The sequence below is a fragment of the Cnephaeus nilssonii genome, assembly GCF_951640355.1.
Source record: "Cnephaeus nilssonii genome assembly, chromosome: 14".
Lineage (NCBI taxonomy): Eukaryota > Metazoa > Chordata > Mammalia > Chiroptera > Vespertilionidae > Cnephaeus > Cnephaeus nilssonii.
In genome coordinates, this window is record NC_137085.1 from 28,122,919 (window position 1) to 28,396,748 (window position 273,830).

The window sequence follows — 273,830 nt, forward strand, 5'->3', positions numbered from 1 at the left end:
CTGGATTGCAGCGGGGGGGGGGGGGGGGGGTGACCGTCACAGGCCCTCAGTCTCAGGCTCCCATTTCAGCTGGGTTTTGATGGGTCTGACCAATGGGAGGCCCTGGCTGGAGAGTGGAGGGTGAGGAGATGGCTCACCGAAGGTCTGTTAGGGGCTCTCTTCCAGCATGGCCAGAGCAAAGGGCACTGCGCAAAAGAAGGGGAGAGTTATATGATCGTAGAGGGTAGCATCGAGGAGAAAGGTGGACTTGGAAGAAAGGCAGATGAAACTGGATTGGGAGAGCCCAGAGTCTGGAGCCAGATTGTACGCTTTGAATCCCAGCTGGGCATTAAAAAAAAAAATTCAATCTTTATTGTTGAAAGTATTACATATGTCCCCCTTTCCCCCCATTGACCCCTTCTAGCCCACCCCAGCCCCCTGATCCTAGCTGGGCAATTTACAATATGTATGACCTTGAGCATGTTACTTAACCTCTCTGCTTCAGTTTTCTCCTTTGTAAAATATGGATGATTCTAGTATGTACAGGATAGTGCATACCTTGTAGGGTTTTTGCAAAGATACAATGAATTAAAACGTGGGAAGTTGTTAGAACAGAGCCTGGCACATAGCAAATGCTATATATGTGTTTGCTGCTGCTGCTGCTGCTGCTGCTGCTGCTGCTGCTGGTGATGGTGTCATTCTGAGGGTTACCTGATTTTAGCCCTCGGGTTTGAGTACAGCTCTTAGAATGTGTCACAAACATCTCTGATGTTTCTAATGCAGCCTGTGCAACACAGATTCCTCTCCCCCAGAACTACCTGGCTTGCTCATACACCCATGAAACCTGGATATGGAGGGTGTATGTATAAAGCGATGCAGAGCAAAGGCATTACCATCAAGGCAACCATAAAGTAATCCATGACAAAATAGAGAGGAGACAGACCTCGGGATCCCGAAACCTGGCTTCTGACCCGAGCCCTACCTCTAATTCAGTAGGTGACCTTGGGCACATCCCTTCCGTTGTTGGGACTTCAGTTTGACTCTCTATAAAATGATGGGGGGAGGATTCTGACGATCTTAGGGGCTCTCTTCCAGCTCTATCATTCTGTGATTCTAAATCCCTTTATAACAAACTCGAGGAGAGGAGCTTTGCTCTTGCAAATGGAGTGTAAAGTTAATCCTGCCTGTGCTGAGGCTAACTACTGTGCGTGTGTGGTTTATCCTACTTCATTAAACCCTGACTCCCCACAGAGCAGGCGTAAGGCAGCCCGGGCAGGTAATACTAAAGTGTTGCTGAACTGGGTCTCCTAATGGAAAATGATTTCCCCTCACTCTTTCTGGAGTTTAGAAACACAAAGTCTATAACTCCCATTTTCTACCCTGATACTTTGCCTCCTGTGTAGATTCAGACCCAATCAGAGGTATAGCAAACTGGGTCCTGGTACCTTATTTATGTGCCCACTCCCTGGCCCCCCTCCCCCACCTCCATTTCTGCAGACTACATCATCATGTTACAAATGAAGAAACTGAAGTTCAACCACGTTAGCAGACTTGCTAGGGGAGGCACAGGGAGTTGTGTGTGGTGCAGAAAGTGAGGGCAGTGCTGCTCTTGAATGAATGCTCGCTAAGGGGTGGGAAAAAAAGGAAGGTCATTGGGAACTTCTGAGGCAATGTCCCCAAGTGAAAAATTTCCCCCAAGATCCTTTTCTAAAAATTCTTGCAGAATTCCAGGTCAGTTTTCCGAAGACTAGAAGAGAGGACCCAGTGGGTTGCTGGCTCAATCTCTAGTGTGAGGGTGTGTGTGCAGGAGGCAGCCCCCCAGTGATTCTCTCTCATCATTGATGTTTCTCTCTTTCCTTCTCTCTTCCTCTCTGAAATCAATAAAGATATCTTAAAAAAAAAAAAAAAAGAACAAAAGAACAGAGCTTGTCATGAAGGCTAGACCTCAGTTTCTTTCTCTATCAGCTAGACAGAATTATCTAAGTCTATGAATGTCCCACCAAAATCAGCTGGGGGACTTCAAATATCTATCTATCTGGCCAAGCTGTTCTACTAATTCCCAGTTCTACTAAACTTCAATCCCTGGGGCCTGGAGTCCCAGAATCTGTATTTTTACCACAACCTCAATTGTTCAGGAGAGAACTGAGCCAGCTGCATATCTAAGAGCTTTGGTATATTAATGGTTTCCCCCCCCCCCCCCCGAATATTGTTTTCGTGGTTACCACATTTTATTTTTTGAAGCAGCTTAAAAGATCCCTAGCCATGCTGCAAGGCATTCAGATTTGTGCAATGTTTACAATGACTTTGTTGTTCATTAAACAAATTTACCCAGACTAACCCAACAGGAAAGAAATCATCTTGTTTACAGTGAGCTCCTGACAAAAATATGTGTAGCAAAGACAGACAAACACACATAAACCTGGCTTGCCAGTGGGACATAATTTGCTGCCACATCCAATTTTTCTCATTAGAACTTGTTTTATTTGAACACAACTCAGTACCCCGTGTAAATGTGAGGTTGTTAATCTTATTACTATATGGAAAACAAATTAATTAGTATGCATGCTATTGGAGATGAGTTGTAAGGTTGGTGTTGGAAAGATTAGGAAAATACATTCATTACTCCAAATGATATCTGATATACATGTCTGACTTCCACTTTAAGATCAGTTCCATTATATGGACAAAAAATATAGCTAATAAAAATCCAGCTTTAAAAAAAAAAAATCCAGCTTTTGTGTTCAGCATCTAAATGTTGGGATTGACCGGATACAGACATGCTGGCCTTTTTTTTTTTTAAAAACAAAGGTCGTGGGATGAATAACTGCTTGTCACTATTTCTCAGCTGAGACTCGGCTGCTGCAGGCACCTCCTCAGGGTCCAGCTTCCTTCCCAAACCAAACCAGGTGAGAATGATCTTCTCTTTCTACATGCTCTTCCCTAAGCACTTCTTTCTATTGTCTGGTACTGGTCATAATGAACACATCTTCTTTTTCCAGGGCAATGTGTGCTTCTTGAGGGTAGAGAATATATTTCAATTGGAAATTCAAATATTGATCAGAATACAATGCAACAGAAAAATATATATATAAAGAATGAGAAAGCTCTTTATTTGCCAATGTGAAATAATCACCAAGATATATTGCCAAGTGTACACCTATGGATGCCTCTGGAAGTATACTGGTAACATTGATTCCCAGGTTACCAGGGAGGGGACCTGTGGTTGAAAGGCAGAGGTAAAAAGAGGCATTTTCTCAGGTTCCCTTTGTACCTTTTGAGTTTGTCATACATATGTACTACCAAGCTAAAAGTAAAATCTATTAAAAATCAAGTACTTGCTCAAAATAAAAAAAAAAAAAACACCAACCATGGCCAGTGTGACTCAGTTGGTTGAGCATCGTCCCATGCTCCAAAAGGTGAAGGGTTCAAGTCTCAGACAGGGCACATGCCCAGGATGCATACGGGAGGCAACCCATCAATGTTTCTCTCTTGCATCGACATTTCTCTCTTCTCCTCCCTTTCTCTCTCTCTAAAAATCAATAAAAACATTTTAAAATGATAATAAAATAAATTGTTTAAACACCAAAAAATAAAGCAATTTTTTTAAAAAGGTATTTGGAGTGTTAAAGACTTCAGGAAGTCCTTTAATAAGTAAATCTGTTTTATTTTAACTCAGTGTTATCAGACTTAATTCACCAGGGAACTCCAAAAGAAACATAAGATATCCGGTGTTTTCCAAAGGTTTTGACCCTGAAGTCCTTTACAAAAATGTTCACCTATTACTATCTCACAAAGCACAAATGACCAACCCACTAGTGTGCTCTAGGCAACACGTTAAACCAGCAGGTGAAAAAAAAGGTAGATATTGACTCTACTGCCAACTTCATGGATGAACCTGGTCAAGTCCTCTCTTCTCTGGACCTCAGTTTTGTCATCTCTAAAATAAGCCAGCTGTATGAGATTATTTCTGGAGCTCCTTCCGGCTCTAGAGCTCTGGCAAGAATATATTAAAGACCTCCCCCACAGTGAGCCCATGCTTTGGGTAACCATTGGAGGCAAGGAGGTCTACGGTGCCTGTTAAAAGAAGTTACAAATGTAACTGATGTGGATGTATTTTCAAAAAACTCAAGGATCAAAAACAAACGGCCAAGGTATTCCAGGAGGTTATAAGAAACCAATGCAATCATCTTTGGTTCACTACAGCCCTGATACTGCCAAGTCTCAGCACTCCCACTTATTCACTTGTGTGCCCTTGGGTAAAGCCCTGAGTTGAGGGTTTTCTCAGCTATAAAGTGGGTTTAACAATTACATTTGCTGCTTTCCTCAAATTCTTGGTAAAGGCATTTAATTCATCACAGCAACAGAGATAAGAGAGTAGAAAACCGATGACAGGTTTGTCAAACCATTTATTTAACAAGTAAAAATGTCCCTTATCAAATTATCTTTCATTTATCAGTAAAATGCCCTTGGTTGGGGCATGAAGGTAGTATGAAATTATCATACTCATCCATTATTAGAGGCACAATACATTTTTAAAAACCTTTTACAAAGTGACTTGTCATTATATATCAAGAACCATATAAGAATTCAGGCCCTCTGACTCAGCAAATCTAGATCTGGGGATTTTAGGAAATAACAAAAAAAAAAAAAGGAAAAAGTGAGAGGTATGAAAGTTGCACTTTGGGATTATCTGTAATAGTGTTAAGTTGACTCCTTCTAAATATACAATACTAGGGAGTGCTATATCCACTTAAAAGAGTATTAAGCAACCATTAAAATAATTATGAAGACATTTATTATTAAATGATAATTATAAAGGCCATGTGGAATTATAATGATAAACTGTTAAGTGAGAAAACTGAATACAAAGCTGTAACTATACTAATAAATTACCTATGTAAATTTTGCCAGCATGTAAAGACAAGAGGAACAATGAATTGTTCATTTGCTAGGATGGTAAGATTATGGATAATTTTTTTTCCTTTTAATATCCTGTATTGTTATAACTTTGTGAACTAAATAAAAATGTGGGGAAAATACAATGACAGTAACAGATAGGTACATTTTGTTGTATTCTTTGTAAATCCTTTCACTGAAGAAAGGGATTAAATGTGGCTTACCGTAGCAAATCATAAAATAAGACCCACATACTGGATTTCCTTCAGACCCTCCTACCTTTTTGAGAATAAATTAAAATATAAACACCAGAGTTGAGTTTTTAAAATCCAGGATTATCTCATTATTCTATTTAAAACTGTAAAGAAAGAAAATGCCCTCTTTTTTTCTTTTGGATTAAAAGTTTTCTCAGCCAAATTCCATATGTCTGTTCTTCCCCGTTAAGGGGGCATGGTCCCCATTCCTCATGCATTTCTCAGCCTTCGGGACCTTCACTAGATGTATAGACAGTGGTGGAGAAGATCCAGGTCAGATTGAAGAGAGCCCAACTGTCTTTGTGAGATGAGCATACTGATTTCTGCCCAGGCTGCCGTCCAGGTTTGTAGTCACGATCCCCTGAGATAAGTGTAGGAAAACATGAAAGTGCTTTGTAAATCCTCCAGAACTGTGTGCAGTGGATCTTTTTTCTTTGGGAGTCAGTGTGGCATAATGTCGGACACACGGGTAGAATCTGGGTGAGAGCATCTGGGAGAGAGGAGGAGTGGGTTTTAGCGAAATGGTTAGTGTTAGCAGTTAGAAATGTGAGCCCTGGCATGGTAGGTCATTTGGTTAAAGCATCTTCCCATAAGCCAAGGTTGCAAGTTCAATCCCCGGTCAGGATACAAAAGGCAACCAATGAATGCATAAATAAGTGGAACAACAACTTAATGTCTGTCTGTCTGTCTGTCTGTCTCTCTCTCTCTCTCTCTCTACAATAAAAAAAAGAAAAAGAAATTTGACTGTGAAGTCAGAACTGGCTTTCAAATTCCAGCTCTGCCATGGAGCCTCAGAGTTGAGACTTCACTCAGCTCATAGTGATGATGTATATAAAACACAGTGCCCAGTAAGTAGTGAGCACTCAAGAAATGTCAGTTAATCTCATTAGTCCTGCCTCTCTGGGATTATTTGTCCAATAATATTTAGTTTAGATATCTGTCTGAGCAGATATCTTCACTGTGACACCTTGTTTGTTTTTCCCTGAGGCAATGACCCCCAAAGGGCAGAACTAGGACCAGTGGATAGAAGTTACATGGAAGCTGATGTGTGCTCAATGAGGGAAAGAACTTCCTGGCAGCCATTCCATAATACCAGTTCCATAAGAGACTAGTGAACTCACTGTGCCTGGAGGCATTCAAGCTCAGGCTTAGTAACTATTTAAAGGGATGCTGTAAAAAGACCAACCTAGACACAGCTAATACATTTTAATGAGACTCACTATCCCAAGTTCCTGTGCTATCAATGAACTATTTATTGATTTATTATTACTTTAGCAATACTTTAATTGATAAACTACTTGTGCCATCTTCAAGGCTTTGGCCTATTCTAATTCCTCTCTGAAGAGAACGCCCATAGAAGTCTCCTGGGGTTAGAGGCTGATGGAGAATCAGAACACATGACCTATGACCACTTTCTGAACCTTCTTTCCCACAGTGACATTCTTTCTACAATGTGCATGTGGTATAGTAGAGTTCACCTCATTCATGCACTGTATTGACTGCAATTATGTCTTCTCATTTCCCTCTAGGACCTGAGGTTTTCTTCTCCTCTCAGCTCCGCCCAGCTGTGTTTTCTTCCCACCAATTCTAGATCCGACAATGTCTTTTCAGAAATTTAGCAGCAGTATCATGACAGCTGTTAACCTATGGCTCTCAGATGTGCTTGAGTTGAATTTTTTGTTCTTTGCTTTCTTATAGTGCTGGCAAAGGATACTTCAAAAAGAACCACACAATTTTTCAACACATGAATACTGTCGGCCTCCTATACAAACCTTCACTTATAGTTCCTGTCACATGCTGGGCCATCGACTCTTCTACCAAAGGAGAAATATATCGAGTCAACTAAAAAATATTTTCTTTAAACAGCATTCAGAAATCCAAACCCAAGGTAACAATACTTCATGAAGCGAGTGCCAGGCTATTAAATGATTTGGTCCTCACAACAGCCCTGAGAGGTAGGTTGAGTAGGTGGCAATTAATCTCCCCGTGATATAGGTTAGAAAACTGAGGGGCAGAGAGGTGAAGTCATACTGTTAGGATGTGATAAAGAAGAAAGCATGAGTTATGCACTGCAGAAGCCCAGTCCAGAGAGGATTTCCCCTTCACCACATGTTTTCATTCATCACTCAACTCAAATGAGCATCTTTTATGTACAAGTCCTATATTGTGCTGGGGCTGCAGAGATGGACCAGACACTCTCCCTGCTCTTGTGAGAGAAGAGAAAGACAAAAACTGCTACGATAGTGTGACAATGACTTAGCAGAAATGTGGGACCTAGTGGGAACCTGATGTGCTCACTCAGGGAGTGACCCTAGGCCTAAGGCAGACACAAAAGCCCAAAAGCAGGCGGCAGTGACCTCTGCTTAGAGAGGCTAGGCAAGAAGGAGGGTCTTGAAAAGCTCAGAAGGTAGTTCAGATGTTCCCATGGGTACCACCTGGGAGGGGTGGCTAAGCGGTTCAAACTGTGAGATTGCTCTAATGCAATTCTTACTATATCTCCTTGGGGACTTACTGACCATCCTCCTGCTCTGCCAATTCCTAAATAGGCCAAACATGTTCTGTCTTTAAGCCATTGCTCATACTGAACCCTTGGTCTATGGTACCTTTCTGCCCATCTTTTCCAACTCAGTCTTCCAGGCTTAGATCAAATACCACCTCCCTCAAGAAGTCTTCATAGATTCCCCCTAGCAGAAAAGGATTCCTCCTTCGTTTTCCTAATTGTATTTAATGAAAAGACTGAAACCATAGGCTTATTTCTCTGCCATGACTTTGAACAACTCAAGGGCAAGAAAGACTCATCTCCCTTGAGTACTAAACACTGAGCTCTTTGTTGAATGGAATTGAATTAAAAATGGGAGCAGGGGACAAGTGGTTCTTTGGTTCTTTGGAGGCACATTCCCAAGCCCTTGGTCTGCTCTTTTCATAGCATTTTGCTTATATGTAGATATCCAGTAGCTTCATCTACAGAATGGCAATATTAATCATGTTCTCCATGTCCTTATTTATCTAACAGAGTCCTGTCCACCCTTCAACACTCATCTAGGTCACTCCCCCCGAAAAAGGTCTTCTCTGACCTCCCTGTCCAGAGTCTGCCTTGACCATCCTGTTCGGTTCTCCCTCAGCCGCCTTTGCCTTATCCACCCATGCTGTCAGGGGCTAAGTAGAGGTCTGTCTCCTCTGGACAGGGTCTGAGGCTCAAAGGACAGTACATCCTGGCTCTTGACCCAGGGCTGTGCACCCCTTCCCAGGGTGGCTGTGAGGATCCAATGACTGCTGAGTGGAGACTCACTGAGGGCTTCTCTGCAAATGTTCTTGCCCTTCTCTCTGGCACTCATGACAGTGAAGGGCACTGGGCTGGCCCATGAAGCCAAGCGGGCAGGGTACCCCAGTACCTCAGGCATCACATTTCCCCAGTGGGCCTGGAGAAAGAGTGGAGGACTATCCACGGGGGGTATGTGGCCCTTCTGGACTGGAAGCACGCCTCTCCCCCTTCCCCTTGCCCCCTGGGAAACGGCTTCTGCCTGGGTGGCCACAAGAGCTTTAGGGCCAGAGCTTTCCTCTGGGTCTCCAAAGCCACCTGGGCTGCCCAAACCCAGGCACCTGGCCTGCACTGAGAGCTTCAGAGGAAATGGAGGAACGGAACCAAGTGCGAACTAACCAGGTTGTGGTCAAAAGAGCCAGGACAAAACCCAGCTCTGAGCTTAATTAAAAAGAGTGCTTAATCCCTCCCCCAACGAATGTAGATCACCCACAAAGGAGAACAGGACTGCCAGTGGCCAGGAAGACCCGAAGCCTTACAAACAAGCACTTTGGGCTGTGCAGGGCAGCTCTGCTATGATCTGATACAATGACTATTGTCAAGGAGGGCTGTTTTTCCATGTTTTTGTATCCTTTTCTTCGAATTTTCTTTTGCTACCTAATTTCATGCATCAGAGGTCAAAAGACAAAAGGTCAGGCCTGGTTTGGAGGCAGCAAACTCCCCTTCACCAGGAACGTGTGTCCAAAGGAGCGCTTTGAGGCACGGCATGCAGAATGCAGACACCGGCAGGTTTCCTCCCCGCCTCATTCTCTTTTGTCACTTCATGGAGTACACGAGTCTACGTGCAAATTGCATGAAAAGTGAGACACCAACTGCAATACCAAAGGAGGAAAAAATCGCCCTCTTTCAATTCACCAAACTGTTGCCAGCTCATACCTTATTTGTAAGAATTTGTGCCTAACAGGAAGCCCATCTGAGAGCTCTCAGCCCGCCTATGCACAGAACCATATAAAATACTGAAGCTGAATAGATATTCTTTAACTTGTTTTTTTTCTGGGAGAATTTATAAAGATGTCTCCGGAAAATTACCAACATTTGTCCTAAAAAGTGCCTTCATTGAGATTTACAGCAGCATTTTAGTATAAGCAATTTAGTATGACTCTTTTAGTATATTTTGTTTTAGACCTCCAATCTTTTCAATGCCCCATTTTGGATTCTTAAGTAATAGCAGACTGTTAGTTTCCTTGTGTGGTAGGTAGACACATAGATTTACAAGGAGACTCTAGCGCCATGCTTTCCCATTAGAAATATTTTAATCATTTAGGAGGGAAATTATTTTTCCTGTCTATGCTCATAAGCTCCTCATATCAACTGGGTATGCCAAATGGCTTTCATCTGACTAAAAATAAATTAGGGGACATCTTTGCTTTTTCTTCTTTTAGACAATTTTTTTAGTGTATTGGCATTTAATGTCTGAAGGTCTGGCCCCCACCTCCATACAAAGTAAAGCAGACGTTAAAGTTAAGCATGTTGGGAGGTGTCTCTGGTTATCACTAGACACTGGCGCTGGCTGCGGGGCTCACCTCAAAGGCCTTTTGGACCCCAGCCCAGCTCCTCTTTTCCATCTTACCCTGGGCTGAGTCCTGGAGGAAGCTAGCAGCAGAGAGCTCGTCCAGTTGCTAAAATTAGGTAATCAGCAGCAAATCCGAAAGCCTATTAGAGCACAGTTTTATTTCAGGGATGTTTTCAAAACCAGGCTTTCTATCCCACAGTTCCATCTCCTCCCTATAAAACTTCACCTCAAAAAAAAAAAAAAAAAAAAGCCATAAAAATCAGCCCAGCAGACTGAGGTATCTGCAGGCTCCAGGGGAAGTGCCCCAATCCTGCTGTGATCCTCTGCTACGGCTCTGACGTTATTACAGAAAAATGGAGAAGGAAGTAAGTGAGAACATTAAAGGGCCTACTTATAGGCTGGCTTCACTTCTGTTTAGCTTTCTGATCTCCGTCCAAAACTTAAAGAACTTAACCTGTGCACTTACTCAAAATCGCTCGAAAGTAGGTTCCTCCACGTCCCAATACTTCATGGAATCAAATTATATCACATTAAAATGTTATTAGTTGGAAACATATTAGATAAATGCAAGTCTAGGCTGGTGCATAAATATTTAAAGCTCACATTACACAGAAATATCAGAAGAAAAAGGGCGGGGAGAGCTAACAGTTCTTCGTATAAATATGGCTAGAAATAAAGCATCCTACATGTAAACTTTCTTGAGCAACATATGATTTTATTACTTACAAATTATGACATTGTTAAATTTCAAAGGAAATATAAGGAATAAACTCATTCACACTTGTTTTCAATGTTAAACAATCAGAGGGCCCATGAATCTTTTCAATGCTTCCTTTTAGATTCTTAGGTAATAGTGGATGGCTGGGATGTGTTGGCAAATTTTAAATATAACTGACTGCCTATTTTCCATATTCATATATTTTAATGTAACTCCAAGAGAGTGAATTTTATCTCAAAATTCTTCAAGAGTTGCCTTCAAATCATCTCTGTGCATATGTATATGGCATACCCTTGACGTCTGCCATAGGTACCGGTGTGCTGGAAACCAGTCGTGGAACTGAATTGAATTACTGGATTTGAGTTTAAATGAACCCATCTAAAAGACCCAGGTCTGCGCTTTCTGAGGCTTCTCTCAATAACTTGTAATTAAAGCAAGAAAGGCAGTAAAGTAAAACAACAATAGCAGTAACCCACCATGAACACCAGGTTCCCGAACACAGCCCCATCGAATTTTCCAGCGGTACCCCAATATTTCCGGGTGGCCTGCCGCTAGCACCTGGTGCTCCAGCGAGCCAGTGCTCGAAGCCCTATATGCGCAGAGGACCCTACTGGCAGCGGAGGTGGATGCTTTGATCCAAACCATTCCTCAGCCCTTTCCGCCGAGGGCGCCACTTGAAAACTGCGGCCCTGCGACTAGCCTGCGTTGCGCGCTTTTTTTTGCGCTCTGCGCCCGGGGAGACGTGAGTGAAGAGGCTCCCCCATCCACCTGGGCGCCAGCCCCTAAGCACACCCCAAGCTTGTACAGAGAGGGACCTACTCGCCGAGACTCGGTGTCCACCCTCAATCCTGACCCGTTCAGACCCAGCAAACGAAGCGGGGCGGGGCGGGGCTGGGCTTTAGGGGCGCCGCCTGCCCAAGGTGCGTGCCACGTGCGCACTCCCTGCGCGGACCCCGAATCCCGCTCGTCCAGCTGCGGCCTCAGCCGCTCGCAGAAGCAGGCTGCCAGCTTTAGGGCGGGGCCTCCTCCTCGCCCGCTGCCTGGACGCCGGCTCCCACCCACTGTCAGCCCAGAGCCCCAAGGCCAGGGTCGTTCAGCGCGGCTTCTCCCGGGGCTCGCACAGAGGGAGGCCCAGCGGCGGACCGCGGTGGCCCAACCTTGGCTAGATTCCCGGCGGGGTGTTTCGGGATGGGGTTGGGGCGGGGCGCCTGGCCGGAACTGGACCCGGGTCCCGGCTCCCGGCTCCCGGCTCCGTGAGCCCTGGCGTCCTCGGGTGTCTCCTGGCCGAGTAGAAGAGCCCGACCTAGGCTTCTCGCTTCGCGACTTCAGCCTCCCCCTCCCTAGACTGCAGCGTCCAAGGCTGGAGGGAAGCTCGCGTCCTGCCCAGGCCAACCCCTTCTGCGACTCTTTTCTTTTCCTGTCACTCTGTTCTGGGCCTCTGCTTTCTCCCGCTCAGAGAATGCCAGAGCGCGCGGGGGGCCGGAGGAGCTACGCACCGGCCCCTTCCCGGTGCCTCCAGTCTGCCTCCGTGTCGTCCCTCACTCTCCATATTTTCCTCCTCTATAGATTCCCCCCGCATTCCCTTGCCGGGTTTAGCCAGCATGTGTTTCTGCCTCTAAATTTGTCTCTTTCCTCCCCGGTGCAGCATTAAACAAATCCACGTGTGTGGAGGTTCAAGTTCCGGCAGTGTGGACAGAGAGCATGCCTTCTCTGCCCGTGGAACATTCCCGGGCACTACAGTTTGGCTTCCCCTTGACGTGGTGCCAGCGCTGGCTCCGCCATGCAGGCCGCGGCTACCAATGCGCCGGCTCCCTCTCTCTCCTTCGCTGGCTGAGTGCGTCGGCTCGGGGAGTGGATCTCTCTGTCTATGGTTGCAAACCGGGGCAAGGCTCTCCAAACCGAAAGCTGAGCGGAGTTGGGTTTCTAGCATTCCAGGGCTGCGGACAAGCGAAATGGGGGCTTTTCCTGGGGTCCCGTCGCCTATCTGCTCCCAGACTCCACGCGTCCCTAGCCCCTGCCCAGTATCTCTGGAGCCGCGGCGTCCATTCCGTGTGCTCCGAAGCGGTTTGCCACCTGCTCCGCGGCGGGGGAGCCGGCCCTCGGTCTAACGCTGCGGAAGTCGGGGAGGTCAGGAGCACACTGGCCAGAAGCGGGAGGAGATAAACCCACAGCAGACAGGGAGGGCAACAGGACGGCGGCTGGGCCTGGGTATCCCGAGAGGAGGGAGCGGGCTCTGTGAATTCTGACCTGGGCACTGGAGCCTCAGGACCCACGCAGGAGTACAAGGGCGGGCGGGCGCCCCCTCGGGAACGCACAATTGTTTTGCCTGGGTCTGGAACTCGCCGAGTAGGACGCGACGGCGGGAGGGGGGTCAGGTATTTCGGAACCAGGCAAACCCACCATTCGTGATGCTTGGCCTAATCCTTTGCCCTTCCTGGGTTCGGAACAGGAACGGGAGTAGTGCCCGGTGTCCCCTCCCTCATCCAAAAGCCCCACAAAGCCAAAACACACACCCAAAACTCACCAGAGCACCCCGCAAACACAAACACTAAAGCCAACACACGAAAACATAAACCCAAACCCCCATCCAAACGCACGGCTCATAAAAAAAAAAATCAAAATCGAAGAAAACAACACCCAAGCACAAAATCCACCTAACACAAAACACACAAACGACACCCACTGGTGTAAAATCAAAACATAGCAAAGCACCACGCAGAAGGAACAGACTTCAAACGACACACAAAAAGACAACCTATAAGAACAAAGTTTAACACGCACACGAAATCAAAACCCACCCAAAAGATCAAGACTCACAGAGCAAAGCCCGATAAAATGAAATCCACGAAAAAAAAAAAACAATACGCAAAACACCGACACAAAAGACTCATACATAATTAAAAAACAAAACAAAACAACAACTCCCAGAAAACAAAACCAAACAAACCCTCTAAACAGAAAAACAAAAAACAAAACAAAAGGAACCCCAGCCGATTCCCGCCCCAGCCCTGGGTGAAATGTCAATTCCGGAAGGGCTTTTGATCTCTAGGTGCGGACAGGCCTCTCCTCCCGGGCGCAGCCTCCCCGCGCGGGCTAAGCCGGAGGGCGGGAAGCCGAGGCTGGGGCCGGCTGCGGAGGGCAAGAGCGGAGCGCTCCGAGATGCCCCCCAATTAAATCGCCGGGCAGGGACCCCGACCCGCAGGCGGCAGAAAGGAGGCGGCGGAGGGTGACTGCGCAGACCAGTTGGTGGGGGGGCCGCCCGGGGAGTCCACAGCCACGCTTCCGATGGTGGCGAAAATCCGCTAAGCGATGTCCGGTTCCCGCCGCGCCCCCACCCCTTTTCTCGAGCTCTGGGCTCTTCCCCCCCTAGGTGGCGGCCCAGCCTCGTGACCACCCCCTCCAAAAAACAAACAACACCCTCGCGGAGGGCGAGTCACTTTCCGAAACTGCCATTGTCCGGCGGGCCAAGAGTCCTTCTCTGGAGCGCTCCCCCGCCCTGGAGGGCCGTGCCCCTTCGACCACCCCGCAGCAGCGGGACCCCACCGGCTTCCAGGGGCCTAGCCGAGCATCTGGACTCGGGATTGGGGAGGGTAAGGGGAGGGAAGTCTCGAGCCTGGGCCGAAGAGAGCGGGCTGGACATGCCACACCTCTACCCGGTCTCTCTTGGGCTGATTTCCCCCCTGGAATCAAGTCCAGGGGCGCCGGGACGACGCCACGTCTCGGGGCTTGAGGGCAGAGGGATTCCATTCATGGGCCGGGGTAAGGTGTCCGGGACTCCTGCCCACCTCCAGGACCTCCTGAGATGGTTCCGCTCAGCCCGGGTGCTCCAAAGCGGAGGGCCGGATTTTAGCTCCAGCATTGCACATCTTAACCTCTGTGCTACGGGCCGGAATGCGACGTGGTGTGGGGAGAACTGCGACCCAGGGGGCTGAGTGGGACCTGGAGGCTTCAGGCTTCTCGTACTTCTCTAGAGTTAGGGACCCAGCAATAGCAATAGCGGCTGCAAATTAGGGTGGGGGTGGGGAGCTGGGAGCTCTGGGGGGCGGGCGCCGCCCTAGGGGTGAATCTGAGGAAACTGGATGCCTGGCAACATCTCCTACTTTTGCACCCCCTTCAAAAGCACCTGCTTGGCAGATTGGTTAATTTCTTTAAAAACAAAAACCAGGCCGGCCCCCGCCTTCGCAGCCGGGTCTGCACCCAGAGGGGTCACCGGCCCCGCGCACGGTGAAGAGGGCCGCGATGCCAAGTCGCAGGGGTTTGTAGAAGGTGCTGCCTCGCTCGAGGCCGGGGCTCCGGGCTCGTCTTGGGTCGGCCCCTTCCCGTAAGTGCGCGGGCTAGCTCCCGGCTTTCTGAAACCTTCCTTCCCTCCTCCCCCACAACCCCTTATAAAAGTCCAGGGCGGTGTGGCTGCGACACTGTTGCTCTCCGGGCCTTCAGCACTGCTCCGGCCCGGCCCGGCCCGCCCCGTCTGGCCCGCGGAGCAGGCCCCTCTGCACAGCGCGGACACCTTGCCCGGCTCTGGGCCGGCAGCGCGGGGCCGCACGCTGGGGGCGCGGCGTGTCTGGGGACATCTTGTGATGTTGGCGAGAACAGGACATGATCTCACATGGCGAGAAGCTCTTTAGTTCCTTAATCATTTCACGGTGCCTTCGGACGCTTTTTTTTTCCACCTAAAACGTTTAGTTTCAGCTCAGTGATCAGCTACCCCAGCTCGGCGGGGGAGCGGAAGGCTTGAATTATTCCGACCTGTGAGCGGCCCCTGACACCAGAAAAAAAAAAAAAAAAAAAAGAAGCACAAAAAAAGTGGAAACTTTTTCCCCCCTGTCCATTCCATCAAGTTCTGAAAAATCAAAATGGATTTAGAGAAAAATTACCCAACTCCTCGGACCGGCAGGACAGGTAGGACCGCGATACCCGCTCCAGGCGCGCTAACTCCCGGGACCCAGCTGGGTGCTGGTCCTCCCGAGCTTCGGCCCTGGGGGAGGGGGCCTCATTTTTGCCAGGATTGACTGCCTGTTGGTCTGTGGCACGTTTGTGTGTCTTTTCGCCAGTCTATTCACGGACTTCTGCATCATTCCAAGTGTCAGAGAGTTTGCCTATTTTTCCTCTATTCCTGAATATTTATGTAGGTGTCTGTCTGGGGGTCTGAAAGTTTGTTTGGGTCTGTGTGTTTACATATGGATTCAGAGTGTGCAAGAGTGGCAATGCGTTTGTGTGTCCCTCTATACCGGATTTTCAAATGTCTGAGTGTGTGTACATGAATTTATGTGCCTGTGTGTCTTTATATTCATACATGTGTTAGTGTGTTTATGAGTTGGTGTTCCTAGATACTGTTCTTTTGTATCCAAAATGTGTGTTATATATATATAATTTGGATAAGTCTCTGAGCGTATATCTATTCTTTTTAAAGGTCTGTGTTCATCTGTCATATTCTAAGTGATTTTGGAAGTGAGAAAGATGTGTACATGTCAACAGCTGTTCGCTGTGTACATGCCACTATACACAAACGTGCCAGCCTCTAGGCACAGGGATGGGTCGAGGGCCTGTGGGGTTCTGTTGTGCTGAGCCTGTGAACAGGCTCAGGTCCTGTTCTATTAGGAGAACCAGGAGTGAAAGTGTGAATTCAGGAAAAGTCCTCAGTGCAGACCCTCAGTGTGTTGTGTGCACTGCTTCTCTCTGTGGGCACAGTTGAGCCTACCCTTTGTAGGAAAGGGTCTCCAGCGGCAGGCACAGCATGGGCAGGTGAGAGAGCAGGCAAGCCTATATGCTAGTTGAGACATTTCTAGGGACCCCCGCCTGCCTTCGCTTTCACCTAGACCAGCCTCTGACACCGGGGTGTGTGTGTGTGGTGTGCTCAGGTTTCATCTGAGGATGCCCCTCCAAAGGAGGGGAGCAGAAGCAGGGTGGACATGTGTGCCTCCTCTGGGCATCCAGTTCTGGTATGCAGACAGGCCTTTCTGACAGACCCAGGTGTGCCTCCCACAGGCCCAGGCAGTGAGGAGCAAGATGTGTTTATATCTGAGAGGAGGTGGCAGGCAGCAGGAAGCCTCTGTTTGCCCTGAGGTAAAAGCTGGGTATAGGAGCCTCTTCTACTCCTTAGGCCAAGCGTGCTAACCCACGCCCAAACACACTCCTGGCCCTGGCAAGAACTCCCTTTCCCCCATTCCTGTGGATCGATGAGCTCCCATCTGTTCCTCAGCCCTAAATATAGGTCAGAAAGCAGAAGGAGAGAGGTGAACTTATAGCCCAAACCCAGGACAATTCCCAGGGCTTAGAGGTGCTTCCAAAACTGTGAGTAACGAGAAGTGAGGGCAGAAATCGAAGAGGCAGCATTGAAGAGGATCCCCCAGGTTGAGAGTGCAGTAAGGGGAACCCCCTCTGTTCTATCCCCACTCTTCCCTCTTTCCCCCAGTGGGTCCCTGAGTAGGTGGGACTCCCAGAGGTGCCCGTGCTGGGACGAGGGTTTGTGTTTGTGCTGGGAATGGCTGAGTGTTCAGGGGCTGACCGCTGCTGCCTTCCCCGATGAGCTGTCTACAAAGAATGTAATTCATGGCGGTCGATGGGCTCTTTGATTAGTTCAATCGCCTGAATAATCGTTTAATCAATAAAGCATTTCATTCCTCATGGAGATGGGTCTGGGTGGGGCCGGGGAGGGGCAGTTAGGCTGGCCAGAGTTGAAAGTTCCGAAGAGCCACGCCCCCTCTCCATTGACGGGTTGGAGAAAGGGCGCCTTTCCCAGGTAGCTGGGGACACCTCAGGTGGCACCGCCCTTCTGCTTGTCTGCCCCAGCCTGGGCCCCACTAGGGAAGAGGAGAGCCAAGAAGCTGGACAGGCTGGGGGCATCCAGGTCTCGTTTTGGGGTTTTTACGTGGACTTCCTCCCGCTCCTAACTTTGAGGCCTTTTCTGGGCCTCTTTCCTTTCTTCAGAACTGGTTTCCATTCTGTCTCTTGATCTCAGTTCCTCCATCTATACAAGGGGGAAGGAACCTATGCCTTTCTAGCTTTAAGCCCAAGATCAGCTGAGGTCAACCCTGAGCAGGGAGCCACTTAAAGATTTCCTTGTCTAGTTTTTTTCCTTGTGGTACCAAAAAGGAAAAACAGGTCCCAGAGAGGGGCAGGGACTTGTGGAGGACTTTTCTGACCTCTGACCTCTCATTCCTGCTGGGAGAACACCACCCCCCCCCCCCCTCTTGCCGCTGTGGGCATCCTTGGAGAAAAACTATCATTGGGCAAGCCAGCTGCTGTGTGAGTGAAGGCTCCCCAAGGCCAGGGAGACCAGGAGAGGCAATGGCACCAAGCCCTCCAGCTCTAGAATGAGCCAGTGAATGACGACAATATTCTCTACCCCTGGATCTCCATCTTTCAGAACCTTGAGAGGCCTCATCTCAGGGGTTCTTCTCCCTATTAGATTCATGGGGAAACTGAGCCTGGGAGAAGGGCCCCACCGCCTAAAGCCTTTAGACAGAGAAAGGCAGTCAGTCCCAGAGGTGCCCGGGAGCGCCTGGCCTTTGGTGTGCACTGGAAACGAAAACAAATCCTGACCGAGACCATTGGCATGGTTCTCGAGAGAAATCTGGTGAAACTCTTCCCTTTTGTCACTCACTCCCAAGATTCTTACAGCTGGACCTGGGCCAGGCAGAGCAGACCCCTGATCCAGGAGCAGGAATCAGCTCTGACCCCTGGCGTTGGTTGTTGTCTCTCGTTGATGTTTTTGAAATGAGGGTTAGGGAGGACCCACCCAGTTAGGACAGCGATGGCTGTGTCACCTCTGCCTTCACTGAACGGAGCAACCGGTCTGGGCCCCGTGCGCCTCGCTCTGCCTGAAGCAGGAGCAGGGAAATGGGCTGGCCTTGGGCTGTGGGAGTTCATCTCAGGCCCCCAGAGCGACGGCAGCCGTCGCCGCGGGGCGCAGGAGGGGCCGCGCGCCGGACAGAGGGGAAGCGGGCGGCAGTGTGGGTTCGAGTGAAGCCAGGTTGTGTGGCTGAGGACCGAGGGGGACGTTTCTCTGAAGGTGTTTTGGCTTCGCAAACATTATTCTCAGTGGGCTTTCTTTCAGTAGCAAAACTTCCAACGGCAATTCCATTTACACAAATTGGGTTTCTTCCCGGAAGGTTTCGTTCCCGGTCTCCTGCCTCCAGCGCTTAGTTAGCACAGGGTCCGGCCCAAAGTCCTGCTGCGGGGAAGCGGGGATGGGGGGTGGGGGGGAATGAAACCACGCGACTGCTGCGCAGAGCGAGGCCCGACCGCCTTCAGGGTGCTTGCTCCTCTCTCTCCGGGACCCAGACTCGTGGGCTCACGGGCTTCCGGAGGCTGGACTGAGGCGCAGAAGCCGGGCTTGGCCCTGGGGTCGCTCTGAGCCGCCGTTTGGCGGTGTAAGGTTGGGCAAGGTGGCCCGGATACCAGGTCTGGTGATGCCTCTTGGCGTTAGAAGTTCCCGGAGGCCGGTCCACCCCGGAGGCGGTGAATTACCGCCGACCCAGAGGGAGGCTTCCTCTGGCCGCAGCGCACAGTGCGGTAGGAGCGGCTCTGGCCAAAGAGGTTAGGCAGCCCGGCACTGACCTGCTGTGTGAAAGGGCTATTTCTGATCCGGTAACATCTGGCGTTCCCGTCCCACCGCGGCAGCGCTCCGGGGACTCTGTCCAAGCCTCCCCAGGGATGGGAAGGAAAGCCGTTGGCGTGGGCACGTCCTAGCTGGGTGCTTTCATTTGGTACCGTATCCTCGTGCCCCCTCCCAAACGCCCGCCCATCCTGCCATCCTGAGAGTGGCTCTGGAGAGACCCTTATGAGAAAAGCTGCCCGGCCCACAGCCTTTCCTCTAGCCCGGACTTGCTGTGTGACCTTGGACAGGTCGCATCCCGCCTCAGCCTCAGGTTCCGCATCTGTAAAATGGGGACAGTTTAGCCTCGAGGCCCTATTAGCTCAAATACTTTACAATCTGGGTTTCCAGGCCTGAAATGAGCGGGGCTGGAGGTGGAGATGTCACAGCGCCCCTAAAGGCATCCTCACCCCACCCCTGTCCCCTGCCTCTCTTGTGGGAACGAAGAGCCGCCCCTTCGAAATCTAGTCACTTTTGATCCACCATGCTCCACCGGTGGAGCGAAAGCGGGATCCTTAACTCATCCTGGTATCTCTGCGCAGTTATGATCTTTCTGCTCCAAGGAAGGGTGTGTGTGTGTGTGTGTGTGTGTGTGAAGATCCAGACAGGCAGGGTTCCAGACAAAGAAGAGATAATGCCACCACCCCACCTCCCTGCACGTGAAATCTCCTGATCCCCAAGAGGCTCGCCTGAGACTGTTTCCTGCAGCTGTGCCTGGAGGGGGTGGGGACGGTCAGCGCAGGAAACTTAACTGCGGTTCAGGGGCAGCTGGGTCTGGGACAGGAACAGAAGGTGGGCTAGAGGACCGACCCAGTGTAGGGGTGTGAGAAAGGGGGCAGAGGTAGAGAGAGGGGAGACTGAATGACCTAGGAGTTTTCTCAGCGTCAACCTGTGCTCTGTCCTCCTTACCAGTCCAGGTCTGGCATGGGCACCCCAGAGCCCTTGTATATATGTTTAATATTAGAGGATCAGTGCTTTTGAATGCACAATGGTGGGACTTGGGACCACTCCCATGAGCTGCTGGCCCAGGAGAATCTTCAGTGTCTCTGCCAGGACCCTGGCATAGGTAAACACTCACAGAACTATTGCCTGCTGGGTATAGACAGCCTGCCCCATGCTTCCTTTTCAAAGAACAGTTCCTTTGATTGTGGCTCCAGGTTCTCTACACCCCCTTGAGAAACTGAGACTCCTTGGTCAAAGACCCTGCCTTTCTGGACCAGGAAGGTTTTTGTTATAAATTCCCCTAGAGAGGGAAGGTCAGGTCTTTTCAACAGCTGAAAGCTGCAGCAAGGTAGCATGCCTAGCGTGGCTTGGCAGGGACCTTGCAGATAGAATGAACCCACCCACCCGCCGGCTTCAGGCACCCTCATTAGCACTGGACGGGTCTGGGTTCATTCAGTTCCCAAGAGGCCCTGCGCCGGATGTGGAATTACCCCTGTGGACAGAAGGCTCCAGCTGCTCCGATAACTAGATCCCAAAGCATCCGGCAGCTCCTGGCCTGGAGCTGAAAAGAGGTTCTCAGGGCCCGGTGTTTGGGGAACCCGATCCAAAGCCTCAGATAGCCTCTTCCTACAGGAGCACCCTGATTATCAACTTTAAAGGAATGTGACAATTTTTTTCACCTCAATGTCTCTGCCTTTCGGTTATCTCAGATTTGGGAGCGCCTGGGGTAAAAAGAAGGAGAGGGGTGGACGAGGAGGTAGCGGCTTAATAGGCACTTGATACAATTATGAAATGTTTCCACCGGCAGGAGTTTCATTAAAGACTACGTAAGCCAGTTCTGCCCATTTTACAGATGAAGAAACTGAGAACGGGGCAGATGTGCGCACGCGAGTCTGTTGGTGCTTAGATTGAAAGCCGGTTCTCTATTGTACTCGCCTTTCTCCAACATCCGTTTTGTGTGTGTGTGTGTGTGTGTGTGTGTGTGTGTGTGTGTGTGTGTGTTTTCTGGAGACTATTTCCCCTGCCTTGGCTGCCCCCAGGCCTTCAGGGTATCTCAGGGTCCCAACGCTGCACCGTGGAGGGCAGGCTCCCTGAGGATGTGCCACGGGACTCTCCGGGCACTAGGTGGATCCCCTCCCCCTCCCTCCATCCCGGCTTCACTAGGCCTTCGCGCCGCGCGTTTGTCAATGAACGTGGCGCCGCTGCCTTGGCCCCGCCTCCCATTCTCTCCCATTGCCCAAGTATCCGCTAATTAGGCGGAGCCTCCCGGTTGCTCAGCCAATGGAGCGGTGCCTCGGGCCAGGGCCGGCTGCCACCGCTCTGATTGGCTTGGTGAAGCGTGATTGGCAGGTTAGCGCCCGCCCCGCCCCCGCCCGGAGGGAGGCTGAGCCCCGGGCGGCGCTGTCCACACGCAGCGGGTCCTGAAAGCGGCTCCGGGGCGGCGCAGTGGCGCACTGTGCGCGCCGAGCAGGCGAGGGCTAGCGCCGGCGGCAGCGGCGGCGGCGGCGGCGGCGGCGGCGGCAGCGCGGGCAAAGCCGACAGCGGCTCCACCTCAGCGCCAGTAGTCCCGGAGGCCGTGGCGGAGGGGACCTTCCGCTCTCTCCTCTGTCCCTCGCTCCACGCCTGGGGCAGGCGCGGCGGCCGTCCCGGAAGAGGCAACTGAAAGACAGTAGAACGAGACCTCCGAGAGAGGGCGGCGGGGCTTCCAGAGTAGGGCGTGAGGCGAGGAGGAGATTGTCGCTGTTGTCCCTTTTCCTGGTCCCAGCGATGGGGGGAAAGCGGGAGCCGCGGGAACTTTGAAGGCAGCGGGTCCCAGGGCATGAGGGCTGCAAGCTCGCCGGGACTCCGGAGTCTCGTCCCCAGCGTCAGTAGCGGAAACGTCTGCGAACCCCACTGGGCCCCAGCACCGCCAGAGAGGAAGTTCTTTGCAACTTCGTGGGAGACGTCGGAGAGGCGGGCAGAGAGAGGCTGAGGCGGCAAGTAGGAGCCCCCGAGACCCAGAGAAGCAGGGAGAGAAGACTCCAGTGAATACCGAGGGGCCGAGGGGAGACTCCAGAGGCAGCGAGGCCGCGGAACCAGCCTGGCAGCCCACGGGCTTCGCTGCTCCTGGAGTAAAACCAAGTGCCGTGCGTCCCGCAGGCCTCCTCAAAGCCGCTCCTACCGGAGGCCAGGGGCGCCAGCCGTCCCGGAGACGGGTCCCTACGCCATGCCCCCGAGGCTGCGGGCGCCTTGGCAGCAGCTACCCCGATTCGGGTCCGGAGCCGCCGCCTGAGCCAGCCCGGGAGGGAAGCCACCAGGAGTTGGGCGCCCCGCTTCCAGCCGGAGTGCACTAGCGCGGTTTCCCGCCTCTAGGAGCAGCTCTCGGCGATCTCCGATCTCCGCGGCCGGGCGGCCCAGCAGTGTTTTCCGAGCCCAGCTCCACGGTGCCTGGCCCGGCGGCGCGGCTCTTTAGCCGCTTTGGGCAGCCCCTTGGCGCCGGGAGGCGGCGGCGTGGGCCGGCCTGCAGTCTGGAGCGCCCCGATGGAAATACACTGTAAGCACGACCCGTTTGCATCCATGCATAGTAAGTAGGCGGCGAGCTCGCTTCTCTCACTCTCCGGCCCGGGGCGGGGTTGGGGGTGCCGGACTACGGGGCAGGTGCTAAGGCCGGCAGGACCCAGGACTTCTGTAGCCGCGCAGTCAAGTTTGCAAAGTGCAGGGCTTTCCAGGCCGGGGATGTGGAACAAAGTGCCTGGTCGCCTGGGCCCGGAGCACCTGGCACCGGGAGTCCCGCCTCCACCAACGCCTAACGTAGGCAGCGAGCAGCAGCCTTTTCTGCAGCCTTTCGGGGGCCCTGGCAGCGACGTCTCAGAGTGCTGGGAGAATCCTGGCCGGGACCTGGAGAGGCCTCCGGCTGGACTAGCTGGAGGGTACGAAGTTGTAGCGAAAGGTCAGTCTGACTCTCAGTCAGCGCCCCACACACCCAAACCCGGATAGCGCCTTTTTTTTTTTTTTTTCAAACAGGGCTTGGAGGGAAAGTGGGACCCCAACCAGTGCCTGTGTGCTTCTGGGTGTGAAGGAAGAGGTTGAGAGAGATAAGCGGGGACCTCCGTTCCAGAGCTCCAAAGGCGTTCTGGAGTTGAGTGGGATTTGAAAAATCAACCAAGTAGAGGTCCCTGAGCTGAGCTTCTGCTTAGAAGCCCGCCAGCCCATACACAGACCTTTAAAGGCACCATCCAGTCCTCCTCTGCAGGACGCTTGCCTTCTGATGACTTCTCCCCTAAAAAAATTTTTTAAAAAAATAAATGAAGAAGCAGCCAATTAGTCACCATCCAGGCGCCCCGCTTTCTAAAGACGCCGAGTGTGTAGGAGACGGGAAGGGTCATTTTGGGCGCGGGCGAGGCGAGGCCGGTGGCCGGTTGCTTGACCCGCCGGGGTCTGCCAGTTCGCCCTTTAGCAGAGCCTCCTGTGAGATGCGCTTCTCTCACGGCGAGTTAGCGCCGGATTAGATTCGGAGATTTCAAGGAAATACCAAGTGGAACGAATCGCGTTTCCCTTCTGCGCGCTGCGGAGCTGGGCCGGAACAAGGCGCCAGGCTTGGGCGGCATCCAGCCGGTGCCCAGCTTGGGTCCCCACGGGCCGCAGGTCATAGGGTTGCTCCCTGGCTGGGAGCCCTCCGCAAGCCAGCTTCTCCTCAGACAGCCCCCAATCCTGCTTACCAGCCGTGGGTCCCCTGTTTAACAAAGGCAAGCGGAGACCCGGCTGGAGAGAAGGCGAGCTTCCCTGGGCGAATCTGTCCTTTTTCACCCGGAGGGCCGAGTGGCCTGGTAGGCAGAGAAATGCTGATCTAGGCGATAGGGGCTGACTGCCCGCAGGTGTTTCTCTTTGTGTCCGTTTCCCCAGTCGGAGGTAATCCACCAAAGCCGTGCGGAGGTTTGCGCAGTGAAGCCGTTTGCTCCGGTCCCAGCCCCAACGATTCCTCATCCTCTGGGGCCTGTGCCAAAACAGTTTCCAGTCCGTGGTGACCCCAGCGCCCCCGGCAGCCCTCTCCTGCGCACACTTGAGCTGGGCTCGGGAGAGGCTCTGATCTCGGCTCTGATCTCACAGAGTGAGCCAGAAAACAAACGAGTTGGGGGTCAGTACTCTGGTAGGCAAGCTCTTAGCTCAGCCAAGGAGAGACTGGGGGACAAAATGGGGAGGGCTGACCCCTGCACTTCTCTCCTTGGGGAGAGGGGAAGGGAGATCAACAGACCCTCACTGCCTCCTTCTGCACACAGGGGTGCCCCAGAGATCTTGCACAAGCCCTTGGAGAGATAGCGTCAGACCCGGTGATCTTGAGGGTGGAGAAGGCAGCTACTTCCAGATGCTGTTAGCCAACCGCTAATGCTGTGTATCTGTCCCTCCTGGTCCTGGCCTTCATTTGCCCCCTGGAGAGTGCTCCCTCCTCCCATCTTCAACTCCCTGGCAGCACGGTGGGGGCTGGGCCCCAGCCAGCCTAGCTTCCAGGGCCTGCTTGATTCTGACGTCCAAAGCACTTTGCACAATGTACACGCTCCAGGGCCTCAATTTGTTGGTGACTGGAGGTGGGGAGTGGGGTATGCAGTAGATCCCTTAGAGGTCCCTGGGTTAGTAGGGGCTCAGACCAAGTCTCATCTCCTCATCTCCCTTCTTGGCCCTGGTCAGTTTCCCCGCTCCTACCCTCTCTCCCCCCCCCCCCCCCCCCATCAGAACAGGACAGCTTTGTGTGGGAGAGATTAGATGGTGTGTGCGGCAGGGGCAGGCACTGCCTGGAAATGGGTTTCCGAGTTCCCCTGCCCCCACCCCCTATTCCAGACTCATCACTTTCATCAGCACAACCCTCTCCAGATGTTTCCCTCCCCCAGGTATGCTTACCAGTTATAAAGCACTTTTATAACCAGTCTCCTACTTGAGATTTGTCTAAACCTTTAGTTACACCCATTTTATAGAGTATGACACTGAGGCCAGAGAGACAAAAGGACTGATAGGAAGTTCACATGGGCAAACCCGGAGCTGGTTCTTGGGTCTTCAAGGATCTACAGAAGAGGAGGGTGAGGGGCTTAGGCTCCAGAAAGAGGAGAGTGGAATGTCTGGGTGGGTACACACATGTGCAAGGTGCTGTGTCTGGTTTAACTATTTCTGTATCTATGGCTTGACCGTCAATGTGTGTCAGCATCTGTCAGTCATTTAAGAGTCCATTCATGAAATTTCATCCCTGCTCTTCCCTGTGTTCCTCTTGGCATGTTTGTGTGTCCCTTCATTCATTCCCTCAGGTACCACTAAGAGAAATTTCAATATCTCTCCAAGTCCTGGAGTTAAATCTGGGACTGAGACAGCAGAGACCCTCTCTCTCGAAGACCCCATGCCCAGTCTAGGGTGTGGACAGGGCCCTGGTGGGAAGCATGTTCTTATCCGGGCCTGAGGAGCATCTGTGGGGGCTGGCCCTTCCAGACCAGAGCCACAAAGGCCCCAGGGGCATCTGCAATTCAACCATTTTTCTCCCCCCAACCCCCTCCTTTGAACTCTTTTCTGTCAGTCCTGTGGGGGCAGGGCTGTTTCCCTTGTATCTGTGTCTGTTTCCTGGGCTTTTTCTTGAGTTGTTTCCATCTATCTTTGTGTCCGTCTCTCTGTAAATTCTACTTGGCCCTGAAAAGAGTAGCTGAGTCTGTGTCTGCCTCCAGCACCCTCTATGGGATGAACTCTCACCCAGCTGGAGTCCACAGGAAGTAGAGGCTGGACTTGTGTTCTGTCAGGAGATGCAGGGCTGAACCTAGGGTTCCCGAAAACAAAGGCCCCCCCCTTCACAGAAGCACCCTGCCCTCCATTCCCCTTCACTGGGGAATCTGTCCTCCTTTTTTTTCTTCAGGCCTCCTTGCTTCCCTCTGTGCGCCATACCTTTCTTTTCTTCACCTGTTTTGGCTAATCCATTCCATTTTCTCCTCTGCCTTCCTAACTTGAGGCTTCCTTTCCAATCTCTCGTTTCTTGCTGTCTGTCCCCACTCTTTGCACCCTTTCCCTTAATATCTCACTTTTCCTCTTTTCTTTCTCCATCATGCCTCCCCTCTCTCAGGCATCTAGTTTTATTTCTTTCTAATCTCAGGGTAAGTGGGAGACATACCCTGAGATTAGAAAGAATCACAGTTCTCAGATCACAGTTGTAAATCACCTCCCTACCACCCTTGAAATGCTCTATAGCAGGGGTGGGGAACCTTTTATTCTGCCAAGGGCCATTTGGATATTTATAACATCATTTGCAGGCCATACAAAATTATAAACATAAAAATTAGCTTGTTATTTGGACAAACATTTAATTAATTCACCCCTAAAGTCTTAGCAGGGCCAGACCAAATTATTTCTCTGGCTTTATATGGCCCGGGGGCCTGACATTCCCCACCCCTGCTTTATTGGATAGGACTATGACAGAGAGAGCTAAGTGAGTTTGGGGTCTTTTCCAGGGGGATCCCAGGTTACCCTGGGTCTGGTGTCAGCTGTGGACATGTGGATCAGACTCTGGAAAAGTATTGGTAGCTTAGTCTTTGTGGTCAGGAGCATAGGGCTTGCTGTCACTTAGAGTGTCCATGATACAAGTGGTCCCCGAAGCTCACAAATGTCTTACAGAGCTGCTCTTGAACTGCCCTGAAGGTTGGCATTGTGTTTTGGGCAGAAAGTTTAAATTACCAGTGGTATAGGGAACAGGCTATTGCAGATGGGCTACAATGCCTGGACTGACAGGTTATCTTAAAAGTGTGCTGAGGGCTTTTAGCTTCCTTTTTTGCCCTTTCAGATGAGCTTGTACCAATTTTGAATTTACTTTCTTCTTAAATCCAGCCTGTTCTTGAAAGATCCATACAACCTTTTTTTTATTAGATGCTCCCAACCCCAGAACAAAGCTTTCTTAAGACCCTTGACCAGGGGTGGCTACAGTCTTTCGATTTTAGATGAACTACGCAATCATATTCCTAACGGCAAATATCCTGTATGAGATGGTTTTCCTTTTCTTGTGTCTGGAGTGTTTTAGAACATCAAAACCAACTAAAGTTCATTTTGAAAATCAGAGCGAAATTCAGTTTAAAACTAGAATTAAGTACTGTTGTTATCTATAAAATTGTATTTTTCCTTGAAATCAGCCTGAGGTTGGAAATTTGGGGAAATATTGAATTCAGACTCTCCTGAGAAACTTCAGTGAATTGGTTTGGCATTAAAAAAAAATAGGTTATGTTATAGATTCCTTTCCCCTGTCCATTTCAGATGTTGTTCATGAATCTGAATAGTAGTTGAGTGCTGGGGAGGGGTTTGAGAGCTGAGATGAGGTGGCTATTTTATGTTTCAGAGTCGGGGTGTGTGTGTGTGTGTGTGTGTGTGTGTGTGTGTGTGTGTGACCTCCAAAATGCCCTGGCTTCCCTGGTATAGCCCAGTCCCAGGCAAGTCTCAGTTTAGTTTATTCCCCCTCCAGGCCTCTGAGCTGCCAGCAGCATTGGTAAATGCTTGGACTTAGCTTTTGGCTTCAGTGATGTCAGTGCCTGATTAATAACTACAAGGTCAATATTGTTGCTACCCCCAGTGTTTACTGGGTTGGCGCTTCAGTTACTTGTATCCTTGTTTCCTTCCCTCCAGATGGACCTGGATGTAAGGAAGCTTATGGGTGGGGAGATGCTTTCCCAGACTCTACTTAAAATTTGTCCCAGAGCCTTTGTAAAACCTGGGTCCAGAAGCCTTCTTTATTTCCCCTGAACCAACTGATAGCTGCTTGTCAATTGCAAAACACTCCAAAAATTTTAGGGAAACTCCTTTCTAGCAAATCGTAGTGCAATAGGGTGAAATAAATATGATCCTCCGATCCATTTCTTTTGTGTGCTCTGAGAGGATACAGTGGTCAAATCTGCACATCAGCCTCATCATTATTGTTTGTTTATTTCTCCCCTCAGTTTTATTGGGTATATAATTAAAGAAAGTATTTTTATCAAGGCAGTGGTTGGGTTTTGTCTCAACACCATGCAGATACTATTAAAAAAATTTAAAAAGTACGTAGCCCTTAATCAGATTGTTGATTTTAAAAAAAATTTCCCACCCCCGAGATTTAGGTTTATTGGGGTAGTCCCTTTCACTTTTGAAGATACAGTATTTGTTAAAAGGAAGAGTTTTATTTTTAAAAATGTCTTTAAATTTCGTGTATTTTAAAATGTATTTTCTCCCGAGGCTTTTTCTTAGACCTCAGTATCATGTATGTAGTAAGTTGTGTCCCTCGTATAGACTGAGGTCTTCACATATTCCATTGTTAAAAAAAGAATTGCACAGAAAATCCTAATAACTAAAGGAAGCATAGTATGGCGATGCTTGCCCTCATTAGCCCAATTGACTGGCCGAAGATTGACAAAGGCTAAGGTTAATTTTACAAAGCAATTTGAGGTATTAATGTAGTCTTTATGATCAGACTCCAGGCTCAAGATGTCCAGCCTGCAGCCATTTCTGATCTGAGGGGCTCTGGATGTTCCCAACAGGACTTCTCCTTCTATGTGACTGGTTCTAACCACCCTTTCCCCCGCTTTCTGTTTCTAATCTGTTTCAGGACATGGAGGAGTGAATCAGCTTGGGGGAGTTTTTGTGAATGGACGGCCACTCCCGGATGTAGTCCGCCAAAGGATAGTGGAACTTGCTCATCAAGGTGTCAGGCCCTGCGACATCTCCAGGCAGCTTCGGGTCAGCCATGGTTGTGTCAGCAAAATCCTTGGCAGGTAAAGGCAGGAGCTCCAGGTTTCCCTTGACCTCTAAAATAATGACCTAAAACATGACCCAGCCGCTGTCCGGTGTGCCAGCGCCACAGTGAGCATCCTTGTGGCACTTCACCCACACGCACAGCACTTAAGAGTTTGCAAAGACTTTCGAGGCCACTCAGTTCAAAGCAGTCCTGGAAAACCCCAGTGACATGGGGGTTGGGGACTCAGTCAGGAGGGATGGCATGTTTTCTGAAAGCCTGGTAAATTATTCCAGACAACCCAAGAGTAAGAGGTCCTTGGGAACTTCCCCTGCGCATTTTAAGTAAGCTTAGGACCTGGGCAGGGCTGGGTGGAAAATCCAAAAGTTAAAAATCACCAAAATGACCAGAGTTCAGTTTTTCATTGTAATGTTTTCAAAAACACATTCCATTTTTACAAAGTCATCTGTCATTTTCAGTTTTGGACTATCATCAACCTCATGTTGGGCTGCAGTATTTTTCTTCTATGTTGTGTTTCTTGCATAGCAACAGGCATCCTAAGTATATATTAAATTAGAGGAGGAGGGAAAAAAAAAAGCCCCAAACAGACACCAACTCTCAAGTCTGACATTTGAAAGTTGCCACTTGACCCAGGGATTTGCTGCAAGCAAAATACTAACAATGCTGATTCTCCCAGAGGGCGGTACAGCCTTTAGCCTTCGTGTTGATTTTCTGTGGCGAGCGAGACTCAGCACCATCCAGGGAAGCAGTTTTGAGATGAGGAAGGCAAAGTGACTGGCTCAGATCTAGCCAGCCAGTCAGTACCCAGGCTGGGAAGAGAGCATAAGGATTCCCAGATCATGGGCATTTCGCCATACCCCCAGACCAAAGCCACAGGTTTGTTGCCAGCCACGTGAAGTTGTTAGAGGTTTGCCCTGACAGCTAGGAGCAGTCTCTGGTTATAGCTGTTCCGTGCTCTCTCAGGATTTCTCTCCCCGGGTCAGAGAACAACCTTTGTCCTGTAGCTTGCATTATGGTTTGAGAACAGATGCCTGGATAGGAAAGAAATATTTTGAAGTATGTCAGTGACATTGTGACTTTTTGCTTGCCCTTTCCCTTCCATCTGCTGGAATTTAGAAAATTCTTTCAAATGAAAGGGGAAGGACAGTTGCTAACCTTGGGGGGGCCTTGCTGGAGACCAAGAGGAAGTTTTAGGCCAGAGGTCTGAAAGGAAGCCCCTTTAGGGACCTTGATCCCTGGGTTTATTCCTCATTCGCCTGCCCATCTCGGGTCACCTCAGCCGTGGAGGCTGTGGGCATCGCTGCTGTTTAGCAAATGAGCACCAGGCAGAGTTCAAGGAGGAAGGCAGGACCTCAACCACGGTGTTCTTATTAGAAGGTGGTTTTCCTGAATAGACGATGAGAGTGAGAGTAGAAGAAAATAGAGGAGAGGAGATAGAGAAAAGAGAAAGAGAAAAACAAAACACAACCCAAAAACAAAGCGAAAAGAGAATGATTAATTTAAAAAAGAGAAACAGAAAGAGAAGTGAAGACAAAAATAGGAGAAAGACAGGAAATATTTTAGATTATCTCAGCATCAGACTCCGAGTGCAGAATGGATCTTAGCTATCTTCTTGGGAAGCCTCTTCATTGTACAGAGGAGAGAGAGAGAGAGAGAGAGAAGAAAAAGAAGGCCCTTCCTTTGTTTTTTTGCTGAGACATCTTTGCTGAGCCGACATTTTGCTTGCGATTTGAAATCTTCTCAGGGCAAGATGCTGAGCCCTTCTCAGAGGGGGCCTCTTGATGCCGGGTCCTCATCTTCTGGTGCCCGGGAGCCCTCCAGATCTCCCCTGGAGACTGAAGGGGACAGGGACCTTCCCAGGCTCAGCTGGCAGCCTTTCGCGACCCCGAATAGATTTGTCACTAGGTAGAGTGGCACTCGGAAGTTACGCGCCGCTCCGGTGCCTGGCCGTTTAAGTTGTCAACAATAAATTGGAATTTCATAGCTCATTATTTTCATAACTAAGAACCACAGTGGACAAAATGTCACTCTAATTAGAACTGCCTTTTAAGAAACAAGTTCAGCCCGAAAACAGTGTGACTGGGAATTTCTGAACGAGGTTCTGTTCCATCCACTGCGTTATTTATTTATTTTTGGTCGCTAAAGAATTTGATGGGCGGCACACCGGGTGACAGATTGTAAAGAGCGTGGTGGTGTGTGGTGGCCGTGGTTTTCGGAGGCTGCCTGGCAAGACAGGCAGAGTCCCTGGGGCTGGCAGAGACCCCCGTCATCTCGGGAAGGTGGCGGTCTGCCAGGAGTGTGGGCATTCAGTCCGCAGAGCTCCAGCTCCAGACGGGCTTGAGAGGCACAGCCTGATGGCATGCGAGGCCCATTTAAATCCACCCCGAAAGCCTGGGCTGTTGTCTTCTTTCACTAGAGCCTGCCTGGGAGGTTCAGGTCACTTGGAATTGGGTGGTGTGTTACACAGGAATAAACACTCAGAAGGATTTTAATCCGCAGCACGTGCTCTTTATGTTTGGCGAAGTTTTTTTCTTAACCGTTCTGCATTTCTGTCTTCACAACGGCCCTGCGAGGCAAGCAGGGCAACCATCCTCCCCTTATTCTACAAATGGGATGACCGAGGCCCAGAGAGTCTGAGTGAGATGGCCAAGGTCACGCAGCAAGTTAGCGTCAGAGCCACTGACTGGCATCTACACCCCTCTGCTCCCAAACGAGTGTTCCTGGCTGTTGGTTGCTGTGTGCTGTTGGCGCTGCCCATCTGTTGCGTGTAGCCGAGTGACTGTTTTGCCGAGATGAAAGGGCAGTATTTAGTCTGCATCCTCACTTGACGCAGTTGCCAGCTGGGGTTTCCTGGAGTGTCAGGTTTGCCTCCGAAGTGTCTGGCTTACGTGTCAGTCTAAAGGAAGACAGAGACTTCTCATGTCAAGAGCATAGCCTCCTGTGGTTGGCACTGCGCAGGTGGGATGGGCGGAGAGCCTGGGCTCACCCACCCCAGCCATGCACACAGGACAAGTGCTGAGGGTGGGGAGAGCTTCATCCTGCCATCTTTTCAGAGTTGCTGCCTGAATACAGCAGCTCCATTTAACTAGCATATGTTGAGTACCCAGCACAGGGTTGTCCGTGTGTCTGTAATCCTTGCCCCACGAGGGTAACTATTGAGTGACTGAGTGAATGAAAGAAAAAAAAAAAAAGCGCGTTAAAATTCCTGGTAAACAGTGACGCTTTCTGCAATGGCAAGGGATTATTATTACTACCACTATTATTTAAATTTTTACAACCAAAGCCGCAGTGTGCCCTAATGGGAGGAACTCCAGATTCAAAGTCAGGTTTAAAAGGTGGGGCTGCCCCTAACTTCCAGAAGGAAATTGGATAAGTCACTTAGTCTTCTGATCATTGGTTTCCTTTCTGTAAGTCCCTACTGGCCTCTTAGGATTGGTGTGAGGATCAAGATCATTCAAGGAAGAGCTCTGCAAACCTTAGAGCACGGTGTCTAAATAATAAGTTATTGTGTTGATATTAACACATGAGTTTCTATTGTAAAATTGAAAGGATCATTGGAGGCTGCAGAAATTGCCTTGTGCCTTGATTTAGGTACCTCTCTAGACTTCCAGCAAAAAAAAGTATTTTCTTCACTATTTCTAAAAACATGTTTGTGACTAATAACAATTTTTCAGCAATTACAAAAAGAGGGAGGACAGGCTGAGTTTTGCCTTACGGTCCAAATCTGGACATGACTCACTCTTCTCAGAGAAAAATAGAATTTCCACTTCCACATCACTGCTCCCAGATTATCTGATCTGTTTCTAGAATATTCACTGACCTGGCCCTAACCAGACTTACCCAGGCTGAGAATTTCAACCTCTCTTTAAATGTAACCAGCCATTATTCTGGGTAACTCTTCCTACCCATCCCATGAGCGGATCACCTCTTTTCTTTACCAATTATAAACTGTTGTTAGATTTGAAAGTTACCAGTCATTTCTAAAATGTCTTTCTGTTTCAAAAGAAATTTCAACTGCAAGGTAATCTCCTTTGCAAGAGGAAGTAAAGAATTCCTCTAAATGCTGAGAGAGACATCCAGCGAAGCTCAGATTCAGAAAAGGAATCAAGTCATTTTTCCCTCTGAAATGATCTTTCATGGCACTCTTCTCCCTGGTCTCGGTTTTACTGTAAAACCCTGTCATCCTATTTGCATTAACGAGGACGAGCTGATAGCATGGAAATGCCCTTAGAAACAGCCATTTACCTCAAGGGAGGTCCTTGGAAGAGCTGCCGTGACTCGTGGCTGGTTTTTTGATTGCTTGGGTTTGGACTTACAGTTTCAGTGACTTCTGGAATCCAACACTTCCTTTAAGTTTACACCAGGGTTATTGTTTGATTGTTTCTTAGGGAAAAATAAGTTGCGTTTTAGGGGACAGTTTTACGGAAGGCAGTTGAATCTGCTAGGGGATGAGAGAGCTGGCAAATTAAAGGTACAAGCCAACTTTCTGGGGAAACTGTAGCTCAGGAGGCTGGGCCTCGATCCTGGTTTGGCCAGTGGGTCTTGTGTGACCATGAGCAAGCCGTTTAACCTCCCTGGATCTCTGTTTTAGACCTGTAGATGGGGACTCATTCATGTGTTCATTCACTCATTCAAAACATTTATGTGCTTTAGAACTGTTGTGGAGATCAAATGGGAAAACTGACTTGAAAGAGTTCTGTAAACTGTAAAATGGTAGATCAATGTAAAGGCATAAATGAATGCATAGTATCCTGACCAACAGAAATATAATGTGAGTCACATATGAAATTTAAAATTTTCTAATAACACATTAAAAAAGAAAAAAAACCCCAGGTACAGTGAATTTCAATTATATATATAAAATATTATTATTTCAAGATATAGCCAATATAAAAATTATTAATGAGATATCTTAAATTCTTTTGGTACTAAGTTTTGAAAATCTGGTGTGTGTTAAGCTTACAGTATGTACCAGTTCAAACGAGCCACATTTTAAATATTAAGAAGCCACATATGGCTAGTGGCTATTTGATTGGACAGCGGCAGATCTGTATGCTTCCTGGACAGAGTAGCCTATTATTTTGTTGTCAAAATCCATTTTGCTGGTTCCTCATGGCTAAGCTCCTTTCTCCTTGGTCCTAGGTATTATGAGACGGGGAGCATCAAGCCTGGGGTAATTGGAGGATCCAAACCAAAGGTTGCCACGCCCAAAGTGGTGGAAAAAATTGCCGAGTATAAACGCCAAAATCCCACCATGTTTGCCTGGGAGATCAGGGACCGGCTGCTGGCGGAACGAGTGTGTGATAATGACACGGTGCCCAGCGTCAGTTCCATCAACAGGTGAGAGGCTGCTGCCTGTGGGCCTAGGGATCTGGGTGGAGTGGGGGATCCTAGAGGCTCTGTGGGTGCCTTTTCAGAAGATCTGGTCTCCCCTTCACCAAGGCCCCGTAGGGGACATTGGACAGGAGGACTGCTTGTGGGGCCAGATGGGTCTCTCTATTGCCCTTCTCTTCTCCCCAAAGTGGGCAGGAGTTCTAGCCCCAGGGAGAGGAGGCCGTGCCAACACCGTGGCTGCCTGAGAGTCTTCTGACTCTAGGGTGATTTGCATCACTCTCTATACCCCATTCTGTGTGTGGAGCACTTAACAGTGAATTGTCCTGATTAGGCCTTCAAATGTCACTTCTTCACAAGCCCAGGCTCCAGGCTTTAGCACTGGCCCATTTCAGACCCTCCCAGGAAGAAAAGCCCTGCCTTCAGCTGGGGCAGAGGTTGAGCCATTGAGTGTGGGGAACAGAGCCCTGACTTGGGGTTGGGAGATTTAGCTCCTTGTCTCAGGTCTGCCACAAACACAAAGTGTGACCTTGACAGCGAGCCCCTCCTGTCACTGAGCCCAGGGCCTTGGTGGGTCTGTGAGCTCCAAGAGAAATGTTCGGGATGCTAAGATGCTGTGGACTTAGGGAGTGGCCCTCTCCCCGTCAGCCCCAAATCTTACCCATGGACACACAGAACCAGAGAAATCCTGTGAGTGCCAGGCTCGGGATCTTCCTAGGAGCCACCAGGGCTCCTTCTCCTCTCCCGTCTAATCCAGGATACATCCAACAGAGCTCTCAGAGCTTTAAAAAACAAATTTCTGAAAGCAGGTTTTCCACTGTGAATGGTGCAGCCTCAACTCCACTTAAACCCACCGAGTCAGGGATGAGGTAGCGAGATGAACAGAAATGACTGTTCTATAAATGCCACAAAGAAAAGAGAAACCAGCAGACTGACAACTTGAGCAGTTCCCATTTCTTCAAGGTCATACTGTACTCTTGTCAGTGCAGAGCCTGCCTGGGCTAAGGAACTCACACCCACCGGAAAGAGTGGTCACACTAGAACGTCTCTGAGATTCCCCTCAGGTCCCGACAGTCATTCCTTCCACAGTGACTCAGTGTGATGTGTGAATATGTGCTAATGTTTTGAGTCCTGTTATTTCATAAACCATTAGCCTGTTTTTCTTTTCTTAGTAAACCTTTACCTTGGGCAAGGGGCTGAGAAGAGAGAGGGGAATTGGTCTCTTAGTCTCTGTCCCAGAGGGGCTCCTCGTCCAGGCTGGGATTCTGGCGTGCACGTAGAAGTCCGGACAGCCCGAATTACGCACAAAATGACAACTATTGTGGTGGGCTCGGGAGGAATAACGCCTGTTCTTTTTCTGGATTATGAGGGGCTCCAGTGTGCTTTGTGAGTCCCCTACTTTTGGCTTATTGCAGGATTTCCACGACACAAACAGCATGATGTTTTTTCCAGGTCTCCCAGAGCCCTAACGTGGAGTGGGGCGCATGCTGCAGAGAGCAATGAAGGAGCAGTCAGCTTGCTCTGCAGAGGAGCCGCCACCAAACCCGTGGTCAGGCTTTGGGGCCCACAGGTTTCCCAGTGTAGGTTACACCTGGAATTGGCGGATCAAAACATAACTTAAGGTTGCTTGGGAGGGTCCCAAACTCTAACACCTAAGTGGGCCAGACAGATAATGTAACAAATGAAGCAGGGCAGGCACAAGACGATAGGGAAAGGTTGGGTCTGTGGCAAACTAGACAGGACAAGCCCTATAGAAGGGGCAATTGCTTCTCAGCAGACCGTGAGCCCAGTGTTTGCCAGGCTTTTTCCATTCTTAAAGAGAAGCTGGAAACTAGGACTTCGTGCGTATGTACTGGTATACTTGTATATACGAAATCTCTATTTTTAAACGGTGGTAACTAATTTCCATGAAAAAATGCCTTGCAGGACAATCATAACTTATTTAGGGCTCCAGCTTCTATCCTCTGGAACACAAGGAAGAAAACGGTTCTGTGATGAATTTGTTTGAATGTATTTTAGAAATAGGTAACTAGTGCTCCAAACCAGTGAGTGTGAACTTCATGAACTCTCCCCGCCCCACTTTTAGTAAAGAATGAAGGTTGCCTATTAAAGTAAAAAAGTGAGTTATTTGAAAGAAACGTACGAAATAGAGAACCGTGATCACAGATGTGGAGGAAGGTAATAGGGGGTACTTGAATGAGTGTCGAGGGGAATTGTGGATCAGCTGGTGCTTTGGGCCTACAGCTGTGCTGTGCCGGAGTTGGGGGTGGAGCTCTGACTGCTGGTTGCTGGGGCCATGGCTAGCCTCAGGGGCCTCCTGGGTGTCCTAATCCATACCAGTGACCCCGCTGGCTGTGCCTCTAAGGTGCTTTATGGTCTCCTACAGGTCCCCAAAGCGAACTCTATCCTGTGACAGGTATAGAAACCGGGGCCCAGAGGGGGAGTGCAGAGGAGCAATGATTTTGAGATGGAGAAGGGAGTAGGGTCTGGGTCCCCTGATGGTAAGAGGATGGTTGGGCTCTTTCCACCACTGCCCTGTAGGACTCGGCCAATGACAGAACTGAGGATCCCTGAGAAGAGAGGCAAGGAGTAGGACAGCCATTCCCTCTGCATTTCTGAGCCTGGCCGCCTGCAGGTGCTGCCGCCTGTCTGCAGGCTTCCTCTGTGGTCCATGGCCTTCTCCTGTGCTCCTCCATGGGGGCTCCTCTCTGGGAGCCCTCTCTGGCTCCTCACCACATTCTTCACTGGGAGCTCATGGGTGTCTTTAACAACTGACCCTGCAATGCAAACAAACTAAGGATGGGGCAGGGGCAGTCTCATGTTGCTGCATGCAGTTCTCTCCCCCTCACCTCCCCCCCCGAAAGCCTGAGCCATCCCGGCATAGTTTGCTATATGAAAGCAAAGCTCCCACTGCCCTCCAATGCATGCAGCTTCTAAAGAACCGTCTTGCAAATGTCATTGTGTAAAAGGCTGCACAGCGTCCTCTCCCAGCCCCGTGCTTCCCTTGGAGGCAACGTCTCACGATTCCCATACTTCTGTCAGGGAGGGAGTGGTGGCTGGATTTGTAGCTGTTCTGGTGGCCACAGGGTCATCTTCACTGTCCACCCCTAGAAGTGTGTGCTTTCCCTCTGTCTTCTGGGGGACCAGCCTGGGAAACCGTGACTGGCATGGGGTTAAACAGCACGGCACTAGTTCTGCGTGGCTTGTGGGAGATTTCCTGGGACACAAACCATCATGTCGATGTGGCTTCTTCAGGACGCATACATGCTGGGCTGCTGCACAGCCTGCACGATGGAGTCTTAGACTCCAGCCTGAGTGTCAGGTGGAGGTGACTGACCCAGAGCTGGCCCAGACGTTGGGAGAAATGGAGGCTTCCTTCTTCTCTCTCAGTCCCGGGGCTCTAGATCAGGGCCAAGTGGTGAGGAACCTGGGGTGGCATTCCCAGTTTAGAGGGGCAGCTCCATGAGCACCAACTGGTCGTTGCCTTGTGAGAAGGTGGGGTCAGAATTGCCAGGTGTTCTATTTTTTTTTTTCAAGAGAAGCTAGAAATCCATTTATTTATGTAAGAGCTCCTTACTTACAACTAATTCAAATACAAATAAATATACTGTGTAAGCCAAACACAAATTGTCCAGTGATGGATGTGGCCTGAGGATGACAGTTTGTAAAGTCTGCTCTTAATCCTAACTTGGGAAGCAAGCCTTTGAGACCGCTTACCCACTTCCTCTTTCTTTCTTTCTTTCTTTCTTTCTTTCTTTCTTTCTTTCTTTCTTTCTTTCTTTCTTTCTTTCTTTCTTTCTTTCTTTCTCTCTCTCTCTCTCTCTCTCTCTCTCTCTCTCTCTCTCTCTCTCTCTCTTCTTTCTTTCTTTCTTTCTTTCTTTCTTTCTTTCTATTTAATCCTCACCTGAGAATATGTTTTTTATTGATTTTTAGAGAGTGAGGAAGGGGGGAAGAGAGAGAGAGAGAAACATTGATAGGTTGCCTATGTATGCACCCTGACTGGGAATTAAACCCGCAACCTTTAAGTGTACAGGATGACGCTCCAACCAGCTGAGCCACCGGGCCAGGGGTACCCAATCTCTCTTTCTCCTCCACATCAGTCACAGGCTTGAGTGTCACCTGTGGGCCCTCTCCCAACTTGGTGCAATGGGCCCTTGATCAGTTCTGTAGACGTGGGTATTTCTTCAGCCATATCTCCCCATTTCATTTTTAAAGGCGTCATGACTTTCTCTTTCAATGTCATTGTGTATGCGGGTGGTGATGAGAAGACCTAGCCTTTCGAAAGAGTGGGGTGATGTTGAAATGGTATCCTTACAAATGCCTGTAATATCTAAAGTTCCTTGGGCTTTTAATCCTCAGATTCTAAGAGGATTTTGACTCCAGGTAGGTTTTATGCCTCATACAGCAAGTATTTTGCAGAGGAACCACTTCCTTTGAATGTAACTAAAAAAAAAAGTGTGCAGGCATGGGAGCTGACTGACTTGCTGTGTGATCCTGGGCAAGTCACTCAGGCACTCTGGAACTTAGTTTCCCCCTTGCTCATAGAAACTAGCTGATTGCCGAGCTCCCTTCTCTGTTGGACCATCTAGGATGTTCATATGGCACTCAGGATCAGGCTCATGCTCAGCAAGTAAAGGCTGTGCCTTCCAGTGTGAGCTGCCAATTAGCCCTCACTGTCTCTTATTTACAGAAGTCCTGAGTGTGGCTCTTATTATGATACGTCTTGAGGTTGCTTGTTATATTTTTTTAGAATTGCTATGATTCAATTAGTCTTGTTCTTCCCATTGTTATTTCTTCTCAGTGGAGATGGTGCTCTTTGTTCTTTCCTTGGCAGCTGCTACAAGCAGATGGGCAAAATTTCTATCCCTGGGGACAGCCTTGGAGGGTTCCCTACAATTTGGGTCTCACCCATAAAAGACAGCCCTATTGCAGCCTTAAAATTGAGTGTGGGGATGGCCACTTTCTCCTCCCAGCTCCCAAGGGGATCCCATGAGTTTTTAAGGTATTTGTGGGAAATATGAACCTTTTAAGGTTGGAGCTGGTCATTAATCTTTATGAAGATACCATTGATAATAACACTTACCATTTATTGAACACTTACTATGCAGGAACCTCTGCTCTAAGTATTTAATCATTAACTTAATCCTCATAATAACCTTATGAAATAGGAATGAATCTTGGTCCCATTTTATAGATGAAGAAACTGAGGTATAGAGAGGTTAAGTAATTTTCCCAAAGTCATGTAGCTGGCAAATGGCAAGACTGAGATTCAGACTTCAGTCTGGTTCTGGAACCTGCATATTTAATCACTATGATGCAGCTGCCTCTCAATGATTTATCGCAATTGATAATGTTTTACCAATGATTTATACATATTTTAAAAGAAAAATAAGAAAAACATAATTTTCCTTGCTTTGCCTCTGTACGAATTTAATGGCCAGACAATGCTTTGAAGAGTTAGGACTTCAATGGGAAATAGTTACAGTATATTTCACCATATATTTGTATATAGAAAACCTATATTTACGTCTGGTATATTTATATGTTTACATAGCTATACCTCTTTACACACACACACACACACACGCACGCACACACACACACACAGAAAAGGTGACAGACAAAAACAAAAAGATTAGATCAGATGCTGGCTTAATGCTGAGGGATCAAAAAGACCACCTGACTCCCAGGTCTTTGACAATATGCTCCATGTTTGCTTAGTGAAAATAAGTGATTTAAATGTGAGAGAAAACAAAACAAACACGCAGAATGTATTTGAGGCAATACTCATGCTGACTTGTCAAAAAGAAAGCAAAAGGCTATAGAGGCTCATGTGGCTTGGGCTCCAGAGGGCCTGTGGCTGGGCTGTGGTGTGAACAGAAACGTTCTGTCCAGGCTACTAGCCGAGGATGCTGCGTGCCCTTGGTTCCCAGCGCTGAGCTGTGAAATCACAGAGGGCAACAGCCCGATGAGGTTAAGTGGAGGCACCTGCCACTTCTGTCCTTTCTCTCCATTTGCACAAGCTGGAGACCCAGTGCAGCTTGAAACGAACTTCTAGAACTAATGGTCTACAACGTGAAAAAGGACTTCCTATAATGTTGAGTGAAAAGAGCAGGATACAAAACTGTATACATAATTTAATCCTGATTCTGTTAAGAAAAAAAAAAGGATATTTCCAAATAAGCATAGAAATACTAGTATAAAGGAAATATACTTGACCCTTAGCAATGCAGGAATTATGGGCGATGACCCCTGAGCAGTCTAAAATCCACATATAACTTTTGACTCCCTAAAAACTTAACTATAGTTGTCCCTCGGTATCCACTGGAGATTGGTCCCAGGACCTCTGTGGATACCAACACCCTGAGAGCTCAAGTCCCTTATATAAAACGGTGTAGAACAATGCACCTGGTTGGCACTCTACACCTGTGGATTCTCAACCTCAGATTAAAAATACTGTTTTGGGGGGAAGAGAAAAAAGGGGGGAATCTATAATACTGTCAACAATAAGAAAAATTAAAAAGGAAGTACTGTTTTTGATTCGCAGTTGGTTGAATCTGTGAATGTGAAACCTGGGGATACTGAGGGTCAACTATATTTATTGAAAAAAATTATGTGTAAGTGGACACATGCAGTTCAAACCCGTGTTGTTCAAGAGTCAACTGCACAAGAAGAGGGGGTGCACTCAGTGGAGGTGGTGCTCTTTGTTCTTTTCCAAAAGTGGTTTTAGATGTCTCCTTTAAAGCTGTTGGCCAAATAGTCTACAATGAGCACAAAGTCCTTTTATGACGAGGGAAAACTCTAATAAGTGTTCTTTTAAAAGAGAATAATTGGAGGTTGGGATAGAACTTTCCCAAAGAAGCTGGACATTTTATTATCGTCCACCATGTCCCCAATGCCAGAGAAGGAACTTCCTTGCAGACCTCAAAGGGACTTTTGGCTTGGCCCTGGTTGACATACGGGGTGTAGGGTCTCATGGAGAAGGTTCTGCAGAAGGACCTCAGAGCCTGCCAGGTGGCACTGCTGTTATCCCTTTTATACACTGGGCATTTCCATAAGAGAGACGGGGCGGGGGGCATTTCCATAAGAGAGATGGGGGGCAGGGGAGGGAGGGGAGAGAAGGATTCAGTTACTTCAAGTAAGCAAAGAGTGCCCTATTCTAACTGTCACTGCATTGAGGCCCTCAATGGAACAGATTTGCCCAGGGTCACTGGCAGGTTCCTATTAGAACTAAAGCAAGGTCCCTGGAAAGACAAGCCAGCCCAGCCCTGGTCCCAGCCCCATGAAGCTTTCCTGTGAAGTTTTTGTAGACGTTTCTTAGCAAAGCCAAGCTAAGCCTCTCTGGGCAGCACTTTAACCCTTTCTAGTTTCAGAGCAATTCATGCATCCCCTTGTGAGAGCTGGGGAGGTTACTCCTCCCGTGGCTATCCAAGGGAGAGTCAAGAGCTTGGGGGCTTTCAGGGGACAGAGAGGTCCCTTGGCCAGTCCCTTCATTCCATAGAAGCGGGGGGGGGGGGGGGGGAGGGGGCGTCCAGTGAAGGGAAGAAACTCCCTAATGTCACTCAGTGACTTCATGGAGCCCGAGCTGCTTCTGAGAAAGGGATGTCTTCCTAATACGAACACACCATCCTTTTCTATACAAGGGGCACTTGAGGCCCAGAGAAGGGTGCAAGTTACACAAAGACACCCAGGGAAGTAGGGGCTGAGTTGGGACTCGTCCATCATATTTCCAAGCCCCTAACTCCTGACCTGGGTTCCTAATCTCCCCTCCCCTCTGCCACAGCTTGACCTGTGCCCCAGCTTGATGTGGGTTTTCTGGTTGTCCGTCCATAGCTAGTTGAGATCTCTTTTCTCAGATGGTAAATAGCCATTCATTTTTTCCCACTGCCCACAGGATCATCCGGACAAAAGTACAGCAGCCACCCAACCAGCCGGTCCCAGCTTCCAGTCACAGCATTGGTAAGAACTTCAAAAAAAATTTTTTTTAAAAAAATCGAATGGGCTCCAAATATTCTAAAGAACTTTTAATCATTCTTATGGACAGATAATTCTGCATAAAACACTTCGGCACACGTACTAATGCGCTTTCTTTGTCATTCTCCAAGGGCTGAACCCGGTAAATGAATTTTATAAATACTGCTAAAAGGTTTTGAATTTTACTGATTATTATGATAAATAGCTTTCAGCATGAGACAGAAAATTGAAATCTAAGCCAAAAAAAAAAAATCTACTAATGGGGGTCTATAGAATGTCAGATAATTAAAGTAATAAATCAAGAAAGGGGTACTTATTCATAACATTTTCTGCATCATTAGTCAGTAAGTAGTTTTGAATGTGTTTTTTTCCTCTATCAACCAGCCCTTCTACAATTCTTTGTGCACTTGCAGTCTTGAGTGAAGATGTGGCAAAACTTCTCAAACTTTCTCTCTCTCCCTTGCTTCGATCTCACGTACTCTGAGCTGCCAGAGGCTGCCAGTGGAGTTTCTGACACTCAGGGGTGAAGTTGGAGAGGGACCATGACTTGTAAGAAGGGGAGTCATCTTTCCTACCAGTTGACCTTTGAACAACGTGAGGGTTAGAGGAGGCACCCCCGCTCCCCCTCCCTCTCACACAGTCAAACATCTGAGTGTAACTTTGGACTTCCCCCACACTTCACTGTCCCTCTGTATCTGCAGTGGATTGGTTCCAGGACCTTCCACGGATACCAATAGTCTATGATGCTCATGCCCCTTCTACAAAATGGCGCGGAACAACGCATATAGGAGGCCCTCTGCATCTGCAAACTCCCAACTGCGGATCAAAAATAGTATTTTTGATCTGAGGTTAGTTGGTAGAATCTGCGGACGCGAAACTAAGGGATGCAGAGGCCTGCCTGTGTATTTAATGAAAAAAAAATCCACGTTTCAGTGGACCTGCGCACTTCAAACCTGTGCTGTTCAAGAGTCAACTACACTCAAGAGCTCAGAAGTTTCCCTTGCCCTTCCCTTCTCTGCAACGACTGTGAGAAAAAACGACATGCGTCTATTTGAGGCATATTATTTCTCCACTTGGGATAAAGGAGACCCCCTGGTCAGCTGGGGGCAGGTTATTCTACTGTAAGAAAGTAGGCAACCATTCTGACCGTTCTGGTTGCCACAGTCCTCGTCGATTCCACGTAATCATGCCTCAGATTCTGTACCGTTTCCACACCTTTTCATTCCTTCAGTGGAAAACTTGAACTCCCCGTGGTGATGGGGGACAGGCAGAGACTCCCCTAGTAAACTGTGTAAGTCCCTTCGCCGTTCAGAGCCTCAGTTTCCCCATTTGTGAACGTAGGGGCACAACCCCGGTGCTCTCTGAGGTCTCTGATCCTCCATGGTTGCCTCTTTGGATAGCGGTAAGACAGAACTCTGCCCTGCTAGGAAATCATTCTTCGTTTTATAATCAATTCAGAAAGTGTTTGCCAAGCCCCTGCTGTGCAGACCTTGGCGTTGGAGACGCGTGTTTTAATTCGGAGGCAGGACAAGCTTCCCATTCGCAAGGGCTCCTCAGTCTAAGGGGGCAATGTAACGAAGGGAAGTTTGCCGAACACTGAGATGAAGCTCAAGAAGAAAGTTCAGGGCGCTGCTGAGCTGGGGCCTAGAGGGTTGAAGAAGGCTCCTGGGGAAATGTGTGTGGCTGAGATTTCACGTGGGCAGCTTTTTAATTACTTCCGGTCACTTAGCAATGACTATCACACACCGAGAGTAACTGGTAGTATTCTTTCCGTTGTGTTAGAGGAATACTTCTACTTGTAGGCAGCAGAATGCTTTGTTTTGGGTCTGAAATTTTTATGAAAACCTTTATCTTATATGTGTGCAGCCCCTTATAGTTTACAAGCTTAGTGAGGGGTGAGGAAAGGGAGGCTTAGATTAAATAACTAGCCCAAGGTCCCAATGCCAGTAAGTGTGGAGCAAGAGTTGGAACCTGGGCCTTTTGAGTTTAGTGTAAATCACAAAATATCAGAGCTGCTCTCGTCGGCTCTGTTGGCAACACGGTGAGCCTTGGTTATCTGTGGTTGTTGTTTAAAGTACCGATGACTTGTGATCTTCCTTCTTCCTCTGTTCTTTGCACCTTAATACAGAAAAGGTTGTGAGATTTGCATAAATCTATTTTGAGTAGCTTCTTCTGTTGAAAGAAAAGAGAAGTTAACGATTTCTACTTCTGTGTCTCCTAAGGAAGAGCTAAAATCAAACTCAGATGTGAGAAGAAAGGCGCCGTTCCCTCTAGGTCTGTAGGAGCCAGGGCTGGCCCTGCTCCAAGGAAAGCAACCAACAGCTTCTCACGCAATCACCACCGCTTCTAGTAATTTCCTAGGCACGGCCGGTCAAAGGCGGCTCTACCTGCCTCCAGCTAGTTATAGCCCAAGGAAATGTGTCTGAGATTGGTTTGTAGGTTTTAATGAACCAAGAAAGAATTCCCACGGGCCCAGGAGTGGAAATTCAGCTGTACAGCTTGAGGGGGAACCCTGACGACTGACTGGCCGGCCTCTCCCCTGGACCCTGAGGCCCCGAGTTCATGTGAACCTTGCACAAAAACCTCCCCTCCCCCATTCTTATCCTTAGGAACTCAGAGACCTGGTTTCAGTCACAAGTCACTGGCCTCTGCCTGCATTTCTGGGCAGGGGACGCGTAGACTTTCCGACAGTAGACCCATGGCTGAGCCCTGGTGCTACTGCTTACTGGCGGGCTTGGAGCCAATCACTTCACCTTTGTTTCGAAGCCTCGGTTTCTTCGTTTGCTAGATGGGGATAAATAATAGCAGGCGTCAAATGGCAAGCACTGCATTGTGTGAAGCCTCTTATTGGTTTTCATTACTAATTAGGGAAGCACAGGTTACTATAGGGGTTCTTCTAGTTTCTGGGCTCCAGCCACCACTCTGCCTCTGATTAGCTCTGTGACCTTGGGCAGGTCACTTACTTTGTCTGAGCCTTTTGTTCCTTGACCTTTTCAGTGGGATAATAACATGAGCTAGCTTATAAGATTGTTTGCAGCCGAAACCGGTTTGGCTCAGTGGATAGAGCGTCGGCCTGCGGACTCAAGGGTCCCAGGTTCGATTCCGGTCAAGGGCATGTACCTTGGTTGCGGGCACATCCCCAGGAGGGGGTGTGCAAGAGGCAGCTGATCGATGTTTCTCTCTCATCGATGTTTCTAACTCTCTATCCCTCTCCCTTCCTCTCTGTAAAAAAAATCAATAAAATATATTTAAAAAAAAAGATTGTTTGCAGAATTAAATGAGATAATGCCTCAATGCCTGGCATAAGAGTAAGTTTATCAGAAAATGTTAGTTATTGTTATTAGAGATATATATATCACTGTAACTATATGTTACATATATTACTATATCAGTATTATGTGATTCATATTAAAATCTATGTAAACTGGAAGGAAAAAAGACAGCGAGGAACTGTAAAAAGAAGGGACAGTCTGCTGTTTGGGATTTTGTTGGCTATGTGTGCGAGGGTGCAGGAATTTGGTCCACGTGGATGGGTGGGTATGTAGCCAGGGAGCGAACCTGCCTAATGAGTGAGTCTAGGTCCGTGGTCGGCAAACTGCGGCTCGCAAGCCACATGCGGCTCTTTGGCCCCTTGAGTGTGGCTCTTCCACAAAATACCACGGCCTGGGCGAGTCTATTTTGAAGAAGTGGCGTTAGAAGAAGTTTAAGTTTAAAAAATTTGGCTCTCAAAAGAAATTTCAATCGTGGTCCTGTTGATATTTGGCTCTGTTGACTAATGAGTTTGCCGACCACTGCTCTAGGCCTTTTTAGCACTGGCTGGTGGTAGGCCCCAGCTCCCCTCTTTCTCTTCTCCATCTCCCTGCTTCCTGTATCCTCGGACAGGCTGGGATTTGAGCGGGTGCCCTTCTTACACTGCCCCTTGTTCCTCTCTACCCTGTCAGTCCCCTTCCCTGCCCATCCTCCCCTGTCCTCCTCCCCAGCAGCAGAGAACCTGGGCTGACGGCCCGAGGGGCGCCCTCCTCACCCAGGTGTGGCCACTGCCCCGGCTCACACCCTCTTCCCTGTCCCTGCACTTCCACGCGCTTGCTCAGCAGTCACTCCGGCCCCCGTGCAGGTTGAGTGCCTCTGTTTCCGCCCTCTGCCTCGGCTCCCTCTCCTGCCGGGCCTGACCGCCCCTCTCCCTCTGCGCAGTGTCCACGGGCTCCGTGACGCAGGTGTCCTCGGTGAGCACGGACTCCGCTGGCTCTTCGTACTCCATCAGCGGCATCCTGGGCATCACGTCCCCCAGCGCTGACACCAACAAGCGCAAGAGAGATGAAGGTAAGAGATGCGGGCACAGCCCTGTCTGGGATGGGCCCGGCGGGATCTGCTCCAGGGCACTCAGTCCCGAGGTGGAAGCACAGATGCCCGCTGAGCACCCCCTTACCTGCAGAGCTCCCGAGTCCCCCCACCCAGGCCCAGGCCCTTCCCTGGCCATGGAGACACGGGGAGGGGCAGGCGGAGCTGCCTGGGGCAGTGGGTTTCTCGCTGGCCTCCCCCCATCTTTACCCCTTGAGTGGAGAAAGGCGTGTTTGGCAGAGCCCTGTGAGCTGAGCTTTGAGCCTCTAGGAAGACCTTGCATGTCCACATGTGAAGCAGGGTGTGGAGGGTCTGAGCGTAACACGGTGTCCCCTTGGTGAGGGAGCCCTGGAGGAGAGGGAGGGGCTGGGTGTCCTGCAGTGAGAGGGGCACACAGGGGTCAGGGGTGGGCCAGGGGTGGGCTGTGCACACCTCTCTCCAGGGGTGGTGATGGTGGGGGCTGAGGAAGTTAATGATCATCTCATCTCTGCCCGGGGCCTGGGGGGCCTGGGAGGAAGGCGTGCAGGGGCCTCCTGGGGATACAAAGAGGACTGTCTTCCCGCCGGTTTTCCTCAGCCCCTCAGTGCTGCCAGCTGGGCTTCTAGAGCTGCCCCGTCCTGGACACTGGCCCACCTTAACCCGGCTCCCCTTTGCCCTGGATGGGCTGCCAGCACCGCTGACATAATGGGTTTGAGAGGAAAAGCGACCCTCTGGGAGTCTGTAAAACCTTAGTCAGGAAAGGAAAAAAACAAAGAAAACAAACAAACAAAAAAAACGGGCCTTGGTCTAGGACCTGGGAGCAGCATGACAGAAATCTTGATTCAATTATTCTGTTCCTCGGCACAATTCCCGTTCGCAGCTCCCTGTAAGGGATGTATGTTCCGGCGAGCACACGCCTAAGTCCTTAAGATCTGTAACTAGAAAATTGAGTCGGCCCGGCAGTGGATTGGCCTGTGGTCTGCGCGTTCCAGGCACCACAGGAGCGGAGTCTGTGGCTGCTGTGGGGGGCTGCGGGGGGGGGGGGGGTGGTGGTGCCTGGGGATGAGTCACGGCTTTGGGGAGCTGCCTCCCCTCTTTCCTGCTCCTGTCGCTCAGAGCCCACGTCTTTAGCTCAGTGGGTGGCTGTGCCTGTTATTGCAGGAGGCAGTGGGCCTACCATCTCTGTTGGTTTATGGGGTTGGAGGTGTCATCTTCTCTCCTATTGTCACCTGGACTCGGAGCAGTGTGCCCACGCTGGGGCTGGGCTGTGTTTGATCGCGGCGGATGGGCCAGCCGGGTGCAGCTTCCTCAGAGGCGGAGGGAGCCAGGCAGAGATTTTTGGAGGAAGAAAAAAAAAAAATCTAGTTTGATGTTTACCGTCAGACAGACAGGTCCTGATTTTGGGGGGGATTGTCTTATTGTGTGTGTGGAGCGTTGTGCTGGATTCTAGTCTCTGATCAGAGGTCACTGTTCAGCCTTGAAAACTGCTTTAAAGGGTGAGGAATGGCCAGCATTTGGGTGTTGTTAGTGTAGACTGCTCTGTGATGGTCACATCATTCCTAAGGACTGGGACCATTTGGGGTGTTGGCCTTTAATGGGGATAGTGACTAATTAGGATGTCCAGAGGGGTGTAACTTGGATGGAGGGGGATCTGGAGAACTCCTCAAAGCTCTAGGGATGTTTTGGCGCAAAGAAGAGAGAAGAATGAGCTGGATTGTTTCCTCCCAAATTTGGAGGGCTGTCGTGGAAGGCAAGAGCAATGAGACTTCGCTGTGTGGCCTCAAAGGCTAGCGTGTGGCAGATGCAGAGATTTCGGCTCAGAATAAAAAAGGACTTTGTCAATATGAGAATGGTCTGGGGCAGGAAGGGGCTGCCTTGGGAGGTAGTGAGTTCCTTGTCACTAGAATTATGTAAGTAGGTGGCCACTCACTGGGCTGCTGTACAATAAACAGTATTAGGAATCGGGTGCAGGATTGAATGATCTTTGAGCTCCTCCCAGTCTTGAAATTTATGATTGAGCCCTGATGCCCAGGAAGACTTGGGAGGTGATTCAGTCAGTGCTCTGGGGACTGAGGGAGAGTGATATGATGGTCTTGGAAGCTTATAGGAAAGCCGACCGGCAAACAGGCCCCCTACCCCTGCCCTGCATCAGGCAAAGTGTTTATGGTTGATCAGAGAGGTGGGGCAGAAGTGCCCTTGCTCACATCAGCCAGCTGTCTGGAAGGAGTACTGCCTAGTGCTCCCCACTGCTCTTTCCCCAGTTCATTCTGCATCTCCTGGAACCTTGCATTGATTTCAGGGAGAGTTGAAGAAGCAGAGCTTGCCAGCCACATTTTATAGGGGAGGACACTGAGGCCCAGGGAGTTCCTTGAAGTTGGCATGCGCTCGGGGGTCAGGAGGAGCTGGAGAGCCACTGAGGCCTCAGCCCCAGGTATTGTCTGGCCACCTGCTGCCCCTCCACCCTCCAGAGAGGCCCTTTGGGGGTGGAGCAGCCTGGGGAGGGGGTGAGGAGGAGTTTCCAGCAGAAGGGCATGGTCAGAGTGTGGTGAGAAAGTAAGAACCAGCCACGGGGGAAGCACGGGGGAATTGCCAGGTGCACTGGAGGGCTGGCCCACTGGGACAGCAGACCATGGCACCCATTTTCTCAGGAGACCCCAGCGGCCTGGGGGAAGGGCCATGGGGCAAAAGAGGCATTAGGGAGCCAGAGGAAGACTACTGAGTGTCCTCACCCCCATTTCTCAGAGGAGGTGCCTGGGGCTCCGCAAGGTGGAGCCACTTGTTCAGCTCTGGTTTGCAGGCATCTCCAACGTGGACTTGGGTGTTTCCCTGTGGGCATTTTCTGGTGCCACTCTCTGCCCAGGCCGCAGGGCATGGGTGGATGGTAATAGAGTCCAGTCACAGAAGGCCTGCGCTCTAGAGCTCGCAGGCTGGTGCAAAAGACTGGCAAACCCATAGCCCCTTCAGTGTGTGAGGTAATGTGCGATGGGGAGAGGCGGGGAGATGACACCCGGAGAGCAAGGCGGGGAGGGGCCAATTTTGACCAAAAGGATCTGGAAACGCTCTTTAGAGGAAGTGGCACTTGACTGAGAAAATAATATTTTCCACTGCTTCTGTTGTTAAATTTAAATTAATCAAAATCCAATGAAACTGGAAATTTAGTTTCCCAGTTGCACTAGCCACATGTTAAATGCTCAATAGCCACCTGTAGCTGGTGGCTGCTGCGTTGGACAACATGGCTTGGCTACAAGCGTGTGACACATCGTAGATGCTCCTTGGTGCAGCGGACCAGCCACATGTCTGTAGAGGGTTAAAGGCAGCTACAGGGAGGCAGAGAATGGCTCAGTGCAAGGACAGCTTCCGTCTCTCAGTTGGGCTGAACTGAGAGCTTTGGTGGAGAGGGCTGTGGGGTGGGCCTCAGGAATCCAGCTGGGCGAGGGGGACAGAGCCTGAGGCGGGGCCTCCCTCCCCGGAAGGCCCAGAGCAGGAGGTGGTGGGGCTGGACTTGGCAGAGCAGCCATGGGTGAAAGGGCAGCCCCAGACCCTCTGTTTCTTCCTGGGCCTTTGATCTCTGGTGGGGCCTCCTTCTGCCTGTCTCCGGGGCCCCCATTCAGGTCCCCTCGACCTCCCCTCCCCTCATCTCCCCGGAGTTTGAAAGGCCTCGGACACACCGAGGTCAGCGGAGTGCGAATCCCTTTCACTGGCTCAGAAAGCCGCCCATCCAGCGGCAGTGCGGGCTCCGGGACCGGGAGCTTCTTGTTAGGCAGCGGAGGGTGCGTGGCAGGTGGCATGTCCCGCCTCCCGGGCCCTGGGCTGCCCTCTGCCTGAGGAGGCACGGGAAGGGCAGCCAACACCCAGCGTGGCCTGTCCTTTACAGGCGATGCCAAGTCCTGTGAGACCCTCATGGGGAGGTTTGGGGGCATTTAGCGGGGGCTCCTGTCATGGCCGTGCATCCCTCTTTGTGGGCGTGTCGTCTTCTCATGCCTTTTGTTTGGGGGTGCACCTCCTCCAGTGCTATCTGCCTCTGTTTATGTCCTGTGTGTTGAGACTTCCTCTGTGTCTGCTTCTGTCTCCTGATCTAGTGTTCTCTCTCTCTCTCTCTCTCTCCCTCTCTCTCTCTCTCTCTCTCTCTCTCTCTCTCTCACACACACACACACACACACACACACACACACACACACACTCACTCACTATCTCTTTCTCTTTGTATTTACTCTTGCTCTCTCTGACCACCTCCTTTCTTCCAGGCTGGGAGCCCACCTCAACCCTGCCCTGCAGACCTCCATGGAGCCGTCGTGGGGAGGGAAGGGGTTTCCGAAGCTCACAGACCAGTCAGGGTCCAGGGCCCTCCTGACCGTGGGCAGGCCCCGGCCTTCCTCTCTTAGGGCGCTCTTTGTCTGCTGGACACTCAGACCTCGTCTGCGGCTCTGGGCTCTGGGCAGAAGGCAGAAGGCTGGTGCAGAGACCCTTTTCGGTTTCCCAGAGGGAAGGGGGTGTGGGGAAGCTCCCACCACTGGAGGTGTGCGCAGGGGCAGGAGAACCGCGGCAGGCATTCTGGGTGGGACCCCGTGACTTCTGAGGGCGGTGCGTTCTGGGCAGCGCGTGCTTCCTAACTGCCCTCTGCCTGGAAGGGGCTCTGCCTACTTGTCTTTCCCTCCTGCCACCCGAGTCTGCGTCAGGAACTGTGAGCAGCCCACGTGGCAGCAGGATCCCACAGACCTCTGCTTTCTGGAGAGCCCAAAGCAAGGCGCTGGCGTACTGGGACAAGACACGGGCTCACAGGCCAGGGATGAACTGGTCTGAGGACTTCCTGTGATGAAGCCTTTGGCATGTTACTTCATCTCCCTGAGCCTCCCTTTTGTCCTTTGGAAAACAGAGGTGGCTCCAGTTTTATGGGTTCCTGTGAGGATAACATAACGCCACACCCGGGAAGGGTTTAGCCCCAGGGCCTGCTGGTAGGTGGTAAGCACTTAATAAATGCCCCCGGAAGGAGACTGGGGCTGGAGGCTGGGAGGCTAGTCCCAGGCTGAGGGCAAGCAGGCTCCAGCCAGAGTTCTATTTGGCAGCTGAAACTGGCTCATCTGCCCACCCCCGACTTCCTGTTTGCAACAGTCTCCTGCTGTGGGCATCAAGACTGAACAACAGTGCCCCCAGGTGTCAGCCGCAAAACCAAGGGCCACTCTGGCTTTCTTGGTTTCCCAGCCCCCTTGATGGAAGAATTAAAGGATAAAGCCCCAGTTTCCTATGAAGAAGGCCCTGGGTACACAGGGCAGGGGAGGCCTCCAGGACGGAGGGCAGAAGGCAGGGCACCTGGCCTGGGAGGGCTGAGCATCTGGGAGTTGAGGTCACCAGTTTGGACCCCTCGACTCCCCTGTCAGAGCCAGAAGGGTCTTGGAGAGCATCCAGGACATGTCACCCAGTCATTCATTATCCAGGTGGGAAAACAGGCTTGGTGAAGAGAAAGGGGTAGTAACCAGGTCACATAGTAAAAACCCAGAAAAACCAGAGGGAGACAATGGACTCTTCAGAACATCCTTGGTCTCCTGCTGCATTTGATGTGACAGATCTCACTTTTTTCTCTCCCCTCGTTTCTTCCATTCTCCTAAGTCCATCTTGTGTCCCTTGCTGAAAGCTACCAGGGACCCTTAGCCTGGCCCCACTCTGACCAGACCCTGGGGGGAGGGTGGCAGCTGACCCACTAATCCCCCAGGGTTAACTTCAACTCTTGACAAAGAGTCCTGACCTTCCCACCCCGGCCTCCCTCCCATTCCTCCTCCTCAGCCCGTGTACTTCCTGTCCCTGTGCAGTCTCTGAGCTTTCCTGTCTCTGGGCACCTCCCACTCACCCCTTGGTCCTCCATTAGGTGTCCCCTGGATGTGCCCCCAGGCTGGCCGTGCAGGTCCATGGACCTGTATGCAGGTGCAAGGACCAGGACCAAGCTGCTTGCCGGGAGGGCATCACTTAGAACCCGGGTGGCAATTGCAGCCTGGCAGTCATGCTTTCCTTGGCTTGCCCTGTATTTAGAGTGACTTGAGTTAGTCACCAGCATTTGAAAACCAGAAGATTTCATGTAGGGATGTCTGGCTTTTCTTGGGAAAAAGCCCTTCAGATCTAGCAACGCTTGGTGGGCTTCCTTACGTGGCCACAATCGGCTGGGGCCGCTGGGCTGTGCTCCCTGCTCACCCTGCTCACAGCGTTGGTGCTCTGTTTGCTCTACCAGACGCCGTTGAGTTTCTGAGTCTTAGCGTGGATGCAGAACCTGTTTCATCGAGTCCAGCCTGTGGCAGCTGAAGCTAATGGAGGCAGGGCCCTGACCTGATGAAGCCGTGTGTGTGTGTGTGTGTGTGTGTGTGTGTGTGTGTGTGTGTGTGTGCAGGGAAGAGGGCAGTCCAGCTCTCAGGCCAGAGGTGGGTGGAGTAGGAGAGGCAGTAGGGCAGGGAGAAGGAGGCACCCCTCTTGATAGCCCAGAAGAACAGTGAGCTTGAGGTCATTCAGTCCACACCCTCCAGACTAGTCCAGGCACAGTGGGCGCAGGCTTGCCCAGGGAGGGCAGGGGGAGTTAGTGACAGAGATGATAGGGACCGGCTTTCCATCTCCATGCCCGGCTGGCCACTCCTGCCAGCCTTGCAGTCACTGGTCCTGCAGCTGAGCCCCAGGCAGACAGGCTTCAGAGGCTTCCTTGGTAAAGCAGGGGACCCAAGGCCAGGTGGTCAATCCGAGGGGCTCCTTGGGCCTCTCCCTGGTGCCAAGGGCCTGTCCCTTGGGTGGTGGGTCAGGTTTCGGTTCCTCCCAGCCCCTGGGTCTCTGAGTTTCACTTTGATTCACTGAGCGGGAGCCTGCATGAGAGCCTAAGCCACTGAACACCCTCTCCACCCCAACCCCCACCTCTTTGCCCACCTGCTTTGCCGAGGGCCCCTCCTCCCCTCCCCCCACAAACTCCTTTTCCCATGGGACTGCGCTCTGGTGTCTGGAGAGCCCCGGGGGATGTGAAGGGCCGGGGGCACAATGTGAGGATCTCAGCTCAGAGAGTCAGTTCTGGGCCCAGAGGGGACAGAGTCTCCTCGCAGTGAGCCAGCCCTTGGAATGGAGGGGCTTTCTTCACACCCCGTATGCCCTGCTGCCTTGTGAGGCAGAGGGTCCTCCAGTCCTTTCTCTCTGGCTTTGGAATATGGTTTAGCCCTTGGCTGGCCGCAGAGTCTGTGGCTCAGGGAGTCTGCAGCGCTCCCAAGTTACTAGAGACTTGTGAGGCAGGGGAAGGAGCCTGGGAGGGGGCGCCAGGGGCTCTGGGTTCCACCCTGACTCTGTGGCTGACTTGCTGGTGACCGTAGGGAAACCCCTTCCTCTCTCTGGGCTTCAGTCTTCTCATCTATAATGCAGGATTAATAAACTCCTAAGGCTCTTTTTGGTACCAAGATTCTGAGCTTCTCCTCGTCCCATGTCAAGTCCTTGGGCTCTATTTTAGGTCAGTGGTTCTCAAACTTTTTGTATTGGGACCCATTAAAACTATTAAAAATGATTTTAAAAAAACATGCAAGAACCGTTTTAGTATATGTGGGTTAATTAAAATGGACAAAATTAAAACCTTTATTTATTAACTTATTAAAAATAACAGTAATGAACAAGAAACATAAGTAATATTTTTGAAATAAGAGAAAACTCTATTTTCCAAACCAAAAAAAGAGTGGTATTGCTTTATGATTTTGCAAATCTCTTTAGTGTCTGACTTAACAGAAGACAGCTGGATTCTCATGTCTCCTGCATCTGATGTGTTGTGACATCACGTACCCTGGAGCCTCTGGGAAACTCCACTGTGTACTTATGAGCGAGGGAGAGTGAAGAAATCCAATATCATCTTGGTGTTACAATGAAAAGAGTTTTGACCTCACAGACCCCTTAAAAGGCTCTTGGGGACCCCCATAGGGGTCCCTGGATTAGACCTTGAGAATCTCTGCTTCAGGCTGCTTGCAAACTCTGGTAGGAACAGAAGCTAAGTGGTTTTAGTTTTTTAAGAGGTATCATCATTTTGTCCTGTTCTTAGCTCCTGAAGGCAGTAAGAGCCATGACAGGTCTCTGAGCTGGGGTAGGGGTGGGGGTTGGGGGGGGGGAAGAGAGGGAGTAACAAAGCACTCTGGCTTGTCTTCTAGCAGATTGGGGTATGCAGTGTTTCTTCATTTCTCCCCCTCCCCCTTCTCCCCCTCCTTCTCCTCCTCTTCCTCCTCTTTCCCCTCCTCCTCTTCTTCTGTTAAACAATGGCATTTTTTTGTTTCTTTGTTTATTTTTATTGATTTTAAAGAGAGAGGAAGGGAGAGAGAAACATTGATTTGCTGTTCTGTTTATTTATGCATTCATTGCTTGATTCTTGCATGTGCCCTGACCAGGGATCGAACCCACAACCTTGGTGTATTGGGATGATGCTCTAACCAGCTGAGCTGCCCGGCTAGGGCTGCAGTGCTTCCTAACCCTCTCCCTCCTGAGCTTGCGCTTACACAAGAAAGGCACAGCTGCTGCGGTTCCTTTCAGTTCCAGTGGCTTATCTGTAGGGTCTGAGGTTTGATCTCCCTCCAGTGGACTTCCTTCGTGGGCCCATAGCAGCACCTAGTGCCCCCTCAGAGCCTGGGGAGTGGGCGTTTGGGACCCAACCATGTCTCCCCTTCTCAGCTTAGCTCTGCATTGGTCTGCAGACCCCTGAGACCCCACCCTGGGCTTCGTTTTGGTGGGGTGGGGGGCAGGGGAAATCAGCAAATGATACTGATTAGGAATGAAACAAAATAAAATGAAAGAAAGAAGTGGGTTTGGTATTTATCTCAACTCCTGGCATTTGAGGAAAAGCAGGTCTGAAAGGCAGTTGGGAAAGGAGAGATTTTTGTTCTGATTCCACAGGGGTTTCTGGGTTTTTCTGGAATGCCGGTGGTTGGTCACTCATGTATGTGTGTGTGTTTGTGTAATTTCACTTTGAAACGTCCAGTTTTCATTTTCATTGGTACAAGTTTACCATTTGCATTAGTCCTTCCTGGGTCTAATGGACTACAATGGAGGTGAGGGAGAGAAAGAGAATGTCTTAAGGAAATTTGAGAAGCATTGAGAGAGGGAGAATAAAAGGTGCTAGAGAAGGTATGTGTGAGAAGGGGTTTGCTTGTAGTGAAATGAACTGAGCTACGAGAGGAAACAGAGAGAAAGGCGTGGCTAGAGAAGCTAGACTAGGTTCGAGAGACTACAAAGGAGGATGAGAAGTGACAAAGAGGTCAGACAATTCCCAGCACCAGCCACCAGGTGGCACCATTGACCCAAGACAGCTTAGTTGCCATTCAGGGTTAGGGACAAGAGGGGTAAGAGGGCAGTGTACTGGCCATTTGTGGTATGCTTGTAACTCGGTAGGGGTGGGGGGAAGGCAGGGCCAAGAGAGGCTGACCACGTGCCAGAGTCACATCTCCGCCAGCATTTAGTCAAGGTAGAGGGAGGCGGGACCATCGACACTGGCGATCAATCCGGTCCTTCCTCACCTCCGAGGTGCAGATGTCCTGGGAGTCAAGCCCTTGGTTCTGTTCTAAGCCTTTACTTGCTGTGTGACCTTGGGTAAGTCACTCCTCTCTGTCTTGTTTTCCTCACGTTAAAGTGTGGAGATTTGAACAGATGACTTTAAGCGTCTTTGGGCTCTGACATTTGTGGTGTGCTGACAGAGCCCTGGGGTTGGAGTTCTTTTCAGGGTCTTGCTCTCTCAGCTGTGTGACCTTGGGCAGCTCACTTCCCATCTGTTGGGATTATAGTAACATCTCCCTTACAGACTTTTTGTATAAAACAGCAGGTTGGGAAATGCGTTGAAGTCTTTTCTGGTGCTGTGGGAGAGGGAGGGGTTGCTATTTATCATTTCCCCCTGGAATTTAAGTTAGCCAGAAGCAGGCATTCTGCCATCCTCACAGCTCAGAAAGTTTGTGTCTCTGCCTGTGGCCACAAAAAAAGGCTTTATGGCAGGTGCTTGCTTAAGAGCACTGCATCTCTGCCCTAAATATCTTTGGAATCTGTTCATTTTTCTCCATCCCCACTACCACTGCCTTGGCCAAGCACTCTCCCCTCTCATTTGGACTATTGCTATGGCCTCCTAGTGGGTCCCCACCTCCAATGCCCCTGACTTCTCCAACAGTTCGCCTTCCACAGAGCAGCCCCAGTGGCACTTGTGGAAAAAACAGTTCTAGACAGTGACTTGCTTGAAGGGTTGTCAGCATTCAGATCTGCCTGTTGTTCTCAGAAGCCAGCCACACTTTTCTCCAAGGCTGCAGGTCTACGGTCAGACCCCTGCCCATCCCACAAGCCACATCCCTCCCCACCCTCCACTTTTCGTGCTCACTCCAGTCACACCAGACCTCTTCCTGTGCCTTGAATATCACTTGTTCTTTCTTTGTTGCAGCCTAAGGGTTACTTGCCCGGGTTGTAGGGCCGGGCACCTAGGGTTCTGGTGCTAACTCCACCAATGTCTGCTCGTGTGACTTTGGGCAAGTTATTTGACTTCCTCAAGCCTCAGTTTCCCTATATGTAAAACCAGGGTACCAACTGTGCCTATGATTGGTTTGTTATGTGGACTGAATGAGGTAATGCATGTAAAGGGACCAGGATGACCCCTGATGCGCGCTCAATAAAGGGTGCCTTTTATTCTGATGCTGTTCCCACTGCCTGAAAAATTGCCCTCCCCACCCCACCATTTTTACCAGCTGACCTTCCCAAACTGCAGGATCCAGCTGAAACATCACTTCCTAGGTGGAGGCTTCCTTGACGCTCTACCGTTAGCTCCCCTGGCCCGGTCTGCAGCACACACAACCTACCTGTTGGCAAAGGTATCGCATTTGTTACTTGTCTCTCTTCCTCGTGAGACTGTGAGCCCCACAGGGGCCAGAACAGTGTCTGTAGCGGTCACCATTGTCCCCTGGTGCCCAGCACAGGGCCTGGTTCATGGTAGCAAATATGTACAGAATAGGACTCTGGAGGCCATCTGGTGGGTGCAGATGGCTGAGTCAAACCCAGAGCCTTGCACATCAGATATCCTCCTCTGCCTGGCAGTGTGGCCCAGGGGTTGAGCATTGACCTATGGACCAGGAGGTCACGGTTCAATTTCCGATCAGGGCACATGCCTGGGTGTGGGCTCGATCCCCAGTGTGGGGTGTGCAGAAGGCAGCCAATCAATGATTCTCTCTCATCATTGATGTTTCTATCTCTCTCTCCCTCTCTTTTCCTCTCTGGAAGCAATAAAAATATATTTTAAAAAATTCTCACTCCCCTCCCCCCGACCCTAGCTGGTTTGGCTCAATGGATAGAGCGTCGGCCTGCGGACTGAAGGGTCCCAGGTTCGATTCCGGTCAAGGGCATGTACCTTGGTTGCAGGCACATCCCCAGTAGGAGGTGTGCAGGAGGCAGCTGATCGATGTTTCTCTCTCATCGATATTTCTAGCTCTCTATCCCTCTCCCTTCCTCTCTGTAAAAAATCAATATATATATAAATTCTCCCCCTCCTGCCTGACCTCAGAGTCTATTCTCTGGCTGCATCTGGCCTCGTTGAAAGGATTTCATGACAACCATTCTAGAGGGAGAGGGAGCCCTCCCATGGTCTAAATTCACACACACACACACACACACACACACACACACACACACACACACAGACATGCATGCTGGGGCCTGTGGCCCTTGTTCTGCCTGCCTTGCCTGAGTGTGTGTTCCAGGTGTACATAGATCATGGCCCCAAACAGAAACGATAACTATCATGGCTATAACTAAATGAGTGTTTACTATATACATTTTTAATTATTACCCATTTAATACTCACCACCACTGTATTTGGTGAATACTCTTACTATTCCTTCGGTCTGAGGGCTGGCGCTGTAACCACTGAGCAAACCTGCCAAGGCCCTAAAATATTTTGATTAGGACTGGCACATGGCAAGTTGTAAAAATACCAGCTGCTATTATTGCTACCAGCACAGCAGAGATTTTACCCTGAGTCTGGATTCCTCACGGCAGCCTTGTTAAGAACTTTCTAATTTCTCTTTCTCTGTTTTTTAGTGATAATTTTATTTGTACTGCTATGCCTAGTGAGAAGATTATTCAGGCTACAGTCTGAATGTACCCACCAGAATTTAGACTAGCAGAAGTTTAGCTCCATGTTTCATAAGCTAATAATTTAGTTATAGACGAGGGCAGCTTGCAGAGGCAGGACGAGCTGGACATGGAGTGGCGAGGCCTGGGTTCCTGGTCCCAGTTCAGTCACCGTCTTGCTGTGTGATCAGTCAGGTTCTGCCCTCTGGGTCCTTGATGGGGATGCAATGAGCCCAGGCAACCCTTCCAGCTCCTGATCCTCCCTCCCCCTTCCTCCCTCCTCCCTGCTCCCTGCTGTTCCCCCTCCCTCCTCCTCCATCTTCTCTCTCTTCATTTCCTTTCTGTCTGAGACACAAATGCCATCCAGCACTTTTGAATGGTACTTTTGTTCTGCTAACATCTCTTTTCTGAAAAGAAGGATCAGGCAGGTTTGTATCTTTTAAATGCTAGTACATTTTATCAGTTAAGAACCTGCACACCTCTCTCCCATAGCCTTAAGGAGACAGACAGAAGCAGCCAAGGGGAAGGTTTATGGGAGACAGTGGAGGAAAAGCAACAAAATCTCTTTGGGGGCCTGATGTATGGATGGTCCCTCCAGAAATGCCTTCTTTTCCAGGAGTCCCCTTTCTCCCCTCTTCCCATGACCCTAAGCATTTTTCAGCCTGACTCCAGTTATGACTTGTGTCCCTCTTAGTTCTCCATAGAATGGGGAGGGGGCAAGAGCAGAGCCTATGACTGAGTCATACTTGTCTCAAGACCTTGGATGTAGGGCTTAGAGCACTGGACTTGGAGTCACAGGACCCTGGTTTTGAGTGATGGCTTTGCACCCCCACGCTGGTGTTCTTGGGCAGTACATTCTGGGCCTTGATTTCTTATTGGCAAAAGAAAGCAGAAAGCCTTCCTCAAAGTCTTGTACAAATTCAGTGAGGAGCAATGCCTGAGAAAGTGCTTTGGAAACGGTAAAGCTCCATGGAGGCGTCCTTGTAGTTCCTTTCACGTGCCTGCTCTGTGACCTTGGAATCTTAACTTCGCCAAGGGTCAGTTCTCCCATCTGCAAAATGGGGACATAACCCTTAGATCATACAATTACTATGAGACTTTCCTAATGAATGTAAAACAGTTCTCGGCAGTGGCAGGTGCCTGGGTCTAGGTTAGTGCCTTGTCCCTTTCCCTTTCTTATTTCTTCACACTCCCTCTCCCTGTGAGTACAGGGCACAATAATTAAGCCACAGGCTTCCGAAGTCTAGTTACCCAGCCTGAAATCCACTTCTTGCCTGGGGGATCTGAGGCAATTTCCCCAACCTGTGCTTCCGTTCATTCCCTTGCCTGTAAAAGAAGGAAAGCAATATCTGGTTGAGAGGGTTGTCCAGCAGGCCAGACCATGCCCATAAATGACTGGAGACAGCGCCAGGGCCAGGTGAATGTTAGTGATTGCGCCAGATCTTGTTCCCTCCACACACCCAGACACAGGACCCCACCCGCCATCCCCTTCAAGCCCCCAGGGCCCGTGAAGAAAGCCAGACCTGAGCAGGGAGGAGAGGGAGTTGCTCAAGGTCGCACCAGGACTCCTATGCCCCAAGGTCTGGGAGGAATTTCCAGGGATTTCACCCTACTGCCTTGCGGGCAAAGCCCCTCCAAGGGGCCAGACCCTCCTCTTCGGCTCTGCTCCCCCAGACGCCCCCTTGGCCCGGAAGGGAGGGCAAGCGCCTTCCAGAAGGGTACCAAGATTTTCCTGCGCGATGTGGAAGGAGAAATAAATGCGACCGCGTCAGAACAGGGCGCAAAAGGAAGGGAGCGCGCGGCGCCCTCGGGAAGGAGGCGGCCCCCCCGCCCGGCGTCCGCCAAGCATTTGCAATTTAATTGACATTTGGCGGCAGGAAGCCAATCAGTAAAAGTCAATTGACGTTCCGAGATAAAACTAATCGCAGGCCGGCGCTCCCCCCGCCGGCGCGGCTGGCTGGGCCGCGGGGCACAGCGTGGCGGCCGCGGCGCCGGCAGGTAATGGCCCGGGCGCGTGTCTCGGCCCGCGAGGGGGCAGCCAGCGGCCCGCTGATTGCCGCGCAGCCCACGGCGGCCCGGAGAAGCCCGTAATGAATGACTTTATTTGCCGGGGCCCTGCTGAGAACAATTGAGTTTGTTATGGTAACAACGGATGCCAGCTTTCCGGGCCCCGGGGAGCGCGCGGCGGCAGCCGGGAGCTGGGCAGCCGAGCAGATGATGCGCACCGAGGCGAGGGCGCTGGCGGCGGGGAGCCGGCCCACCAGGATCAGGAACCCAAGGGACGCTCTGCGCCCCCAGCCTTCGGGGGAGAGGCGGTGGCCAGGCCGTCGTGGACTGAGGTGCTGGCTGATACCGTTCTCCCCTTGGACCACAGTGCGGAATTGGGACGGGGGTTCATCCACTCCCTGCTTGCTTGTTGGACTGGCCAGTCCTCGTGGGTGTCCCTGCAGACTCTTCTTCCCTCTGCCCCCAGGCCTGGTAGGGGTTAGGGAGCATCTGGCCTTGCTGAGTGCTGCCCTGACATCAACTTCCTGTCTCTTGCACCCGTGGAAAGTAGAAAAAGGCACAAAAGCATCCCCCCTGCTTGGCGTGCCACGGCTGGACAAATTCAGGGCTGCATTTCAGCCCACCCCCGAATGTGCTGGCAATATCTCTGTGCCCTCTGACCTTCCATCTCTGTCCCCTGCCTGTGTCCCCATGCTTTTTGGCAAGGCACCTCCCATAGGAAGTCCTCCTTGCTCCCCCCCCCCCCCCCCCCCCCGACAATGCTGTCAGCCACATGGCTACCTCCTGCTTTCCTTCCTCGGACCTTGAGTTCCAAAGGCAGGGGCTGCTCTGACTCATCCCAGTGACTCCCTCTGCGCCCAGCACGGAGCCTGACAACGGGCACAGATGTGGAAGGAGTGGGTAAGGGAGTGGACTTTTTTTCTTCTTGGCAGTCTCGTGCTTTCCTTCTGGTTACAGACACCAGAGATCCTTTTCCCTTCTCAGTTCTGTTTTCAAGCTTGCTCTCATTCATTCATTCATTCATTCAACAAATATTGACTGAGAACCAACCATGTCAGGTACTCTGATATAACAGGGCCTGCCCTCAGGGAATCTACCCACCACTGAGAGATGACAATGCAACGCATGTGATAAGTGTGTGTCAGGCGCCTACTGTGTGTTCACTAATGGCCGTCAGGCGCCTACTGCGTGCTCACCAATGGCCGGCATTTCTTGAGTCGGCAAAGGCTTAGTAAGGGCTTGCTGAGGGCTTTTCCGTCTGTCATTGCATTGAAACACAATGAAAGCAAAGCACAACCAAGTGAGGTATGTCTAGACTCTGCTAGCGGCAGAGGTGGCATGGAGACCCCCATGGCCCCCTTTCCGGCTCTTCTGCCTCACCCCAGTCTTAGTCTCACCCCCCTTGCTCTATGAGCTCCAACGCTCATTCTGTATGTTCGCAGGGCAGCAGGAGCACCCATTTTCCAAGGGTTCTTCCCTGGTCTTTTGCTCTTGACCTTGATTCTGTCATCTGAGAAAAGGCAGGAAGGAGAAGCTTCTGTGGAATGTGGGTTCCTTCCTGGTTCAGTCCTCGCTGGATTGTTGTCTTTGGGAAATAGGTTTCTGTAAAGGGGCGGGGGAATCCGGGTGCTGTCCTGTAGGACAAGCTCTCACTATTCATGGCTTAAGGAAGCACATTTATTGGAGAGTCGTTTTTGGCACTCGTCTTCCTGCCTCTCAAAATGGGCCTGGGGAACTCTCTCTGCAGGGCAATACTCTTTTTCTGGAAGGCAGATTAGGAAGATAGTCTGGCCCATGGGATGGTCCTAACTGGCAAAACCGAAGGGGCTTTGGAAATCATACACGGTGATTGTAATTCTGTCGATGGAATGTCTCCTGTCTAAGACAAATCCTTCGCGGTGCTTCATTTGCTATCCTAAAGTGGAATTTAGAGAAAATATAACCTGCCCACAGACATAATTTAAAGAGTCAATACGATGCCCCAATTGTAACAAAAAGGGGAAAGAGAAGTAAAATTATAATAAAATGATGTATTTCATTATGTAAAGGCTCAGGCGTGACTACACCAGAAGATATAACAAAATAGTCTGTTGCTTGCACTTATGCGCACGATTGCCATGAATGCAGCAGCTACAAATGTGGACAGCTGTGTTTTTTGGCAATACAAATACCTCTGGTGGTGTTGCCATCAGCAGACTGATTTTCTGAAATTGTGAACATGTCTTGATAAAATTCCAACCAAAGCAAAGCATAATAATCTTCCCTCAGTTTATGTGAAACTGTATTCTTGGGAAAGACAGTGTAAATTAAAACACAGAGTTTGTGTGTACGAGTTAGGTTCATGGCTCAAACTCTCTATTTGTAAAGAGAGGTTTCACCAACCTGAATGTATGATGGGCATTCCAAGGATGTGTGGGATCCAGGGTGACCCCTCACTGTGCTCCCAGGATGGGGGTGGGTAGTACCCCTGACTCCACCCACAAAAGGCCATAGCCCTTTCCCAAAAACAATACCTTACAGGTTTCTAAAATCGGCTCTGATCTGACTACCCTTGTTGAGATCCATGAGAACAAATGAGTTTCTCTCTGGGGTCCCTGCCTTTGGGAAGTTCTGTAACTCTGTTAAAAGCAAAGTCTGCATACACTGTGTACCTATTGTCTGCAAGACCTGGTGCTGGACAGACAGAGGCGCGCGACCAGACTTGTATCTGGGGCTGTGAAAGCTATCTGACCCTAGTCCGTGAGTGCCAAGCTCCCAGGGACCTCAGTTAGTGAGTATAGCCCCATCCACAACTTATACCCTGTCTAGGAGACCCTCTGCCGCCTTCCTAACACCGCCAAGTCCAAGTCCTGGCTCAAATACCACCTCCTTCCTCCAGGAAGCTTTTCCTGACCCCGCCCGCCCTTTCACCTCCAACACCAGATAGGCTCTCTCTGTCTCTGGACCCCCATGGCCTGCTCTTTGGGGGCTCACTTAGGGTGCTTTTCATAGCTTGAACCATAACTCCATCTCCAGGCCTTGTCTGTCACCCTGACAGAGAGCAGGCACCCCTGAGGGCTGAGACGGGGTTCTCTTATGGAGCTAGGCTTGGCGTCAGAGCACCAGCAAAAGATGAATGAATGCTTGAACCGAGCTTAGCCAGGTGGCCCTCTCTGTACTCACCTTGTTCTTTTTAATTGAGCAAATGGTTTCCTCTTTCCCTGTCCTTACTCCCCGTCCTCACGGGCTGACACGAGACGCTTGCTGTGCAGACAGTGCTATCTCATGTGGGCTCCACCCGCTTGCTTGCTCTGACCCAGTGCCGCAGGTTTGGCAGGATTTATTGATGTCATTGCACAGATGAGCTGAGCTGAGTAAGACCACACAGCTGGCAAGTGGCAGAGCCAGAGCTGGCACTCTCTGTGTGCCACCATCTTTGTCATTTAAATACTTCCAAGGCGACGTCTCTCCCCTGGGGAGTCGTTCATTCACTTACTGGCTTCTGACTCCATGTTAGGCACTAAGACCTCAGTAGTGGGCAAAGCCTGGCGGCTCCCTAGGAAATTCTGTCCCGGAGCCCCCGACCAGGCACAGAAGGAGAGACTCAGATGCCACCAGGGAGGGAGTGGCCACTCTTTCCCAGCAGGAGGTCACCAAGGATTGGCTGTCTCCTTTGTGCCTTGTTTGTTGCCCTTTGAATGAAATGTCCACTTTTATCCGTTTGTCCCACGAGTATTTATTGTGTGCCTGCCATGAGCCAGGAGTTGTTCTAGGTGCTAGGGACACAGCAATGAACAAGAAAGACAAAAATATACCCTCGTGAGTGACATTCTAGTGAGGGAAGAGAGAATGAATAAATAAGGAAAAGAAACAGCTTGTTAAGTGCTCTGGAGGATAACAAAGCTAGGTAAGGAGATTGGGAACGAAGCAGGGGCAGAAGTATGTGTGTATACGCTGGTGTATGGAGGGTGGTCATAAGGATGAGATGACAATTGAGCAGAGAGACTTGAAGGAGGGAGGAGTGAGCCAAAAAGAAATCTGGGGAGGAATGTTCCAGAGAGAAGGAACAGCACATGCAAAGGACTGAGGCAAGTGTGACTGGAGCAGCATAGCAGGAGGAAAGAGGTCAGGAAGGGGGCGCTGCAGGGCAGGGTACCCCGATGCAGTAGGGCCTGGTCCCCTGGAGATGAGGCACCAGCTCAGAATGTCTAACAGGGAACGTTAGAGGGGTGTTCTGTCTCCTACTGCCAGGTAGTCACCGACTTCAGCAGACTTTCCCTCCGAATGATCTCCTGAACCTGATAGTCATTCCCGTCATCAGCTCTCTCCTGGGCTAGGCCTGCATCCAGCCCGGGTCCTCTGTCTCTTCTCCTTCCAGTGGGATCTCTACACTGTGGCCAGATTGGATCATATGAGCCTCTCCACCCCTCATCCTTTCCATGTCGGGAGTGAATTAAAAATGTATCAACATGACCACCCAAGGGCCCCACTGGGGGATCTGGGATGTGGAGACTGGGGTAACTGGAAGGTGGGCTGTCATTTTGTGCTACAATCTTTGTCATTTAAATACTGGGGTGAGGGAGGCAGCATGCTGTAGTGGGAGGCCCAGAAGCCTTACCCCCCACCCCCCCCACAAGCCCCTAACCTCAGCCGGGCTCTGGCTTCAGCAATGGCTCCCCCCAGAGGCGTCTGCTTTATTTATTGCTTCTCCCTGGCTCCCTGCGGGCAGAGGAAAGTCCATTAGTGTGTTTGCAGACAGCCAGCTCTGAGCAGATGCAAGGCTTATTTGCAAACTGTCATTGCCCTGGCTTCCTCCAGAGACCTGCATGCTGGGCTCAGCCTTGTGGCTGCAAGAGCCACCTCCCCCAGGCAGACAGCCAGGCAGAGCCCGGCCCCTGATTTCCCAAAGTGCAGCGTCTTGGCTTGCAGTTGGGAAAATTAAATTAAATGCCACGAAGGAACCATAACGGCGCATTGGGCCATGTTGACAGTGGAGACTGAGGTTCTTTCTGTTGATAGGAGCTCAGTGGCTTAGCAGACATTAGGGGAGGTGTTGAGAGAAAGCGTAAAACGTCCTGGGCCTGGGATACAGGTTCGAGTCCCGGTTGCACTGCTGAGTGTCTTGGTGACGTTGGACCATTGTTTACTGTCCTCTGGGCCTCAGTTTCTAAGCTGAACAAGAAGCTCAGTCGGTCTTAGAATTCGTCCTAAGCTCTGAAATTTTCTGAATTGAATTTTGAAAATGTTTTCTGCATTCAGTAGTCCGAGACAGAATGGTGTGTTCAGGATGGCTCTAAAATTCTAAAATTGCCCGGAGGTCAGGCTCAGCGGAGTAAGGGCACTCAGGAGCTGTGATGCTGGGGCTCTCAGTCTCACCTGGCCTGATTGTTTTGCTGTGTGACCTTGGGCAAGTCACTTCCCCGTCTCTGAGCCCATTTTCTCATTTGTTAAATGGAAATGATAATTGAGTGCCCGCGTCCTGGTCCTGAGGTTGCATGAGACTCAGATTAACTGATGGAGGTGAAAGGTCGGTGTGAATATGTACTTGAGGAGTGGCGGGAGCGGCGGTTCTTCTTATTGTCGTTGTTACCATTTTCACATGAGACTTACCCTGTCTAGGCACACACACTTGCCAGAATGATTCAAGAATCTGCCCCTCCGGAGTACAGAGCCCAAGCAAGTCAGTTGAGCTAGGTAAAATGGAATGCTGGTGCCTCTATTCAGAACGAAGAGCCCCCTTAATTTGTGCCGGCTCCATTCCACGCCATCACAAACCCACCATCGATGTGTGTGTGTGTGTGTGTGTGTGTGTGTGTGTGTGTGTGTGTTTGGTGGAGAAACACACCACAGATATACACAAAAGCCTCTCCAGTTCTTTTCAACTGGGACAGGGGATGACACACGTTGGCAGGCAGAGGCTGATCTCTGTGTATCCAAGAGGAGTCGAGCCAGTCCGAGTATATCTAACAGGTCAAGCTCTGAAATGAAGAAGCAATAAGCCAGTGAAATGGTACTATCACCGAAACATGATTGATCAATTGAATTCTATCAGAGACAGTGGACAGTGAGATTAACTCAGGCCTGATAGGTTCAATGAGTTAAAGCATGATGTTCATTTCAGCTTCATTTCACCAGTCTTTGCTTGTGAAATTGGTCAATCAATAGAGGTTGAAGATCATATATATATATATATATATTGGGGACCATCTTATAGGGAATATAATCTCGGTGGCTGGCTCCTGGCTGGGGCAGCCTGCCCAGGGTAATGGAGACAGAACAGGGACTCCATCAGCGCCATCGAAATGGCCTGATATCTGCTCCAAATGAAAAGTATTTTTGGATCTCTGATGATTTATCTTTTTTTCCTCCCACTCACTTTGATCTATGACAAAACCCATACCCATCTTGGAGAAATATAGTGATTCTCCTGAAAACATTTGTGCAATGATCAGATAGATACACTTCAAAATATGAACCTTTTTTTTTAAGTTATATTGTCCTTGGAAAAAAATAAAGAGTAATTTAAAAACTCAAGTGGGGGTAATGCAAAGGAATCAGAGTAAGTATTATTTTAAAACCCAGTCATTTATTTATTTCTGCGTAGTCGGGGTGGGAGACAGACTGCTGTGTGTGTGAAAGCCGAAAAAGGGATGCATACATGAGAAGTCCTTCCAGGTACAATTAAAACGAAGCCTTTAGCATTCTTTGATCTCATTTAAAAGCACAACTCGCAGAAACAAATCACCCTTTTGCTCCGAGTAATATTTCATTTGCTTCGGAATAGTTTCACTGTGGTGGTTAACATCCTTCCTAATTAGTGTGCCTCTCTCTCTGTAAGGTGGAGTAATTAGGTCCCACCATGTGAGGTAATGGACTTGGACAGTGTGGATGAGAGAGAACAGACTTGTCCTGTGGCAATGCACAAGGTATTACTTCCTGCCTGCCTGTTCTCTGAGGTCATCTTCACTCCTTTCAGCATAAAGAAATCCCATCTCTTCATACCAACACCACGAGGGCTTCAACATGCACGTGCACTGTTTGTACATCAGAGTATACCTTAGGCTCTGGGTAATGGAAAATGGTGCTGAACAGCCAGAGAGAGGAAAGAGCCTTGCACAGGTCGCTACCCTCCCACTACCCCTTATTCCTGCATTCTAATCCTACTGAATTTTAGCCCTTTCCCATGCACCACGCTTTCTTCTGCTGCTAGGCCTTTGCATATGCTGTTCCCTCTGGTTGAAATGCACTTCCTCTTCTCTGTCGCTTTCTTTGGCTAACTCCTTGCTACTCATCCTTCAAACTGGGGCTTCATCTTTTGCAGGGGCCTTTCCGGATCACCCTACCCCAGTCTGGATTTAGTGGAGTGGTTTAGTGTAGGGTTAGGAGCAGACTCTGGAGCCAGAGGGCTTGGGTTTGGATTCCAACTCCTTCATCTCTTTGCTATGTGGCCTTGGGCATGTCACTTAACCTCTCTGTGCCTCAGTTTCTTCATCTGCAAAATGGGAGGGGACAAGCATAGACTTGACTGGGTTGCTGTGAGGATTAAATAAATAAGGTGCTTAGAATAGTGCCTGGCACAGAGGAAGCACAGGTAAGGGTTGGCTACTCCCGTGTGGCTCCCAGGCGGTCTCTGCTTCTCAGACCCCCAGCACTGACTTTGCTATGCTGGAGTTATTCGCTTGTCTACCTCCTCCACTCGAGGGCAGGGGCTAGAAAGTAAGTCCCTCTGTAGCTCAGGTGCCAAGCGCAGGGCCAGACACGCAGCAGGAGTTTGGTGCTTGCTGCTCAGGAATGAATAGACCCAGGCTTGGAACAGGAATCGGGGGCCTGGTGTTTTCCTAGACCCACCTTGCCTCAGACCTGCCTTCTGGACCCAGTCAAATCCCTTTGCCATCCCTGAGTGTGTAGTCAGAGGTCCCTTGGGGCCTCTCTCTCCCTGACAGCCTGCGATTCACTGGGTAACACAACACAATCAGATTCACTCTGGTCGAACCTGAACGTATTTGGCAATTTTACAATTTCGCGTTTTCCTTCTCTAAGAAGAAAGATGGAGTGAAACTAATGGCGGAATAATGGCAGTTCCGATGGGATTTTCCTCCATGCCACTTTGATTTTTCTCAGTCTGCAGTTCCAGTTGAGGATGGGATTTGTAAAAATCACCCGGGACATCGACTTTGGTTCTGGGCTACCACGGGACATTTCTAGCCCTGCCACCCCGGTCCCCAGCACAGGGCCTGGCGTATAGTAGATGCTCTGGAAATTTTGCTGACTGACTCTTGTTGTCTGTGCCTGGAATCCTATCTCCTTTTCTCCGCATCTTGTCCCCTCCCCTTATCTCAGGTCTAGCTTGGATAGTCCCTCCTTCAGCCACTTCCCGCCCCCCAGTCCCCCTACCCCCGTTGTTAGTCATCTCTAGGTCACCCTAAGCATCCAAACACCACCTTGCCAAGATTAGAAGCTCCGTGAATTATTTTGAGTAGAAAGAATTAATGGCATTTTGTTGTTCTTGTTGGACTCTGAGCAATTTTTCCTTTTGATGTGTGTTGCCAGGAAACTTCGAGTTCAACTGTGTTTTGGCAGTTTATCATCCTCTTGTTTAAAATTTTATGAACTGCCTCAGATCTTTCTTAGAAGTAGGTAAAACATAAACCCTGTTATAATAGAGGTCACCCCCCCCCCCCACCCCTGCAAAGTTTTCTGCCGAGTTCTCTGATGATGCCAGAGACCAGCCTACTGCTGAATCATTCAGACCTGCAACCCCTCGAGGTCACTCATTCAGTCAGCACTGTTGATTAGCATCTCCTATGCTTGAGGTGAGTCAGACATGGGCTCTGTTCTCAGGGAGCTCATACTGTTAGCAGGGAAGGAAAGAAATAATAAGCAACTCTGTTTATTGAACACTTACTATGTGCCAGGTACTATGCTAAGCATTTTACATTACCTTCGTTCATTTCTTTCATCAACTGTAGGTATCATTATTGCTCCATTTCATAGGTGAAAAAGTTGAGGATTAGAGAGGTTAAGGAAGTTTCTCAAATATCATACATAGGCTTGTAAGAGGCAGAGCGAGGATTTGAACCTGGGCCTATCTGCGTTTGGGGTGCCCAGGCTTCCATAGTGTGCTGTACGTCCATCACAGCACAGCTTTACTCTGAAACATGCTAAGAGGTGTGCAAATGCTCTGCTATGTATTTGCTGTGACCTTGAACAAGTTACTTATTATCTCTTGTCAGTTTCCTCAGCTATTAAATGGGGATTCTGAGAGGACGGGGGAGTGAAGGGACAGTTGAGGAATGAAGAGGAGCCTACTGGGATGGTATTGTGGGGGACCCTGGCTGGAAGGGCAGATCATGGGGGCCCAGAAGGCTTGGGCTGTGTCCTGGGGAAGCCTTGGAAGGGTTTTCCTGGTGAAAATGATGACAACAGCGAACACTGTTTGGACGCGACCTTGGTGCCAGGTACCCTGCCAGGCATCTTGCAGGGATTATCTCATTTAATCCTTACAAAAGCCTCAGGGATTGTCCCGCATACCATGGTTCCCGATTTACAGTGGAGGAAACACAGGACTTTGGTGTTAGTACTTGACCTGGAAGTAAAGGGAAGTAGAGAGAGATCACTGGATCTTCAGACAGGAGACCTAGGTACAAGTCCCAGCTGAGCCTCAGTTACTCAACCTCTCTGAGCCTCAGTTTTCTCATCTGTAAAATGGGTTAAGAATTCCTATCTCACACAGTTGTTCTGAGGATCAGTGAGATTTAATGATGCAAAAATAACTTGGTTCAGTGCCTGGCCCTGAGCAGCGCTCCATGCAGAGTGAGGTCGGGGGCGCTAGGGGAATCCCGTGTCCCCATCATCTCTGGCCGTACCTCTTCATTCTGTGCTAGAGACAGAGGATGTTCTCACAATTGTACGCGGGGCGTTTTGCTAATATAGCCCCAGAATAAACACCCCATTTCCTTCCTTTTCTAACCCATAGTCATGCCTAGTCCCTCCTAAGGAGAAATTATAGAGCCACTATTGCCCTCAGCAAGCTTCTATTGCGTCTGAAACAATTTCTTTTTTTTTTTTTAATTAACCCTCACCCGAAGATATTTTTTCCCATTGATTTTTAGAGAGAGTAGAAGGGAGCGAGGAGGGGGAGAGAGAGAGAAACACCAACATGAGAGAGACACATAGATTGGTTGTCTCTTGCACACGCCCCAACTGGGGCTGGGGATCAAATCCGCAACTGAAGTATGTGCCCACACCAGGAATGGAACCCGTGACCCTTTGGTCTGTGGGCTGGTGCTCTAACCACTGAGCAACCAGCTAGGGCTGAAACAATTCCTTAAAGCTGCAAATTATCCTGGTCTGAGCTTGGATGGTCTCTGCTTTATAACCTGCTTTTAAGCCATTGCCACCACCTGAGATCAACCCCAAGCTCCCTGGCTCCCTTGACTCAAGCTGGGGATGTCCCAGGTCCACACCAGCTCAATCTTCCCAACCACACTGGCTCTAGACGGCAGTGGCAGATGGCCTGCCAAGACCTGGCTCTGTCTCCTCATTTGCAATGGGGGAGGCAGGGCGGGGGGGGGGGCAGGGAGGGTGCCAGAGTCCTGGGGGGAAGAAGCCGCGAACAGGCTTGATGTCAGCTACTCTGTATGGAACCTGAAGGCCGGATCTGGAGAGGACCTTGGACCCTGGGGTATGGGCACGGGGATGTTGTAGTGTCTAAAAGCAATAACGGTGGGACCTGGGAGTTATTTTCACAACTTCAAAACGATTAAGGGCAAATGTATCCTCGTGAAGAAAATAGATTTCTTCCTATCTCTGACACCCTCCCTGAAACCCCCCAGCAGCCCCACTCTCTTCACATGCCCATTCCTAAACCAAGTATTAAGCAAAGGTAGGTTTGGACAGTCGTTTAAGGGTAGAATGAACATTGGGAGGGAGGATCCCCTATAAAGACTGCACAAACTACCAAAATGGGAAAATAGGGAATGCCTATTTAGTAGACAAAATCTAGGCTGATTTTGGAGGAGAAAACAGAAATGGCTGACTCAGCTTCCTTCGTCTATTGATGGGGCTCCTGAGGCCCAGAGAGGGAGAGGAACTTGCTTGGGCTCACTCAGCAAGTAAGGGCAGAGCGAGGGCTAGAACCCAGGTCTACTGGCTCCCAACCCTTTTCCCACTGGGCCCTGCCACTGCCCTGCCATGCAGAGGAGTGACTGCGAGGATGAAGGAGGATCTGAGACGACTCCGGCTGGGCTGTGTGGAGAAATGGTTCTCCGAGACGGATGGGGGGCTGCCTGTGGCTGCAGCCTCCTTTCCTGGGGCTCCTAGGCCTCCGACAGGGGTTGCATCCCAGTGACCATGATGCCAGAAGGGATTATGGAGGTTCCTGTTTGTTTTTATGCTCCCCCACCCCCTCACCCCCCAGCGAGCATCTGCAGACATAAAATACATGATGATTTTTAAAGAAACAAACCAGAACCCTCCAAGAAAAATGCAAAACCCTGGAATCTGCTGTGCTCTGACGAAAATGCAATGGGTTTATGATCTTTTAAGACACACAGGAGACAGCTTTCTTTTGACAGATGGGAATCTGAGGCTATCTTGCTTCCTCCCCCTTTTCGTGACCAGACCCGATTGTGTAAAGCTTTTAGCTCCAAAGCCGGGTTGTGAATAACATTGGTTTAACCTGAAATTTAAAGCCAGCATTTCTTCGCTCCCCGAGACGGGTTTTCCTGCCCCTTGCTCCCCCGAAGCTAGCTTCCAGAATGTTAATTCTGACAGCCATGGTTGACTAAGCCCAGCACTGGGTCTATTACATATTATTTGATTTGGAGTAGAAAAAAAGAAGATTTAAAGATACCACACCCCTTATATACCTTTGTACTTTGGCCTATGTCTGTCCATATATTTAAGCACAGCGTTCACATGGGGAGTTCAGAGTTTTCTCCCCGGAATGAAATGGGTCCGGGCGTTTCTGTAGCCTGTCTCCAGGACCACATTCCCCAGTGAAGTCAGACAGCATCTTTGCGGCACAGATGAGAAACACTGCGCCAGCTTCCACTGCAGGCCTGGAGGCGCAGCCCTGCCTTCGTGCTGGGGATGATTTTTGTAGTTGTCTCTGAGCATGATCTGTTTGTGCACCCACTGTGTGCGGCACCCAGAGGCCCATCAGCTGTGTCCCTGGCCTGAGAACCATGAGTCTTTTTGTCAGAGTATTTATGTTGGTTGGCACATAAATACATTTACCTTTACTGGTCTGATTATTTTCCAATGAACAGTTGCCTCTTCTACCGGACATACCTCCATGGGGACCAGGGCTGGGCCAGGTTTTGCCCATCACTATATGCCTAGCGTGGGCACAGTGCCTGCTCACTAAGATTGGTTGAAGGAATAAGGGATGAATGAATGAGGTCAGACAGAGGGATCCTGACATTTGCAGACCAGACCTGTGGAGTGAAGGTGGTTGTCATACATAATTTGTTCATTTTTTCCCCCAGAAATATTCCCTGTGGAGAAGACAGAGATGAATTAACTGTGGTTCCCCTGCCTCCCCGCCCATCCCCCCCCAACCTGCCCACGGTAGCTGATAATGCAGAGTGAAAGTGAAGGGTCCAGGGAGAAAGTGGTTAGAGGGAAAAGCAGCTGGGACATGAAGGAAGGCGTCCTGGAGGAGGCGACCTGTGTGTTGCAGGCTGTGTCTGTCCTGGTAACGCTGTGCACGGTCAGTGAGGACTGGTTTACCTCTCTTGCGGGCATGGTGGGTCACCTGTGGCTGACAGGCTGACTCCACGCACCACCTTCAAATGCCCACAGATGGAAAAGTCGTGTTGCCAGCCCCTAGCCTTTCTGAAGAGGAGACTTGGGAGCAGGAATTAGAAAGCATGGCTTGATCCAAAGTAACTAGCGATTCAGGCCCAGGGACTGAGAAATGTGAAGGCGATTGTCTCCCTAGCCCCCTCCCCTGGCTCCAACTGTTCTCCCAGCAAGGCCTCGGATCTTCTGGGAGAGGAGGCCTCCATGGCTGCCTGGCCAGAGCCTCCTGGGATCTCTTCCCCTTTCCTCTTATCTCCTCTCATCTCCAGGCCTTTATACTGTGGTCTCCCTGCCTGGCACTCTCTCCTCACCCCTGCCCTCTTTGCCCTATTGACCCCTCATCCTCCTCTCTCAGTTCAAGCATGACGCCCCGTCGGAAGACTTCCCTGCCTGCTCCCCCATTGGAAACGGTCCTATGTAAATATTTCCAGAGACCTTTTCTACTTAGCAGTAGTCACCGTTGTAGTCCTAGATCTGTTTGAGTGAGGACTTGACCGAAGTGGGCTGCCCTTTGTAGATTGGAAAGAGGGCCTTTCTTGGTCATCACCGTACCCTCTGCTTCTGTTTTTCATATTGCCTGGTACAGAGTAAACACTTTGTCAATATTTATTAAATGGATGAATAAATGCTTGTATGTTTAGGACCTAGTGTCTGAAGTATTCTTAAGGAAATGACAGACCTTAGGCATCTGTGCAGAGTGACCGGGTAGGTGTCATCCACCTTCTCAGTAGAGAAAGCCAAGGGGAGGTGCTGGCGGGGCGAGCGCAGCCAGAGCCATCACGGTCAGGGTGAGTGCCCGAGAGCTGGCCCTTCCCAGCCGCAGTCCTCCACCTGGAGGGTCTGGGTCGCCAAGACAGCCTAGACCAGTGGTTCTCAACCTTCCTAATGCCGCGACCCTTTAATACAGTTCCTCATGTTGTGGTGACCCCCAACCATAAAATTATTTTCGTTGCTACTTCATAACTGTAATTTTGCTACTGTTAATGAATCGTAATGTAAATATCTGTGTTTTCCGATGGTCTTAGGCTCTACAGCAGCGGTTCTCAACCTGTGGGTCGCGAGTGTGTGCGGCATCCTCGGGTAATGGGCCTCCAGGACCCCCAGGGCATGCCCTTGAGCTGGCCTGTGCTGAGTCTTTACTCTGTGTTGGGCTCTACTCGGTGACCAGACAGTGGCCTTGTTCACAGGAGCCCTCAGCTGAGCCACCCTTTCTGAGCCTCCTCAGTGGAGGCAAAGCTCCACCTTTCCTAGACTCTGAGCTTTGCAAGACCCAGCCTGTGGACGCCATAGGAGAGGAGTCGAGCCTGCAGACATCTGTGGGAGGATGGCCTGGTGGGCAGAGAGAGGCCTCCTGGAGGGGCAGAGTTGGGGCACGTCTGATGGGGGAGCCCCAGTGGGAGAGAAGAGGTGGGCACTGCCCAACTGGGGCAGGTGAGGCCTTGGTGGGAGTTGCCAGGAGCTGGATGAAAGGAAGGAGCCTTCATTAGGAGTTTTAGCCCTGGCTGGCAGGATGGGGAATGGAGAGAGGGGAGTGTAAGGGAAGTTGGTAGACAGAGAGAAGTCTTGAGAGTAGATGTGGTCTCTCTGACATGGAGAAATTTGGTGGGAACACTGTTGGACTAAGGCCAAGGTCAAGCTTTAGTAGGAGTGGCTGGGGCCAGGATGACTGGCCAGAGCAATAGCTGAGGAGGAGCACGTGGAGTCTTCTTCCATTGTGTATGAGTATGAGTGTGTGTGTGTGTGTGTGTGTGTGTGTATGAGTGTGTGTGTGTGTACATGTGCACACTCGCACTGCACCTTTGACAGTAGGGTCATTTGGTGGATGCCAACAAATGGGAGAACATGCTGGGCAGACACAGACTGGGCCACGAGCGCCCATATCCCACTAGTCTTGGTGCTCATGGGGATGGGCCATTATAGAAGAAGGGGTGTCATGATATGGATGAGGATGATGTCCTGTGGGCAGGGCAGGGACCCAGCCTATGGTATCCTCTTTGGTCAAAGTTAACCTGGGGTCCATTTTCTCAGGGTATTCATGAGCCACCTGTGAAGGCTCTTCTTATAGAAGATGCTGGGGTGCTCTGAGCTGCCAGTCTGTCCAGGGACTCTGAAAGGCCAACACTCATGTGAACCCCAAAGCTGGTGTCTTTGTTCAAATGTCAGACCCTACGTTGCACTTGCCCCCAGATAGGACAGCTGGGGAAATGCCAACTTTGGGCAGCATCTCAGTGACACAGTACCCCTTGGTTTGGCTTCATTCCTCACGTGGGTGGGTTTTGACGTGATGAATGAAGTCTAGGTCAGCAGTGTGCTGGCAGGGAGCGGGGAGGGAGTGGTAGGGCGAGCGAGGCCTTGTGTAAGAAGGGCACCTGTCAGGGAGAGCTCTGACGCATGCTGCCTCCCCCGGTGGCAGAGGCAGAGGCTGTGCCTCTGGGCCTAGCTCCCAGCAGCGTCTCTAGTCAGCCCAGCATGAGCAACGCGGTCCTAGAGGCCCGGGGAATGATGGCCCCGAGGCCATTTCCTCCTGGAAACGGTGGCTTCCTTGTTTTCTCTCATTTTGAACAGTTCAAGCCCCAGGCTCACAAAAGATATTTCATCCCATTTCCTTTTTTTTTTTTTTTGATAATTCTTAATATTTTCATTGACATGTAGGCATCATCACCAGAGACTATTACAGTGTGAAGAGCTAACAACAATAAAGAACACGCAGAGAATTTAATCCTGTACTTTATTCTTAATTTGCATTTTTGAATAGACAATGCATTTAAAATTCTGCAACAAACCAAACCAAACATGCTATGAAAAATTCTTCCTCCCCTTTGTTCACCCCCACTTAGTTTCTCCCTCCGAGTGGGTAACCACTCTGAATGTTTTTCCTGTTTCCTTCCAGAGTTCCTTTGTGTGTGTGTGGTTGTGCATTTTATATGCATTTTAATATGTATATGCATTATGTAGAATATATTGTATATGTATATTATATTAGTATATATTATATAATTACATACTTATATCTTAATAGATATATGACATATATCAATATATGTATATTATATATAAGTTTATAATGCATTATATAAAACTTTATATAAAATGCATATAAAATCCTGATTTTCTCCAATTTTACTCAGTAGGTTGTAATTCTACATGCTGTGCTTTTCTGCACTTATTTATTTTTCATATAATAATGTATCTTGAAGTTCTTTCCTTATCAATTCACAAAGGACATTCTCTTTCCTCTTTGCAGCCACACAGTATTCAATGGTGTGGCCACACCATGACTTACTTAACCAGCCCCTACAACATAAACCTTTGGGTTGTTTCCAGTCTTTTGTTAGTAGAACCTGAACCTATGTCACTTCCCATATGTGTAAGTTCAACTATAAAATAAATTCCCAGAGGTGCCGTTGCTCTGTCAAAGGGAATGTGCACTTGTGGTCTTGAGAGATTTTTGTCAAATTGTCTATCCTAGGTGTGTGACCAATAAGCTTCCATCAGAATGAATGAGAGTATCTGTTTCCCTAACAGCCTTCCTAACAGTGTTTTATTGACTGGTCACATGATGTAGCGGCAAATGACCCGGGAAGGGGGGGTGAACTCTGGGACAAAACTGTACCTCCCGGGGGAATGTCAGTGCCAGAGAGACAGTGGCACCTGCTGATTAAGCCTCTGGTCAGCCTGAGATCCAGTCCCCAGGCAAATCACTCGATCTCTCTAGACCTCAATTTTCTCATCTGAAAAATGGGAAAATAATATTGTCTTCCTGGGGTCATAGTGAGGATTAGATGAGATGGTGCATGTGAAAAGGGCGTTGCACAGTGCCTGGCACGCGGCTATGGAAGGCTGGCGGTGCACTAACCAGCAGGCTGACTTTGGCCAGGACCCCTTTGTCTGCTTCTGAGCTCATGGGTCTCTCAGGGCCTCTTCCCGCTCTCAGGGTCTGCCATGTCTTTCTTCAGCAACGTGTGTAAGCCGCACTCATCCTTCCTCTCTCGTGCCCACCAAAGGTATTCAGGAGTCTCCGGTGCCAAACGGTCACTCACTGCCGGGCAGAGATTTCCTCCGGAAGCAGATGCGGGGAGACCTGTTCACGCAGCAGCAGCTGGAGGTGCTGGACCGCGTGTTTGAGAGGCAGCACTACTCGGACATCTTCACCACCACGGAGCCCATCAAGCCTGAGCAGGTATGCTCCGCGACTCACCGCCCGCCACACCTCTACCCAAACGCAGGCCTGGGTGTCCTCCCCAGGCGCCTGGCTGCGCGTAGGTGGGAACGCCAAGTTCTACTCCGAGGCGGCTTCTCCTTGTTCTCGGCCAGACTCGGCTGGTCCCCGCATCCCACGAGGTCAGGAGGACGTGTTCGAGGCTCTGGCAACTTCTTGCCCTGGTGCCTCTGTCTTTCCTGCCGGCCAGGAGGGGACGTGGCTTGTCTGGCTGCTCTGCCATTGCCGAAAGGCGGCCTTTCCCAGGGTGTAATGATCTTTAGGGCCACTTGAGGTGGTCTCGGGTCATTACCCTGTCAGGGTGAAGGTGGAAACCTGTAAGCACCCTACGGCCATATTGTGGTGGTCCTGGTGGGTACCCACTGTCAGCCCTCTCGTCAGGTTGCCCTGTCATGCTTTTAGAGGCTGGATCCAAGAGTCTGGAAGTGAAGAAGTGTCTCACTGGACAAACACCCAGCTGAGTCATTTGCAAGAGAGGGAAGGAAGCAGGAGGAGGCCCCTTGCTGAGCAGCCCCCCTGCTCTGCCCTGGAGGGAAGCAGTCTCCGCTTATGGTCACAGAGACGGGACCAGAAAGGGTCTGCCCAGTGAGAGGCTCTTGGGCCTGGATAAGGTCCAGATTCAATTCAGGAGACTAGTTCCTGATGCCCAGGCTATTATGCTAGGCCCTGGGCTGGTTTCCTTGCTGGCACACGCCGTTCAGACATGATCCCTGCCGCCCGAGAGCTCCCACATGGTGGGCGAGTCGGAGAGACCTCTGAGCAATGGCGTTCTCAGAACTTTTCCATCTGGTACTGGTGGTGAGGACTGGCCGTGCTGAGCTTCTGAAATTTTCTGAAAGAGCCATTCAAAATCACATAGGCTGTGTGCACAAGCTCCGTGGAGAGGAGAGGTGCCCGAGGAGACCTTGGTGATGAGGAGTGTGCAAGGCCTCAGGGCCACCATCCTATGACAGTCTGGCCATCTCCGAGTATTTCCTCTGAGGGCTCAGGGCTCTCACAGACCATCTATAAACTTTGTTTTCAGATGGGGAAGCCAAAGCCCAGAGAGGCAAAGAGACTTGCCTAAGACCACACAGCAAGTCATATATTCACTTCACAAACATTGATGAGTGTCTACTATGTGCATGGCACAGCACCAAATACTAGAGGTACATTCATGAACAAGACAGGCTTGGACCTGCCCTCAGGGAGTCTACAGATGTGTGGAAGAATCACAATAAGAATAACCCAAAGAGTTGTGGATTATAGATGTGCTAGGTGCCGAGGAGGAGATGTCTGAGGTTTTTCAAAAGCATAAAGCAGAGACTGAGCCGGCTTGAAGGGGAAATGCATTTATGCTGAGCCCTGAAGGGGTTGGGCTGAATCAGGAGAAGGGACCTGGGTGTGGGAGATTGTGTCTGGCAGAAGGAAGAGCAAGTGCCAAGGCCCTGGGGTAAGAGAGAGAGGGGAAGGGGTAATGAACAGAAAGAAACCCAGAGGCTGTGCTTTAGGGGCCGGGCTGCCCAGAGGGGTGGGAGGTGGTGTTGGAGAGATGGGTCTAGTCAAGTAGGCTGTGGTCTTTCTCCTACTGGTGGAGTCAAGTCTCTCCCTTTCCCTCTGGGAAGGACCGTTGTGTGGGCTGGACGGACCTGAGCCCCACACTCTAGCTGCTGGGTTGTAGGGAGAAGAGTCTGTTTCCATCACAAACAGCCTCTCCCACTGCTCAGAGCCCTTCTGAAATATGGCCAAAGCCACATCTCATCTGACACAGGAGGAGAAAGAAGAGGAATTCAGTCAGGAAAATTTCTTGAGATGAAGCCTACCTTTCCCTCCAGAATCTGGGAGGAAATGTATCTTCCAAACCATTGATAAGAGCACATAGTTTTAGCGCCTGCAAGCTTTCACCCTCCACCTTAAGAGGTCCAGGGCGGGCACAGGGTTTGTGTGAGGTCATCCAGTCAGTGAGTGGTGAGGAGCCAGGGCCCAGGCACAAAGCCTCCAGTCTGCCTGCACCAGCCTGCTAGTGGCCCTTATTTTCTCAGGGAAGACATTCAGTCTCAGCGACTGCTTCCCTCTGTGTTTCCCATGATCCTCACGGACACGCAGAATCGGAATCGTAGTTCATTTGGTTTAGAATGCCCAGAAAGACTGGGCAGAGACTACAGGGCTTCATAATTGGGAGGAGTCCACCCATGTATCCATTCATTCACTCCCTTGCTCAGACACTCATGTGCTCATTTAGCCAACATAGCTCTTGCATGCTGGGCTGTGAGCCTGGCACAGTGTCAGGCACCCAAGGGAGGGAGGATGAATCAGGCGCCAGCTCCCAGGGGCAATAGGATGGATTCAGGCTCTGCAAGGCAAGGGAGAAGGTTCTGTGGCCCTGATGAATGGAGATGGTGCCTCAGTGAGGAGCACCAAGGGGGATGTTACGGAGGAGGTGTTGGGGGACAGGTGGCTAGGCCCGTGCAGAGATGGGGCCTGTTGGAAAGGAGGCCTGGATTACAAACATGGTGAGGGCTGTTTCTAGCAGTCTGGCTGTGCGGTGTCCTTCAGAATGAGCGGACACGGCTGCAGGCCTGTCTCGGACTGTGCGGGCTGAGGCGGGGCCTGCAGGTGAACCTTGTGGTGGGATAATGACTGACTCAGGGCTTTCTGGTTAATCTGCTTCACCTCCCGGTAATGTGCGGTAATGAGGAGAGATGGAAGGTGAGGCGGCAGGGCTGCCGGGCACACACACAGGCACTGGACTATGAATGACATACCCTCGCTCCCGATTCCCAATCACTTTGGACAAATGATGGTCCGAGCAAGGGGATGCAGACTGGGGAGGCAGGCACGTCAAGGGTACAGGTTCCTCGAGCCCCCTCATGCCTGCTTTTGCCTTGTGAGCCCCTGAGCAGGCAGGGAAGGGGGCCTGGGGCTCTGGCCGCTGAAGCTGGCCCCTTCAATTGTGAGCGGAACCGTGACTCCAAGGGCGAGTGGCCTAGGTGCAGGCCTTGCTGTCAGCTTCACCCATGGAGCAGCCTGGTGGGGAAGAAAGAGCATTTGCTGGCCTTGGAGTTGGAGTTTGACTGGAGTCCTGGCTCTGCCCTAGTGGGCAAGTCGTTTCTCCTCTGGAATTCAGTGTCCATATCTGCAGCAGCACTAATTTTGATTTTGATAACAATAACAGTGGCAGCGGCGGCAATAACAACAACAACAGCGATCTTCCTCACCTATGCATGATACTGTGCAGTTTTCAAAGACCTTTCACATCCCTTCTCTCGCTGGACTCTCAATGGAAGTGCCTGCTAAGCAGGCTGGGCAAGATTGGTGAGCCCCATTTTACAGATTGGAACATTCTTTTCAGCGCGTTCATCTCAGGTTCAGGCCCAGGAGGCTTCTGGGACTTGTCGAGGCCACAGAGCTAGAATTTGACCTCAGGATCTTCAGTTTTCATCTTCTATAAGACATCTTGCCTTCTGTCTTCACGTTCCCCAAAGATTTTAGAAGCCAGTTTTCTGATTGGCTGGTTTTCAGCATTGGCCTTTTGCAGTCAGAGTTCACCCGTTATTCCAGAACCTTCTGAGACTTGCCATAGGCTTGGGTGGTCAAATCCTCCCAGTCACCCACCCAAATGCCCATGGGAAGGACCTTCTTCAGGGCCAGGTTGGGGTCCTGCCAGTCACTTCCACGAGCTCAGAGCCCACCCTCACCTTTTGGGGCACACTTTTCCCGCCAAGATCTAGCCTAGGTGGGTGGGCCCAGGCTTCTCACTTTTACAGGGGAACTTAGTAAACCCTTGGCCCTGGCTGGAAGGGGTTAATGCGCACACACTCCTGGGGCAATGAAACGCTTCCTTTTCAAAATGGTTATTGAAAAAGCAATTGTGTTCTCCCTACATGTGGAGTGAGTAAAAAATCACCTTGGAGGAGAAGAGGGGGAAAAAAGTATCAACTGCTGGTGGCGTCATGCCTGTGCCTGCGTATTTCTGTTTCGCACGGCGAAATCTGTTTCAGTAAAACTCGAGTTGACGCTGCCGTGGGCGCTGTGCTCCTGGAGGGAGCTGGTCCCTCCTCCGGCCTCGCAGGAAGGCTGCCACCGAGCACAGCCTGCCGTATTTACTCTCGGCAGACTATTAACCAACACCAGGCTATTAATCTGGCTTTTGAGCCTTCACTAAAGCCCATAAAAGCTCACAGTTGTCAAATGGAGTTCATTTTAATTTCCTTTCAATCACAGTAAATTATTCAGGTGATAAATCAGCTGGAGCAGCCTCCTGGCTGTAATAGAAACCCTAATTCCTGGCTAATTATCCAGCCCATTGCTGCCAACAGATCAATACGGGCACAAAATGGAACGGGCCCAGGGCCCTCCCTCCCATTGGGCCAGAGACAGAAAGACAGCTGGGGAAGCGGGACGTGCTGCTGACCTCCCGGGAAGTTCAAAGGTCACGGGGGGTTAAACTGGGAGATGGCCTGTCCCTTGTCTAGCAGAGAAAGCCACCAGAATTGCCTCCTGCTCGCACATGCTGCTTTGCCCTCTGAACAGCGGGATTTCCCTGGGCTGGCAGGCTTGGGCGAGCATTGCCGCCTCCTGTGGGCTTCCTACTCCCGGGAAGGGGCTGGGTTGTGTTTTTGAACATGATGAGTTTGGTCCTTGGGGATGGCCTTGAGCCCCTACCCACCTGAGTCAGAAAAAGGGCTGGGACTGTGGGGGAAAAGACGAGGTGCCAGACATGGTTTCTTTCTTTAGGGAGCTCATGTTCCTGTGTAGTGGGTCTGTGCCCACCAGGAGATGGGGGTGGGATGTGAGGAGAAGGGCATGCAGGCTGAGAACGGGAAGGCTCCCTGGAGGAGGTGTCATTAGTGCTGTGCCTTGAGAGGGGGCAGAATCCAGATCTGTGGCGCTTGTAGAGTTGGCTGGGGAGGGCGTTCTAGGCAAAAGGAACAGTGTGGGCCAGGTCTTGAAGAATGGCAGGTGTGGCAGGGAACCGCCAGCCGGCCTAGGAGGTTGGTGTGCAGGGTGAGTGAAAGGAAGTCAGGGACAGGGGCTGGAGAAGCAGGAGGCGACTTAAATCCCAGAGGGCTGGAATATACGGGTGAGGAGGTTTGGAGGTGCTCTGGGAACGGTGTGCCCCAAGAGCCATAAGTCTCTAGTCTGGACTACTCTGCTCACCTGGGAGCAACCTTCACTGGGGCCTCCTGCTGCTGCTGTGGGATCTCTGTTCCCCACATAAGAGACCCCCAGTGTTTCCTCCAACTTGAAACCCAACCTCAGCCCTTTATCCCCGCCACGACCCTTCACGTCCCTCTGCCTGCCCACAAGATGCTCTAGCTGCGGCCGGACCTGACCCCTCACTGCCCCATATGGGCTGGGCTTCTCCTTTGTTTGAGGGGCCACAGACTGTGAGCTGGCACGCATATGGCGCATGCACACACTCACACAGCCGCAAGAATGCAGCCTTTCTGATAGCCCGGCTTACATTATAAACATCACAGATACTCTGGGGTAGCCATTCCTAGATTTTTCAGTTTGATGCTCCAGAAAGATATGCTACTAGTTAGGGGATTTGTGACCTCCTGCCACCCAAGGTACCTGTGGGAAAACGCTCCCCACCCCCCCGCCGCCCCAGTTGGAGAAGCTTCTATCTATAGGCATATACTTTACCATCAACTCAATTCCATCAACTCAACTCTGATGAAGAGAATTTAATGGTTTGCATTTGACTTCTCTGATGAGGGCTTGGTGTGCAGGAACTTGGGTATTGAAGGGAAGAAGAGTCCAATGTTTTAGAGGTTGAAGAAGCAGGTGGCTCGCCCACCCAGTTGCAGATGGAGAAAATGGAACTGAATGGGGTCATGGCTGGGCCTTTCCTGGGAAACAGGCACGGTCTGACTTAGTTGCCAGCTGGAAGCCTGATAACCTGGAGGAGGACTTCTTATCCCAATGCACAGCGGTGCAGCCCAGAGGTAAACATGGCCCAGTGAATGTCCTGGGCTCTGACCAGTCAGATGAGTGACCTCTCCCACAGAAGGAGGTGATAGTAGCAGGGAGAAGGTAGGAGTTCTTTTTCCAGTTCTTCCCAGCATGAGGAGGGGAGGTAGAAGCCCCCTCTTTCTGAGCTGAGATGCTTAACATTTAACTTAGATGGCATCTTGCCTTCGGAAGGAGATAATGGCAATGCTGGAATTCTTGCTTCCTAGATCTCTAGAGGTACTGGCTGTCTCTAGACCAGCCATACTCTCCCCTATCCTTCTACTTTCATCATCTCAAAGAGACCCCAGGCTGAAAATTACCTAGACTCTGTGGGGCCTCGCCTTCTTTACTTTCTCTGCTGACCAGAGTCTTATCTGGGGGTGCCTACTTCTTAAAGAGCTTTAAAAGTTTTTCTAAACAGCTGAATATTCTGAGTATTTTTGTCTTCCCGAAAAAATCACTGTGCCAGATTTGGAAGACTGGGGAATATTTAAGGGAACACTGAGCGAGTTCCTTCACAGTGTAAAAGCACGGGATGGACTCCTAGGCTTTCGTGATGGCTCTTGGGATTGCCATTTTTCTCTGGGTCACGGTTTCTGCTTTTGGGGTAGGGGATGAGACTGGGTCATCCTTGAGATCCATTCCAGATCACATTCTGTAAGAGATAAAACAAATCGGAACTCCATCTCTTGTTTTTATTTTGACTTGTTTACAATTTTTCCTCCTGTCTGTCCTACTCTTTTAGATGACAGGCAATTTCTGTGTATGTGAGATTTAAAGATTACAAGTGAGTTGTCAAAGAGCTGCCGGTGCTTTGCTTGGATGTTCTTTCATTCATTTATTCATTCATTCATCCAGGAAATTTTTCCAGATATGTTATATCAGTGACATTGCCCACCTGTGCTGTGCCACGTGGCATAAAGTAAGAGCAACGGATACAGCCAAAAATACTGTGTGAAATTTGACTTTTGAATAGAGATATTTCCCCCTGAACAAGGTTAACCAGTTTTTGTAATAAACAAAAGACAGTAGAACAGGTAATTTCAGTTTTACAGTTTGTTTGTTTTGGGAGTACACTAGAAGTTTGGCTTCAGAAATATGGCTATTCACAAAGCTCTTTAAAAACTCCAAACCATGCCCTGGCTGGTTTGGCTCAGTGGATAGAGCGTCGGCCTGCAGACTGAAGGGTCCTGGGTTCGATTCCGGCCAAGGGCACATGCCCGGGTTGTGGGCTCGATCCCCAGTAGGGGGCGTGCAGGAAGCAGCCGATCAATGATTCTCTCTCATCATTGATGTTTCTATCTCTCTCTCCCTCTCCCTTCCTCTCTGAAATCAATAAAGGAATATATTTAAAAAAATGAACAAAACAAAACTCCAAGCTTTTATTATTTTGTAAATTACCAAAAAAAAAAGAAAAAGGAACATAGATTTCTGGTTTTGATAACAAGGTCTGAACAGTTGAATACTCCCCTTGAATCTCAAACAATAGAAATACTGGATCAAATGTAACAATAAATTATTTTGATATATCAGAGGTTTAAATAAAAAGAGGAAAATCCTCAGAAGGTAGGAATTAAGAAGGAGCTCAGAGCCAGGATTTTAAGTGTGTGAACTGTTGTCCCAGTGGCCCAGGGCTGGGGCTGGGGTTTGATGCTGGTGTTGAGACAAAGGATATGGCCTTAAACATATGTGATATGGGAGTTGGAACATGAACTTCTGCAAAAAACTTGAAACCTGGAAGGACTAACCTCTGCATGGAATAAGTGCTAGGCATTTCACCTACAGGCTGGGGAAGCCTTATTTTGCATGGGACTCAGAGTGGAACAAAAGTTTCCCATGGCAAGCTGAAATCGCAAGCTGTACCATATACAGACATGGTATCTCACTTTATATCATTCACAAGAAACGCAAGAAAATAAATTAATATGAAACTAGGCTCATTTTTCTTGAGATGCCTAGTAGAAGCACATGAAAAACTCTCATCTGGATCCTTCTATAATCCAGTATGTACAGATGATAACTACTGAAGGTGAGCTCACAATTAAAAACTTGCAAACCACACAAGGAAATGAGGGCAAGTTAGGAGACAACAGGAAAATCAGTTCTTCAAGAACCTAAAATAGCAATCTGAAAGAGACTATGCAGTGACTAAAGATATGAAAAAAGGACTAGCAACATTACAAAAGAATAAAACATCATGAAAAAAGGATTATCAGATTAGAATAAAACAAATTTCTAGAAATAAACATTTTAGTCATCAGAATTTTAAAAATTCAACTTATTTCTTTAAATACCAGATAAAACACAGTTGAATAGGAAACCAGTGATTTGAACCCCACCGGTATGGCTCAGTGGTTGAGCATCGACCTATGAACCAGGAGGTCAGGTTTGATTCCTGGTCGGGGCACATGCCTGGGTTGTGGGCTCAATCCCTCGTGGGTGGTCTGCAGAAGGCAGCTGATCTATGATTCTCTCTAATCATTGATGTTTCTATCTCTTTCCCTCTCCATTCTTCTCTGAAATCAGTAAAAATATATTTTAGAAAAAGAAAAGAAAACCAGTGATTTGATAGAGCTGAAGAAATTGCCAGGAATGCAGCACAGAAATCTAGAGTTAGGAAATATGAAAGAGAGGGTAAGAGATAAAACAAAATTTCATGAGAAGGTCCAACATACATATAATTGTTGCTCTGGAAAAATAAAATAGAAAAATTTGTAGAACACAATTGTTGCAAGACATGTATCATTATGTTGAACAGACATTCTAAATCCCAAGCAAGTTAAATAAAAATAAATTCAAGTCTAGGCAAAACTGTAGTGAAAGTGAACATCAGATACAAAGAGAAAACTATCAAAACAATAAGAGAGAAAGTATAACTTTTAGATTGACAGGAACTTTTAAACATCAACAGAAGCCAGAAGACACTAGAAAATATCTTCACATGTTAAGAGATAACAATTAACCTATACTCAGGTAAATGATCATTTAATAGTGAAGTTAAATAAAGACATTTTGAGACAAAAATGCAGAGAGTTTACTACTCACAGACTTGTGCTGAACAACTAAATAATGAACTCCAATAAGAAGGCTGAGAGACTTCCAGTTTCAACTCTGACATATAAAGAAGTTGGAAGTTGTCAATCACATATTTACAATAGGAAATAAAGCTGAGCAAACTGAAAATCAACTTTTCTTGACCCTTCAGGGAAGTGATTGCAGGACAAACAGCTGCTGCAAAATCTGGAGAGACAGGAGAATACAGAGAGTAATAGCTGAGATCTGTCAGATGAATATAAAACCTCATACTAAAGGCCTATTTACCTTTGTTCCTATAATCCAATATATCATGTCCAGCTTTCAACAAAAAGTTAGGCAAGAAAAAGCACAGTCTAAAGAGACAAAGTAAGCATCAGAACCATACTCAGCTATGGCACAAATTTTAGAATTATTAAGCAGGGAATTTAAAATAACTGTGATTGATATATGGCATGAAAGAATAGATGGCTAATGTAAGCAGAAATACGGAAACCTTAAGAAAATCAGAAGGAGATGCTAGAAATAAAAAGCACAGTAACAAAGTGACTTTGATGGATACACCAGTAGATTATAGTCAAGTAAAGAATCAGTGAACTTGAAGGTATGTTCAATAGAAAGTTCCCAAATTAAAATGTAAATAGAAAAAAAGAATGAAAAAACAAAATCAAAACCACTAGAACAGAATATTCAAGAATTGTGAGATAATTTTAAAAGGAGTAACATAGGCATAATTGAAACACCAGAAGGAGAAAACAGAATGGAGAAAAATATTTGAAAGAGCTGAGAACTTTTCAAAATTAATGACAGATACCAAGCCACAAACTCAGGGAACTCAGAGAATGTTACAGATGCAGGAGTTCAGGAAGTATCAAGATATTTGATATCTACATCTATGCTATTCAAACATCAGAAAACCAAAGACAGAGAAAATCTTGAAAAAAGCCAGAGGGGGAAAACCACCTTACTTTTAGAAGAACAAGGAGAAGAATCACAGTGGATTTCATGTCAGAAACCACGCAGACAAGAAGAGAGTGAAGTTGCCTGACTGGCGTGGCTCAGTTGTTGAGCGTCAACCAATGAACCAGGAAGTCACAATTCGATTCCCGGTCAGGGCACATGCCCAGGTTGTGGGCTTGATTCCCTAGTACGGGGCGTGCAGGTGGCAGCTGATTAATATTTCTATCTCCCTTCCTCTCTGAAATCAATAAAAATATATTAAAAGAAACAAAAAATAAGAGAGTGAAGTGAAATACTTAAAGCATTGAAAAAAAAAAACCCCACCAACCTAGAATTCTACATCTTGAGAAATAATCCTCTAAATGTGAAGGAGAAATAAAGACTTCCTCAGCCAAACAAAAATGGAGTGAATTCATGACCAGCAAACTTGTCTTGCAAGAAATGTTTAAAAATGTAGCTCTTTAGGGAAAAGAAAAATAGTATGTCAGAAACAGATCTACAAAAAGAAAGGAGGGGAAACAGAGAAGGAATAAATGAAGGTAAAATAAATTCTTTGATTTTTCTTACTCTTAACTGATCTAAAAGGTAACTTTAAAATTATAATAGTAACAGTGTATGGGGTGATTACAACATGTGGGTAAGTGAAATGAATGACAGCAATGCCACAAGGGGACGGAAGAGGCAGGAGACTTGGTTGTGGCAAGATAGTTTTATTCACTTGTAGCAAAGCTCTGCTGCTGCCAAGGGAGGCTTAGCCATTGCTTATATATACTATGTGGTCAATTACTCATTGATTTCAGTTAGCTACACTTATCTGGGTTGGGTTTCTGTCAAGCTCATCCTGTTTGCAGCTGGTCTGCAAAATACTGTGCTACATTTTCACATTTAGCAAGAATAGCATTTAGTAAGAATGGCCAAGACCTTGAGACTCTTGTCCTATCTAACACTTTTAGAAAACACAGACAATTCTAGGGTTGGGGTCATGGAATTGGTGATGCTATTGTTTCAGGCAACCAAGAAGGCAGGTAACTTCATCCCCCCTGCTGTAACTTATGGGGGTTCCTGGCAAGAGCCAGCCCATCAGCAGGATGAAGGTGTGGAAGGAGGAGGATGAGAGGTTGTGCTCAGAAGGATCATAGGGGCTGGAGGTCCTGGAGGCAGACCCATTCTAAATGACAGGGTAAGTTCCTACGTGTGGCCATTCATGGAGAACTTTATTTTCAAACATTTTCTTTGCAAGACAGGTTTGCTGGGAAAAGGAGATGAAGACCAATAGAGTCAAGGAGGTGTGCTCCGTGAGGTCCAGGGCAGGGGAAGATGACAGCGGGAAGTCCCCAGGAAGGGGGCGTCCGTCGGGAGGGAGAGTGGTAATTACTAACAGTATGGAGTTCTTAGGAGGAGACATCGTGGCAGAATGGTGTGGTTGACAGTGCCTGGAACTGGTGCTGGGGACAGCGAGTATACAGACCCTCCTGTCTATCCCAGAAAGCCACAGGGAGGAGAGGACGGCGTGCTTACCATTAGAGCGGTCGTCCGGGACCAATGTCTAAAGGACTCCTGGAGGCAGTGCAGCATCATGGTTAGGAGCACAGGCTTCCAAAGCAGCCGCTTGTGACTTTGATACCTGTTATGCTGCTTTTTAAAAGTTGGTTTCATAGAGGAAGGGACAGGGAGAGAGAGAGAGAAACATCAATGATGAGAGAGAACCATCGATTGGCTGCCTCTTGCATGGCCCCTACTGGGGATCAAGCTGCAACCCGGGTATGTGCCCTTGACTGGAATGAAACTTGGGACCCTTCAGTCTGCAGGCCGACGCTCTATCCACTGAGCCAAACTGCCTAGAGCCCTGTTATGCTACTTTTGAGCCTCTTGGGAGCATATGATAAGTGATTACAGGCTTACCTCAGAGTCTGTGAGCTCCTACCTGCTTTCCTAGGGTTGAGCATGCCAGTCTCCATCACTTCCCAAACAAGCATTAGCTTTCCATCCTCTGTGTGTAAGGTTATTATTTTAAACCTACTTGGCTTTCCCACTGCTTTCACCTCAGTTTTCTCCAGTCTAAAATGGGTTAATGACAGTTGCGTCATTTTGGAGGTACAGATTCAATGCGGTGAACATAAAAAGGGCTTAGACAACTGATAAATGTTACTTCTTTTGTTATTAGTATTATCACCAAGGAGCATTTTGCCACGGCAGAGCTCCCACAGAGTGGAGAGAGGAGGTCGTGGTGGAAAGGGCCAGGGCTGGTTGGGCAGGACGGGGATCTGAGAGGAGGCAGAGAAGCGGGCGTTGACGGCGGGAGGGAAGAGAGACGGGCCAGAGGTGCTGTCTGACCTGCAGTGGTGGAACGTTTGAGCTGCGGAGTTGCTGGGAACTTTCTCTGATTTTGCTGTTTGCCTGCCTACAGAGTACACGGGCAGATGAGCTCAGGCCGGAGGGGGACATCCCATTAAAAAATCAAAACAACAAGTTGAACCACTTTTGGAACTTGTGCCTGAGGAGCTAAGAAATCTCCGCAATAAATTATTAATTCTGGGTTGTATTACTAGAATTTCCCCCTACAAACAAGCAAGTTAATATTTCCATGTTGGTGCAGCACAGGAGAGGTATTCTCTGGTCTCCTAGATTTGTCTCGAAGGAAGAAGCGGGTATTCAAACCTAGACTCCCAGACCCCTGAGCCTGTGAATGCCCCTCCTGGGAGGAAGGCTGGGACAGCCAGAGCCGCTGACTGTGCTCTCGGGACACCTGCCACTCCCTCTCCGACTCAGCCTGTCTGGGGACTCAGGCAGGTCACTCCTGTTGGTCATATGTACGGTGGTTCAGAGCGAGGGCTGGCACCTGGTGCCTGCACCTATTGGCTTTGTGGTCTGATCAAGTTGCCCAGCCTCACTGAGCCTCAGTTTCCCCATCCTCAGTTGGAAGACGGGGATGCCTGAATGGTGCAGACAAGGCTCCTGCCCCCACAGAGCTTAGACTCTGGGGGCTGTACAGGAAGTGGACAAGGACGAGGATGAATAAGGAGGTGGCAGGTGGAGAAGAGGAAGAGCAAAAGCATGTACAATCTGGGAAGGGGGAGAAGTTTCAGGTGGCCAGAGTGTGAGGGTTGATGACTCTGGAAAGCCTGTTGAAACACACACACACACACACACACACACACACACACACACACTAAATACGATGCAATGTAACATAACAACATATAATGTAATAATAGAATATATAGACAGTGCATACAGTTAAGTATTTTATTTGTATTATTCATTTACTCCTCATTACAAACTCATCCAGGTTGGTGTTTATTTTTCTCATTAAAAGATGAGGAGCCCAGTCCTGGCTGGTGGCTCAGTGGTTAGAGCGTCGGCCCACGCACCAAAGGGTCACAGGGTTCCAGTCCCTGTCAAGGGCTTGTACTTGGGTTGCAAGTTCGATACCCAGCCCTAATGAGGGCACTTGTGAGAGGCAACCAATCGATGTGTCCTTCTCACATCAATGTCTCTCTTTCTCTCTCTCTTCCTCCCTCCACATTTTCTAAAAATCAATGGAAAAAATATCCTCAGGTGAGGATTAACAAAAGAGAGAGAAAGAGAGAGAGAGAGAGAGAGAGAGATGAGTCTGGCCAGTGTGGCTCGGTGGATTGAACATTGTCCTGTGCACCAAGAAGTCATAGGTTCAATTCCTGGTCAGGGCACCTGCCCAAGTTCAAGTTGCAGGCTCGATTCTTCTCACTCTCCCTTTCCCTTCCTCTCTCTCTAAAATCAGTAAAAACATATTTAAAAAAAGATGAGGAAACTGAGGGGATGATAGTTGATACCAAACAAGGTTTAAATATTTTTGTATTGATTTTAGAGAGAGAGGAAGGGAGAGAAGAAAAGAGAGAAACATTGATTTATTGCTCCACTTATTTATGCATTCACTAGAGGCCCGGTGCACGAAATTTGTGCACTGGGGGGGGGGCGGGTGTCCCTCAGCCCAGCCTGTGCCCTCTCACAGTCCAGGAGCCCTTGGGGGATGTCTGAATGCTGGCTTAGGCCTGCTCCCCCTGGGGAGCCATCAATTGGATATCCTTAGCACTGCCGTGGAAGCAGGAGAGGCTCCCACCACCGCTGCTACGCTCACCAGCCGTGAGCCCGGCTTCTGGCTGAGCAGCACGCCCTCTGTGGGATTGGGCCAAAACTGGCTCTCTGACATTCCCTGTGGGGTCCCAGATTGCGAGAGGGCAGAGGCCAGGCCGAGGGACCCCACTAGTGCACAATTGGGGCCGGAGAGAGATGTGGGAGGTTGGCTGCGGGAGGGCTCCAGGGCATGTCCAGCCTGTCTCACTCAGTCCAAATCGGCCAGATCCCAGCAGCAAGCTAACCTACCGGTCAGAGCATCTGCCCCCTGGTGGTCAGTGCACATCATAGCAAGTGGTTGAGCGGCCTTAGCATATCATGCTTTGATTAGTTGAATGGCCGACACGTTGACCAGACACTTAGCATATTAGGCTTTTATTATATAGGACTAGAGGCCCGGTGATGAAAATTCGTGCACTCAGGGGGGTCCCTCAGCCTGACTTGTGCCCTCTCACTGTCCGGGAACCCTCAGGGGATGTCCTAAACTGCAGTCAGGCCTCTTTCTGCAGGAGGCGACTGGGAGGGCCGATCAGGGGGCAGAGCCAGCCAGCAAGCAGACAGCCCTGCCTCCTCCCACCCCCATCCTGCACCCCGATCCTCGTCTCCTCCCTCTGCCCGCTGGCACGTGCCTTGGCTGGCCTGGTGCCGCCTGCTCGCCGGCCCCGCCCCCCGCTGACCAGTTGTTCCACCATTCGGTTGATTTGTATATTACACTTTCATTATGTAGGATTATGTGATTCTTGCATGTGCCCTGATGGGGGATCAAACCTGCAACTTTGGGGTATCGGGACGACTCTAACCCACTGAGCTACTTAGCCGGGTTGAAAATTATTTACATTACATTTGGCTGGAAAGACACATGCAGTAGGTTTGTTAAACAGTGTGGTCGTCATCATCTTTTAAACCTCAGTGCTCATCACTTTTGGTTGTTGGAGTGTGAGGATTGCGCCTGGAGCTATGGGAAGGGGAGCATGGCTTCCCTATGAGACACTCGTAGGAACAGGTATAGTAATTTATACAGATTGTTCTTACAAATTCATTATGAACAGAGAACTGGGTGTCAAATTATAGCATATGGAATAAGACTGGAACGTCCTTTGCTGTCTGTGCCCTGGGGGCTACGCTATAGATTCTCCTGCTGCTAACCTTTCTCTGGGCTTCTGATCCTCTTTAGAATAGATTTTTGGGATTTGGAAAAAGTAGCCACCTCCCTCCGGTTTTGGCTCCTCTATCTCATTCAAGATCTAGCCAGCTGATCCAATTTGCCAGAAAGGATGGCCCTGGGCCAAGTATTCTAAAACTTTAAAAATCTAAAAGAAGTTCCTGTTTTTAGGACCTGTGCTTTGGGAAGTTAGGAGCTAAGAATCAGAAAGTGGGCCGTAGGGCTTTCAAATTCTGTTGGGGACCTGCCTGTTGGTAAATAAGTCGCCTCAAGTGTCTCTTGGGGATGCCCGAGAGCTCACCATTGAATCCTAATGCCCTACAACGGACTTTACCCGCAAAGGGCCCAGGCCAGCCTGTGACCTATCACCAGCACCTGGCTTCGTCTTCCATTACCCAGCAGGCAGGAACCTGCCTCTGCGCTGGGGTGGGTGGGGGGAGGGCAGAACAGCTCAGACGTGTTCACATGCAACCTGGAAAGATGAACCCTCATTACCTTGGAGAAGCTCAGCTATAGCAAAAAATCTTATGGGAGGACCTGTCCTTGCCATTGGATCCCCTCAGATGGCAGATTTGGGGTCATGATCTCTAGCTGTTTCACCCTGGTGAATGCGGGCCCAGGCTGGTTCTGGGGAAGTTTATTTTCCAAGCTCTGTGAACTGAGGTCGTTGAATTGCATAACCACCATACAGGCTCCTTAGAGTTATTTTTACTGAGTTGCACTTTGGGGCTGATGCCTGAACCTGCATGAGGGCCACCCTAAGACACCTGTGGCAGTCATTCCTGGGTCTGGAGGACAGTCATGGTTTCTCAGCTTGCTCGTTAGGGAGGGCCTAGGAGAACCTTGCCTGGCCCGAGAGTCGGTGGGAGAACCCATGAGTAATGGACCGTCTGCCTCTCACGGATTCTGAAGTAACGCATCAGGTTTCTCTTCTCCAGCTTGTAGTGAGTTCATAAGCTTCATAAGCCCCTAGCCCTGACCTTGGCTTTGAGGGTGTGGAGAACATGGATTTGAGAGTGTGGGCTCTGGAGCCAGACGGCCTGGGCTAGGTCCCAATTCTACTGCCTACCAGCTGCGTGGGCTTGGGCTGGTTACTGGGCTCTGCTAAGCCTCAGTTCCTTCATCGACAAAACGGAGGTAATGAGTGTTTGCCTTACACGGTTGCTTGAGGTTTAAGTGAGGGTCTCTGTGCAGTACGAAGTCACGAAGCGTTTGAAACAGAGAAATGGAGCCTGTCCCGTTTCTCCGTTCAAATGCCAAGTGTCACTTTTTCTGAGACCTGAGCTCTGCCTGGAGCTGTGGGTCTGGTGTAGGAGGGTCTCAGTCCTTCCGCTGAGCTGAGGCGTGGGGCAGGGTCCTAGACAGGTGGTTAAATGAATTCATGCATCCAGCCGCTGAGCTCATTGCCTGGGCTACTCATGCCAGACATGGTGGGTGATACAGAACTACACAGGGCACCTCTCAGAACTACACGGGGTCCTGAGGGGCCCATGGGCGCAGCTATAGCCCTGTTCAAGTTCAGGCAGCATATGCTCATTGCCACTTACCTGAGCAACACTCATATTTTTTATTCAAAAATTTTTAATAAGTAGTACATGCGAATGGTAAAAACCTTAGACAATACCAAATGTATACAGTGAAAAGTAAGTCTCCTCCTTACTCCTTTCTCTCAGCCACCCAGTTCCCCTCCCAGGAGGCAACCGCCATGACCAGTTTCTTCGGTATTCTTTAGAGAGTCACATGCATACTTTGGTGAGGGTAAGGTATCTGTGTGCGAAGATGTATTTCTATATATATCTCCCCTCTTTGGGACACAAATGGTAGCATACTATATGCGTTGTTCTATTTTTTCTCTTCTCCATTAATAGATATTTCTTGGTGATTGTTCCATATACCGGTAATTCTTTTTAACAGCTGCATAGCATTCCATTGTATGGGGTATCAGAATAGGGAGGGGCTCAAGTCGCCTACTAGTTGCTTCCAATCTTTTTATTTTTCAAAAAAGGCTGCAGTGAGCGTCCTTGTCCATGTTTATTTGTGCACACGCGGAGTTATACCTGCAGGATAAATTCTCAGGGATGGAATGGCTGGATCAGGGTATATGCGTTAGGAATTTTGAAAGGTAGACCCCTGCTCTCCAATGAAGTTCATTCCAGGAAGTGGCAAGACCTGGTTCCCCAGTCTGCCCACATAATGTGTTATTAATCTCTTGACTCGTTGCTGATCTGATAGATGAAAAAGAATACCTGGTGGCTTTAATTTGCTTTTCTCTTATATGAGTGAGGTCTGGCTTTTTTTTTTTTTAACATACATTTTTTTAATTTGGGAATAATTTTAAATTTGCAGAAAAGTTGTAAAGATAGTACAGAGTTCCCCCATACCTCTCACTCAGTTTCCCCTATTGCTAACTAACGTCTTATGGAACCACTGTCCGTTTGTCAAAACTAAGGAACTGTCATTGATACAGTCCTAATAACTAAACTGCAGACTGTGTTTGGCTTTTGAGCAAAGTTTTCACATTTTGGGGAAAGTGAGGTCACGGGTAAGCTGAAGGTGGCGTTGTAGGTGCCACAGCCTCCCGCGAGGTGGTGCGGGCCTGTGATTGACCTCATTGCCAGCACAGCACAGTCTTGATGGAGCGGTGATGGCTGTTTCTCTTCGTTCCTCCGGGAGAGAAACGCTGTTGTTGCTGGATCACGTACCGGCCCTTTATTGCTGATCCATCAGCATTTTCCTAGCCTTTGGTTTTCCAGTAGAAGGAAGAGCATGTGCCCGGGCACAGAGGTAGGAAGCTTCATCAACTTTAGACATCTTGGTGACACAAGTAGTGCTTCTCTCCTAGTAAAATTAACTCATTACAGATAGGTCTTCGACTAACAATTCCAATGCCGTCTCTTCTCCCTCCGAGGGGCAGCACTGTGGCTGCCAGGCCATTTCCTGGGAAGCACACGCTTTTCAGGGTGCAGCCAGAGTTAGGGAGTACTGGGCATTTTCACTGTCACTCTGCTCAGCGGCACCAGCGCGTCTGTGCCAGTCCTTGCCTCAATCCCCCTGGTCCGTGCTTCTGTCTGGCTCACCGTAACCTTCTTTCAGGCTTTTCTCATGCACTCACCGCCTGGGCCCCCCCGGGTTCTTCTCCTCTCTCTCATTTCTTTCAGGATATTTCTGGAGCTCGTAGGCTATTTCTGCTGGGTGCCAGGCACTGCTCTAGGTATAGCCGGGGACGGAGCAGACAGACATGGACGATGGCTGTCCCTTGGGAGCCTCCATTCTCCTGGAACAAAGATGGTTTCTGACCTGAGGCCTGGGTGCTTCTCCAGGTCCGATTCTGCCTCTCCCTGCGCTGGCTCTGACCGTCCTGCCCTCTTGTTTGCTCGGCCAATACTGATGTCTGTATGGCTTCCCCCTCAAGGCGGGCCCTCCTCCTGCGGTGGCCCGGGGATGTCGCTGTGGGCTCAGGGCAGGCCCCGGGCGGCCCCTGGGGAACCTCCGCCTGCGTGATTTACCACGCCTCACCGTGCCACATGTCTTTAAAATTACAGTGCCCATTTCCCGCGGAAATAATTTCCACAAAGAGTGGCTCCTATTACCGCAAGAGGCGTGCAGACGTCATGATTTATTATTATTTATGGTCCCAAGGCCTTGTTTATGCAAGACGGGTTAGGTGCGTGCGATAGAAATGCCATTATGCAAATGACATTGAATGTCCTTACTGCGCCTAAATAATTTTTGTGTTGGACGATTAAACCTCATCTGTTATTGATATGGGCTGCAGTTGGGCTATTACAGAGTCCCAACAGTACTTACTCCCAGTAATGGGAAAATTGAGAGAGAGAGACCCGCACAATTGCCTCAAGTGGGCCGTGAGGGTCTGGAAGGAGTAGCACATCTCGGAGGCCCGCGCGGAGGGCGCCTGCCGACGCCCCTGGATAAATAAGGAAGGCAGCGCCGGGCAATAAATTAAGCCTCGGGTTTGAGTGGGTGCCTGGGAGGATTTGCGGCCTTCCAGCGTGTGATTTAGCTATTTGATTTAGTCCGGGGACTAGGCAGCCCCACCCTAAGTTCCAGGACGCCCCGGGAGGGGAGGGCCTAGGGGAGAGGGGGTGGCCGCTGGCGACACTGGGCATCCAGGCTGCTGTGCCAACACCCCGGCCACCCACCGGCCCCGGTGCGCAGCCACCAGCCCGCACTCTCACCCTCGCTCCCCGTCTCTCTCTCCTTTGCTCTCTCGTTTTTTTTTTGACACAGCTGTGAAGTCCCATTTTGATCAGTGTTGATAGCTTATGAATTCCAAAATTGACAAAATTTACAGAAAAATGAGGATAATCCATCTTCCTTAGCGGCCTGTCAGGAGCTGGCCATACTTCATAATCTCCAATTACAGATGCTATTTTCCGACATTTACATGCAGATATTAGGACCAAATGAAAATGAGAAACAAAGAGAGAATGGAAATGCAGCTATTTATATGTATAAAAGACAAACAGGTAAATTCGAAACATTTAGATTGGATTTGGGGTCCCTTTAGGAGGCTGGAAAGAGACAGCCTTGAGCATGCGGGTTTCAGAATAGAATGGTAAGACACATGGTCCCACCAGGCCTGGCAGTTTGGGTTAAAAAAGGGTCAACTCTGCTGTAACAGCTGGGGGGGCGGGGAGGGGTGCTTGATTTGGGTGGGGGCATCTCCCAGGGTTTAGGGGTCTCTGGGGTGCTAAACCACGCTAAACCCTTAAGTCCATGCATATTTCACAAATGAATCTGTTTAGAACCTTCAACATTCGTTTTTTTTTTTTTTTCCCAAATGGAATATATGTGTCAGGGAGGCAGAAAACGCCACTGGAGTCAGCTCTCTCTCCAACGCACATTTCAAAAAGTTGACACCTTCTGGGGACCAGTGCCTGAACTGACCCTGAGGAGGGGGTGTGGGAAGGTACCGTGGCTTGTTGGAAGGGCTCTGACCAGGTGCACAGGGAGTTGCACCAGTAAACGTTTAACATGGGATGTAAATAATATAATTAACGGGGAGAGGAGTTCTGATACATGGATCATCCTTCTCCAGGCTAACCTGGCTGGGCGAGGAGGGCCTGGGAGGAGGCTTTGTAATGAAAATGTTCTCCCCATAAAACTGAAGGCAGAACAGCCTTGCTGTCCTCGCAGCTGCATGTGGCTCTGGCTTCTGGAAAGCCGGGGATATTAATTAGCACTGCTTTGGATTAAACTCTCCCAACCATGTCGGATGGTACCGTTTTTTCTCTTTGTGAGCTTGACACGGGTGGCAAGGAGCAGTCTGCTTGGGTTTTTCCAGCTTACTATTAGTACTGAACTTTTATTGGGGGATCACATCGCTTCCTCTCCTGGAAATGAAAATGAGATATTTCGGGGTGTCCAGGACAGTTGGGCAGGAAGAGGCTGTATTGTTGGAGCAGGCGGAGGCAGTGGGAGTGGTTGGATGGGGAGATAGGAACTCCTCTGCCTTCGGTTTGAAAGCTTTTGTTTATTTGTGTGGAGTCTCTGTCCAGCAGGTTTATATCATTTGAGGTTTGATTTGTGGGAGGGAGGTGAAGGAAATAACACCAGGAGGCTCAATTTACCATGTGTGTATGGGGGAGAAAAGGGAATTGTTAAAACTCGGGTGTTTGTTTACATGTCCAATCTTAAGGCCCAATGGCTTGCTTGTTTAAGTAAATTATAGGTGTTAGCACAAAGAATGATTATTATGCTTTGTTTCCAGGTACAAAATGCAAGATTCATGGAATGGACACATAACTGCAAAAACGCAAACCAATTTCCAGTAATTAAAAGCAAGGGCTCTTAAGTGAAACTTGATAAAACGGTGGTTAAACAGAAACACAGTTGTTACTGTGTTAGGTTTCTCGCTATTATTTACATTAGCTAAAATGGGAGCTTACAAATAATAGCTAAAAACCCAAGCCTAGGATCTCCTTCCTTTTATTTCTGATCTTTTGAAAAGCCAGCATACTATTTTCAGTATAGAACACAGTGCCTGAACCAAGCAAACAGTCTGATGCCTGAATTTTCCTTAACGATCTCACATGTTTTCATTTATTTTTTCTATTATTTTCAGGAATGTTAAGATGAATTACTAATGTTGACAAAAATGTGGGCACAGCTGTCCTCTGAATTGATCATACAGGCCATCCTCTGAGTCTAAGCGGGGAGAATAAAGGATGAAGTTGACCTCTGTGACTAAACCATGTGTAAACATTTCCTACAGGAAGTTGTTCCTGAGCAGGGGTGGGTAGACAAGGAAGGGAAAGGGCACTCAGAGTGGGGGAATGGCCTTGTCCCGGGTCAGAGCAGGCGGGTGTCTGAAGAGATCACGAAGCACGAGAAGGTGCCCCTGGCCTAGCAGCTGCCATTCCTCACCCTGGGCCTGTGGGACATGATAGAATCACAGTGAAGAGCACAGCCTTTGGGATCAGGTGATCCCTGAGTCTAACCTCCCTCTCCACAGCTCACTCAGCTGCTCTGCCCTCAATGTCCTCATCGCACTGGGGCGGGGTTAATGACTGTGGCAGAGAGCTGCTGTCGAAGACCTTGGACTTGGAGTCGAACTGCTGGGGGTGATTCGGACACATTGCTTTGGCCCCTTGTGCCTCATTTTCATCCCCTGTAAAAGGGGGATCATAATACTTACTTCACAGGGCTGTTGTAAGGATTAAATAAATTAATGTGTTTTAGCACCTAGAACAGTAGCTGGTGTGGAGTAAGCATCCGGGAGGTGCAGGGGGTTCTGACTGCTGTTCTGTATGTGAGCGTTAGGGTGAGAGCTGGCAGTCTTCTGAATGGCAAACCCAGGAGTCTGAATTAGCCAGAGGACGCCCGGCCTTCTCAGCCTTCTTGCCTGTACTTCCCTTGCACAGTTTCTGTTTGGGCCCCAGCACACTTTGGTGACAAAGCAGGTACTCCCTCCCAAGACGGCCTGTTTGCCTTTGCAGAATATTGCCTGCTAGCAAGTTCTTTCTGACAGGGAGCTGAAAGGGCAGAGGCGTAGCCTTTGACCCGAGGGGTGGGAGAGGGGGGGTGGAGGGGAGGACACGTGTGCCACCACTCAGCAGCAGCAGGATGGAGGATGGAGGAGGTGGAAGTGGTGGTGAGGGGCAGCTAGGCCTACCTCTCTGCCCCCACCCCATTGATCTTACAGTACAGAGGGAAGTCTTTGCATGTATGGCCCAGGATAGCCTTTCTGTCCTCCTACAGCTGGGGAGTCTGTTCAGAAGGAAGTGAACTATGAGCATCCAGGTTAGGATGACGGGCCTCCCTTTGCATGCCCCATTCAGGCCCCTTGGTAGCCAAGAGGGTTGTGTTCCTTTGGGGTGAGGGGCCTCCCTGTCCTACTCCCTTCCTCGCCCTGTAGCAGGGACAGCCAGGCCACACCATGAGCCTCTTGGAAGAAGCCTGTGGCATTTCGCTGCCCGAGACGTTGCTTTGTTTTGGAACTCCCCTCCTCTTCTCCACATCAGGATCTGCAGCTGCTCATCACACAAGCAGGCGGAGCCTGAGCAGACCCCGAACTCCCACACAGGGAGCCCTCCTCCCTCCCCGACACGACTTCCCCCACTGCATCTTCTTACCCTTCAGGAGCCTTGGCGGTCTGGCTCTCCTCTTCCCGATGCAGAGTTTTGTGCTCCAAGCCTTGCCATTTCTTCTCTTATATTTGGGAAAACAAGTGCAAGAGCTGGAATGCTCTGAGCCCAGGGCCTTCTTCTCTTCTCAAGGCCCAGAGCGGCCCAGAGTCCTTGGTTCCTTTCCTCTCTCCTTCGCCCAGCTCCCATCCAATAGGTCCCACCCAGGCCTGCTGGTGGGACCTGGCTTCCAACCCGGTGGGGATGCTGCCCATGGGAGCCTCGTCATCTCAGAGGGAGAGCAGACACAGTGGCAAATGACCAGAATAAAGTGCATGGGACTGATGTCCTAAACAGTGTGGGGGAAATGCCATGGGAACTCACAGAAGGAAATGATTTATTTCAAAGAAAGCATCCAGGAAGAGATGGTATTTGAACTGGGCCTTCGAGGACAGGGATTTAGACTGGGGCGAGGCTGGGAAAACAGTGTGAGCAAAGGCTTTGCGTGGAGGGACGTGTGTGCATGCTGTGGTTAAAGTAGAGGGCAGTGTTTGCACGTAGGGCAGGTCCGAGTTGAAGTGGGAAAAATAGGTTGGGGTTTGGACTGGGGCCTGTATGGCTCGGGTTGACATTACCCAAAGGCACAGGGCATTCTGGTTTGCAAATAGCACGCTGGTTAGGGGTGGGAGAAAATGAATGCTTGAAAAAATCATGTGCCCAGCCGATGTGTCTCAGTGGTTGAGCGTCGACCAATGAACCAGAAGGTCACGGTTTGATTTCCGGTCAGGGCACATGCCCGCAGGATGGAGTGTGCAAGAGGCAGCCAATCAATGATTCTCTTTCATCATTGATGTTTCTCTCTCTCTCTCTTCCTTTCTGAAATAAATATATATTTACCAAAAAAAGTCATATGCAAAATCACTTTCCATTTCTAATGAACTTGTCGTGAGCGCTGCATTGACTGTGGGAACAGCATGAGTCAGCCAGGTGATGAGGCGCAAAAGCAGAAGCAAGCGTTTCATGCCCCAGCCAGGGAGTGCAGAATGAGGAGTGGAGGACCGGAGCCCTTGCCTTGGGTTCGGGTGGGGACAGCACTGACACCGTGGCCCAGGAGGACATTGGCTGGAACTGGATCCCAGAGAGCACACCCAGGACTAACACACAGAGTCCTCAAGAGGCAGATTCAGCACTTTCTCCTGGCCAGAGCTGTGTGGCCGTGGGGTGGCTGCCTCAGGAAGTAGGGAGCGCCCCGTCACTGGTGGGTTTCAAGAAGCATCATGTAAAGATCAGCCTCCATCACCCCTGAGCTCCTTTGGGCCCTGAGATTGGGGCTCACAAAGATTCTCTAAGTGGCCGGGAGCAGGGTAGGGAAGGGGGTGTGGGGCTCCTATTTAGTCATTGCTGGAAAAGTTTCTCCCAGACAGAAACCACAATACCTGATTTCAGTTTCCTCCCCGGGCTTCCCCTGCCATTGCCCACCACCTGGGAGCGTGTTTGGGGCTGTGCTGGAGGGGAGCCTGGCAGGCCGTAAACAGAGCAGGGAGAGATGAGTCCGTTAAACTTTGCAGGTCTCTTCCTGGAAGCCCCCGGATTCCACTGTAAACCATCTGACTCAGGCCCGGGCACAGCTCTGGAGAGCCAGATGAATAAAGGGGATGTCTTTCATGCTGATGGTGCTTTCTGATGAATAAAAGCACCCTGAGATCACTCATCCTCTCGGTGACCCTGGGAAGCACCTCGGGTGCTGTTGGCAGAGCCAGGCCATCGTACCTGTCCCAGTTCATTTGGTTCCATAGGCATGTATGTCAGATCTGTTCAGAGCTGAGCACTGGGCCAGGAGCTGCCGTCACAAAGGTGAGGGAGACACAGCCCCATCCTCGTGAAGTTCAAACTCCAGTTGGGGGATGAGGGCCCTAAACCATTAAGTGTACAATACACAGCCAGGTGCAGTGGTAGATAATATGTCCACTTAGGTGTTCTGGGAGCACAGAGAGAGGAAATCAGGGAAGGCTTCCCGGAAGTGGGAGGCCATTCAGAATCCTTGGCATTTTTTCTGCCCCGTTAATACTAACAGCAGCACTTTGTAGATTATGGAGTACCTTTGCAAGCATCATTCATAGTCTCCATTCAACAAACATTTTTTTTTCAAGTTAATCTTTATTAGGTTTAGTGGGGATGGAATGCTAAAACCTTCTTTTTTTTTTTTTTTTTTTTTTACTTTTTAAAAAAATTAAACTTTAAATAAATTAAACTTTTTATTTTGAGAGAATTGTAGATTCACACGCAGTTGTAAGAAATAATACAGAGGAGTCCCATATACCCTTATCCAGTTTCCCCCAATGATAACATCTTTCAAAATTATAGTACAGCATCACACTTGAACCCTGTCCTCCGGGCCCAGGGCTGGTGAGCTTCCTCAGCCACACTCCTCCCCCGATGGCTACAGGTGCTTGGGTTCAGGGGCCTGGGTAAAATGGGCAACATCCTCCCCAACCACAGAGTGTAGCCTAAGGCCAGCCTCAGCCACATCAGGCAGAAACCCGTTCCACACGGTGGGGACCCAGCTGGGTGGAGCACAGACCTGGTGAAGCCTCGGAACCAGAAGGACAATTCCGGTCCATCTCCCTTATTTGGCAGATGGAGTCCCTGAGGCCTAGAGAGGAGCGGGGTCTGCCCAGGTCTCCAGGCTCCCTGCCAATCAGTACAATCCATTGTCACCAAGACAGAACTATCCCTTAACGTACGCTTGGCAGGTGCAGTTTTGTGTGGCCAGGTTTAAAAGGTGTGGACTGCTTCTTCCTTCTTGCTTTAGATTTAGCGCTCTCTCCCTAGCTGGGGAGTAGAGTTCGGTCTGTGGCCAGAGAGCTTCATGGAGAGGATGTTCCCCTGAGCTTTACGCTCAGGGCTGGTGGGGAAGACTTCTCCAAATTCACTTCTGGGGCAACGGCCTGGCACTGAGCTTGGAGTTGGCACACCAAGGCTCCCGTCTCTGAGCTCTGCCTCTGTGTCTGCCACACCCCAGGATCCCCAAGGGTCTAATGGGCCTGCAAGGGCTTTGCAGACTGGAAAGCGCTCGGCAGATGAGAGTTATGCTTCTCGTGTTTGGAACCGGGAGTCCCTGAGATGGAGGGACAGTGGCCTTGAAAAGAGTAAATGCCCGGCTGTCTTCAGCCTCCTGGGTCCTCTCATTATTCCACAGGTGTTTGCTGGGCAGCTGGCGGATGCTGCTGGCAAGTGGTGCCATGAGTCAGATACATGCTGTTTGGATTTTGTTACTTTAATTATGGAGAATTTCAAAAGTAGACGGAATAGTCTAATCACCTTCTAAGCACCTTTACCCAGACTCAACAATTATTGACTCACGCTAGTATTGTTTCATTGATACTCCTATACTCCCCATACTCCGCTTTATTTTAACAGTTTCATTAAAGTCTAATTAAAAAATTTTTTTATTGATTTTTTTTTACAGGGAGAGGGATAGAGAGTTAGAAACATCGATCAGATGCCTCCTGCACACCCCCTATTGGGGATGTGCCCGCAACCAAGGTTCATGCCCTTGACCGCAATCGAACCTGGGACCCTTCAGTCCGCAGGCTGATGCTCTATCCACTGAGCCAAACCGGTTAGGGCTAAAGTCTAATTTTTATACCATAAACTTCATTCATTCGAAGCTCACAAGTCAGTGATTTTTAGTAACTTACAGAGTTGTGCCACCACCAACACCACAGTCTAGTTTTAGCACAGTTCCATCCCTCCCAGAGATCCCTCATGTGGGTTTATAGCTGGCCCTGCTCCCTCCCAGCTCCAGCCGACCCCTACTTGCTTTCTGTGTCTGTGGATTTGCCAGTTCTGGACATTCCGTTTCTATCTGACTTCTTCCACTTAACATGCTTCTGAGGTTCACCCAGGATGTAACGTGTACCTTGTTCCTTTTTATTGTTGACTAGTATTCCATGGCATGGATATACCAGTTAAAAAAATTATTGGAGAAAGAGGGAGAGAAATACCAGTTGCGTTCCGTACATGCCCCGACTGGGGATCAAACCTGCAACTTGAGTATGTGCCCTGCCCGGTGCATAGGACGATGCTCTAACCAACTGAGCCACACCAGCCAGGCTGATATACCACTTTTGTTAATCCCACTTTATTGTGAAGCCAACTCCAGACATCATATCACTTCATCTGCAAATATTTCAAAATGACTCTTTAAAAGACGAGGCCTTAAAAAGTATAACCAAACCCTATAAGGCCATCAGGTACCCAATCGAAGTTTGCATTTCAAAATATTTCATTATACCATAAAATATATTTTTATGGCTGTATTTTTTACAGTTTGTTTGTTGGAATCAGGGTCCATATTGTGATTGATTGATGAGTCTCCAAGTTTTCTCTAACCTATAGGACCTTCTCTATCTCTCTTTCCTTGCCTGGGTATTCATCTGTTTAAGAGGGGATCTCTACTTTGTCATATGGCCCATTACAGCGGCAGACAGCATCAACAATGGCAGGAGACTTAAGAGGTCAAGTGCAAGTCCTCAGACAGATGGGGAAGCAGAGGCCAGTGACGGGAGAGACCTGCCCACAGACCCTTGTCCAACCTGGTTGCCTCAGACATCCAGACCCCTCTGCCTCCTCAATCTCAGGTCCTCAGGCCAGGTCCTGGGGACATGCCTCTCCTGCTCCAGCTCTTATCCTCCTCTGGGTAGGTGTGTAGACAGGCAGGTGTCTGGTCCCTCCAGATGGGAGTGGTTGGCCTGGCTCTGGCCCAGCTCCTGAGGACTACCTGAGGCCCAGCAGTGAGCTTGGAGGAACTCAGCAGGTGATGGGGAAGCCTCCTGGCCCAAGGTGGCCACCTGCGGTAGCCAGCCCTGCAGCCTCGTCCCCCTGCGCTGCCCTCCTTCATACTGCCCTCCTTCTCACGTGTCTGTGTTTCTTTTCTCCTCCATGCTATGGCAGTGGTGCCCCGTGCTGATGAGACAATACTTGGTGCAGCCCCAGGCAGTCCTTTTCCAGGTAATTTCCTAGGGACCCAAATGACATCCAGCATACACTTTCCTGAGGCACGCGCCTCCTTGAGTCCCTTCTAGGATTTTGTAAACTTTAACATTGCTTAGTTTCCAAGGTGCTACCCTTCTTTTTCTCCTTCAGATCCTCACAGTCACCCTGGCAAGCAGGCAGCAAGGGGGTTAGACTTAAATCTCTTTTTTTTTTTTTAAACGAGGAAATTGAGGCTCAGAGAGCACACCTGGCTTGCATAAGGTCACACCGGTGACAAAGAGGTATAGCTGAGGCAAGAACCCCCTGGTATCGCTCCTAGTTTACTGTTCTTTCTACCATGGGGTCAAAGGACATAAAGGCTACAGATAAAATGAGCTAAGGAAGTCTATTCTCCCCTTGTACCTCAGTTTTTGTTGGTTGGGAAAGATGACCCTGAGTATCCTTCTAGCTCAGACATCTGGAACGCGGTGTCTGTGAGAAGGGTGTGCCTACCTGGTGGTCTTGACCTTGAGGTCTCACAGGAGTCTGTGGCCGTAGGCAGAGAAGTTTTATCCCAATTGGCTACACTGGAATAAACAGTATGTTGATTGCGGCCTCAGTTTATTTCTCTTCCTGGGTCATAGTCAAGGACAGCAACAGGGGGCCCTGATGGGAAGGGAGCAGAAGTCCAAAATGACATCCTAAGAAAGAACTCCAAAAGCTCAGAGAAGCAGGGATGTGGGGCATAGCTATTGCCTGTGACTGTCAATGGGGGCGGGGAGGGAGCTTTTTTCACAAGTGCATGGGTGCACCAACACACATGTGTGCCCATGTGCATTCCAGGGTTTTCTGCACCCCACTGTTCAGCCCTTGACTTCCTGTAACCAGGAAAAAAGGCACCAATAATGCCTTCTCTCTTCTCTTTCTTCTAATCTTTCTTTCTTTTCTGTTATTCTTTTTACCTCTCCCACCCTCCACTTTCACAAAGGACTTGAGGTGTCTTGCAAAATAAACAATTACAGGTATCTAAGTTGAGGCTGAAAAAAAGTTAAGAAATTTTGTAGTGGGAAGGGGAAGATCATTGCACCAGGTGCCAGCAATGATGTAATTGTGGTATTTGAGCACTGAATCTGACCGAGCTTCCCGGCAGCCAAGGCAAAGAGGGATTATGTAGTGGTTTCCAATGTTCCTGTTTTTCAATCAGAGACAAGTTAACCATTCATCAGGAGGAAAAAAGTTTTTCCTGGCAATGAACTGTAGGAGGGATTGATATGGAATTTGAATATTCTAATGAGCATATGGGATGGGGGCTAAAAAAAAGAAGCGTTTTGTATGGCTGTTTCCTTTCATTGCCTCTGACCAATGTTGAATGCCTGATATGCAGTGAAGGTACTTGGCCTGGGCTTTAATGCTATACAAGGGACGTTGTTTTCCGGTCACCTAACTTGAGGAGACGTAGAGGCAGAAGGTTTGTGTATCCCTTGGAGCTGCTGTGGAATCACTCCCTAGTTAATTTTTACTGTTGTGGCTAATGTCATGCTAAGGGGCCACACATTCATTCATTCAACAAGCACTTAGCGGGCTCTAGGGATGTTTCATGTTCCTCAAGGCACCCTAGAGGAAGATAGACAAACATTACCTATGGTGGGATAATGGAGATCCGGGCAAAACACAGTCAAGTCTGGAAGCACAGACAAGGGAGTTACGATTTCTTTGTGGGAGTGTGGGGCCCAGGAATGGCTTCGTGGAGGAAGTGGCATTTGAGCTGGGTCTTGTGGACAGTGTAGGAGTTCCGTGTCTGAGTGAGGTGGGCCCTCCAGGCAGGGGTAGGACTGTGCCGGGGGCGGCTGGGGAGCAGCCTGTGTAGCGAAGTCTCAGGGAGCCCAGGAGACTGGGGAGAATGCAGTTGCCTTTAAAAGTCACAGGCAGCTCAGCGGGACAGACACTGATGAGGACGTAGGGAGTAATCACAGGCCCAAACTAAATGACAGCGTCCCCTGACTCCTGCAGGAGCCGAGGAAGAGCTGTGGGGTCCCACCAAAGAAGCGAGGCTGGGCTCTGGGCAGCCCTGCGAGGCAATAGTAGTGGGAGCCACGGACAGAAGAGGGCAGCGAGGGCTGGCTTCCAAGTCCTGCTGAGCCCCGAGCCCCGGCTCTCAGGGAAGCCCACTTTCCCTTCCGGCAGACGATGGGATTGTCGGACCTTCCGCCTCCTGTGTAACACAGACGGAAGACTTTGTATCTTGAAAAGATGATGATCCAAACTCAACTGTTGAAGTGACCGGAAAAACTCTGATAGTGAGATTGTTGACGAAAACAAAATTATTAAATAGCGGAAAGGCCCTTCCATGTGGACATTAAAGAAATGAAAAGGCAGGATGTCCCTAATGGTCACTCTCTTGTAATCTTCTCAAACCCGGGATGGCTCTGCTTTTTGGGGGGAAATAGCAGCTTTCTTTTGCGGACCCAGATGTTCAGCCTGGAGTCAGGAAGGGGAAAAGTTGGCAGTGGGGTGGGGAGGGTGCAGGGTTGCTGACTGTTGGCTGCGATGCTGCCTGGCCCTCCAAAGACACCATCGAGGAAAAGACCCTTTTCAGAGGCATTTTGATCTCCCGTCTTTGCACACAGCAATGAACTGAAAGAACTGCTTTTGGTGAGCTTTACTTCCAAGATTCACCTGAGCAAACGAGGAGGCTCACGCGGACCAAGTCCTATCCTATGTATGCAGGGGGAAGTCTGCACAGCGACCTTTCCCCAACAGCTCCCTGCTGCGTGGAATGAAGACTATGCTGGTTGTGACCTATAGCAAGAACTATATTTTCACCTCCACCTAGTACATACATATCCACTTTGGTGTGAAACAAAGAGTCACAAGCAGAATCTATGGGTGAGACCCTTGGATATTTCCGGGTCCAGTCCATTCTGATTTCATGGGTTAAGCTGTTGGTATTAGCAAGTTGATTCCATATCTGTTAAAGGGTCAGGGCCTACTGTAGTGTGGAAATAATTAGGGCGATTGTCAGGACCTTAGAGTCAGGTGGACCTGCGTTTGAATCCTGTCTCTGACACCTGGAAGCTGTGTGACTTTAGGCAAGCCACTTTCCCTCTGTAACAGAAGTCTGCTTCTTCGTTTGTAAAGTGGGTATGACATAGAAACTACTGCATGGAGTGATTGCAAGGATTAAATGGGACGACACAGGTCAAGATCCTGTAAGTGGTTGATGAGAGCTTTTTACACGGTTGGGAAGATTATGCCCTGGCACCACTTGTTGGGGTCAACAGAGCTCCTGCCTCTTGGGGAATGGTAGTCAGGAAGGACTTCCTGGCAGAGGAGGCATTGGAGTAGGGCAGCGAGATGATCGGGAGCCACCACTGTCCTCACAGTGACTGAGAACACTGTGTGAGCATCCCAGGGCCACATGTTTCCTTTTTCATGAAGGACAGACTTGGTCCAAAGATTTTTGGCTGACCACGTTAGATGCTTTTGCCTTCCACATTCAGGTCTCTAATCCACCTGGAATTGATTTTTGTGTCTGGTATAAAGTAAAGATCCAATTTCTTTTCCCCTTCTTGTTTCTGAATGGATAGCAGCTACCCCGCACTGTTTACTAGACAGAGCATCCTTCCGCTGATGTGTGCCTCACCTCTCTCATATATCAGGGTTCCACATATGCACGGGTCAGTTTCTGGACTCGCCTCTGTTTCATTGGTCTATTTAGCTGTCCCTGTGCCAATCCCCCACGGTCTTAATTACCGCAGCTTTCTAGTGATTCCTGATGTCGGGGGGCGTGTCCCTATCTTGTCCTCCTCCCTGAGAAGCACCCGGGCTGGCTCAGGCCTCTGCTCCTCTCTGCGTGTCAGAGTCAGCCTGTGCGGGAGATGACTCACGGACCCTGGGAACACGGGACGAGCTGTCCTCAGCGAGACTTCCCCTCAGGTGCTGTGCCTGCAGCACCTCCGGCACTCACAGCTGCCATCCTCCCTGCCTGGCCTGGGAGCTGCCCAGGAAGCACTTTCTAACTTATTTGCAGAGAAAAGCGCCAGGAATGTGCCCGAGTCCGAGTCCCCGCTACCGAGAGGCTCCTCCGTTTCTCCCTGTGGCTCAGTCTCGTTACCCTATCAGGGTCCTTTCCGAAGACTGCTTGCTGCCCTGCCCCTATCTGCCAAGGACAGAATTCTGGACAAACAGGGATGTGTCTTCCACTGACAATGCCAGGGTCCTGGAGGGAACTCCCCACACCAGGGCTTGGCATGTATAGCTAGATTCTTTGGCTTAGGTGTTTGCAAATATTTGCTTTATCTGAGAACAGGCTGGGGGTTGGGTGGAAGAGACCTGCCACTCATGCTTATAATTCAGTCCGCTCTTGAATGGGAAGACCCAGGTGGCATCCTTGCCGCCGCCTCTGGAGACCATTCTGACGGCAGCTTGGATGCCAAGGAAATGACTCATGGCCAGCTTGCCTTTCATGACATGGCTTAAAGGCAGGAGCGTGACTCGTGGGCCAGATGCACATGGTTGGCCCGGACTTGGAAAGTCAGATGCATGCACCTCGCAGGTTTCAGCATACAGGTGTTGACAAGGCTCCCAGAATTCCCAAACACTCGCCAACTGTCAGCTGGTGTGATGTATTGAACTGGGGATGAGAGGTTATGGTGAACCATCCCCTGCCCTGGGACTCTGCCCTGTTGTCCTTGGGCAGAGCCCTCCTCCCCTTGGGCCTCGGTTTCCTCGTGTGAAAGGAGGGCTTGGATGGGATGATGCCCCAAATTTGTTAACCTTTTTTCTGCGACTCTACATCTCAGAGCACAGAATCAGAAACTGCCCCTTCCAGCCTCTTGGCAACTTATTTCTGCCTTGTTTTTGGTGCTGATGTCTCCCTCTCCACATCGATGATGGTTGTCTCTGGCGGCGGGGGCTGGGCGAGGGAAGCCTGCAGGCCACAGAGGAGCTGGGTTTGAATTCTTATGAAGCTGCACTGAGTCCTGCCCACCTCTTCACCTGGGCAGGATTGCTGATTCTGGATACGGTCTTGTTCTGTTGAGCCGAATTCGCCCTCTCAACACCTGGGCGTTCGTGAGTCCCCTGGAGGCCTTGGCGCTGGCATGGCAGCCCAGCTAGGTGGCTGAGCCCAGGATGTGGCAGTGGCATTTGGCTGGGGTGCTTGGAGTCTCGATGCTGAGTCGTCTCTGTTTTGTTATCTCTTTCAGACCCCTGAGTATTCGGCCATGGCCTCACTGGCTGGAGGGCTGGACGACATGAAGGCCAACCTGACCAGCCCCACCCCTGCCGATATCGGGAGCAGCGTGCCTGGGCCGCAGACCTACCCCATCGTGACAGGTGAGGGCATCTGGGGTGTGTGTTGGCGGGGGAGGGGGGGGTAAATGGTGGGGAGAAAGAGAGAGAGAAAGGGAGAGATTGAGAATGCCTGTGTGGTGGGAAGAATGGCTGCTTGGTGCTTCTGGACTTGACTGGTCATTTTTGTTTTAATGAGGTGATGAGGTCCTGGAAAGGGTCAGGCAGGAGACTGCTGGGGCCAGGGCCGTGGCTGTGATGAGACCCGGCTGTAGACGGCTCGGATGAAGCCGGAGGAGAGAAAATGCCTCATGGACGGGGCTGGGAGGAGTGGCAGGGAAGCCTCGTGTCACGGGGCCTGGTGATTTCAGGATCCCCTGTGTGTGGGGGGCCGAGTATTCAAAGGCCTGGGATGTATCCCCCTCGTGCGACGGGCAGCCCTGGTCGGCTCCAGCCTCGGGGATGAGTGGGCCTCCTGGCAGATCGTGGCTGGCATTTCAGAGTTCCAGGCAGAGGTCGAGTCAAGAAGGGCCGGAGGTTTAGGCTGAAGGTGCCTGGTGTATGCAAAGCAGCTGCCTTCCTGGCAGGCCCTGGGCCAGCCTCTGTAGCTGTCAGTGTGAAGATGAAGAGCTTGGGCCCTGGAGGCCCACTGCTGGGTGTGAACTTGTCATTGACTGGCTGTGTAATGTTGTGTAAATTATATAAGAATTATGGGCTGTGTGTGTGTGTTTTAAATCTCTAAAATGGTGACAGTAGCTACCCCATAGGGTTGTAAGGATTAATGCATTAATACATATAAGGTGCTTAGACTTTATCTAGCATACAGCAAGCACCCAATACATGTCGCTATTATTATTTCTCATGGGGGCTGGTCCGAGGGACCCAGACAGACGCCTCTGCAGCACGGGGTCGGACTCAGCTGCCAGTTCTGGGAGGTTGTCCAGCCCGGCAGGCAGGAGGCAGTCTCAGAGGCTGTACAGACAGACAGGACGGGGGCTGACGGTGGCACTTGGGCCAGAGCCTTTGGGTCCAGCTGAGGTAGCAGGGTGCCCCTGTAGGCTGGTAGGCAGGACTCGGTGACTAGTGACAGCGACAGCCAAGAAAAAAAGTAAATGATTCAGTTAATGGCGTTGGGACAAGTGGGCCTGTTGGATCCATACCACCCTTTCTATATCAAAATAAATTCCAAGTTGATCAAATTTTAAATGTAAAATAACAAAACCATAATAAAACTAAAGGATAAAAAAGGGAAATATTTTTGTAATCTTAGAGTGGGCAAGGCCTTTTAAAATCTGTTCCAAATATGAGACAAAGAAAAAGAATATAAATGACTGTTTAAATAAATGTCTTTTGTATGTTTGGAAAAAGACAAAGAACAAAATTGTAGGGAAAAAAGTAGAACACAGACGAAAAAACACCAATTTCCTTAATATCTAGAGAGATTTTAGATATGAATAAGAGAAAAATCAGTGGAAAAAACAGATAAAGAATATAAATACAAAGTTCATTGAAAAAATGTGGATGCCCAATAGCATATCAAAAGACTAGAGGGCCCAGTGCATGAAATCGCGTGAGACCCAGAGTCCCACCACTGCCGTGGGACCCATCAATGCACCTCCTGGTGACCGGTTGTTTGGTCGTTCCAGCCACTGGCTTTTTATAATATAGACTAGAGGCCCGGTGCACGAAATTTGTGCATGGTGGTGGTGGGGGGGGGGTTGGCCAGCCCTCAGCCCAGCCTGCACACTCTCCAATCTGGGACCCCTCGAGGGATGTCCAACTGCCCATTTAGGCCTGAACTGCTTGCTTGCCTGCCTGCCTGATTGCCCTTAACTGCTTCTGCCTGCCAGCCTGATCACCCCTAACCACTTCCTGTCAGCCTGATCAATGCCTAACTGCTCCCCTGCCAGCCTGGTTGCCCCCAACTGCCCTTCCCTGCAGGCCTGGTCCCCCACAACTGCCAGCCCCTGCAGGCCTGGTCCCCCACAACTGCCCTCCCCTGCAGGCCTGGTTGCCCCCAACAGCCCTCCCCTGCTGGCCTGGTGACCTTAACTGCCCTCCCCTGCTAGTCCAGTCACCCCTAACTTCCCTCCCTTGCCAGCCTGGTCATCTCTAACTGCCCTCCCCTGCAGGCCTGGTCACCCCCAGCTGCCCTCCCCTGCAGGCCTGGTCACCTCTAACTGCCCTCCCCTGCAGTCCTGGTCACCCCAACTGCCCTCCCCTGCAGGTCTGGTTGCCCCCAACTGCCCTCCCCTGCAGGCCCGGTCACCCCCAACTGCCCTCCCCTGCAGGCCTGGTCACCCCTACTGTCCTCCCCTGCAGGCCTGGTCACCCCTAACTGCCCTCCCTTTCAGGCCTGGTCCCTCTCAACTGCTCTCCCCTGCTGGCCTGATCGCCCACAACTGCCCTCCCATGCTGGCCATCTTGTGGTGGCCATCTTGTGTCCATATGGGGGCAGCCATCTTTGACCACATGGGGGTGGCCATCTTGTGTGTTGGAGTGATGTTCAATTTGCATATCACCTCTTTATTAGATAGGATATGCACCTGACTCATAATTTTAAAACTGCAGCCCTGGCCAGTGTGATCAGTGGTTAGAGCACTGGCCCAGGCACTGAATGGTCCATGGGTTTCATTTCTGGTCAGGGTCACATACCTGAGTTGCAGGTTTGATCCCTGACCCCAGGGCTTGTGCAGGAGGCAACCAATCCATGTGTCTCTCTTACATCCATGTTTGTCTCTCTCTCACTCTCTCCTCCCCTCCCTCCCTCCCTTCCTCCCTCCCTCCCTCCCTCCCTCCCTCCCTCTCGTCTTTCTTCCCTCCCTCCCTTCCACACTTTTGAAAAATCAATGGAAAAAATATCCCCGAGTAAGGATTAACAAAAAATAACAATAAAATTGCAAATTAAGACAATCATGAGACATTTTTTAAAATTTATAAGCTTATCCAAATTTGAAATGTTTTTTGAGGTCTAGTGTTAGAGTATGAGGAATAGATATTTTCAGACACTGTCATGGAGGGAAATTTGGCAATATCTATCAAAATTTGAAATTCCTACCCTCTTACCTAGAACTTTTATATGTACATTTAGGACTTTATCTCGCAGATTTATTTGCACAGATGCACAGTGATACCTACATCTGTTTATTCATTACACATTTATTTATAATGGCGAACAACACAATGTCTATCAATAGGAGCTGATTAAATAAATGATGACTCTTTCACAGAACAAAATACTATGAAATCATTAAAAAGAACTATGTGGGATATGGGATAGAGGGGGTCAATGGGAAAAAAGGGGGGACATCTCTAATACCTTCAACAATATAGATATATTAAAAATGTCTGGGTCCCTCCTATCTCTCTCTGTCTCTCTCTGTCTCTCTCTCTCTCTCTCTCTCTCTTTTAGAAATACGTTTTTATTGATGTCAGAGAGGAAGGGAGAGGGAGAGAGAGATAGAAACATCAATGATGAGAGAGAATCATCGATCGGCTGCCTCCTGCACGCTCCCCACTGGGGACCAAGCCCACAACCTGGGCACGTGCCCTGACCGGGACTCGAACCATGACCTCCTGGTTCATAGGTTGACACCCAGCCACTGAGCCACGCCGGCCAGGCCCTCCTGTTCCTCTTGCTCCATGCCCAGAATCACCACGAATGCAACAGCCTTGAATGCAGACTTAGGCAGGAGTGTGGACGTAGGGACTCATACTGACTCAGCTGTGAACCTGACTTTGCCCATAGGTGAGCAGCCCTTGGCAAAGCTCCAGGTAAAACAGGGTACACGCTTTGGCCGGCTTACACAGTAGATGCCCTCCTAGAAAATTCAGTATACAGTAAGACCATGGAAATTGCAAGTTCACATTTATATGTAAATGAATTTCAGTTCTGGATTTAAATAATTACAAATAGATTTTCCACCTACATGAATGTTTGGCAAGACATGACAATAGTGTGGAATGAAGAAAAACTATTGTGTGGGAGTCTTCCACTGTGAACCAACAATGCCCCTCAATCATGTAAACGCCCTCACAAATGTTCAGAACACCTTGTAGGGGGCAGTTGCTGACCGCACTGCAAAATATTAGAATGTCTTGAAGGAATGCCCCCGCGAGCTATGAGGGTAGAGTGGACCTCCATGTCACCATAGGGCCTTAATTGAATTCCACCTGTGTTAGTGGATGTGCCGACCCAGTTCTGAACTCTTCAGGGGAGAGCTTGAGTCTTCCTGCCCCAGGCCTTACCTTCTCCCAGCCCAGGAATCTAGCTGGGCCGTGCCAGCCCAGGGTCCGGGGGAGGCGGTTGGACAGGTGCTACTCCATCCCAGCCCTCACACTCTGAGCTGACTAGGGAGGATCTCATTAGAGAACGAGTCTATTTCTCTCCATCCTTTATATGCCACATTAAATATTAAGTTAAACCCTTGCTCAACCAGCCAGGGCCACGGTTCAGAAACTGCTCACCATTTGCAAAGCGGTGACATGGCCAGCCGGTTCCTGCACTGTCAGCAGTTTGGGCCCATACCTGCCGGTGTGCCCTGCCTCCCAGGGAGGGCGTGAAGGGCCTGGCAATCTTGCCCCCAGCTGTGCCCACCTGACCCTTCGCCTGAGCGAACAAAGGAAAGGGCAGCCCATGTCCTTGCAGGCCCCTCCCCTGAGGACCTTCTCCGCATCAGCAGGTTGGAATGGCGGGAAGAGACTGGTCAACAAGTTTGGGAAACACTGGCCTGGTGGATGCCCCAGGCCCTGGGGTCTGAGACTCCCCCTGGGCACTGTCCCCTCTAAGCAACAGAGACCATACACGGGCAGCAGGTGAACACCCACAAAGACAGACAGAAGGACTGCCAGGTCTCTAAGACCAACAGCTCTGATTTGCTGTCTCTCTGAGGTTCGATGTTTGGAGCCTCATGACCGCAAACTTGGATGTTCAAAAAAGTCCGTCCTCTCCAGCTTTTTTGTCTAAGCAATAGCTGAGGGCTGGAGGAAAGGGCTCTAAACCAGGAGTCAGAGGAATGGGTTTAAGGCTGTTCCCCGCCACCTGAACTGACCTACCCTTCGGCAAATAGATTGTCCTCTCTGAGCCTCAGTTTTCCTAACCGTGAAATGGGCATGGCAATTTCTACCCCTCCGGACTCTTTTGGTCGTTTCGAGGCTGTGCTGAGGTAGTAGGGGAGAGGGTTTAGAGCCGCCAAGGGGCACCTGAGTGTGTGGGCAGTTATGGGAGAAGGAAATCTGCAGGGGGTCCAGGACCTCAATGTTGGCACCTGCGATCACAGACAGGCAGGATGGGAGGGTCATGTGATCCACTGCTCACTTCACAAGTGGAGAAACCCAGGCCCAGAGAGGGCAGGTGACCTCAAGGGTGCATCAGGGAGTGAGAGCTGAAACTGGGGCTAACCCTGCCTGGGCCCTGGCCCTCACAGCCTGCTGCTGTTATGTGGTCGGATGGACCGAGACATTCCCGGTGAAATATCCAGAAGGCATTTCTTCTAGCATGTCATTGAGAACGTCAGCAGGAAATCCAGGCTGTCTGGTTGGAAACCAGCCTCACCATATTCTAGCTGGCTCACCTTGGGCAACACTGGCCTCCAGGCCCAAGTCCCCCATTTGCAAAATGGGGCCCACAGTCCAACTTCCTCCCAGACTGCCTCTGAAGATGACACGCGTGGTCCATGCTGGGTGTGAGCACAGAGCCAGGCACTTGGTAAACCCTTAATAAACGGCAGTCAGTGCTGTGCTCTGCGCTCTTAGACCAGAGTCTGGCCAGGTGCCAGGTGCCCCGAACGGCTGTGTGTTCACCTCTCCCTGGGGACAGTTCCTCTGACCTGTTTTTATGACCCTTTTTGAGGCTCAGTCAGACCCAACGAAATAACTCTTCCCTCAGAGTGAAATCATGATGAATAATAAAACAAAAAGATAAGAAGTGCCTTTATGTATCCAGGCAGCCAAAAGGTGCAGGGAAAATGACAGTAATGCTACAATCAGCATAATACCCCGGACCCATGCTCCGTCAGGCAGCTTTCCTAGGAGCCCCGTGGAGGGGGCTGGGTGTCAGCGCTGTGGTGTGCACTGGGAAGGAAGCAGAGTATCAATAGTTACTGCTCAGTGGACCGTCACTCGGTGCCCGGCTGGGAGTAGATGGTGGCTGTGGTGGACAGTCTCTGCCCGCACTGGCTTCCCTGCTGGGGAGAGCCAGACAGCTCACAGCAAACACAGAAACAATGGGCAGTGTAATTTTATGGTGGCGCGTGCTCTGAAGAAAACAAATTGGGGAGAAAGTAGAGAGAGACTGGGGTTGAGGGGTGGTGGCGAGTGGGATGGGGCATTGAAGCAGAACCTCTCTAGAAAGGTGGCATTTGCCAGGCTGGCATGGCTCAGTGGTTGAGCGTCAACCTATGTGCCAGGAGGTCACAGTTCAATTCTCGGTCAGGGCACATGCCCGGGTTGTGGGCTCAATCCCCAGTGGGGGGCATGCTGAGGCAGCTGATCAATGATTCTCTCTCATCATTGATGTTTCTATCCTTCTCCCTTCCTCCCTGAAATCAATTTAAAAAATGTTTTTAAATAAAGAAAGGTGGCATTTGATCTACGACCCCCACCATGGGAAGCCTCTAAAGATTTTTTTTGGGGGGAGAAGCATTTCTGAAAGAAGATACAGCCTCAGAAAATGCCTTTTAAAGGTATGAATGAGTGAGCAAATTCGATGACGAGAGAGTAGGACCATTTCTCAGTTCTCTCTCCACTGCCAGTTGGGTCCAGCCCACGCTCAGGCCCGGGGGACTCTCAAAATTAGTGGAAACTAACTTCAGAGATCAGGTAGCCCCACCCTTCCCCCAGCCCTGGGATCTGCTCAGGTCAGGGCTTGGTCACCTCTGGGAATGGGGATTTCACTCCCTCAGAGGCAGAGAAGCTTTAACAGGGTTTACCTGCAGCTGTTCTCCATTGACTCAGTTTCCTTTCCCACTGGCAACCCAGAAGCCGAGGTGTCTGCAAAGTCCAGGCCAGCAAGCTGTGAACGCAGACCTAGGTGCTGCCCAACGCTTTCCTCCACTGGCTTCGGTGTCCCCAAGATCCAGCCCAAAGGTGGTTTGTCTGCTTCGTGTTTTTTAAACTTAAAATAAAATAACCCTAGCATTTTAAAGATGAGAGAAGAACCCAAACATCCACCAGTAGGGGACTGGTTAAATAAAGAATAGCTCATCCATATGCTGGATTACTGTGCAGTGTAGGGGAGGGTGGGGAAGTTCTCTATGTCCTGATAGGGAAGGATCTTTGGAATACGGTATTCATGAAAAAGCCAGAATAGTGTGTACAGATGCTACTTTTTGTGGAAAGAAGAGAGGGACAGTGGAATGCGCATCTGTGTTTGCGTGCACATGCATCAAGAAATTCTGGCCCTGGCTGGTTTGGCTCAGTGGATAGAGCGTCAGCCTACAGACTGAAGGGGCCCAGGTTCGATTCCGGTCAAGGGCACATGCCCGAGTTTCGGGCTTGATTCCCAGTAGGGGGCATGCAGGAAGCAGCCGATCAATGATTCTCTCTCGTGACTGATGTTTCTATCTCTCTCCCTCTTCCTTCCTCTCTGAAATCAATAAAAATATATATTTAAGGAAAAAAAACAACACAGAAACTCTGGAAGGATACTCAGGAACTTCATAACCATGTGAACTGAGTGTGGGAAGAGGACTTTTTATTGAATATCATTTTCATTTTTAACTCTTTGAATCTGCCAATATATCACTATCAAAAATAAATTTAAAAGTGCCTTAAAACCAGGAGATTTAACATAAAGATTAAAATGTCCAACTTCCCTTGAGAAACGGGAAGATGTGTCCACCTTGTGCCCATGCCCATGTGGCCTCGCTCAGATGGAGCTGAGCAGTGGTCACCCTCTCTAGCTGAGCCATACTCTCCTTTTGCTCCAGATTCTGCCTGGCCAGCTTGTCTTTCTTACCTGGCCTGCTGGCCCTGTGAGCTTTTGAGTTCTTGACCCTGCTCCAGCCCCATCCTTCCTGGGTCCTCTTAAATCTACTCCTGCCCAACAGAAAACCCCCTTGGGAGGCCAGGAAGGGCTGCCTACAGGCTGTGCAACTGGCCTTGCCTGCCTCTGACTCCAGGTCTTTGCTCAGGCTGTTCCACCTGCTTGGAACAGCTTTCCCCAAATATCAGCTCAGGGTGTATGCTATGCAGCGGGGAGGGCCTGGGGCGCTGAGTGCCAAGGTCTCCAGAAGAACGCAGCATTTTATTCCAGTGCCGTGATGTCACAGCCTCTCCAAACTAAACGTTGTTGGCCTGCTTCAGGGGACCTCAACCCAGAGAGGAAACGTAATCTCTGAGATTGGAACTTTCCCAAATAGAGAAGGCTATTTTCGGGCCAGAAAGATTCAAGGGGAATCTGATTGGGGCTTCAAGCATTTGGTTTTGGATCATTAAATAGACTCACAGTTATAGGTTCGATAGAAACCTAGAATTTGGGAATCTTAGTGTTTGGAAAGATACTCAGAGGGTCAGAGAAGCTGGAGATGTGATCGTTGGAAAGCCAAATGAAATTCAAGCATCTCGGTCACTAAAATGTACATCAAAGGGAAGTATGACTTGCTTTCAGGTTAGCACAGCATTCCCAAGAACTATTTGCTGAATACATGAATTAGTATTTGCGTAAAGTGCAGTGTCAATTAAAAGAAATAATTTCAGCAGAAAGTTCTTGAGCAGGTTGTTTCTGACCTTGTATTTTGTAGGCTGAAAATAAACAAAGCTGGATGGCCGTCCTGGTAACGCTCTCATAGATTTTTACACTGGTGGGCAGCTCGGAAGCCGACCTTTCCAAATAGCCTGCGGGCAGGTTTCTGGGTCTCCAGCTTCCCAGCCCACCCTGCTGCGACCCATCTTCCTAAAATAGCGATTTCATTATTTGGAAATGGCTTGCTCTCCTAGTCAGAGATCTCCACTGCCTTGCCATTATCAAGAATAGAAAATGCACCAAATTGTAGTGCCTGGCAGTTAGCAGAGCTGCCGCCATTCATCATTCATTCATTCATTCACTCATCTCTCCATCAAAACCCAACTCCTCCTTCATGTCAAACCATAGCCTCGGCTGGATCTTGAGGACTGTAGGTTCCTGTCCTCAACATACTCATAGTCTGAATGGGGAGGCAAAAGTGGGTAAATGTGCAAAACAAAACAAAAAAACAAATAAGAAAAAGAAAGATTAAAATCCTGCGAGAAGCCAAGAGCTTTTGCAGGCATGGAGGCGGGAGCGATTGCTTCTCTTAGACTGTAGGGTTTGGGGAACATTTTGTGGAGGATGCCATGTCTGAGCTGCTCTGGGGGAGACACACTCTCATGGCTTCTCTGCTCTGAAGCTTGCTTCAGTCTCTCTCAACCTGCCTTTTAGCATTCCTTTTTAATCGAAAAGTAATACAGGCTCATCTATAATAATAAAAGCATAATATGCTAATTAGACCAGATGTCCTTCTGGACGACCTTCCGGATGAAGCTGGGACTGCGAGGGAAGCCCGGTGGGTGCCTGCCAGCGGCTGGAGGGAAGCCTGGGTCCCGGGTGCCAGAGGGAAGCCGGTGCCGGTAGCCGGGGGAAGGAAGGCCTACTCTTGCACGAATTTCGTGCGTCAGGCCTCTAGTTGTAAAATAAATTCAAATGGTTGGGAAATATGTACAGCAACCCATGACTGTACCTCCTCACCCCACTCCTAACCCATTCTGCTGAGGTCGTTAGAGTTGACAGTTTGATATTATGTCCTTCCAGAACCTTTTCTATGATAAAAATGTAGGTTTTTACTCTTCATACGGTCGTTCCATTTTTAAATGTGTATTGCATGTTTTATGGGCACCCAGCATGTCAGTAGGTACAGAACTCCCATACTCTCCAATCCGCTGGATGAGCCATACCGGACTATTCTCAAGCAAGATGGGCCAGAGAATCCGTAACCTCAGCGCTAAGAGGTGAAGCAGTATCTGGCATCCGGGGCTGCAGACAGGGAAGGACTGGGTCCAGGAAGGGTGGAGGGCATGAACCTTGTCATCCAGGGCTGTTATTGGCTTAAAGACAGCTGACCTGGGGCCTGGCTGCTCCTGCCCTGCGCTCAGGGCTGTGGGGGAAGGAGGGGAGCATCAGGGAAGCCACAGGGAGGCAAGCTTTAGACGAGCACAAAGAAGAACTTTCCAACAGTTTGAGCTCCTGGAGCCTGGAATAGACTCCCTCAGGAGATCATAACAAGGATAGCTAATGTTTATTGAGCATTTGTTATGTGCTCTGGTTCATTTAATCCTTTACTCTGTGAAACATAGGTACTATTTTTGTTCCAACGAACACTTAAAAAGACTGCCTGAGTTCGCGCATCGAGGAGTAGCAGAGCTGGTTTTCTCCTGACCCCTGTCACGTATTGCTTTGGTTGGTAGTGAGCTTCGTGTCATCAGAGGTATCCAAGCAGAGCTCTCTCACGTGCACCTGCAGCACAGCGAGGCTGATGGTGACTGGGGTCTGTGGAAGCTGACCCAGGCCTGTCTTTTTAGCACCTCCCAACCCAGCCATGCCCGGGCCTGACTCCAAGCCTTTGTTTCTGCTGGTTCCTCTGCTGAGAAGGCTTCTGTCTTCAACGTGGGTGGCATCTGGTTGAAGGGCATTGGGTTGACTCACTCTCCAACAGCTGGCACCCTGCCCAGCCTCGCTGGACCTCAGCACTCAGTAGGCCTTCTTCAGGAAGGGCAGACAACCATCGTAGCCTTGTTCTTTCTTTCTTGGGCAACTTAATACTTTGTACCTTCTGGCAGGCTCCTACCTGGTTGAGGCCACCTGGCAACTCCTTGGCAACCCTAGAGCTCTCAGCCCCTTTGACACAACCCTCCCAGGCCTTTCAGATGAGGGAGGACCAGCACTTCCAGCAACTTCCCACCGAGACCAAAGCTCTCTTTAGTTGTTTTGTTGTCAGGAAAGAAAGCAAAAGAAAAAGAATGGTCGCTGCCTTTGTACATAGACTTCCTTACACTTTCTCTGGTCAAGCACAGGTGGAAGCGTCGTGCCATTTAAGTCCTGGTTCTCTGCAGGAACAAGTCAGCTGACGTCCCCAGCTCTTCCCACCACACCCAATCAGCTGCCTGCTTTCTCATCCGTTATCGCCCTGCTCGCTTGAGAGGGGGAAAAGATGCCAAGCAACAGTCCAGGCGGTGAAGGGGGGGAGCCTTGGCAGGCACTTGGGCAGGCCGGGGAGGACACTCACATGGGAGCGGGCTGGGGCGGGTGGACTCGCCTCATCAAAGGGGGCCTTGGGGTGTGTCTCCTCCTCTCTTGGATCCCTGGCTTCCATTATAGTCAAGGTGGGTGGAGAGCATCCAGAGGGCCCAGGGGCGGGGCAAGGGTGGCAGAAGGTGTACTTACCCGCTCTGGGCAGTGACTCTTTCCCAGATGGCCTGGCAGTCTTGCAATACTTTTCACAACCCGTAGTCTGTCTGATGGCACAAATAGCCATCTATGCCAATATAGGGGTATATTCCAAGAAGACACCTGTGGTTTTCTTATTATCTTTAAATCTCTTTTGTACTAAGGAGGCTGGTGAAGTGAAAGACTCCTACAGAACCCAATCTGGGCCACAGGGCCCAGGGTAGGGCTCTCTGTCCGCCCACACTCCCTCCCCTGGTCCCACAGCCCTTTTCCGCTCCTACCCCAGGTTCACAGGGCCTGTGCTGGTCTGGGCTGCCTGGAGCACACCCCGAAACTGCCCAGTTTCCCTGTGGGCTGAGCACACCGCTGGCAACTGGCCCTGCCCGTGGCACCCCCGCCCCCCGGAGGCATCCCTGCTTTGACCTTTGTAATTATTCCTGTTCAATCTTCCTTCGTGTTTTTCTCCTCTCCCCTTTGCGAGGTGCTCGACTCCTGCACTCTCTCCAGTGTATTAAGGATGTGAGTGAAATTGATGACTGGGATGTCTCAGGTCTTTATGATGATGAATGACTTTCACTGACAAAGCTTTTATTGTCTGTGATTTGGGAAGAAGGGGGAACTGATATATCAAGGCTGCCTGTCACACCATTTAATACAGTTATAAATCCTGACGTCACTAACTGGTGGCCAGGAGCTGGAGAATTCCTCCAGCCCCCGCGTGGCCGAGCCTTTTATGGATTTTCCCCCACTCGCCTTTCTTGGCTTGACTGTCACAGTTGTGTTTTGGGAGGGGGGATGGAACAGCTGGATGGTGGCTTTAAAAATCGCAGGGGCAGCCTGGGCCAGGGAGGAACGTGGGAGCCCTCCCCCCCCCCCACACTCTAAGGAAAGGACCAGATGGCGGGCCTCTGAGTCTAAGGTGGGCAAGGAAAGTGTTCAGTGAAACCAGTCCTGAAAGGACGCTAACACCGTCGTGCACGTGCCCCGCCCTTTACAGTTTACCGGGTGGTTTTATATCTGTCATTTTCCAGATCTTCCTTCCCTTCCTGTGGGGGAGAGTGGCCAGGAGAGACGTGGTCCCCCTTGTACAGATGAGGAAACTTGGTGAAGTGGGCTGGCCAAGGTCATGCCACACAGGGGCACATGCAGAGGATCACTTCTCCGGCAGCCACGGCCTCACCATGAGGAGTTCTGGGCGTGAAGTCAGACAGCCCTGGGCTCCCATCCTGGACTCCTCACTGTCCGGCTGTGGATCTCGGGAGGGTCACTGCAACTTTCTGAACCTCGATTTTCTCATCCAGGAATGGGAATAACACTCTCCTCAGAGGGTTGTTATGAGGATTAAATGCGATAATGCACGTAAATTCTTAGCAGGGTTCCTGCTCCATCAAGAGTGCTTGATAAATGTTCTTAAGCTGGGAGAAGCAGGTGGTAGATGTCACAGGAGCAAGAGGAGGGCCACCGTGCCTTCCCGAGGTTGAGTGGGGGAGGTGGCCAAGGAAAGCTTCCTGCGGCTGGTGACACTGCTGAGTGGAACGAGTAGGAACGGCTGAGAAAGGACATACCAGGCAGAGGGAACGACAGGATAAAGGCAAACAGCACAGGCTGAGCGAGGAAATACAAACAACTCCAGGAGCAGGGAGATGTGCAGCCGGAGGTGAGGGAGGGGGTCAGACTGAGGAGGCTCCCAGGGACCTAGGATCACAATCTCCAGTTGCTGGGAGCCTTGGGGAGTGGTAAGTGGGGAGTGGCTTCTTCAACATCATCTCTCTGGGGTGTTGACAGAGGGCGGATGTAATGAGGATGAGACTCAGCAAGAAGACCCAGTGTATTGAAGGTGGCTGTAAAAGTCCAGGAGAGAAAGAATGAGGACCTGGACCCAGGCAGCGGAGATGAGGATAGAGGAATAGAATTGACCAAATACAGGATGAGGTGAGATGCGGAAGTCAGGGATGGCTCCCTTGGTTGGAGTTTGGGCCCTGGGTAGAAAATGGAGCCACCAGCTGTGATAGAGACAACAGGAAGAGGAGCTGGCTTGGAGACTTGGACTTTATGGTGCCCCAGGGATGCCCAAGTGGAAATGTCCAGAGGGCAGTGGGGGAGGGGGTCAGGCTGAGGATATGGATTTGGAAGTCATGGGCATGGAGGAGATGGGTCACTCAGTGAAGATGTAGAGACAGCAGAGTTGAGAGGAGCCATAGATCTAGGAAGGGACTCTGGGGGACAAAGGTGGCTGGAGAGAGGAAGCCATGGAGAAATCCGGGAAGAGCTGATTGACGAAGGACAAAGCACACCACCGTCCTGGAGCCTGGAGCTGTCACAGCTCTTGGTTGAGAACAACAGAATTCTCTCTGGCTGCTGAAGGAGAAAAGAAATTTTCTCAAGTGTATTAGGACCCTCAAGAGGACCACAGAGCCGGGCTTGGAGACCTCACAGCCAGGAACCACACCTGAACCACAGCTAAGCCACACCCAAACCCCTGACCCACACAGCAGGACTGTTCCCGTGGAGACGCCACATAGGCCCATGGACACGGAGCCCCCAGCTTGTGCTGCTATCCCTGGGCACCAGAGGTCACCACTAGGACCTCTGTCTTGGCAGCTGGGCCCACAGGTGTCCGCTTCTTGTGTCACCACCTTCTGAGCTAACGGCTCACATATGTGTGTGTGCTTGGTGGAGCCAGCAGGTGCCTGCGCCCTAGCTGCAAAAGAGTCTGGGAGCTCAAGCTCCTGACCTCTGCCTTGAGGAGCCTGAACGCTTACGGTGGAAATTTCCCAAAACAAACAAAAAAGGTGTCCAATGGTGTAGGGTGACCAAAAATGCTTGAAGAATTAAGGAGTGAGTGAAGAGATCCAAGACAACAAGGGCTGAAGAATCGGTTGGTTTGGGCAGTTACAAGGGCCTTGTTCTTCGAGTCACTTACCAACTAGAGTCAACTCCTTCCCATAGGATTTGAAGCGTCATTAAATTCAAACCCAAGGACAGCTGCACAGGCCACCACTGCGAGGAAGGGGGAAACGACTGTGCTGGACTCCAGGGAAGCCTTAGTGAGGGGAGGAGTCTGGACCAGAAGCCTCCGTGGTTGGGCTATGTTTTCAGGATTTGGGTGATTTTTAGTGCGTGACTGGCCTGGGGGAAGAAGCAAGCGAGGATCCTGTGGCAAAGTCCCACCTTGGGAGGTTGTGGGGGTGTCTGGGAGCCTTTCCCCTTTGCTAGAACTTGGGTGGCTGCTGAGCTTTGGCTGGTGGCTTTTCTCCAGCGGGGAGGATAGGAAGTGCTGCCTATTGGGCTCCTGTTCTTTTTTTGTTCTTTTTTTATTGATTAAGTTATTACATATGTGTCCTTATCCTCCACCCATTAGCCTCCCATCCCTCCCACTCATGCCCTCACCCCCCTGTTGTCGTGTCCATTGGGTTAGGCTTATATGCATGCATACAAGTCCAGTCTAAAAAAAGCAATCCCATTTACCATTGCACCAAAAAAACTAAGATACCTAGGAATAAACTTAACTAAGGAGGTAAAATACCTATACGCAGAAAACCACAGGACACTGGAAAAAGAGATAGAGGAAGACATAAACAGATGATGGGCTCCTGTTCTTAAGGGCACAGAATGCCCAACAGCGGGCACAGGACTGGCCCAGAAGAGTGGATTGGGAAAGGTTTTCTGAGCAAATGAATGGACGAACCAGGAAGCATTTGTTTGGCCCCAGCTGTATGCCAAGCATTGTGCCGGCACCACAGGGAAACAGATCAATGGGACGTGGTCCCGGCCATGGAAGGGTCCAGTCTAGTGTCTCTACCAACAGCCAACAAACGCTGTGCCGTGGAGCTGGGCACAGGGGCTCTGAGAGCACCGAGGAGGGAAGGCAGAGCTGCGGGTGGGCAGGGCAGGGTGGGGCCTCTTGGGAATGTTTTCCCCAGGAGGTGACATCGATGGAGTTTGCTGGGTGCTGTCGGGGGCACGGCAGCAACATTTGTTCACGCCTGGGGCAAGGTTAAGGCAGCAGAGTGGGGTGGGGGCCTGGAGCCTATACTCCAGTAGGAATGGGGGTCAGCGAGAGGTTCGGACTAGATCCGGAGGCTGTGGGGAGCCATTTAGGGAGGGAGCTGAGGAGTGCAGGTCCTTCTGTAGAGGGACTGCCTATTGGAGGAGGCTGGGCCCAGCCAGGGAGACAGGTGAGGGTGGGTGGCGATGGCAGTCTGAGCTGTGGCCAGAGTTGGCTGTGGATGTAAAGGGGCTGTAACTTGATGATACCCCCAACCTCCACTCCAGGGGCGTTGGTGGGAGAAGCTGGGCCTGTGGGTGCCAGGATGTCCAGGCCAGGCCTTCTTGCCCAGGGGCACCCTGGAGCCTGCTGGGCGCCCTCATTATGCCACTCATGGGCGAGGAGAGACGCAAGCAGCAATTGAGACGCCTCCTGCTGGTGTGCGGAGTGCAAACCACATGAGATCCCATCTTGCGCATAATGTGCATCCGAGGACAAAATTAGATTGAGAAGTAAATGAAGCCGAAAATTTCCAAAGCATTTTCCGTCAAGAAGCTGTTTGATTGCGTGCTTTAATTCTCTGAGCCGTCCTGCCCAGTGGGTTCATTTTGGTGGGGATGGCTTGAGCAGAAGGTGATGGGAGGGGACCTGGGGCCGGGCCCGAGGGGAGACAAGAGGTCTTTACTGCGTCACGGCCATGAGTCCAGGCTCCATGTGGCTCCGTCTCCTGGGTGGCCTGGTTCAGACCTCAAGACGCCCTGTGAAGAGGGTGTTATTGTTCCCCTTTTGTAGACAAGGAAACGGAGGGCACAAATCACGCGGTAACCTGTCAAGGTCACATAAATAGTAGGCGGTTGGCTGGGGTGGCAAGCACTGGCCTGTCGGACTTTAAAACTCAAGCTGATGCACATTTGAATGTTTCCATCCTTTAACCAGAAGGCTCTGCCTTCTTCCTTCTTCTCCTCCTTCTCTCCCCCTCTCCTTCCTCCCTTTCCAAAGCCCAGGAACCCTGGGAGGCAATGCAAGGAGTATGTTCCCATTTTGTAGATTTGGGAAATGATGCTCAGTGAGGTACCGTCATGTGTTGGTAGCATGGTAGCTGGAAGCCAGTGGCAAATTCCGTGGAATCTGATTCTTGTGTGTGGTCCCCCTACCTTCCTGGACCAACAGGGACAATAAATACAAAGATGTGACCAACTCAATCAGCCTCTCTCTCTCTCTCTCTCTCTCTCTCTCTCTCTCTCTCTCTCACACACACACACACACACACACACACACACACACACACACACGGCAAGTTTGGAACCGGCTCTGGGCAGGAACCCAGTGCCCTCCCCTCCCTGGCTCCAGGTCACTCTGGGCACCGGCTCCCTGACAAGGGCTGAGCCCTCTCCCGCTCCAGAGCCCCTGCGGACCTCAGCCAGGCCTGCGGAGCCCGAGGGTGCGGAGCCTGCACCCTTAGGTCGGCTCACAGGGGACACTGCTCTTTCTGCTTCATCAGGAACATCCGAGCCCTGGGCTACTGGAAGAAAAAAACACCAAGAGTCAGTTTCTTGAACTTGAGGGGTGCTCGGTGGAGGCAGGAAAGGGATAGAAAAGCGAGGAAAGGACATTTGGATTGAGAGCCATGGTGGTTCTAGGGCCCAGGCCTGGCTGGGCACGCTCTCTGGGCAAGGCCTGGCCCTCGCAGGGGCTTCTTCACTCACCGGCAGTCTGGACAATCAGAGATTTTCCAACAATTGCTAAATTGTTACACTTGCTTTGTCAAGAAAACTTTTATTCAGATAAGACCTTCCTGGGCAGCCCTTCATTTATGTAAACCAGTCAGAATCGAGGTTCATTGGTTTGGGGGGTGCCAGTCCCCCAGGAGGTCCAGGGGAACACAGCTGGAACCCCTGCCCCGGCTGACCTTGAGTGTCCTTTGGGCTCGGGTGCTCCCCGATTCGAAAGTGGTTTTCAGGCCACTGTGAAGCCCGCTCACAGAACATGTATTTCCTCTGCTCAGCCTGGCTCTCAGTTCCCACCTCTGAAACCCCAGTTCTGACACCTTACGCCCCAGCGTTCCACCTGCCTCACCCCAACCTCGGCCACTGGCGGAGGAAGCTTAGACCAAGGCCCAAGCACACCACCTGCTGCGGTTCGTCGGCTGGTGTGAGGGACCCACTGTACTGGCCATCCTGCCCCGACTGCCCAGCCCCGCTCCCCACCCCTCTGAGGAGCGCTGCCTACTGAGACCCAGTGCCAGGGCCGCCTCCCCCAGGATCCTGCAGCCTGACGGCTGGTGTGGAACCGTAGGTCTGCTCTTTGCTAATTGTGTGGTCTTGGCCAGGACATGTCTTCTCTCTGAGCCTCAGTTTCCCCAGCTATGGTCGCTGAAAGGGTGAATACCCGGCAAGTGGAACCCAGGCCTGACTGACTCCTGCTCAGTAGAACCCCCACCCTGAGTGTTCTCTTCTGCGATCGCATTTGGGGCTCCCGATGGCCCGTGAGGGAGGCAGGGCAGGGGTGATCCCATAGCTGGCAGAGATGCTCCTATACACGTCTCGGCCTCTCTGGGAGGGGAGAGAAAGGGAGGGACAGGCCGGCGATTGGGCAGCCCACAGAGCCAGCCAGCAGGGCGATTTAACGCGTGTTCTCTGCTGCACATGAATGTGCCGGGCACCCTGGGAGGTGCCTCTGTGGGGTAGCTTGGTTTTCCCTGGCAAAGCGCACCTGCCCAGCCTGCCTTCCATGTGGGCCCCTGGGCAGTTACCAGCCGGGACCTCGCTGCGTGGTTTGGGGAAATGATCAGAGGAGTGGCTGGGCTTTCTTGGTTCCAAGTCGGGCTCTCCGTGACATCCACCGCCGTGTTGCCCTCTGGGCCAAAAGTGGACCAGCTGAGCCTCTGGTTTGGGGTTTGTGAAGAGGTCAGAAGCCTGGCCGAGGCTTTTCTGGCTTAGACTTTACTTGTTGACGATTTCTTAAATAAACGGGCCGTCAGCTAGACAGATGTGGTAGGCAGAGAACTGGGTAATATGCCTTCTTCACGTCTCTAGCATCATTTGATTCCCCCTGTGGGAGACCTGGGATTAAGACTCTGGTACACAGATGAGAATGTTCAGGGCGGGGAGGGGACCTGCCTGAAGGCACAATAAAAAGGCACAGAGCTTTCTGACCCCGAGTCCAGGGCTGGCTGGGTCTCATGGGCCTTCACACTCGGTCTTCCAGCCCTGACCTTACCCTCCAGCTTGAAAGGTTCAGTAGACCCCGCCTACCACGCTTGACTTCATTCCCAACCCATCCTAGATGTATAACCTGGTGGTCAGGACCTTAGGCGGCCTGGGTATCCAGTCCTCCTCCACCCCGCCCCATTTTCTGCCTGTGCAACCTTGGGCGAGTTATCTCACCTCTCTCAGCCTCGGTTGCCTCCTCTGAATATTGGAAGTAATACCACGGCTAACCTTGGGGAGCCCTTTGGGCCAGGCACCTCTCTAAGTGCTTTATATATACCCTAACTTTTTAATCCTTTTGAACAGTCTCAAGAAGGTGATATTATCATCAGCCCCACTTTATAGATGAGGAAACTGTGGCATAATTGTGTCCAAAGTTACAAAACAACTAGTAAGTAGCAGAGTTGGGATTTGAACCCAGGCAGTCTTCTCCCAGAGCCTTTGCTCTGAACCCCTAGGCTCATTCAGCCTTCCAATAACCACCACCACTGCCTCCTACTGCAGCATCAACAACAATAACTTTTGCCCATATATTGCTCTGATGATTTCATGAGATAATGTGCATAAGGCACATAGAAGAGTGTCTGGCAAAGAGAAATTGCTCAACAGGGCCAGCTACCATCATTATCCATCGCACGCAGATTCGGTGATACTGTGGGCACACACAGCGGTGGGTGGCATTATTGACTGTCCTCTCTGTGCCCAGCCCGGTGCCAGGAGCTTTACATGCATTCGTTCATTTAACCCGTGCAACAGTTCTACAAGGCAGATAGGATTCTCTTTATTCAGAGATGAGAAGACAGACACAGAGAGGCTAAGCCACTCGCTCAAGATCACACTTCCAGCAAGTGTGGAACCAGGGGCCGGATGGAGACCGCCAGCCTGGGGCGCTTGTCTCTGTCTTGCCATACTGCCCCCCCTTTTACAAAGAGGCAACGTCCCCCAACCTGGAAGGCCGCTTCAGGGGAACGCAATGCTTTCTGTGTGTTCATGTCCTCCTTCCGTTTCCACTTGGGAGTCACCCATCACCCAGTTTATGTCGACTCCAACTCCCGGGAAGGAGGACTTTGCGAACCGTCAGGTTTGGGAAGTGTGTTCTGCATTAGCGACCTGGAGGTGGGCAAATGGGATGCAATACTGTTGGCCCGGAGTTGGGGAGGGGATTGCGGGACTGTTTAATCTCCACGTTTCACTCTGGCCATGGGACTCCAGGATTCTGAAACATCGTGGGGCAAAGAGACGTTTTCGGTACCCTCCAGCCAGCGGGGAGCGTACTGTAGCGACAAGTGGAGGCATGGAGGTCTCCATCAGCAGTCTAATCTCCGGGCGACCTTTGCCGTTGCCACGCACTGTACGAGGATTCTCCAGGGACACATCCTGGACCAGATGGACAACTGAGCTCTTCTCCACCTGCTACTTACGATTATATGGGTCCCAGCCACCTTTCAAAACACTGGTTTGTCCTATCAGTTTCTCAAATAACGGACACACATCATTATGCTGGAGTGACATAAGTCCGCCTCCTCCTATGACAGCACCCAGCGTCATCTCTGTGGCATGACTGAGCCTGGCCCGGTACAGAGGTCTGCAAGCAGGCGGCTTGCCCTTCCACCCCAGACGGCTGAGGTTGGGATACCTTAAGTCTGATTATATTGTTTCCCTGTCTCCATCCTTGCTGTTCACCTGTCATCTGTCACTTCTCCTCATGTCAAGTTGCCTGGCTCTAGAAAGCTCTCTCCTTCTTATTTTATTGTTTTCAAGCTGCTGGGGCTGGAAAACCAAGCCACTGAGCTCCCTGGAACCGTGTGCCAATGATGAGTGGGTCCCCAGAGCTGGTGCCCGGAGGGGCTCTAGGGCAGGCTTTGTGCCCACCCTTTGCCAATCACAGCCAGATTGTCGGGACTGAGATGGCCCGATGGCGCGTTTTGGTTCGGCGGGATATCACTGTATTTACTGCCCTTGTCAGGGCTGGATGCTGACGTGGCGGAGGCCTGGGGGACCACGGGCTGTGAATCTGTGACTTGACCAAGGTGCTCCTGGCATCATGACGCTGCCCTTGAAAGCAAGCGGTCCCCGCTGTGACAGCTCTGGCCCGAGAGCTGCAGAGGTGGGAGCAGGGGGCAGGGAGGAGCCGTGCTCTCCGAGCACCTTGGATTCATTATTATCTCCCCTCGGAGCCTGTGAGCGAGCCCCTCGGGGGCACAGACACTGTCTGGTTCTTAAGATAAAGTTAATTTTACATCAAAAAGTTAATTTCAAATAAAAAGTAATACATGCATGTAGTTAAATATTCAAACCATACAGAAAAAATAGGCAATGGGAAGGAACTCTCCTTCCCCCAACCTCAGTCCTGCCATTCCTAGTCCCTCACCCCAAAGGGAACAATGTCTTGTGTGTCCTGTCAGTCACATTTTTAGACATCTATCAGCACATAGATTTTATCCATCTTTTAGTAGCACAAGTGGAATCCTACTCTACTTAGTGTTCTTCTGTCCTTTGTTTTATTCACTCAGCAATGGATCTTGGTGCTCTTTCCACAATCCACACATTCAGATCGACCTCACTGTTTTTCAAACTGTGTGTTATTCCATCATCGGGAAATGTCATAATTTATTTAACCCTGCCATTATGGTAGAATCTTGGATTGTCTCCTCCCACCCCTCCCTCCCTCCCTCCCTCCCTCCCTCCCTCCCTTTCTCCCTCCTTCCTTTGCTCTCATAAAATGTAAAACTGGGGCGTAGTTTTCTGTGTATTTCCATAGGTAAAGTCCTAGAATTAGAATTGCTGGTCAAAGGGGAGGTGTGTTCTGTATTTTGCAGTTCACCCACTAAAGCAGAACAGTGCAGGGAGGTGGGTGGTAAAGGCACGACTCTGGCATCAGGTGGCCTCAGTTTGCATCCAGCTCCACCTCTTTCTAGCTGGGCATCTTATCTGCAAATTGGGGATTATAAAGATTTATCTCTCCCAGGGTGGCTATGATACTTAAATGAGATGATACACACAAAACACTTAGAATGGTGCCTGGCACATGGCAAGAGCTGAACAAATGCTAATTGTTGCTGTTGTGGACATTACTGTTACTATAATCATCATCTCCCCGGTCCTCCGGAGCACTCAGGAAGGTGCTTAGAACTTAGTGGTAGGTACCAGACAATGCATGCGTGTGTGAGCGAAGACGTGAGCTGGCCCCCAGTGGCCCCCAGCGTTCCCCTGCTGAAATACTGGCTCCCCTCGCCTCCGGAGCAGCGCCTGTCCTGGCAGGAGGCCCGGGGCCAGGAGAGGCAGCGCTCTGCAGCCTTGCTCGTTAGAACCCTGCCTTTGTCGGTTTAGTAGGTCAAACCAACATTGCTAGTTCGAGGACGATCGGGTCAGAACTGTGCATGGGAATATTGACTGGGCCCCAGTGTGTGCTCTAAAATGCCAGGCAGGTGAAATTCAAACACCCTCGGAACTGAAATACAGGGTCGGAGCCTGGAAGTTTCCAGTGACTCCAGGGAAGTGGCCGAGGTTGGTCTAAATGAAGGACTCGGGAGAGTAGAGACTGCAAAGTAAACAGTGCCCTGATGAATGAGTCGTCAGAGTTGCCTTCTCGGCTCTCCGATTCCAGGTTAGATCTTTAGCCTGGACAATTAAAGGGAGGCCAGTCAGAGTTAGTTACAGGTGGGGATAAAGTAATTTTGAGAAAAGAAATTTAGGGTTATTGTTTCTAAGTAAATAACACCACCTCCACAAATGGCTCATATACCTGTCATTAGCAGCCAGCCAGGTCCGCTGTAATGACACCATACGGCTCATCGGCAGTGAGCATGTCCATTGTGCACAGGCGAGTTGGGGTGTAACATCACTGCCAGCCTTTCCCTCTACGTGTGATACCCACCATGCACCTCCCGGCTCAGCCCACTCTTTTTAAAAATATATATATATTTTATTGATTTTTTACAGAGAGGAAGGGAGAGGGATAGAGAATTAGAAACATCGATTAGAGGGAAACATCGATCAGCTGCCTCCCGCAACACCCCCTACTGAGGATGTGCCCACAACCAAGGTACATGCCCTTGACCAGAATCGAACCTGGGACCCTTCAGTCCGCAGGCCGACGCTCTATCCACTGAGCCAAACCGGTTAGGGCTCAGCCCACTCTTCACTCATGGCAGGTCTGGACAAAGGGAGATGTCAGAGCAGCCCCTGTTCCAATTGTCACACATTTCAAACGCCAGCTGGGAGGAAGGAGCCCAGTGGTGTACACACTACGTGTACACATTCGCCGGGGTTTTTGTGGCAGGACCGACCCCTCCCTGTGTCCCGTGTGCTGGGCTGTTTCTTTCCCTCTCCCCTCAGGTGACCGGACCCTGTCATCTGCTTTGGTGTTGGTTGAAAATCTCAGCGCATGTCACTCAAGCACGGGTTGACTTTTTTTCTATAACAAGCGTCAAAGTATAGTTTTTAAAAGTTAAGAACATAACCCATGTGTTATGTAGAGGGAACACCTGTGAAGATTTCATTCAGCTCACTAGAGGCCCAGTGCATGAAATTTGTGCATTCAGCGGGGGGCAGGGGGCGAGCAGGCCTAAGCCGGCAGTCGGACATCCTTAGCGCTGCCGCAGAGGTGGGAGAGGCTCCCGCCACCACCACTGTGCTTGCCAGCCATAAGCCCGGCTTCTGAGTGGCGCTCCCCCTGTGGGAGTGCACTGACCACCAGGGGGCAGCTCCTGCGTTGAGCGTCTGCCCCCTGGTGGTCAGTGCACATCATAGCAACCAGTCATATTGCTGTTCGGTCGATTTGCATATTAGCCTTTTATTATATAGGATAAGTTAATGAGGGAACCTATAAAAAGATAAAAGTGGTTCCAAGAGCATTTCAGAATCCAGGGGTTTATATTGTCCAGCGGGAATGGCATTTGAAAAAAAAAGTTCAATAAAATTGCTAGATTAGATACAAACTTGGGTAATATCCTATGGGTTAACTTTTGGGTTATCTTTTCTGCCTGATAGACATCTTCTAACTTCCCCGTGTCTGGGCTCTAATCAAATAGTAAAGAATTGTCAAACACAGGTACATTCTCTTAGAGGCATGAGTCTTGGGTGTGCCTGTTACATTGAAGGCTGTGCTTCCCACCTTTAGGACCTGTTTTTGAAAGTTTTAATAATATTTCTTTACACCCAAAAAAGGTTTCTCATGGTTCCGTGACTCTGAGGAAAGGCTTTCTGGGAAAATGTTCTAGAAGTGCCTGCCGGTTTGGGTGAAATGGTTGCACTGAGACAGAATCGGAGCTTTGGCTTTGGAGCCCCCACTGAGTTCCTGCGTGGCTCCACTTTGTCCTGCAGGGTGGGCTGAGTGGTTCCGTGGCTGGGCGCTGGGAGAGGAGCCCTGACAGGCAGTCCAGTCCAGAGCGTGGAGTCTGGAGCCTGGGAGGAGGTTGGAAGGAAACAGGGGAAAGGGAAGAGCCAGCTGACCTGGGAAGATCAGGACCACAGAGAGGGCACCGGGGAATGGCGAGTCGGGAGGGGCTTGGGGACTGACTGGACATGAGGGAGGAGGGTGTCTTGAGGCTGGCATGGCTGGGAGGCTGGTGCTGTCGCCCACAAAAACAAGGGAGATGGCAAGACTTGAGGGCTTTGGGGGATGGATAAAGGTTGAAAATTGACAGTCTGAGGGCTAAACATGGCCCTTGTTCAAGTTTTCTTTGGCCTTCCTGTATATTTCAAAAACTGGATTAGCGCCAGCATCCACACAGACAGGAGATTCCCAAAAGAAATGAAACCTGACTTCTAGCTTCTTTTGCAAACTAGCCAGAGCTGAGGAGGGGCAAGGTGGGCAGGCACTACCCAGCTCTACAGCAGCCAGCACCAGCCTCCAGTGCCATCAACGCGGCAGCCAAGTGATGCCTCTGACTTAGGGAATGTTGGAGCAGAAAACCCCCGAGAGACCATCTGTTCTCTCTGCTTGAGCATTCCGGTGGGAAAACCAAGGCCCAGAGAGAGGTGGAACTTACCTGAGGTCACCCAGCAAGTTACCGATGCCCCTTCCTGGAATGTGCAGGCTTCCTGGGCATTAAAAGTCCCCAGTGGATTTGATCGCCATTTTGTGCGAGCGTTTGCCTCTGCCAACCAGCTCCGCCTGGGCCTCGTCTGTGGAGGTGGCCCTCTTCTGGGCAGAACCTCCGGCCCAGGGCTGTCGAGGCGGGCAGACCCTCTCTGGGCATCGAGCCACCGCCAGCATCCTGCCCCCACCTCCCATGTTGTTCACGATAACTCACGGCTTCTCAGTGGCTTTCTCTCTTCTTCCCCTCGCTCACACGCAGTCAGGTAGGCAGAGGGGGGAGTTCGGCTGGTGCCCTGTGGTATTCAAAGTGAAGGGCTTTCACACTGTCAGGGTAATGAATTCTGTAAGGGTTTGAAGAGGGGCTGGGAGGATCTCCATGTCATGTGTCTGGGAGTGACAACCCCCAGTGGTTAATTACTGCCACACGATGAGAACCGAGCTGGTAGCAAAATGAGATAAGTTCATTATGAGCTAAATGTGAAGTTAATTGGATTCACATTTCCCCCCATTAGTGCACATAGAGAGAGCCTACCTAGAAACGGGCTGTATGAAAAAGAAAAAGTTGCATCTAAGCAGAATCAGATAAATCAGGCCTGTTTATTTTGTGGAGTTCGTGACAAAGGGCTTTCTGAGATGTTGGTGAGACAGGAACCAAAGTTGCTTTCAGATGGTAGAACCAATGTCTGATTAATTTCACCTCAGCAGCGTACAGCCATACCACCCTGAACGCGCCCGGTCTCCTCCAATTTCATCTTGGCAGGTATTTCTGAGCACCTACTGTGTGCCAGCCAGTGCCGGGGCCTTGTGTTGACTGATGGTTGAGCATCCCCAGCCTTGGTGACGTGCCTGAGACATGTTAGAGAAGGGACTGAGAAGGTGAACGTGCCCATACTCTCCAAGGTCACAGAATCCCCAGCTCACTGCCGAGAGCGTCCTCACAGGCCATCAGAACAAATTTGAGGCTTCACTCCACGCTGGGTTTTCCCACCGGGGTGTCCAGCCTCGACTCAGATTTGGATAGGTGTCCTTAGGAAGTCCCAGGCAGCATGATGAAAACAAGAGCGGGTGACATTTATGACGTCCTGTATCAATCAGCTATTGCCACAGCACCGATGCTTAGCCAACCACCCCAAAGCTCAGGGCTTAACACCACCATGGTCTCTTCCTGCTCCTGCTCCTGCTCCTGCTCCTGCTCCTGGGGGTTGGCTGATCTGGGCTGGGCTTGACGGCAGTTGTAGGTTGGGTCCATCTCTGCTCCCCATGTCGCCCTTCCTCCTTGTAGTGGCTGGCCAGGGCCTGCTGTCACGGCGAGGGCAGAGGTACCGAGGGGCACACCCAGCACCCCAAGCATGTGACAAGCTTCTGCTCGCCGAATGCCTGCTCACGTCCCGCTGGCCAAAGCCAGCACATGGCCGAGCCCAAAGGGAAGGGGCAGAGAAGCAAGCTGCCTCCAGGAGGAGGAACTGCAAAGGGTTTCTTTTTAGGTTTTCATAAAACTAAATTAATTTGGTTTTACTTACTCTTTTAAATGATTATTTTTAATTTATCTGGTTCTTAAAAGTTTAATATTACATTTTCCCTACATTTTTTGGAGTCAAATTACCACTTACTTTTCAAGATGATGTTATAAGGATGGGGTTAAGGGTTGCAGCCAATAAGCCAGTCTCCCACAAGGCTCAGGGCTGGCACTGTGCCACGTGTTTACATGCTTCTCGCTGACCCCCAGAATGCCCCACGGAAGAGGCATGTTTTGTTCTTGCTGCCAAGGTGGCACAGCACGGGGTGCAGCGTGCCGGTTTGCCAGCCAGACTGACTGGGTTTGAAACCTGCCTTTCTTCCTTACCATCTGTGTGACTGTGAGCAGGTTACTTAAACTTTTTGTGCCTTAGTTTCCCCACAGCAGAATAGGGATAATAGTAGCTTTCTAATAGGGCTATTGAAGGAATAAGTGGATAATAGTTTTCTTTCTGTGTTAGCTGTTGTTTGCGCTAGATTAATGTTGGCTATTATTAGCCTCATTTTACAGACGAGGAAACCGAGGCTCAGAACGAGGGAGGAACTCTCTCAGGACCACGCGGCCCTGAGCGGTAGAGCCAGGAGTGGAGCCTGGCAGAGGGGACGCTCCTCATTGCTGTGCTCTGCTGCCTTCCTGTGCTTTCTGAGCTGCGGTCAGCGCCCTGTGACTTCCCCTCCCGGTCTCATGAAGTTGACTGGGAATTTTACAAGCCGTGAGGATTAAGTGGAACAATGTCTATGAACTGCCTACCCCTGTGCCTGGCACAGAGGTGGGAGGGGCTCGGGTACCCGGAGACGACACAGATGCCAGTTGCTCCCTTCTTTGCCCACCGCACCACAGGTGATAACTCAGACTCTGCTTTGGTGGCCAGTCCAAGGAAGGGACGTGCAGCCTCAGGCGGCAGCCTCTGGGCCTCGGCACATACGCTGGGTGGAACTGGAGCCGTGGACAGTACAGGGGAGCCCCCCGTGACAGGGGACTCGGAGGCAGAGTTATTTGTCAGATTCATGCGGCCAATTGTCAGGTCCTCACTGTGCACAGGGAGGAGGGACGGGGGATGGAATGAGTTCCCAGCCGGATGGCCAAGTCCTGAACCGCTGACACCAGGCCCACCGAGGCTGGAAGCACGGAACACAGCCTGCCCCTGTCCAAGGAGACATCGGAGCCCTCCAGGCAGCAGCTCACAGTACAGAGTTGATTGTGGAGGCTCCAGAGCTGTGGGCGCAGTCGAACTTTAAGGTAGAAAAATCTACTCACAGTCAAATTATCCTTCGTGTGTATGCACGCACAGACCAGTATGGGCTCCTGGCTATCACTGAGCTCAGAGCTCTTGTTGAAAATTGGGAAAGGCTGGTGACCAGAGCAAAAGGCTTGCCCAGTGTCCCACAGCAGTTCAGTAGCAAAACTGGGGCTCGGATCAGTAAAAAGGCCTTGGATGGCGAAGTTATGAGCACTTGCTGTGTGCCCGGGGCTGTGCAGGCCTGCCCCCGCGGAGACTAAATACTGATGAGTTCATTCCCAATGGACACCCACCTTCTGATCTGGCTTCTGACAGCCCATCTTCGACCACACCCTCTTTCCTGCTTTAATCTGCCCACCCTTTCCAGCTAACCTCTAGTTCTCAGCCCTCCTTATTGAATTTTCTCCCACCCACCCCCTCCCACACCCCCACCCAAGAAGCTCAGGCTGGAGCTCCCCAACCTGGGGTCAAATCTCCGCTCTCTTTCCTACCAGCTGTGTGACCTTAGGCAAGTGACTTCACGTCTTCCTTCCGCAGTTGCCTTTTTTAGAAAGTGGGCACGATCACTGCTCAGCCCTGAGAGTGGTTAGGATGATAAAGCGAGTTAGTGTGTAGAAAGGAGTAAGCACTAGTGCCTGGCACTAGTCAGTGCTGTCCTATCATTACTGACATCATCACCTCCACCTGTTAGTGACGGTGCCCCTTTGCCCTGGGAGGATTGGGGTGGAGAGCAGGGGGACCTTCAGAAGAGGCAAATACTTAAAGGGCCTTGAAAAACTTCAGAGGAGCTGGCTCTTGAGGGTGGCATTTGAAGACTGGATGAAGGCTGAGTTGGTGGGGATGAAAGAAGAGCAGGTAGAAAGGGAGCGGCAGGAGCAAGGGCGTGGGGGCAGGAAGGAGGTACGGGGCAGGTGGGGAATGGCTGGGGCAGTCAGAGTGGCTGAGGCTGGAAAGGTCACAGGTGGGGGACACAGGTGGAGGGGGGCTTTGGAAGCCAAACTGAAAAATCTGTACTTCATTGAGTCGGCAGCAGGGAGCTAGTGAATCTGGAACGGTGCTGGTTCTCGGCACCCGTGACCTGGCTGTCTCAGCAAATTTTTTTTTTTAAATAAATATATTTTTTATTGATTTTAGAGAGGAAGGGAGAAGGAGAGAGAGACAGAAACATCAATGATGAGAGAGAATCATTGATTGGCTGCCTCCTGCACGCCCCCTACTGGGGATCGAGCCCATAACCCAGGCATGTGCCCTTGGCTGGAATCAAACCTGGGACCCTTCAGTCCACAGGCTGAAGCTCTATCCATTGAGCCAAACCAACCAGGGCTCAGCAAACTTTTTTATTGGTTCTCATAAATGAGCTGATTTGCTTGTGATTTTTCCAGATGGAAGGTATAGCCAACTAATGATAATTTTGATGTTCCCCACCCCACAATGTTTATGTCTCTATCTTGCCTTCTTGTACTGGCTAACACTTTCAGAACAATTTTCAGTAATGACAGGTTTCCTTGACATGTTCTTGACTTTAATAAGAAGGCTTCAAGTATTTCACCAATTTGGTATGATGTTGACTCTAGATTTAAGATCAATATCAGATCAAAGCAGCATACTCCAATTCTTATTTACTAGGAGGTATTGTGAGGAATTAGTATTGAGTTTCAGCCAATGCCTTTTCCATAGCTTTGATAGAATCATATGTTTCTCCTCCTTTGATACATTCAAATGCTTTCCCAACCAATGCTTTAATATCGATCATCCTTGTATACCCCAAATAAGCCTTTTTTGGTCATGGTATACTATTCTTTTTCTAATATTACTTGATCAGTGAGATTGATTTTTTTTGCATGTATATTGATAAATTAACAGAACTATGTGTCCCTTGAAGATATGTAATACTTTAAACAATAAAATAAGACTTAAAAAGAAGATCTTGCTCAAAACAAAAAACTTGTTCAAGAAGCTAAATGAATGAGGCATCTTATTTTTAAAGATAATTTTCAAAAACTTTTAATGTTTCTTCTAAGGTTATTAGGCTATTCATGTTTTCTACCTCTTCTTGAGTTAATTTTGATCATTCATGTTTTTCTAGAAAATTCTACTTCAATTGAGATTTCCACATTTATTAGTGCCGAGCAGCCATACATTTTTAAGTGGTTTTTAGCATCATCTCTTCCATATCTCTGGTTGTATCTCCTCCGTATTCCTAGGTTCATCTATCTTATTGGTCTTTTCAAATAACAATTCTTGGTTGTATTTATTGTTCTGTCTGCTTTTCTGTTTCCTAATTTGTTATTTCCTGCTTTTTCCTGATCAATTCCTTCCTCCTCCTTTCCTTAGGTTCACTGTATTGCTTTTTTAGCCGGCTTCTTGAGTTGAGTGAGGCTTTGGTGAGGCACTGATTTTTCAATCCCTTGCTTTTGGAATCAAGGTTATAAGCATGTGTAACAGTGGCAGAAATTATTGGGGTTCAGTCCCCGTTGAAGAAAGAACCCCATCCCAGGAGCTGGAGAGCTGGATTCTAGTACCAGCCTTGCCTCAAATCAGCTGTCTTTAGGCACGACCTTCCTCTCTCAGGACCCTCTCATCCATCTCAGGCAGCCAGGCGAGCTCCCCTGCACCAGGCCGCCTCTTATCAGGACAACACCCTCCGTCCCCCAGGAGGCAGATATGGCTTCCTCTGATGTGCTCCTGGCTCTCATCCCAACACACATAGCCACAAAAGCTGCGCAGTTGAATTTCATTCTCATGATGGAGCCAATGAGCAGTGGGGACCGTGTGGCTGGAAGGCAAGGCTCAGCCTGGGTGTCCCCGCTGAGACACGTGGGGCCTCTGGACACGGGGTCAGAGGCACGGCCAGGTGTACGTGCAAGGCAGTGGCGTGGAGTGGCTAACCATGTGGACTTTGGCCTTTCCATGTCTAGCATCCTGTAAAATGGGGGTAGCATCAGTACCTTACCTCAAAGAGTTGCTGAGGGTTAATTGAGTTAATAATTTAAAATACTAAGAACAGACCTGGTGTCTTGTCATTTCTATGTTAGCATTTTTGGTTTGTCATTGTCATTAATACATGGAGGCAGATTGTGTGGGCGGTGAATGGGGAGTCACCCTGCTCTCCAGAACCCCGCAGCCTGCAGAGGTGGGCACGCTCTTGCCAGTGCCTGCCTCCCGGCCCCGGTGCCCAGCACAGTATCTGGTATCAGGAGGCGCTTCCTGTGCCTTCATTGAATGAGTGACTGGCTCAGGCCAAAGGCAGAAGAATTCCGTGAGGACCAGAGCTGTGGGGGTTTGAGGTGGAGGGAGGCGTCTGAGCTGGTCTCTGAAGGCGGTGACGTTGGGCCGGTGCAGCAGGAGCAGAGGGCACAACAGAGCAAAGGGGTGGCGGTGCCGAAGCCCAAGTTCTACTGGGGGCAGAGGGCAAGGCGAGCCGCTGGAGCTCCGGTTTCCCAGGGACACAGCAGAGCCATCCTGTTCCTGCTGCGTGGAGCCAGGGTGGCTGGAGGTGTGCGTGTGCGTGTGTGTGTGTGTGTGTGTGTGTGTGTGTGTGTGTGTCCATGCGAGTGACGTGAGGAGCTGGGGGCATGTTGGTGTTCAGCGCCCAGACGTGACAAATGTGCAGATGTCCGGGGAGCTGTGGACACGAGCAGCTGGCTGCGGAGACGCTCACCCTGTGATTTGTTGCTTTGATTCCTCAGGCCGAGACTTGGCGAGCACGACCCTCCCCGGGTACCCTCCGCACGTCCCCCCCGCCGGACAGGGCAGCTACTCAGCCCCGACGCTGACAGGGATGGTGCCTGGTGAGTTTGCATCGTTGGCGTCTCCACAGCAGGCAGCGGATGGGGTTTCGGGGGGGCATCTCCCGGAGCAGCCCCGGTGACCTCTGTGCTTCTGAGAAGTGGACCTGAATAAATCAGGCGGAGGTCCGCACTCTCGGCCAGCCAATGGCGGCACCCGGGAGGACATCAGAGAGAGGGGGGCGATTGGCTGTCACTCAAACAGCCCTCATTGGCCACCCGGGAAGTCTGAACACAGAGGGGTGCAGGACCTGGTCGCAGGTCGCCCAGCCTGGGGAGTGAGGGCCCTCCCCCACCCTCTCCTCCCACCTCCCTTCCCCATCCGATCCATGTGACTTGAACACAGGAGAACCCCGAGGCGCTCCCCCGGCCTCACGCTTTGGGACTGAGGACCGTGTGCTCAGGACAGACAGGAGGCTGCCTGGTGGGTTTGTCACTTGATTCTAAACTGAACACCCGGTGGCCCTTGAAACCTGCTCCCCCCGGGCCGGCAACGTGTCAGTTTCTTTCAAGACAGCGGAAGGGAGCCCACCACGTGCCCCTCCATGCACAGCACAGCACACGGTGCTGTCCGCGGGCTAAGGGCATGAGCGCAGCAGGGTACCCCAAGTATCCGTTTTTTAAAAGATGTGTAAAGAAATGATTGGGGGGAAGTCAGGTTGAAATGTTGTTACACTTCCTTTCAGGGTTCGTGTGGTCCCGTGTTTTGAGTCATTTACAGGGGCCACACGGCTTACTCCGTCCTGGGGGTCCAGGGGCGCTCCTCTCCCCGCACACACTGCTGGCTCTCTCGGGGCGTGTGGAAAGCCAGCTGGTATTTCTCCCCTTTCCCACCCCATGGACTTCTCTTTGGAGCCTCACAACAGCTCTGAGAAGTAGGAGGGTGAATCGTTCACCTGCTTTCTTGCTGAGGAAATTGAGCCCAGAAAGGGGTTGGGACGGGCCCAAGTCAACCAGCAAGTAGGAGTCCTGAGCAGTGTGAACCCCCCTTAGACCCAGGCAAGAGGAACCTACTCTGGCCTTATAAGCCCCTCCCCCTGATGGACCATGGAGAGTCTGCAGGGCCGAGGGGATCTGTCCACCTGGTACCCAAGCCCCTCCTTCGAGCCCACCCTCGGGGCCCTGTCCAGATAGCACCAAGACGCTTCCAGCATCTTCCCTGACTTACATCACAGGCATGTGCACCCCACGACTGAGGACTGGCTCTCCGCGGGGGTGTGGACGGAGCTCGGGTGTGAGTGGGTTTGGGGAAGGGAAGCAGGGCAGGTCGTAGCTCAGGTGGCTCTCCCATGCAGCCAGGTCCTGGCACAGATGCCCAGGGGTCCCGGAATTCTAAATTCACTCCTGCTTTCCAGGTTATTACAAAGATGTGTTTAACAAGGTAGGAGGATGGAGCATGTTTCATTTAACGGTTTGTTAGCTTGATGTATGGCTTTTAAATATGAGACATATGGGAAGTGGCCTCCGTGTGTACTCCCGCCCTGGGCCGTGCCAATGCGGGGAGGCCTGCCAAGGTCACACCTGCGAAGCCTTTGCCTTTTCTGCTACAAGGACGGGCCCGTGCAGAGCACGGGGAACGCGCAGGCGTAAGGGAAACAGGTGGCGGGACACACCCCACCCCGACCTGTCCCAACCGTGAACAGGTTAGGGCAGCCTCGGGAGATGGGTCCCAAGCCATCTCCGTTAGTGGCCCCTCGAATGTATGCAGCATTTGAATGAATGCAAAGTGCTTTCCTGGGAGCCCTCTGATGGTGCCACCCCGCGAGGTGGGCCGGTCTGGGGTGTAGCCCCCCGTTTTCCAACAGGAGAAGCTGAGGCTCAGAGCAGTGAGGGGGTTTCCCAAGGCTGCACAGCTCGTGCCGGGGTCTTGGCCGGTCAGTTCACACTCCTCCCTCTGTCTGTGCTGCCGTGCGTGCTCTGGCTCATCAAGGCAAGCTTCTCAGTGACGCCAGAGGGTAGGCGGCAGCATTTTGGCAGCTGAGGCCACCAGCTGCCCTGCTGCCTCCCCACTGCCAACGCCGAAGAGGCCATGTTCAGAGAGCAGCCGAACTTTCCCGAGCTGATCCAAACAGAGCCTGCCCTCCGGCCCCCATCATCACTCCAGCCCTAATTACACGTGGCCATGGGCCTGGCCGGGCCCCCGGGGGAGCTGATGGCAGCTCCTTGCCCGTTGGTGGTGGCAGCAGCTAGGCAGGGGCTGCCGCAGGGTTGGCCCGGGGCGTGGTCCCTGAGATTGTTTCCAAAGTGGAGGCGGGGTGAGTACACAGTGTCCTCTTGTGCATGTCTCTCCCCTCCCCTCCCTTTCTCTGTTCTCCCTTCCTCGTTTTCTCTTCTCACATACCCCAGCACTGTCAGGGCTGGGAATCCCTACGAGGTGGGCACGGTGCTTGGTTCCTGTTCCTCAGTGTCCACATCACTGTCACGGCTTTGGGACTGTCTCCAACATGGTTTCCAAATGTGCCCCTTGGACGGCTTCAGGGACATCGCGGGCTCGTATGCACGGTCTTTGCAGGAACTGCCCCAGGGTTGGCTCGCAGCAAAGATGGCCCGCCTTTCAGCAGTGCGGGTCCTTGGCCTGCCATTCAGGCATCTCCATGGTCTGGCCTCAGCTTGCCTTTCTGGCCTCCTTCCCCAGCCTGTCCCCAGCCCTGACGGCTCCTGGTTCCCAGCACAACTCACTCTTCCCGGTCAGTGTCCCTCTTGATTCTGTGCCCTCAGCTTAGACCACTTCCTACTATGGCCTGTGAGGATCCAGTGTCACTCGTCAGGGCTGAACATGCATCTCACCTGCCCCATGAAGCCTTCTGGCGTGGCCTCCTCTGGGGATAGAGCCTTACACTTGGCTTTGTTGTGCCACATGGCACACTGTGTTGGTGGCCCAGCTAGCTATGCCACTGGGAGGTGACCTCATTGAGGACCAGGCCCTCTGCCTTACTTGTCTTCTGCACCCTTCGTGGACCTTAGCACATAGTAGGTCCTTTTGTGGGTGTTTGCTAAGGGAGGGAGGCCCCCCAGGGCTGTAACAGACAAGATGCTATTTGACAGGAGGCCCGAGGAGTATGGTGGGTCCCTCCAGCCCTGGCACTCTACTTGCCATGGATTGGGACACATCATTTCTAGGGGCCTTTCAATTACATTGCTCAGTTAACTGACGGCTTTTATTTTCTTTGACAGTAGGAGGTGAGGGTGAGGGTGAGGGTGGAGCAGGAGCTTGGGCTAGTGAGGAGGTCTGGAACAGCAGCAAGAGGCGAGCAGAGACAGGCCCGCTGCTCCCTGGCGGGAGGAAGGAGAGACAGGTGTGATTCCCTCTGCTTCCAGGGTGCATCCCCGCCCCGCTGCTCCCATGTGACTGGCCCAGCCTGCCCTGCCCCCCTCATCCCTGTGGGTTTCACCTCCTCAGAGGGGTCTTCCCTTTGACCCAAAATGTATTCGTTTCCTATCGCTGCTGAAGTGAGTTGCCACAAACAAGTGGCTTAAAACAAGGTAAATCTACCACCTTTCAGGTCTGGAGGTCAGGGTCTCACCGGGCGAAGGCCCACGTGCAGGCAGGGCTGTGTTCCTTCTGCAGAGGAGAGTCACTCCTTCTCCAGTGTGTAGATACTGCCCAGATCGCTTGCTTCGAGGTCCCATCTTCATCGTCATCTTCAAAGCTGTCACTGGGCTGAGTCTTTGTCCTCGGCCCACTGTTGCCGCTGGTTCTCTCTCCGGCCTCCCTCTTCCACGCATAAGGCTCCTTGGGGCTTTATCGGACCCACCTGGGTAATCCAGGATACTCTCCTTATCTCCAGGTCAGCTCATCAGTAACCTTAATTCCCCTTTGCCACATACCCTACCATGCTCACAGGTCCCAGGGTTAGGACCTAGGCATCTGTGTTGGGGGGCTGTTATTCTGCCTACCACACCGTCTAAGCCAGGACCCCCACCACTCCTCTCTTACAGTGTCCCGTTCTTTCCACTCGTGATCCTAAGCACAAGGGAAGGAATTTCAATCAGTGCTTGACTCCTTCCTCGTGTGCCTTCCCCTCCGGTCTGTGCAGTCCACAGGGTTGCACAGTCCCAGGCTATGTCTGCTTGTTCGCCGCCGTGCCCCAGTTCCTGGCTGAGTGCCTGGCCCAGTTGAAATAAGAAGGGGGGTTTTGGGCGGGGCTCCAGCAAGAGCTCAGCCCAATGCTGGCGCAGCAGCGAGGATGCTGGGCAGCGGCCTGGTGACACAGGGAGGCTGGGTGGTTAGGAGCATGGGCTCTGCCTGGTTCTGAATCCCCGCCTGCTTCTCACCAGCTGTGTGACGTGGGGCACGTTATATGACTTCTCTGTGCCCTAGTTTCCTCCTCATCGATGAAATGGGGACGATGGTAATAAGAGTGAGCATGCAATGATGTAAAATCTGTAAGAAGCCTTAGAACTTTGCCTGGCACATATTAAGTGCCATGTAGGTGTTCATTACAATGATGCTGCTGATTGTGTATATAGGGGACTGAGCTGGGTGTAGCGGTGAGAAGGCAAGCCTAGCTGGCATGCCTAAAGCTGGCCTGGCCGAGTTGGCGTTAAACTGTGGGCTGCCCAGCAGAGCTCACACCCCATGGATCAGTGGGAGCGGCAACTAGAGAACCCAGTCACAAACAAGAGTGTTTCCAGGCAGGAGTGGGGCAGACGCTGAATGTTGCAGGTCTGAGAAAACAGAGGGGCACCTGGGGTTGGTCCGCCGTGGCTGGAGTGGGTTCGCACGGGTGGGGGCATGGCCGCCAGCCCAGGCTGGGTGAATGGGGTTGGCCGGAAGGGGACCTGATTGAGGAGGAGGCTGGTGGCCAGCACGATTAGGTTTTGGACTTGTCACCTTTTGGAGGCCAAGCAGACATCCGGGTGAGGTCCCTCTGCAGACAAGTGGCAAAGCAGGTCAGGAGTGCAGGGGAGGGTCTGGCCCAGAGAGAGGGAGAGCTGTGGAGTTGCCCCAGGAGAAGTGGGGGGTACCGTGGAAGGCGTGTGGCTTCACCACTGCTTAGCTGTGTGACTTTGCACAAGCTCCAAGACCTCTCTGAGCTTGCCTTGCCTGCAGTAACTGAGGCCCCCGCCCTGTGAGGCAGGGCAGGCCCTGAGGTCTGGAGAGGAGATGTGGGTTTCTTTTGTCCACCTTAAGCCCCTCCCCACTTTGAGCAGCAGGTCTTGGGGGCTAGGGCCTCAGCACCAGGCTGGGAAGCGAAAGCCTGGACTGTGGCGGAGCTCAGCCAGAACCCCAATGTATGATCTGGCTTGTCATTTCCACTCGGAGCCTCCTTGGGCGGGTGGACCAGGGGTAGTGCAGAGGTCGCCTACCTGTTGATCATTTCTGACTCTTTGCTGCCCTCTAGTGGCCTCCAGTCACTCTGCCACATCAGGAACATGGACTTGACCCCAGGAATGCCAGGCGTGGCTAGGATGAAACGGCAGGTGGCTGTTCATTTGTTCCTTCATTCATCCTTCAAACATTTCCTCAGAGACACTGGATGCTAGTTCTGAGCTAGGAGTGGTGTTACAGACACAGCTCCTGCCCTCAGGGAGCTCACAGTCTAATTGGGGAAACATATAAAAAATCAACCTTACATGGGCATCAGGGTGTGACCAAAGCCTTGGGGTGGTGACAGGGATGAGCAGGAAGGCAGGCTGGGCCTCCTCCAGCACCGAAGCCTGAACCTCTGGAAACCTCTGGGGCCTGAGGCGGTACAAACTGCAGCCTTGACAGGTGGCAGGCTCTGCCTGCGGATCTGGATGGGGTCAGAGGTGAGGCTGCTGTGCCTCCCAGGATGGAGCACCTGGAATGGTCTGATCTGGACCGTCTATGTGACCGGCTCCGGGAACCCTGCATTGCAGTGACTCTGGGACTGGAGGGACTCTGATGAGACGTCTGCTGCATTGGGAAGAAAACAGTTGCAAAAGCAACGACGTCGAGCTGGAAAGCATGCTGGAAGCGTGAAGGTTCCACTGGAGGGTTGCCGGGGGACATGGCCTTGGAACCTCCTGCTCTCTCTTAAAACAGGAGGCGGGAGCTCGGGAGATGGGATTAGGGGCTCCGTAGGGGGCCTTCTGGTCCTGGCATTCGAGGGCTTCTCAGTCTGTGACGTCCCTGCCTGCTGGTGTCACCTCCTGGCAGACTGGCGGGCTCCCTGCCACCTCTGTTCTAAGTGGGCGGCAAATGGTTTCAGGTTCCCTTCAAGTCTGGGCTGTGACGAGGGCAGTGACGCGGGGGCAGGTTGGCCTGGTGCAGGGAGAAGGGTGCAGGTGCGGAGTGTGGGTGTCCTGAGGAGAACGGGTGACCTTGCTGGGCATCGGGCCCTAAGTCCTGACGGCCAAGCCAGCTTCCAGGAGATAAACCCTCAGGACTGGCCACGGGCGGCAGCCCAGGTGTGCACCACCTTACAGAGCAGCTGCCGGGGCGCTGTCCCCAGCACCAGCCACACAGAAAACGGCGGAGCAGCCTGACCCCGAGCCCCCGGGGTTTGGGGGCTCTCTTCTGCATTGCTTCCGAGTACTTCTTGCCAGAGGGCCTTCCAAGACTGCTGGGTGGCCTCTCTCCCTGGTTATGGGGTTGAGTCCTGGTTAGAGCCCTGGGAGGAGACAGCGCCCTGCAGGGTCCAGGGCTCAGACCACCTGCCCAGGTCCTGCAAACAGCAGGCGCTCAGTGCATGTAGGTGGCGTTTATTTGAATGTGAGCATGCCCCTCCCTCCCTGCCCAGTGCCGAGCCGAGGCCCAGAGTCCAGCTGTGCAGTAAACAGGCTTCAGCCGACTTCCACGCCCCCGCTCGCTCCTCCAATATTTGCTCGGGCTCCTCTGGAAGACACCGAGACAATGGCCCTTGTTACCCTCTGTTTGAGTTATTTATTTTTTTCACTTTTCCCTCCTTCCCCTCTCGGGGGACTCGCCTCTCGCCCTCATCCCTCATGTTCTCCCTTTCACTTGACTGTCATTCTCATTGTCCTCCCGGGGCCGGGAACGCAGGGTGACAGGCAAGGGGAGCCCAACCGGGCCGGGAGGCTGGAAATATAGTCATTAATGGGACCCGCGAAGCCCAGATGTCCTCCCTGAATGCGGGTAATTTGTTTTTAATGAAAAACCACGCGGTGACCCTGAACAAATGAATTTTCTTTATAAGGAGTCTATGTGCAACGGCACAAATAAAGGGCCCGGATCGGGGAGACGCAGATCCAGGGTGGAAGAAAGAGAGAAAGGAAGAGGGAAGGAGTGGAGTCGAGAGGAGCAAGAGGGATAAAGGAGGGAGGAAAGGACATGTTAAAATGACAACTATGCTATCGTGTCCTTTTGTCTAAGGAGCGCGCTCGGGTCACGGGTGCCGTGGGCACGGTCCTGCCCGGGCAGGATGCTCGACAGGGATGGCCACTCTGAGGTCCTGTTCACAACGATGCGAAGAATAGGAACCACCCTCTGGACAGATCTCTGCTGGGTGCAGGCCTCTGCGGCGTGTGACCTCAGAGGGTCCCCACTGCAGTGTTCGGGGGGGCATGGCTTAATTAGTCCCACTTCTCAGAGATGGAAACTGAGGCTTAGGGAGAGTGATTTGGTGAAGGTCACCCAGCCAGCGAGTGGTCGAATGCAGATGGCAAGGGGAGGGCTTTGCCAAATTGGAGCTTGGCTCTCAGAAACACCGTGCTAACATCTAGAGATTGCTTTCTCAGTGTGACGCAAGAGAAGCGGCCGCACAGGCAGCGCGGAGGCCCGGGAGGCACCGGGTCTGGACAGAGGAGTCTCAAATCACAGCCGATCCCCACGGTCCCCAGAACTTCCTTTCCATCAGGGCTTTGTGAACATGCAGACTTTCTGGGAACACTTTGGGTGGGGAATTCCTGGAAAGAGAACTCCCCAACAAGGAGCCAGAGACGCTGCAAGGGCATTGGAAGCTGGAGACCAGACATGGGCCACGCACAGCACAGGACGTTTGGGGGGGGGGGGGATGTAGAGCAGGTAATGGGACAGCAGCAAAGGCAGGGACTCAGCTGAGGTCCAGGCTGAGGGCCTTGCCCTTGGCTTTGGGGGAATCTGCCTGAAGGAGAGGCACTGAAGACCTAGCTCGGGGTGCATCTGTGTGGTATGCGGAGGGGTCTGTTCTAACTCGCACCTCACAGCGGACTCCACAGCCACTCCTCCTTCCGTCATGGGTGGACAGGGCTGGACACTGCCGCTGTTTAGAACTCAGCCTGGGAGCGTACGGATGAGGTCAAGGAAAGGACTTGTTCCAGGTCACACGGCATGTCAGAGGAAGAGCCAGGCTGGCCCTCTTGCTGTGGTAGCGGCCTGCCCTGCTGTCCCCTCTGGGCTAGTGGGAAATATCAACGCCCCCACCCCCGCCCCACCCCCACCCCCGCTCTCTCGTGTGCTTCTGGGACCTGGCCAGCTGCAAAGCATCTCCTGGGATGCAGGAGGGTCTACCCAGCACCCGCCAGAGGTTCTGCCCGGGACCCACAGGCCATGCCAAGGCCCAGGTCCTCTGCTCTCTGCTGCTCCCCAGAGTCAGGCAGCTAGACAAGAAGGGACGAGTGTGTTCTTTCCCTGGGTTCGGTTTCCCTCTGGAAGGTGTGACCCAATTAGAACATCAGACAAATAGGAGAAGCTGGCCGTGGCCCGGCTGAGGTTCTACAGCCTCGGCTGGCGCTTAGGTCTCTGCTTCCCATGCCTGTCTGTGAGCCCAGGCTTCCTCTGCCGCCTGGAGCAGACGTTCCCTGGCGCTGTGCTTCTCTGTAATTGATAGTTTATTCCCCAACGACTTCCAAAATGATTTGAGGCCGCTTCCTGACCTTTTAATAACATCAGCCCCAACCTGAAACCCCTGTCATCAAATAGGGGGCCTGCCGATGGGTCCGCTGGCCCCGCCCCCAAGGGGACTGGCTGCGAACAGGTTCCCACCTCCGGGCCGGGCTCTGAGAGGGCCCTGTGCCTGGAACTACCCACGCGTCCCTGCTGGGAGCAGCTCACATTCCTGGAAATCGTTTCTGCCTGGGTATACTCAGAGCACACTTCCAAAAGCATACTTTTAATCAAAAAGGTCACCAGAAAAGCTGGGAGAAATCGTGATTTTGACAGAGGACAGTTACAGACTCCAGAGCGGGTTGCCAGGGGCCAAATGAGCGCCTCTGGTTAGGTCTTGGATCAGTTACACCACCAGTGAGCTGACCGGGTGGTGCCTCTTAATTGTCCTCATTTGTGGATGAGTCTGGCCTCCCTCCCTTCCTTTCTTCCCACTCTCCCTCTTTAGCACTCTCCCCCTCCCTCCCTTATTCACCTCTCTCTTTCCTCCCTCTCTTCTTCCTTCACTCATTCATCCAGTCAGTCATCAGTCAGTCCCCAAGCTCCTCCTGAGTGCCAAGCGCAGAAATAATTGAATTTCGCAAGACCCAGGAGTATCTGTGGGGAGAATCGCCCAAGTTACCTGCTCAGAATGGAAAGAAACCAGCTTGAATGTGGTGGCTTGTGGGATTTCTAGGCCCAGGACTCCGGGGGGGGGGGGGGGCGGGCAGCAGAGGGTGAGGTTTGTGGGGTGCAGGAGACAAGAGTCCGATTGCTGACCGGAAGGGATGCTCTGGCCTGTGGCCAGCTCACCCTGGGTCTCCCCGGGAGGCTCCCGGGGACGCCTGGCCCCCGCAGATCGCCATCCCTGGAACGGGTGCCAGGCCCCTGTGTACAAACAGGGGGCTCAGTATTTAGGAGCGGGGAGGAGCAGGGAGCTGCCCTGAATGGCTGCCTGCTTTGGAAATTTCTATGCATTTGTAATAACAAAATTACCATAATTTGCTCGTTAACGCAGCTAGATCAGTCAAGCATTGTTCCGTCGCGGGTGGGGAGGCCACTGCGCCGCTCTCTGTACACTCCACACACCCAGCCAGCACGCCAGCCCGTTAGAGCGCTGGAAATTAGCATGCAAATGGTCCTAATTCGGTGGGCGAGCTGTCAGGCAGCGCCTCTCTGGCCTTGTCTCTGTGAAGGCCCTGACAGCCCAGCTCCAGCACCGGCCCACCCTCCTCGCTCCAGCCAGGAGGGGCTCCGAGGGGCACCTCCAGACTGACAGCTTGGCGGCCTCCCTCCCTCCGTCAGCGCCATCAGGCCTGGCGGCAGCCTCCCCGGGGAGCAGGCAGGGCCTGCCACCATGCTGGCCAGACGGAGGAGGCAGGCGGGTGCGAGGGCTGGTGGGGGAGGCTGGCCGGGGCTCAGGTCCACCAGCCCTGGCTGGACTGAGGCAATGGGGCAGTGAGGGTGGAGGGCTGGCCTCCACCTCAGGGCCTGGCTGGGGCACAGGGGTCCTGTGGGCAGTGGGTTCTGAGAATGTCCCCGTGGGAACTCCGGGGTACCTTCTCCCACCTGCACGTCCATAGGGAGCAAGTTCAAGTCCTGCCTTGCTCCCCTTCTTTGTATTCCAGGGTTGACCCTAACCTATCCCTGCTCTCCTTCCCGCGTACCTGGAACATCGCTGCCAAGTCTGTGCCAGGGTCCCTCCAGCTGTAAAGGAGAACTGGGGAGGCTGAGAAGGTGTGGGCTGCAGGCAGGGCACCTGGGCCCAGGACTCAGCACCTCGGTTTGGGTCTCAGTCTTCCTCCAGGTTTACTAGCCTTCGGGGAAGTCACCTTGCCCCCCTCTGGACCTCAGTCTCTGAACTTTTATGGTGGAGGCATCTTCGTGGTCTTCCTCCAGAGCCGGCCAGAATAGGAGGGAGGGAGAGGCCTGGGATCGTACATCGAGAGGGAACTCCGTAAGGCAGGCCCGGTGCCAACTGCCTTTCGTTTCCCAAGCTGCTTGCTCTTCGCAGTGACCCCACCGAGCCGGGGTGGGTGCTGCCCCGTTTCACAGAGCCAGAGGCTCACACAGGGTAACAGAGTCCAGTCTTGCTCGCCCCAGAGCCTTTCCAACAAGAGAAGACGCAGGCCGCCGAGAGCCAGCTCATGCTTCCTCCCTGACCGGGACGGGCACGGCGGTGCCACCTTGCAGGCCGTCTGTGCCTCTTTCCGTGCCCAGCACATCCTCGGGGCTAAAGGAATGAGAGCCCAGGTGGGCCCAGGTCTGACTGCCTTTGGGGACCCACTGTCTCCATCCTTACGTCCCCCTGACGTGGGACAGCAAAGTGAAGAAAGGCCTGTGGGAGAAAGAGGCGAAGCCACGGGGCCTAACCAAGGTTTCCCGAGGCTCTTTCTCGGGACCTTGCTCCTCCCCCCAGGAGGGGACGCAGCCACACCAGGGCTCAGGGCTGGGGAGTGGGGAGCAGGCTGGATCTCAGCCCCGCGCGCCCACAGCTGGTGGTCCTTCTGCGGTGAACAACCTGCCCTCACCTACACGGCGGCCCCGCCCCCTCTGCTGTTTTAAGGGAATCTTCCTGGGTCTTTTTGGCTTTCAGATAAGTGGAGAGATGAGAGAGATCCGCTGGCTCCTGGCTGCCTGGGGAGCAGAGGGGGCTCCTGAGTCCGAGGCTCCGCTGCACCCCAGCACCACCCGCCCCAGCACAGAGCCGGGCACGGGGCAGATGCTCCGTGAAGGCTGGAGAAGCCACACGGAATAACGTGTGGACCAGGAGGGAAAATAAACACCACACACACACATTCACATACACACACACATTTACACACACACAGATACACACATAGACATACACAGACACACACACACATTCACACACACATACACAGATACACACACATTCATACAAACACACAGAGACATACACAGACACACACAGACATACACACACACACATTCACATACCCACACATTCACACACACATATACAGACACACACACATTCACACAAACATACACACAGACATACACAGACACACATACATAGACATATACACAGACACACACAAGCACAGATACACAGACACACACAGACATACACACACACAGAGACACACACACAGACACACACAGAGACATACACACACAGACATACACACACACAGACACACACACACAGAGACACATACAGAGAGAGACACACACAGACACACGCACAGACATACACACACACAGACACACACACACAGAGACACATACAGAGAGACACACACACAGACACACGCACAGAAATACACACACACAGACACACACAGACATACACACACACACACAGAAGTGCAGGAATGAACTAAAAGCCATCCAGCCTGCCTGCTTCAGACCAAACGCCTTGAGCCAGGGGTCACTTTCACTTCCGTGTGGCTTTTCCTTCTCACCTGCTCTTCAGTTGGTTTATCTGGGACCCCTGGCATGAGCCTGATGGAACTTTAGGTCTCCATGTACCAACCTCTCAACAGCCGCCGTCGGGCTGTTCAGAGCGTCTCTTGGAGGGTAGGTCCTACCAACACCGATCCAGGCAGACACTCTGAGCACAGCTCAGGGACACATCCATTTCCACCCCAGAGGGTGCAGGGGACTTCTGACATCCCCTGGATGAGGCCCGACTGGGGCCTGCAAACTGCATTTCTGCTCCAGGAAGAATCGCCCTGGCTCCCCCTAGTGGAGAGATGGGATGCATCTCCCTCCGGCATTCCTGGTGTGAGGCAGGACAAGACAGGACCTCTTCCTGCTGCCACACCCTTCTCAGTTTACACTCAGTTGGTACATCCATGCTGTCATGGAATCCTCACCACAACCTAGGAGGCACCTTGGTGTTCACTTCTGTTATAGGCTCAGGGGGGAGAAGGGCATGTCCCGAGGTCACGCAGAGCCAGGACTAGAACCCAAGGCACTTTCCCCTCACCCAGCAGTCCCCATCTGGCCTCCCTCCGTGAGTGCCCTTGGCTTTGGCCAGCAGACCATCTGCTTGCAAGGCCACACAGCTGGCCCTTCCCAGCCTCGAGGCATTAGGCTCCAACGGCCAGAGGTGCTCACTCTGTGGGTAGGTCAGTCTTTCAATAAATCTTTGCAGTAGCTTCCCCACTGGTCTCCTGACTACCACTCTTGTCCCTTTTAGTACCTTCTCAGCATAGCAGCCAGGGTGAGCCTGTTAAAATCTGAGTCAGGTCATGTCCCTCTTTGCTCACTCAGAGGAGAGGCCAATACATGGTCTCCGCCTTTATACTCCTCTCCTTGACCTCATCTTCTACCTCTCCACCCCTCACCTCTCTCCAGCCTACAGACCGCCTCATCCACCACCCACACTTCTGCCTCAGGGCCTTTGCACGTGCTGTTCCCTCAGTTTAGAGTGCTCTTCTGACAGATATTCACATACTCACTCTCACTTCCTTCATCTCTGTATTCAAAAGTCACCTTTTCAGTGAAGCCATTCCTAGTCACTCTACCTAACATGTCACTGCTTTATGTTTTCTCCTTACCACATTCTGTATGCTTTATTTTTACTTACGTGTCTTGTTTGTTGTCTGTACCATTAACATACAAGCTCTATGAGGGCAGGAACCTTGTCTGGTTTGTGTCTGCAACAATGCCTGGTACTCAGTGAGTATCTTGGGAAATGAACAGGTGGGTGAAATACTGACTGCTGTGTGCCTTGCCTGGAGGTCTCCCCAGCACCCCTGTGGGCTCTCCCACCTAGCCCTGCATTTGCTCCTGGAGGAGGCTTCTTCACGCTTCCTTTCTTGGCCCCCAAAGATATCACACCCCCTCTCCTCCCAGGTCCCTCCCTACCAAGCCGCCTCTCAGCCAGACCTGTGGGCCGGTCCCAGAAAACACAGATGGAAGTTCGGTTTAGGAAAGGAGAGATCTCCATCAGCATAGCCAACTTCAGGGCTGGCCTACTCAGTGCACTCCTGGGGAAACTGAGGCCTGGACTGGGGAAGGGCCTTGTCCCCATAACTTCGTGGTGCAGGTGGGACTTCATCGGGGCCCCTGCCTCCGGGTTCAGCCTTGGCAGTTGTGAGGACCGGCCTGAGGGGTGGCCCTGGCTCAGCTCCCTCCACAGAACATGTGACTTCTCAAGCTTGCTGGGTAATGGTGGTGGCTGCCCAGGGAAGCAGCTCAGACGTTTGGACAAATACTGATCCCTGACCCCAGCCAGAGATGCTGATTTGACTGGTTTTTTAATGAAATGATCTTCATTAAAAAAACAAGCCCCAGCCCCGTCTGGTGTGGCTCAGTGAGTTGGGTGTCAATTCATGCACTTGAATGGTTGCAGGTTCCATCCCTCGTCCGGATGTGTGGGAGGCAACTGATCAATGTTTCTCTCTATCCCTTTCTCCCCCTCTCTCCCTCCCCCCTTCCCCTTTCTCTAAAATCAATACACATGTCCTCAGGTGAGGATTTGAGAAAGCAATAAGCCCCAGTGCATTTTCAGCAGCCACACAGATCTTGCGCTGTGTGCCAAGGACTGAGTTAAGCGTCAGATAGCCCTCACACGTTTTGATTCACAGAGGTGTGGCCTGGTCTTTGGATTTTTTAAGCTCCTCAGATGATCCTAATGGGCAGCAAGGTTTGAGAACCACCGGCCTGGGTCACTGCACGTTACTCCTGCCCTCTGGGCAGCTCCGCTGTGGGAGAACGGCACAATTAAAGAAAAAGGGGTTGTTGACCTGGTGACAAACGGTGAGGAGCTGGGAGGCTACATCTCCTCCAAGGCAGCCTCCGGAGAGGGCACCCCAAGGACTAAAGGGGGTGCAGGTCCTGAAGGAGAGGGGGCTGCTGAGACCCTGAGGCCAGCAGCCGGGAGCGGGGAGCCCTCGGAGCCCTTCCAGGCCGAGGGGCGGGCAGCAGAGCGGGAGCTGCCAGATGGCCCAGCAGAGCAACCTCTTTGGCCTCGTTCTCGACCCTGGCTTTGATGGAGAAATAACTTCCCCACCCTCCGCTGCCCAGGCTGCCTCTCCTACCTGCATCCTCGGCCTGGCCCCCCCCCCCCCCCCACCGGGGATCCGGGTAATTTATGTGTATGTTGTCCCCTCCCGCAGGCTGCGGGCTCGGTGGGCAGGAACCGTGTCTGATTCGTCTCCGCGCCCCCCCCCCTCCAAGCCCGGTGAGCTGCGGGCAGGAGAGGTGTGTGGGATGGAGTGCGTTCCGCGGGGCGCACGGGGGCTCAGGGCCTCTGTGCTGCTGAGCTCCCAGGGCACAGCAAAGCCCGTGCATCGGGGTGGTAATTGTGGAGGTAAATCTTGTCTGGTCTCCTCACAAACACTGGGGGAGGCATTCCATAAACATGTCAGCAGCAGCATTAAAATTTGATGGCAGGCGGCACAGGTCGGGCCTAGCACCGTGACTTCCCAGCAAGGTGTGACACCATCACCTCCCTTTCATTAGTCAGCGGTGGGGACGCTCCGGACTCCTTGCCGAGCCGGGCCCAGCTGGGGGGGAGGCGATTTCTTCAGAGGAGGACCCCTGGCTGCTCTGAGGGACAGGCCAAGGTCTAGGCCACAGAAAAGTAACTCCGCTTTGGGCTGACATGGGGCTGAGAGGAGGCCCCGAGGCTCAGGGAGCGGGCGGGAGGTTGGAGGGCCTCAGAGCTGGAGGGGGCTGGGGGTGTGTTTTAAGCGGGAGCTGAGAATGGGAGCTGGGGGCTTGTTTCAGCTTTATAGGCAGCCAGGTGGGAATTGTCCATTTGCCCACAAAAGGCCTCATAGACACGTTAAAGGGGCGTTGGGTTGGTCTCATGTAAGCCAGCAAAGGGTCACTTGGGCAGGAGTGAAGGAGAAAAGGTATTCCTAGTGGCAAAAAGATTGGAACCCAATCTTGTCTACTTCCCACCCCGCCAGGTCCAGGGCCCCCACCGGCTCTCCGGGCCTCCTGTAACATAGTGACCGCAGCAAGGTCAGCTCCCTCCAAAAGAGCAAAGAGGCTGTTTTGTTTTGTTCTGTTTTGTTTTTTAAAGCAAACACCGCTGATAATTCGAGCTCAGAGAGTAGGTCCAGACTGCATTCCGTGGGCTGCAGGGACACGCTCACGACCACAGTTGCAGGGACCGATAGTTTAAGACTTTCCCTACAATCAAGAATTTGGAGCACTTGTTGAAAAAAAAAAGTGGTGGTGGTGGTGGGGGGGAATAATTTTCATTAACAAACAAGCCCCAGCCCTGTCTGGGCTCAGTTGGTTGGGGTGTCAATCTGTGCACTGAAAGGATGCAGGTTCGATCCCCGTTGGGGGGGGTGTGGGAGGCAACTGATTGATGTTTCTCTCTCTCTCTCTCTCTCTCTCTGCCCCCCCCCCCCTTCCCTTCTCTCTAAAACCAATAAGCATGTCCTCAGGTGAGGATTTAAAGAAAGAAACAACAAGCGCCAGTGCATCCATTTTTTCCACAATCACGCAGAGCACGTGCTGCGTGCCAAGGACTGAGTGAAGCATCAAACAGTCCCTCACGCTTTTGATTCACAAAAGACTTTGGAATGTCGTGGTATGACTTAGCCCTGTGCGTGCTGACCTGCCACACTGCCAACAGTAACTCAGGCTCAGAGGTGAAGTGATGCCTCAAGGTCACTCAGCTAAATGGCTGAGGGGCTCTGACAGGGACTGGCCTACCATCTCCTGTCACCTCAGTGGTCAGCACAGAGTGGCAGCCACTGCTGCCCTCCGTGCCTGTGCGGAGTATCAGCCTTTTTACAAGTACTTATAAAAATCGTGGTGCGGCTCGGAGCTGTCTAGGGGGTTATCAGCCAGTGCCCATTAGCCGTTGCCGCGTTGGGGAGTTGGGAGAGGAGAGTCAGGCCTCGGTGGCTTGTTCTATGCTAGGGCACACTGTGTCCTGCGGAACGGCCTCCTGTTCTTGAGGAGCCGGAGACTGGCCTCGCCCCCAGGCTCCTCTCCATGGGGACAGGGACAGGGCACTTTGACGTCTCAGAATGCAGCCGGGACTGGTGAGAGGTGCCTGGGCACGGAGTGTGGTAAGCCGCTAACGGATACAGCTTCAATGTCCTTCAAGGCCCAGATCACAGCCCCTTCCTACAGGAAGCATTCCGGGATACCCCAGCCAGAGCAAATGATAACTTCGGGTCTGTTCATGCACCTGCCTTGCCCTTTGCTGCGACCCAATGTCTAGCTCTGGGTCTAAGAATCCCCGTAGATGCAGGGAGTTTCCTGAGGCCTGGGGGCCCAGCACCGAGCTCTGCATGGAGTAGGCGAGTTTATTAGACATCCATCACAGATGTGGGAGTTGGATGTTCTCGGGAATACAGTTCAGTGTTACTCCAACGGAAATCTCGGGACCTGCCGCCTGGCAGCTTAGACCGCAGGCTGGCGGTGTCTGGCCTCGCTCTGGTCGCTAGGAGAAAGTCTTCAGGTTTCTGGACTGAGCATCTTCCCATGGCCAAGCGAGTACTAAGGAGAAGCCTTCCCAGGGTTTCAGCCCAGCTGCAGCCCACAGAATGCAGTCTGGACCTACTCTCTTTGAGCTCGAATTATCAGCGGTGTTTGCTTTAAAAAACAAAACAGAATGAAACGAAACAGGCTCTTTGCTCTTTTGGAGGGAGCTGATCTTGCTGCGGTCACTATGTTACAGGAGGCCCAGAGAGCCGGTGGGGGCCCTGGTCCCTGAGACGAGCACCCATTCAGGGTCCCTTTCCACCCGTGGGGGCTGCACCCTGGGCTCTGCAGGGAACACAGCCCACTTCTCCTTCCTGTGTGTTTTGCCGCCTTCCTCTGTCTCTCTGTCTCGTGCTCCAGGACCAGGGTTCCGCGACTACTTTCTCGCACCTGTTTCCGTCTGACGGTGAGAGGGGCCGGCTCAGGGAGCACCTGTCGGCACAGGCAGCGCTCACTCAGCGGCATTTGTGCTGTGGCAGGGCCCTGTGCGGGGTGGGGGGGGGGCGGGCAGGGGCTGCTGGCACCTGTCGGGCACACGTGGTCAGTCCTGGTTCCTCCCACAGACTCACCAAAAGGGGAAGGGAGTGAGTCACAGCCCCCTGAGTCCGGGCAGGGGTGGACGAGGGCTCGGGCTCAGGGGGCAGTGAGAGAGTGCTCTTTCTCAGCTGGAACAATCAATCCAGAAGGGCTTCCTAGAGGAGGCGGTATCGGAGCTGGGTCCTGACAAGCCAGGGGATTAGACCTGAGGCAGGGGAAGGCGGCATTTCAGATGAAGGAAACAGCGTGCGCGGGTGGAGATGGGCCCTGGGGCATGAGAGGAATGGCCTGGAGCAGGGGGCGATGAGCGGGGGGGGGGGGGGGGGGGGGGGGGGCGGCTGGGCAGCATGGCTGGGGAACTCCTAGGGAACCAGACCCTGCAAGGCCTGGAATGCCACCACGGGCTTCAGGCAGCACTCACAGGCCTGTCCTCAAGCAGGTGTGTGGCAGGGCGCTGCACGCTGACGGTGAGGTGGTTTCCCTTGAGTCCCCTGATGGGCCTTGCGTTTGGGTCTTTGTAGCACAGGCAGCAGGAAGGGGGCTGAAGGCACAACAGCCTCCTCTCGTCAGAGGACCAAATTGAGGCCCAGAACCGTCACCCAGCCGCCCTATGGCTGCTCAGTGCAGCGCTGGGCTCAGCCTGGTCTCCAGCCCGTCTCGCTGTGGCCGCCCAGCACCGCCGTCCCACTGCCAAGTCCGTGTCTCTCCCGGAGAGACAGGCACGAGACCATTCTGCATTCTCCCCGCACTCTCGCCCTCTCGCTCGGTTTTTCTCTTCTCGGTGTTTTTCTGAAGGCCTTCGAGCCTGGCCCGAGCGGGTGGGAGAAGAGGTTTTTCCCAGGAACGGATCGATGCTCTGTGTGCGGGCGGCCCGCGCTGACAGGCCTGACCTTTACTGGGTTCGCTCTGGTTCTCCTTTCCCTGCTGGGAGCCTGGGAGGCCTTGCTCTGGAGAGGGGGGTGGGGGGGTTGGGGAGCCTTGGCCCCCAAGGGGCCGGGCTAGGGCTGGGTGCGGTGCAGACAGAACAGGGGAGAGTCTCAGCGCTGAAAGCACTTTGAGGTCAGTTATTTAAATCTCTCCCGTATACACCGCTTTTACAGATGGGAAAACCGAGGCTTGGTGAGAAGGGACTTGATCAAGGTCACTCAGAGAGCTTTGACAGAGCCTCAGAGTCCAGGGTGTGTGTGTGTGTGTGTGTGTGTGTGTGTGTGTGGTGTGTATGCATATCCATATACAGGGTGGGGCAAAAGTAGGGTTACAGTTGTATGTGAAACAGGTGATTCTTGTAGTATTATTTATTAATTCTTGTGTTATTTTCCATCTGAACAACTGTAAACCTACTTTTGCCCTGCCCTGTATACATGAATATATAAGTATATGCATGTGTGATACAAATTATTATACCATATATACACATAATGTAGTAACATATATACGCTATTATATATAATATATATACAATATTCATATTTGAAAGGCTGACTCTGCCTGCGTGGGGCAGTTCTACAAAACCACGGGGAGGAGCTGGAGAGAGCTCACGGTCCTTTTCAAATCTTTTCTTCCTCCTCCTCCTCCTCCTCCTTCTTTGCAAACAGTTTCAGTTTCACCCCTTCAGAAAGAGGACTTGGCTGTGAAGTCACTTTGAAAGACTTTCCGGATGTTAATTACAGCCGGGCAAGGTCTCGAGCAGAGGTGGGAGCCCACCATCTGCAGACGGGGTTGGCCCCCAGCGTGCTCTGCAAATCCCCATCATCTGGCAGGTGTCGTGTTGGGTTAATTAAGAGCTACACTGTGCCGGTTTACCTGTCACTTCTGAGAATTTTAGGAATCTTCAGCTTTCTTGCCATCTCTGAGCGTTTAGTGAAGGGGAGACTGGGAGCATCTCTGGCTCGGATGACTCTTCTGGCCCCGGGTCCTCCAGGACAGCCACAACAAGTGCATCCTTTGTGGCCCCTATCCACTTCCATTTCAATCAGTCCTTTCTAGTTACCTCATTGAGTTTTTTATTGATTTTTGAGAGAGAGGAAGGGGGAGAGAGAGAGAGAGAGAGAGAGAGAAAGAAAGAGAGAGAGAAACATCAATCATTGTGTCCAGCACATCCCTGCCCCTGAAACCTGGGCATGTGGGCATGTGCCTGGACTGGGAATTGAAACAGTGACCTTTTGGTGAAGAGTCGACGCTCAAGCAACTGAGCCACACCGGCCGGGGCACGGCTTTTACAGCTAGCTCATCTCTATTTGGAGCCATTTTCTGTCGTCTCCTGCAGGGGAGGCAGCTGTGGGCAGGAGTGGGGGATAGAGCACACCTGTGGGTGTGATCCTGGCCATGAGCCTGAGAGGGGACCAACCCTCTGTTCCTGGTCCTGTGGAGGCAGCTGAAGACGGGGAGTCAGTCCCAAGTGTCCTGTACCATCTGCCTAGCCCCACCTGCTGCTTTTACTCATGCAGTAACCCTCCGACCCCCGACCCCTTTACCCTACTCATGCCCTTCTGACCCCCCACCCCTTTACCCTCAGGCAGTGCCCTCCGACCTCCCACCCCTTTACCCTCAGGCAGTGCCCCCCCACCCCCCACCCCTTTACCCTCAGGCAGTGCCCCTCCAACCCACCACCCCTTTACTCAGGGCAAAGGTACAACAATGTTGGCTGGCTTCTGCTGGCACTTGGACAAGACGAGCTTGACTCAAACCCTCACTCCCGCCCAGGAAGAGCCCCTGTCCTGCCAGGCTTTCTAGGACGTTTCCAGGGGAAACAGGCTCACTGACTGCTCCCCTGTCTCCTGGTGCCTGACGTCACGGCATTCCTGGGCTCTGGTCTATGCTGCTTTTGGGGCACATCCTTTCATCTCAGCCCCACTGACCCCCAACGTGGCACCTGGCCTCTCCCCTCAATTTCCATGTGCGGAAAACACCACCCCAGCTGTGCAAGGCGTCTGGTGGACAGCAAGTTTTACTAAGGTCTGGGCGGCGGGAGGAGGAGGGTTTAGCCCCCAGTGCAGGTGACTCAGTAGGAAGAGGTGAGGGCCCGGGTGTTCTCAGTGGGAAGAGGTGAGAGAAGGTGCTCATGCTGTGATCTTTGTGTTGGGTCAGCTGCACCTCTAGGGGCCCCTCTCTCCAGCTCCTGGCGGAGGTGGCCCTGGAGCTGGGCCCGGCAGGCAGGCGCGATGCTGTCAGATGAAGATGGAGGGCTGGCCTGTGCGTGTGGCCGGTGCCCGGGCCCAGCTGCAGCGCTGTCAGGAAGTGCCTCTGATGGGGCCGCTTCTCGGGCGCCCGGAGCCTGGAGGAGAGGGCAGTTGTCCCCCTTCTCCCGGCTGCTCGGTCTCTCTGCTCCCCCTCCCGCCCCCAAGGAGGAGGAGGGGGAGGCGCTGTGGCGCTGATGGATATGCCGGGGCGGGGCGGCTGCAGCCCGGCACTGTCACCATGCTCTCCCTCAGTATGCCGGAACCTGACACCCTGACCACTGAGGCATAAAAAACAGAGAATTGGAAGGCTCGGCCTGTCAGGCTGGGAGTGGCCCCCAGAGAGGTCTGGGGAGGAGTGCACGTGGTGTGTGTGTGTGTGTGTGTGTGTGTGTGCGCGCATGTGCATGTGTGTGTGTGTGTGCCTGCATGCGCTCACGCCTGTGGTTGCCTGTGGAAGTGGGAGGTGGAGAGGAAGCCGGATGGGCTCGGGGTGGGAGCAGCTGGCCCCTCAGGCCTGCTTCCTGGTTCTGGCCACACCTGGCCAAGTCCCACGGGCCCTGCATTTGGGCCTCGGCTGCCAGGGGCAGAGCAGTGCTCCGGTTCTGACATCTGGCTGGTCCGTCTGAGGGCTCCTGCCCTTCGGCCCTTTGGCATCCTTAAGAAGCATCTGTGGGAGCTTGTTTGGGCTGAGGGTGGTCCCGGGGGCTGTGTAACTCCTGTCACCACTGCCAGGGAAGGGCCACGTGCTCTGTAACCAGTGGCATAAGGAGCCACTCAGCCGCCAGCTTCCCACACAGCGTGGGCCAGGCACTGGGGGACTCTGCGACGCGTCAGGCCCAAACCCTGCCCCCTGGGAGCCCCCAGCCGCAGGGAGCAGACAGGCAGCAGGTTGTAAGGGAAGGAATTCTGGACGCCCCTCCTCATGACGCCTGGTGGGGAGGAGGCTCTCCTGGGGCCGGAAGCGAGAGCACGGGGGAGGCAGACACAGGTCCCTGCTCCGGGGGCCGCTGGGCGAGAGGGGACATCCTCAGGTCCCACCGTGCCTCCTCACGCTCCCCGTGGTGTCCGCCTGCCTGAGCGTGCCCAGAGCAGCAAACCGCGGTCCCATCCCCCGTGCCCCGGGGCCCACCCGCTGCCTCTTCAGTGCTCCCTAGACCTCGGCTTCTCTCTTCCTCGCAGCGAAGTGCCCTCTGCCTCCTCCTGGCGGGGGGCTCGACTTCTCGTCTCACCTTCCCCGTTGGCGGAGCCCAGGGTGCGGCCACCTCTGCGTGCTCAGCACGGAAGGCCAGACTAGAGTTGAGGTTACCTTTGCCTTCTCCGTGCAGAGCCACGCAGGAAACACGTGGGAAGTGGAACTAAATCCACGCTGGCGTCCTGGGGTGGCTGAGAACCGGGCTTAGGACTTGGTGGATGTGCTGAGGCCATTTTGTGAGAGAATCTAGGCATCGGTCTCCTCACCTGCAAAATGGGCCAGTCACCGCAGGGAGCAGCGGCACAGGGTCGCTTCGCGGCACACATGTGAGAGGCTGGTATTCCCTTCCACCAGCAGAAAAGGGAAATCTAGATAATGCCAGTGACAGCTGTCCACTCAGTAAGGGTGTGCGCTGGACTGGACGTTGTTGGCTACGAAAGCACCTGCAATGGATGTAAGAGGCAAATGCCATGGGCATGTTCCCAACTTGCTTTGACATTCGGTTCCTGTTTCTCTCCCTCCCACCACCTGCAGGGAGTGAGTTTTCCGGGAGCCCCTACAGCCACCCTCAGTATCCCTCCTACAACGACTCCTGGAGGTTCCCCAACCCGGGGCTGCTCGGTGAGTACTGGCGGAGGTCACGCCGCAAGCAGATGGCGGAATGCGGACCCACGCTCGGGTCACCCTGACGCATAACCCGTGTGTGATGGGGTGCTCTCCCTGACCCATTCAGTTTGAACAGGACTGCAGCCAGGGAGAGCGGCCTCCTCTCTCCACAGGAAGGAGCCTGGAGAATTCTAAACGCTCAGACCACGCATGTGATGAGAACAGCCCTGGCCTGGTCTGTTTTTTGAAAGCCAGGCGATTGTAGGTATCCGTCAGGCTTTCAGTCGCAAACAACAGAATCCACTTTGGCTGGTGTAAGCAGAAAACAAATCTACTAAGGGATGTGGGGGGGGGGGGGGGGGCGCTCCTGGAACCTCTGGGAGGACCCAGGACACGGGCATGGTACGCACAGCCAGGAACAACGCCTAGCCACGCCACCACGGCTGCTCTAGCGTCAACACTCCTGCTGCTGCCAGTTGGCACCCAAGCTGCCCGCTCTACGCTGCTGCTTCAGCCAGGGTGCTGGAGGGTTCTGTCCTGCCAACTGCCCGGCGCCTCTGCCACCCCCTCCCAGCTTGGGGCCTCCCAGCCCATTTCCCCAGGTTGCTCCTGCCCAATCGAGGTCATAGGCAAGACAGCCTATCCGACAGGCGACACACCTGTGCACTAGCAGCAAGGGAGGCTGGGAGGACGAGTTCTGGCTTCCAACCCAAAGAGGCGGGCCTCATGCTCCAGGCAAAACAGGAAGAGCTTAAACAATGCTGGGCGGTTAGAAACAAGAGAAATGGTCCCTGTGCTGCCCAAGTCTATAACCCGGGGCATCACGGCCAGGTCACCAAGCAAGCAGGGCCTCGGTGTGAGATGAGGGTAGTCACACCGGCAGCTTCATTCAGAAAGGAGCTAGAAACCCTGCTCTCTGGAGGCTCACTGTCCTGAAGAGGAGTGAGCTGCCAGGCTCACTCTACCATAGTCCGGCAAAGAAGTGCCAGGCCCGTCACACCCACCAGCCTGGCTTTCCCACAGGTGTCTCCAGGCTCTGTCTGGAGGAGTCCCACGGAGCAGGGGACGTAGCCTGACTTCTGCAGTCTGGGGAGGGTGCAGGGTGTGGGACCCTGCTCGGAGGCTCCGGCTAGGTCAGTAGAAGCTGTGGAAACAGGTGAGAACCTCCACGTACGCACTCCCGGGTGCTCACACCCTCACGCACTCTGCCACCCTCGGCTGGCGGGTTGAAGCCTCCTCCACAGAAACACCAGCAGAGTGAGGATGAGCAATGCCACCTCATGACGCTGCACGCTCCCTTCTCAGAACTTCCCTCTCTGCCGGGCCTCCTCCCCAGGAGCTGCCTGCCCAGCCAGGCCAGCATGACCCAGCACCAGGGGCCCCCAAGCGGACTAGGACTAGGCGGGGGTAGGGGGAGCCAAAGGGAGGCTAAGGGGGAGCGAAGGGGGAGAAATGGCGGGGGCAGTCAGGGCAGGAGGTGGGAAGAAAGGCAGCGGTGGTCAATTAGGATTAGAATGGGAGTGCCTGTGGCCGCTTTAAAGGGATTAGAGAGTGAGTGGGAGCCGGGAATGACTGTGTCAAGAAGTAAATTGATGATAATGTGAATTAGAGAGGAAAAATGACATGAGAAAGGACAAGTTTATTTTAGATGACGGTCTAATGGGCACCAGGAAGACAGAGTGCTTTGTGAGGTGATGTTTTCATCTTTCACGGTAAATGCAAGCGATTTTGATTTTGCCGTGGAACCCTCGTGCGGAGGCCACTGGACAGCGCAGCCAAGAGATTAGGCTTTGAGGGGGGAGTGAGTCGGAGCCGAGGGCGAGAGGTGGTAGGTGGGTGGGGGGCTCCGGGGGCTCAGCCAGGGTCCTCTGCACAGGCTTACTTCCATTTCTTGTCCCCCCGAGGCCCGTTTGTGGGGGCAGCCCCTGCCGTTTTCCTGCTCCTGGGCCATGGCCCAGCCTTCAGGGACAGCACACATGTCCTAACAGTCCCCATCCCACCTAACACAGAAGGCGAGAGAGCAGGGCCGGCTGACAGGTGTCTCAGTCAGGACTCCGACCAGGGAGGTGACAGAGGAAGCAGCATTCTCCATCTCTGGGAACCCTCAGGCACAGGGTTGGTGGCCTTGCCTTCGGGAACAGCTCAGCCAGGCACTGCCGCTCCGCCCCGTCACTGCTGCCTCCCCGGGGCCCAGCGAGGGAGAAGGGTGTCTGCTCATTGGGGCTGGGCTTGGAGGGACGGTGGCACGTGCTGAAGTGCCACCAGTTGTCTGACTTGGGCAAGCTGCTTACTCTCTCAGTCCCTCAGTCTCCTCCTCTGCTGCACGGGTACAGCACTAGTTCCTACCTGAGAGGCTTGTTGTGGAAAGTGAAAGAGTTCCTGAATCCATACGTGTCACCTCCCCTGGGGAATGAAGACGCTTACTGTTCCCACCCCAGCAGACACGTGGTCCAGGATGGCTCCCAGGGCCCCAGCTGCCGCCCCCCTGGACAAACACATCCTCCAGCGCAGGGGGAGCCGTCCTGAGCCGGGGGCAGACACCCGCGTTCCAGGCTGGGCTCTGGCACCGAGAGGCTCTGTGGCTTTGGGCACATGACTTTGGTTTGTTGAGCCTCAGTTTCCCTGCCCCTAGAAGGAGGAGATGGCCCAGCACCTCTAACCTCAGTGGTTCTAAGACTCTGCTGGGCTCCCAGAGCCCCTCGTGCTCTTTCCTCCCTGGGAAGGAGTTAGAACACAAAGCGGGGCTCCAAGAGGCCTCAACCAAAGCATGTAGTCCAACAAAGCTGCCCAGGGAGGCGGGAGGAGCCCCGCTAGGGACAGGCCCTCACCCTGGCCCTGTCGGCGGGTCACAGGAGGCAGGCTGCTGCCTGCTCTGCTCCATGTACGCACACACCCAGTCTCCCCATGTCCAAGTCTCCTCGACCCCCAGCCTGACCCGCCTCCTCCAGGAAGCCGGGCCCTGCCAGAGTAACGGCGTGTTCCCCAGAGCTCTTTGCTCCGAGCTCCGAGCCCCTCCCTTCCTCTGAACATCTGCCTGAGGTGAGGGGCTGCAGGCACCACGCCGCCCTCCGACCTCCACGCCGTCTTCCCTCTCTTCCAGGCTCCCCCTACTATTACAGCGCGGCCGCCCGAGGAGCTGCCCCGCCTGCGGCCGCCACTGCCTACGACCGTCACTGACCCTCGGAGCCAGGCAGACGCCAGCACTGACGACACATATCACTGAGGGCGATCGCCTCCCAGCCCCTTCAGAGACAGCCGGAGGGGCCCAACGAGAGCATCCCCCAGCACCCTCCCCCCCTCACTTGAAACTCTGCCCCCCTTTTCCTGTCAGGGACTCTGGGGTTCTATGGTACGGCTGCCGGACTTCTGGACACCTGTCCCTTTCTAAGAGTCGATCGATGAGCTCCTCCCAACGGTGACGGGGTCTCCACGCATCAACAGACTGTTCCGCAGGGAACTGCAGCCCCAGCCCAGCCTGCCAGTCCCCCGTCGGTCTGACCACCTGCCCATCTTCAGGCCCTGGGCCTGGGGAGAAGAGCTTGCTTTGGGCATTTCAGCAGCAGCACCTGTGTAAATACCTTCTTGCTTTCCTTGTGGGCCCAAAGGTCCAACTGAGCAGACTGCCAGCCGTTATGCATTCAGCTTTCCCAGTGCATCACAGACCTGAGTGCAGAGCATCCCCTCTGTCCTCTGCCCCGGGTGCTCACCCCCATCCCCCCCACCCCCGCAGTGGGGAGCTGTCCATGGGACTGAGGATGCCCGACTCGGGCCCCGGCCTCCTGGTCATTGCTACTTCTTTAGCGTCTTGACTAGGAGTCTCACTAAACTGGTTATACTCCAAGCCTCCCATGCCGAGACTCTTCCCCAAGAGAAACACACTTTGGGGAGATACCCTGGCTTCCTGCCTCCATTACCCTGGGCCCAATGCAGTGCAAACAGCTCTTTTCCATATATCAAATGACTCAAAGAACCGCCAACTCTGTTCTAAAGTAAAATGTCCCAGGTGCTGATTGCATTGTGGACTTGGAACATTACGGCTGGATGGGACCCGGGAGATCATGGTCCAAGGCGGGGCCTGAGGTCCTCCTGACCCGCCAGCCCCTGGAACCGCTGACCTGAACGGGGATGTGTTTTCTGAGGCATTCCCAGGCTCCGATCACTATGGACACCCACCATGGACACTGCCCTCGCCCTCCAGGACCCCCGTGAGTGGATTCTGTTCTGCCATGTAGACAGTGGTTAACAAAAAGGACTTTGCCTGCACTGAAGACCACACGCACCTGCAGCATCTCCAGCATTTCCTGAGCAGCTCTCTGACCCTGGTGGAGCCTAGCATGCCGCTGGGAATGGAGGTGCCAGGTGGGACAGATGCCCAACTTCCAATAGTGGGTATCTACCTGTGGATATGAGGGGCCGTCATGGTCAGGGCCATGGCCAAGGGCTACAGGAGCTTGGAGAGGGACGTGTAGAACTCACTTTGGGCTGGAGTAGTCAGTAAACACCAGTTGGGAGGGTTTGGGGGACAGAGGAAGGCCTCCTGAGAGGGACAGGACAGGCAGGGAGGAACTGGCGGGTGAACTGGGAATGGTTTTGAGGTGGGGTTGCCGGGAACCACCATATCTTTGCCTACGGCCTCAATTCCTTGCATAGTCTCTCTTGCCAACTCAGAACAGCCAGGTGGAAGCTCTGTCCAACTCTGGGCTGAATTATAGCAAGGACAGTGGACTTTGCCATTTCATGTGACAGTGTCCCCGATGTCTGCATGTCACCAAGTTGGCAGAGAGCTGGGGAGGTTATGGGCCCTGGGAGGTCTTGTCCTGGCCGTACCTCTGCCTTGCTGTGGGACCTCAGACAAGACCCTTCACCGCTCTGAGCCTCGGTTGCCTTGGTACTGCAGGGTCATCTGACAGCTCTCTCCTTCCTTCTTCTCTCACAGGGAGTGGGGACAGGCCCTCCACTGCTGAGAAAGCATGCAGAGGGGGGCACCTGAGCCCCACTAATATTCAGACCACGTGGGGAATAAGAACACCCAGAGGGGTGGAAATCAGTCTTGAGGAAGACCTAGTCCAGCTCCCCTCCAGGGAAACCGAGGCCCCGCTGGGGGAAGCCCTGAACATGCAGGGAGAGAGAGCAGACCTCCTTTGGCCACGACCAGGCATTTTGCCCCCAACACCCCTGCAAGGTGGTGGGGCAGACAAGAAACTGAGGCTCAGCAAAGTGCAGTCCCCAGGCAGTGACTGGCAGGGGGAGGCTGGGACTTGGCCCCGGACCCCTGGCACATGGTGACCCCCCCATCCCTGGGGAGGGAAGTTGATGGTGAGGTGAGGGCAGCAGATGGTTCTCAGCCCACTGCCCCACATGGAGTGTCCCAGCGCTGTTAGAGCTGCTGAGGAAGCCTGGTCTCCCAGGGCGGAGGTGGAGCCCATGAGCTCCCTGCAGGCACACCCACTCCCCTGGAATCTGCTGGTCGAAACAGTCCCAGCCTCCACCTGCCAGGCAAGGGAGAAGAAAGTGTGTTAGGAAGTGGTGGGGCCAGGAGTCCGCTGCACAGACCTCTTGCACCCTTAGATCCTGGTCTCTCCTGTGGTCTCAGGCTGTTGGCAGGAGGTCAGCCTTCCCAGAACTGGCTGCCTAAGGCACAACCATCCTTCCTCCCCAAAGCCCACCTGGCCCCACGAGCACCCCTCTACCCACCCTGTGCTCCCTCCGCCCTATGGTGCGCTCCCTCCACGCCTTTCCTCTCCCCTGAGGCTCTGCCGGTCCTCAGATGCATTTGTACTTAGGAGACAGCCACTGGATTATGGGGCTGCCAGGCAGAAGCACAAGAGCACCCGATGCACACACGTTCTTACACTCAGAGCTGCTCTCCCCGCTGCGTTCCCACCGCTCTGCGGTGCTGCCGGGAGCTGGGAGAGGCGGGTTCCAAAGGACACGTCACTGATGCCAGAGAATTCTGAATGGAAAACACAAGGCCGGAGCTTCCACCAGAGCTTGGTGGCAAGAGGCCTACGTGCTCCTCGGTGGGCCTTCAGCTCCACGGTCTAGCTCTGGCTTTTTGAAAAGGACATGGTGGATTTTATGAACTTTTTTTTTTTTTTTTTTTTACCGTAGTCTAACTCCACCCTAGAAAAATTTGATGACATATCAAACCCAACATCCCTTTCCCAAGGCGCCTTAGTTAGGGTTGGCCTTTCATAACCGATGTTCGCATGGTGCTTTGCAATCTTTGACCATCCACCGGGGCAATCACAGTGCTCATTTTACAGATGGGAAGTTTAAGATTTGGGGCTCACAGGGCAAGAGAGAGGTGAAGTGAATTCTTAGATATCCCTGGGCCTCATTCTCTCTCAGTAGAATGGTGCTCTTGTCATGGGAGAGTGTGGCTTAGAGACACTCTTCAACCCCAATGAGGAAAGAAAGAACAGGAAGCCAGAGTCTGGCTTGACCAAGAAGCCTGGGTATTGGTGGTGTTGGTGGTGTTGATGGTCCACCAACTAGATTCTCATTAACACCAAAACCAACCCAAAAGTCTGCCTAGATTCACACCAACCCTCTGACTCATCCAGACTCCTTTCTTGCTGTACCCTGAGGCTCCCAGGGGATGGAGTAGAGCTTGTCCGAGGCCACACCACGAGGCCTGACAGGGCCTGGACATGGGCCCAGCTCTGACTCCCAGGGTCTAGGGCCCCAGTTTCATGAGATGTCCCCTCACTCTTTTCTTTATTCTTTCTGCCGTGGGTCAGACTGCAGGCCTGGCTGTGATAATATTCAGGAGTCACCAAGGAGAGTCACTGGGGCCATCTGGGTGCCCACAGGCCTGGGAAACACAGATCACAATCTCAAAGGCCCTGAACTAATTGCTTCCCAGACCAGGCAGGCGGAGTAACCTTGCAACTCCGGAAGGGCACGAGGCAGCATGGATGGTGGGACGTGAGACCAAAAAAAAAATTTTTTTTTAAATATGCCTATGAGCCCCTGGCCACCAGCGTGTGACCCCCGCCCAATCTTGGTCCAGTGCTCCCTTTCTTCTCCACCTCCTTGCCCTTCATTGTAAATTTGGGGGAGATGGGAGCCCAGATTGATGAGCTTCAGGTTGCCTAGCCCCTGGACCCTGCCCCCCTTCCTCTCTGTCCCGGGCTCTTGCAGATGGTTTGGCTTTGAAAGTCGTGAGCCTGAACGTCGGAGGTGGAGCGGAGAGGGCACTGCTGGCGTTGAGAGTAGATCCGTGCTGCTGGGCCTTTCACGGGTGCAGGGCGAAGCCCCAGATGTGACCACAGGGCACTGAGGGGTGAAATCCCTTTATGAGCAGTCACATCCCAGAGTAACTGCCCTGCCTTTGGCAGCCCCTGGCAGCAGCCACCCCTTCTGGATGACATTTCTGCGAGAATTTAGCTCCTAGCCATGGGGAGCAAATCTTAAAAACAAACGGAGCACTCCTGACAAATACAGTGGAACCTCAGTTCTCGAACTTAATTCATTGCAGAAGGCTGTTGGAGAAGCGATTTGTTTAAAAAACCGAATCATTTTTCCCCATTAGAGATAATGTAAATTGAATTAATCCGTTCCAGACCCCCAAATGACTCTCTGTTTTAACCTGTTTGTTTACATTTTAAGTGGTGTTTCAGAGGTGTTTGAAAGGTGTGCTAAGCGTTTCGCCACGCCATACTCAGTAGCCAGATCAGACATGCAAACACCTTTATCATACTTTGCAGTTGTTTCTTTTTAAAACTCTATCGTTGTTTTCACAACTTTCCTTTTCACTTTGCTGCTATCACTGCCTTCTTAGAACCCTGGTGACTTGCTGTACATATTTAATAACAATAGCAGCAACAAAAGCAAAAAAAAAAAAAAAAAAAAACCCACAAAAATATTCACAGCACAATTTCCTGAGATGTTAACAACACGAGGTTTAGTGGTAAACTGACTCATACTTGTGCATTCTCTCCTGTGTTTGTTTGTTGCCCGAGAGACGTGTGACTGCTCATACAGCTATCAGCATGAAAGGGTTGTGGGGTTGAGAACTAAAGTTTTGTTCAACAACCGAGACATTTTTTCCGTGAACAACTTGGTCGAGAAATGAATTGCTTAAGATGGGAGACATTTGAGAACAGAGGTCTGGCTGTACCTGGAAACAAGATATGTCTGAGACACAGCTGCCTCGAGGGTAGAATCCAGGCCCCTGAACAGGCCAGGCCCAGGCTGGAGGGGGGTAGGCCCCACCACACTCTGAGCTGGACCAGCTCCTGGGGGCCTGCTGAGAGGCCGGCTCTGCAGTCTTGGGCTTGTCACCCATCAGGAGCCTGCCTCTGATGGTTTCCGGGCATGCACACCAGTGCTCCTGGAGAAGTTATTCCCTTAGTTCTTTTGGCCTCGGAGAGGTCCAAGGCCAATGCTTCTCTTGAAAGGTCACAAAATACGTGATTGGGAAGCTGGACAGTCAGGCCGTGACTCCTGGCGGCAGTCTGTCCACCTCCCGGCAGCCCCTTCAGCCCCTTGTCCCCTTATGTCCCCGTACCTCAGGATTCCCTCTTGCATATTCATGGTGGAGCCACAGTGTTGATCTGCACTTCCCCGCTGTCAGCTCAGGCCTCCAGAGCGGTGCCCAGGTGCCAGGGGGCGCGGCAGGGGATTGGAAGCAAGGCCCTTGCCCTCCTGCTCTCCTGACGAGGAGGCTGAGCTTCTCTGACTTGGCTGCTTGCTGGGAGCAGGCAGGCACCTGTCTTCCTTTCATCGCTAGAATTTCTCAGTATTGGGGTTCAGTTTCTAGACATCCCCCCCTCCCAGAATCTAAGGGGGCCTCAGAGTTCTGGAGTTTCAGTCCAGGCATTCCCAAAGGTCCTGTGTAGCCCATCTCAAGATGGGGGTAAATACCACCACCATTCAGTGAGTCTAGGTATTCTTCTTCCCACATCTTAGAACCCTGAGAGGCTCAAGGAGAAAACTGGGCTATTTGTCTATTTCCCGAGGGAATCTCGATGAATTCTGAAATGGAGTGGGTCTCAGGTAGTGTGCTTAGCCCTTCCGATTGGGGCAGCTCTGAGCAAGGCCCAGGGAGGGGAGCAGGGGACACAGCAGGGGAGTTTTGTGCCCCTTCCTGACTCTCAGGTCTGGCTGGAGGAGGCCAAGCCACAGCCTCACACCCCAATCCTAGGCCCACTCCATTCGCAACTGTGGACCCTGGGCCCCCCTCTTGTACCCCCAAATCACGACGCTTGTTCCCACGTCCCTCATTTTCTCCAAAGGCACCTTTGAGAACGGGTGATTTGGATGATGGATTTTTGATTTACACATGGTGCATTTCCCTTGGAGTGAAACAGAAAGGAAACCGTTTAATGGCTCCCTTATTTTCAAGCGTGAACACATTTTAATGAAATTATTTTATTGTATTCGAGGAAATGGAGAGTTGAACATTCCAACCAATCAATAGCCAACTAATTGCTATAAAACTAAAAAGAAAATAAATAAACCCTGAATCTATTTGAAACTCCCTGCAAAGCTCTGAGCCTCCAAATCTGGCCTTCCCCTCCATACGTGCACATGAGCGTGTGTACATGGGAGCACGCACACACCCCCACGTCGCAGCTGTACTTGAAACTCAGAGAGAGCACTGAGTCTCCTCATGCCAGTTCTTGCCTGCTGTCCTCGCCATTGGTTAGAGAAGGTGAGCAGACCTGGCAGCAGCCCGTCCTGGGGCTCGGGAAGAGGCAGGCCCAACCCCTGACCCCAAGCTGCCAGCACAGTGTGGGGTAGTGGATGCTGAGGGCCCTGCTTCTTGGCCGCAGCTGCTGGGCCTCCTCCATGTTCGGGCTGAGGGTGGAGATCTGATTCGGGTTTTGCCCTGACTCTTACTGGAAGATGCTACCCTGGTTTTTCACTCTCTAGTGGCCTTTGGACATCGAGTCTTTGTAGAAATGCTGACTACATTGCAAATGGAACTCTTTGCCCGGAAGACACATGGATTTTGCTTTTCCTTCTTTGACAGTTGACTCTGTCTTAGGGACTGACCCTCCAGCATCAAAGAAATACGTATCCACCAAAGTTTGTGATGCCTGCATAGATGCTTACTTGTAAAAAAAAAAAATTACAAATAAAAACCAACAAAAAAACACCCACAATTGAATTGCCTTTGAAAGTGGGAGATGTTCTGTCTCCAACAGGTTGAAAAAAAAAAAAAAGCTTCTTAAAAAATGTGTATGTTTTGTATTCTTTTTTTTTTTCTAGTAGAAAATAACTGACTGGGAACATGGTTGTGTTTTTTTCTTAGTGACGTGTGTTGCTTTTGTGTGTAATAATATTTGAATGTAATTACAGCAGTGCCAATTTGCCAAAGATGTTGGACATATTTTTCTTTTGCTGGGAGGAGGGCAGGGGCTGGGGGTGGGATTTGGGGGGAAAAAAACAGGGGTGGGATTTTGTTTTAATTTTTTAACTTTTTTTTTTTTCTGGTCAAACCTGGAATTTGTGGTTTTATTTTAAGTTAAATGGTTGACTGCAAGACTTTTATTTTAGATTAGTTGGAGAAATTCGCAATAAGATTGGCGTAGGTTTTAATATCTGTGTGTCTTCTCATGAGTGACTGTTACTTGTGAAGAATTGATTTTATGTAACCTTTATGTGAGATAATTATTTGTAAATATTTGCCATAATTTTATTGGTTCCTAAAATAAAAGTAATTTTTTAAGTTCAGAATAAGAATTTGATCTCATTTGTTTTTACCACCTCATAGATGGTCTTCGGTAACTTCGACAAAGCCGCGTGGAGTTGTGGGGACTTGTATTGGCTCTCCCGATGAAATTGGGGTCAAAGCAAATCTGAACAACTAGAATGGAGGACTGTGGCCTGAGCAGGGGCAGAGCCAGAGTCTTGGCCAAGTGCAGCGATGGTTGCGCTCTCATCCTGGATTTGACTCCTGGCTGTGATGCTGGCTGGGGAAACCCGGTTGAGTTCTGCAAACCTTAACTTTGTTAGCTCTAAAATGGTCAATGGCATCCGCCTCATTCATTTATTCAACAAATAGTGATTGAGCATCTACTCTGTCCCCAGCACTGAAGACACAGACGTGAACAGGGCTAACAAGGACCCTGCTGACAGGAAGCTTACCATCTAGGGGCTTCTTGTGAGGTTTATGTTAACACATCAAACCTGTGCTCAGTAATAGTGTGTGCACGCACACATGCTCTTAACCTCGATCTAGGCCGGATCTTAAATCTGGGTGCTCCCACATGCCTCTAACACGCAAACAGAGCTCAGGAGCCTGGAGACCTGGTCTTTGGGCTCCAAAGCTGCAGGCCGTATCTGACCAGAGCTTGGAGCCCAACAATCCTTCCGTGGAAAGTACACTGTCCCTGTGCCTTCAGACCTGAGCATTGTGGCTGCTGGGGAGCCCAGAGGTGGCTTTCCAGCAGGGCCAGGACAGCCGCAGACCCGAGCCCTGCCCCTGCTGGGTGGTGTCAGTCTGCAAGGGCAGGCAGGGACCGCTGTGCCCCTTGGCACAGTGTGTGCGTCGCAGTAATTGCCAGAGATGGAGTAGGCGAGTGACCGCATGGGGGCCATGGGCTGCGACTCATTCATATTTAATAAAGTTGGCTGCACGGCCTCCATTCATTTCAGCAATGGATGGCGACGAAGGTGATTCCTGAGGGAGAGAGAGAGAGAGAGAGAGAGAGAGAGAGAGAGAGAGATGCTGCCACGCAGAGCCCTGGCCCAGCTCCTTTCTTTCCAGTGCTGATGACTTAGAAGCACACATTTCAAAGAGAAGCAGCAGCATTTGGAACTGGTGAGACAGAACAGGTACCTCTACCCCTGATGTTGCAGCTCTTGTCCCTTGGTCTCCTGGGACAGAGGCCTCATGCCTGCCTTCCTCCGATATGGGCACCAGTAACCAGGGCGTGTGCAGCCCGCACACGACAGCAGAATAGAGGCCGTGGGCAAGCTCTCCAGTAGAGGGTGGAAATGCCAGCCCTGAAGATGTTCAGGCAGCCTCCAGCAGCACCTCTGCCCTCAGTGACCACCACGAAGTGCGACAGAACAGGACACCTGAGGTCTGTCGTGGGAGGCTTTCGCTTCAGGCCCATTCATTCCTCACACTCCTGCTGCAGCCAGGCCCCCATGCAAGGTGATGGGTACAGAGCTGTACCAGGGCTGTGGAAACGGAGAAGGATAAAGATTCCTAAGAGCCTTGGCTGGGAGTCTCAGCTCCAGCTCTTGCTGGGCAGTTTGCTGATGTAACAGTCAGCTTACGGGAGCCTTGGTTCCTTCCTCTGTGCCATGAGTGTAAACCGCATAGCATTTACTTAGGGGGTGTTATGAGGAACAACGTCATGCATTGTGTGAAAGTTTTTGCAAACGACAAATGTGAGTTTTGTCAAGATATTTTCCCTGCTGTAAGAAAGTAAAAATTTTACATCCAAAAGTTGACTCTAGCTAAGCTCAGGGCTAGGTGCTGGAATAAGATTGCTATAGATCAAATGTCTGTGTTCCCCCAGAATTCGTATATTGAAACTCAATCCCTAATGTGCTATTTGCTGGTGGAGCGTTGGGTGGAGCCCTCATGAGTGGGATTAGTGCCCTCATGAAAGGACTCCAGAGAGCTCCCTCGCACCTTCCACCAATAGGAACGAGGAAACAGAATCTCTCCAGACACCGAATTTGCAGGTGCCTTGATCTTGGACTTTTCAGCCTCCAGAACTGTGAGAGATACATGTCTGTTGTTTAAGCCCCTCAGTTTATGGTATTTTTGTTGTAGCAGCCCAAACAGACCAAGACAGGGCTGGGATGCAGAAATGAACCAGCAAGGAGTCTACATCTGGGGCAGATGAAGTACATATTTTAATTCCAGGCAACACATGACCAGTGCCACCTATTGGTGGGGCAGACAGAGAGGTGTGGGCTCACAGAGGGGATTCCATTCAGTTGGGGGAGGAATGATTCAGGAAAGCTTCCTGAAGAAGTGGCTTTTGAGCTGAGCAGTGAAGGATGGCCAGGATGCTATCAGGAAATTCTAGAGAAAGGAGGAAGGAAAGGCATCCCAGGCAGAGGGGACAGTGTACACAAAGCTCTGGGGATGGGAAAAGGTTTGTGTCGGGAGATGATCAGACACTGTGGCCTTTTCCTTCAGCCTGCCTTCTGAGGCTCTGTGGGTGCCACTGGAGCAAAGGTCAGGGCTAACCTGGGCTCTGGGTCAAAGGTGAGGGCTGGCCTGGGCTCAAGTCATTTCCTAGCAAATGGGGTTGCTCAGGGAGGAGGGGGCGGTGGCAAGTGCAAGCAGAGGCTGAAGACCCTCCTTGGAGACTGCGGAGGGGGTGGGAGTATATGGATTCCCAGCCCCACAGACCCAGCAGTTTCTGGACCTCCTGGCTAGCTGCGTGGGGATGGGGTAAGGAGACTATTCTGCCTGCCCCAACACATGCCCGACAGCGCCTCGGGGAGAGACTTGTGTTCTGCACACCCAGGCAGGAGGTGGCCCTCTCAGGGAGCCAATCAAGAGGAGGCCCTCTGCAGGACACACAGCGACTGTGAGTTTGCACCACTGGAGGCATTAGCACCCCAGGTGACATTTGTCTGATCTGCCTGCTCTGATCTTTCTTCAGTGAACGTGCATTATACGCAATTTTAAAATCATTTTTAAAAAATTAACATTGTTTTCTTGACTTGTCTCAGCTGCAGACTGTGAGGGGAGCCTGTGCAAGCCCCACTTCAGACCCGCTCTGGGGGCATATACCCAAGAGCCCACCTCCATTTGCCATAACAACCCACCACAGAATGGGCGGCTTACACAGCAGAAACCTATTTCCTCGCAATTCTGAAAACTAGATGTCCAAGATCAAGGTGTTGGCCAAACTGAATTCTTCTGAGGCCTCTCTGCTTGGCTTGTCCATGGCCACCTTCTCCCCAGGTCTTCACATGGACTTCCCTCTGTCCTTGTCTCGTCTCCTCTTCTTCTAAGGACACCAGCCATATCGGATTAGGGCCCGTCCTCATGATCGCATTTTAACTTAATGACTTTTCCCACGACTGAAAACAGCATGACTCAACTTCACGAAGACGTTTTTTTGAAAATAGCCAGTTCTGGCGAGGGTGTGAGGAAGTGGGCACGCTTCTATGTTGCTGGCTGACCACATGAGGCCACGGCTGCCCAGGTGTCCCCAGGCCAGGGAGCTGGGGCTGCTGCCCGCAGGCCTGCCCGCTCCCGGGCCTGTGTTTTTTTTCCACGAGGCTGGCTGCCTGCAGTCACAGAGTGACATGCACAGCCCAGGTCAAGCGGGAAACATGGTGTCTCCAGCCCAACCGTGTCACCTGGCAGAGCACGCAAGCAGCAGAGGTTCCCACATTATCCACAAACATGTGTAAATATCTCGACGGCTGGTAATGTAACCAAGAAAATCACTTCCCGTTGTTTCCCTTTCAGTGATATTTTCTGCTTGGCTGAGTTTGCTTAGCGCACTAGAAAGGCCAACTCATCAGTTCTTGTTGTTAATCAAGAGCAGTAATTGTCCGAGTTCAGAGCCTCCTGACTTAGACTCTGCTGAATAGGATAACAAGTTCCAAAAATGCTAAGTAGTAGTTTCTATAAGTGGGCCTTTTTAATAGGGAAGGCCCCTGAAGAGGGATTGAAAAGAGAACCTTCCTGTAAAGTGGAATTAAAACATTGTGCATACTTTATAGAGCATGGCAGATAAACTCCTAACAGTCCTAGAAGTTCTTAAAGCATGTACAATGTGGGTGAAGACTAATTTCCTCATTTACCGTGTGAACCTGTGTATCGGTTAAGGCGAGGCCAGCTGATGTAACAAACATTATCTGTAACTTCAATGTGTTAACACAGTAGAAGTCTGTTTTTCGCTCATACGACGGTTAAATATAGGCATTCCTGTAATTGGGATTTATTACCAAGTTCTAGATATACCCAAAATGCCGATGACGGTCCTGCCTCCCTACATGAACAGGAGGAGGGGAGCGTTCTACAGTGCACAGCTGGAGGAGCTTTGGGAAAATGGGATCATGTTTATACCTCAAAGAGTTGTGAGTCCTTAGCACATTGATTTCAAATGCATTATCTCATTAAATCTTTACACTAACCCAGTGAGATAAGTACATGATTAGCGTCCTCTCGTCTATGGATGAGGAGACTAAGCCTGGAGAGCTCTGATATCTTGCCCCAGCTCACATAGCCGATGAACTTCTAGGACTTGCAGTGGGGCCCGGATGTGAAGCCAGGCGGTGTGATCCCAGAGCGGAGTCCCCAGGTGTCACTGTACTCTGGCTGTGTGCTCAGTTCCCAGCCCAGCGTCCGGTGGAGATGCCCAGGGGATTTCCTTACTCCTCACAAGAAAAGCACTTGCTGGGTGATCCCTTCAGACAGAGTTCCCAGGGCCCTTGCCCTCTCGTGCCTCACCTTGGCACTCTTTGATGCAGTTGAAAGGTGAAACCAGGAACAACTAAGATTCCAATAAAAATCGTCAATCAACTGGGCACTGCTGTCGGGATCTGCATTTGAAAATTAAGCCAGTTGTTTCCTCCTTTTTTCAGCCAGTCCGTGGACCTTGACCTGTGCTCCGTGCCGGGACCTGGGCTGGGCACTGGGGCTGGAGATACCAGGTTGCATTGAGCCTGGTCCTTGCCCTCAGGGGAGGGGGGACATCTGCTGACGGGGAGGCAAGCCCGTCAGGACAATAGCTATACAGCAGATCCTTGAAAAGCACCGGTACTTTATAACCGAATGAGATGCCTTAGGAACTTAACTGTTGCTTATGGTAAAACGAGAGGCCCGATGCACGAAATTTGTGCAAGGGCCTCCGAGGGCCGAGGCAGCAGCCCTGGCCGCCGCCCTGGCCCTCGCAGCAGCAGCCCCAGTCTAATTAGCATATTAAGCTTTTATTATTATAGAGGGGTTTGCTAATATGTCATTTTGCTTAAAGTCACAGAACCTATCAACGACGTTAAGTGAGGACTTACTATGAGAGTGAGCAAGTCAGCAAGCAGCATCGAGGAGGTGCTGTGGGCAGGTGGGGAGAGCTGGCAGACCCAGGGGTGTGACAACAGTAACCAGCACTTTCGCAGAGCCGTTAGGATGGGCCAGCTCGCCAGGTGCAGTCGCCACAGCCCTGTGAGGAGGGCCTCTGTTTTCCCCAGATGAAGAGAGCTTCAGAGAGGTCTGTCGTTTTTCTCTGTTTCCAGCGGAGAGATTAAGCTGTCTGGGGAGGAGGCGGGTCTCCCATCCCTGAGCAGCCAGGGTGGGACTAGACGTCCAGCTGGCAACATTGAAAAGGCTCATATGACAGTGACTGAACTGGGGGTCTCTAAGGTGCAAAATGGATTTTCATTCATTTAAAAATGTTGCCATTTAAAAAACGGTAACACATACACGTGGCTGAAAAATTAAAACCGAACAGAAAAGTAGGCAGTGAGTCTCTTTCCCACCCCAACCCCAAGCTCCCAGTTCTCTTTTCCAGGACCTGTCTCTTCTTATTCTTCCAAGGGTCATTTATGTATATATATGTTATAGAAGCATCTATGTATACAGAGAGGTTATCCGTATGTATGTGTATATACACACACATCTCTTTATTTAAAATATTTTAAGTCAGAGAATCTAGGTTCTTGGCAAAGCTAGAAAGAATAGAAATTTTTTTCCAAGCCCTTGTCAAGTATTTATTTCACTGCTTGTAATAAAATAGATCAACTATGAATGACAAAAACAAAACAACAACCAAAAACAGAACAACAATGGCTTAAACAAGAGAGAACATTACCCTTTCTCCCATATGGAGTTTGGAGGTCGGTGGTCGGGGTTGAAATGGCAACTTAGCCGCAGGAGGCCCGCGGGGACCAGATGTTTTCGGTCGTCCTTGGCCCTCCAGAGGCTGTGTCCCTCGGCCTCAGGTCTAAGATGGAAGCAGCAGGATTTCAAGCAGCAGTCGGAGGAGACAAAGGAGAGACAACAGCTGTCTCTGGAGTAAGGTTCCAGGAAGCTGGCACTTGGCATTCTGCTTGCATCCCATTGGCCAGAACTGAAGCCCACGGCCACACGGAGCTGCGAGGGAGACGGGGGAAGGTGACGTCTAGGTGAAGTGGCCCTCTCTGTCCAGCTACAAATTCCATTACTATGGGAAGAGGAGAGAGCGGATCCTGTACATGAGCCACACTCCCTGCCATGCTGCCACGTCTCCGTGGCCTGTAGCTCACCACCTGGTTCAGAGTAGAGACTCGTTCCATTATTTAGTCAACCAGTTGTTCTTGAACAAATGCTTGTTGAATCCAGTTGAAAGGAGGTGGGAGATGGGGCCCAGCTTTGTGTGGAGATGGCAGAGGACCCAGAGTTTCTACTTCAGAAACTCAAGAGGCGCCAGCTGAGACCCACCACTTCCCAGAGAGAACATCATCTTCCCGCCCGACTCCTCTCGCTCCCTCGTCAGAAGAGTTTCACCCGGGGCCCAGTCTCTCCATCTGCACGCTGGCGGGGGGAGGCAGAAGTTCGAACCTCATGCTCCCCAGTCCTTCCATCTCAAAAGCTTAGTGAGTCTGTGGTTCTAAATGAACCAAAGGCAAGAGGCCAAACAGTGGCCATGAGGACTCGGGTCAAAGATGAGAGGTCAAAGATACGGAGAGCTCCTTGGGTCTGGCCTTCCCTGTGGTGGTGTTCATCTCTTGGAGAAACCCTCTGAAACACCCAGGCGCTCGATCCTGCTTGACTGATGCGCTGGATCTCAATCAACATTGGCGTCCACCCAAAGGCTGGGAAGAAAGAGAATGAAAATGCAGAACTCTGACCACAATGAGGCACTCTGCCATTGGAAATGACCCCAAAGTCCAAGAAGTGCCAGGCTTCCCCTGGTGGTAGACTGCCTGTCAACAGAGGGGGGGTGTGTAGGGCAGGAGGGGGGACTATTAAAAACAGTGGCTTGGGGAGTCCACATGGGACAAACCATAGGGAGGCATGAGAAGGGCTTCGGCAAAAAGAATCCTCCCAGCCTGATCTAGGAAGCTTTTTTTAAAAAGGAAGAATGATATTCGGATGAGAATAAACAACAACAACAAAAAGTTATTATTTAGTCTTCAAAAAGCTGTGGGCACCTTCCACAGCAAACCCACCCCAAAATGCTGAGCTTTTCAAGAATTCTTGAGACATTTCTTTATGATTAACAAACTGGCTTAGTGGCGGGCGGGGGGGGGGGGGCAGATATCAGGATAAATAGACACTTCAATGAATGGAATATATAACACTATCTACTTCTCTAGGGACTGGGATGAACTGGTTTTAGTTGTATGCTTCACCAAGGAATGTTTTAAATGAGGAATACGCCTCTGGAATGCTTGGCCAATCCCAGTCCTGGTGTGCGGACAGTCACACCAGCTCCAGCTGCAGAGGACGGGCGTCCGGAAGCATCCTTCAGGCCGAGGCCAGCCAGCAGTCGCTTCTCCTTCGGCCGGGGACGCTCGGGTTGCTATCCAACTCCCCCAGCAATTCTAAACCCGGCGAGCGTTTTAATTTTCTATCTTGATGAAAAATGTGTGGTTTACACACTGTCGCAGAACAAATAGAAACGGGATTTATGTTGTACAACTTACAAGGGTTGTTTGAGATTTTTCCATATGTCTTCGACAGTCCTATCACATTCCTGACAGTTACATTATTTTTTTTTTCTTTCTGGGAAGTTGAGAGACAGAGAACAGTTTTCCCCCCTTCTCCACTGAGCCTAGCTTGGGAGTATCTGTGTGCAAGTTGTGGTCCTAAGCATGTGTGTCTGTTGTGGAGAGAATTTTTGCATGAATGTGCCCAGAATGTGTGTGTGTGTGTGTGTGTGTGTGTGTGTGTGTGTGTGCTGGGCTCCAGCGTGTGTAAGTGTCTATGTTAAATGTGGTCATATGTGCTATGGTGTGTGTGTATCTGCAATAGCGACAATTCACCAACGAGCTGTTACTCCACTTCAGATGTCACTAATGAGCGACGTCCTCCTGGCGATCTCCCGCACTGGTACATACCGGCCCTGCCCACAGTTAGGAAGAGCTGCATTGCTGTCCATGTCCCCAGTTCCATGTGTTTCCAATTAGTTTCACATGTGTGTCTGTCAGTGTGGAACTTTAATTAAATATGTGAAGAAAATGCTCCCAATTATTAATCAAGGTGCATTCCTTCACTCTGAGCTGCGCTGTTAAACATGACATCAATCCCAATCCGTTGACTAATTTCTTTTTCATTATTGAAGCAGATTTACAACTTGGAAGTCAGGGCATTAGTGTGGGGTGTTTTTTTTTCTCTCCCCCCACTAGGAAATTCATCTGTATCCCAGAATCAGCTTGTAGCTCAATGTAAATTCGGTGTAGAATTTAGTCAGTTATTAAGTGGATTTAAGTGGCTGAACCCTGGTGTAATCTGACCAGCAATGCATGAAGGAAAGAGTTGGAGGTGTAAAAAATGTCAAATAGCTTTCTCAGATGCATTAAACTATTAATAAAGATAAAACGATCTTTATGTTTGGGGTTTAGAACATCTCTTTTATGATATCGAGAAGCCACTTTGATTCACGACTCGTTGGCTCCGAGGTCTGGTGTCATTATTCAGACGGTGTCAGGAAGGAGGCGCAGACAAGCTCCTCGCAGGGGGAGAGGCGGGAAAAGAGCGGAGTTTGGGAGGCCGGGGCCCAGCTGGGCTGGGCAGGGAGAGTGACAGGGAGAAGATGATGAATAAGGTAACTGACAACCACGCACACACCCTGGGGAGCCCTCTGCAGGGGACATCCCCTTGGCCCTGGGATATGCTTTCTGGGGTGGTCCCGGCCGCCCGCAGAGGGGTCAGCCTGAGGCAAAGTGGGTGGGGTATTCTCCACGTGTCCCCGACGACCACCAGACCATCCCTTCTCTCTGCCCGGCTCTGTATCCCAGGGGGTTGACCTCTGTGGACCTCATCGCCCTGACCCCCTGGCCCTCTGGAGACACCAGCCAGAGACAGGAGGGCGAGGTCAGTGGTTCATAGCCCACTCCCTCCGTGCCTCGCCCCAGTCCTGTCAGGGCTGCCTTCCAGAGGGTACGCCATCGTGTAGTCCCTCTCCCATGGCTCCTGCTCCTTCTCCAGGTTGGCAGCCTCATTCCCTCCCCTTTGCTCCTCAGCCCAAGTCAGGGCTCCCCTTACCATCCCGTGCGGGTCCTCCCCGCGCTACTCACACCTCTGCAAACTTCTCAGCTGACCTGTGTGAGTGGCCAACCATTTCCCACTGGGACCCGGACTGTTTCCGAGCCGGCTTCCCAGGGAGAACGTGATTCTGGTCCTTCTGGAGCTCTGTGTGTGGGGAGACGGCGGGGGGGGGGGGGGGGAAGGGCTCAGGGGGAGCCAGCAGGAGAAGGGCGAAGGGAGCCAGGAAGGAGCCGGGGCACACGCGGTTGTTCTGTGAGGAGCACCGGTGCGTGCCGCCTCGCCATGAGGCTTCTCCGGTGTGTCACTGCGTGCCCTCCATCCCCTCTCTCAACAAACGTTGGTTGCTCCCAGGGCCCAGGTTCTATGCTATGGAGACCCTGCCCTCGTGGGGTTCATAGACCAGTGGGGGATGCAAACCAATCATTTGATCCTCTGTGTTAATGCCACCGGGGGGTGGGGGGCACTCAGGGCTCTGGGACACACACAGGGGAGGCACTGGGCAGAAGGGCAGGGGAGGGAAGGGTTCCTGGAGGAGGGGAAATCTAAACTGAGAACCCGAAGGATGAGAAAGGTGCCCGAGGGGAGGACCTGGGGGCAGGCACAGGGAGAGTGGTATTCCTGGCTGAGAAAAGCCAGAGGTGGGACGTGGGCACTCGACAACTGCCAGGGGTGCGAGGCGCTGAGGAGCATGCACAAAGGAGGGGCGGCCAGAGGTAAAGTGGAGGGGGCTGAGGTGGGGCCCTGCCCTGGCCCTGCCCTGCCCGCCCCAGGGTCCTGGCTTTATTCGGAGGGCCAGGAGGCCCTTTGGAGCGGGGCATAGACACGGCCAAGGTTACATTTTGAAAAGAGACCTCCGTCTACCAGGTGGAGGGTAGAAATGACTGGAAGCTGGGTGACTCCATCAGAGGAACCAAGATGAGGGGGGTCTTGGCAGGGGAATGGAGAAAAGCGGGCTCACATGACCTAATCGGAAACCCCCACTTTCCAGATGGGGACAGGAGGCCAGAGAAGGCCAGACCTTACTCAGGTCACACGGGAGACAGCGCCTGGGGGCCAGGCTTCAGGGATCTGAGCTGGAGCAGCAGCCAAGGTCCGGAAGCCGCCTCATCCTGGGAGGGACACTCCTTTGGGAGGGAGACTCCTTTGGGAGGGGCTTTGGGGCAGGTCCGAGGCCTGGTCACCCACACCGCCTCCTTCAGGGCTGGGTGGTCTTTGCAACAGAGGGACCCACCCTGGCAGGACCCGGACCCTCACCGGAGGGCACCCTGGGCACCCAGGCGGTGGCGCTTCCCACCGAAATCATCGGCGTATTAAGCTAATGAGCGCCTTTCCTGGGAAGGGCTGGGGCTGGGAAGGCGCCCTAACGAGCAGCGGCGTGTCACTGCCTCGGCCGCGTCTCGCGCTGTCCCATTTGTCTGGCTGTAATCTACATTTCAAATGATTACATGGGAAGCTGAAGTGGTAGTGACAAGGATAAACGAAGCTTGTTAAACTAATAGCTGCACTAATGCCCAAATATGTGAACTTCCCGACGCAGGCCGCATCCCAGCCTGGCGGAGCTGTCAGCCCCGCTCCCCCGGGCTCCGCCGCCAGCCGCGGCCACATGATGAATGGCCCTGTCGACCAAACCCATCCGGGGCCCAATTAAACAGGCAGAAATGAACTGGAGCCGTCAGGCGCCGGGAGGGGGAGGCGGGGGAGGCTGAGCCAGACAAGGGGGGGTAGCTAAACCTTACACAGACGGTAGAAACAGAGAGAGTGGAGGGGGGGGGGAGAGGGAGAGGGAGAGAGAGAGAGAGAGAGAGAGAGAGAGAGAGAAGCCAGGGAGATGAGGAGGCCAGAGGCAGGGAAGAGAGAGGCGGCCACACAGAGAAGAGATGCCAGGGTGGGAGGGGAAGGCGAGAGGCAGAGATGGAGGGAGAGAGCCCCCAGGAGCTGCGGCAGAAGCAGCCGGCTCCTGAGGACAGAGGTGGGAGGCAGTGGGGAGACCCCTGGGTGGGGAGCGGCGGGGGAGGGCAGCAGAGGAGAGACAGGGTGAGCAGAGAAAATATGCCCCAAAGTCAAGGCCGCTCGGGGGCGAGGCAGCGGGGAAGCCGCTCTGTCAGAAAATGGTCATTTAATGGTTTGCCGAGCCCGCGACAGATATGTCATCGGAGGCGGCTGCGAGTCCCAGGGCGGCTCATTTATTAATTACCAGCTTCCAGCGGCTCCCGGCTCCCTCCGGCCGGCCTCGAGCCCACGGGCAGCGCGGCCCGGCGGGAGGCCCGGCAGGCCCTCGCCCCATTTTCCAGAGGAGGCCGCCAAGGCCAGGGAGGGGTGGGCGGGCCAGGGCTCCGCTCCCTGCCCCCAACCTCCCCACACCCCACCGGGCAGGACCTCTAGGACTCTCGGACCAAGGGGGGGGGGGGGGACCCAGGATCCGGGCCAGCCCCTGTCCTCAGCCCGCACCAGCCCCCATCGCTTGCAGGATGACTCTATGTCCTTTTTTCCTTTTATTCAAACCCCTTTTTAACAGACTTCTGGTCCACTCTTTTCGTCTCTCAGCAGATCCAAAGCCTTTCAACATGGCCTTGACCCCGCGTTTCCTTAAATTCAGGCCCAAGGAGCCAGTCTCCACATTTAAGCAGAAGTGAGCGCCAATATCCTCCTGGGCGGCCCCTTGCTGATGAGAAATGTTTCCCCAGGAATGCTGAGTGAGACAGGAACACACACTCCCATACCATGTCGGTGCCAGCCCTGCCCCTGAGCCTGCCTGGCCTCCCGGTGCCCCTGCCTCCCGACATCCTCACACCTTCTAAGCTGGCCCGGAGGTGCCTGCCCCGGAGGAAGAGAAACTGCAGGGGCGTCTCCCTGTCTCCCCGACCCCTCAGGGAGTGACCAAGAGCTCCCCGAAGGAAGAAAAGCAGTGAAAGCCTGTTCCATGCAGAAAGCCTGCCCAGAGCGGCGGCTCTCAGAGGCCCGGGAAGTTGGCCTCCACGGGCTGGTGTGAGTCTGGGACATTGGTCGGAGCCTCCCACCTCCATTATGATCCCTGAAATCTCCCGACGCTCCCCAAATTTCACATGCTCCACAGCTACAAACGAACTTAACTCCGTCTCCAAAGCTGCCTCCCGGGTCCCGTCCCAGCCAAGGGCAGCTGCTGCCTCTGTCGTCCGGCTTGGGTGTAATCCCATTTCTACTGGTCACCAAATGCCACTCGGCCAGCCTTCTGGCCCAGCAGACATCATCCCTCTCGTTGTAAAGATGGGTGAACTGAGGTCCAGAGAGAGGGCAGAGTGAACTGAGGGCAGGCCCAGAGCCAGAGCCCAGGTTACCTGATCCCCTTCGAAGGCTCTTCCCCCAAAATAGCATAGCCACGGACCCTTCTGCATCAAAAGACCTTGGGGGAGCAACTAGATCACCCCCTGAAAGCAGAACTCCACAGCATTAGTTAGTCTTGTCATATGAAAATTACTGATCATAGCTGTCTTCAAAAGCTTATTAAAAATTATATATTGTTATTATTCTCTGCTTAAATGACCCGGCCCCCAGATTACTACGATGAATACAAACACTCTTCATGAGTCGTTGCCCTACAGTAGAGAGCACGAGAAAAGGACCCTGGTGTCTCTGGGTTAGTTGTGTTAGCTCAGCATTGCTTCCATTGGAGCTCTGTTCTCCTCTGCTGTGTGTGACTCGCCTGGGGCTGCCAGTCAGTCTCAGGATAGGCCTGACCAACTCTAGCATCTCTTCCCTTTGGCAACAGCGATTAGTCCAAGAGATGGGCATGTGACACATCAGGGCCAATCACAGTGCTTCCCTGGGACTTATATACTGACACACAGAAACTCCCTCTTTCTACTGCAAGGGAAGGCTGGAGCTTTCAGCAGCTCTTCTTCACCTGCTTAGAGGAAGCCCCACTGCAATGGGAAATAATGAGGTCAATATATAGATGGAAGCAAACCCGAGAGATGGAGAAAGAGAATCCTGATGTCTTGGTTTAAGCCCTGGATTCAGCCATGCTCTGGAGGTAGCTGGTCCCATGCCTCAATTCATTCTCTCTGGTCTTTATTTTAGATTGAGTTGGTATTATTTTCCCTACGCCTTAAAGAGGTCTAAAACTAATAGGAAGCGCTTTCTCATGTCAGCCTGTTTCACACAACAGTTGGCGCACACACAGCCCTCTGCTCTGGGCCACAGGGGTACAGTGCTTGCGCATACATTCTCCTGTCACCGGGGAAGAAGTTCTGAGCTGTGGCACTCTGTTTCCCTCACCCTCCTGCCTCTCCTGCATTGTTTCCTCAAAACCTTGGGGTTTCTCCTGTGGGCAGAGAAGAGCTGACCACTGGAACCCCTGTCTGGGCTCCAGGGATGCCGGAGGCTCTATCTGAGGTCCTTTTGGGTTGCATACAAGACTGTCTTCTAGGGTGAATGAGGGAGCCTCTCTCACTCAAGTGTTCTTCTGATCACATCACTGTCATGTTCCCAAATCAGTGACTCCCCTTCACTGGTGAAGTCCAGACGCTTAGCCCGAAATTCAAGACTCTTCAGAATCTGCCCTAGCTTCCTCATCCTCTACTCCTTCCTGCCTCTGGGTCTTTCTTTGTACTGTTCCTCTTCTTTCCTCTGGAGAGTCTTTCCTGTCCTTCTAGGCCCAGCCTAAGCACCACCTCTTATAGGCAGCCTTTCTTATTCCCTTACTAATAATGAAACTTATTCTGGAACCTCTTCTAATATGTTACATGCCCCTCCTCTGTAGCCATTGTATAGTGTGTCTTATATTAAATGTATTGTTTCATCTCCTTAACTTGTCCCCCTCAACCCCAGGCTGGGTAACTCTTAATTCATTCTTTAAATCTCCACTTGAAGGTCACTTGCTCAAAGAAGGCTTCTGGGCTTCTTCGCCCTGATCCTTTGTTTTCTTGTGCTCACAGCACTCTAGACTCTTCTTCAGTGCGTGTCAATTTATAATAAAAACTTTATTACTATAATTATTTGATTAATGCCTGTATCCCCCTATTAGAACATATGGCCCTACTAGAGCTGAGACTTTGTTTTGTAGCCAGAATGGTAAATGCAACATCAATCAATCTTAGTGGAATTAGTATTAATAGAATCAATGACTGAAAGGTGAATGAATGAATGAATGAATGAATGAATGTCTTCCTTCGCCCTTGGCTAACTGGGAGCTCACTGGGGTCAGGAACTATGTCAGTGATCTTTACATTCCTTATATTTCCCAGCATGCGGTCAACAGTTGGTCCCGTAAACATGAATTTAACCATCAGCAGGTACATGGACTCTACCCATAGTGATAACATGAGTCAGAAACCTAGGGCCTCAACCCAAGCTGGGCAAAGAACTGAAAAAAAATTTAATAACCACAGAGAACATTCCATAATCCAAACACACTAGGGCTGCCCCTTGAGGGGCAGAGCGTACAGTTGTCCTGAGTGAGTTGTTCTGACCCATCACCTCTCCAATGAGGTATGACATCGTTCTCAAGTTTTATTGCTACAAGATGGGCTCCATCAACTCCTCAGCAAACAACATTACACGAGCGCCATGCACACACATGCAAATCCGGAGTGGACAATAACCCCAGGCGTATTGGAGTGTTTGATGGGATGGCCATGGGAAAGCAAGCCAGGAGCCAGCTTTAAAAACAATATTTATTTATTACAATTGGCAGAGCAATGGAGAAAATTACCACTTAGCTAGGATTTTACATTTTGCAAAGTGTTTTGTAATCAGCACAAATTCTCCCAACAATTCTTGAGGACAAGTTGTTTCTGTCATTCCCGTTTGCAGGCAATGAGAAGGTAGTGGGGGAAACGGAAGGAAATGCTGTGCTTCCGCTTTGCAAAGCACAATCTGAAAGGAGAACTCTGGCTTAATTGAATGTATGCAAGCACTTAAAATTTTTTTCCTAGTATATGTTTGACACTGGGAATCTGGTTGTATATAAGACCTGCATAAGATTCTGGGCTCTGGCTCACTGCTGGTTTCTCTGGAGAGATATGTGCTTTGTCTCACCCAGTGAAGAAAACACTGTTTTCTTACATTGCCCCTCCCTATCTTGCTTAGCCACCTCTCTTTTAAAACTTCATGCAAGATGTATCAGTCAGGATGGGCAGGGTAATGCTGCTGTAACAAACAATCCCCAAATCTCGGTGTCTTAAAATAACAAAATTTTATTTCCCCTCAAGTCATATGTCCATTGTGGGTCAGCAGAGGGAGCTCTGCTCATTGCATCCAGGTAGTTGGGGTAGTTTTTATCTCAAACATTGTTGGTTAATGTGCTAGAGGAAACGGAGAGTTCGGGAGGCTCTCACATTAATGGTAATTCAATGTCCTGGTGCAGAAGTGACACATATCATTTCAGCACTCACTTACTGGCTGAAACCAGTCACACAGCTCCACCTAACCATGAGGTATCAAGGAAGTGCAATGCTACTTTGAGTCCAGAAGGTGGGAGGACTGGAAGTACTTGTCAAGCAGCACTAATAACTACTATGCAAGTTAAATGTCATGCCATGTCAAGAAGAAAAAGTAAAGCCAAATTACTGAGTTTGTTCTTAAGTCTGGGGAAATACCAACCTGAGGGTAAAAAGATTTTTGCAAGTGATTATTTGTGCTTTTTAATAAATGTAAAAAACCCGACTTTTTCCAAAGTCATGAGTTTTTTTGGGATGCATTAAAGGGGAAAAGTCTACCTAGTGCAATAAGACAAGAAAAATAAGTAAAAAGCATACAAATTGCAAAGGAAGAACTAAAATTGTCTCTGTTAGCAGATGACATGACTGGAGATCCTAAGGAATGTTAGAAAAACTACTACTAGAACTAATAAAATTTAGAGCATCACAATATATAAAATCAATCAATTGCATTTCTATACATTAGGCGTGAACAATTAGAAAGTAATATTAAAAATAAGTACCATTTATAATAGCATTCAAAAGCATCAGACACTTAAGGATATATTTAACAAAATATTTGAAAGTCTATGCTGAAATGGTAAAATAATACCAAGAGGAATTAAAAATACCTAAATAAACTGGGTAAATTAAAAATTAAATGAAAAAATCCTGGATTGGAAGGCTCAATATTATCATAATGTCAATTTTCCCCAAATGAATTTAAAGATCCATCGTAGTCCCAAACAAGATGATTTTAAATTTTATTTGGGAAGGCAAAGGAGCAATAATAGCCAAAAAAATCTTGAAAATGAATTACAAAATGAGAAGACAACCTACCAGGTTTTAAGATTTACTATAAAGCTATAGAAAAAATCTAAACAGTGTGGATTTGGTGAAAGGATAGATGGATAAATCTGTGGAACAAAACAGAAGATCCAGAGAGAGGTCCACACACATATTTTTACTTGATTTATAACAAATATGTCAAAGCCATTAAATGTGGAAAGGAAACTGTCTTTGACAAATGGTGTTGGAACAAGTGGATATCCATATGAAAAACAAAGAATCTTGACCCTGTGTTAGACTACACACAAAAATAAATTCAAGATAGAATATAGACCGACAAGTAAAAGTGAACAAGAAAACAGGAAAAAAAAATCTTTGTGACCTAAAGATCTTTTAGAAAGAATGCAGAAAATATATATATCACAAAGGGGGGAAATGATAAAATGGACTTGATCAAAATTAAAACATCTGCTCCTCAAAAAAATGCCATCAAGAAAATAATAGGTAAGCATAGAATGAGGGAAGATATTCACAACATATTTATCTGACAAAGGACTTATACCCAGAATATATAAACTCCTACAACTCAGTACTAAAGACAAGCAGCACAACTTTTAAAAAATAGACAAAGAACGTAAATGAACACTTCACAGAAGAAGTTATACAAATGGCTAAGGGGCACATGAAAAGTCTTTTAACACCGTTAGTCATCTAGAAAACACAAATCAAAACCACAATGAGATACCACTGCTCTCCGTCTAGAAAGGCTGATAAAGGCTGACGATGCCAGAGGTCGGAGAAGATGCAGAGGAGCTGTATAACCAGCACATGCTGCAGTTTGAGTGTAATATGGTACAACCACTTATGAAAACTGTTTTGCCGTTTCTTGAAAAGCTAAACATATATTCACCCAATGAACCAGCAATTTCACTGCTGGGTATTTATCCAAGAGAAATGTAAACCTGTCTACAAAAAGGCTGGTCCAAGAATTAGCATAGAAATTTTATCCATAAAGTTAAAAACTGGAGACTACCTAGATGTCTATCAACAGGAAAATGAATAAGAGTAAGTGAGCTGTGGTATAGCCATCCAATGGAATACTGCTCAGCAATACAAAAGAACAAACGATAGACACATGCAATAACACAGATGAATTTCAAAAACATTATGATGAATGGAGTAGCCAGACACAAAAGTGTGTGACATATTCTACTCATTCTAGAATAGGCCAAACTGACCTATGATAATAAACTCAGACTAGTCGCTGCTTTGGGGGGTGAGAGTGGAGGTTGCCTGGAAATGTTGTCTTTAAAATGCACTCATGAAATGCACTGATGGCAAGGTACACAAGATCTCAGCAGTGCATTGAATGCAAATTATACCTTACTAGAGGCCCAGTGCATGAATTTGTGCACTGGTGGGGTCCCGCTGGCCTGACCCAATGGGGGCCATCGTGGGCGGGTCAGCTGAGGCGGGGGGAGGGCAAATTTGGGGCAGGGCCAGCCAGGGCGAGGGGCCATGGGCAGTTTGCCGGCCGGCCCCACCCCTGATCGGTGGGGGAGGCCTGTTGGGGGGGCGGGGCCGGGCAGGGCAAACAGCCACAGGCATTCTGGTCGTTCTGCCGTTCGGTCTATTTGCATGTTACCCTTTTATTATATAGGATGGGTCACCCCCTATCTGCAAGGGAAGCTGAGAAATGTTGTCCCCTGGTGCTCCAAATGAAATCATGGCTCTGTCACTAAGTAAAAGGGAAGAATGAGAATTGGGCAGGTGACAACACACACACACACACACACACACACACACACACACACACACACACACACACATAATGTGCCAGACTTGATCTCAGAGAATCCTCACAATGACCATTATTATCCCCATTTTGAAGATGACATCTCTTCTATAGGAAGTATTGAAACTCAGTATCATGGCATATGGAGACTGGTGGAAGGAATCAGAGGTGTTTATTCTGGAGAATATAAAACTGAGAAAGCCCAAGAGCTGATTACAAATTTCTGAGTATCACAGCCAAAGGGGATGAAAGTTTTTCCAGGTAACCCCAAAGGGTTAGGCTAAGATCAATAGAAAGAAGATACAAAGTGTCAGGGTCTAGTTCCATGGGAGGGAAAAAATGTTCTCCTAAGCACAGCCACCCCTTCCTCAGAGCCCCTCCAGAGGCCAGTGAAGGAGATATGAGTGATCACACCCCCATTCCATGGACTTGGAGACTGAGGCCAGGAGAGGTCACCTAACGCATCCCACACTCAGTGACAGAGCCAGAGTGAGAGCCACCCAGATCTGGGTTAGCCTCCACCACTACCAAGCTGGGGGACTTTGGGATAGTGAACTTTTCTGCACTTTAGTTTTCTCATCTGTAAAATGGGAATGATAATAATAATAATAATAATAATAATAATAATAATGGTAACTATCTCATCAGATTGATTTGAGGACTAACTGAGATAATGCATGAGAAACAGTACAACATCTGGCACAGTAAATGTTCAATACATAGTGGTTATTATTGTTCGCCCTGGAGATCCAACCAGTGGCATAGTACCCAGCACCAATGGCTTGGCACAGCCTTAAGGTCACACCTTATAAGAAGGAAAACATCTGGATCCTGTGCGATGCTTGCCATGCCAAGGAGGATCGGAGGCCTAATTAAAATTGCTACTCTGTTTGCATTATCAAATGTCACGCTTTTTTTTTCTCCCCACAGGGCAAAGATTTTTCTTATCAAAAATCTATTCACTAAAATGCTAATGATCGCCAGTGATTAGAAACTGCTGCTCAAATTTTGAAAGTTCCCAGTGGGCCTCTCAGACATGGCTTGTAACTTGTCAGTTGAAGAAATGTTCTCAACAAATCAAACTTAGCTGTATATGTTTAAAAAAAAAAAAAAAGGATTTCATTTCCTTAACGCTTCACTGTGCGGGTCCAGGAGGGACTTTCGAGTTAAGTGACAGAGACCACATTATTAGTTGTGGAGTCAGTTCTAATGGAAGTCTCTCAAGGCAAGATATTCTCAGCTAGGCCCCAAAACTGCTAACAAAAGTCTGTCAAGCTTATCTTCATTTCAATAAGCATTTAGTTTGCTAAAGAGAAGCACAGTGAGCAATTTGCTTTTATTCTCTTCCCTTTGTCTCTCTTCTCCTTTCTGTCTTCCTCTTTAGGAGGAAGCATCTACAAGGCTGAGTGCTTCAACACACAGCCAAGGATCTGGCTCCATTAGCCATCCTCCCTGGTTAGACCTGGGTACCCAGGGCCTCCTGGGCTCGGTCGATGCAGCCCCTACAGAACCAGACAGGTTGGCGGGGTGGTGGGTCAGTTCCCCTTGGGCTCTTGGATGTGCTGCCACATGTGGGCAGTCAGAAACTGGAGGCCCTCAGGACAGCACTGGTCCTGTCCCCCAGGGGTCTACTTTGTAGTGTCAAGAGTCAGGGCCATAGGTGGAGAAACAGCACCCAGGCGTCTGCATTGCAGAGGATGGCTAGGCAGTGTCCACCAACCTTGCCATCGTCTTTTCTCTATTTGCAAAAACTCCAAAGTAGCAATGCCTCTGTGCATTTAAGCAGCACACCTCCTAGCATATCTCCCCAGCGAGATGGGGCGGAACACTAGATTGAAAATCAGAGTCTCGTCTCCCAGCCAGCCAGCCAGCAGCCATACCACAAATCTCACTTGAGAGCCTACGAGGTACACAGTCACTGATTTCAGGGGCCTTTGGATCTACTTGGGGAATATAAGACACACGCGCAGCTGCTGGAAATCCCGGGCAGAAAATGCTGAGGGAGGTGTTGGGCATTCAGGGGACAGGGAGATTGATTCCTGCTCGGGGGCTGGGGACACCTTCCTGGATGCACCTTCCCTTGGGGCATCTATCATTTCTTGCAGGAGCTTCCAAGTCTAAAGAGCTTATTATTCCCTCCTGCACCACTTCGCCCTTGGGACCGTAAATCAAAAAGTCCACTTCCTAGCAATCCTCGGCTCAAGCAGAGGAGGGAGACTCAGTTGGTTTAAACTCGTTGCCAGCCTTTTGAAGGGGAAGGAGGTGTTTGAGAGCCACACACCTTCCCTCCCTCACTGCCCCATCTTATCTAATAAAATAGTAATATGCAAATTGACCGTCACTCCAACACACAAGATGGCCGCCCCACGTGGACACAAGATGGCCGCCACAAGATGGCCAGCAGGGGAGGGCAGTTGTGGGCAATCAGGCCAGCAGGGGAGGGCAGTTGGGGGTGACCAGGCCTGCAGGGGAGAACAGTTGGGGGAGACCAGGCCTGCAGGGGAGGGTAGTTGGGGGGGACCAGGCCAGCAGGGGAGGGCAGTTAGGGGTGACCAGGCCGGCAGGGGAGAGCAGTTGGGAGGGACCGGGCCTGCAGGGGAGGGCAGTTGGGGGGGAACCAGGCCTGCAGGGGAGGGCATTGAGGGGGGGGGGACCAGGCCTGCAGAGGAGGGCAGTTGGGGGCAACCAAGCCAACAGGGGAGGGCAGTTAGGGGTGACCAGGCCTGCAGGGGAGGGCAGTTAGGGGCAAACGGGCCAGCAGGGGAGCAGTTAGGCGTCGATCAGGCTGGCAGGGGAGTGGTTAGGGTGTGATCAGGCTGGCAGGCAGGCAAGCGGTTGGGAGCCAGCAGTCCTGGATTGTGAGAGGGATGTCCCAGATTGGAGAGGGTGCAGGCTGGACTGAGGGACACCCCCTCTCCCCCTGTGCATGAATTTCATGCACCAGGCCTCTAGTGTTTTATAAGGTCCTTGAGGAATATGTAGACCAGTTCTCCCGGGGGTAGGAGATGGGGTAGGAGAAGGTTTTCTGTGAACACTGATCTGAACTTGCTACCAGGAGCTCCTGAGACCCCAATGCTGGGTATTTCTCCCCATCAATTACCACCAATTTCTTGTCCCTGCCCACCCACTGAAACTGCTTCCTGCCCCAGGGAACCCAGACAAAAAGCCCAGAAATTAAGGCAGGGGCCTCATCTCATTCATACTGTGCCTCCTGCGTTCCCCTCCTTTAAAGCCCCTGACCAGCTCCTTCCCCTGGCCCTGGGCTGTGGCCTGAAGGGCTAGGGTCCTTTTGTGGGATCACTGCAATTTTTTTGGCCAGGTGTCTACTCCCTCCAGATGCCCAAGCTCATCTGACCTGTGTTCCTATCAAGTCTCCCCAATCCTTGCCTGGCTTTCTGGCCCAATAAACAAGTGACTCACCCCCACCCCCAGCTTCTCATTCTCTAATGGCTGCACCAAGAAGGATAAAACCCTGCATTGGATCAATAGTAGCTACCAAATTCAGCATTGCTTTAAAAGGCGGGTAAATTAATAAAGCTAGAAAAGAAAAGCACAAAAATGCGGGTTTGACTAATGAATACTATGCTACCTAGAGTCGATGGAGTGAATTAGGTTAATTGCTCATCCAGGTAACAATTATTTGCATCATTGTCAGGTGTCAGAGTAGCTTTGCTATGAGTTTAATTTGATGATATCGCTGAGCTCTGGAATGGTGTCCTGGCCTTCCTGTTGGCCACTCAAGTAGCTATGTCGTCTGCTCCCAATTTTTAGTAGGGAGAGGATATAGCTTAAAGACTTTTTGCCATATTCAGATGTCGTGACAGTTATGTTCATAAAATCGCCATGTCAAAGGCGATTACAGAGGCTATCTAATTCAACCTCGAGCCCAAGGGAAGAATCCTAACCATGTCTCTCAGGGCGAGATCATCCAGTCTGTTCTTGAGGACTTCTACTGATGGAGAGCTTACTATCTTCAAGGAACTCTGTTTGATCTTTGAGTAACACTAGTTGGGGAAAGTTCTTTCTTAGGTGGATTCTAAATCTGCCTCTTTGTGGTTTATGCCCATAGTCCTGGTTCTGTTGATCTAGAAATTAACCTTCCTGTCATCATCTTCCACATGATAGTCCTTGCGATAGTTGAAGACATTGAGATTGCTGGACCCCAAGAGACAATATGGTATTGTGGTTCAGGTCCTAACTATTTGGGTTAAAGTACTGGTTCTACCACCTATTGGCTATTGTTATGTTGAGAGAATTACATAATCCCTCTATACCTCAGTTTCCTCAGCTGTAAAATGGGGATTAATAATAGCTATTTCCTAGGGCTATTGAGAGGATTAATGAGCTAATGCATGAGAGTCATTAGGACAGTGCCTGGTACGTACTTAGCTCTATATGCACGTTAGCTACCATTATTTTCTTCGTCTCACAGAGCAAATACTCTCCATTTATTCGCCACTTTCCCCTTAAAGATTACTTACGTCTCCTTCACATGGAAACAACGTGGGCATCTTATGAGTTTCTCAGATGAGGTACAAGAAAGAATAATAGGGTTGTTATGAAAATGAAATAAGTTATATCCAGTAAAGTGCAGAGTACAGTTGCTTAGCACGCAGCCTCAATAAATATTTGCAATTATGGTCATGGGTGCTTACTCAACAATTCTAAAATTGAGAAGAGAGATGGTTGGGTGATATACATGTCTCAAATCTAACAGACTTTTGAATAACTTCGCTGTGTACCTAAGTGAAATGTCTTAAATAAAGATTAGGCATGTGTGCAGCAAACTGCTCTAATTACTCAGCTGGAGCAGACACATTCCCGTCTTTGGAGACTCGCGCAGTCTCAGTTACCAGTTCCCCCCAGGTATCGCGCTTCACGGTGATGAATGGGAACTGATTCTTGGCAGAGAAATGCCATTTGCATGGGGCCTCTGTGGCGGCGGCAGCAGCAGCGAAGGCGTTAGGTTGGTGTTTGAAATGCAGTCTTGGAGGGGAGGCCTGAGGCTGCCTTGGAAGACACCCCAGCTCAGCCCTGAGACCCATGGAGGACGGGGAAAGCCTCTCACCAGCGGGAGTTCCAGGGAACCAGGGACTCCTGGGGTCACAAGCAGAGCAAGAGCTCCAGGCACAGCGGCTTTTTCTGGGCAAATCTATCTAGAAAACTCCAAAACCAATAAATACTCCATTTTATTCCTCTTTGTCACCCACACCTCCCCGCGCCCAGCTGTTATTGTTTGTTTGACCTAGACCTTCACCTGCCTTCTCTCATTTAGACTCACAATGCCCAGCCGCGGTTGGTGGTTTTATTCCCATTTCACAGGGAATGATATTGAGGCTCAGTGTGTGTGTGTGTGTGTGTGTGTGTGTGTGTGTGTAAACTGTTCCCCACGCCCTGTGAAGACAGGCACAGCCAGGCAGGCTTTAGCCAATGAAATGAGAGTGGAAGTGAGGTAGCTCATTTTAGGAATCAGTGAGTCACCATGTTCTCTCCCCATTGCCTCAGTCATTGCAGAGCAGTGATGAAAAGAAGCCTCCATACACCTGGGTTCTGGAATTCCTATTATGAGCAGGGCCTCCAGCAAACCTTTAAGATCACCTTGTGTGAGCAAGAGATAAGCTTCTGTCATTTAAAGCCACTTTGATTTTGGAGCTGTTTGTTACTGCAGCATAATCTAGACTCTCCTGGCTGATATAGAAATGTTAAATAATGGGCGTAAAGTTGCACAGCTGGGGAGTTGTAATTGGACACCAGGAATGTCGGATTTCAGAGCTCACGCTCCAAACACCACAAGATTACCCTGCCTCCTTTCTTCCTGTTTCCTGGTTCTCCAGCTTGCTGCCTTCCCCACCCCAGCCTGCACAGTGGACAATGATGCTCCGAGGGTAAAACTGTGCCACTCCACTCTGTCTAGCAGGAAGTGCTTCCTTCATCCCTGGAAATTCTGGGCTCCCCATAGGTTGTTTTGTTTGTTTGTTGTTGTTGTTGTTATTTTCACAAAGTTAGCCTGGGCCCCAAGGGCAGGGGAGGAAGTGCATGGAGCCCTCTCTCTGTGTTTTCTGCCCATCCTCCGTGCCCATCGCCTTCCCGCCCATCCTGAGGGACCATTTCTCTAGAACTCCAAAGTCACTGGGGGCTCACTTTATTAAAACCATTTCATGTCTCCCATGGCCCTCAGACGAGAGGCCTGGCACCAAGTCTCACCATGAGCCGCTGCCTGTTTCTTTTCCAGCATATATATGTGTGTGTGTGTGTGTGTGTGTGTGTGTGTATGTGTGTGTGTAATTGATTTCAGAGAGGAAGGGAGAGAGAGAGAGAAACATCAATGATGAGAGAGAATTATTGATCGGCTGCCTCCTGCACGCCCCCTACTGGGATTGAGCCCATAACCCAGGCATGTGCCCTTGACCGGAATCGAACCCGGGACTCTTCAGTCCGCAGGCCAACACTCTATTCACTGAGCCACACTAGCTAGGGTTCCTTTGCAGCTTTCATTCCTATCTTTCCTCTGCATGAGACCCTTGCACCGGCCACAAGAAACACCTATCACCTAGACCAGTGGTCGGCAAACTCATTAGTCAACAGAGGCAAATATCAACAGTACAACGATTGAAATTTCTTTTGAGAGCCAAATATTTTTAAATTTAAACTTCTTCTAATGCCACTCCTTCAAAATAGACTCACCCAGGCTGTGGTATTTTGTGGAAGAGCCACACTCAAGGGGCCAAAGAGCCACATGTGGCTCGCGAGCCGCAGTTTGCCGACCACGGACCTAGACCTCCCAGGCACAAGCATATAGGAATCCCCTCCACCCTGATCCTTTCTATCTTCTTCTGCCAGTCACACACACACATATGTAAACACATACACATGCAGACATGCATGCACACACACGCACACACATCTGTTGCCCCCTCCCCTGTCACCCCTGGGCTCCCTCCATCTCAGGTTGAGTCACGCTGCATCATCCTGTCTTTACCTGCTCTGTCTCCGCCCAGACTGAGGTGTCAGGACAGAGACCACATCTGATTTTTTCTGCATCCCTAGAGACTCCACAAGGCCTGACCTGGAGTGAGGGCTTCTCACATTGCGGCCCAGGATGCTAACTGGCAACGACCTTAGGCCTGAGCTTCCACAGCTGGCCCAAAAAGCGCCTTTTGCAACATCCCCTTGAACAAGATCCAGCTGAAACAAACAAAAACAAACCAACGTGTTCTTTTCTCTCAGCCCCAGACTGATGCTCCCCCGGCGCTGTGCTTTCAAACATCATCTGCTCACCCCTCCAAGGTCTATCTATCATCTTCGCCAGAATCTGTCCCCAAGGGGCTGTGGCCCGAGAATAGTCAACATTTAACACAATCAGAGCTTGTTCCATTGTGGGGGAGATGGGGCGGGAGGCTGGCGGGGCTGAGCACTTGTCTTCTCACTGAGCACAAATGCCTACAGACGAGGGATTCTCTCCTGAGACACCCTCCCCCCCACTCCGCCTTCCCCCTTCCCTATTCTCCTTTTATCAGGAGGTGGGGCAGAACAAAGGCAAACCTTGGCCCCATCCTAGCGCTCACCTCTCCTGCCCTGGCTGTAAGTCTCAGCCTCATTTAAGTGTTCTTATCTATCCATCACCACACAGCAGTGTGTGGCCAGGGATTGGGGAATATAGGTCATTTACACTCCTTCCTGCCTTTGGCAGCAACTCTTGTACCCAAACACTCCATTTATAGAAGTGCAGCTCACAGTGGAAAATCCTAACTTAAAGGCTCCCACTGGAACTTCAGGTGGACCGGCGCATTTGGGAAAGGGGAGAAGAAGGAGAGAGGAGATTAAAAATATACAGTATATATAACATAATTTTCAATGGCATCTGGGTTTAGAATCTCCTTTTCTTTCAAGTTTCTGGTTTCAAACCTTTACATATGGGCCAGAGCAGGAAGGACAAGGTGAGTATTGGAGATCCAGGTCTAGATTCCCCTACAGCCATGTCCAGGTCCAAAGAAATGGTATTTCTGTACTTGCCCAGGGCCAGGGGCATGCTCAGGGGCAAAGGCTAAGTGTTGTGAAACAGAGGTAAGAAGGAAGGACCAAGAGAAATAGTGCATGTGCCCTTGACTGGAATCAAACCCAGGACCCTTCAGTCTGCAGGCTGATGCTCTATCCACTGAGCCAAACTGGCTAAGGCTCCCCTTTGCCTTTTTTGAGTGGACATGCCCCCATTCTGCTTGGGTGTTTATCCTGAGCCACTGAGCTGTGGCCCTAGCAGTAGTCCTCAGATGCCCTCAGTGACCCTCTATAAGTGCCCCATCCCCCCAAACATAGGACTAAGACATCTTCTCAAAGCTGTTATTTCCAAGGACCTGATTAGTGAGTACAGAAAAAGAGCAAGGCACTGATCATGCATGTGCTATTCCAACTCACCACAGAAACAACCAAGTTCCAGTTTCTCTGCTCCAGGCGGCACCGAGCCTCCTGGGCCTTTGAGAGAGGGTGTCTTCCCCCAACCCACCCAGGAGCAGGCTGATTGATTGAGCTGGATTCATTTTTCCTGCTGAATACAGAGACAAGTGCTTCCAAATTGAATGAAATTGATGCAACGTCTGAAGTGAAGTTATTCCATTTTCAAGCCTCATTCTGAGCCTTTAGCATGCTCCTCACAGTTTTAGGACCAATAATATTTGCTTTCTCCCTGAATAAATATAAAAATGCTTCCGGCACGCTGAAAGCCCCTCTTTTGGGTGTTTGCACTGAATTTCATTTCTGTAAGCATTTGCTGAGGCGTTATTGGTCCCGATACCCTGCAGTTGGCTAACCTTTCCTTGAGTGCTTACTATTTGCCAACCATCTTTACATGTACATCTCAATTATTCCCCGTGAGAGTTCTCTGAGGGGGTATCACCCCCACTTCACAGATGAGGAAACTGAGACTCTGAGAGGTGAAATGGCTTGCCCAAGGACACACAGCTGGTCAATGGAGGACCTGCCTCCAAAGCTATGTCCTCTTCTACAGTCATTGTCACTCATGAGAGTGCAAGGCCATTTAGGATGTTAACCAGCTCCAACCTGAGCAGAGGCTGGGTCCTGCAGAAAATGTTAATGAATGGATGCATGAATGAATGAATGAACAATTGAGTGAATTCCTGTCACTCAGGACAAGGTTCCCATATCCTCTCTTCTGTGCTCCATCCTCCTGCTTCCCTGCCCCTGCCCTGGGAGACATAGACCCAAGACATCCTCCCAAGTCATATCCTTCACCCCACAGCCCAGGTGGTTATGGAGCACGCAGGGCCCAAACATCAACTGCCCCGTGAGGAGGAAACCTCTGAAGAACTATCTCAACTCCCCGAAGAGCTCATTTCTGCGTGTGTGGAATGGGAGTGCCCCGGACAACTGTGACAGTCAGCTGAAATGGCAGCGTTCCACAGCCCTGGCAACTTCCTCTAGCTGTGACCTTGACCAGGCTCACAGTAGCCTCAGCTGCCAGGCTAGGGAGGAGTCCCCATTGAGCAAAGGGGGAACCAGACTCCAAGGGGAGGTCACAGCAGAACCAGGGCCAGGTTTCCTGAAACCCAGCCCCGTTCTCATTCCTCTGCCCCACAACACATCTTCTCTTCTGACTACCAAAGTCATGGAGGCCCACTTATCCTAGGACCCGGTTTTCAAGTGGGTTTTGTTTTGAGTTAATAGGAAAGAGTCTGTGTTTGATTAGTAATGTCTGCCATGAGCAAAGGTAAGCGTGACACCAGAGGGAAAGTATATTTATGGATCCTTCCCCAGACCCTCACTAGTATACCTTTTCCTCTTCAAAACAAAATGGTTTGTTGTTGTTTTTTAACTACCTCCTTCTTCATGTCTCAATAAGATTTTCTGACCTAATGGCCAGAACTCAGGAAATTTCACCTAATGCTACCTGGGAAGGAAGGGTTTGATAAACATTTAACATAGACTTCAAGATTGCCAGGGGAGTGTTTAATTTGCTCAAGAGACCCACTGTCCTCAAGGACTCCAGTCCATTAGCTTTTGTCCAACTAATGACAAGTGAATTTTCTGTATTCATTAAACCAGACTTGGGATTTGGCTTGAGGGGCAGTGAACTGGAGAGGAAATAGCACTGGACTCAGGAGGAATGCTCTTGATTACTTGCTGTACATTTTGAAAAAGAATAAAATGGCGCTTTCTAAAATCCTTTTAAGTCAGACATCTCCGTAATATGGGCAGGTGCACCTTCTGGAGGAAACCGGGGGTCCACCCAAAACGAGGTTTTCAGGTCAACTCAAGCCAGCACAACCCAGCATGGGCCACTTCACCAGCCACTCCCTGTCCGCCCCCACCCGGCTACGCCCACAGAGACAGAGCTGGGACAGGCCCAGCATGCCTTCTTTGAGGGGCACACAATCTGATAACTATCTAAGGGGGGACCTGCAGGTGAGAGCAGTGAGGGACAAGCACCTGCGGGTCACCATTACCACCGTCCTGAGCCCCAGCCTCCCCTGCCCCAACTTGCAGAATTCAACTCACCTCAGCACAACACACTCACAGGGATGCTGCTGGTGCCGGGAGTCTTGACAAAAGGCAGAAGACCTCACCATGCTGCCCCTGCTGTCCCTGCACTTCCGTTTCAGCCATCCGGGCCATGGGAATAATAATCCCTACTTCGGGGCTGTTGTGAGAATTCAATGAGACCGTGGCTGCGTCAGTCACTAAATGATAGCTTCCCGTTTCTTCCCCCCAATAGACTGGGTATTCCTCGAGGGCTCATCATGTCCAACTTGACCCAGCCTCAGCTCGAAGAGTGGGCCTGGTGCTCCATGAGTGGGGTCAGATAGTGCACTGGTTAGGAGCACAACCTCCAGGGAATTCCCACTCCCTACCTGTGTGACCTTGGGTGGGTTACTTGGCCTCTCTGTGCTCTGTTTACTCATCTTTAAAACAAATAATAGAAATCGTAGTGGTGGTCCTCGCTAATATCCATGCAGGATTTCCTGGGTGCCAGGCACTGTTTTAAGTGCATAATGTACATGAACTCATTCAATCCCCAAAACCACACCAGTAGGAGACATTCGAACCTTTTGCTGTTGACCAAGTATTTCCAGATCCCCCTTCAGGCACTTAGTCAAATTACAAGTGCCCACCTCTTTGAAGTCAGATGTGGCCACATGACTTGCTTTGGCTGATGAAATGTGAGCAGTTATGCTGGTCTGTCACTTCCTGGAGTCAGTGCACAATTGGCCATTCTCTCTCTTCCTCTGTCGAGAGACTAGAGTGTTCCACATAATGGTTGTTCTGTCAATCTGAGCCCCAGAGTGACAATGACAACAGCACAGACCAGTGCCCTTGGCTGATCCAAGAGGGACTTTGCAATGTGATTGAAGCCACTTTAGGCCACTGAGATCTGGGAGGTGCTCATTACTGCAGCATAACTTAGCTGATCCTGACTGATGCCCATGGGACCTGTTATTGTCCTCATTTCATAGTAAGGAAACTGTAGTATCTATGTCATGGGTAAGACAGGATGTTGCAGAGACTGGTCCATGTAAACTGGCACACAATAAGCCCTTACTGAATGCTAGCTATGACACATACAGACATAGGCATAGGTATGAACATGGACACTGCTCTGGGCCAGTAAGTCTTCCCAGGGTACAGCTCAGGGCAGCCCTGAGCCATCATAACGCAGAGGGAAGGCCCAGGTCCCCACAAGCACATTTCTGCTGCTTCACCACAGGGAAGAGCTTGGAAATTAGCAACCTCAGCAAATGCCAACCCTTCCCTTGGTTCTTCCGGTCTGTCTGGCCATCGACCTTGACTCACTAGCAATTGCTCCGGGATGCCTGTGAGCTGGCAGCCATGGATTTTCTTTCCTTCTGGGTTAAGTTTCTGGCTATCAGTAGGTGAGTGCCTGTCACCCCCAGCTCACCTGCATCTGGCAGAGCTCAGGAGAGCTGGGAGGCTGAGGGGGGATGTGACAGGGACAGGCACCCTTGGGCACATCCCCAGGCCCACATTCATTCTCTGAACACCCGCAGCGTGTCCTGATCATTCCTGATGGACAAAGGTAGCATTATTGAGGGTTACATTTGTACAATGCTCCCCCGTTTAGAATGAAAATGTTTCCCTTTTCTTTATATACTAAACATTCACTGGCCACTATACCAGGCTGATATTGCTGCCCCCACCAACTCACAATTTTAGTAACAACAACAATGATACCAGCTAACCTTTTGAATGTTTATTCTGTGCCAGGCCTATGCTAAGCCCTTTACATGCATTCTCCCATTGTATCCTCCCCACAGGTGTGTGAGGTGAGGGCTAGGGTTATCACCATTATCTGACAGATGAAGAAACTAAGGCATGTAAAGATTGTAACACGACTGGAGACACAGCTAGACAATGATGGAGCCACGATTCAAATCCAGGTTGGTCTGGCTCCAGAACCCCAGTGCCCTAATAGCAGTGGATACGAAAGGTTGCGAGGCAGAGAAAAAGGAGCTGGGATCTCATTTCCTCCTCATGACAGCCTTGTAAGGCGGGCCTTATCATCCCATGTTGCAGATGGACTTGCTGAGGACCAGAGATGGAAGGCATGTGTGCAAGATCACACAGCAAACACGTGGGGGAAGAACAGACATTGTGGAGCCTGCATGTTGCCAACGCCTCCTCCGTACAGGAAGTCCCCAGCCCCGGAAAGTGGAAACAGGCCAGTGATGCAGAAGGGTACCACAGACCACACTTAATGAGCAGAGAGTAGGGATCATCCAGAGGAGATGCCATTGGAATTCAGACAAGAGAGCGGGGGAATCCCAGAAGAATGGTGCAGAGGCCATGTGCTGTTCTACAGGGAGTCCAGGGTGTGGTCACCAAGGTAGCCTGAGGTTGGCACTGCCGGTGCCTCTGGAAAGCTGCCACGATAAGATCCCCTCGATGCACGTCTCCTTTGCTGAGTCAGGGTACTCGGACCTCTCCATTGACAGGGGAAGTTTTGGTCACGCTGATTGCCCATTCCCAGGCCACTGGGAGGACCGCCGGGCTGGGGGTGATAGTCGTGGCGGCCTGAGAACTCTCAGGGGACACACACATCAGGACCTGGACAAATTTCCCAGCCACATCCAATGTCCCCACTACATCAGACCTGTCTTCTTGCCGCTGTAATTCCAGCTTCGTCTATTTTATACCCACCGGTCCCCATCCAGAAGGGAATTGTGTGAGAGTAAGAAGGGAGTAAAATAATAGGAACGTTTCAGTCTGGAGCAGTCACTAAAGGCTCTATTTGCGCATTGGACTGCCATTTAAATGGAGGAGGGGTCCAGGGTGGGCAGAGGGCATTCACCGACTGCCTCGGTGTGGCAGCGGGAGACAGGGAGGACAGACTGGAGAATGTCTTCCACACGGAGCTGGAGTGATGAAGAACAGCTGGTCCCCAAATGGAAGCGATGGCGCCCAGAACCTCTCCGTGGATCCCGCCGGCAGCCGCAGACACTGCACTGCCTTGCTCCTTTTCTATCAGGACTGAATTAATTCGGGGACATCGCGAGCCTGGTACTCCCATTTCGATTACAGACAGACCTCGTTTTTGCAGAACTCATTAACCAGCAGGTCTGTGGGGACCTGGGCTTCCGAGCCTTGCCGGACAGGCCCTGGGAGCCGGCTTCCCGGGAATCCAGGCACCCGGAGTGTGGGCGCGGCCTGTGCCGAAGGCTGGGCCTTGGAGAGGTGTTCTCTCTGTCCGTGCAAGTCTGAAGGAGGTCAGTGTGTGGAGGAGGCAGGGGGCGCCTGAACAGCCTGCTTCTCACCAGCACGCCAGGCCGTGACCCCAGAGGGACTCAGCACCAAGGGAGTAGTCCGACATTGGACAATGGGAGTTCTGAATTTCCTGTAAAGGCTCATCCTCCTAGTAGCAATGAATCTTGTCAGCCTGTGGCAGGTGGGCACTGAAACCCAAAGTGGAGACGTGGGCATGTTTGGTGCTGCCTGGTTCTCAAGGTTCAGCTCCAGGACTCTCCCCCAAAAAGCTGGCCGAGACATTCCAGCTGGTCAGGACCCTCTCTCTCCTCTGGGTCTGTTTCTATCCCCAAACTGTCCGCCCTTCACACCCGGTGAAGCAGGTGTTTCCATCCATTTCCTGTCTCCCCTGCTGAGCTCCAAGTCCCCAAAGGCAGGCTCCTTTGACTCTGTACTCCCAGCCTCCGCACAGTGTGTTCCCCGTTTGCTTGTTGACTTCAGGAACGCACACTTGAATGAAAAGTGCCCGTAGGGAAAGTAAGAAGAATGCAATAGCTCATGTAAACCTTCCCAACAACTTCATACCAAGAGATGAATGATGATCACTGAGTTCAGTGTCAATATACTTACATTTTCCAGGCGGGGATCTAGAACCATGCAAAGCCAGGTTCCCTGTGGGAGGCGCAGAGCATAATGGTTAACCCAGACTCCAGAGCCAGACTGTTTAGTTTATTTCCTAACCATGAGCTTAACAGCTCTGTGGCTTTGGCCAAGTTATCTACCTTCTCTGTGCCTTAGTTGCCCACCTGTAAAATGAGGATGATAAAATAGCACTTACATACCTCAGGGGATTGTTACTTGGAAGGTACTTAAAGCGGGCTTAGCATGGTGTGATGAGCCTTTACCTCCACTCTTTTCCGATAGTCAAGGGCTGGCTTTTCTTCGCCTCATCCTCCCTCTCCCACCATCTACACCTGGTCTCTCATCTCAGCAACCAAGCTGTGCTGGGCCATGAGGACCCCTGGTGGTTGAGACCTGGAACTGCCTGATCATGGCAGCTTCACCATCTCCATCTGTGTTTAACCCCAGGTGAGAAGACTTGACATATCAATATTTTCCTTGCCTCTTACTGTTCATAACTCAGTTTACACCACTTCAGATGCCCTCTCATACATAAACATGCATCCTCTCTAACTTTTGTCCAGTTACTTTTAATTAAACTTCTTCCTTTGTCTCTATTATCTCCTTTTTATCTCCATCCCACCCTATTTTGTTCCACATGAGAGCCCCAAATGTGTTTTGGCTGGTAAGGTTAATAGTAATGCTATGCTGCACTGCTCATGTGCTAGCCACTAACCACGAGCAGCTATTTACATTTAATTTAATTTCATTAAACTCAAATAACATTAAAAATTCAGTTCCTCTGTTGCATTGCCCACACTTCCAGTGTTCAATGGCTACATGTGGCTAGTGGTTACTATATTGGATATAGAACATTTCCATCATTTGTAGAAAGTTCTATTATACAGCACTACTCCACATTCATCTAAATAAGAGAGAAACATAATTTCAACTTCTGAAAAGAACAGAAATAATAAAGAATAGTTGTATTTTTATCTATAACTATATCTATCTATGTATATACATACACTGTCATGCACACACACATATATGTTAGATATATATATATATAGTGGATCCTTGAACAACATGAGCTTGAACTGTGCAGGTCCACTCATATGCATTTTTTTTCAATAAATACTGTAAAAGTATCTCCTTAATAAAATTTTTTCTCTAGCTTACTTTCTTATAAGAATCTAGCATGTAATACATATAATATACAAAATATGTGTCATAATCAACTGTTTATGTTAGTAGTAAGGTTCTGGTCAACAGTAGGATATTAGTAGTTAAGTTTTTGTGGAGTCAAAAGTTTTATGTGAATTTTTGACTTCGAGGAAGGTCAGTGCCCCTAACTCCTGCATTGTTCAAGGATCAACTGTATATATGCATATGCATATGCATATGCATATACATATACATATACATATACATATACATATACATATACACAATGTTGGGTGCAATTATCTACCTATCTGTATTTGTATATATTTTATATAATATTTATTTGGAGGGGTCCATGCATTATAGCCTTGAACCAATTTAAAGGTACTTGGTATTCAAAAGCCCTTTGGAAATTTATGCAGGTCATCTACCATGTAATTCAACCTGTTTTTTTCTCAAGCGTAAATATTCAAGATTAACCTATTTTTTACATAGTTCTGTACACTTGGAATTTTGTTTACTTACCAGTACAGCAGCTGTGTTGTTAGCTCAGCTGCCATCCAGCCTCTACGTAGCTGTGTAACTTCGAACACATTCCTTACTCTCCTGGGCCCCCACGTGAGGAGAGGTTGCAGAGGATTATTAAGAGTCTCCATCCAGCTGTAAGAAAACGTTTGCTTCTAGATTTGTCTTTCCATCACATGAATATAGAGAAGCTTGTCTGGAATGGCCATTAAAGTCCATAAAGTACATACATAGCCTTTGTGGGCTGGCCCAGGAGCAAATGACCATTTAACATCTATTTCTACAAGAAGCTGACTTCTGAGGTTCAAACTCTGGTCATGGCCCCCTTGGAGCAGTCAGTACCTAGAAGCCAGCTCTGACCCCAGGAACCTAGGAGAGCTCTAATGACGATTAAGGGCTTGGCCAGGCGGGGAGGAGGGTGTGAGTAAAACCTGCCCTCATTCCTTCTTTCAGCACCATCATAAAACGTTCTTTTAAAATTGCCTGACCAACTCTAGAGAGAAAGGGGGCCAGGTAGACTATGTTAGACAAAAGCAACTGCTCCTTTGCTTGTTAAACTGTCCATGGTATGTTATATTCATCGCACTGATATTGGCGGGAACAGAGTCCATCCTCTGTGTAGTTCAAGTACTCAAAAGGCTGGGCAGGTGCCCACAGTACATGCGGCAGCCCAGCAGATGGATGCTCTTCCTGCTGGAGAAGCCCATCTTTTCCCCCTCTCCACCTTTTTTCTTGGAAAAACAGCTGGGAAGGGACAGTTACAGTGTGTGAGGGCCCACCCTGCCCTGGCTCCCAGCTCCTGGGGCTGAGGCAGAACTTAGGTGAGCTGACCTGGCAGAGTCTCTCCCCTGAGACTTTGGAATCAAGACACTCTGACCCTGGCCAATAGCCACAGGGAATGGAGTCAGGCGGCCTTGGAGCCTTGAGAGCTGAAGCTACCATTTTGTGGAGGCCTTGATGGGTCACATGCGAGCAGACGAATGTGCAGAAAAGCCAGTTTGCAGAGCCCACAGGGCGAAATGGATGTCCTAGAGACATAACGTATAAGAAATCAAACATTCTGTGGCGAGGGCTGAGGGGTGGGTGGCAAAGTGGGAAAAATAGATGCCTGAGGTCCTTCCATGCCATGGGGCCCACCTGCATGTTTTGTAACTGTCCGTCTTGACGGTCTTCACTGCCTTCGTGACTCCCTCTTTCTACCCGAGCTCCAAGCGGATTTCTGTCCCTTGCCTCGAATGCTTCCTAACCAGGCTCTCAGCGTCTCAAAGCAGAGCTCTGACAACGTGATGAATTGTGCTTGTCTTTGCCATCCTGCTCCCAGGATTAATTTTTGTCAACGCTGTAGGACGGTCTGAAGAACCCAAAGGAGAAAACCAGATGGGCAGGGACTCAGCAGTTGGTTAGCAAGCATTTCCTGGGTTTCTCTAATGTGCCAGGCCCTGAGTAAAGGATGGAGAAGTGGCCTTCCCTTTCCATTTCCAAATCCTAACAGGGCTCCACCACTTCCTTGAAGCCTTCCTAGATCTATGCACACGCGCGCGCACACACACACACACACACACACACATATTCCCTCTCCCAGACTCCTGTGGGATAGACAGTCTCTGCAGCTCTATTTGGACAGTCCTACTTTCTGCCTGTGTTATAGTTTTGTCCATCCTGGGCTTGTCCCTTACTAATTTGTGAGGTCCCTGGCGGCAGAAGCTGGCTCCTGCTCACCTAACTCACCTGCCCAGTGCCCAGCACCCAGCAGGTGATTACTAGTTTGGGTTGGATTACTAGATAAACATTTAGACCATATTTTTGGTCTTCAACATGTCTAACCTCTCAAGTGTGCTCCTCCAAAGCTGTAGAGCCAAAACCCAGGTCTTCAGAATGCTCTGGAGTGCAATGGGGCACAATTCCTGAAAGAGGACCCTGTGGCTGAGAGAAGTAACTGATGACGCACCTTCACTTCCTGCCTTCCCAGTCTGACTACTCTGACTTCTCCAGAAAGCCATCTCAGGGGCCCTCCGTTGTAGTTAACATTTTCCCCATTCCAACCCACACCTCGCTCTTTGAGACGTTATTCTGAGCAATAGTGGCAGAGTTCGGGGAGAGGATCATCCCAAATAGAAGTAAGGAGAAAGCCCAGTTAGCTCTGGGGGGCAGGCTCCACGGAGAGTGCCTGATGAGGCTAGTTTGGCCAGTTTCACTGGTTTGACTGATGTGCTCACTGAAGTGATTGATAGGACATAATTACCTCCATGTTTGGACCGATGATGTGAGGAATTCAATACTTGATATGCATTTTCTCACGGTGTACTGGTTAATAATGCAGATTTTTTTCAGTAGATGGAGTTACACATATGTTGATATATATGCAATTTGATATGTATGTTATTTTGACAACAAGCTTCAAAACTTCATATGTCAAATTTTCTGAAGGTGTTAACATCATAATTTTATACTTAAAAATGTCGAATTTCATGCCAAAAAAAGAGCATTGTGAGAAGTTTTAATTCATTATTTTATTTTGAAGAAAAGTGCTGCTGAAAGTTATCATATACTTCGGGAAGCTTATGGTGAACATGCTCCATCTCAAGATACTTGTGAACGCTGGTTTAAAGGCTTTGAAAGTGATGATTTCGATGTGAAAGACAAAGAATGTCCAGGTGAACTAAAAAAGTTCGAAGACCAACAATTACAAGCATTATTGAATGAAGATGCATGTCAAACTCAAAAACAACTTGCAGAAAGATTAAATGTTGCTCAGCAAACAATTTCCAATAGTTTACAAGCAATGGGAAAGATTTTAAAGGAAGGAAAACGGATGCTACATCAACTGAACGAAAGACAAATGGAAAACCAAAAAGCCATCAGTAAAATGTTGCTTCAACAGCATGAAAGAAAGCCTTTTTTGCATTGAATTGTGACTGGCGATGCAAAGTGGATTTATTTTGAGAATCCCAAATGCACAAAATCATGGGTTGATCCAGGTCAACCATCAGCAACGACTGCAAGACCAAATCGCTTTGGAAGAAGACAATGCTCTGCGTTTGGTGGAATCAGGAAGGTGTGGTATTATGAGCTTGTGAAACCGTTAATACTGATCGCTACCGACAACAAATAATCAATTTGAACCATGCTTTGATCGTGAAACGACCAGAATGGGCCAGAAGACATGGCAAAGTAATTTTGCTTCATGATGACGCACCATCACACACTTCAAAACCAGTGAAAGACACGTTAAAAGATCTTGCCTGGGAAGTATTAACCCACCGGCTATATTCACCAGACCTTGCTCCTTCAGATGACCACTTGTTCTGATCGATGGCACACGCACTTTCTGAGCAGCACTTCAAAACATACAAAGAAGTGGAAAATTGGGTCTCTGAATGGTCTGCCTCAAAACAAGAAAAGTTCTATTGGGACAGTGTACACAAATTACCTGAATGATGGGGGAAATGTGTAGCTAGCGATAGACATTACATTGAATAAAGCACTTTTGATGTTTCTCTTGAAATTATCGTGTTTTCTTTGATTACAAAATCCGCAATATTAATCGGTTAATAGTTAATCCACATTATTAACCAGTACACCTAGTAAGCAGCAAAGGGGTGGTTGGGCATGACCTCCAAGAGGATGAGGTCCCGTCGCTTCTTAAGTCTAAGCTATCCTGATGAAGGACATGGCACACAATAACCAAATGCTCATTACCAAACAATTATGAAAAACTTTGTCAAAACAGGGGCCAGACCAACTTCCGATACCCATGGCATGTGTGACACGTTAACTAAATTCCAATATCAGTAAAATACGAATGCTGATTACATTTTGGTCCCCTTTACTAGATCAGGGATGGTAAATAAGTTTCATCTCTCTTGCCAGTGCTCCTTGTTTGGTGGTAGTTGCGTGGAGCCTGTGTTGAGAAGGATTCTGAGGTCCAGAGTAAGAGCTGATGAGTGACTTGGGTTTCAGAGTGAAAATTGGGGCATTGGGGAAGGTGAGTCCAGGCAAAGGGCCCAGGACAGGCAAAGGCTCAGCCACAGGGGAACGCCCACAGCAATCGCCCTGAGCGTCCAATGAAGGACAGCTGAGAGGGTTTGGAGTGAGAGCATTTGGACAGGAGAGGCGTGCTTTGAAGGCAGTGGTGGCCCAGAGACCTCTGTCAGCTGTGACGGCGAGGACTCCTGAGGAGAGCCAGCTGCAGTGCAATTCTGCAAGGTCACTGCGACCCTCCCCTCCTGCCGGGGCTCCCTCTTCTCACCCGGGGGGACAAGCCTGTGCCTGCCTCATCAAGAAACTCCGTGTTCATTAAGGCTGCGATTCCCAGCCTGCCAGGCGGTGCCAACGTGGTGGTCCCCTAAGCCCTTCACAGGCCTGTCTACCCGCCATCCCAGAGACGGTCCCGGTCTCCAGACCAAAGGAAGCTCTGGGACATGGCGCCGTGTCCCTGTCCGCGGAAGGCTCCCGCGGCAGGGGGTAAGATCCTCTCCCATCCTCCTCACCTCCCACCACCCCTCACCTGCAGGCGGACGTCCGACGCCAAGGTTTGAATAAAATAAAAACTGACAGTGTGGAGTCATCTTCAGGGCCGGGCTACAAAGGATTCCGCAATTATCAGTGTCAGCATTCATTCTGTCAGGGCCCCTCTCCTCTTCAGGGTGCACGCCGCGAATGTCTTTCTAAAGTTTGAGGAGACTGAGAGCATAATGAGAGAAGTTCCAGGAGCGTCTCAAGATCAGAACAAACTGGCACAAAGTGGGCAAGGGCGAGGGTGTGAACCCAGAGGGTTGCGGGGCGAGGACCCCCGTGCTACAGAAAGTCCCCAAATCACAGTGAGAAGGGGCTTTTGAGGCAACTAGTCCAGCCCCCTTCTCCCCCCCTATGTCAAGCCCCCAGCTCAGGGACAGGGGCTCGTCACAGTCAGACACTGTGGCATTCTAGGGGTGAGGCCCACGTCCCCTCAGCACCTGGCCAGTCCAGCGAAGGGCAGCTCACAGAGGACAGAGTTTGGGGCAACGTCAGTGGAGTCAGCAGATGAACACCCTGAACCTCTGCCCTGTGGGCAATGGGGGAACCCCCGAAGGTGTCTGGGCGAAGGACTGATGTGGCCACACGTTGACAGAGCGGACATCCAAAGACGGAGGAGAGGACCCAGAAGGGCCGTCAGAGGCTGGGCTGCGGGGGGGTGAAGGGAGCGCTAATCTGAGTGTCCAGAGAGCTGGGCCGCAGCCCCACTGTCACCGCTAACTGCTCAGGTGACGTTTAGAATATCAAACCACATTTCCTCCCTCTGGGCCCAGCGGAACCTGTCATCGAATCCCAGAGTCACTGAGCTGCCAGGGACCTCAGAGGTCAGCTAGTCCAGATTTCCAAGCTCCGGGCCGGGAAATCAATTTACTGAGCTGAGAGTGTTTTAAAAATGAAATAAATGAGAAGTGTAGCGTCGGAGCGCAGTGCTGTGGTAAAGGTAAAATTGCTTTGAGAAACTTTTGTTTTGTTTTGTGTGTGTGTGTGTGTGTGTGTGTGTGTGTGTGTGTGTTCAAAATAAAAATCCATTCCATGGGCCACAGTAGAACATGTTTGAACGTCACTGATTTGTCCACTCCCCCCGCACTGTGAACTGCTGTGCAGCCTTCCCGGTAAAATGCACCGCAGCCCTCGCTCAATTCCGGGACTAGGTGCTACCCCCTCCCAAGGCAGAAGCCAAGCAAGGAAGAGGCAGGAACTGGGAGGGAGGAGGAGACAGAGGAGATGGGACAGGAGGGCGAGAGAGAGGCCAGGAGAGACCGTGGAGAATGCAAAGGGGAGGGTTAGACACGGAAGGGTCGGGAGGAAACAGAACAGGCGGGGCCTGGCATGTGCCCCCAGTTACGAGGGCAGAGATGCCCAGAGGAAAGAAAAGTCAGCCAGCTGCATCGAGGGGCACATGGAGAGAGGCCTCGGCCCCAGGGAGGTGGCAGCGCGGGGGGGGGGGGGGGGGGGGGGGGGCGAGGAGGCCGACTAACTAACGACTCTCTCCCTGGATAACCCTCATTAAACAGGACTTCCCACATAGCTTTATTTGAATTTCCAATACTTGATAGATTTCAAACCCAGGACAATCCTTTCTGGTGTAAAAGATCAATAAACAGCTTCCTGGGCTGAATCCCGAGGAAATGGGGACCCTTCCAACAGGGTTGCTAGGACGGATACTCCTTCAAATGCTGGGCAAACACGGCCTGCTCTCTTTCAGAGAACTTCTCTGTAAGGCAAAGGTTAGCTTTGGAAGGAAAGGCAGCTGGAGATTCATCTCGCTGACTGTGACCTCCTCGCACTGGGCTGGAATTACCTTTCCACATGGCCTGCGTAGCTCTCCCCTGTCTCTCGCTCCATTAGTTGGTGTACTTAGCAAAGGTCGAGTAATGAGCAGACGCACTATCTAGCCCAGAACATGATCCTGCCGCCCGGCCGGGCCTGCCCTGCTGGAGGTCACCCGTGTGGGTGAGCCGGCTCCGTGGTGCCTCGCGCTAAGGCTCCGAGAGCGGTGGGCATTGCCATCGTCAGGGGTGCTCTGGGATGGCACAGGTCTCACGTGGTCCCCGTGCTCTGGGGGCAGAGAGAATTTAATAGAAGCCCCTGAGTTTCTTAGACTCCCAAGGGGAAATGCCAACTAGAAGACAAAAGGAGGTGGAGGAAGAGGAGAGGCGGAGAAGGAGGGGGAGGAGAGAGGAGGAGGGAGATGAGGCACTTCAGGCCACCTGCTCCCTGAGCCCCGTCCACCAACAGCCCGGTGACTGAGTGACGGGCAGCCTTTGCCCAACTCTCTGCGAGGTCCCCTGGAGGGCACCTCCCCACCGCGCCCCAGGGGCCCAAGCACAGAGTGAGGAAGAGCTCCCACACTGTCCTTTAGGGTGAAGATGAGCCCCCGAGCCCCGGGGCTGGGATAAAGCAGGTTGATGACCCTGTTACACCCACTCAACGATGCCTGGCTCCCTCGTTTTCCTGCCACGCTTTGCCTGGGACAAGAATCATGCCAGTGACAAACCCCCTCAAGGGAAAGAGGAAGTGGGAGATGAAATGTGAAATCAGAAAAAATTCAGAACCAGGGCCTCCAGCCTAGGCAGGCCCTCGCACCCCAAAAGCCCTTCAGGGGCTCTACCCAAGGCTCCCCACCTCGCCAGCCTGCCTACTCACGTGTGTTATTCTTCTGCAACCAGCTATCAAAATGAACAGAGTATTTTTCATTCCCTACCCAGGATCTAGAATGATCTCTTCACAGTGTAAATTGGATCATGCCCTCCCCTTTATAAAGCCCTTCGATGGCTCCTGCTCCCCCATAAAATAAAATCCAAATTCCTTACCGTGCCCCACAGGCCCTGTGTGGCCTGGCTGCTGGCTGCTTCTCCCATCTGGTAATGTGCTGTTCTTCCCTTTCTCACCCCACCCCAGCCCTACATGGCAGCCTTCTCATTCCCAGCTCAGACCCCTTGTACAAGCTGGTCCCTCCGCCTAGAACACCCGGCTCCCCTTGCCCAGGCTCGCTTCTTCTCATCCTCCAAATTTCAAATGAAATGTCACCTCCTCAGAGAGGCCTTTTCTGCCCACCCATCACAATGAAGTACCACCACCCCACACCCTCAAAGCACCGTTTCCCTCCTCTTTGTAGCACTTCCCTCCAAGCATGATTACTTAGCCATCTGATTGTTTTCTTGTTTATTATCAGTCTTGCTCCGCTAGGCTCCAAGTTCTAGAACAATGCCAGTACATAAAGGCTACTCGATACTTATTTGTTCCATGGATGAATTGATTGAATAAATAAGCATTTATTGACTGTTACAAGGTCTCGGTAAAGATCAAGTGAGATAACGCTATGCAAACATGAATGGTTGTCATCAACAGCGTCAACTACTTCTACCGGCAATAAACTTGCAGAAGACAGCATGAGCCAACCACCAGCCAATTTTGCCAGGCTGGTTATTTCCAGCACCGTCCGCACAATAGCAACCATGGAAAAGGTCAAGGCTTCACCCCACTTTGCACAACAAGAATCATTTACAGTCCAATCATTTGGATTAATCTCTTGACTTGGGTTTGATCTGTTTTTGTCAGGCAAGCAAATATATATTGATATTTGCAAAGAGCTTCATGCATGTGGTGCCCACTAAAATACGGCTGCATTTCCCAAAGTAATTGTCTCTAGAAGCTCATTCCCAGCTGCGCTGGCTCATTTAGCGAATCTGCAGTAAGTGTGGTATTGATCCAAGCAGCAAGGGAGGAGCACATTAGCCTGGCCCACAGAAGGGTGATTACTTTGGCTGCATGGTCACTTCGCAGACTTGGCTGAAGTCTAAAAGCCACACCGAGATGGTCTGGAAGTGAGCCCTCTGCCCCCGCCCCACCCCCCCCACCCCCACACACACTCACACAGGAAGTGGGATCTCAGCTGGCCACAAGGCGTGTGATGGCAGCATCTCAAAGAGACCTTATCACTCCCATAAAAGGGCTCTCATCATTCATTCCTTCATTCATTCATAGCTGACAATGTCTTCTAAAAATGAAAATACTCAGTGCTCGCTGAGATGCGTTACAATCGATGTTCTCATATGCCGCTATGGAAAAGTACATGAGCATAATCATTTGAAAAGCCAATTTGAAGGGACATATCAATGTCCATATTCTCTGACCCTATAATTCCACTTCTCTGAATTTTTCTTAGTAAGTAGCCATGGATGTGTAGTAAGTACTGTTTATAATAAGTATAAATGTCCAAAAATAGGAGATTGGTTAACTCCGTGGTCGGCAAACTGCGGCTCTCGAGCCACATGCAGCTCTTTGGCCCCTTGAGTGTGGCTCTTCCACAAAATACCATGGCCTGGGCGAATCTATTTTGAAGAAGTGGCGTTTTAGAAGAAGTTTAAGTTTAAAAATTTGTCTCTCAAAAGAAATTTCAATCGTTGTACTGTTGATATTTGCCTCTTTTGACTAATGAGTTTGCCGACCACTAGGTTAACTGAATAAGCTATTGTACATTGTTACAAAGAACACTCTTCAGCCATAGAAAAGGATCTGTGATTTATTAAGTGCAGGATAAGGGGGAGCAGCTTTAAAAACAGTGTGGACAATTTGTACAATCTCATCCCAAAGTATTTAAATCTCAATTTGCAAAAATAGATAGAAAAACTACGGAATTGATAAAAGAGGGGTGAGTACATAGGAGAATGTTGAATTTATTCTTTATTCTGTGTCAATCAAATGGCTAAGTAATCATGCATGGAGGGAAGTGCTACAAAGAGGAGAAAAGATGGTGCTTTGATGGTGTGGGGTGGTAGTACCTCATTTTGATGGGTGGGCATTTGAAATATTTCACAGTAAAAAATAATGAAAGAAAAAAGATTGAAAAGATATACACCAAAATATTGGCAGCAGATGTAGGATTCCAGGTTACTCTTTATTTTGTCCTGAGAGGTTGTCTATATTTCCAAATTTTCTAAAATGTACTTAAATGCCAGTACATAAAGACTACTCATTTTAAGATTAAAAAAAAAAAAAGTCCTTTACAAAGAAAGCAGCATTCACACACAGCACCCAGTTAGTGAGTACCTGCCATTTGTGGAGCCTGAGAAGGTGCGATGGAGGAGAAAGCTAGATGGGGGAAGAGAACAGGAATTAGAGGCAGGAGGAAGGGCTCGGCTAAAGGGTGGAGATAGGAAAACATGCATGAAAAAGATGGTGGGTACTTCTGTTTGGTTGGTTAGGATCTGTGAAAGGTATGGTGGGAGACCAGACAAGAGGGGTCAGGAGGCCCCAGAATCCGAAGCCTGGGAGCAGGAAAAGGGGGCTGGGAGGCTCACAAGGGGAGTGGTGTGTAGGAAAGCTGTGTTAGAATGGGCCCTGCGGGCTGGAGTGGAGGGCAGGTGGATGGGCTACATTACAGGCTGGTATTCGTGGAGAGGCCGGAATGTGGGCAAATGAGAAATAGGTTGGCCAACCCCAGGGCAATGGCAGAGGGCCATCCAGAAAACATCCCCCAAGACCCAGCAGGCATTATTCCCTCTGACCCGCATTCCCCCCCAGTGCACTGAGCCAGGCATCTGCCTGTAGGACCACCTGTACCAGTGAAGGACACAGGCCAAGGCACAGGGTGGCCTCTGCTCTCTCTGACTCCCCCGTCCTAGCCCCCAACTTGTCAAAGAGTGACAAAGTTAAGGTCAAGGAGAGATAAAAGAATGTTCTGGAAGGTGTAGTTACCCCGCCTCCCCTCCCAGCTTTGCCATTAATGCTCAGATCAGACGTCAGGGGCAAAATCACTGTCCTGGAACAAAATCCCTAGGTTCCCGACTGATGATAGTGCCCTGGGCACAGCCTCCTCTCCCGGGTGTGGGACCCATTCATTCTGACAGTACCATCAGCCGGTGGCCAGGAGGTTAATGGCTGCGGCTTCCCTCATCTAAACTGACCTTTAACAGCACCTGTCCTGGAGCCGAGATCCATCCTCTTGCAGGGAAATATACACAAACTCCCGCCACATACACCTGCACCAGCCAGTCCCTAATGCAAACTGTAAGTGACTTTTTCTTTAATATATATAGAAAAGGTGGTGGATACTTCTGTTTGGTTGGTTAGGATGTGTGATATATATATTTTTAAATTTCCTTTATTACAAGTTTCTCATGAATATTTCTGTTCCACTTTTTTTTCCTTGTCACTGAAATGTTCTTTTTTTTTTTTTAATCTTTATTGTTGAAAGTATTACACCCTAGTGGCTTTTTTCAAGATGAGAGTTGGGGGCGGAGCTGCCTTTGGTCTGAATGAGCAGGGGAGGTCAGCGTGAGGAGCTGTGTCCCCAGCGTTCCTACCCCCTCCCCTATCCCAGCCCCAATGGAGTGACAAACAGGCTCTTTACAAGGCAAAGGAAATGCACAATCAATCCACGCCTTTAGGGCTGGGCCACAATTTAAAGAGAGGAAAAGAGAAGATAAATAAAAAGGCCTATTTCGAGAGGGCCATTTAAGCCCAGAGAGAAGCCATAATAATGTGTGCACTAGCTCTGCTTAAATTCGTCCCCAGCTCTCTCAGAATTGCCCGGAGATAATCAAAAGGAAGCGAAGAGGAACAACACAGACTCCAATCCAGAGGAGGATGTGGTAATTAGCACCCGGTGCCTGCACCCCGCTGTCAGGCAGCGCAGTTGGTCACCGTGGGGCCTCCTGCTGTCGTCCTCTGGCAGGGACGCTTCCCATCTCGCCCTGAAGCTGGAGAGCACAGATCTGACACGTCCATGACTGTATTTCTAAAATCATCTCTCAAAGAGATAAATGACTTTCCCCGGCCGTCGTTGTCTGACCTGGGTCCGGGAATAGATAAATTCATTTACTCGGGAGCTTGATCTCCATTTTTCTCCTGGCGCCGTCTATAATCCCATCTCTTTCGATGTTTGAGACACTCAGTGTGATGAATGTGCCCCAGTTAAGAGGTGAGCGGTGAAATCCTCACTGGGAGGTCCAACGGGCCCATCTTAGGCCAAGCCCACGTGACAACCTGCTCGCAGGCATGCTGTGGTCAGGAAGCCACCACACAGATGGGGCCTCTGGAAAGACCTGCACTCGGTTCCAAGTGGGAATTCTTTCCTCCCCACTCCAGACCCCGTGGGCAGCTCCAGGGCTGCACGAGCTGAAGGCTCCCTCAGAGAGTGGCAGGGCCCCGCCCAGGTCCCCTGCGGCAAGAGACAAAGGCTGGCTGGGATCAGAGCAAGACAGGACAGGCAGCCTGGCCCCTGCCAGACCGTCCAGACCCTCAGCTCCCGAAGAGCTAAACGGGCCAAGAGAAAGATTCGGTGGCTGGTAATTCTTCCTGGGAATTTTGACAAAGCAAGACCACGAAGTTATCTTCTTCCATCTCCTCATTGCCCGTCCAGACGCGTGGGTCAGGATTGCCCAAACCCACACGCCTTTGTTTCCTCATCCATAAAGAGGGGGTCTTAATTCCCATCCTGCAAGGATTCAGAGAAGCCACACAGTATAGGCACTGGTCACGTGTAAGGGCCCTCATGCTGTCCTAACCAATCAGATGGCAGCAGAACACCCGGTCCAGCATGTCCCAGCCCCCATCACACATCGGCATCACTGAGGAGCCATAAGATGAATAATAAACGCAACATGAGGCGGGGGCCCCAGGCGGGACGAACGATATGCCATCTCTGCTAACGGAGCTGGCACCAGTATTTCTCAGTGTGCAGCCAGGCCTGAGACGCTCTGGCCCAGTTTGCACGCTTGGCCGTTCCTTTCCTCGGACGCCATGGGCAGCTCCTGGTCAGGCTCTAAATGGTTAGCACAGGCTGGTGTGGTCAGCTCAGGGGCGGCCCTGCCAAGGAGAGGCAAAGGGATGATGGCACACCGGGTGGCACGCCCACAGGGACACTGGTTTGAAGCACAGACAAGGATGGCAGTGGAGCCGATGTTGGTGGAGCCTGTACTGAGTACTAGGTACTGTGCCGAGCGCTTGGCATGGACTGTGTCTCTCTCAATCCTCACCACGACCCTTGCCGCGGCACTGTTAGGAAGGCAGTTGTATTGATGACAGCACAGAGGCTTAGAGGGATATTAAAGCCCCTGAGCACCCAGGAGACCCATCTGCCTGGAGTCCTGACTTGAGGAATGGGGAGGGTGGGGGGAGGCCCTTCCACACACTTAGGATGGGCCTTTTTCTCTCTTGCCCCTTGTTTCCTCTCTCTCATCGGTACCGCTTTTGCCCTCTCTGCCCAGCCTCTGTGGCATCTCCCGGTCCTTGTCTTTGCCCTGGGGGCAGAGGCAGACAGACATGGAGGGAAGGTCCTTGGCATCAAATCTCCTTCCTGCTCTCTGGGCAGCAGAGCCCGAAATGCCCACGAGCCGGGCCGGGCTGGGACCCTGTGCAGCCAAGGTGCTCACCCTTTTGTGTTGGGCCTCTTCACACCGTGCAGTGGCTCCTGCTATCCCCCTGCCGGCCCGGTGAGGAGTTCCATCCCATTAACTCCTACACATCACCATGGCAACACGGGCTCCCCACTCTCCCAAAGAAAGGAGACAGGAGTACCAAGACCAGGGGTTCCTGAGCCCCCTCCCCAGATATGCAGGAGGGCCGGACAGTTTAGCCACAGTGCCTGAGCTCCTACTATGTACCCAGGTCTTGCCTCCAGAACACCCCCAAACCAAGACACCCACATCCACTGACTGTGTTAGCAGATGGCTGTCACCAATTTTAGGTTAAGTTTCTCCATGACTATGTACTTGCCTTTTCTCCCCACCGCACTGAAATCTAAGCTGGCTCACAGCAGAGCTGGAGCAGATGAGGTGATAGCACATAGCAGTTGCACACTCCCATTTTCTCATCAACTTCCTAGTGTAAACTTCCATCGGATATATGGCGGTTCATCCCATGTAACAGGAAGGAAGTTAAAGCTCAGAGAGGTTAAGTAACACGCCCAAGGTCACACCGACATTCAGTGGGAGACGACATTTGAATTCGGGGCAATTTTTTTACTTGGCATATTTGACACTCACGTTGTTCTTACAGTACAGGCACTGTTCTGTGCTTTATGCGTGTTAACTCTTTTCATCCCCATAACAGCCCTATGGTCTAGATATTCTCAATAGCTCCACCTTACAGATGAGGATAGCAAGGCACAGAGAGGTTAGGTAACTTGCCCAGAGTCACACAGAAAGAGGTGGAGCCTGGATTCAAGTCCAGGCAGTCTGGCTCACGAGTTGGTGTCCATAACCACTGCGATGTTTAGTTATAACTCTAGGGCTCCTCACTTCCAGCCACACTCCACCCCACCCTGACGTCAAGAAATTAACCACTTGCCCCCCACCAGGGGCCACGCCTGCTTCTCTCACTGCACTGGCCGGCCTCTCAAGCACAGCAACGGGCTGGTGTTGAGGATTTTATCTCCCTAACCATCCTGCAGCTTTCTTTTCCAATTTCCCTCTCTCGCAAAGTAATCTCACGTTTCCACTCATTGCTCTGGGCTTTAAAGGGCTCCCATTTGGAACAACAGCCAGGAATTGTCTTCCTTCAGAGAGAAGAGCTTTCCAGGGCCCTCACCAGGGAAGTCCCCTTGTCCTCCCACACTCAGCCTGTCTCCAAAGACCATTAACGCAATCACTTAACCAGAGGCCAGCTCTAATAGAAAGGGAGAAAGAGGAGGAGCATTGTTAGAGGTTTGAAGGGGAGAAGAAATCATAAAATCCATCAAACCTGTATTTGTCTCATTAAAAGTGTTTCTAATTTATAATGTCCTGGAATGAAGATGCCGCCCAGCTGTGCGGGCCTGGTAGTGCTGCCGGGTGCACCCCCACCCCCACCCCCGAGCCCCCTCTCCCACCTCACTGGGACTGCCATCAATTTCTGCTCATCAGCGGCACTTACAGTAAATGGATTCATTTGTGGCAATGGGAGCTGAGAGACAAAGGTGACAATATAATTAAGGTTTTTAATTCTATGCCTGAACAGTTAAGTCCAGAACTCATGATAATTAGCCGGCTGTAATGAAAGATCTTTAATCGTTATTTTCCCTTTGTTTCCTATAATTGTTCATTTTGGCCAACTACGTTTGTCCTTTCATTTGAATCTGGCTGCACAGTTTCATGTCACTTCCATTATTCCTATAAACTCCAAAGAAAATATGTTGTGGAGCTGGTCATTTACAAAGTCATGGCGAGGTGGCTCGGGGAGCTCATCCGTGCGCAGCAGCTGGGGTGGGGAGGGAGTGGGGGGGCGGCGGGTTCTGGCTACTTGCTGGAGGAAAGGAAACCTGGGCTGGAGAAATCCACAGGCCTGGGGATGTGTCTCCATAAAAGCAGCACGGGCAAGAGAATGAAAAACAACAGGCCCCTCACAGCTGAATTGGCCACATGAGTCGGTTTGCAAACTGGAATCACTTGTGTGGTTGTTATCACACAAGTCCTTGATTCTCAAATGCATGTCCTGTTTGTTCACATTTTAGCATTCCTATTACCAGGATGTATCTTACAGTTGATGTGCATATTTAATGTCATGTCTGCCTTTTGTCTTTCCTGAAAAGTTATGAATTGACAGTGTTTTTTAAAGGTGATGGTACCTTAGGTTTGAGAAAACATGGTAAGAGCACCATCCATACAACAAATATTTAGTGAGCACCTACCACATTCCAGGCAAGGTGCTGGGACTGCAGTGATGAATAGGAACTGACCAGTCCCTGTTCCAGTGGTCCCCACCATCTCCTGTCCAACCATGGCTGGCCACGGGACAGGACACTTTTCACTCACTGTGGACTGTTTGAATCCTGTTGCAACTATGGGTTCAGGTAGCCAGATTGCTGGCAGGCAAATGCCTCTCATAAACCAGAACATCAAAGCCAGGGGCTGGGGCTTACAGCAGGGAATGGAGGAATTTGGGAATTTGAGTTCTGTCTCACAGGCACCCAGGACTGGAGAAGAGCCCAGCTGGGAACACGGGTGACAAGATTACAGTAGGAAAGGGAAAATGGCTTCAGACGGGAGATAAGAAATGCCCTGGGGAGTGGGGGGCACCTGGGCGGAGGCCTGTGACACACTCCGTGTCCTTTCTCTCTTCCCTCCTCTCCTGGGCTGTCCTGAAAGTTGCTTGCTCAAGGCCACATGGCGAGTTCATATATTTCTGGAGGGGATGAGGGCTCGAAGTTGTGAACGTTGCTTTGTCTCATGCCACCTTTTGTTTCCCGTTACCATGAAGAGGAAAACCAGGCCACCCCGGTAGGAAGCTTCTTGCTCTTTCCCAGTTCATTCTACACACAAAGTCAGAGTAGAGCCTTTATTGTTATCTGCCCACCACACTCCACCTGCCCCCACGGAGGCAGAGACTGGCAGGCCCACCACAGTAGCCCCGGGGCTAGGACAGGGACAGGGCCTGATCCCGGTCAACAAACACATGTGATAGGAATCAATGAATGACGACGGTTAGGAGCTGACCCCACCCGGCTAGGCTTTCCAGTCCTTCAACAAACAACTCATAAACCCCTCTCTGCGCCAGACCCTGAGCTCAATACGGAGGCAAAAGTCAAGTATGAGAACAGCTCTGCCTCAAGGTTACTCACAGGCTTCCAAAGAGCCCATAGGGTACAGTGGTTAAGAGCAGAGGTTCAAATTCCATCTCCACCACTTATTAGCTGTGTGACCTGGCACCAGTTCCCTATCCTTTCTGTGCCTCACTCGCTGCATCTATAAAATGGGACAATAACAGCCACTGTCTCAGAGGGTGATTTGAAGAACAAATGAAGCGCTGTGTGAAAGCGGTTAGAATAGTGCCTGGCACATTACAAATAAGCAAGTAATGTTAGCTCTCCCGGCTCATGGCAGGTCTCTGGCCTTGGGGCAGCCTCCCCCAGAAGAACGCCCATACCCTCGTGCTCCTGGTCCCTCAGGGAGCCAGTGAGGCAGAGCCAAGAGAGTGCAGGCTGAGGAGTCCCCCAGATGAGAAGGCGAGACCTGACTCCACCACTCAGTGAATCTGTGTGACTTTGAGAAAGATACATGTGAAATGGACCATTTCCCCAGAACCCAGCCGAGCCTCAGTTTTCCCTTAGGACAAGTAGAAGGAAAGAATGACTGCTCTGCCTGCTTCACGGAGCGCTGTGAGGATAAAACAAGATAGTGGATGTGAGAGTCCTTTGTGGGCTGCAGAGGGATTACTCCAATCAGAGCACTGCATCCAGGGGGTCAGCTGGGTGGGCTGGACCAGACTCATGTGTGCGTGTGGACGTACTCCCTACCCCAGAATCCAGGGATGGGAAGCCACCGGCAGGGGGGAGAGGGGATGATGAGCAGAGGGTGACAGACACCTGACATCCTTACAAGCAGGGCCTCAGTGAGCTTTGGGGGCACACCCTGGGGAGGCTCCATCCTCTGACCCTTGATGCTGATTTCTGGAGCCCTACCCCCCAGTGCCTGCCAAGATCACCATGACAGCAAGTGCCACTCCTGAGGACTCACCCTGGCCGCGAGGCTGTTCCGATGCCCTTGAATCTATTAAACAGAGCAAAGTGATTAATTATTTTACTGTCTTTATGGCATCAACTTTAACTTGCTTCACATCCAGATTTCCAATTACATAAGCCCGAGTCTTAAACTCAGGAGGACATGCATTATTGAACTATTTATAATCGGAGTTTTTCAGAGCAGAAAAACCTCTGCCAGGCAAGAGCCACACAACCAAAATGAATGATTCAGAGACCAGAAGACAATCCCTCCATAATCGGAGGGGTGTGGAACGCAGGCAGGGGAAGAACAGAGAGGCTGAGTCTGAATCAAGGGCGGCAAACCATGTTCTACTAAAAGGCTCAGGCCCTCCCTCTCCCGCAAAGGGAAGGCAAATCAACTAAGGGGTGGGAGTCAGGGGGACACACCATGCAAAAAGGAATCACATTTAGTTGGGGGAGCTAGTCTTTGAATCCGATGATTTAACCTGGGCTACCCCAGTCACACCAACTCTGGGTTTAAAACAGGTTCACTTCATTCCTGAGAACCAGTGTTTCACTTCCATTGTGCTTCCCTCCACGTGATAATTCTGAATTTCTAGGGGCTTCCAGCACTAGAGGCTCCTTAATTAATTCTGGGGAGCTCGTGTATTTTTCCCAGAAAGTCCTACCAGCCACCACTTCTTCTCCTCCTCCTTCAGCTCCTGCAAGTCATGGGAGGTCACCCCACCACTGCCTTGGGGCCACCTTTAGGCCACCTTCCAACAGACAGCGTCACCTCCACCTTGGCTGTTCCAGAGCTCGAGGTGGCCCACAGCCTCTCTCTCACTTTGGTGTTGCAGGGGGGTTCGTGTTCAGAGCACTGCATCCAGGGGGTCAGCTGGGTGGGCTGGACCAGACTCGTGTGTGCAGAGGTTTGATCAGGGCAGGCCTTTCCATGTTTACCCATCACAACCCCATTCCCCACAGGTCCCAGACATGAGTCCGTGGTGAACTTGGACCAGGGGAAACCTTCTCAGATAAATACTCCACCTGGCTGATGCCTCCAGGCTTGTTGCCACGCTGAGTTTGTGGGTCTGGTTCTCCTCTGTGCCTCAAGCAGATTCCTGGGCGACCCTCCAGTCAGTCCCCCAGAGAGCCTCAGCTCAGGATTAAGTTGGATCCTTGGTTCAGAAACATAGAAGGGACAGGTCCAGAGAGGTCACTCCTGTTTGTTGAGCTCCAGTTACAAGCCAAGTGTTGGATCAGGCTGTGTCCTCACAGAAACCCATCAGGCAAATGCTATTAACCCATTTCACAGATAACGTAACTGCAGCTCAGAGAGGTTAAGTAACTCGTCCAAGTCCTGTAGCTAGTAGGTGGTACAGGCTATAGCAGGATCTACAAAGATCTATTGAATGCCAAGATTCAAAGTTATGACTCTCCCTCCTGCTGCTTGTTTAAGAAGATAAAACCTGACAATACATTTGTCTAGAAAAAAACTATTCTAAACACAGAGGAGAAATAAATGTTTTACGTGTTTGTTTTTTGCAAGGGAAGCAGAGGAAAGGACTATCTCCAGCAAACACAGGCACAGGTGCATGTTTGCTGAAGTAAACTGTAGTCTTGAAAAGATTACCCTCGAAAAGGCATCATGCCTTCTTTTAAAAGCCTTTTTTTTTTTTTTTTAAGTGGTAGAGACTGGTTAGCTAATCATGGAACCTCTTTCCACTTCTCCTGAGCACAGAGCTATATAGACTACATTTCCCAGTCTTCCTTGCAATTGGCGTGGCCATGTCCCTGGTTCTGGCCAATGGAATAAAAGCAGAGCTATGTGCTCTAGTTAACAGTTCTGGCCCAGAAAAACTTCCCCGTATGATCCTCTCTACTCATTTCCTTGTCATCATTAATTTGATGCAAATGAGCGTCATGACTTTGGAAACCACAGGTTGAAGATGGCTGGCCCAGAGGGTGAGGAAACCTGGGTCCCTGAACTAGTATGGAAGGAAGACCACCATCTATCTGGAGTTGCAGAATTAGCAAAAACTAGAGCAGGACATTCAATAAAATGTGAATTTCAAAAAGGCGGCGGGTAATTTTTCAGTGTAATATGTTGGGGACAAATTGGGGACACAGTCAAATCCAATTATGTTTCTGATCAGCTCTGGGCCCTTGGGATCACTGGGAAGACAGTTATCATTTGGGACCAACATATAAAAAATACTGTTTATCTGATATTCAAGTTTAGTTAGGTGTCCTATATTTTTTCTGGCAACCCTACACCTATCAGAACACCTGTCTGATACTTTACAGGAGTTACATAAACCTCTGCTGTGGTTGAGCCATTATGTATTTGGAGGTTTGTTATAGCAGCTAGCATTGCCTCAACTAATACACCGTCACTCTCTTGAAGCATCGGGTATTAAACAATCAGTCGAGACTGATCAGCATTTATGCAAGTGGACACCTTGTCACCAGCTCTCGTTGTCTTGACTACTGCAGCTTGGTAAAGCCTGTCGAGTGTCCATCTCTTTCCCTTCCGTGGACACATTGGGAACACCGGGGAGGAAGCGAGAACTGACCCCTCGCTCCCGGAGCTCTCCACTTGGGGTCACCAATGACTCCAGGAGATCCACGAACAGTGCAAACCAAGAGCCCAGAGGCTAAGTAGCTCAGGGGTGAACATGGTGCAGGAAGGCTTTGGGGGAAAGTAGCGGCAACACTGAGCCCCTCCTGGGAAAATGGCCATACCCACCAGCCTTGGCACCTACTGAGAGCGTGCCTTGGTGGGTAATAAATGGCTGGTCAGTCCGTGCTGGGACTGTCTGGATCAGGAGCTGTGTGCAGCTCAGAGAGTCAGGAATGTGGAATCTTGAAGTTGGGTCCTAGAGCCCATGGTGGGAGCTCCCAGGGAGTTATTTCCAATGTGGCCCAGAAAAAAAGAACAAAGTTTTTGGAGTCACATAGACAAGTCAAGTCCTAGCTTTGCTGCTTTTTAATTGTGTGCGCCTAGGCAGGTTATTTTACCTCTCTGGTTCTCAATTTCCATTCTATAAGATGGGATCGCACCCAACAAGTGCTGTAAAATCATCTGAGATAATGTACCCAAAGCTCCTGGTTGGTACATAGCAAATGATACTTCCTGCCCTGAGGGCCTGCCAGTTGGGAAAAAAGAGGTGAGGGGAAGCTCATCTTCTTTATCACTCCCCATTAATATGCAGGTTCTCTCTCCTTCCGTTCCCCCCAGGCCCCATGGCCCGGAGATCACTGCAGCCAGGGCTGAAGGAGGTATGTTTCTGATGCCCCCGCCTTTTCTTCCAGTCCATGACCACAGAGCTCCCATCACCACAGAAATAGAAGTTGGGCTCCAGACCAGCCCCCTCACTAGCCTCTCTCATAATATTGCTACAACTCTGCCTCTCATTAGCAGGATGGACTTTAAGTGGGCTAGCCTCGGAACCCAATCTCTACTTCCAGCCTTGTTTCTCCAGACTGAGCCTCACTCCTCCAGAAGAGACGCCCCCCGTGAGCCTCGCATTCCAGGGATGGCAGGTGAGGCCTGAGCTTCAGGGCCCAGATGCTCATTTCCAGCACGCCCATCACTCACCTGCTCCTGGAAACGCTCCCGTCGGCGCCTCTGGAGCCATTACCGTTCGTCATGTTTATCTGCACTTTGGTGCGGTGGGGATTCACACACTTCGATCTGTCTTTGCTCATGAAGCAATGGCCCAAAAAATGGTAATGAGGCCTCTGACGCTGCAGCATTACCGCATTCTTTACATATGGGGTTGCCCGGGTTAGCAAATAAAAACACAGGTCTCCTAGTTACGCTTGAATTACAGGTAAATAATGAACTTTTTTTTTTAATGTAAATATGCCCCATGCTTATTTGGGACATACTTACACTAAAATAATTACTCCGTTTTATCTGAAATTCCAGTTCAATGGGGTGTCCTGTATTTTATCTGCCAACTTTACCCACCTGTCCTCCTGATGCAACTGGGTCCATGCCCACCTAGAAATTTCAAAGTCAGGCAAGAACTGGAGATATGGGGCACCTCTCTCCTTGGCCAGATTCCAACCTGCCTTTCTCTGACATCTGCACCCACCCTACCTTTCCGAAACAAGACTCCTACTTTCCCCCAGGCCTTTGCCCACACCATTTCTGCTGCCTGAATCATCCTTTCTTCTGTCTCTGTTTATTTCCTACCTTCCTCTTCCTTCAAAGCCAAGTTCCCAGGCCACAAACATGCCAAGCTTCCCCGCCAATGGGTTCCTCTTTCCTCTGCCCTTCTACTGCCCGGTGTCTGCCACTCTCCCAGGTCACTGGACACTTTCCTTGGAGCAGCTGCTCTGTGCCAAGCTCTCTGCCAGACACAGTCTCAAGTCTGTGTGTGTCTCTGTATGTTTCTGCACGTGTTGTGTGCACAAGATCTTGTGTCGGGATGAGGAGTGGAGATCCTCAAATGTTTATGTAAAGTACTAGGTGTACCAGTTAATAATGTGCTTTTTTTTCAATAGATGGGGTTACACATATGTTGATATATATGCAATTTGATATGTATGCTATTTTGTTGTATTGACAACAAGCTTCAAAACTTCATATGTCAAATTTGCTGAAGGTGTTAACATCCTAGATATTTTCATGCTTGAAAATGTTGAATTTCATGCCGAAAAAAGAGCATTTGCAGGAAGTTTTAATTCATTACTTTATTTTGAAGAAAAGTGCTACTGAAAGTTATCGTATACTTCGGGAAGCTTATGAACATGCTTCATCTCAAGATACTTGTGAACGCTGGTTGAAACACTTTAAAAGTGACGATTTCGATGTGAAAGACAAAGAACATCCAGGTGACCCGAAAAAGTTTGAAGACCAACAATTATAAGCATTATTGGATGAAGATGCATATAAAACTCAAAAACAACTTGCGGAAAGATTAAACGTTGCTCAGCAATTTCCGATCATTTACAAGCAATGGGAAAGATTTTAAAGGAAGGAAAATGGGTGCCACATCAACTGAATGAAAGACAAATGGAAAACCAAAAAGTCATCAGTAAAATGTTACTTCAACAGCACAAAAGAAAGTCTTTTTTGCATCGAATTGTGACTGGCAATGCAAAGTGGATTTATTTTGAGAATCCCAAATGCACAAAATCGTGGGTTGATCCAGGTCAACCATCATCATCGACTACCAGGCCAAATCACTTTGGAAAGAAGACAATGCTCTGTGTTTGGTGGGATCAGGAAGGTGTGGTGTATTATGAGCTTCTAAAACCAGGTGAAACCATTAATACTGATCGCTACCGACAACAAATAATCAATTTGAACCATGCTTTGATCGTGAAACAACCAGAATGGGCCAGAAGACACGGCAAAGTAATTTTGCTTCATGATGACGCACCATCACACACTTCAAAACCAGTGAAAGACACGTTAAAAGATCTTGCCTGGGGAAGTATTAACCCCCCGCTGTATTCACCAGAACTTGCTCCTTCAGATTACCACTTGTGCTGATCGATGGCACCGCACTTTCTGACTGAGTGAGGGGCAGCCTTTGCCCAACTCTCTGCGAGGGTCCCCTGGAGGGCACCTCCCACCGCGCCCCAGGGGCCCAAGCACAGAGTGAGGAAGGGCTCCCACACTGTCGTTTAGGGTGAAGATGAGCCCCCGAGCCCCGGGGCTGGGATAGCAGGTGGATGACCCTGTTACACCCACTCAGCGGTGCCTGGCTCCCTCGTTTTCCTGCCACGCTTTGCCTTCCATTTTCCTGGGACAAGAATCATGCCAGTGACAAACCCCCTCAAGGGAAAGAGGAAGTGAGAGATGAAATGTGAAATGAGAAAAAATTCAGAACCAGGGCCTCCAGCCTGTGATAGGATATGAATTTGAGACACTAATTGGTTTGTTCTTGTTGTTTCCCCTGCATCCCTTTTACACCATGGCCATCACCCTGCCCCGTCCCCCCCCCCCCATAAGAGCATGTCATGCCACACTCCACTCCCATTATCACACCAGAGGGTCGTTGTCAGAATAGGACCAAGAATAAAAGCCCCAAGTTCTTAGGTTTTACATTTGGGAGCCACGGCCCAGGTACAGCATAGACAAGTTAGGTGGTGGGCGCGATCCACCAGTTACCTTCTGCCCAGTTAGAGTAGAGAAAAGACCCTCGGGCCCGGAGGGGAGAGAGGGAGTTTGCAGATGAGGTTCCAGATCAGTTGCTGGTGTGGGAGAGCCCTGAACTCTGCTACCTGCCCACATTGGACCAAATTTCCTGGGAGGGGAGACGATGCTAGAAGCCCACAGATAAGTGCGGAGACCCCAGAGCAGAGAGTCTGTGTGCCGACACCCAGTGCTACCGAGCAGGTGGCTGCCAGAGAACACAACGGGAGATGCGGCGCATCTAGACATGAGAGGGCCAGTGCTGCCCCAGCCCACACCGTGTCCCGCAGCCCCGGACCGCAGGGCAGTGCATTCAGAAAATTCTGACAACTCCCAATGGGGCACTGAAGTTGGCTGGCAGAGAAGGTCACGGGCCAGAGTTTCATGACCAGGATGGCTCCCGGGCCCACCCCCACCCCCCCGGGCTAGAAGGGATAAGGGCACCAAATGAGGGAGATTAAGGCACAGTAACAGTGCCTTCCCCACCAGTTAGGGTCGACCGGAGAGTACACACTGAGCGGGGAGCAATCCTGAGAGTGACAGAAGTCCTTGAATGATAATGGCTTCAGTAAGAAGTCACTAGATTGGTTTTTCTGCATTGGGCAGAACAGGGACACAAAATAGAAGAAAAGCCCACTCATAAAAAAATAAATTTACATTTGGGTGCATCTACCTATGGAACGCCTTCCCGTGGAGCGCACGTACACATTCACACCAAATGGGAGACCTGGCCTAAGTGGTCGCGTGGTTAACATTACCCAGGGATGGCAGAGTTCCTACTTGTTTTGATATTCTTCTGTGTGTTTTTCTGAATTACCGGAACCCCTCAAGAGCTTCTCAGGAATTCTCCAGGGTATGATATCAGGGCCACCTCCCAGAAGTGAGCTTTCAAGAAGGGTTGTCTAGGCTCAACTCTCTCTGAGCAGCACCACCTTTCCTGCTACCCATCCATCACCCCAATAACCTACACCCTATAATAAGCAAAAGGGAGTATTAGCAGAAGAAGCCGGAGGGCTAAACCTACTAATGTGACCTTCATCCCCAATTCAGAGATATTTGCCTTCCAGAGTCTTGGCCAGTGACCTTGTGTACCCACATATGACCTCACTCCATCAAGGTCAGAGGCCTCCGGGCCGGGACACTTCAGAGCCATCAGGATCACTCCCTAAGCCCAGCCTTAGAAGAGACGTCAAACACCAGCATTGTGTAGAATGATGCGTGTGCACGAGGTAAGAAATCACAGCTCATTTTATCGTCCCTCAGTCTAAAAGGAAGGTCACCGAGTGTCCTGGGATGAAGAGAATGTGCAGTAATAAGAGTAAAGCTGTCATATTGAGGACTTGGCTCTTGGCTCCATGCTGGTTACTCTATGAATTTTATCATCTCATTCTTACAACAGCCCAGAATCGGTACTCCTCTCCCACCGCGTGCCCACGTATCCTGGTTTTCCAGGACAGTCCCGGGTTGTGCCTGCCGTCCCAACGTAGTGTCCCAGTCTGGATGACCTCAATAGTCACCTTAATTATTATTCTCCTTTTATAGATAAAGGTATGGAGGCTAAGTGAGGTTAGAGAACTTCCCCCAGGTCACACAGCTAGAATGTGGTGAGGCTGAGAGTTGGACCTGGTCTGCCAGACAGGGAGGCAGGGGTCAGATCCTGCCCCCTTTTCAGCTGTATTTTCCCAATACCTTAAAGTAAACATGCAAATATTTTACAGATCTCCCCGCAAAAATATACCCAGTTTGTAATGGGGATGCTCTTGCCGTCAAGGAGAGTGCTCATTAGAAGGATGGTGCCGTCCCCAGCCCTGCTCAGGGAGGCTCTGACCAGGTGCCCCAAAGCCCTGGGTATCTGGGCAGTCCCCTCTGCACCTGCTGCTGGGAGCTCGGTGGGCAGAGACACAGCAGAAAGGGCTTGCATGCGGGTCTGGCAGCCCAGCTTCTGGTTCCCTCCACTCTCCCTCTGATCTACGTCTCCTCACCTGTAAAATGGGTGTGGTGATCCAAGTCCTGCTTGCCTTCCAGAGTTCCGACAACAGTACCTGAGGGGGAAATCTGGGTTTAGGACTATTTTCTACAAGCCCAGGCCACAGGGGCCAACCAAGCTGTCACTCACTCCTCTACCCAGTGGGCATTGCCCAGCTCCTGTGATGTGGTCACCCAGGACCCCTGTGCTCAGAGCTGGCGTGACTCACAGCGGTGAGGTGAGCAGCAAGCAGGATTCATTGGCTTGAGTTGGCATGTTCTCTCTTTAGTAGAAGGTTCCTGCTCCATTCTTTATTTTTCATCCCCCTCATAGGACTTTCAGGCAAATTTAAATTTCTTTTCCTCGGAGGAAAAGAAAACAGTAGCACTTAGCTCAGGTTGTATTAATCAATCATGTTTCAGGCCAGAAACCCCAGCATCCAATGTGGAAAGGAGAAATGGAGCTGCAAGGAGACTATTGACAAGGAACCCTTTGGTTCAGGAAGGGGGCGATGATCCCACTTGCAGACCCTCCATGGATGCTGGACCAGCTGAGCTGAGGCAACACACACACACAGCCAAACCTCTGCTGGGAGACAGACCCTTTCTCTAGACCCTTCCAACAGAAGTCAGCCTGACAACTTCCTAAGGAACCCTGGAAATGATGGAGGAACAGAGGGGGTCTGGGTCTCTGCAGGGGAGGACCCCGTGAGACTGCTTGTCCAACAATTTCTATGAACAGCAGGAAAAGCTGGGCAATGGATGGAGCACTGGTTGTCCAAAGGCCCAATTCTGGAACAGAGAGGCTATGTGACTTAACTTCTTAGACCCAGTTTCCTCATCCATGAAATGGGACTACTAAAACATGCTCTGTCTACATCCAGAATGGTGAAGACTATGCAGTCCAGTAACAGGTAAGGAAACTAGGCCCACAGGAAGGATTTGAATGGTTCACCTACTCACTAGCCCAGCGCCTTCTCCTTTATCTCTTCTCTTTCCGTACGCGTAAAAGATACTCTGTTACCTTCTCTCCAGAACACTATTCCTATCACATCTGGCATTTGAGTCAAATTAATTCACACAGAGGTCTTTGGAGTCATTTTTTGTCCCCTGAGAGGGATGCCCAATCCTGCCCTCCCCTCTCACAGACCCTGCACAGCCATTCAAGCACCAATCCACCCCGAATCCCCGCTTCTTATCCATCAGCAACCTGAGGCCAGACTTTGCAAAGATTCCAGGGCCACGTCAAGGGCATGGCTCAGAAGAAGCCCAGCACTTGTCCGCACTCAGCTTCTCAGAGGTGAACCTCTCTCCCCACAAAGGAGCCCAGAGAACAAGGGGCCGTCTTTAAGAGGACGCCGTTTACAGTCAACCCTTAACAGCGACAAGAACAGGGCAATGACCTTCATAGGAATCCCTCGTAGTAACATTTCAGCCCCAGCCTGCGACAGGCTCCACTGACTTCTCGACATAAATTACTTGTTCATTATCAAGCCCCGACATGGGCTAAGGATGTCGGCAGCTTGATTGTGTCTGTGTCCTGTGGCAGGCGTTTGCGTGCTGGGCTGCCACTGTCCATGGTGCTGTTTTACGTGGGCTGGCGCTGCTGTCTTCATCAGCAGACAGGCTCGGGCCTCAAGCCCGCCACGGGCTCGGAGCCTCATGCAGACAGCCTTAGTAGAGTCTGGGCTGGGTGGCAGGGAGGATACACAAGTCCTCATGACAAGGTGGCCAGGGGTAAAAGGAGATGGAAATGCCGCACCAATGTCAAGCTGCATACAGCCTGACTTGAGTTACTCCTGACAGCTACCACGTAGTGAGTCAGGATCTATATTAAGTATACTTATATGAGTTGGAATCCTTTGGTTCCAAGAGTCAGAAACCCAGCTCCAACCAGCTTAATCCAAAAGGTAAATGGTATAGGCAGTCACTCAAATAGTAAAGACACAGACAGGACAGGAATGACGCTGGACTAAGGATTCAAGTGCAATCAGGGCTCTCTCTCTCTCTCTCTCCACTTCTCTGCTTCTCTCCAGGTTGGTTTTTCTAATGAGTCAGCTGTCCCCCAAGGCCAGAACCATATCTGCCAGTAACTTCAAGCTTCCATCTTATATCTTTACAACAGAGAGGAAAGAGCCTTCTTCTCCCAGCTAGTCTAAAATCCCAAGGACGGACTCTGGCTACACTTGGTCACCTGCTCTAGAGAACAACAGGGAGCACTTTCCAGAGGAAAGGGATGCTCCACTAGTGAGAAACATAAAGGTCCTTCAAACATCGCATACATTGTCTCATTTTTCCTTACAACCACCCCATGAAATGGGCACTACTATAATCCCATTGGCATGTGAGGAAATTGAGACAGAAGATCAGGTGATTTGTCCAAAGTCACCCAGCTAGAAATTGGAAAAGCCAGGGATCAAATATAGGTCAGCTGGATCCTAACGCACATACTCTTTACCTCCACTTATGAAACAGGAAGTTGAAAGAGACTTCATAAAACCTCCTTAGTCTTAGGCAGTTTGGCTCATAGATTAGAAGACTAGGTGACAGGATGAGGTTGTGAAAGTGAGACCAGAGTCCTCTCAGTCCACAAGCCTGGCCTGCAGCAACTGGATTGGGTCTTCTCTATTTGCCCTGTAAGGATTGTTAGGGTGGAGACTAGGTGAAAAGAGAAAAGGCAAGAGCCCAAGTAAAGCCTTGATTCCGCAGGCTCCTCTGAGCTCGATGGGGATCTGGCCTGTGATAAGCAGTAGGGTAGGTCTCCCTGCTGAACTCTGTTTACCTGATGGAATCTTCATGTCTGGAAAGCACAGGGGCCCAGGAGCACGACAGTAAGAGCCATGCTAGCCATCATTCTGCAAGGTGGACAGGGAGGCCAAGATACTGCCTGATCCAACTGCATCCTCATTCTCTGAGTGGATGAAGCTGTGAGCCCCTCATCTACGGAACCACATCTAATTTCTGGGGCCAAGCCCAGTGCCTGGCACACAGGAAGTGCTCCACCATGTTTGCTGCTTGAATGAAGAAATGCACCGAAGGACAACAGAATTGGTGAAGGAGGAAAACCAGCATTGATGGACCACCTATGACAAGCTGAGCACGCTTCATAGGTTATCTCACTTAACCCCCAGCCACCCTGCCCAAAAAAGAGATGATACAGCCGAAGCTCAAAGAGGAGCTTCACAGCCAACGACAGAGGGGGCTTTTTGGTCCCAGGCCCTCTCTTCACTCAAAGTCTGCACAGAAGGATGACGCAGGATTCATATCCAGGAGGCAGGATGTGACTCTCTTGTCCACTGTTATCACCCAGTGCCCAACACAGGGCCTGGCTCAGAAGAGATGCCCAGTTGGCCATGAGGTTGTGGCTATAGCCATGTGGGTGTCCCTTGATCAGCAGCTGGTGGAGACTGAAGCAGGCAAGTCCCATGCCCTGGGGCTCAGGGCCAAGAGGCCTCCTGAGGCAGAGCCCCTCCCTAAGACTGTCCCTGCCTCCAACATTGGGCCTCCTAGGGTAGCTGCCCACCTGGTATTGCTGACAGAGGGCATCATCAGACAGAGTCCCCGAGCCAAGCAAACCCTGAGGTCCCCAAACTTTCCACTTCCATAAAGTGCTCTGATCTTGTCAAATTGCTACTAGAGGAGTCATAGCTGAGTGAGCACTTGCCAGGTTCCCGCGGCTCTCCCGAGAGCTGTCACCGTCCTCATCCATCATAATTGAAGCAGTCCACCTGCTCCGGGCCCATCTTTCAACTGCAATGATAGCTTAGATGCGATAGATGTGTCTTGTCATCACCTTGACTTTTTTGGAGAATGCAAAGGTCAGAAGGAATCCTGGGGCAAGTGAAGCCCTGATCTCAGGCTAGAAAGCTGACCATCTCTCACTCTGAGCACCAGTGCTCACCATGGCCATCTGCTACAGCCCTCCAGCTGATTCTGGTCCAAAGGAGAGCTGGAGACTTCCTTCAGGTTCCTGCACCTGCCTGTGATCTTTGGTTCTGTAGAAAGACAGACTCCAGGGAGCCAACAGGGTTTGGGAGACACTAGCTTCCATAGTACCCAGACTTGGGATGACCATAAATAGAACTTTTCCATGTGCCTCCTTTCAGTCCATATCTGTGGCCACTGGCCTTGGACCTGCCTGGGAAGAAAAATGGTTATCACTGGGTATCTGCCCTCAAGTCCATTGGTAAATGCAGAGACAGGCATCAGATTGCCCTGGCATGAGGACCCCAGCCCCAGCCCAGCCAGCAGAGTCATCGTCCCAGGACTCCCTCTGCATGCCTACTAAAGATCAAACCCCTGGGCCTGGAACTCAAGGCCCTTGGCAATGTTGCACCAAAGAGGCAGGCAGTTTGAGGAGCAGTAGAGGCCACTAAAAGAATCAGTGCTTGGTTTAGACTAAAAGAACCAATATCCACTTGCTTAAGAAATTCCTTTTTTCACAGCCAGGGATGCTCTAAGATGCAAAGGAATGCCAGTGGAAGATGAGCTCCCTGACTCCAGAGGCATTCAAGTGCAGCCCGAATACATCCTGGAAGACTGCTGCTGGGGCTCCAGGATGAGTTCAAAGCCATAATCATCTTAGGAACTTGTGGGATTTTAACCTGAGCACATTTATTCTCCTCATTGGTGTCACATCCTACCTACTTCTGCCCACCCAAGGAGGCGCCCACAGTCTGGGCAGAGGGGAGCTCAGAGTGGGAGGGGCTGGGACTCATGTAAGTACTTAATACATGTTTTGTTATTATTATCATCCCCATTGTAAAAGTTGGGGTGCTGAAAGTTACATCCCTTGTCTGGGGTTCCATCGGAAGTGGAGGAACCCTCTAGGCCAGTGATGGCGAACCTATGACATGCGTGTCAGCACTGACACGCGTAGCCATTTCTGATGACACGCGGCCGCTGAGGCGGCCGCATGCTGAGGATGAAACATTTGCGAAATGTTTTTTCCCTCAAAGTGACACACTACCCGAGTTATGCTCAGTTTTTTGGCGAAGTTTGACACACCAAGCTCAAAAGGTTGCCCATCACTGCTCTAGGCTGTACTGATGGTTCTGAGGATACAAGTTCTTTCTTGTGTCCTGGTTTGATGGGAGAGTTCTGAGACATTCATGTTATAAAAAGTCCTCTTCCCAGGCACACGGGCATTTGTGAATGTTCACTTTGGAGCCAGAGTGGAGTCCATGACCTCTGAATAGACAGAGAGGCCTCTCTGCAAATAAACTATTATCTGTTTAGATTATAACGTAGACCAGGGTTTCTTCAACTCTGTTCCAGGGGGCTCCCCCAATCACCTCACCCCTGCCTCTGCTCCCAGGTCTCGCCTGGATATTGTAGGAGCTTCCTCTCTGCCTCCTGCCTCCCCTCCAGCCCATGCTTCATGCACATCTGCCATCTTCCCAAAGTTCCAGCATGCACCTGGCTTTGTCACTTCCCTGCCAAGAACCCTTCCATGTCGTCTGTGCTCATCGGCCATGAGGCCCTGCATACTGAGCCCATCTGCTTTCCCCACCTCATCATTCCCTGTCCACCACACAATCTACTTCCTCATCCCCGGGCCTTTCCCCTGGCTGTTCCCGCCCCCTGCCACCCGCTTTTCCAACTTTTCCAACCGATTTCCTCCTAGAAGCCTTGCCAGCCCCAGGGCTAGGGAAGGGGAGATTTCATTGCCATCTTCTTGTCCCAGGACTGACTTCCTCCTGCCTGCTGCCTTAGCCAGTGTCCCCACATCTGTCTCTCGCCCTTTTTTAAATCTACTAAGGGCAGTCTGAGGCTTGGCCATCTCTGCTCCCCAGCACCCAGCATTGAAGGCAATCAATATTTAGAGACAATTTCATTATAGGATTTCTGCCTTAACTTTGTACAGTGCTGTATGTTTAAAAGCACATTCCTATCCATTACCTCATTTTACCCTTAAATTTCTCCTCCCATGATGGTGGGCTAAATATCATTCCCATTTGATGGATCAAGAAACTAAAGTTCGGTAAGGTTAAATGTCCTTCTCCGCTCCCAGCCCCCCAAAATCACACAGTTAATCAGGAGCAGGGCTTGACCAGGCTCCAAATGTTGTGAAGCCCAGGCCAACGGTGGGTTCTGCTACACCAAGATCACCCAGGCCTGGTTAGAAATGTCTGAAAACCACTGAGGCATGGGGACCTTACCTGATGACTGTGGCCTGGAAAATGCTATTTGGTTTTGTTTTGTTTTGTTTTTTAAAGAAAGGAAGATGGCCCAAACAAAAGACCAGTGACCTTGACATGGATCCAGGCAAAACTGACAAGCTGTGAGAAGAGGCAAACATTAGTAGGAGGTGGCAGGGCCTGGGTGAAACCTCAGCCTCCACATTTCCCAAACTAAAATGCTCACTAGACAGTTGCAGCCAGCCACAAAAATGTGTGATTCCACCAGGAAGTGGGACTTGATATATTCCCTGGTCAGTTACCTTTGGGGTCTAAGTTTCCTGTTTTTTTTTCCCCCTTCCTGCCTGCTAAGTGTTCAGTACTTGTCCTAGCTAACTTCTTTTAGCCACATCTCTCTGTGTGTGTGTGTGTGTGTGTGTGTGTGTGTGTGTGTGTGTGTGTAAAGTCCTGTAAATTACCCAATACCGGCCGCCCTATCCAGGGGCTCAGGTCCTGTTTCTTAATGATGATTGATGGCTTTGAAGATGCAGCGGATCAATAGAGTCTGAATTCCTAAACTCTTGACAAGAGCTGGAGAGAACACACATCTCAATGCCTGCCACACAAAAGCAGATGGGGGCCCTGTCCCTCGCCTTCTTGCTTCTCCCACGATCAGGTCAACCAGCAATGGGGCTCGGGAGGTGGCACGTCACACTTGGTCTGCAGTGTGGCAGCAGTCCCTTCATTCACTCAACAAACATTTAGCTGTCTCACCTGTAAGACTCGATGTCCTCGGTGTTGGAAGCAGGGCAGAGACAGCGGAGGTGGAGGGTGACAGCGAAGGCCTGGCCCCTGTCCTAATGGCATGTGGCACAGTGAAGGAGGTGCTGCCATACTACCTGTTGCAGGGTCGGACAAATGCTGAGCTATGCACCAGGCATCAGCCCCAGCTCTCTACATACAGCTTCTCATTTGCCCACAACAACCCTCTGAGGAACTTACTGCTATCATCCTGTTTTACAGCAGGAGGAGGCCCCGATGAGGTCATCTGGCCAAGGTCACAGAGCCAGGACGTGGTGGAGACAGGACTTGGGGGAGAGTCCGCACCCTAGCCCAGATAAAGTTTTGCAGAAGGGAGAGACTCCCTGGGCATGGAAGGAGGGCAGTAATCAGGGAAGTTTAGGCTTGTGAGCAAGACCCCCAAAGACTGTTGGATTTGGGGCCGGGTGGAGGTGGGAGCATTCTAGCCAGACCCTATTACTGAAGCAAGGGCTGGGAGGGGGCGGGGGCAGGCAGGAGCAGCTGGAGAAATGGGAAAGCTGGGTTTGCATAAAGCAGAGGCCTCAGGGAGAGGGACCAGCAGGGATGCCCCTGGAAAGGTGGTGCAGGGCCAAGTGAGACAAGACCCACCAGCAGGTGTTTTCTTGAGTGGAGGGCGAGTAGAGAGCTACGGAAGGGAAGGTTGTCGTCCAGGAGTCACCACCAGGGCTGAGTCCAGAAGAGCAACCTGGGGGTTGTCTCACTAGCAAGACAGACTCAGAGAGCTGACGGCGAGGAGGGGTGGAGAGACTTGCTCATTAGTGGCCTGGTCCCAGACGCGAGCAGGCAGCGGGCGAGCGTGGGCTGTGCAGGGTGAGCCCAGGCCCGCAGCCTCGGGCTCTGGGGCGGGCGGCGGGGGAGGCCGGTGCCCAGCGCCGGCAGGAGGCTCCCTCTCGACAGGTAAGTGATTGGATTAAGAGGCCTGTCTGACAGGATGTCCGTTCAGCCGCGGAGGCTAATCAACTTCCCCATCCTGTCTGCTAATAAATCCTGCTCCGGGGACCACTCTGCCTGATGATCTCTCCTCGGGGACCGCGCAGGCTGCTCCCGGAGAGCGCTCGCGCAGTCTATTAAGGAGCCGCCGCGCGCCTGTCAGGCCCGCAGCCCGGGGCGCCTCGGGAGGTGCCCATCACCCAGGTGCGCCCGCTCCCCGGCAGCCCGCCGCCCGCCCGCCCGCCCGCCGCCCCGCCCCGGCCATTGTTCTGCCGCTGCCGCGGGGCTGACGCCGGGGTCCCCGCTCCAGGCTGCTCTCTCCCTCCTCCCTGCGGCGGCCCGGACCGCACTGGGCCGCTTGGAGCTGCCCGGGCTCCAGCTCCAGGAGGGCTCCGCGTGCATAAATTAGGAGGCGGCAATTGTTGGATCTATATGATCTATAGAGGAGATGTATACATAAATTAAAGCTGTAATTATTTTCTTGGATTCGCTGCAGCTCAAGAGAGCTGGCGGAAAGCCGTCTCGGGGAAGGCCCGAGCCTCTCCAGAAGCCGCTCTAGCTTGCTTCGCTGCGGCGATTTCTTTTTTTTCCCTCTCTCTCCCCCACCCGCCAACGGCATGGGTGTGCGTGGGGGTGGGGACAGAGAAACAATGTCCTTTGTTGCTCAAGATAAAAAGTGCAGGCCTGTTGACTTGTAGACCCAGCTGCTTCCAAAAGAGAATGCATCCCCACCCCCAGCACACACACGCGCGCACTCACCACCAGCTTTCCTTTCTGTGAGCAGTCAATGGGTCGAGTTCAGTCCCACATTTTCATCGGATCTGGAAGAACCTCCAAGGGCGTTATTAAATATGTGAAATACGCCAGAAATATTCAAGCAAACCCCCTCTGGCCCTGGGAGGGAGGGAGAAAGGACTGGGGAAGTAATAAAGTGTTTATTTTTTAATCTCAATGACATGTTTTACATCATTAAAAAGGACAATTATTTTTAAAATCCAGCCTGCACGCTTCGATGGTTTGGGAGGTCTGCCGCCACGGAATCCGTCAGAACTTCCCTCCACAGCCAGGCCTGGGTCCGGCCTCGATGCCAAGTCGCATTCTTAAATGTTCAAAACCACGGAGGCAATTGTGAGTCATTTTAAAAGCCTTCATCTCTGAGTCACCTTTCCCAGGAGAAGGAGGTTTCTCAGAGGCTCCTAAGCTCAGGCAGCGTTTCTGAGGGGGATGGAAGTCAGACAGGGTTCAGAATGCCCAGGCCTTGGCCAAAACACTAAACAACTCTGAAACAAAGCACCGGTTGTCGCATTAGGAAAACCCTGCTGATTGCTCTCCAGAGTAAGTCCCACCTCAGTGCGGGCCGGGGTCACGCCTGAGTGAGGGGAGCAGCTGGGACTTCTGCCCCATCATCTGAGGCCAAGCCAGGCCTCTTTACAGGATACCCAACGGCCTAAAACTGCTCCATGCCATCCCTCTATCCTCTTGGTCTGCTGGGACACACGCCTGAGGTCAGTGTAATAAACTGTAGGTCTGCTTAAAAGCATGCATCCCTTTTGACTCAGACATTCTAGGAATGCAATTAAGTCATTGAAAAAAATGTGCAAAGTTGAGTCTTAATGATAATTCATCATGGTGTTATTTACATTCGGCCAAACCATATGAAATGGCCATTTCTTAGGTCAAGAATAGCCAAATGTCAGAAATTCCATGCTGTTCAGTTTAATAATATATATAAAAAAAATTAGAAACCCCTAAATGCCCATTAGTCGGGATGGTTGGCTGCATTTCAGTGCCTATTGGAATACTATGTAGCTGTTGGAAATGATGTTCCAGAAGTATATTTGGTACAACGTAATGATTTCGGAATTATTTTAAATGAAAAATAATGCATCCAGTCAGATCACTTTTCTGTAAAAATGAAAAATAAATATGCAGAGATAAGGGTAGATCCCAAGAAGTTAAAAAAAGGGTTGGCATGATTTTTTCTTATTCTTTTGTTTATCTGTATTTTCTGATTTCTATTAACAAATGTGTATTTCTAGTATAATAATAAAGGGTTTAAAAACACAATAATAATATAAAGTGTGGCCCTGGCGGGGTAGCTCAGTTGGTTGGAGCATCATCCTCTACATCATGGAGCATCATCCTCTACATCATCCTCTACACCATCCTCTACATCATCCTCTACACTGGTCCTCTACACCTGGGCACATACCTAGGCTGCAGGGTGCATACGTGAGGCAACCAATTGATTGCCTCTCTCTCTCTCTCTCTCTCTCTCTCTCTCTCTCTCTCTCTCTCTCTCTCTTTCTGTCTTTCTCTCTTTCCTTTCCTCTCTCTCTCTAAAAATCAATAAAAACATATCCTCAGGTGAGGATTAACAACAATAATAATAAAACAAAATAAAGTGTGGGGCCCAGAGCTGAATCCGAGATGCTGCTCAGAGCTGAAGAGAAGAGACTGTCCTGCCTCAGCCCCGACCTGGACACCTCCCCCACCCTTGGTGTGGCTGGAGGCCGGCGGAGGAAGTGCGGCCAGATGCTCAGAGAAGGGGCAGTGGGCCCGGGTGGTGCGGCATCACCCTCTGGGGCCACATGATCCAGGCAGCTGCCAGCACCATGGGAGCCCCCTGGCTGCTCTGGGCCTGGCCTCAGAACAGGAGCAAGCGGAGCAGGAAGCATGTGTATGAGGTGGTTTTTATGTGAAGGAATGCTGGACTTCTAGGAGTGGGGAAATAGCCGCTGTCCTCCTGGTGCCACAATGCATGCACCATGTCATGGGGTGAGCAGGCAAAAAGCCCTCACATCGACTCCAAGGAGGACCAGGGTGAGCAGCCAGCCTGGAGTTCGCAGATGTGGCCCCAGTGGCACAGGGAGGGTGGGGGAAGGGTTGGTGATGACATGAATGGTGACTGAGCAGCAGTAGAGAGACTTGTGGGGAAGAGGCTCACCTCTGTGAAAAACGTTGTGGAGAGTTCTTCAGCTCCTCTGAGTTCTTGGAACGTAAGAAAAATGGCACTAACCATCCACCTGCCCCTTCGTGAACAACGGTGAGGGGCGGGTGCCTTCAGAAGACTTCTCTGGGCTATGCTGAGCCACCGGCCACACAGTCCAGGCAGTAAAGACAGCCACAGGGAGGATGGCAGCAGATCAGGGGGCATGAAGGAGAAGCCAGGGACAGGGTCTGTCCTCTTCTTAAAGACGGAGACTGCCCTGCCACCCACACCCCAGGACTTACGCTATTCACCCAAAGGCAAAGTGGCCAAACTAACGTCACGCTTCAAGCACTACGGGGCGCCAAGGTGGCGGGGAATCAGCAGAGCGTGGACATGCTTCCCACCCCCTTGGCCGGTGCCAACAGCATCCCGTGGGGCCTGGAGCAGATCCTGTGTCTGCAGCAGCAGCAGCTACAGCAGATCCAGCTCGCTGAGCAGATCCGAGGCCAGGTGAATGTGTGGGCCACCCACCCTCTCCGCTCCGACATGGGGGGAGCTGACCCCCGGAAGACCTCAGGCGGCCACGTGTCCCAGCAGGTTTCTGTGGCCATGGCTTTGCTCAGCCAGAGAGCTGGAGGCCAAGGTCTGTCTCTGGACACCTTGAAACAAGCCAAGCCCCCTCATGCAAACATCCCTTCCACCACCAGCTCTGTGTTCCCGGGCTGGTGTCCTTCGCCCCGAGGACAGACGGGTTAAGGGTGCTCCCAAGCTACCTGCCAGGGGCTTTGACCCCTCAGGCCCCAGGCTCTGTGCTCTTCCAGAGGCCCTTCTCCACGGTGGTGCTAGCCCCATCCAAGAAAGGGAAAGGGAAGCCACCCAACGTGCCCCCAGTGGATGTCAAACCCAAAGACGAGGCCGCCCTCTACAGGAACAAGTGTAAGCACTGAAGCAAGGTTTGGGACTGAGAGCTCCTTGCAGGCCCACCTCTGCTCCCGTACTGGAGAGAGACCCTTCATGCGCTCTGCCTGTGGCCACCAGTTCACCACCAAGGACAACCGCAAGGTTCACTTCCATCCAAATCCCCAGGTGAAGGCAAACCCCCAGCTGCCTGCCAAGCTCCACGACAAAATGGCGGCAGGAAGGGGTTCCCTATGCTCTCTGTACCCGTCCTCACAGGTGAATGGAGTCTCCCTTTAGACAGCAAACCTGTCCTGGTCACAGCGATCCTCATTGTAGGGCTACATCAGAATCTCTCTTGGGGGACTAACCCCAAGGACCTACTCGGTGGCCCTTTGTCCAAAGACCTGCAGCCCCGGCCTTCTCCAGAAAGTCTCCTTAATGTGACTTATGCCGAGTAATTATGAAGATTTTCCCCCCTGAGTATTGCATGAAGGCTATGAAGATGGAACAGGCAAGTCCTGGGTGTGAAAGCTTTACTTTGTCTACTGCATTTATTTTTTATTTTTGTTGATGTAGTCTCTTTTCCTATTTTTATGACCACTGAAGTGTTCCTAGTCCTTGTCTTAAACCTAAGAGTTGATGTATTGGTAGGACCAGCTGGATGTTCAAGACGTTTTGTGGCCCTAGCCGGTTTGGCTCAATTCATGGCGTGTCGGCCTGCGAACTGTAGGGTCCCAGGTTTGATTCCAGTCAAGGGCATGTACCTTGGTGGCAGGTTCTTCCCGGACCCAGGCCCTGGTCAGGGCTCTTGCAGAAAGCGACCAACCAATGTGTTTCTCTCACAACGATATTTCTCCCTGTCTTTCCCTCTCTCTTCCACTCTCACTAAAAATCAATGAAAAATTATCCTTGGGTGAGGATTAAAAATATATATAAATAAAATAAAATAAATAAACATATTCTTGCATGAGGATTTTTTTAAAAAAGAAGAACAGGAGGAAAGGTATAAGACAAAAGGATTGGGAACAATGCATCATTTGTCAAAGTCATTGTTTTCTATCCCAAAGGACATTGACTACTCCCATGGCTAGGGGAGAGAGAAGAGGTCAGAGGTGAGATTGTGGAGGGGTTCTCAGGAAGGGCCTGGAACCCTGCTCTTCCTCAGGTTAAGCCTGGAGTTACAGGGATAACAGAAGTCTCAGGTGGATTTGGAGAGATCTGAAAGTGAGGGATAACTGGGCCTCTTCGGGGGGTGGGGGCCGGGGCAGGGAGGCACAAGCCTGGAAGAGTTCTCATGTATGGGCAGGAGGGGCAGGGTAGAAACAGCTGTGTGTGATGAGCCTCGTGTAGCTTCCTGCCCCAGGAAAGAGCAGCTGGGTTGTCCCATGTCCCTTAGAGCCTCTCCGGTAGCTGAGACTGCACCACTTCTAGAGAGGTGAGCCTTGGGAGGGAGGGGCCCCGAGGGCTGAGGTGTCCCCAGGGCTGACAGCCAGGGTGGGTATCTCCCAGAACCCAGACATCCCCCAACTTATTTTGCCATGGCACCAAGTGAGCTCCCACTGACTATTTAGACACAATCTGGCTGATGAAGAGTAGGGAGAGACCCTAAAGTAATGAGACCACTTGGAATTCATTGAGTGACAGCTCAAAAGACAAAGCAAGCCCTGGAGAGAAATAGAAAGTCTTCTTTCTTGCAAACTCAAGGGTGTGGCCTGAGACGAGATGAGAGGTTGGTAAGGTCCCACTGAGCACCACATCCTGTGGGTCTGCATCTTCTCAGGTTGTTGAGGCAGCCAAGAGGCAGAAAAGGCCCGGGGTGGGCAGGCCAACCTAGACTCAGAAGAGCCCTTGGAGGCTATTGTGACCAACAGCCGGGCTGGATAGGTGGGGAAACTAAGGCAGAGAGGAGCAAGGACGTGCTTAGGGTCACAGGTGAGCTCATGGCAGGACAGGTTTGGGATTTATTTGCTCTTTCTAACCCCCTGCATTGCAAGTGATCACAAGTCCAACAGCCAGAGTGGGGTGGATGGATGGGCACTGAAGAGCCATCCCTGGGGGTGTGGCTGGGTGGATGGACAATCTCCCCGTCCAGACTACTCTCAGAGTCCAGCGGTGACTTGGATCTCCAGGAGCTCGCATGCACACTCAACCAGCTGTCTGCAGCCACCGTGTCCTGTTAATAATCGTGCTAACTGTCCCCACACATGTCAGCACTCATCTCCCACACAGCCTGCCAGGACCTGATTTATCAAACGGAGGGCACACGCTCACAGGGTCACAGCCCACGGCGGATCTCCGGCTCCTTTAGCAGTAAGTGGCGGAACATATTTTCTCTGCTAACACTACTGTATGTTACAGGATAGATTATTTTAAGAATCAAGACTAAATTGAAACAAGGCAGGCTTGATTTTTCCCCCCCCAGAACCATAGGAGAGGGTCATCTATCAGCATGACGCCGTGGGCAAAGTACTAGAGAGTGACTGCAGAGCCCAAGCAGAGGTCTCGGTTCCAGCACTTATTTGCCCAAGTGACCTTGGGCAAGTCACTTACCCTCACTGAACCTCTGCTTCCTCATGAGAGAAGTGGGGGTTGCTATCTTCTGTCCTGGTACATCAAATGATCTCACAAATACGTCAGGGAAACACAAAGCTGACATTTTACCAGGAAAGACACGCACACATGGCCTGTAAACAAAAGAAAAATGTTCAAAATCCCTAAATCATCTGAGAGATCCAGGTTCAGCCAGCTGGAGAACATCTTTGGACTATCAAACTAACAAAGATCATAAGATGATAAAAGCCAGCATTGGTGAATGTGGAGAGATACAGACACTTTCTAATACTGTTGCTGAGAATATAAATCAGAACGACCTTTGAGGAGGGCAAATTTGGCTGCTCAAATGAGCTTACCTTCTGACACTGCAACTCCAAACCCAGGAACGTATCCCGGGAAAATAATTAACTGCGTGAACAAAGATGTAAGAATTTAAAGCATGTTATTCTAGGGGTTGGTTAAAGTATGACACAACCATCTGACAAATACTTTGTACCCAAGTTAACATTTAGTTGTCCAAAACCATTCACAAAATTATTGGTTTTAAATTTTTTTTTTAAAAAAAAAGCAGGCTACAAAACAGGATGCAGAGTGAAATCGGTAGAGAAAAAAAACTAGTAGAAGGAAATACACCAAAACGTTGACAATGGGAAGTCACTGGGCAATGGGTTCATGAGGGATGTTTATTTTCTTCTTTTTACTTATTTGCACCTTCGACATGTTTTACAGTGGCCATTCCATTCTTAAATTTAAAAGAATAAAAGCTATTTATGGTACTACTATTTTTGCTCTGTTTCTCCCCCCATTCCTCCATGATGGGAGTGAGGATCACACTGGAGATGCTAAGGAAACTGGACCACATACTAGTAGATGATTATGAGTCTACGGTGTTCCCCAAGACCCCTGGGTCAGAGGTCATCACTCCCTTATCAGTGTCCCCATTCATACGTCTGTGTCTCTCTCCTGGTCCTGACTCCACGCTGCCTTCTCTTATTTGATTTGCATACTCATCTCTCCTTGTAGCCTGTGAGGTCACTGATGCAGGGCTACCATGTCCTACAATCATTACCCAGAGAATGCCTAGTGAATTAAACTAAATGGCCATCAACCAGAGCTAGATTGTCTGTATGCACCGCCCTGCCTGCTGGGCACATTCCCGAGGGCTAGTTGCCCTTATCTGAGCCAGGCCCTGCAAAGCTCCACGTGCAACTCCTGTTGTCACCACTGTTCTTCCTGGAAAGCTGCCTACAGCTTGCTGAGCCAGCGAAACCTTATGTACAGCCCCTTCTCCGTGGGCAATGGTGGTACAAGGCTTATCCAGGGAGTAGGTCATGAGAATGGAGGCTCTTGAGAATTAAAAAGAGCTGTCCATAGAATTAAAGGGGGAGCCTGTGTCCTCAGACTCGAGTCCACTGTTCTGATCCTGTGCTCAGGGCGTGCTCCTCAGCTCAGGGCAGCAGAAACCCAGTCCCTCACGTGGATATTCTGAAGCCTTCAGACTGGTAAATCCGGGTCCCCACACTACTTTTCAATATGTAGCTTTGGGTCTCTCAGTGGTCCCCTCTCAGAGCCTCTGTTTTCTCATATGTGAACTAGTCCAAATAATCTCTGTCTCAGGGGATTGTTGAGGGGATTATATCAGAGGAGGAAGCTCCTTGCACAGGATCTAGCTCAGCATAGGCAAGTTTCCTCCCCGCTCAGATGAACCTTTGACACAGGGCTGCCTCTAGACATGGCTGCCCAGCTGGGCCTGACTCTGTGCTTCTCCTCTGGAATGTGTCCTGCCTTCCATGTGCCCTGAGCTCAACAGGAGGCTGATGCAGACATTGCCTCGGCCTCCACCCCTCACCCAAAAAAGAGCTCCAAGTTTCTTCTTTACAGTTTCTTTGCTTGGCAGAGAGAGGGTGGGCATGATGAGTGTAAGTGAGGAGGAGACTGACAATGTGTTTCTGCCACTGACTCTCTATAGACACATCACTTCTGTAGCGGGTTGAATAACGGCTCTCCCAAATGTCAGTTCCTAACCCCTGGATTAAACTGCAAATCTCACCCTACACAGCAAAATAGACTTTGCAGATGTGATTAAATTAAAGATCTTAGATGGAGAGATTTCTCATTATATGTTCCTAAATACCGTCACAAGTGTCCTTGTAAGAGCAAGGTAGAGGGAGAGATGACACAGACAGAAGAAAAGGCAGTGCGACCACAGAGACAGAGATTGGAGTGATGCAGCCAAAAGCCAAGGAATGCTGGCAGCCACCAAAAACTGGAAGAAGCAAAGAATGGATTCTCCCTGAGAGAGGATGGCCCAACCAACACCTTGATTTGGGCTGAGCAAAGTGGGTTTTGGACTTTGGCCTCCAGAACTGTGAGAGACTACAATTTTGTTTGAAGCCACCAAGTCTGTGGTAAGTTGTTACCGCAGCCACAAGAAACTAATATCCCTGCCCTCTGAGTCCAGGGGAAAGTTCTGTGACGCCAGGCTTGTAAATCTGGAGGGTTAAACAGACCTTCCTGTCAAGTAATGAAAGAGACTCACTTCTGGATTGTTGCCCTCAATCATTTGACATAAAATGTACCCATCTCAATGCCAGAGGGCCAGTGCAGGATTTAACACAACCTCATGCCCTTGGAGATGGATCAGGATTTCTCAAAAGTGCTTCACCAAGCACCAGGACCTTATGGCACACATGTGCCACATATATTATAGAAAAGAAAAGAGAAGAAAAGGAAAGAAAAGAAAAGGGAAGGGAAGGGAAGGGAAGGGAAGGGAAGGGAAGGGAAGGGAAGGGAAGGGAAGGGAAGGGAAGGGAAGGAAAGAGAACATCAAGGGCTTGAGAGCCCAGCAATAGCCAAATAATTGAATGTCTGAAGCATTTTTTCTGTACCTCTCTTTCTGTTCTATATGGTAGTAACATGTGACCAGTTCTGCCCTTTCTAGACTGTGTGTTCCTCAAAAACAAAGAAACAAGTTCCCAGCCCCTCACACAGCCCTGGCACAAAGGAGGAACTTAAGAACATTTGCTGAACAAATGAATGAAATGGGGTATTTGAAAGCATGAGCCAGAGAATGCGATTTCCGGGAATGAAACAGCAGCACTTTTCCACCTTCTCCCAGCTTGCGGGCAGTTAAGTTGCTGTGAGTCCAGCAGATGTCCAGGGTCTCTCCCTGCAGGAGTCCACAACAGGACTAGCATCTGGTCAGCAGGGGCAGGGAGGTCTAATGGATGGAGCCGCAGAGGGTTGAGCGTGGCTCCATTCACCCAGCAAGTGGACTCCCAGCATCAGAGTGCTGCTGATTGCGAACACTAAGAAAACGTCTAGCCCAACTCCTCTTCGTACAGATAGAGAAACCGAGGTCAGGCAAGAAGAGGTTTGCCCAAGTTTACAGAGAGAGTTGGGATCCAGAACTCCAGACTCCACTCCCTGGACCAATTCTAGAGCCCCCTGTATCAATAGTCTCCCTGGGACCAAACCTTAACAACGAGGATAAATTTAAAGGGACCCCTCCCTGATTTAATTCTATGTCCACAATGTATATCCCCTTTGACCTAGTGATGCCACTTCCAGAAGTGGGCCTCAGATGCTCACAAGGATGTTCATTGTGCTGGTGTTTATAAGAGAGAAGAATTGGAAACAACATAAATTTCAATGGTAGGGGGCTGGTTCAGTAAATGACGGCATATCTCTTTTATGGAATATGGCACAATCATTAAAAATAAGAATACTTATAAAGGAAATGTTCATGATAGAAAACTAGAGAAATAATACATACAGTATGTTCTTAAATTATAAAGTTTATGTATATATACTTATAGGTAGATAGATATAATCTCCTTAGAGACCTTATGCTTGTGCAAGGTGATCCCTGCCTTGGGTCCCACAATTTAGGGTGTTCTGCATTTCATACACACACACACACACACACACACACACACACACACACACACACACACACCGTTTATTACAGAAGCAGACACGGGCACTTCTGTTCCTTGAGATCTGGTGATTGCCGCCTTGCAGAGCCCTAAACATCACTTTGCAACTAACAGCCTTCAAGCCCCAGGAAATGCGGCTCCCTCTCTTGCCCTCTGTCTGTGAGACAAAGGAGGGCTGATCCCGATGCCACGGTGCTGCGTGGGCTGTCCCGCTGCCGCCATCAGAGACAGACACCGCCGCAGAGGACGGGGGAGATGTGAGCAGTGGACCTGCTTCAGCAAGAGAAAAGACAAATTAATTTGTCAAATACTTCCTCTCCGAGAGCATGAAATGCAGTCTTTTCTTGCATAACAAAATGCCATCTCCCAGTAGTGCCAAGTGTCCACGTCCTTGCTTTTCTCCCTGTCCTAATTCGTGGTTCCAGAGGTACTAATTAGCACAACAGTTGCAACAGCTGCACATAGCAGCTGAGGAATACCTTGCAATAGCCAATAATTTATTTTATTCTTAAATTTGTATATGTGTAGAGCGAGACAAAAGATGCTCAACTGGCAACTGGATGTACATTAGCCATGAAACTAGCATAGAGTTTTACTATTTTAAATATTTAATTTTGTTTAATCGAGTGTTTAAAATTAAATTAAAATTTTCAGCTTTATTGGAAACACTTTAATCCAAGTTTTATTATTTACTAATTGTAATTTGAATTTTGCCTTTTTATCTTAACAATTTTTAATATTTTAGAAGAAAGTAACTTTTACAGAAAAAAAATACTTCAATGTCAAATATTTAAACATGTGGGCTGTGGGACTCCAATAGAACTCTTGCCCTGGGCCTCTCAAATCTAAGGGTTAGGCCTGTGTTCAGAAAAAGATTCAGAGAGAAAATACACCAAAATTTTAAAGAAGGTGGACTCTAGATTGTGAAATTGCCATGCTTTTTAAAAATTTTATTCTTTTACTTTTCCCTTGTATTTTTTCAGATTTTCTACAATGAAAAAATATCTAGTCAGAGAAAAAAAAACAACACCAAAAAAAAAAAAAACACCACACACACAACACCATTAAGTGTATATTTTCAAGTGTTGCATCTTTACCAGGTCAGCTCTCCAATCCCATCTCAACCAGGGTCTTGGGACAGGTTTTTTTGTTTATTTGTTTGCTTTAATATATTTTTATTGATTTCAGAGAGGAAGGTAGAGGGAGAGAGAGATAGAAACACCAATGATGAGAGAGAATCATTGATTGGCTGCCACCTACATGCCCCACACTGGTTAATGAGCCCACAACCCGGGCATGTGCCCTGACCGGGAATCAAACCATGACCTCCTGGTTCATAGGTTGATGCTCAACCACTGAGCCACACCGGCCAGGCCCAGGTTTCTGATTCTGACCCTTTGCTCCCACAAACACCCCAGATTTCCAGCAGGAAGGACCCTAAGCTCACCCTGAGTGCTGTCGCCCTTAGCTGGCATCCATGTCCCTTAACAAGATACTTAAAGCTGCCCCTGAACGCCCCATGGGCCACACTCCCGGCAAACAGCATTCTCAGACTGTGCTCTCCCCACTCAGTGCTGCTTCTGGGTACAAGGTAGAAACTGGCACCTTCCTCCGGGGTGAGGCTGACCAATCTCCCCCACAACAGGGCAGAAACACCCACACCTGGCCTTCCAGAAGCGTCCTCTGGAAGGGGAGCAAGCATACTGCGGTGGGGGCTGCTAGAGTTTATTAATCAATTCTTGAGCCCGGCAGAGGGATTTCCCCATACAGGGGACAGACAATGAGGGAAAACCCTGGGTTTCTTCCGAGAAAACAGCGGTGGGAACAGAGAGGTGAAGACAGTAGGATGCTGTCACTAGTTTCCACCCAATCCCAGTGGACCCCTGCAGCTTCCCCACCCCCACCCCCCACCCCCCAGTGAGAGACTACAATGTGTGAAGGCTGCATTCCCTCGTCAGCCCATCTGTGTGGTAGAGAGGTTTCCTAGACTTGGGGGAGGAGGCCTTTGCTGCTCTGTAACCTATGGGGGCCTTGAAGGGCCTCAGAGCTGAGTCAACCCCTCCTTTCCACCTGAGGCTCAGAGACTTCAGCTGGTGACTGGCATGGACTATCAGAGTCACAAAGACCAGTGAGCCCTTAAAGGGAACTTCTCAAAATAAAGATTGAGTTGTGCTGGAGACAGAAAAAAAACCAGCATCCTGCCCAGGTGATTCACTAGCCCAGGTGAGGTGAGGAGACAGAGGTAAATAAATATTGAAAAGAATTAGTGCTTTTTTTCTTTTAAAGTCTTTCTTCAATATGAAGGAAAGATACATTTAAAAAAAAAAAAAACAGTTCCTAAAGATGAAGAAAAAGGATTATTTGGAAAACTTGGGGAAACAGATATAATAATGATCATTGGAAACCTGCTTCTACCCTTTATAGAAAATCCTGATGAGATGCATCCTAAAGTGTAAACAGATTTGAACAATAAACTTATTGAACCATATACAATTATTTCTAGAGAGAAATGGATGAGCGGTTGGTTAGACAAATGGAAGAGGTGTGAATGATTCTTAACACTCTGATCTGGCAAAATGGTCCTTGGAAATTAATGGAACAAAAAATTACACCGAGGAAGAGAAGCATCATCAGGAGAAAGCACTAAACATAGGGACCATGAAATGAAAACGCATTCCTATGAATAAGAGAATTAATGAAATGAATTTAAGAAAAGGTCAAGTTGGGGAGAATGTCTGATAGGCCGCAGCTCCACAGAGCCCCTAAATTTACTGTGGCATTTGAAGCACAGGGCTTTGGAAGTACAACGTCCCTGAGAAATCGTCCATTCCATGCTCCTTTTCTCTAGATGAGGAGCCTCCGGTCTAGAGAGACTGAGTGACTTGCCCCAAGCCACACAGCGAAGTGGGTACCAGGCTGCCTGCGGCATTAATGCCACATGTGGACCTAGAGAAGCTGTGCTTCCATCTCCTCCAAGCTGTGTTCAGTGACAGACACTACACGTTGGAGGACGCTGATAGCTAGGGGACAGGCTACAGGAGCTAGCTCAAGAGTCTCCATGCGGGAGAGCAAGCTGCAGGATCAGAGAAACCTGGGTTCGAATCCTGACTGCACCGCTTGCCAGCTGTGACCTTGCAAGTGAGCCTCAGTCTCCTCATCAGTAAAATGGGGCCAACATTTCCTACTTTGCAGAATGAAATGCGATCTCCGAGGAAAAGCACCCAGTATGTGGTAGGAACTAGATAAATGATGCTAATGTTATAGGCATGACCAGAATTCATTGCCTTGAAATTCTAAACTTATTCAAAAAGAAAAAAAAACTGAGTGACAATAGAAGGAAAACAAAACATCGTGACAGAATTAGAGGTTTGTCAGACAGAAATTAGGAATGGAGTGTGGCCCCAATGCTTGTTATCTTTCCTCGGAGAAGTCAACTGGCCCAGGATTTCAGAAAAAAATAAACTCAGGCAGGGGGTGCTGCCTGGGAAGTGCTAGCACCTCTTTCCCAGCTTGGTTCTCCAACTGCTCTTGACGATTAGGACTGCCCTTCCCCGGGTAATGCCCAGGAGGGTCCCTCTACAGAACACTGGCCCCAAAATTAATAGTGCCCACTCTACAGAGGAGTGGGGTTCTGTTGGCCCCCTTTCCCCACCCACTTCTTCTCTGGGTGTGGTTCAGGGGAGAAGGGCCAGAAAGGCCCTGGGAGGAAGCTCTACTTCCCTCCCTAAGGGGCCACCAGGAAGGCACTACCCTCCTGGGGCTGTCTCTGGAACAATCCATAGGTGGTGTCTGGCTAAGAATTCTGTGGAGGTCCCGTTTGGAAATATCCATGTGATTTCTGAAATCTGCAGAGCCCTGAGGTGACTCCACTCAGCAGGTCCACGTACCAATCCTACGTGCAAGGGAAAAGAGGAGAGGGGCCTGGTTACGGAGTAATTCTTGTTCTATTCCTGTGAGAAGACAAAGTGCCTTTAGCTAGAATTATTTTCACAGAATATACTATGAGGAGCTCTGCACAGACTGGACCTAGGGACTCCCAGTCAGCGGACCAGACAGGCTCAGACGCTCCAAACTAAGACCACACAGCCACGGCTCTGTAAATCCTTCAGCTTAAACTCCCTTTTTTGACTGAATTAACTAAACAGCAATGCCATCCTAGTTCAAATTCTGCCTTGTTCGTAATGCCTTCCCAATCCCCCTATTGAATCAATTCCCTCCTCTGGCTCTTATGACTCCATGTTGGCCCCCGTATTTCCGGAATTTAGACAAGACTGCATGCCATGTGGCAGCAACGGAGGTCAGGAACCACCTTTTCCTTTATTTCCAATGCCCTTAGCAGCACCTAGCTGGGCACCTGGCACATGGCCATGGCTCAGAGCATTCTTGGAATTATATACATTAAATGAAATGATTGTGGGGAAATTAGGGGTGGGGCCACATGGACTCAGAGGCCAAACTTTCCAACCGTGGTTTTATTGTTTTCCTAGCCTGTATTATTTGTAGGGAAACCCAAGATAGTTTATACCAAATAACTTAGAGTAAGGAGTAATGGACTCTGTGTCCAAGAACTTGGCAGTGGCTGGAGAGCCGGCATCCCAGCCCAGGGGGATGCCTAATGGGGACGAAGGAGGCTATTCTTTGGTAGTGGACAGACCCAGGATCCAACTCCAGCTCTGCTATTTACTACCTGGGGCTTCATTTTCCTCTTCTGTAACAAGAAGATAATAGTGCTTACCTTCCATGATAGTAGTTAGATTTAAATGTGATTATGTGCAAAGTACCTGGCTCAGAGTAGGCCCATAAGCACAATCATTCCATTCTGCTGTCATGTTTCAGAGAGACATGAGATAGGAAAGGGTGTGGGCTTTAGAGCTTGGCTGACCTGGACTGTGTTTGAAAGCTCCCTTCTCCGTGTGCACTTGTGTCTTTGAGCAAGTTACCTAATCTATGCAAGGTCTGTTTTCTCATCTGTGGAATGAAAACAATAGTACCTACTTTATTGGATTTGAGGGAAGATTAAACGAGATTAATAAAATACCAAGACTTGCCTGGAGCATATTCAATTCTAAACAAGTGGTCACTCTTATTTTGCTCTTCCTTACGCTGGTATGAAGCATCTACCAGGCCCACCGTCAGGCTGGGGCTTTGTGTAGGCTCTGTGGACTTGGGGGTCCTGCTGAGAGGACCGGGCAGAAAGCCTTTGACCTGGTCAGCCCCGGGGCACTGTGGGCTGGACTGTGGAGCCCCAGAGGTTCACAGCCCCAGGGGGTAGAAAGACTTTCCAGGGGATACCCAGTACAGATGCTTCAAGGGAATACACTTCCCAGTTCTCAGCTTCCATATGAATTCCTTCCTACAGCTGGTCTGCCGGTGCGGAAAGCATCATTTCCCTTTTCCATCCTCATCTTCTCTCATACGGACCCCTTCTTCCACTGTACAGACTTCTCTTCACCCTGAATCTTAGTACATTGTCCTGTTGAATCCAAACTTCTGGGGCATCAAATAAAGGGACAATTCAACAGATGGCATTCTCCATGTCACCTTTCATCAAGGCACTATCACCACCACTCCCCAGGTCCAGGGCTGACACACACAGCTGTGCGGGTTGCTCACTGCGGAATCCCAGGGGCTGCCATTGACATCATCCTCGTGGGGACGGTGCTCCCTGGAGTTCCCCGGTGCACAGACTGCCTGGCTGTGTGAGGGGTCGTGGCCCTGTCCACCTCATTAAGAGAAACATTTCCAAACAATTTTAACTATTTAATAATTATCTATCAACAATTTGCAGTACATTCCTGTTACTTTTATCAAATTTGTACTACTAATAGTTGAAATAACTCAATTTAGGAGGTTTTTTTGTTCTTTTTAGAGACTTATGGTCACAAGAAATTAAAAATTTTTTTCAATTTATATACATCTTTTTGTTGCAGAGAAGTATGATAGGAAAATCAATAAAAGACTTTCAAGCATAAAAATACATTATATTAGAATTAAATTCTGTGGGAGAAGTGGATTGGAAATACAATTTCCTACTGTTAAATAAGAGCTCATTCGTGTATTTTTTAAAAGGATGGTGGCAGTTATCAAATTGCTCTGATATTTGTATTTTATTGGACACATTTAAAACAGCGATGTGAGAGTTTTATCTTACAATTTCTGTATTTATAATACACCAGACATTACATGCTTTCCAATTATTTAAAATTGTTTAAGATATTCTAGATGTCAACTTTAAAATATTCAAGAAATAACTTAGATTTTCAAAATTATTTTAGAAAACATTGAGCAAAAATGGTTAACCCCAGCCGTGGCTGATGTGGCTCAGGTGGTTGGATGATGTCCTGTGTGCTGAAGGGTTGCCAGTTTAATTCCCACCTAGTCAGGGCACATGCCTGGTTGTGGGTTCGATCCCTGGCAGAAGCATGTAGGAAGCAGCCATCTGATGTTTTGCTCTCACATTGATGTTTTTCCTTCTTTCCCCCTCTCCCTTTCTCTCTCTCTAAAAAACAAAACACACAATAAAAATATATTTTTAAATGGTTAACCCTATTGAAGCCAACCCCATTTGAGCCAGCAGCCTGCCCCAGCAAGTGGATACATCCTCTCCACCACAGTATACGTATCCCCAGTGGGGAGTGTTTGTTCTTTGTTTTTCTTTAGGCTGAGCTCAGGCCCTGAGACAGGGACAGTGCTATGAAGGGTGGTCTACAGGGAGGTCTTCGGCTGCCAGATGGGATTTGCCTAACCTGTCTCTTGTCATTCCTCTCCTTGCCACAGAACTTGGGTTTTATTCTGGGTGACCTTGGGCAAGTGCTCACCTCCCTTTGGGCCCAGCAAGCTGGCTATCAGAGAGCTGCAGGGTCAAGCTGACCTCTCCCCACACAGACCCTGGGCACTCAGGGGGTCATTTGGTTCTCTGGTTACTCCTCCACCAAGGCTGCCTCACTGTGGGCAAAGCCTTTGACCAACTTGCCTATATAAACTTTGAGGAATATAGATGAGATAGTCAGAGGTCTACCTATTCAATAAAATTTTTTTTTAATTATGCGGGCATCCTGGTATAGTTAACAACAGAGTTGGTAGGAACCAGGCCCAGGATGCCAGCCAGCTTCCGGCTGCTGTTCTCCCAGCAATGTAACACTTCAATAAAATTTAAAAGCTTAGTTTCACATACATGTAAAGCAATTTATATAAAACATGTTAATATACTGATTTAGTAATTATAAATTCATGTTAACTGGAATTCATGTGTTGAATGGTAACTGAATAATATAGTCGTATGAATTACAAGTGTATTTAGAAACATTGCTTTCTTTCCATGCTCGCGTTTAATTCATGAAGCAATTATATTCATTCTCTTCACATGCATCTTTGACTTTGGTGTCTCTGACACCACCAGAGCCACCTCTCGAGTCGTCTAACACAGCTTCCCGGAGAACATCATCTTCTCTCCCATCTAAGTTATTTAAGATACAGGACGCTTTGCTTCCCTGGATGATGCTGTCACTGGAAATTATACTCCTAGCCCCAAGTTCCCATTCTCTATTCATGAGCTCTGCAAAGCAACCACTTAGTGTATTGTTTTTTAAAGGGATCTTTAAAAGGCTTGTTTACAACATCCAACACTTGCAATTATAAGGAAAAATAACTAAATCTGTGCCTAGTGTTTTTGTCTCCATTTTTGCTCCAGTAAGTGACCTTTATAAGCGCTCGAAGCGCAGCGTTGATTGAGGTTATCGGGGGCTAATATGTCATCCCCAAATAGTGCTTTGTGGGTCAAAATTAAGTGACTGAGAGTGAGCCTTATAACATGAGAGGCTTAGAAAGGACTTGAATAGAAGGTAAATCTCTCCTTTCTGAGAAATAATGGGTGAGTGGCTGGTGGAGGAATAGTTGGATATTGAAGTCTGGCTAAATTCTAGACCCTCCTTCCCAGGTTGGGGCTTCATGGGGGCTGCCCTGCAGGTCCTTCTTTGGAATCTCCCTCAAGACTGACCCACCTGCAGGATGAGTTTCCGTTTGGGCAGAGGCTGGTGGCAGGGCTGCAATCCTGCCCCAGACCCAAGCCAGAGAAAGGGAGTTGTGTTTGCCATGTGCTCCTCTGTAACAACAGCGCCTTCTTCTCTGCTACCTGACTGTCTCCCAGCCAGCCTGTGAGGTGGGTGTTCAGCTGAGAGGAAACAGAAGCTCTGGGCACTTTCCGACTTCATTTATAGAGGCATGAAAACCTGGCCAAAAATTATTCTCCAAGAGTTACAAACGTATGCCCAGAGGCTCAGAGCTAGCTTTGAGCTAGACACCATGGGTTTAAACCCTTGTTCTTCCACTTAGAAGACAAATGTCCAGCAGTGAGTCCCTTAACCTTTCTGGACTTTACTTTTATTACCTATAAAATGGGAGTTAATAGTGTCATGAGGATTAAAATAATGGTACCTAGTCCAGAACCAGGTACATTGTAGGCGCTGCCTGTAAGAACCTGAACTCACCAGACTCAAGCTCTGAGAACATAATGTAAAAAAAGAACCAGCTGCTCCTTAGGATCAGATAGCTTCTCCTGGACAACAAGTGGCCACACCGTTTCCCTTTGCACGTGTGAAATGCAAGAAAAATTACAGTAAACTGGCCACCCACCCAAACGAGTACCAGTGATGTGTGTGACAAGCATCTTCAAAATCCTGTTTATGGCTTGCGTCTCTTCTTACAGCCATCATACAGAGGTACAACGGAAAATGACAATGAACTCTAATTCCCAGGGATAGCATCAGTTATTTTGGCATGCATCCTTCCAATTCCTGTTCGTTTGCTTGCGATCCCTCTTTTAATTGCGAACATAGGGCCCTACTCTCCATTTTATTTGTAAGTTGCTTTTCTCACTTAACCAAGCCTGTGAACATCTCTCTACAGCATTAACTATTATTTCCCTCCATTTGAATGAGTATGCAATGCTTTGGTCAGATGGTGCCATTCTTTTTCTAAACCAACCCCTTTCTGGAGGCTTTTGGTTTGTTTCTAATTTTCCCCATTACAACTAAGGCCTGTCAGAACTTTGCAGTGTGGAAAGCCCTTGCTCCCATCACTTTGAATCTTCTCATTAACTTGGAAGGAGGGAAATGTGATCATCATTCTTCCAATTTGACAGATGAGGACACTGAGGCTCACAAAGAAGAAAGTGGCTTGCCCAAGGTCAGCGATCGGTAGAGCAGCTCCCAGCCTGAGCCGTTTGGGCCACCAGGCTGGCCAACTTCCTGACCGTCCATTTTCCTTTTCTTCACAGAACAATGAATCCTCCACAGGATGTTTGTGCTTCTGCTCCTTCCTCCCCAGGAGCGCCTGGGCGTAAAGGGACCACGTAATCCAAACCAGAAACCCTGACCTCCCAATCCAAAGTAGCTCCCCACAGATTCTCTAGCCCAGTGGTCGGCAAACTGCGGCTCGCGAGCCACAGGCGGCTCTTGGGCCCCTTGAGTGTGGCTCTTCCACAAAAGACCACGTGCGGGGCGCGCACGTACAGTGTGATTGAAACTTCGTGGCCCAGGCGCAGAAGTCGGTTTTCGGCTCTCAAAAGAAATTTCAGTCGTTGTACTGTTGATACTTGGCTCTGTTGACTCATGAGTTTGCCGACCACTGCTCTCGCCCATCACCCAGTTTTATTTCAGTCATTGTGGTTACCGTTACTTGTTATTTTCTTGTGTACTTACTTGTCTTTTATGTAGTTCAAGGATGCTCAGTGGGGCAGAACCAACCCCTAGTGATTGGAGGGAAGGCCTGTGTTGTCTCAAATCCCTACATCATCTGAGTTTTAGCCACACATCCATGTAGGTCAAAACCATTTCTAATTATTTCAATCCAGATGCGAACTTCATCTTATACGTGAGCACAAAGGAAAGTATACTTGGTGTAATTCACACCGACTTTTCCAGAAATACCATCACCATGGAAATTGAGAGATTATTTTACTTTCTTCAGTTTGGAGTTTTCACATTTCAGAAAATGACATCATCAGTGACAACACGGTTCCTGGTATTTTAGTCATCATTACTGCTCTTGTATCAGTCTGCATTTGTAGCTGTCACCTTCAACGAAATTCTAAGTATATTTATCAATATCTTTTTTTTAACCCTTATTTCAAATTGGCGAAGATAAAATGTCATCAACATTCGGTTGGCTATTATGTCATTTTTCTTAAATGTAAGTATTCATTATACGTAAACATAAGCATCTGAATATTTTATGATGCTTTCTGGTATACTTATGAGTGAACATTTGAATATTAAAATACACATTATTTTCTTAAAGTACTTTTATTTTTCTATTACATTACAGTGAAAATGCTATATTGATGGTTTAAATTATGTGAACAGGTAGAGTTTATTATCTGTGAATTTAATTTCAGAACGATAAAGGAGCCATTCAAAACACTTGAGTTATGAAGGGGCCTTTGGACCCCACTGTGTTGAGAACCACTCATGTGGTCTGTCTCCCCCATCAGGAGATCTGCTCCATGGAGGCAGGGCCTGGTCTGACTGAGTCCCCCCTTCAGGCCCTAGCACCCAGAAGAATACTCAGTAAAGACCAGTTGAATGAAGGAATGATGGAGGCATTCCAGACATTGTAGAAAAGTTTGTGTGGGGGAGATATTTATGGGCAGATTCAGCCTTTTATACGTGGATTAGGTAACATTTCTGAAAATCTTTTTCTCCAAGTACTAATTGGTGTAGGAACCCTGATCTGCCTGGACGTTGAAGAGATTCAAAGAGATCTCAGATCTGAAGACCCTGGCACAGTTTCTGGCAGAGGGCAAGGTGGGAGGGGGGAGCTGAATAATTGATTGCTGCTATTGCTTTGTTGTTAGATTTCTCAAGCAACAAACCGTAACTCTCTATTTTCAGCTACCTGGCCCTCTTCTCTACTCAAAATCTGGTAGTTGTTATTAATACATTTTCCTAAGAACCTCCGGTTCCCATTTATTTATTTCCTACCACCTCCCCCGCCCCAGGCCTGAGATACCTTCAATAATCTCACTCTAATTGGAAATTGGGGCTGTCAGACTGACCTTCCTCTCCTCTCCCCAATTCTCCACTTGATCCTGTGTCTGACAGATGCAGTGTCCCCACGGTTCCAAGCAGAAGACACAGACCAGGAGGGTGTCGCAAAGGCCAGACTCCCTGTGGGCACCACAGTGGGCAGGCCCGGCGCCCCCAGACTTCAGCTGCCACGCGGGGAGTGGACCTGGCACCTCTGCCAATTCTCCGTGATGAAATGCCACCGCCCCCGGGGAGCCGTCCCCAGCCTTCCACAGTGGCGTGGCGGCAGGTTTATCACACTCGCTGAGAGAAGACATAATCAATTCCCCAGCTGGCACTTTGCGCTGAATACCCACTTTTTCAGCTTGATAGCAGGACTAAATTAGTTATTTAGCAACTAGGCCCTAATTTAGAGCGAGCGAGAGCCTTGACAAGGATCATTGTTCAAGGCCATCCCCCCTTTGCCGTCAGATAGGAGGCCCACAAATCCCCAGAAGGTGATAAATAGACAATTAGAAAATAGATATATTTGGTTAGATCTACAAGGCTCCCCGGCGCTGTCAGGCTCACAATGAAGGGGGCCGAGGTAAATTGGTGGCCAATGAACGCCAGCTGCACGGCCATCCGTCCTGCAGACACTCAGCCATATGTGGCCATTTACAGGCCGTCCTGAAGAATAGCTCGGACCAATAAGACCAGAGGGAACTAAAAATACTTGACAAAGTTGGCTGCTCTTCATTTAACAAGAATAAAATATCTAATGGGGTGTAATGGAGGCCATCAATCACCTACTGCCATTCCCGGCTGTAATACCATACTTTTAACTATTAATGCAACTTTTTTTCCCCCCTCTAATAAGTGAGACAGGCACATCCACTTGGTACACAGGGTGGATGTTTGGGAAGTGAAGATGAATGGGAGATGCCGGAGAGCGGTGGCAGAGGATGAATTCCAGCTTAAAAATAGAAAGGGATGGTGGGAATGTAACATGCTATAGCTGCTGTGAAAAACAGTACGGTGGTTCCTCCAAAGGTTAAGCATAGAATTGCTGCATGATCCAGCAATTCCACTCCTGGGTAGGTACCCAAAAGAATTGAAAGCAGAGACTCAAACAGATACTTATACACCAATATTCATAGGAGCATTATTCACAATAGCCCAAAAGTGGAAGCAATCCAAGTGTCCGTCAGTGGATGAATGGATAAACAAAATGTGATATGTACATGCAATAGAATATTATTCGACCTTAAAAAGGAAGGATATTCTTACACAGGGATGAACCTTGAGGACATTATGCTAAGACAAATAAGCTAGATACAAAAGGGCAAATATTGAATGATTCCATTTGTATGAGGTACTTAGAATAGGTAAATTTGTACAGACAGAAAGTAGAATGGTGGCTACCAGGGGCTGGAGGGATGGGGGAATAGGGAGTTATTGTTTACTTTAAAGAGTTTCTATGTGGGATAATGAAAAAGTTCTGGAATTAGATAGAGGTGATGGCTGTAAACATTGTGAATGTACTTCAGCCATTGAATTGTACACTTAAAAATGGTTTAAGTGGTAAATTTTATGTTATGTATATTTTACCACATTTTTTTTTAATTTTAAATAGAAAAGAGAGAGCAAGCAAAACATTCAGAATCTGCTCAAATGGCAAACACTGCACTCAGTGGGTAGGAGCTGTTTGATTATTTCCTGCAAGGTAAGGTTTTGCGATCCATCTGCTTCCTTCAATGTTAAGAAGCAGCCAACAGCCCTTCTCTGCGTAGAACCAACTCCTAGGCTCGGTAGCCTGTACACTAACCAGTCTGTGCTGGCCCTCCGAGAGATTTCATCCCACTGGAGGGGACAGACACATGCACAAAGACCCAGCAGAATTTGGGAAGTGGCAGAGGAGAGGAGCAAGGTGTCCTCGGCACCCCAAGGAAGGAGAGATGGGACCCAATAGAGAGGCAATGGCACTGGTCATAGAAAAGCCCTTGAGCTGGAGTGCAGAGGACAGGCAAGATTTGGCCAGAAGGACATACAGTAAAGGTTCTCCAGGCAGAGGAAAGAATATAGACAAAGGGAAAGACACAGGGCACACCTATTTAGCTGGAGAGGAGGGTACATGAAGGGAAGTAATGGAAGATGATGTGGAAAATGAGGTTGGAGGTAGTCAAGGAAAGCCTTCATTCATTCGTTGTTCATTCATTCTATAAACATTTGTTAATTATTATGATATGCTAGATACTGGGATCTGTGGAAGAGGGATATAGGTATAGAAAATTAAAATTTTAATTTGTCAATAATTTCTGCTGTACTTGGCTTTATAATATCAGATTTAAGAATCATTTTATAAGACACCACATTCTGTCCCCCAACGCCATTGGGAAAGAAAGGCCAAGGACCACTTTACCTTGAATGCTAACTTCTGCTTTTCACTCCAAGTAAAAGCCCTACTTGTACCCTTACCCCTACCCCTCCACCCCCAATAAAACCAACTCTGGCCAGCAGGGAGGAGGAGGAAAGAGAAGATGGGCACAGCAGCAGTTAGGATGCTTTCAGCAGCAATGAACAGGAAGACTGGCTCAAGTCAGCCCACACAATCAGGAGATGGGTTGGCTGATCTGGAGGATTGCCCATGCCATCACATATCCAAGACCTTTCTGTCTGTAGTAGAGACTAGATGTTCACTGTCCCATTTTCTCTTTTTCCAGAGAACACAGAGTGTCCAATCTAGACGATATTTACCAGCCTCCCTTGCAGTTGGGTGTGGCCATGTGAATGACTTCTAGCCAATAGAATGTGGGTGCAAGTGTACCACCTCCAAGCCTGGAGCATAGAAACCTTCCACGCACAATTCTCCACTGTGTCTCTTCTCATCTGCCAACCAGAACTGGAGAACCCGAAGGTCCAAGGGCCTGGCAGCACCACCTGGAGGAGGGAGCGTGAGTCCCTGAATCACCATGTGCATTAGTTTTAAGGGCTGACATAACAGGATATCACAAAGTGAGGGGCTTAAACAACAGGGATTTATTTTCTCAGTCTGGAGGCTGGAAGTCCAAGATGAAGCTGTCAGCAAGTTTGGTTTCTCCTGAGGCTTCTCTCCTTGTCTTGCCGATGACCACCTTCTCTGTATCCTCACATGGGCTTTCCCTCGTGCACTCACACCCTGGTGTCTCTGTGTATCCAAATTTCTTAGAAGGATACCAGTCAGATTGGATAGGACTCACCCTAACGGGCTCATTTTAACTTAATCATCTCTTTAAAGCCCTATCACCAAATACCATTCACATTCTGATGTATTGGGGGTTAAGGCTTCAATGAATGAATTGAGGGAGGGGGGGGGGACACAATTAAGCCCATAACATCACATGAAAAGCCATTTCCAGAAGTGATAGAAGTTTACATGATCAAGAAATAAATTTCTGTTGTGTTAAGGCACTGAGATGTGGGGGGCTGTTTATTTAATAGCTAAAGATAATTACCCTGTTAGTCTGCTCAGCAGTTAGCTTCATCCTAAGGCTGGATGAAAGATGGATGCCAAGAGAAAAAGGGGTGTCTGCTTCCTTTTTTACATCCATAGGGAAAGAGAGGGTCACTTCCAGAAGCTCTCTAAGAATGACGAGCACCCTCCTTTCCCAGAATCCCCTAACGAACCTCCCTTCATGTTTCATTGGTCAGGAATGGGTCACAGGCCCATGATCAATCACCATGACTGGGGAATGGAGTTATTCTGATTGACTTACATAACCAACATGAGTCCATTTCCCCCCAAGCATGTGGCTCCATGCTGGAGGAAGGGCTATCAGAATAAAATTGGAAGTTCATTAGACAAGAGGAGAAGCAGATGTCAGGAAAGGAACCAACATCTGATCTCACACTTTTAACAAGTTTCTCTTCATTCTACAGCTACGAGGGGCCAGAACTCTGGCAAGCCCAGCCCTTTGTGGGCAATTTTTAAAGGACATGTAGAATGTAAGGACTGGAAGAGACTTTTGAGTTCATCTGTTCTAAACCAGTCCCTTTATTGTATGGAAGGTAAGGCCCGAGGCCACCAAGGAGTGAGTGGTGAAGCCAAGACTAGAACATAGGGGCATAATCCACACACCCTGCCTTCCCTCAACCTACCAGTGGTTCCCACAACTTGCTGCTTGCTCATCAGAAACACCTGGGGAGATTTCTAGCAGTACAGCTTCCGGAGCCTGCCCCAATCTGATTAAATCAGAATCTTGAAAGTGGAGCCCAGCATTCTCTGTTTTTAAAAATCTCCTTAGTTTATTCTGGTTCAAACACAGTTTGGGGAACCAGAATACCACACTTTTTCTAGAGAAATCATTCTGATATTCCATTTGCCTTAAGAACAGAAAATCTTATGAATTCAGTTAATCCAGAAGTACTTTTTTAAGTCATCCCAGAAGATGGATCTTCCATGGGCAATTCATGCTTTCTTGTGGTCTGTTTCACTGGCTGACAGACCAACTCCTGACCCCTCGACTTCTTAGAGCTTTTGTGAGGCCCAAATGAGATGAATGGGATGTGAGCATCCTTTATAAACTGGTAAGCACTGTTACCTAATTTGTCAATCCATCCCGGCTTCCAGCTCAGCTAAGAAACATGTCGGGAATCCCACTAAAGGCACCTCATCCATATGGACTGAGCCATCAATCTGAAAGGCCCCATGGATGGGAAAGTCAGGTCCCCACAGATGGAGACCAGAACCTGTCCTCAACCCACCACCCACTTAAGGAGTCTCCTCCTTGGCCACTGCTGGTTTCATGCATTATTCAGTCACTAGAGTCACCCCACAGTGGCCCTGATGGTGTCCTTCACACAGTCTGAGACTGTCTCCAGGTAGGGCAGACAAGGAACGAGAAGCGGAATGACTTTGAACATACCTACAGCGTGCAGATGAGCCAGGTGCTGCGGCAGCGTGGGGCAGGAGAGGTCTGCGTGTTAGAGGGGAGGAGGATGGCTGCATTTTCATGGTGATGCCGTGGTTTAGGATTTTTGTATTCTTTTACCCCACCAGAATGCATATGTGGGGTTTACCGAAAAGGTTCCCTCTATTCCAGTTTTTAAAGCACAGTTACACCTCTTAACTCATTTGATCCTCAAAACCACCGTGTACATAAATAGATTAACTGTTTCCTTCCATTGAACCTGGCACGCTCTGCTTGTGTCCTAATTCACCGAGTCTGAATACAACGCGCGGCCCCTCTGCTCAGTGTTTCACATACAATTATGAACCCAAATGCCCTTTGTCCCCTTTCTTTTTCCATCTGACCCATGCTCAATCGTTAATTCATTTAGCAGATTGCATTAGTTAGGATTCACAAGAAGCAGAAAAACCAACTCAAATTCCCTTAAGCAAGAAAGAGGACGTTATTGCAAGGATCAAAGAGAATCTCATGAAACCCGAGAACAGGAATGTGGCTGGGTCCCAGGTGCACAACCTCGGAGCCCAGTCCTGAGGACCACAATCTTCACCTTCTCTGGCTGAGTTCCTGTGATTCTCCCTCTCTCTCTTCCCAGATCAGTCTTCTCCAGTTCTCTGGTTCAAAGAGAAGGAAATGTAGATATAAAGAAATCTGGCCAATAAAAAAAAAAAAAAAAGAAAAAAGAAATCTGGCCTTCCTTCTATCCTGAATTTTAAAAACCTCAAGAGGGGCTTACTGGCCCAGGTACCCACTACTCCTGGACTAGTTGGAACCACCATATGAATGGAATGGAGTGGAGAGGGCAATCCTAGAAGATAGTGAGGGGATTAGTGCTGGGAAACTAACCACAAGGTGTCCATTACACAAATGCCTCTGTACCCTGTCATGTGTGAGCCACTCATTCATTCAAAACATGTATTGAGCCCCTACCATGTGCTAGCCACTGTGATAGGCACTGGAACATGACATACCCCGTTCTCAGGGAGTTTAAAGACTATCTGGCAAGATAGGCAATACATAATTACTATACTCTGTAATTTATTGCAATTGGGGTGTTCTAAGGGAGGAGAGCAGGATATATGTGTATCCTCTGACATGGATTGGGGGGATCAGATGTCTTCCCTGAAGAAGTGAGTTTGAAGCTATGACTGAAGGATGAGTAGCAGTTATTTGGAAACTCTACTGAGGACTCGGGAAATATAAAGAGGAAGACCCTGTTTTCAAGAAATGTCGATCGAACAGCTGTTTCCTGAAGAGTTCTGTAGAACACTGGATGCAACTACAGTTGGTAAACCATCAGCATCACATGGAAAAATCTGAAAGGCACACCATGAAACCACAGGGAGGCGTGTCTCTGGTGGGGCTGACACTAAAAGAAGCTGTCATTGTGTACAAACAACTGTTAAAAACCGGTTTATTGTTTAATGACAGGAAAGAATGTTGTAAGCCTTTTTACATCCTATTATGATAACTTGTAACTTAAATAAAAGGCATTTAGTTTTACTTATGTTTTAGTAAGACTTGGTTGAGGGTTTGGGGTTGACATGTAACACACTGAATTATTTTTTCTATTTAAAAGAATGGAAAATTGGCTCCCAATTACTATTCGTGTGCAAAATGTCAGGAATTGATTACTGAAAGTACAGATGCCTGTAGTTTTATGTGGCAGGAAAACTGAATTTAAATTGTTTTAGAAATGCCTTCCCTAATCTACAAATCAATACTCCTCTTGTTTTAAGAACCAATATAATTGGTTGTATTAAGGATTTTTTTCATCTTCTGGAAAGCAATGATTACTCATTTATTTCCCATAAGGTTCTATACCACTGAGCCACAAGCCTGGCTGTGCATCAAACCCACCTGAGGTTTTAAAATATATAGATGTAGCCCGGCAAGTGTGGCTCAGTGGTTGAGCTTGGACCTATGAACTAGGTCAACGGTTCCATTCCCGGTCAGGGCACATGCCTGGGTTTCGGGCTCAATCCCCAGTAGGGAGTGTGCAGGAGGCAGCTGATTGATGATTCTCTCTTATCATTGATGTTTCTCTATCTCTCTCCCGCTCCCTTCCTCTCTGAAATCAATAAAAATATATAATAAAATAAAATATATAGATGTGTATGTCCTATCCCAGACAAATTCAAGAGACTCTCTAGAGGCAGGATTCATGCAGCAGTATTTTTTTAAACTCCCCAGATAATTCTTTTAAAAAAAATTTTTTTTAATTTATTTCAGAGAGGAAGGGAGAGGAAGAGATAGAAACACCAATGAAGAGAGAGAATAATTGGTCAGCTGCCTCCTGCATGGCCCCCACCGGGGATCAAGCCTGCAATCCGGGTATGTGCCCTTGACTGGAATTGAGCTCAGACCCAGGACCCTTCAGTCCATAGGCCAATGCTCTATCTACAGAGCCAAACTGGCTAGGGGTCCCCAGATAATTCTTAAGTGTACTCAAATTTGAGATCACTTCTCTGAACAACAACTTCCTCCAAGAACTTAGGAGTAGGGAAAACATTGATACGTCCAAGAATTATGAAATCTACTACGAGTTTCCTTTTCTTCTTGGCTACCAGGAAGCTCAGCCAGTTAGTTATAGTAACCCTTCTGTGCCTGGTACTTACTTCAATTAATTCTTTTATTTCTTCAGGTGTCTAAATGCTGCTTTTATAAAATCTCAATTCACTTGTATGACAATAAAATTCCAAATCTTTGTGTGCTATCATCAGACCTTTTACCCATTCTAACCAATCATTCTAGTATACATGACAGACACACACACCACAGGGTTTACCCTACTCCTGGAAGCCACACCTCCTGCTTTTGACTTAATCTTTCCTCCTCCTCCAGAAACTTGATTGCCTTAAACTTGTTCTTCAGTGGTTAAAACCTTGACTAATCCAATTTTCTATGAATTGGGGCTATCAAATCTTAATATCAACCAACTTTCTGTGACTAAAAAAAAAAAATCTTTTTTTACTTTGGGAACAAAATATGTGGCCTCATTGATGCCAGAGTTCATCAACCAGTTAAAATTTTTTGTGTTGTTCTTTTCATCAACTCCGACAAAGTGATATGGAATTAGACACCCTGTGAACTGTTTCTTTGCTCTAATATGTAAGCTGCGCTTCACTAGAGGGAATAAAATAATCCACTGTCATTTCTGTTTTTATCATGTTCAGTTTTGGCAGAGAATTTATTCACTCTTCGCTATATAGTTATTTATGTGCTACAACCTCGCATTTTTGCATTCCCCAGAGAACGCACCATTAAAACTCTTAATGTGACACCTCATATTTTGAGTAGACTAGAAAATAGTTACAATTTTAATTTAAATTGAAATGACTATGTAATAGCTGGACAAATCAGTGTAAGATCCCCAGAGCTCTTAATTGTAATTCTCCATTGTTTTCTATGCATAAATTTCTTTTCCAAAGTGCTCATTCCGAAATAGTCACTCATTGTGTTTCAGCTGTTCCATGCTCATCCCAAACTCACTTATTTAATAATTTTCTATGGTTAACAACTTCATAATTAAACTTTAATGTTTAATATAAATGGTTGAAATAATAAGCTTATTAGAGTGTTTAGAAAAGGAAGAGAATTAGACATTTAAGGAATGATGACTATAAGTATCAAGTGTTAAGAACAGGAGAGATACTCAGCCTGGCCACGAACAAGGCAGAGACATAGATTTTGATATATATGGTAGATGTCAACGTCTGTCTGCTCCAAGCCACGGGCAGAGGAGCCCTCAACATGCTGGAAATCAGGGCTGGCTGCCACTCTGAGAGGATCTAGTCTAACCTACTCATTTTACAAATGAGGAACACAAAGTTCAGAAAATGGAATGATTTTTTTTTTTCAAAATCAAATGATGTTATTAGCCAAGACCAGGCTAAGAGAGGACTCCAAAGTGAACTAACAGAAGAGGGGGAGGATTCTACTAAAGGCAGCCAGACACCCTCTTTTCCAGAATCCCCGTGTCCACCAACACGGCGTCAGACCGAGCAATAAAGGATGTCATCGCCTCCTGCAGTGCTGAGGATGTGTTTCCCAGCACCTGATCCATCGGTTAAAAACAAAAACAACACCTGAGCTACTGTCAGATCAGCTTGTATTTTAACCTGATCGGGCAATGTTAAGAAGGCGAGACTGTCTCCAATAGAAAACTGGTGTGATGCCTCTCAAATAAGCCTTCAAAAGTCTGCTCAGCATCTTTGAACATTGTTGGAAGCAGAAATATCTAATCTTCTCCTTCATGCCACCCCCCAAAACCCCCAGGACACACACACACACACACACACACACACACACACACACACACACAAAGGGCCTAATGAAGGCTGACTGCTGGGCTATCCTTCTACTTAATGAAGAAGATTTAAATCACCTGGAAAAGAATCTTCGACAGATTCTGGCAAATCTGTGGTCCACTACTGACCCTGCACCAACTAACTGTCTGTAGGACTTTCATCAAGCCCACTCCCCACACTAGGCTTCAATGTCCTTATCTGGAAAATGAGAAAATGGGCCTAAGGACCCACCCTTCCAGCCCTAATATTCTTTGGCCTCTAATGTCATCCCTTAATTCCATCTTCATATTCTTCACTTGACATTTATTGCACATCTTGTATAGGCCAGACTTTGTGGTTGGCACTGGGAATATCAGGTGAATAAAAAAGATACTGTCCCTGCCCAGCCAGTGTGGCTCAGTGGTTGAGTGCCATTCTATGAACCAGGAGGTCATGGTTCTATTCCTGGTCAGGGCACGTGCCCCGGGTTGAGGGCTCGATCTCTAGTAGGGAGCATGCAGGACGCAGCCAACCAATGATTCTGTCATCATGGATGTTTCTATCTCTCTCTCCCTCTCCCTTCCTCTCTCTGAAATCAATTAAAAAAAAACATATATATATATA

General features: G+C 50.4%; 1 protein-coding gene and 1 long non-coding RNA gene across 11 annotated transcripts; one reads left to right on the forward strand and one right to left on the reverse strand.

Moving 5' to 3' along the window:
• Nucleotides 1–15,506: 15,506 nt before the first annotated feature.
• Nucleotides 15,507–167,778, forward strand: PAX5 (paired box 5; the record flags this gene model as incomplete). Of its 8 annotated transcripts, none has more annotated exons than XM_079791276.1 (10): nucleotides 15,507–15,578; nucleotides 28,781–28,946; nucleotides 34,070–34,267; nucleotides 42,153–42,217; nucleotides 46,424–46,552; nucleotides 77,425–77,600; nucleotides 110,618–110,747; nucleotides 141,786–141,887; nucleotides 164,530–164,616; nucleotides 167,702–167,778. In XM_079791276.1, 10 exons carry the CDS (start codon nucleotides 15,533–15,535, stop codon nucleotides 167,776–167,778), a joined length of 1,176 nt encoding a protein of 391 aa, XP_079647402.1. The 8 variants fall into 8 exon arrangements, with proteins under 8 accessions (XP_079647402.1, XP_079647404.1, XP_079647405.1 ...); XM_079791277.1 differs by lacking the exon at nucleotides 15,507–15,578 and adding an exon at nucleotides 22,738–22,780; XM_079791278.1 differs by lacking the exon at nucleotides 164,530–164,616.
• A 36,649-nt stretch (nucleotides 167,779–204,427) lies between these two features.
• On the reverse strand, nucleotides 204,428–243,398 carry LOC307111404. 3 transcript variants are annotated; one of them, XR_013814564.1, is made up of 7 exons: nucleotides 241,668–241,739; nucleotides 234,792–235,137; nucleotides 214,242–214,417; nucleotides 210,872–211,085; nucleotides 209,735–209,869; nucleotides 208,052–208,093; nucleotides 204,428–207,931 (listed from the first exon to the last, which is right to left on the reverse strand). It is a non-coding gene; the product is annotated as an uncharacterized lncRNA (long non-coding RNA). The 3 variants fall into 3 exon arrangements; XR_013814562.1 differs by lacking the exons at nucleotides 210,872–211,085; nucleotides 214,242–214,417 and adding an exon at nucleotides 237,557–238,912 and having other exon boundaries at nucleotides 234,792–234,851; nucleotides 241,547–243,398; XR_013814563.1 differs by lacking the exons at nucleotides 210,872–211,085; nucleotides 214,242–214,417.
• Nucleotides 243,399–273,830: the final 30,432 nt, after the last annotated feature.